Consider the following 256,917-nt stretch of genomic DNA (forward strand, 5'->3'; position numbering starts at 1 on the left):
TTGGTCCTAAGCACCTGTTCGTAGATATCTATCTGAAAAGAGAATATGGGAAGCCCATTTCATGAGTGCAATATATTTAATGTACTTTCTGAATAAAGGGTGCATGTGAGCCTGCTCAGAATCAGTGGGGAGCAGTTTGCCTATAAGTGACTTTAAACATTCTCCTGCTAATTCAGAGATCCAGCTGCAAAACCAGTACTCAGGAACATCATGTAGATTTGTGATACTTCCAGATGATAAGCCAACAAGTGACTTATGCTCCTCCAACATGTAATTTTTTTGATCTATGACAGATAAAAGTCTTCATTTAACAGCTAATCCAAGCATAATCCAGTACAAAGTACTGCTACAAATTAAACACATTCTTCATTTTCATTATATCAGAAAACCATGTGTGAAATAATGCAATAGAATATAAATTGCTTATATTAAAGAAAACTGCAGTTTATTGTGGCATGGCTCTTACTGAAGTAAAAGGAATGTGACACTGGTAGGCTAGTGAGGTATGTATAGGTAGGATGCCATCAGAAAAACCTCCTTTATTGTATGTTTCTTACTTCACTGAAATCCATGACATGTCACCAAATGCTGCCACCATAACAGCGAAAAGTTATCACGTAAATTTGAGTGTATTATGTATATATATAAATACAATTCAGGATGTATGTAATTTGTGATAACTATAGTCACAAATTTGATATGAAAAGTGTTTTGGTGGGTCTGGATATATATAATACTCATTCTCACACACACAAATATTTCTTGTTCATACATTGCATATGTTGGCCAAGCTGTTTGTAGCCTGAAGGTTCAAGCAAAGATTGTTTATTCCTCCTCTAACAATAATCTCAGTTGTTATTTTGGTTTATGATAAATTCAATAAAGAAACGATTTGGAAACCTGTGCTGGATTAACAAGACATATGAGGCACATGGTAGAACAAAACTATATAGATACAGATCTGTACATAGACATAAGTACAGGTAAAACACAGATCATATATGCCAGAACCCTGGCTACTGAAACCCATTCACTGCCAGTTATTCACAGATCTGCCAGGCAGAGCAACGTATAGAATTGCATCATTGCATTTATGCCCTTATAGGAACAAAATCCATAGACTTGAAGGCAGAATTTAGCAATAGCAGTGGAACATGAAAAATACAGAAAATAGAGAAGTAGATTAATTTAAGGACGAGAAAAGATCCAGATAATGCATTTATTTAAATTATAGAAAAATTATATGTAAGTGCATATTGACTCTTTGTTAGTTTAGTTTTTATTAAATCATTTCTCTTCAAAGGTCATAATATACCAGATGATCAAAGGCAAAGGAAAAAGAATAAAGTACATTTGTAAAAAACTACAAGTAACCTTATTATACTTAAGATTATTAATTGTTCTTGATCAAATACTTTAAAAACAGAAATTATTAAAAAGTCAGAATTTCCCTTACATTACTCAGTCAAGGGCAAGTTAGGATCTTTTCTATTTAAATGCAAGTTCAAATTCTGTTATTAAATAAAGTCATACTTTAAAAATCATGGTCTGAGTCTTTATGGGCTGAATTTTCAAATGATTCTGCAAATGTATGAATCATTTAGCTCCAAATGTTTTGACTTTTGCCTTGTGGTTGAAAAAGTTAATAGTTCTTGAGAAGATGCAGCCAGTGGTCATCGTTTCTGCGATGATTCATAGGGTGATTAATTTTTCCTTTAATCCAAGGAGTAATGCAGAGAAAATGTTGATTTGAAATTAGGGGTGAGGGAAATGGTTTGTATAAAATTATAAATTACACGAGCAATTACCCTCAAACTCAAAGAGAAGAGCAACTGAATTTTTCCAGCATTAAAAAAAATGTTTGTTTTATTCATTATTCTTGTTTGCAGGAATCTGTTCTTCCTAGTTCTAGCTAGGCCAGGAAGCAGAAGTGCCAAAATACCACAAGAAGAATTGTTTACGTCAGTGGTTCTCAACCAGAAGTATGCATTCCCCTAGAGGTACGCAGAGGTCTTTCAGGGGATACATCAACTCATCTAGATATTTGCCTAGTTTTACAACAGGCTACATGAAAAGCACTAGCAAAATCAATACAAACTAAAATTTCATCCAGACAATAACTTGTTTATACTGCTCTATATACTATATCAGTTTTTCTCAACCTGGTGGTAGCGATTTATTTTATAATGATATGGTAAAAATAAGAAAGTAAGCAATTTTCATAATATTGTACTGTGACACTTTTGAGTTTTTTTATATCTGATTTTGTAAGCAAATAGTTTTTTAAGTGAGGTGAAACTTGGGGTACGTAAGACAAATCAGCTTCCTAAAAGAAGTACTGTAGTCCAGTGGCATTGGAACAATTTTTACAATGGGGGTGCTGAAAGCCATTGAACAAAACTGTAAACACTATATATGATGGAAGCCACTTCAAGCCAGGGGGTTCTTCTGCAGCCCCAGCACCCCTAGTTCCAGTGTCCCTGCAGGAGTCTGGAAAGGTTAAAAACTACTGGTTTACATGACAGTTGTAGTTCAGATTTCTGATTCAGGAGGTTTAAATAGTTTAGGAAAAATTCACGGGAGCATCCCAACTTCCAGATTATTTTCCAAATCAAAACTCTGAAGCTTCTGAGGTTCATCCATCACTAGTTTGGGGCCTGATCCAAAGCCTGATGAAGTCACTGGAATCTTTCTAGTGAGTTCAATGAACATTTAACCAGGCCTTTACAGAATATTTCCTGTTAGTTAAACCTAACTAACTGTTGGAACAAATGGAAAAAAATACTCTTTTCTCTTACATGATTATATGAAATTTTTTTATTAAATGGGACATGCGGGCTGCATATCAAGTTAATGTTGAGTGTTGTCTACTAAACAGTTAATCAGATGAGCTTTTATTTTTCTCCTAATGAAATATTTTCTTTTAGTATTCATTAGTACTTTTAACACATGATGAATACACCTTTTGCCATTAAAAGTCATCCTTCTGTAAAACGTAATCCCAATATTCTTAGGGTCCTGTCAATGAAAGTCAGAAAGATTGTCAAAATGTCCTAATTGTGACTTAGGGGAATCTGTGAACATTCCAATAGTCATTTTTCTGATACATTTAAAAATAGTTATCTGGCTGTATGTAGAGAAAGGGATGTCTGAATATACCCTCCTATCTGTCTTGCTTTAAATGTCATCTTTTACAACAGAAAACCTTTTCTAATGAATGCCATCCATACCTATGAGAGGTGATATTGATAGATGTGTCACTTTTTTATCGCAACATTGCTTGATGTTAGATGGTAGGTTTTATAGGGAAAATATTAACCCTTTTGATTTTAATGTGGAAGGTAACCAGTGAAGTTGTATTGTCTCCTATGTAGTGGAAAAAGTTATTTTTCCCATGTATGTTTGAGTTTCATCTATAGATGAATGTTTACCTTCCGTACATTGGTTCATATGCTGACAGGAAAGCTTCTAATGCATATTTTTATTTGTATTGGTAATACTATACACATAATAGTAATAATAATAATAAAAATAAGTAACTTTTAACTTGTATAGATCTCCCTTTCGTCTGAGGATCTATATAATAAATTAGACACATAATCCCTGCAAGGTCAATAAATATAAAGATTTTACAGAGGGTAAACTCATGCACAGAGAGGTTAAGTGGTTTGCCCAAAGCCATATAATGAGGTGGTGTCATAACTGGAACTAGTCTTGGAACCTTGACATCCCCGTCCATTCTCATGCTGCTAGGTCTGCAGTTCTGTAAAACTCTTTACCATCAATGTGTAACTAAAGCAGAAGTTATGGGCTTGATGCTGAAATTACTGGGTTAGGTTTTTTTGGCCTGTGCTATAAAATCATAGAATCGTTGGACTGGAAGGGTCCTCAAGAGGTCATCTAGTCCAGTCCCCTGCATTTATGGCAGGACTAAATAATATCTAGACCATCCTTGACAGGTGTTTGTTTAACCTGCTCTTAAAAATCTCCAATGATGGAGCCAACCTAGGCAATTTATTCCAGTGTTTACCCTGACACTTAGGAAGTTTTTCCTAATGTCCAACCTAAACCACTCTTGCTGCAATTTAAGTCCATTGTTTCTTGTCCTACCAGAGGTATAGTAGAACAATATTTTCCCCTCTCCTTGTATCAACCTTTTATGTGCTTGAAAACTATTATCATGTTCCCCCTCACTCTTCTCTTTTCCAGATTAAACAAACCCAATTTTTCAGTATTCCCTCACAGATCATGTTTTCTAGACCTTTAATCATTTTTGTTGCTCTTCTCTGGACTTTCTACAATTTGTCCACATCTTTCCTGAAATGCAGTGCCTAGAATTGAACACAATACTCCAGTTGAGGACTAATCAGTGTGGAGTAAAGTGGAAAAATTACTTCTCATGTCTTGTTTACAGTACTCCATCCCAGAGTGATGTTTGTTTGTTTTGCGACAGTGTAGCTTATGTAGTCAAGCTGCAACTGCTAGTAGCAGATATCCCCATGGCCAGTGATGGGACACTAGGTGGCGAGGGCTTTTAGTTACTATAGAGCAGCAGTTCCCGACCTTTTCGAGTGTGTGGACCCATTTTCAACCTCCAAACATTTGGCGGCCCTCCACATGCTACTAGTTTTATTTGAAATTATACATTTTCTTGGTGAGGATGTTGTTATTTTTCTTTTCTGCGGAACCCCTATAGTAGCCTTGCGGACCACCAGGAGTCCGCGGATCACAGGTTGGGAACTGCTGCTATAGAGAATTCTTTCCCAGGCGTCTGGCTGATGGGTCTTGCCCATATGCTCAGGGTCCAACTGACCACCATATTTGGAGTCAGAAGGATTTTTCTCCAGGGTCAGATTGGCAGAGACCCTGGGCTTTTTTTGCCTTCCTCTGTAGCATGGGGCATGGGTCACTTGCAGGTTTAAACTAGTGTAAATGGTGGATTCTCTTGTAACTGTAAATTCTGTCTTTAAATCGTGATTTGAGGACTTCAGTAACTCAGCCAGAGGTTTTGGGTCTATTACAGGAGTGGGTGGGTGAGTTCTGTGGCCTGCAATGTCCAGGAGGTCTAAATGGCAGGAAATTAACCACTATTTGCCAGTGTGAACTCTGACCTGATGATGAGTAGGACCATCTTCCACCAGATTGGAGAAGAGCGAAGTTGGAACACTCATGGAAGTGCCAGCAATCTTTAACCTGGTGAGGCCCTTCTCTGTTTCCTTTTACACTCTAAATTCCCATCGAAGAAGTCAGTGTGGTTAATTCTGTGAAAGTAGTTTAGGGGTGGAAGCTTGTTCAAGTAGGCTAAATTAGTTTCAGCAGCTAAAGATTATAGGCTACACAATAAGATTTTTTAAAGACCAACAAAATATTTCAGTAGTCTGTTTTGTAAAACTTCAATTAATATGTCTGTCTGCATCGTGGAATGACAATGAAAACCAGTTTGTAAAATGTAGACAAAAATCTCCATAATATTTTTACAAACCAATCAATCTTCACATTGGAGTAGTAATTACACTATTGTGGATGTTTCCATTTAAAAATGACTCAGAAAAAACTCAGATATATTTGCAGATTTCAGTAAATTTCCCAAACGTAATTGTACTAATGAATCTCCTAGTTAAAACTGAAAATATTTTGGTGATCATGTGTGTGTGTGTGCACGCAGACATGAACCGTGCTTGCCAAACATGGGAGGGCAGAGTGGGGGCAGCCAACTTCAGCAGTGTTACTCAGCATGCTCAGTACAAGCCAAGCAGCAAATCTAGGGGAGCACATGACCCCCCATGCCTCCCCGCCCCTCCGTAGCCTAAGTGTCTACACACATACATATACCATGAGCCATTTTTGTAGAAACTTTGTCACTAGAACTCAGTGACAGATGTACAGTGTGTTCAATAACATCTTATTTTGTGCGTTATGCAAGTTGATAGGAATTATGCACTATGCAATTTTATGAAAGTTTGTGGTCACCATGTGTTATTGAGAACTGCTGTGTGTACAGGAGAACTGCATTTGACACACACTGCAAAAGTCTTAGACTGAGTATCAGTTTGCATGAAATTGCCTATATTATAGCCTAGCCATTATTCTTCAGGGAATAAAGAGCACCAACTATTGGACACTTTAGCTCATTTATCAATCGTAAAAACAAATAATCATTATATTTATTTCTTTGTCAGTCTAATGAATGAATCTTAGTATTCTTTCATTATATAGTAGACACCCATACAGATTAACTATAAAATCTATAAGTACCCTAATATATTGTGCTACTTTCTGTTTCGAAGAGAGATTCTTTTGGGCCCTCTTCATGCTAGATTTATATTCACTGAAGATTTAAGTATATTAGTGTGGGTAATCTCACTCCATTACCTTCTATAAAACAGGATCTGTGACTTCCTCTCTAGTGTGCATTTACCATATTGAAATGGGCTACTATTTTCATATTTAACTTGCTGGTAAGTCATAAAATCATCTCAAGGAGTGTCTGCCCAAAGAACTGAACATATAAGACAATAAAAAAAACTTTTATTACTCATAACAGTATCGATGTTATATTAAACATTGAACATTGACTATTGTTTTGAATCGCTGCCTTTGCACCCTCATCCAGCCTCCCTTTCAGCTTTGAAATAGCTCAAATTCAGAAATTTACAAGGCTTTTAAAAAACCTAGATGAAGCAATTAAATCTCCAGATTGGAGGATGTGATCCTTTAAAGGCCCTTTACAGAATATCAAAAGAAAGAGAGGATTATATTTAGCAGGTGTGACAGCCAACGGAGGACATTTCATTGAGAAAGAGCCTGACATTATCCAGTAACAAATACTTAAATTAATATAAAACATCTTTGGGGGAAGGGGATTTTCTTTTCTTTTTTGAAGTATTAGGAAATTGTAACACTTTGTGGCTCCTTCAAACCTGAAAGGCCCAAATATACATGAGTCAAATAGTCTGGAAAAAAAGGGGAGGGGGCAGAGTTTAAAACAAAAAGACTTTGGTAGGGCTGGGGAGAAGAAGTGTGGTAACTGACCATTTGTCTTACACGGAGCAGAGTAGCTCTGCATTTTCCTTTCCTGTCTCATTCAGAGATCTGCATCACCCCTCAATGGACCAAAACAAAAACCAACAGACCACAGACTAAATAGCCAACACAGCCTATGGCATAGCATTCTGAATGGAGCTTTGGAGTCAGATTACAGGGCTAGGTATTCCATGGGAATAAGAGGGTGGGACATAAAAGAACCAGACTATTGACAGCCGCCAAACCATGTCTGTGTCTGCGTTCTCCACCTTGTTCGTGGTGGAAGCATCATCTTCTTTCTTCTGTTTTTTGGATCCCCTGAGATGCAACTCTTCATTACAGAGATACTGTATTCTGATTGGTTTATTTCTATCTAGATAATATCATACCCATTTATCTAAAGTGGAAAACTGGACTCAGTGGTTTTGTGGGGAGATGTCCTAACCTATTCCTTTAATCACCAGTGTGTGGTCCTAAATTTTAAACAATTGCTACTTTTTGCTTTTTTTGAAAATGGTGGATTTAATGCCCCAAAGCCCCATGTGTTCTTATTATAACTCAATAAAGCCACTCAATCGACACTGACTATTTAGAGCACAATAGTAAGTGTTTAATAGAAAGGAAGGATGAATTAAAGAACATGTCTTACTGACAGACAGGCGTAGTCCAAAATTTTATTTTGTATTCAAAATACCCACAAAGGCACATTTGCTGATCTCCATAAATTGATTACAAAGAATCAGATATGGGATAGATGTGTCAGTCCTATCCCTCCTTTTGTTTAACTTTTACCTTTATTATTTCACTCTCTATTATCCTGATGTGAACACACTGAAATTTGTCATTTGAGATCTAAATATCCTGTACTTACTATTCTGTCAGTAATTAAAAAATCTATGGTGTGCTAAAACCCACCTCACTCGTATGATTAGTCTTAGTGGGAAGGATGCTTGTGAGATGTCTAGACCTATGCATTGCCAAGTACCGTTTGGCATCTACAGAGTTAAAGTTCCTCGAAACCTATAAGAACTGATCTAGGCAGTATCTAAAATCAGAACTAGACCCACTTTATTTTTCCCTTAAAAACAGGAAATGGAGCCCTGAAGGCTTTTTAACTGGAAAGAGAGTGGGGAGGAGGTATACTAGCTCTACCCATATCCAGCCCTGAGCCTGACCCAGACTTGGGGGTCTCTCTGTGTGGGTTCCCCCCCATTATTTTGGCAGACTTTTTGGAATGTCTGGAAGCTAAGGGCTTTGCTTCATACGGTAGAATTCTGAAGCAAGAAAAAGAGAAAGTTATAGACTAAACCACAGAAATGTAAACATGTCTGCAGCTAAAATAACTCCACTTTCATTGAAAACACGCCTCACTCACAATCAGACTTCTGTGTGCTATGCTCAATAAAACTGCATGTTAATAGTAACCAATTAATACGTTATGGAGCCCTGCTTTAAAAACCAAGACACTTTTAATTAAGATGATTGTTATGATAATTAAAGGAGTACTCGATTTTCATCTTGGTGTGCTCCCTCTCGATTCCGACTGTTAGCTGGGAAAGTGCAGGAGAGGTGGCTTTCAGAACATGAGTGAGACCAACCTGAAATGAACGGAAGGATCACTGCAAAAAATAAAGCAGGGGAAATGCAGTTTCAGCCCGCAGATAAGGGAGAAAAGACACCTCGGTAAGGACCCTTTTAATTTTAAAATTCTCTTTTGTTTTGTGGGGGTAGGTGTAGGAGTGTGGGGGACGAGGGGGCAGGTTGCAATCTAAATGACACTGTGGAGACCCTCGCGTGGTTTGATGGATTTCACTCCCTCCCCTTGTCTTTTTGTCCTGCTTTTTCTTCGTCCTTTCCATTGCGGATGCCTTATCCTCGGGGGTTTTCCTAAATGAATTAAGTAACTGTGGTGCCCTTCACTACCTCAAGTTTCACATCAATCCCCCCAGCGGTGCCTTCACTTTCCTCTGCCCAGAAAGTGGGACCATCTTGTGACTGGCTCAGGACGTCGGGCTTAAAGAGTCGCTCTGCATTCCACCCCCGTCCCTTGTCTTTCATTTCATCTAGGTACCCGGTTTTACACTTTAAAGTTTGATTTCCCTCTGCTCGGCGCTCAGTCTTTGCTCCCCCGGCAGTCTTTGCAGCCAGCCCTGCCTTGTAAAGTTTGCTATCGCCGGGGGAGGAGGGGAATACCCCGGACGCCTGGGTTCTCTCCTCCCAGCCCTTTAGTCAGTTTTCAGGTTTCGTTCCTCTTCCCCCACCCCCTCCCTTCTGAGCAAAGGGCTCCCCGGCTGGAGGAGACACCCCCCCCCGTCCTCTCTTTCTAGCCCATCAGGTCTCTCTCTCACACACCTCCCCCCCACCCCCAGCTGGGTCCATGCCCACCGGCGCGCGCGTGCCGTGGGCTCGGAGCGCCCGCCCGGGGCTGGTCCCTCCGCGCTCAGGGAGCTGGGGAGCGCCTGGGAAGTCGCCCCGCTCCATGATTGGCGCAGGAGAGAGGCTCGCCGAGCCCGGGGCCCGCGCTCGGGGCCGAGCCCATTGCGAGCGAAGTGAGTGAGTGAGTGAGTCAGTGCAGCCCGCAGCTCCCCCGGCCGTGCGCTCGCTCACTCACACGCTGGCGGCGGCGCCGGCCACAGCGCCGGACTCGCCCCTTGCCCGGCCTCTCCCGGTAAGTCCCCCCCTCCCCGGCCCCCTTTCCCTTCCCGCTTGGAGGGACCGACGCGGCCCCGGCTGGACCCCTGTCCACCCTCCCCCCCACACACACACAGCGCCCGGCGGGACGGGGCGGAGAGGGAGGAAAAGTTTGACAGGGAGTAGGGCGCAGTTGTTCCCCCTGCCGCCCGGGGGCTGGCTCTCCGGGCCGGCGCGCTGAGCCGGGGGCTTCGCAGGCTGGAGCTGCCCCCTGGCAGCAGCGAGGGGCGCCAGCTGGTGGCCCTTCCGCTGGTGGGGACGGCCGCGGATACTGGGCTGCTCTCGGCCGGTGGCTCAGCCTGGCCGCCGCTTGCCTGGCGCTAGCACAGCCTGGAGCCGCTCGCCCTGCGCAGGCAGGGGCTGGACGGGACGCAAGGGCGGGGGGGCAGCGCTGGGCAGCCCGCGGCTGGCGGCTCACGCACGGCCCTAGCGAGCCGCAGGGCCCGTTGCTGCTGCTGCAGGCTCCGGGGGGCTGGACGGGCGGCGAGCCGAGGGCCAGGCTCGGCGGGGAAAGTGTCCTGCCCCTGGGGTGGGGGCGTGGAACGTTGCTTCCCCTCGGCGTGTGGCTGGGTGTGAAGATATCCCAGAAGAGGTTCAGGAGCCGCTAGAAACGCGCTGCCCCCCAGGGAGGTCACAGCGATCGATCCCCTGCATATTGGTAAAACGTGTGGCGCCTTCCGCAGGGCAACCGAAAAAAATGGGACGGCTGTTCAGGGGCTTTTGCCCGGCCAGAAGGGTTGAATTAAGGTGTTGCCTGGGTTTTGGGTGAACGGCTGGAAAACATCCTTTGGGAGGAGGCGCTGTAGCTGTGAAAGATGCGCCTTCATCATCCCCTTGGATGGTTTGTACGAGTTGCAAGAGAAGCGTGTGCCTTTGGAGTTGCTTGTTGTTACTGATTTTCTCAGTAGTCCCCCGTCTGTCCACAGCTTTACTTATTCAAGCACTTGTATGCTTTGAAGATATCAACTTCTAAGTGCTTATTTTTGGCTTCATTATTAGATATACTGAATGGTAGCAGGAGAAAGATGTCTTTATTTATGTCCACTCTCCCTGCTCCCCCCATTTACTCTGTTAAACTTCCTTGAATTTTAATTTCTTCACTCACTTTATTTTCAGCCTGGCTGCTGCCTTTCCAGCTATTTCTCTATGATTTTTCCATATTTTGTTTCTTTTAATAGCAGCACCACTCTTTTTCTCTCTTCCTACAATCCATGATTCAATTAACTGGGGCCACTGGGACCTTTGTACAGCTCTTGTAAAAGATTCAATGGTATTTTAAATCTATTTCCCCAAACTTTTAATTAAACTGAGATTATCTAATGAGATTCAGAATTGGTTGCGGTATAATTTAGAATAAGTGCACTGATATAGTAAATATATATTAGTGATCAGGTGACTTTCTAGTAATATTTTGAATGTAAATAATTATAATTACAAAAACTAAAACTGCAAATTAAAACTAGCATAAACTTCCATGATGACTATATTTACCATGGATCCGCAGAACAGAGAGTAAACTTTTACTTTTTAATCAAAATTCTAATCCTATTCTATATTAACAAAAATTAGTACTGGGGTAATAGTTCGTACTTTATATGCTATCCTTGTAATTTTGAGTTCACTAGGGAAAGTGTGATACTTATGTCTTTGGACTGCACATGGAGAACTGTCACATTCCTTAGTTTTAACCTTTTATCCACTTCTATGGTTTCATTTAAGCAAATGGAGCAGACTGAGAAGACAGCATCTGGAGAAGACAAGAAATCAAAACTTTTTAATTATACTAGCTCAGGTGCTGTTGAAACCATGCCTGATAAATACATTCTGATTAATCAGGGAGGGAAGGGACTTTAAGTTGAGTGTTTGACAACTTCTTAATTAAAAATAAATAAATAAATAAGAAAAGGCAAAACAAACTAATATATGATTAAAGTGATGTGATACAAAGATATTTTGGTGTTGAATATCATCTCCATTTCTTAAAGATAGACTTTTTTAAAATATAGGGATATTGTAAACTAAGTTATAATTCAGGCCTTATATTATTGTTTCATACACATACATGCAAACACTGGCTAACTTGCTACAAATCTGTGCAAACCTTTGCAGGAAAAAGTCCTCAGATCAAAAAGGATTTCAGAGTTTAGAGCTTTGAATAGCATCCACCCCCACCTTCCCCAATTTATTCCCAAAGGTTAAACAAATCATATAGTACTGGATAGAGTTACATGTTACAAGAATTTTATAAATGATCTGTCAGTGTAAGTTCTACATGCGATTAATGTGTTTTTACATTAAGATTTTATTGCTGTTAAAATGTTATTCAGTTTTGATTATACGTTGTGTAGTCTTTAGTCCCCAAATACATACTTTAACTATGTGTTTTATATATTAGACACATCTTTCTCCTTATACTTTTGTAGCAGTCTCTCCCCACCCCTTTTATTTCTCTTTTTTGAAATACTTTTAATGAAGTTTGCTATGAATTCTTTGTCATATTCTCAAACAATACAAAGCTTTAATTCCATTGAGGGATTTAAGTGAAATAAGCCATGAGAGGAAAATGCAGGTTGTCCCAAATTTCAAGATGGACTTTGTTATTGCAGATTTATTTGTATATTATCAGGTTACAATTTTTCTATCTGAAATGTCAATGTAATTTCCATAGCTAAAATCACCTTAGCCTTGAAAATGTTCTTTGTCATATTGGTACTATGACATGTGGAATACTGATGTGACTTTGCTATCTGCAGTTATATGAAAAGCTTATTTTGTACATGTACTATGTGTGTGTGTGTAAACAAATATAAAAACCTTGGAGAACAACTTGTAATCCAATTGATTTCAACAACATCGTATGAACAAAATAACTGATGACTGATGAAGCAAATCCCTTCCTATTCCACTCCACACAAAATGCCAACTCTCCACTATCTAGATGTAAGGCTAATTTGATTGGTTCTCTCTCACCAGTTTTGTTCATTAATGATGCACTGTCAATAGTGTCCATGTACACAGCAAAGCACTGTTTCTTCTTTTTCCTAGTTATATGCACTCAGTAATGGCTGAAGAATTGGAACATCTTTTGCAGTAATGATGGCATCTGGGTGCACCGAAATGTTACATTTCTTTCCTTTCCTTTCCTTGTATGTGCAATTCCTAGATACTGAGGGACTTAATAGAATGGGTTAGCAGAGCCTTTTAAAGCAGTGAGACTGAAACGGAGCCTTTTAATTGAAAGCAACTTTTAGAAATGTTTTAATTACTGTGGAACTGGTTATTTTCACAGTAAATACATTTTTCTGGAAAAGGCAAATGTATAAATGCAAGGTCAAGCCTTACTTCCTTTAATCATGCAAATAGTTATGTGGAAGTCAATGGGACTAACTCTAGATAGAAGTTGCCTACAGGGAGTGTGTGCAAGAAAGGGTCCTGTGAGCCTGATCCAGTTTCCATTGAGGTCATTGGTGCAAGATCAAGCCTGTGCGTCCAGTATTTAATTTGTGCCAGGGCTGGGTCCCCGCTCCTCTAGGCTTGGCAGTTCATAGCCACAGCACTTCTTGGCTTGCCACGTCAGTTGCAAAAGTAAAAAAATTGCTTGATTCCCAGCACCTCTTTCATTGGAAATTAAGCACTGTGTGTGTCTAATGCTGCACAGCGTGTTTTTCTAGCATGCAGTTGCTTTTTTAGTCTATATTTTATATGTGCAATTTTTCCACCTATTAATTTAAAGAGACTTTGTTCATAAAATACATTTTAGCAAGACACTTTCAGCTTTCAGTATAATGTTTATCTATGGGTTGAAAAACATTACCTTTCATGCAATAATGTCTTACTCTGGTTTCTATTATAGCCCGCAACTGGTCACTTTCACAACCAACTGAATATGTTTTTTCCTGTTATGGTCTTGGTCCTGCACTTCTTACTCAGGCAAAGCTCCCAGTGATGTCAAACTTCTCTGAGAATTTTGCCTGAATATAGAATTCAGGTTTGAGCTCTACGGGTTCACATTTAATTTGGCATTCTGCAAGATGACAAAGTAGGAGGGCAAAATGTAATATGCTTACTTGGTAGCATAGTAAGACTAGTGTAGGTAGAAAGCCGGCAGTCTAAAATTACTTTGCTAAATTTAAATGTAAGTAAAAAATAGGCAATAGAAAAAAAAATTAAAGGGTATATCTAAATATGGAGCTGTGGACATATCTGTTATATTTAAACTGCATTTTAACCTCTTCTATTTATAGATAAGTGGTGTGTGTATAATTTGTTGGATTTGATTGAGTATAAGAAACAATAATTTAACAATGAAAACTAAAGGGTATATACTTCTCTAGATACAGAACATGCATGCATACAACTGATTAACATAAATGTGTGCATCAATAATAAAATATCGGAGTTAGACATTTATGTTGATTGGAGAACTAATCTAATATTTAATCTAGAACAAACATGAATGGTTTCACCAAAGGTCTGATTCCCTTACATCTAATACAGTCAAATCTCCCACTAACTTCAATGACTATTTTGCCTGCATAGAGTATGAGATTGTGCCCTAAAAATCTTCTCAGTTACATTGCAACCACACTCTGTGTCAGTGCTTTTTAATTTAGAAATTTGTTAGGAGAAATAGATTGTTTTTGCATGCAGCTTGCATCAGATGAAATCCCTTCTTGGCACAACTTCATTCCAATGAGAAAAACTTACTCCAAGACAAAGAACAAGATCACTAGTTATTTTTGTTATATAAAAGACAATTAATATTTATATGATGCATTATCAAACAGAAGACAATAATCATATGTTTTCATTTTATCTTGAGGTACAAAACACAAAGATTTGTAAGTATGCGTTGATTGAGAGTAGTTTTAAACTAAGGCCTCAAGCTTGCAACCATTTATTACACACAAGAGTATCCCCATTGAACTCTATGTGACTATTAATGTATGAGGTTGCAGAACTGGGACCTTATTTTTGAGTTAAGGATGTTTAAAACAGAGGATCTAATCTACCAGGGTGCTATGATGATGGCATCTGGGTGCTTGTTTAAGTATTCTTTCAGTGTCATTACTTCTAATTTCTTATCTGTCCATCAGTTGGTGACATGCTTGTATTTATGCTTTTAATATTGCAATCAGTGGATTACTCATATGTTCTGACACTGTGTAGTATTTTTTAAATGATTAAAGTTACCTTTTTTTTTAAAAGGGCTGGGCTTAAAGATGAGCATTTTCACTGATTTCCACTGCATTTTGTGGCCTTCAGGATCTGACATGTAACCCAGAAGTTTCAACTGTAGGTGCCTAAAGTTAGGCAGCTAAATTCATGTTTAGGCTCTTAAATAAGGGGCTTGGTTTCCAGAGATGATAAATATGGATTAAATATGTTGATTCTAAGAACCCAATTAAAATTTTTTTGAGTAACTGGCAGATTCTGTAGAAGGTCCAAAATGGAGTGGAGATGTTATATTTTCACTTCACAAGGAGCCAGGAACTGGAGAGGTTCAGAGGCCTTTGCAAAGGCTTAATAGCTGACTTCTGCTTGAGAGCAAGGGGCAAGAATATGTGGGTAGGACAGCAGATAGCAGAGCATGGCCAGTGGGTCAGAGAATAATAGCTATTCCCTAGATCATAACCTCATTTACAGCAAGGGGACACAGCAGGTCACAGCTACTACTACAGTAAATGGGCTGGGATGTAATAGTAGCAGCAACTGTGTATGTCTACACAGCAAAGAAAAACCCACTCCTGGTCCATGCCAGCCGACTTGGTCTCGGGCTGAGGGGCTGTTTCATTGCTGTCATTCATTCCGGGCTTGGGCTGGAGGCTGTACTCTGGGACCCTCCCACCCTGCAGGCAAATCTGCATTTGTTCTAAGGCTTTGTGTAATTAGCAAAACATTATTGTTCTTATGATCCACAGTATTACATCATGGAGATTTTTTTTTAAACAAACAGCCTTCAGAACATAAGAGATCTTTAAGTGTAAAAGGGGAAAAGCTACCACTATGCATCACCTATAAACCCTGACCAAAAACTGATTCTGTAGGTTTGGGTAGTATGGGGTTTTGTTAAACTCGCCACAGAAATCCTGCATTTTAAGTGCTCAAATGCACTCATTCTCTTTTGAGTTCCCGTAAAAGTCCCACAGTGCCTAACAGCACTGCTGTCTTCTGGAAGTCACTGATCATGATATCTTACACTCCTAATGTGTTCTTGAGCTGCCCCTTGGGGATCGCTCCAAGTGTTTAATAATCACTGGGGTCATCTTTGTTCTGTTTTTCCATAATCATTCCCCTTCGTGGCAGAGTTCTTCATACTTTGCGATCTTCTCTTCCTGTTTCTGTCTGATGGTACGGCCGTGTCAGTTAATATGGTCTTGTCGTCTTCTTTTCTACAACAGCTATGTCCAGCCTGTTTGCATGCACTATTCAGTCTGTGACAATTGCCAGATGAAATAAATAATTCAATGTTTATATAATGTGGTAGTGCTGAGAGTCCTGTGTGAGGATCAGGGCCTTGTTGTGCTACTTACTATGCATATTTATATCTTCTAAATTATGAATCATGCAGATCACAAACTTCAGCTAACCGAACACTTTCCTAACTTTGCTACAGTTTTGCTTTTCTGTGTGTAGGCTAGTTTGATTTTTGCTGATTAAAAGTAAATATGTTTAGTATGCTGGACACATTTTGATCCAACTATTTTTTTAAAACTGTATTTTCTTCCATTCAACACTGTGTATTCAGTCAATAAATGATTATCTTACCACAATTAAATATATGCATGAAAAACACATAGGTTTCTTGCACTGTACAATGGATCTCCTTAAAAGTTAAGCTCTACTTAAGTGAGAACAAATATGCCAATCAAATAAAACTAATGTTAGATGAAACAATACATCACTCTTTTATACTTACCAATATTATTTAGAACATTAATATTGTCTGTGTAAAGAAAGAAATGACAGGATTTGCAGAAGCAAAGGCTTCTGAACTAATTTCAGTGTTCTAAGGAAGCTTTGTCAATTCTGAATAAACTCCCTAATAGATTTAAACTTTGATTTAAAATTTGATTTATGAAATGGACTATTCTCTCTAGAATACAGAAATTAGCCACTGAGGTTTTATGGCGTTACTTCAAAAGTAATGGGATATATTTCATTACAACATATAGTGAGACTGGACTTCAAAGTCTGCTTTAGAAAGAATCTTTTTTTTTTTTTTTTTTTTTTTTTTGTGCAGAACCCCATGTAAAATAGGCATGATAAAATTAAGCCATGAGTTTTCAAAAGAAACGTTTACTGTCACAGTTGCTGCTGTGAATATAGTTGACTGTTCAAAAGTTTATAGGTTTTCTTAGAATACATTTGTTCCAGTGGCATCAAAATTCGATTTTTAAGAGAAAATCAATGTAAAAAAAAAAAAAAATCAAGGGCCCAATTCTTCACTGATTTATACCCCATGCACATACTGATTTCATTAGGATTGCCTAGGGTGAAACTCAGGGAATATGGCTCAATAACTTTCTTTCCATTACAAGTTATCTAGTATTTTTACAGCCAACAATCCACATGATACTCTGCATCTTTTGCAGACAAGACAAGCTAAATCATCTGCCACCAATATGTATATCAACATTCTGAAACGAAAAGGAACCGATTTAAGGAGACATCAGTAAGTCCCCAATTCAGCAAAGCACTTGGCACATGCTTGAATTTAAGCACATGCTGAAGTACTATTTAAGATTTTGATCCTGTTGTCCTTATTCAGGCAAATCCTTTATTGACTCAATAGGAGTTTTGCTGAAATGAGAATTGCAGAATTGTACCCTTAGGGACTGATCCAAAGCTCACTCAAGTCAATGGAAAGACTCCAATTGACTTAAATAGGTTTTGTATCAGGCCTTAGGATACTCGTGGCTGATTTCAGAGAGAATGAACAAAAAACATCTGAAACTGTAATGAAATCAACTGAACAGAATGCTAAAAATCAAATTTTAAATGAATAGTAAAATTGCTTTACGGTTAGCACCTTGTGTTTTTAATAGCATGTAAGAGTCTTGTTTCTACAGATACTCAAAGCAATATGGCTTGGGAGCTGATGATCACTGTTTTAAAATACATGTATATTACTAAAACAGTAATAAAGTTTGCCAAACAGATGCTAAATCCACCTTTACTCTACAGTACTGTCACCAAGAAAAGGATAAATAGCTATTTTATGCTTTCTGCTGTGATATGTATTTTAAATTAAGTAAAAACGTGAAATGTGAATGCATAAACCATAAAATGTTTCAGTGTTAAATCAGTACTGAAACAAGACAGATATATACTGTACTTTTATTGAGATTCCATTTTGCTGCTGACAGAACCAAGATAGCTTAGAAATGTCAATTAAAAAAAAAAAAGTAGTGTTCAAGTGTGTTTAACATTTTATACACAGTGAGTGAATTTCACCCACTCTACAGTGGAGCAGGCCAGAGAAGGCCTCTGCATCACTTAAATCTCTCAAGCCCCACTTACACTCTCAAAGCAGGGCTTAAGGAGCACATAAGCTTTGTGCTAGCCCTGTGCATAGAGGTGGTTTTACCCAGTGAGTGGTATCTTGTTGTATGTCTCCTCAAAGTGTTGTGCTGAGCAATGAGGTGCAGCTTACCTCTGAAGTTGCGGTCATACTTTGAAAAGTAATTCTGTAAGAGCAAGCATAGCAGGGGGTGGGGATGTTCCATGGTTTGTTGGCTTTCAGCGAGTTCCCTGGCAGTTTATGGGGAAAAACGGTTTAACTGCCAGCCTTGCAAACTTAATCTGGGATCTGGATGCTGAGCAATATTCCTTTTGGCTTGTGCAACATTGCCAGTAGTAAAGATTCTGCAACTAGAATTTAGTGAACAAGTTTCTTGATGAGGTGTTAACCAGATTAGAATACCTCTAAGTCTCTCATTGCTGTGGTGGTTCTGCAGGACTAAAGAGGACTGAAAAGTAGTGAAAAATCTATTTCAGTCACTAAAGTAAGCAGACATGACTCAGAATACTCACAGGGAACAGATCTGTTGAGTAAAAAGGTGCTATTTTTACACAGTTACTTTTCTGCCTATAAGTGCCTTTTAAACTCTTACTAAAATAACATACTTGCTCTGGCACTTCTCTTGGAAAACTGAAATGTTAGTGAGAGAGGGTTGCTTTGCTGTATTTCAGCATCCACTTCAAAACTGGACAAATTGTGTGTGATATTTGTATTGAATATATGGCATTATACCTTACTGAACTTAAGAGAAATATTGAAAAAAGCTATTTGAACTCACTGGGAAAGGGATGCCTGTTTGGATATTTTCAACATATGGAGGGGAAAAGTTGATTCCCATTTCCCTTAAGTCTGTATTTTAATGTTAAAACGAATAATAATTTTCAGTAATTCTCAACCATCCTAACTTCCCAATAAAAGTACAAATATAATTGCAAAGCCTAAATTAATGAGAAGTGTATTAAGACTCTGGTAATCATTCACTACAGGTTACACTTAGACTGTGCAAAGTGAGTGGTCTAAGCTAAAAATGAGTCTGGAACCACAGTGACGTAAGCCATGTGTGTTTATGGTCTTTGAGAAAACGATGTAATCACTGGCAACCAAAATTCTAAAGTGGTAATGCTGATGGTATTCCAGTGAGATTAAAATGTTCACTGCTTCTGTGCATTTAGGGTATAAACTAGCACTCACTGAAGTCAATGGAGCCATGCTGATTAACACAAAACGAGGATCTAGCCCAAATGACTCAATGAGACTTTCCATTAATTTCAGTGGATTTTGGATCTGGCTCCTATTTCATAATTTCCCATGTAATCAGCAACCAGGTTAAAGAGAGAAATGGATTCACAAAAGGCCACTCACTCCTAAATACATAGTAGTAAATTTCTGAGCTCTAGTCTGTTTTAAAAGGGGCAAGTGGGGAGCCTAAGGATCCTTGGTGGCCTGTGGCAATTCAAACCCATTCATATAATGCACTATAACCACAAATGTGGACTTGTCAGTCATGTTATCTGCTCTCATAGTAGCAGTCCTTTCAAAACACAGAAGTGTTTAAGTGGTCTGTAACAGGGTTGGCCACCATCCACACCCCATCAGAGCCAGAGGTCATCCTACAACACCCTCCCTCTGTTTTCCCCCCTCCTCAAGGCCCTTTAAGAATTCACTGTTCACACACAGTTCAAACTAATCATCTCTTGGTGACCACTTTGTTAAGGCCTCTGGTACACTCTGGTCCTCTAGGTCTTAAGCCCAGTTCAGTGCCTCTCTCCTGATTAACCCAAAATAACATAAAGCAGAAATTAACAGTTTTCAGCTCAGCTGGCCTTTAAGTCTCTGCCAGTCCGCCCTACATGGAGAGCTTTCTCCCACTCTCACCAGCTTTTTCCTTGTTACTCAGGCACCTTCTTGCTCCCTGAAGTCTTCTAAGCTTCCCCTACCCCTTTACTGTAATGTCCTGCTTTTTTTTATAGGGGGAATCACCTGATTCAACCCAGGTGTGGCTCATCCTGTAATCAGGGCTGTCTTAGCCCTAGGCTCTCCAGCCCACAGGCAAGCGACCCTGTTACAGGTTCTGTCTATATTCAACATTTTCAGTTGGTTTTAAATAAAAAATATACCAAAAGGTCCCAAAACTCCCCTAGTTTGAAATAATCCTTGAAGGGGTTTGGAAACTCTGCATGTGTTCTCTGTGGATGAAATCCTGACACCCATCACTTCAATGGGAAATTTCCCCACTGACTTCATGGAGCCAGCAGGATTTCATTCTAATTCGTCCATTGGAAGTGGTAGAGGGTTCAGCCCTGAAATCCTGCAGGTCCCCCAAGATTTGCAGAGTTTGGAGGTGAACCTCCACAGTCATTTTGACACAGGAAGCAAACCCTGCTTTTTCTACAGAAGAATTAGAAGGAATTTCCCCAGTACAGACTTGCAGAGTTTCCGGGTCCTTGCATGGGTTCTTTTCCTGTAGCTAGAGATACAGGACTATGTGCTTCCTACTGTCCCTTTCATTTTCCAGCTCTGTAGCCACAAAGATTCAATAGAGCTTGGCTGTTAAGGACTTCTAACTTCCCCTTCCCTAGCCTTCTGCCATGGGGACCAGTAATACTTCCATTGCAGGATCATGCTTCTCCTACCACTTTAAAATTTGAAAGGCATTTAAGATATGACAAAATTAACAGTTAGAAAGTACACGAGATTGCGTTGTTCTTAGCACACCAGCTCCCTTTCTCCTTCCCTGTTAAGTGGGATGAGTGATTTTCATGGGGAAGAAGAATAGGGATAAAAATCATGTGTTTGGGACAAAAGTTACCGCCACAGTTCTTAATTGACACTTGTGTTGGCAACCTTAGAAAGACTCTAAAGAATGAATGAACGTGAAGGTAATATTCTCCTCTCAGACCTGTTAGGTGCCCTTCAGAACAGAGCTGAGGAGCATAACGTAGGGAAAGTAAGACTGCAGCTGATATTCTTTGGATGGATGATTTCAGTGTTCAGTGCTGTTAATCCATTTCCTTTCATGAGCTCTAAATTAATGTAAACGAATGACACGCAAATAAGTAGCACAGCAGATTGAACAGAATACAATATAAGATCATGTAACTGAATCTGCCTTTTAATACAGACTGCATTCTTGACTATAGATTTCAAATATAGGCAGGAACGATCTCTTGCTTTTGAGCACGTAGAGGAACTGAGTGACTCAACACAAGGCATCCTGCAACAGGATTAACTCTAGGTTTTCAGTTGTTCTAGACCAACCAGATAACAAGTTCCTCACACACCATGCAGAGAGGCTCAAATTTAATAGTTGCCTTAAAGAGTCACCTGTCTTTATTATTTAATTGAGGTGTCCCTACTCTATATATTATTCAGGAAGCCAAAATTAGCCTGTATCAGCATGTGGTGCTCATATAAACCCACTTAGGCTAACAGAGGTGGCTCAGGCAGTTATCTCAACACAGTTTGCTCATGTTGATGCTTCTGAGGAATGTGATGATCTAAAGGATGCTGTTGCTACGTCCTGTGCTGCTGGCAATAATGAATGCTTTGGGGAAATGGACTAAGGCAAACCCATTTCCTTCACAATTAGGGGGAAACTAATGGTGCAGAAAATCATTAAACATTAGACATTGATCTACCAAGTCCCTACAAAAATGCCCTCTATTTAAATTAAGATCCTGTTATGATCCCATTGTCTTGAAAGAAGACCTTGAAAGAAGATCTAAAATAAAAATAAGGATGGTTATGCAGGTCACTCATTACATTGTTCAAAAATGAAGAAAACATTCATGGCTGTTATGAAGGGGAAAATGTTTGGAGTGAGTGGTCAAGAATAATTCTCCCTCCTACCCCTTAAAATATATATGACCATAGTTGTCCTGATGGGATCAGTTTCCAGAGGAAGTATCTGTTGCATAGTTGTAAGTCATGGAGATGGCAGCTACCCTGCGACAAAGAACTGGTTAAGTAACTTGCATAAGGCCATAGAGGAGAGTTCAGTAGTAGAGGCAGAATTAGACTTCAGAAGTTCATGGCTGCCAGTTCTGTGCTTAGGTTACTAGTCCGCAGCTTTCATTGATCAGTATTTTAAGTTAGATGGAGAGTTGGAGTGCACCAATTTTTATGTAAGTTATTAAAAATTGGCCTTTTTGGGAGCATTGTGGTAAAGAGCCACTACAATTTTTCATTGGGATGCAAATTACTGCATGGTCTCAGAAATGCTTTTTCCATGTAACATTACAAAAGGGCATTCCTAAGGAAAGACACTACAAGTAGACAGGTGTAGTTTAATATTAAAGCATACATGGTTTTGAAATAACGTTCAAATAAAAATAATGAAACTCATAACTGATAATGAGAAAAATTAGTGATTAGTGGTTTGCCGTTTTGCTTCCCAAAGAATAAAATCAGCTTGTTAAACTGACCACATACTGTCCTTTTTCAGCCTCTGTGAAGGGCAAACACTTCTGAAAATCTGAAATTCATAAATTTAGGTAATAATTTAGTATACTCATTTGAGTAAGTTCATCAAAATACCCATATAATATATCAGAATTCCATTGATGAGGGGCTCAATCTTGCTTCCAGTGATACCAATGAGAATTGTGTAGGATCAGATTCAGAGTGTGTGCCTGGATGAACAGCCTTGGCTACCTGCCACTCCCCCCAAAAATGTGCAAGTCAAACTGGGGCCTGATCTAACTTTCATCAGAGTTAATGGAAAGACTTTCATTGACTTCAGTGGGAGTTGGATCAAATTGATTTCAATGGGAGTTGGTTCAGACCCATAGAAAATACTTCCATTTCTTACTGTGAAGTCTATTTCAGCTGTGGCTTTAGGGCCCATGTGCTTTGGAGAAAAAGAAGAGAGCTTTTGGGGGCTATACTTATATAATAAAAAAACAAAACAGGATTCTGCAGGAATGGTCCCAAACACTCCAGCCTATAGTAGTGCTGCTACTGCAGTGTTTGGGGCGATGATTGTTTTTAATAAAGGCAGATCTGAGTGGGAATGTTTTCTCAGACTGTCCTTGATTCTAAATACACATGCAGTAGCTGCTATTGATGGTTTCATGCAGCTGCATTACATTGACTATGATGTTTTCTCTTATGTAAAAATGGAAAGTTTTTGGCTTTTTTCCTTAAAATGACCATTGTGCCTTATTCAAAATAAAAATCAATCAAAGAAGAAACACATTTGGGTAAAAGACAAGAGAAACAGAACTCCGCCAGGGCAAATTTTTATGGAAATACTTTCTGAAGTATTTCCATGAAAAAGCAACTTATTCTCTCACAGATGGAGGCTGCTTTTTCATGAGGCAGAGAAGAATGTATCTATCCCAGCCTGAAACTGACAAGGTTTATAAACTTTTCACATATTTAAAAATTAAGAAATAAAGAAGCCATGTTTCAGACATAAAGCTTTTCTTCTTTACTGTGAAAGTTATCCCCTCAAAGATAGAAAAAGTAAACCAGGAAAAAAATAGATTTTAGTGGAAGAAAAATTAAAATATAAAACTGCACCAATGAAAGCAATTGAAATGGAAAATTGCAATTTTATAAAAGCCCAATAATACCTTTAAATAATGTTACAATTATATAACACTTAAGTCTCATAAACTCTCCATGCATTGAGTTCCTGATGAACTAAGTGGGAGTTTCACACAGTGAAGGATTTCAGGAGTGGCCTAATAAAGCCTAATCCTGTTTCCACTGAAGTCAAGGGGCCTTTTGTCATTCACTTCAAGAGGAGTAGGATTGGGCCTAAAAATCAGAAAATATAAAACATGTATAAATAATTTTTTGAAAAGGAGAGTACATTTTGGGGTGTTTTGTTAAATGGAAAAATCTTCTATGGAATCTCCTTCTCTATCTGCTTATAAAATGATGGAGGCCACAGTGGTAGCTCCATAATTGAGGTTGCCTTAAGAATTTCAGTTTTATGCTTGGATCCTACAACAAGCTTTGCATAGGCACAGGGGCTTTCCTGTGTAGAGTTCATTGCAAGATTGGGACCAAAGAGAGGATTAAATCCCTTAGTTTAATACATAATAAATACGTATCAACATAAAATTTATAACATTTACTTTTTGGGTAAAGACTGAATTTTCAGGAAATTCATAAGTGAGACCCTGTTCCTGCAAAGTCTTAGACATGTATATATAAGTGTTTGCAGGAGTTCAGCCTAAATCTGATCTGTAGTTTAGGAGTTAGCAGTTGAAAATAACTCCTTTTCAAAATTTATAATTTCAGTTTGACACTTGTTTGGCTCTCTTTAGCTAGCAAGTAGCTGGGTTATGAATATTCAAAGTTTAGATTCATGCAGCTTTAGACTAAATCTCCAACACAAACTATTCGTATGCTTTTAACTTTGTGTGTTTTAGGGTGGGTGTCGGTTTGTATTGGAAGGGAATATATTGAGGTGGTGTGCAGGATGTCATTATTGGTGTGTATTATGTGTAGTTGTGATGCTAAATTGTGTGGGTGATATGGATACTAATGTTAGCTAGTAATTTCTAGATTTGTATTAAATGTATTAATTTATTTTTATTTAAATTATTTAAAAAGATGCCTAAACAAAGTCTCTAGCCACTCAGTCTCTTAATTAGAATGATAATGTAACCCTAGTAGCATTAAAACTAGAGCTGTGCAAAGAAAGGTAATTCCATTTCATAGAGGATTAATTTTTTGCAATTTGGTTTCATTCTGATTAGGAGGAGCTTTATCAAAATCAGGTCAGATCCTTGGAACAGTTAGACTTCGACAAATCGGTAAATTATGATTTAAAAAAAAAACCCAACCAGTTTTGTTGCAATTTTCCCAACCAGTTCTAATCCGAACAATCATTCAGACTGAAATGGGAGTGGGGGGAACTTCATTCCACACTTTAACTGTTCTGGGAGCACATTCTCAACCCTCTCCAAAAACCCTATCAAACAGATGTTCTTTGCACCATGCACGGAGGGTCACCAAATTTGGGCTATTTTGGACCAAAGGTGCGGGGGCTAATTCTAGAGTCCAGGGGGCCACTCTGCAAATGCCTTGCCATCTCTTGTATAATGAAGGGAGCTTCTGCTCACCACCACTGTGGCAGAATGACATTGTGTGAGACATGACCCCTCAGGCAATCCAGTTCCCAGGTGAGGGTTGTATAGGAACTCAACCTGGGATGAAATATTGGCCCACTGAAATCAATCTGAGTTTTGCCACTGACTTCAGAGGAACCAGGATTTCACCTTTGGAAATCAGTAAGCGGTCAGTGCAGCTCAGAGAAAACTGGTATCATGTGATTCCAGCAAGATGCCCCCCTCTGTAAGTGAGCTGCTGCATTCCGTACTGGCTTCAGTCTCTGCATGGTGTTAAGGTGTAATGAGCAGTACAGTAGTTTAATCATGAGGTGACGCAGGCATGGATACCAGTGGTTAGATCTGCCACCGAAAGGAAAAGTTGTAACCTCCTAGCCAGAGGCAGATGATAGAAAGCTAAGTGGGTTACTGCTATTATGTGACCAACAGCAGCTGGGGGTCTAAAAATCACCCCAAAGTTGGTTACTACACTGGTGCTGAACATCAGAAATACTCCACCAATCAGATGGACTGATATTATTTCCAGTACCTCCTCAGGCTCTGTCCCCCTAAACCATCAGCATCACTTCAGTCTTGTCTGGACTGAGCTTTAGCTGGTTCACTTTCACCCATGCCCCGAATTTCAGCTAGGCACTGGCTGAGATGGTCATCTGTATCATCCGAATTGGATGAGATATAGCCATACAGTTGGGTGTCATCAGCATACTGAAAATACTACACTTCATGCTTCCTTAGCAACCCTCCTAATTGACCATGGACAAGTGGAGGCGACAGACTGGTACTCTGTGACAGCCCATTCTTAAGAGCACTTTGGAAAGAAAAGCAATTGCCCACAACTACCCATGGAGATCTTTCCAAGAGAAAAGAAGAAAGTCACCGAAGAGTTGTCCCATCCACTCCTGTCAGGGTCTGCAGGCGAGTCAACAATATCTTATGGTCAAGGATATCAAAAGCAAATATAAAACTAATAATACTAGATTGGACACCTCATCTTCATTCATCATCAGATGGAGATCATCAATCATCACAACCAATGTCATCTCTGTGCCAAAGCCAGATCTATACCTAGACTGACAAGGGTCAAAGAGATCAAAATCCTTACCCCAGAATGGAAGATGTGATACAAGTTTATATTTAGCCAGATTGTTTGCAAATGTAGCTGGAGGCTACATTTTTTGTATGACGATATCCATATGTGTATATCTGAGACTTGTTAACACTAATGTTTATATCATGACCCACAACAGTTTTTTGACTTTTTCCAAAAGAAATTTGAATAATTTACTGTTCTTTTCTGAGCTGTGCTCAAGTTTTGAGAGATGGGAGAAAAAATCATAGAGTAGTTTTTGTGTTTAGGCACTAAATGACTTCTCCCATCATTTAGATTATCCAAATCCAGGTTTTCCAGACTCTCTTGAAATGTATAATTATAAGCAAAATATTCCTTTCTCTCATTCTCACATTTAATGTCCTAATTTCTCAGAGTTCGCATTTTGTCCTATTCAAATCTGAAATTTGCTGAGAATTTTTTGGGACAACCTTGGAATTTACCAGGTTATTCCGGGATGTCAGAGCAAGCCTTTTTGCAGAAGAAATGGGAATGCCTTTTTGACTCTCCAGTGAACAGATCTTAAGATGTCATTATCTCTTCTTCTAAGAATATTAGTACAGAATTGTGGAAATTTACTTTCTGCATTTGCTTTTGACATTTCAAGTGATAAGTTAGAGGTAAAAATGCTAAGCACCTCTACCATCTTCTTAGAATTCGTCACCAGAAAACAGAATAGGAACAACTTTCAAGATATGGTATAGAAATGTATGGTTTAGTTTCTTTGTACAATGGCACTTATCAAGTACTCTAGCCTCCTAAAAGGCATACAATTCTCTCTTCACATTGAGGTCTTTTTATAGCATAACTTTAAAATTGGTAGTCATATGCTACTAATGCTTTGGAACTGAATATGTAAACAGGTAAAAATGTAAATGTGTATATATTAACGCATTTAACAAACATGGCACTAAAATGTGTATATATACAACTTCTGTGATAGTAACTAGCGAAATAATCATAGTCAGGTATTTGACTCACATGCATTGAGGAGCTATGATAATTTATACCAGCTGAGAATCTGCCTCTGAGTCTTTGAGTTTCAGTACTAAGAGTTAAATCCTGACTTCAGCTGAGTTGGTATACAGAGGAAAGGAGGAAAGTGGGGGTAGGAATATTTTCCTCCCTCCATGGCATTCAAAGGAACTAGAAGACATGCCCAGATAATAGACTAGTCCCTGCACTGCTTTCCCATTTGATTTGTTTACTCTTCCTTCTATTCTATATAGGTTTTTATACCGTGCTCATCACTGTAGTATCTGAGGGCCTTCCCATAGCACATCTGGCATGTGTTGTTTGTTCTCTCACTCACCACCTCAGACAGTTAATGTTTTTAGGGGTCAATCCTCTGAGGAGCTGAGCATGCTCTCAATAAAGTCACTGTGACTTGAAAGTGCTCAGCATCTCACAGACTTGTTCATCCCCTTGCAGGACTGAACCATGATGAGGTAAACAAAAAGCAGCAGCTGGCATCACATAGGGGTACTCAGAAGAATACATGCCTGGCCTGCTACAAGTCAATCCCTGTCCTCCAGAAGTCTTTCTGCAATAGATGCACTAAACGGTGCCCGTACTCCCTCTCACTGAACCATCCAAGTCAGCATTTAGCCCATATATTATATATGAAATGCCATGGACAATAAATCAATAACATGCACGGACATCAGTGGAGCATCCATGATGACTGAGAAAAGGGGTTCTATTACCAGAGGTTCACAACACCCTTTCATTCAACACAGAACAAAACGTTAACCCTTTCAATGATGTCACAGGAAAAGAACACCACCAATTTATTACCGTTGCATTATGAGTTAGCTTTAAAAGATATGTAAATGTCACTGGAAAAATTTTTTAAAATGGCCTGGCAGATATTATAAGTAACAATAGCTGTCTCAGAGTGAATGAACACAAGGCTGAGTTCAATTTGCGTCAGCCCGTAAACTGCTAATGCAGTGCTCTGGTGGTTTATGATGTCAGACGTGCATTGGAGTGAATTACAGCCGTCTGTTAACTCTGGGGCCATTTATTATCCTGTGTGTAGCTGAAGATGTATTTCACTACAAGAAACAATTAATAGAATGTTTTTCCTAAAAGGAAGAAAAATCATTGTGTATCTATGCTTTGCTTCCCTACCTCCCTTTATACTAAGCATTAGAAAAGGGATATTGCATCTTTAAACTAAGTCCTCACTGCCTATGTTTTTCAGCCCACCATAGGAAAGTTCATAGAGTGTGTCCAGAAAGATGTTTTTGTTCCCCCACCTTGGGTTTCAGTCCCAAGACTGCCAATTAAGTTATCCCATAAATCCTCCATTATAGGTAGTAAAACCTAATTTTAGATTTCCTGCCCTCTCCAGTGTCTTGCCTGATTGCTACCAGTTGGATAGAGGCTCAACCTGTTAAGCAGACAATTGTAGTGAATTGGCTGTTTCTTTCTAGGCCACATGTGGAGAGACCTTTTTTAATATGTGGAATTTGGTTATAATTCTCTCTGGCTATCTTTTACTTTTTAGATGCTAAAACTTTTTGTAAGGCTGCAACTTAGACATCTGTAATTTATTCTTCTGTAGAATTTTTTTGTGGGAGAAAAAGTTATTAAAATGTGGATTGAGAGAAATGGTAACTTGACAGCCACAGCTAAAATAATATTTCATAATTAGCTTTTAGATAGATCTTGTGAAAGACTGTTCTGATATGGCAAACACATTTACACCATTCATAAAATGTAAGATGAAAACATTTTAGACCGTATAAAAATTAACTAGTTCTTTCCCTTTTTGCTCAAATCCAAATTTATTAGCTCTCCCCAAACAGTGTTAATTTTCTTAGTGGCTGATTTTGCTAGCCCTTTCTCATGCTCACCAGCACTTTACTCCACAAATGGTCTCATTGATTTCTTTAGGGAAGGGACTGTCTTTTTGTTCTGTGTTTGCACAGCATCTAGCACATTGAGGTCCTGGTCCATGACTAGGGTTCCAGGTGGTACAATAATATAACATAGGCCCATTCGTCAAGTAAGGTGCTATGCACTGGCAGTAAGGGGGTTGGAATCTGTCTCCTTTGGTTTCAGACCTTGAGCCTGTATTGACTTTTGGGCAAGTGGACCTCTGCACTTGCATGAAGCACTTCCTTCACCAGAATTCCACGAGAAATGCAAGATTCTGGCCGTGTGGATCTTAGGAAAAGACTGGGGTCCAAATACTAAGAAAATCAATTTCTTTTTATTTTCTTAATAGATTTAAATATTTTCTAGTATTTTGTCTAGAACTAGTTCCTCTAAGTTCTAAAGTGCTTGGGAAAACTTAAGGATACTTCATTGCATCTTGCATCCCTGCAGGATCTTGCCTACTCAAATATGGCTCTATCTACTGCCCCAAGCAATTTGACACGGATTATTGCAATGCTGAGATGGTTTTGAACCATGAGCTGAACATGGAAATCCAAGTTTTAGTAATTAGTCAGGAATGACTTTTTTTTTTCATCTCCAAAACAGAGTAACAGGAAGTTGTTTAATGTTTAATTCAAGACCTAGGGCCCAGTCTTATTAACACTTGGACATTTGTGCATCTCTGCTCATGTAAATAATCACATTAAAAGCAAAAAGACTGCTTCTGTGAGTTGGTTTACTCATATACAGGATCAGACTCAGACTTAACTTTCATGTTCACTCTCTTTTTGACTTCCACGCTGGCTTACTTTAAAATACTTTATGAAGAATTGCCTGTGACCACCACTCCTTTGCAGCTATTGCATGATTACACAAAAGGTCTCGTAGAGTAGAAAAGGGCTGCTATGATGGACTGTGGATGCAGTAAGTGCAATCCTCTCCTATGTGCAAAGTTGTTTTATTGAATTGTAGAAAGAGCACCAATAATATATATATATAAATATAAACTGAAGTGTATTTTCTTACTAAAATTATTTCCATTGCATTCATGCACTTTGTTTATTCTTATAGGGCATGTTCATGAGTTTTTCACTTACTGAATAATCACTGAAGCATTTTTTAAAAAGTAAAACACATATAAAGAATAAAATAGGCTGTGCTAACAAAGCAAAGAAAAAAGAAAGGATGGTCAAAATTAGCTATGATAGTGTCTCCCTAAAAATTAAGGAAATGATACCTGAAATCTCCCTGTAATATTATTTAGGTGTTTATGGAAGGATCCTCAGTGTAATAGATGCTTTCCAGCTAGACAGGAAGGAATGGTCCCTTCCCCAAGAGCTCATAAATGAAGATAGACAGACAGGCTTGTAGACAGAGAATAGGGGAAATGGGGAACAACAGATGCTTTTTCTATAATTAAGTTATCCCGATACCTAAAACAGTGCACACTATATAGGAGTAATTAATAACATTTGAGTATGTTCAGAGCCCCGTGTTGTACTCTGCAATTTCTTGGCTATCTAATTTGCTCCATAATCCAGTCCTTGCGACCTTGCCATAAAATTATATGATATGATCAAAATTTTAAGCTTAAATGGTTAGATTCACACAGGGATTTAAACATATAACTGCCACTTTAGGCACCTAAATACCCAGATTTAGGTGCCACTGGTATTCCCTGAACCCCTGCTCAGCTGCTGCTGAATCCTGCAGAGCACCTAACCTGCCTCAGTACTTAGTTTTTGCAGTAAAAGTTCCCTGGGCATCTCAGGACGTGTGCATTGCTGCCTCACTTTAGACATCAGAATGTCTAAGACCCAGTGCAATTCACAAACTGGGGAAAGGAAGACACTCCTACTTGTGCAGCCTGATCCCATAGGCATGCTCTGAGCACACCTACCTCTACAGGATAGGGGGGTGTAGAGAACAACTCCTTCATAACTTTTAGACCAGTGGGTACTACTAACCCAGGATGTGGGAGACACTCACTTCAAGTCCCCCCTCTGCCTGATGAGGAAAAGGGATCTGAACAGGGATCTCCCACTTCTGAGGTGCGTGTGCTAACAACTGTGCTATGGGGTATTCTGGTATAGGGCTTCCTCAATCTCTCCTGTTGAAGCTGTTCTATTGTGGTTTAACTAATAAGAATCACTGGATGAAAGTGCAAGCAAACACACAGGCTACACGGTTGGAACATTCACCCAGTGACGCTTTAAATATTTATCCAGAATGGAACAGCTTCAACAGGAGAGACTGAGGGAGCCCTACATCAGAATGGCCCATAGCCCAGTGGTTAAGGCAAGCATCTAAGAGGTGGCAGAGCCTTGTTCAAATCTCTGCTCCTTATCAGCTGGAGGGGGGACTTGAACTGGGGGGAAGAGTGGGTCTCCAACATCCTGGGTGAGTTCTCTGACCACTGAGCTAAAAGGTATGAGGAAGATGGCTCTCTTCTGATTCTTGCAAAAAACACCTTAGGCACCTAACTCTGAGATCGGGTTCACTGCTAAAAATCCAAAGCAGAGACAGAGGGTTGGGGTTTAGGACACATCCCTCTTCTTAGCTTCTCAGATTGGCTAGCTTAGGTGGGGAGTGGCCTAGTGTATTGGGTTTTGTGAATCCCATTCTTAGGTGCCTATCTCCTTCAATTCATTGTATAGGAAGCCTGAACACTTAACTCATGCTTTGTGAATCCCCGTGATTTTCTAGGTGCCTAAGAACCCTTTGTGAATCTAGCCTAAAAGTCTCTAAACATTATGGTTGCAAAGATAACTTTAGAATTGTGAACTGAATGTAAACGAAGGCAGTAGTGTCCGCTTAAGTCTATAGATAGCATGAAACAAGAGTTCTGAGAAGCATGGAGTGCCCCATCCACCTGTGGGGAGTTAATTTTGAAACTTAATGCTGATAATGTGAATGTCAACTTCGTTAGCAATTTCTCAGCTACCTAATGCTGATAATGTGAATGTCAACTTCGTTAGCAATTTCTCAGCTACCAAATTCTCATACCAAATTGCCAGCAACACCTTCCAATATGCCAAAAGTTTTGGTTTCCCCTTTGACAACTTCTACAATGAAGTTATGCATCTTCAGTACAAAATTGCACAGTGCTCAGAAAATTTAAAACATAGGAGCAGCAAGGAATGAATTTAATTCAATATTAAATTCAGTAACACACTTGAAGTGATACTGACTGTCCTAGGCGTTTTCATATTTACTTCAATAAATACCTCATTTTTAAAATTTAAATTGAAGCCGTTGCAGAATATCCAGTCTCCTGCACTGTAGTGTGAGAGAATCTAGCTGCCTTGCTACAGAATTCAAGCTAAGCTTGCTGCAGAGCATCCAGGGTCTTGGTTATGCTATTAATACAAGCAAAAATGTCTCTCTGGTACCTTTGAAAAGGTGGGCCAATGTAGGAGCTTATAATTTTGAGTGTTACTGATGCTTTATTATTAATAGATCAGTGGGGATTTTTCCAAAGATTCCTATGAACCATAAGTGCTCACATTAGTAAATCTTAAGTTTTCATTTATTTGTACAACTGTAGGTTGGATCCTATAGTTTTCTCAGCCCAGAAAGAGCCAAGATAATGGAACTGTAAATGTACTGATTGATTTTTAGGGGTCAAAAATATCTCTTTTGGGATCTGATTCATCCTGAGCCATGTGAATGTAAAGAGGAGTCACAGAATCACAAAAGACTTGGTGTATGCTGTTCGCTAGGACAAACTGTGTATTCATAACCAGAGTGAAACCTTGGCAGAGAGTAGTTAGTATTAAACTGGCACCATCAAGGCCGCTTTGCTTTATGAACTGCAAGGTTGTATGAGTTTTATACATTCATTTATTTTGCTGATTCAGAGCCCAATCCTACTCCCAGCAAAGTGACTGACAAAACTCCTATTGATTTAATTGGTGCAGATACTGTAAGAGCCTGATTCTGGGGTGTGTGTGAGGGGAGAGGCGGATGAAGCTGTTTGTCTCCAGTCCAATTAGATACTGAGTGTTCTGCTCTCCTACTAAAGTCAATGGGAGCACAGGACACTAGCAGCTCTCAAGGCGTGTGTATTCCTTGCAGGATCAGCCCCATAATGGACAAGTAAATGGGTTCCATCCTAAGCTGTGCCCAATAAGTACTGGGAGCTGTAAATAAAGAGCTATTTGCAGCTCTGTGATCTTGGATCCAATACTCCACTTTTCCATCTTTTGCATAGTTTAAAACAGCCTCAGTTGTGCTCTAAACTACGCTAGCTGGCAATCACCCCATTGGGCGGGACCTAGATTGAGGATCGCCAGAAATTCTCCAGCCATTCTCCCAAACAGGCCTGCTAATTCTAAGGCTGGGACTGCCATGAAAGCCATCTATGTGGCAGACTCTTTAGACAAGCAGTTGGAAGAGACCTCTGAAAAAAGAAGACATTTCTGTTTTCCTCTTTACGGGATGTCAAAAAGGGATTCAAACAATTCAAAGGAAGTCGCATTTCTTTTCTCTTCTGTGGTTACCCCAGGGCCAAAGGAAGAGATGAGGCCCCACCATAGAGGGAGGTGTGGGAACAAGAGTTTCAGAGGAGGAAAATTTCACCAGGAGCCTGGACAATCTTTCTCTGGCTCCAACTATCCTCAGCCTGACAATCCAGGGGAGGCTGAGGGTGCCTGTGAGACTGGAAAGCATCTATTTAATTTCCTCACAATCGGAAGAACTTCACCAAAAACAAATGGATATTCAGGTTAATAAAGAGCAAGAATTTGATTAAGTGAGAAAAGTTCATTCAATCACAGATTACGGAAAACCTGAAGAATATGAAAAGGATGTGTAGACATCCTCCAGCACCTACTTTCCTTAAAAATGATGTAACAAATTTCCACTGGAGGAGAAATTGCCTGGAGTTTATTTAATCTTTTTTAACCATATAGAAGAGATATAGAGTGATCAGTGCTGTGCTGGACTTCAGTGCCTTCCACAAGTGCATCAGCTACAGATAATTCCAAATGGGGACTCCTCCGTGCTGGTGTGTAGCTACCCAGGGAATTTTATCACCTCGATGGATCTCAGAGGCGTAGCTACTCTTTCCAGTCAGACAGGCATATAGATTCATATAGGGTTGCCCATGGTCACTCAGATTATCAGTTCAAGATGCTTCCATTTGACCTCTAAACTGCCTAGGTACTTTTCAAGGTTTAGAAACTGTCATTGCCAACCTTCTCTTCAGAGAATCCACCATCCACCAACTTCACACATCCACCAACTCACCCTCTCCCTCCACTGTCATCACAAATGACCTGCTCTCTCAAGGTTCCAAACCACCACTAGGATACAGGAAGCCTGAATTTAGCAGCATGGCTGCTGAAAAGAGCAGAATAAAAATAAATAGTTAATCCATTTTGGTCATTAGAACCTTATTGGTCTCCAGAAAAACTACTCAACCATTTGGAACAAATGTGTAGCGTGGTGGAAAAGCAAATTTGGACCACCTGGTAACCCATATTCTGTCAATTGTTCAGGTTTCTCAAGATGTTTTACCCATGGTTTTTGCAGCCAGCAGTGTCAGCCCTAAGTTAATACCTTTGCTGCTAAATAATTTTGTTTCAAATGTTGTGTTCTATAAAGTGGAAGCAAAATATTATTGTTATCTGCATACAAATGTAGATAGAGACCTATATGAACTAGTGTGGGGATGTTAGTTCATGATACTTAAGGGAAAATTACTCCCAACTAATGAACCCAAGCCAAGATTTTCTAAAATAACTAGTGATTATGGGTGCTTCCGTTTTTGGGTGTCCAACTTGAGACCTATTTTTGGGAAGGTGGGCACTCAGAACCTTTTGAAAATCAGGCCCCTTTAATGTGACTCAAGATGGGCACCCAAAATCACAAGTTCCTTTTGAAAATTGTACCCAGGTCTATTTTTAGAAGATTATATATTGGGGGGAAATTAAAAAGGTACAGATAGTTGCTTGCTTGGACTAAACATTCTCAGCAGGAAGGCAAATGTCTTACTCTTTGCCTTTGACTGTCTCATTTTGTAATCCCATCACTACTATAATTGGAATTGTGGACAGATTCTACTTGTCTTCTTGATTATGGAAGTTGATTTTGAAGACTCTCCTACTTATAACTCTTCCATGTAGCACAATAAATGTTTCTTTGTGTTCTTTAAAAAAGAAAAAGATTGCAAATTTTATCAGTGTTCCTCCAGGAGCATTGCCTTGGGATACATTGATTAAATGATAAATGAGAGTAAAAGGGAGCGTTTTCATTAAAATGAAACAACATGGTTTGACTTATTTGTTCTCTATGAGAGGTTACATGATGATGATGAAAGAGAATATTGCACCTGAATAGATGCAAGCAATACAAAGGTCTGTGCAGAAAATGCACTTACTGGTGCACTGAATTATTAAAGACACATTTTGCTTTGGATTAAAATGGCAAAACACTGCAAGTTAACTATTCATATGTTGGGCAAATTTAAGGCAACTTTGTGTACATATAATTTCGCTTGTGGTAGTCTATGTGTGGATGTGATTGGAGATGCACCCCATTTTCAACCTAAAACATGAGTTTGCATCCCTTTAGGCGGAACAAATATGGGGCCTTGTGCATGGTGTACAAAGCTGTTCTTAGAGCTCTCTACAGTGATCACTCTATAAAGTGCCTTTCACAGTGTAAAAGCTGTTTTCCAAGAGAAGAGAGTGTTTAAATAAGTGACTCACTTTGTCTGTATTAACTCTACAATATATTGGCAGTGCAGAGCACATTGTATTGTTGTTACCCTGTACTAAAACTTCATGCACAGTGGGGAGGTTGGAACTAGAACCCTTTGTATGCTATGAAATGTGAAACAATGTGACTGAATACATCGCACAAAAGGGGTTTCTGCCCACGAAAGCTTATGGCCAAATAAATTTGTTAGTCTTTAAGGTGCCACAGAACTCTTGCTGTTTTGCTAAAAACAGACTAACATGGCTACCTCTCTGGAACTCATCAATGTGACTGAATGGTACTGGTAATAAGAACAGACATGAATGTGTCACCTGCTTCTCTTTTGTCCTTGTCATTTCCTGTGTTCCTAAGAAAAACAGTATTTTCTTTAAAGAAAAAGTTTGTTCTTTTCCTAGCAATTTCTCTTCTCATCATATTGTCTACTTGTGGTCACTTTCCCTATGCTGATTGTTGAAGCAGCTAAAGCTGTGTCCCTTGCCAGGTTTATTGAGGAGGAGACCTGCTCACTAAACTAGTGCCAGAATGAGCTCTCCCAAAGATTACCAAAGCTAACAATAACAAAATAGTTAACCTGGTCATCAGCTAACTTTTATTTGTGTCTGTGTACACACTTGGACCACATTAGACCAGTATTGGTTTCTAATAAGCTTCCAGGTGAATTGAAGGTGTTGATTTTAACCTATAAAGCCCCAAATAATTTGAGACTGAGTTACCAGAAGGATCACTCTCTCCTTGTAATATACTGCTGCAGTTGAGCTCAGCAAAGGTGCTGGAGCTGTCTCAATAGAAATGAGAAGTAGCTGTTGGCAGGGTGTTCTCTGGGAGGGGTCTCTGTTGCCTTCCCTGTTTGCCAGAACCCAGATTTGTTAATCTCTTTGGCATGCTGCAAAAATCATCTCCCTCCCCCCACATATGTTAAGGCTAGTGAAGAAGCATCGAGTGAGATGGATATTCTTATAGACAGAGCTTTAGTTTATGTTTATGTTGTGAAATTTTAATTTATGTGATAGGCCTGTGGTTGTATTTTAAAATATTTGAATTAATAAATATATAAGATTATTCTCTGCTTTGTATGCTTCTCTAACGTAGTAGTAAATCCAAATAGAAATGCCGTCCTTGTGTTCCATCTTTTCTCTATTCCATACTCAGAAGATCACAAACTGGGAATTAGATTTCCTGAACTGCTGTGTTCTGTAGAGAGAGATTTTTTCAGAGCTCTTCAAACCCCCAGAGCTTGCCAGATCTTTTCTTATCTGTGTTGTGGAGGAGCATAGAAAGAAGGTAGGACTATATCTTGGGCTCTATGGAACATTGGACTCCTCCTGAGAATAAATTCCTCTAGGGTTCCTAGTGCCACCATGTCTTTGGGGAGCATACAGTATAGCAGTTACATGGAAAGAGTTCTGAGTTCTGATATTCTGCATGCAGGAGTGATTGCTACCAGGTAAGATATTTAAGAGTTAATAAATATAGGGAAATAACAGATCAGAGTGGTTCACATGGATGTGAAATGAGAGATTCTAAAATCAAAATTGAGACTTCATGCTAGGCACTTGAAAATCATGAGCCTAATTCTCTGTTGCCCTTCATCACATGTAGTCATCCAGTGCAAAATGCGTATAAGACACTACCAGATCAGAATGGTAGGATTTTACTCCAACTTCGCAGAAGCGTGACTATATGAAGTGAAGGGCAATGGAGAATCAGGCCCAATCAGTCTGAGCATCTCCTCTTCTCTGAGGAAACATGATACATGTGAGTGGTCTGTTAGTGATGATGTTCAAACCTCAGATTATTTAGAGGTTCATTTAAGATAAGCCTGCTATCCAGCAAATATCTGAACATTTTTCGATTGAGAAAGTGAAGGCCAGAAATGCCCTGCAATGAGTTTTTCTCGTGAAGCTTTCAACAAAACTGGTTTCAAAACCAGCAAAGGCAGAGAAGCACATACATTTTATTGAACAATACTGAACTTCTTCTAACCTCACTAAAGGTTTGGATGCAGTTTGATTTTGTGTGTTGACAATTAAATCATTTCCTGTTTTATCAGAATATATGTTTTGATCCTTAAATGCAAGAAAGTCTTATTTTGTAAGTCTTTTCCATAGAGCTGAGTGCTTTCTTCAGCCACCATAAATGTTTTGTTTTCTCTTCTTAAGCTACTTTCTTGAATTGTCCATGTGACTTGTTCAAGATGTAAAATGCTATACTTACGATTCTGTCTGGTATTGTTTCCAGAGGGTGGGACTGTGTTTGTACTTTTGTGAGTTTCCTTAAGTGGGTTACTCTGGTCCTAGGCCAACTCTCATTGAACTCAATAGAAAGACCCCACTGGTTTCCTAGATTGTAAGCTTTTGGGGGTAGAGACTATCTTTTTGTTCTAGAACATAAGAATGGCTATATTGGGTCAGACCTGTGGTCCAGCTAGCCTAGTATCCTGTCTTCCAACAGAAGCCATTGAGAGATGCTTCAGAAGGAATGAACAGAACAGGGCCATTATTGAGTAAACCATCGTCTGTCATTCAGTCCCAGCTTCTGGCAATCAGAGGTTTAGGGACACTCGGAGCATGGGGTTGCATCTCTGACCATTTTGGCTAATAGCTATTGATGGTCATATCTTCCATGAAATTATCTAATTCTTTTTTTGAACCCAGTTATTCTTTTGGACTTCACAACATCCCCTAGCAGTGAGTTCCACAGGTTGACTGTGAGTTGTGTGAAGAAGTACTTCCTTATATTTATTTTAAATCTCCTTCTTATTAATTTAATTGGGTGACCCCTAGATCTTGTGTTATGTGATGGGGTAAATAACACTTCTTTATTCACTTTCTTCACACCATTCAAGATTTTATAGACCTCAATCATATCACCCCTTATTCATCTATTTTCTAAGCTGAAGAGTCCCATGCTTTTTAATTTCTCCTCATACTGAAGCTGAACTATATTCTTAAGGTGTGGGCATACCATAGATTTATATAGTGGCATTATGACATTTGCTGTCTTATTATCTATCCCTTTCCTAATAGTTCATAATATTTTGTTAGCTTTTTTGGCTGCTGCTGCACATTGAGTGGATGTTTTCAGAGAACTATCCACAATGACTCTAAGATCTCTTTCTTGAGTGGTAACAAATAATTTAGACCTCATCATTTTGTATGTATAGTAGGAAGTATGTTTTCCAAAGTGCATTGCTTTGCAATTTTCAACATTGAATTTCAACTGCCTTCTTGTTGCCTAGTTACTTAATTTAGTGAGATCCCTTTGTAACTCTTCACAGTCAGCTTTGGACTTAACTATCTTGAGTAATTTGGTATTGTTTGCAAATTTTGCCACCTCCCTGTTTACCCCTTTATCCAGATCATTTATGAATATGTTGAACAGCAATGTTCACAGTACAGATCCTTGAGGGACCCTGGTATTTACCACTATCTATTGTGAAAACTGACCATTTATTCCTACCCTTTGTTTTCTATCTTTTAACCAGTTACTGATCCATGAGAGGACCTTCCTTCTTACCCCATGACTACTTACTTTGCTTAAGAGCCTTTGGTGTGAGAACCTCAAAGGCTTTCTGAAAAGTCCAAGTACACTATATCAGTTGGATCACCCTTGTCCACATGCTTGTTGACCCCCTCAAGGAATTCTAATAGATTGGTGAGGAATGATTTCCCTTTACAAAGGAATTCTAATAGGTTGGTGAGGCATTATATCCCTTTTCTGTTCTTTATTATAGTTTTAACCAGTTTGCCTTGTACTAAAGTTAGGCTTACCGATCTTTAATTGCCAGGATAGCTGCTGGAGCCTTTTCTAAAAATCAGTGTTATATTACCTATCCCACTACTCAGCTGGTACAGAGGCTGATTTTAGCAATAGGTTATATATCACAGTTAGTAGTTCTGCAATTTCACATTTTAGGTCCTTGAGAACTCTTGCTTAAATACCATCTGGTCCCAGTGACTTATTATAGTTTAATTTATCCATTTGTTCCAAAACCGCCTCTATCAACACCTTCAATCTGGGATAGTTTATCACCTAAAAAGAATGGCTCAGGTGTGGAAATCTCCACCACATCTTCTGCAGTGAAGACAGATACAAGAATTCATTTAGCTTCTCTGTAGTGGTCTTTCTTCGTTGGGTGCTCCTTTAGCACCTCGATTATCCAGTGGCCCCACTAACGGTTTGGCAAACTTTCTACTTCTGATGTACTTTAAAACATTTTTGTTTGTAGTTTTTTTGTCTCTTGCTAGTTGTGCTTCAAATTCTTTTTTGGCCTACCTAATTATACTTTTACGGTTGGCTTGCCAGAGTTTGATGCTTTCTATTTTATTCAGTATAATCTGATGTATAATTTTTAAAGGATGTTGTTTTGTCTCTAATTGCCTCTTTAACTCTATTGTTTAGCCATGGTAGCATTTTTTTTGTTCTCTTGCTGGGTTTTTTAATTATTATTTGGGGTATACATTTAGTTTGAGCCTCCATATGGTGTTTTTTAAAAGTTCCATGCATTTTGCAGGCATTTAACTCTTATAACTGTTCCTTTTAATTTCTGTTTAACTAGCTTCCACATTTTTGTGGAGGTCCCCTTTTTGAAGTTAAATGGTACTGTGGTGGATTTCTTTTGTATTTTCCCCCTAACAAGGATTGTAAATTTAATTATATTACAATCAATATTATCAAGTGGTTCAGCTATATTCACCTCTTGGGGAAGAACCTGTGCACCACTTAGGCTAAATCAAGAATTGCCTCTCCTATTTTGGGTTCCAAGATTAGCTGCTCCAAGATGCAGTCATTAATGGTATCTAGAAATTTTATCTCTGTATCCTGACCTGAGGTGACATGTACCTGTTCAATATGGGGATAGTTGAAATCCCACACTATTACTGGGTATTCTGTTTTTGAAGCACCTCTTTAATCTCCCTGAGCATTTCATAGTCACCATCATCATCCTGGTCAGGTGCTTGTTAGTATTTTCCTGCTGCTATACTCTTATTATTCAAGCATGAAATTTCTATCCATAGTAATTTTATGGTACAATTTGATTCTATTTAAGATTGGTACTATATTGATACTATATTCCTATATATTTTGTACCATTACTATGTTCCATTGATTATCATTGTTCCACCAAGTTTCTGTGATGCCTATTATATCAATATCCTCATTTATTACCAGGAAGTCAAGTTAAACCACCTTAGTATTAGATGCTAGTTTCTATTAGTATTAGATTCTAGTTTTTGTATACAGGCACTTATGCAATTTGTCAATATTTAGTTGTCTGCCTCCTTGTGATGTAATTGACTGAGACTCTTTTTCATTTGAGTGTTGTTCTTCAGTTCCTACCTGTACTTTATCAACTTCACTCCTCTCCTCTTTACTAGGATATAGAGTATCCCTTTAATAAATCCTACTTTAGGGGTGGTCTCTGTACAAACTGTGTGCTCCTCCACACTTGCCAACGTTCCCTTAGTCCTTAAATTAAAATCTCCTCTACGACCTTTTTAATTTTACATGCCAGCAATCTGGTTCCATTTTGGTTTAGGTGGACCTCATCCTTCCTATATAGGACACTCCTTTCCCAGAAGGTTCCCCAGTTCCTAATAAAACCTAAATCCCTTCTCCAAACACCATCGCCTCAGCCATGCATTGAGACCCTGCCTCTATAACTGATCCTGCATGTGGAATTGAAAGCATTTCAGAAAATGCTACCATGGAGGTCCTAGACTTTGATGGCTAGCAGCCTAAATTTGGCCTCCAGGACCTCTCTCCTTCCTTTTCATATGTTATTCATACCTGCATGTACCACGACCATTAGCTCCTCCCCTGCACTGCAGATAAGTCTGTCTAGATGTCTTGAGAGGTTCACAAACTTTGTACCCAGCAGGCAATTCACCATGCAGCAATCCCAGCCATCACAAACCCAACTATCTATATTTCTATTAATAAAATTTCCTATTATTTTAACTGTCTCTTCCTAATAACAGGGGTCCTTTGCCCTAGAGGGTTATTCTCAGTGTGAGAGGATACCATGACATCATTTGGAAGGAGAGTCTCAGCTATGGGATCTTTCACTTGGCTCCAGCTTGATGTTCTCCTTTCCCGAGACTTTCATCCTCCTCAACAGCACAGAGGCTGTCAGACTGGGAGTGGGCCTCACTACTAGGTTCTGGAAAGCCCCTTCTGTGTACCTATCTATCTCCCTTTGCTTCTCTGGTTCACTCCTCTGGTCTCAAGAGACTGTACTTGGTGTTTGAATGCCATGAGTTGCTTGAATGCATACATTGATTGCATCCTCGGTGTTTGCACACATATGCCACCTGCCCACAAGGCAGGTACTCATACCTGCTGCATTCAGTGCAATAAACTGAATAGTGCCTACTTTGCTGCTGGACTTCTGCCTGCATTACTTTTTACTCTTGCATGTTTTATTTTTTTAAATTTTTTTGCAGGGGTAGAGGGGGGACTCATGTTGTTGTTAACCTAAGTTTAGAGAATGTTTGTTAGATGTATCTGGCTCCCATGCTCCCTCTCCAAACTCACTCCCAAAATTCCCTTGTTTGCCAACTCCTCTGGTTGCTTAGGAGCTGGCTTTTAAAACCCCTGTTCTTCCTGATTTAGCTCTGCCCCCATGTCAAAGGATCCTAAAGAGATTAGGAATAAAAAAATGGCAGGATCTCAGTCTTGCAGAGCAGGCCACTAGGCTCAACACGCAGCCCCCCAAACAGACCCCACTATAAACTTCAATCAAGCAGGAGCATGGCAAGCAAACAAGCATACAACAACAAACAAACTGATAAAAAATTCATCCCAGAGACCTCTGTGTTAGTGCAATGCCTAACACAATTTCCTGATTCATGCCTCGGGTTCCTAGGTGCTATGACAATTCAAATAATAAATAATAATGAAATAATAACCACGGGACTCCTGATGTTTACCCCCATGTAAGCCAAATGGAAGTTAAATTGACATAGGACATCTTTATTCTGAAATGAGAGTGTCTTCATACAGACTTGCACTGAAATAACAAAAGGTGTGAATTAAAATGGATTTCATTATTTTGGTGCAAGTTTGTATATAGACCAGTCCTCAAGTTACTGGCTGAACTGGCATCACTGGGAGAAAAGCGGAGTTTGTGGTTAGGCATTTAATATTCCCTTTAATGGCATTTAATTTAATTTACCATTGTGTGACAAAAATTCTCAATAAAGAAGATATTAGAGAAGAGAGTGAAAATCCTTCGATGTATTGGGACAGATGCTAGAGTTGTACTGATTTACACTAACCAGAGATCTGACCATAGTGTTTTTTAATTTTTTTTCCATTTAACTTCACTGATCCTAATTAAGCCATTAGGGATTTTCTGTAGATGAATGCAGTACATACTGTAACAATTGTGCACTTATAATATGCCCTCTAAACTATTAATACAATAAAATCCAGGTACACTTTGTTGTTTGCATCCTGTCACTGGGGTTCCCACTAATGTTTGTCAATGGAGACATGATCCCCTTCAGATTAAAAATGTTCCCTTTTTACATCTGTGAAATAGGCCTAATTGGGACTAATTGTTCCTTAATCATTGACAGCTCCTTTGCCTTGTTTACTCTCAGTGGAACAGAAGAGCATTTAGGATTTTTTTCTCCCTCTCACATTTTACTGGCTTTACAGAATGTATCTGGTGGGAGAAGGCGGGTAATTTGACAACATGGTTCATTTTCACCATAAAAGTTCATGAAAACTCTCTCCTTGTCATGATTTCATCAGCACCCGCTTGTTGGTATGTTTATTTGTGGGATAAGATGAAGTTTTTAAAACAGCACTCTGAACTCCTCTGAAAACCATGAACCCTCTCTTACCCTTGCCCTTATACAACAAGGAAGAGACATGATGCAGTGATTCTAATCCGTACAGATTTTAATTATATAGGGACTATGACCTTGTGACATGGTCTAGTGGAAACCCTGAATCATTATGAAATCACTTCGCATTCTCAGGACAAATTATAATCACAATGAGTTCATTAAGACTTATGCAGAATTAAATCCTTAAGAAAGACATATGACTTCTGCATACTACAAAGTAAATACATCTCATTGATATTAATTCAGTCTTTGTTAAATATGCCCCCAAATACACATTTCTTTTCAACTATGGTATTTTGATTCCTTCTGTTTCATTTTAGGCATTTTGTTGACTGGTCAGTCCCTTTCTCAAGTGTCCTTCAATGCAAATGCTACTTTCCTTGTTAGTTTACAACCTATCCAAAGCCCATTGAAAGCAGTGGGAGTCTTCCAATGGACTACAAGCCCTTAGATCTTTACAGTCCACATTTGAGGTTGAGCCATTTAACAGCTCAAGAGATTTCCTTGAAATGTCTGAATTGGTCGAAAAGAAGCATCTGAATTATTTTTGCCCTTACATATGGTCCACTGATGCCCGCAGATGTATACACATTACACTTGGTGCATACCATTGGCAGTAGAAAGGAGGAGTAGTATTGGCTGCCCCACTACTCAGTTAGGTTTGTCCCCATTCACCCTTGCGGCAGGGGGAGGGTCCTAGAGCTCAGGCTTCAGGCTAAGCCCGAATGTCTACACTGCAATTTTATAGCCCCACAGCCTGAGCCCCACCAGCCTGACTCAGACGACATGGGCCAGCCATGCATGTTTTATTGCAATGTAGACATACACATAGCCCTATTTCTGCAGTTCTCCAGTCTTGCCTCTTCTCTGAGTCTAAGCTGGAAAACTAGTTTTGTGGGGCTAATTTATTTTATTATCCATTTAAAGTATTCCTTGAATGGTCATCCCTGTAGTGTCTGTGTGTTAATTACATTAAGAAATATTCACATAGTTGTACATAGCAGTCTTTTCTCTTTGCTTCTTCTAGGCTCAGGAAATTCCTTAGTTCGTTTGTTCATTCTTTCATTCTTCGTTTCTTTTGCTTTTCATTTAAAGAATCTCAAAGGATTCATTCAAAGATGGAGTGACTTCAGTGGCGTTATTCCAGATTTTCCCTAGTGTGATTGAGAGCAGAGTCTTGCTGTAACAGTATATTGAATGGAAAAAAATCAATTTTTCTTTGGTACAGGATTGTAACTTAGAATCAACTAAAGGAGTAATATACATTTACATTTTGAAGCCTAAAGTATCTTCCTTAACATGACATTTCAACTTAAAATTGTACTTCTGTATGATTTTTTTAAACCACTTACTTTTGTTACAAATAACACATATGATGATTATAAATGACAGAGATTAGAGGAAACATATGTTTCCAGTTTGTTTACTTTGTGCATTTGTCACCACTTTGTGTGCAGTCCCTTTAACTTTTACTCCTATGTAATCAGTCATCCTGTAGTTTTTGTGGGTATTTCACACAACAAACAAATAATATTTAAAATATGGGAAAATGTGACTGTAAAACCCCCAAAATTGTCAGGGGCCACAGCAGCAAGTGCTATACCTGAAACTATCTTTAATTCAGTTTTTGAACTTGACTACATTTTAAATCAGTGATATTCCTATTATGGAATAATATTCTCTCTCTCTCTCTCTCTAAGGTGTCTAATGCCTATTTTGTTTCAGTCTTCACTTCACCAGATGATTAACACGATTAATACCAACAACAAGGGGGGACAAACAGAAGCCAGATCAGGGAAAGAACAGGTTAAAGATATTTAGATAAATTAGATGTATTCAAGTCAACAGGGCCTGATGAAATTCACCCTAGGGTATGTAAGGAACTATCTGATGTAATGTTGGAACCATTAGTGATCATCTTGTGAGAACTCCTAGAGGATGGATGATATCCCAGAGAACTACAGAAGGACAAACATAGTACCTATCTTTAAGAAGGCAAACAAAGAGGAGCCAGGGAATTCTAGACCAGTCAGCCTAACTTTGATACCTGGAAAGATGCTGGAGGAAATGATTAAACAATCAATTTGTAAGAACATAGAGGGTAAAAGGATTATAAGGAATAGCCAGCATGGATTTGTCAAGAACAAATCATGCCAAACCAACCTAATTTCCTTCTTTGACAGCATTATTAGCCTAATGGACAAGGGGTAGCAGTAGATGTGCTATATCTTGATTTTAGTAAGGCTTTTGACACAGTCCCACATGACGTTCTGATAAGAAACTAGGGAAATGTGGTCTAGATGAAATTACTATAAAGTGAGTGCATAATTGGTTGAAAAAGTGCTCTCAAAGAATAATTATCAATGATTTGTTGTCAGACTGGGTGGACGTATCTAGTGGGGACCCTCAAGGGTCTGTCCCAGATCCAGCACTACTCAATATTTTCATTAATGATTTGGATAATGGAGTGAGGAGTATGCTTATAAATTCTGTAGATAACACTGAAGTGGGAAAAGTTGCAAACACTTTGAAGGACAGGATTAGAATTCAAAATGATCTTGTTAAATTGGAGGATTACTCTAAAATCAGTAAGATGAAACTCAGTTAAGACAAGTACAAAGTACTGCATTTAGGAAGGAAAAAACAAATTCAGAAATACAAACTGGGAATAACTGGATAGGCAGTAGTACTGTTGGAAAGGATTTGGGGGTTATAGTGAGTCACAAAATGAATATAAGCCAGCAATATGGTGGAGTTGTGAAAAAGGGTATTATCATTCTGGAGTGTATTAATAGGAGTGTCGTATATAAGACTCAGGAGGTAATTGTTCAGATCTTCTGAACATTGATGAGGCCTCAGCTGGAGTACTGTGTCCAGTTCAGAAAGAAGTGGACAAATAGAGACAGTCCAAAAAGAGCTGGCTGAGGAGCTGCTGGACTGGAAGAAAGCTAATGTTTTGCCAAATTTTTTAAAAAGTAAATGGGATGACCCAGGTAATTATAGGCCTGTCAGCCTGACAATGATCCTGGGCAAGAAAATAGAGCAGCTGATATGGGAATCAATTAATAAAGAGCTAAACGAGAGTAATATAATTAATGCAAATCAACATGGATTTATGGAAAATAGATACTGTCAAATTAACTTGATATTTTTATGATAAGATTATAAATGTGGTTAATAAAGGTAATAGGACTGATGTAATATACTTAGACTTCTGGAAGACATTTGACTTGGTACCACACAACATTTTGATTAAAAAACTCAAATATAAAATAACATGGCAAACATTAAATGGATTAAAAACTGGTTAACTGATAGGTCTCAAAATGTAATTGTAAATGGAGAATCATCACTCTGCGGGTCTGTTTTCAGTGGAGTCCCACAGGAATCAGTTCTTGGCTCTATGCTATTTAACATTTTTATCAGTGACCAGGAAGAAAACATAAAATCATCACTGATAAACTTTGCAGATTACACAAAAATTGGGGGAGTGGTAAATAATTAAGAGGGTAGGTCACTGATTCAGAACCATCTGAATCACTTGGTTTGCTGGGTACAAGCAACCAATATGCATTTTAATACAGCTAAATGTATGTGTATGTATCTAAGAACAAAGAACGTAGGCCATATATGTAGGATGGGGGACATATCTATCTATGAGTCTAAAGGAGAGTAATAAAAGTAAAAAAAAGCTTTAGAAAACCTGACCTATAAGGAAAGGTTAAAAAAAACACTGAGAGGTGACCTGATAAGTCTTCAAATATGTTAAGGGCTGTTATAAAGAGGACTGTGATCAATAGTTCTCCATGTTCACTGAAGGTAGGAAAAGAAGTAATTGACTTAATCTGCTGCAAGGGAGATTTAGGTTAGATATTGGGAAAATTTTTCTAAGTGTAAATAGTTAAGCACTGAAGTACGTTACTAAGGGAGGTTGTGGAATCCCTGTTAAAGGTTTTTAAGAACAGGTTTGACAAATATCTGTCAGAGCTGGTCTAGGTATATTTGCTGCTGCTTCAGCATGAGAGGATGAACTAGAAGACCGCCCATCCCTTCCAGTTCTATATTTTTGTGCTTCCCCTTTCCCTGAGCCCATGGATACTCCTCCATATGAACACTGTGTCACTAAGGAAAGGCAGGGATGAGAGTGATGGAGGATAGAGTGCAGTATGTCCTCCTGGCAAACCTGTAGCAGAAATTTGTGCGGAAGTTGTTGCAGTTTCATGCAATGTAGATTGGAGGGAGAGTTTGTGCTGTTTGCACAGACATCCCATTGGGTGCTGCATAATTTTAAGACCTCCTCCTTCTCTTGTGCAGCCACTAATAACTCCCTCTTTCCTCCCCCGCTTCCCCTCCCAGAGACAATGTGGTGGCAACTCCATGAGTTCCTGCTCAGAAGTTCTGAAAATGATTTTAAAGTAAATGCTTGTGGATGGCTGAAAGTGAAGTTGATTGAGCAGCAGCATTGACAACCCTAATTCTTTTCTCTGGACCTCAACCTAAGTGCAGGTATTACAGTAGGTGTCTCCATTGCTGCTTGGTTACCAGTTTTACAACATACCAATATGTTTAAAGACGGAGGCCAAGGTTTAAAAAAATGGAAGCCTTAAATGTAGGCGTCTGTGTGCATATTTAAGCACCTAAATAAGTGGCATGGTTTTCAAAGGTGCTGAAAACCCAGCAGCTCCTTTTAACTTTAATGAAAGCTGCTGGCTACTCAATATCTTTGAAAATCAGGCCATTGATTTAGTGCCTAAGGGTTTATGAGCCTAACCTTAAGCACCTGTTTTCTAAAATCTTGACTGAAATGTGTTAGTTAAATCTTGACTGATAACATTGTTGAAAACTCCTGTAGGTGGAGGATAAAGTAGTGTGACTCCATGGCTTTTCGTTATGATTGTATTAATAAAATGGATATTATGAATCTGATGCATTATTTTAATGATAAGTCAGGAAGGTGGGGCCAGATTCTTCCCTGATGTATGCTATAGCTGAATCCGGCTCAGTATGACTAAAATATATATTAAGAAAAAGGTCTGGGGTAAAATTTACAAAAGTGCCTAAGTGACTTAGGAGCCTGTGTCTCTTGAAAGTCAAGGCATTTTTGAAAATTGTATCTTTAGTCTTTATTTCTAGGGCTTTACCAGATCCTGGATTTGCACTCAGCTACTTTGTGCCCAAGAGATATGGCAAGCAGGCTCTCTTCTCCACAAAAAAGAGTCTGAGTATAGTGCTAATTTCTATGTAACAGAGTCTTGAGATTTTTCTCTGTCCCCCTGGCTGTCATTCATTTCTTAAAATCACTTCATCATTTCATACTGGTGAACCCAAAGCCCTGACTGGGAGGATTGGGGCCTGATCCAGCCTCCTTCAAAGTTATTGGAAAGATTTCCATGGACTTTGATGAGAGTTGGATTGGACCATAGATAAGCTAATGTCAATAACCTGTTCTTTTAGAAGATGTCAGTTCAGTACAACAGCTGGTCAGTTAGAGCATTCTCATCTGAATTAGATAAGCATGTAAGTACATTAGAAGAGCCATACTGGGTCAGACCAATAATGATCTAGCCCAGTTTCCTGTCTTCTGACAGTAGCCAGCTCCACAGCTTCAGGAGGAGTGTACAGAACAGGGCAATTTTGGAGAGATTCACCCCTGTCTCCCCTCCCAGTTTCTGGTAGTCAGAGGTTAGGGTTGTCCTGAGCACGGGGTTGCACTCCTGACCATCTTGTCTAATAGTTGTTGATAGACCTATCCTCCATGAATGTATCTAGTTCTTTTTTTGAACCCAATTACACTTTTGGCCTTCACAACATCCCCTGGCAATGAGTTCCATAGGTTAATTATGCATTGTGTGAAAAAGTATGTGCTCTTGTTTGTATTAAAACTACTGCCTATTAATTTCATTGGGTGACCCTTAATTTTTATATTCTGAGAAAGGGTAAATATTACTTCCTTATTTACCTTTTCTATACCATTCATGATAGACTTCTATCATATCCCCCCGCAGTTGTCTTTTTTCTAAGATGAATGGCCCTAATTCTTCCTTGCTTGCTCTGTCTCCCTGTTGAGCCTAGAGTTCATTATGCTTGAGAGAGCAGAGGCAAAGCTGTAGTGATTGTGAATAGTCTCCCTAGACATTCCAACTCTGTTGACAGTGTATCAGTAGCTGATGTGAAAGCTGTATTCTTAGTTTACCTCATTACTACGAAGTGTTGTAGAAGTTGGTTAGAAGCAGCACAAAGGACTCAGCAGGATTTTAGAAAAAGCTCTGAGAGAAAATGCATCATTTTTGGATGAAATGTTCCTCAGTTTTGGCTGAATGCTGGGATGGGGGTGAGAGACCGGAATGAGAAAGAATATTTTAGATATCATCATTGCAAAAAAATGTGGGCAAAGTGTGTGTTTTGGGAGGAGGAGTTGAGGGAATCTGCAGCAGGAGGGTGAAGGCATAGGGAAAAAAAATAAGGAAAGTATTCCTTTAATTCCACAAAATATGGCTTGGTATGGGGGTAAGATTACAACTATGTGGGAGGGTGGCCATAACAGAGTGATCATTTTGTTTTTTTCATTTGGAGATAGGCTAAAGCTACACAACTTTGGACCTGTGTCTACATCCAGATTTTGAACATCCAAATTTTAGGGGTTCTGGTTTGGGCCGTCTATACATTAAATAAGAATGAATCATAGTTTAGCAGGGGAATAAATGTGGGATCTTTATCTCGGAGGAACAAAACAAAGGGAAACATTTATTATGTAAGCATTTAAATGGTCATTGCTGAAATCAAGAGATGGGGGAGGCAAGGACATCTGAGAAGGATTCCCAATGGAGATAGGTTTATTTATTTGATGTGTGTTTGCTGAAGATCAAAGATGTGATTCTGCAGTTTGGGGAAGGGTATGTGTAGGGTGTGTGGTGAGGGCAGGTAAGAGTAGGAGAAGGAGAGGGAATATAGAGCAATAATGGATATATTAGACACCTGAAGCTGTCATCTCACTAGATCTTTCAAACTAAACAAAATCAGGTCAGGCTAGTACTTTGATGAGAAATCTTTAAGGATAAAACAAGGTGCTGCAGGAAGTGGTACTAGTTCATAGAGGAAAGAGAGCCTGCTAACCTATGTTATAGTCTTTGCTCTGCCACAGACTTCCTGTGTGACTTTGGTCAAGTCATTTAGTCTGTCTCTGTTCCCCACTTCTGCTCCCTACTTCCTAGGGATATTTACAAAATAAATATATTCAGGATTATGAGTTGCTCAATATCATGGTATTTGAGTACCTCATAATTCTTAATAGGAGTTGTTCTTTCCTTGGGGTTTGTATGGGTAAAGTGTCTGGTGCTTTTGGAGTGGCCAAATATCAGATAAGATATAAAACAGACCTTGCCCTCTTGTGATCTGTAAAGATTCCATGCCATTTCCACAAGTAATAGGGGTGTTAATCTTAATGTCCTAGTTAAAATTACATCTTGAATAATTACTATTTCTAAAATTGCCGGTTTAGTTTCAGTTAGCTATCTTTCTTCACTTCCTAGCCTAAACTGTTTTCTAGGATTAGTATAGCTGTTAAAACAGCTGTTGTTTCTTTCCAGAGATGACTGGATTCAGAAGTGGGTGAAGTCAATGGTAGTTTTACCATGCACTATAATGTGAACAGGACTGAGCCCTCTGTTGGTCAAGTGCTTTCGGAAATCTAGCAGGATGAAAGACACAGCCATAGTGTAATAAGACCATTAAATTGTCTTATTTATTTTAGAAATGTATATTGATGCCCAACTGCTTGCCTTAGGTCAATAAAAACAACCAATTACAAATCAACTTAATATAAAAGGACACTCTGCTTGTTAACAAACCCTCCCCTCACCCAGCCTCCTCCAAACTTTTAGAGCTGGTGGGAAACAATTTTCCCATCCTGTGAACATTTTGGAGATTTCAAAATTTTTTCCCCATCCCAAATCAATAATAATAATATGAAAAGTCAAAATATTGATTTTTTTCACAAACTGATAATCTGAAATATTTTCGTGTTGGGTCAATTGAAACATATTGTTTCAATAATTTTGAAATGTTTATTTCAATTTTGACCTTTTTAATTTTTTTAACCTGTTACAGTAACTAAAATTTTTAAATAAAAAGTTATTTTGAACTGGAAAAGAAAACAGCATTTCAAAAATTTTGAAATGGGATGTTTGGACAATTTTGAAATGTAAACTTTTTTTTTTTTTTAAATTGGGAGTCGTGTTGTAATTGACCTCTTCCTGTGAACAGTTTAGGTTGTGGTGAATTGCTATTTTTTGATTAAAAAGCTTTAGTTAGAAAATTCCTGACCAGCTCTACAAGCTTATTATTAGAAAGATCAGCTGAATCCTTGGACAAATAGACTTAATTTATCCCATTGTGTCCTCTTGAATGAAAACCACTCAACTTTTGAGTTCCAATTGGACAACTATAGCCCTGATTTTGCAAAGGGTTATGCACATGCTTTACACACTGTAGGTAGACCCATTCACTTCTGTGAAACTTCACTCAATGTGCAAAGTTAAGCACGTGTGTAAGTCTTTGCAGTGTTGGGGTACTGTATAAGTTTCCTCACCCATGCATGCCAGTGTGAGTTAAAAATGCCTTAACTGTGAATTCCTTTTTTATCTTAGTTTAAATAAAATCCTTAACATTTTTGTTTTAGCACTTTTTAACAATTCTATGTAATCTAAATGCCAAACCTACAGAAACTCCACTAGTTTTTGCTTTACTTTTCTCCTAATGTTCAAGTGGACTCAGTGCTCTGAGTCCATTATTCTTGTATTTTGTTTCTAAATAGCATATTTAGATAAATCATTGACCCTACTTTTGAGGAATAAAGTAGTGGACCAGTGGTTTTCAAACTTTTTTCATTTACAGACCCTTACAAAATTTCGAATGGAGGTGTGGACCTCTTTGGAAATCTTAGACATAGTCTGCAGACCCCTGGTTGAAAACCACTGTTCTATGGTAACAACCACCTTTCATGGACCCCCTAGACATAGTCTGCGAACCCCAAGGGGGCCGCAGACCACAGGTTGAAAACCACGGAAATAAACTATCTAACATTGGCCCAATGAGTTTCAAACTAACTTGAAGTGAATTCCTGTACATTTCTAACCTAATCTTGCACCTTTTCCGGTTAGATGTGAAATAATGTGTTGTAAATTTTATGATGTGGTTTTCCATTCACTGCTAGGAAACACATTTATACACACAAAAATCATTATTCTAAGGACTTATTTAGACTTTACAGCTTCACAAGTGAAGGGTCAATGTAGCCATCCACTAAACTGCTGCAGAATCCAGATGCTGAAAAAAATAAGTCTAAGATTATATATTCAGTCAGTGGTAGCTATTTATAGACATTCTTCAAATGCATTTGAAATAAAATGAAAACAAAGCTGTGAAGGCCACAAATCAAAGTATTATTAAAGATGACTTATATCCTTCCAATGTTCTTGGTTTAGCTAAGGGTATACCATATTTCTATTTTTATAATGTATTCACATTTTTATTAATAAGGCTGGATTTAAATTGCAATGCAAATGCCAGTCTTTCTGATACATACTTTTCCAGAGCTTTTTGCAATAAAAGTCAACACTTATTGAAAGTCACTTTCCTTTCTAAATGTCTGATGTTTGTACAGCTGTGTGGTTTTTTTATGTTCATACATTTGAAATGGAAGTGCCAAAAGTTAAAAACAGAAATTAAACCAATAGAAATAAGGGGTATATGCCAAAGACAAATGACAAGGATGAAAAGCATATAGGAATATAAGGGAAAATGGATCAGAAGAATTTCAAACTTTCTAATGAACTGTGTTTTGTGTTATCTATTTGTTCTTCATTAAAACAGCAATCAAAAAGATCATTTTTATTTGATAATTGTTTTAGAGAAGAATCAACATATGTATTTAAATGTTTATATTAATAAATTTGAAATAAAAAATAGACATTGCCAGTCATTTCATGCAGACTGATCTTAGTGACTGCATAACCCCAAACATTTAAAGTCCCCATATCAAGGTCTAAAAAATAACAGAGGTGGGATGTGACTTCACCAAAATTAGGAGGTGCTGGTCCCATATTCCAGAAGTTCTTTAAGTTACTAACTTCTGAAATAGGAATATTAGGAACATTTTTCAGGAGGTTGGACCATCCATTCCATTGAGGGAAGGGAGTACAGAGGAGAAATCTCGGTTATTCTGTTGGGGTTTAGGTGGGATTTGCTCCCTCATTGATTGATTAGGCCCCACAGCCTGCCCCCAAAATTGTGTATCCCCAGTGATCTGTGGGAGACCAGAGACATTTGCATGGAGGCCCCTATATATCTGTGTTGGCTTTGGCTCCCTAGCAAACACCTGGTTTCAGATGCCCCCAGGATCCCCAAGATGGGGCTACCAACAAAAGGTAATACAACATCAGGCTGTATTATTTCTTCCAGGGAATCTCCACATTGCCAGATGGGGTAATTTGCATCCCTCCCCAGCCGACCCATTTGTCACCCACTCCCTTGTTGTGCACCCCATTCCTGTGGTGTATGCCCAATAGGGGATGGTGATGCCAAATCAGCTGAGTACCCTTTTGCATGTGGAAGGAACCCTCCATACAGGGCTCTAGGAGGGGAATGATCAGGCTCCATGAGTGTCACTTAGTCCAAACCCATGTTGGAAAAACATACATGTGCCTCCTCAGATGCATATTCAGTATGGAGCAGTTTGATTATATATGAGTTTCTATACCTTCCAACTATGTCAGTACTCAAGCTGCAAAAAATCAGCATGCAAAACCATCATTTGGACTTGTCACACTCCTTGGAGGACTTGGGGTCCATAAATAAATTAAAAGGTGATTTGTGTCCAGATGAAGTGTCTGCCACAGATTCTGTATGATATGGAGAATATACTTCACTCAGTGGCCATGCAATACAATTTACACTGAAGTATTCTGCTTTTGAATGAACTGTTTCAGAAAAACATGCGTTATAGCAAGCCCAGTACTTCTGCTGCTGTAACCTCAGGTGCAGGACTCCACTGGTAGAAAACCTGCCGGGGGAAGGCTGCAGTGGTGCAAAGTAGTTAAAACCTCCTCTTCGCCACCAAAAGAGCCATTGGGCTACCAAAGCATAAAAGCTGGTGGTGGTGGCAGGAGAGGACATCTGGATTGGGCGGTCAGGGGACGTGCTGAGTGAGCACATCTCCACAGCCATCTCCTCCTGTGAAGGAAATTTATGCTTCCTCCTTTTTCAGGCTCCCCCAAGGAGGAGAAGATATAATCTAATTGACATCCTTCCTTTGGGTGAATCCATTGGGGTTCGGTGGCCAAGGGTATTGCAGACGTGCATTTTGCACCCTCCTGAACCAACAAGCGTGAATATGGCCACAAGTGTAAGAGAAAACAACAAGAAAATACTGCTCATAAAGAAAATTTTGCGGATAGGGGTTGGCCTTTCACTTCATTGAGACATACCTCCTGTTACGAAACCCTGCATTTCCATAACACAATAGATTTTCCTCTGGTAATTTCTATTGCTGAACAAAAGGCATATCTTGCATATGACTGCAAGGAGAAATAGAAAAGAAATAAAGCAAATGTTAGCTATATTTTATTTCCTGCTCATATATATCTAAGCTAAGCTGCTTAGAGCTTGCTCTTTATTGCTCACATAAAGCTAATTTTAGTCATTATATGCTCATGCTAATCTATAAAATGATGGAACTTTGCTGTATTTGGCAGAGCAGGGTGAATAATTTGCAGCAGATAATTTACTCAATAAATCTAACCTCTGGTTTGGTTCATGAATTCTCTGCAGACAGCTTATGACGACTTTGAATGTGCTATTCAAAATTATTCACTCAATTTCTATGAGTAATGTTTGGTCTGTTCATAGTTTGTGGAATCATTCATTACAAGTATTCAAAATCTAAGCAGTACTGTGTAATTTTGATTGGATACTTGGATCACGTGGTATTGTATGTTGCATGATGGGGTGACATTCTTAGAATGAGGTTTCTTGCACAATTACTTAAATTTGAGGTAAAAATGTAATCTACATTGTTCTAATTTATTTTTCTAATATTTGTTTAAAATATGTGATTTCTACCATCCCAGATGTTGCAAATTCAATTGTTTAATCAAGTAAATATTCACAGAAACTGTGAGGTATTCATCCAGTTTTATTTAGATATTTTAAAATGTTATTGTTTATTGTTTCTTATTTAGAGTATATCAACCTTGTGGTAGGTGCTTAAATATGTCTGAAAGCATTAATATTTGAATCACAATGTTGTGTAATACAAAAGCTATATTTATTTTTATCCAGCACATTCATTGAGTATATATAAAACAGTTCTTCTTAAGTGAATGAAAAATGGTCTTATAGATATCTGATAGAACCATGCTGTATGAAACTTATCTTGCCACTGGAAACTGATCCAGATTCCTTGCAAAAACACCATGGTGTTCGTAGACCCCAACTTAGCTCTGGTGAACACATGTGATCTTCAGAAAAAATCTGTAACACACTTTCAACCAGTGATCTGATGACATTTTTCAAAGTTGTCTTTGCAATGAAAAAGACTAGAGACTGACTTAAAAATATAGAAAGTTGAGAAATAATAATAATTCTCCTTTACATTCCTAGGTAGTCCAGATCAGTGGGGGAGAGCAGCCTGAAGCCACAGGCTTTTTGGTTTCACATGCCAAGTCTGGGGCTGATTATGCAAGTCCTCTATCCATAGAACTGTTTTAAAGTCAAAGAGAGTTCTGCCTATGGAAAGCTTGCAGGAATCATATACATAGTATGCATTGTGAGAATATCTATTTGGTTACCCATTATTATTGAGATGGATTTCATAATTATGCTTTCAAAAATACTCTTATTTGACTTTGCCTTTCACCAAAAGATTTCCCTAGTTTGTGACTTCAGACTTGAAATAATCTCTCAATATTTCTTTGCCTTTTATTACATGTATATAAATTGCATCATCTCAGATTAAGTATTGCATGGGTTAAGGCTTTTAAAAAGGGCTTTGTTTTTAACAGTGAGCTAAGCATAAATTGGAGAGAACCACCATTTGCAGATATATTCCTATCCTGACATCATTTTACTTTCAGGCGAGGCCCTGTTTTTCTTTGGAAAGTTGTATTTCTGTAGAGTGCTTGTGTGCATAATTGTAACCTTCATACAGAAATTACATGGCGGTCACTCCAATGTTATTTGTTATTGTGGAGTTTATTGCTCTGCACCTTCAGGTTAGCAGATAGCCTGAAAATGTAGATATAGAAATATGACAGAACTGACCTGGAGTGAAACAGAATGGCAACAAAACAGACCAAGCAAGAATTTGATTCGATCCAGCAGCTTTTTTGGTGAACTCTGTGGTTTTCTAGTTGGAATCCACAAGGTCGTGGATACATTCTTTACTCTCCCCAAGGTATCTCATGCATGTGTATAAGTATCCTGTAACAGGATAAGCATCAGGGACTAATAATTATCAAACACTTCTACACTGTATTAAAATAGACAGTCAAAACTTTGAACTACGGAAAGCAGTCATTGTAGTTAAATGTGTCAGACGTGACTCAAAGGCCTCCTTCCTTTCTGAAGATATTACTTCATTCATTTTAACCACATTTGTAAATGGCCTGGAGTGTAGAGATACTGCTTTGGGAATTCCAAACTCTTTTATACATAGTTGGGAGATTCAAGAATAGCTGCACTGCATTCCACATCGATACATAATCCAGGTTATAGTTTTGAATAAAGACATGGTATTTTGCCAAACAATAAAAAATGGTATTGGTCAGAGGCATATTATGTTGGAAGCTAATAATAATAATAATAAAAAAAACATTTTTGGATGGTCCTTCTGTTTAATAGCTAAGTTAGGGCTATGTCCTCCCCATGAGATCTGAGGGTTGGAACTTAAATAAACAGCAGCTAAAATGACTTATCTGGATTGCATTGTGGAAATGTGACTTCTCAACACAATTCCATGTTCTAAAGAGGGTTTTCCACAGCTTCTGTCATGCTGCTCCATGGTCTCTGTGGCTCTCCAAGCAATGGACACTGTTTAGCCCAAAAGGGAGGTTTTTAACCTACTGTACCGACCACACAGATTTTCCTTCCTCAAAATGTGTGCAGATTAGCTCCATGTCTTATGGAAAGGATACTCCATTTCCTAGATGGATTAATAACTGCTCAAAAGGTGCTGCAGAGGTAGAAACACAAGAGTGATTGCATCTGTTCGCACATATAGATGTTAAGGGCATAAAGCATTCATTGATAGTATTGAGTTGACTTTGGACAGAGTCATTCAAGAGCCCACAAAATCAAGTCATGAGCTTGTGAAAGATGTCTAAAGAATGATCACATATGTTTCTATTCTCAGTTACCTCCTTCCTCATGCCAACATTCCAACATGATACCTCCCAAAAAGAATATAAAAATAATTTTTTTAAAATGAGCTTTTTTTTGGTTTTGCTGAAAAATTTCTTTGACGCTTTACAGGTTTTTGTCAATAACTAAATTAAATAATTTTTTTCAGTTTCCAAAAACCAAAAAAATGCAGTTTTTAGTTTTCGGTTGAAAATGGGTAATGTGTGTGTGTGTGTGTGTGTGTGTGTGTGTGTGTGTGTGTGTGTGTGTGTGTGTGTGTGTGTGTGTGTGTGTGTGTGTGTGTGTGTGTGTGTGTGTGTGTGTGTGTGTGTGTGTGTGTGTGAGAGAGAGAGAGAGAGAGAGAGAGAGAGAATTTCCATTTTGTCAAAAAGCCATTTTCCATTCAAAAATATTGAGGGAAAATTGTTAACCAGCTCTACTAGAAGCACAAATTTAAATTAAAAAAGAAAAATTCTTTATTTAAATATAGCTTCCAAAGATATTACTATTTATTTAATGCACTTTCAAAAATGGAAGAGAAGTGAGAACATGAAAAGATGCCACAAAAGAGAGAAATACAGATGGGGCCTGATTCAGAGCTTTTTGAAATCACTGAGGGCTTTCAGTTGACTGTAATGGGCTTTGGATCAGGCACATACAGAAAAATAACAACCCCTTTACTTAAATTTCTGGACCAAATTCACAGGTGTTTCATTAGGTGGTATTAGACACCCCTTCCTCTCCCTGAGCTACTTTCATCACTACTGCTGTGTGAATCTGCATAGGATGAATCTGTATACACTGGTATAACTTACATTCTGAGGAGCTGGAGGAAGGTGTAAATTGTATCAATTGGTATTCCCTCACAGGGTGGTAGAGTGGGTGTAAGGAGATCTGACTGACTGTGGGGGATAGTAAGGTGATCTGATTTATGCATCCCCTTTGAATTTGGCCCTCTGGTTCTATAATATTGTTTTACTCACTCCCTTCATTTAGAGAGATGAAATCCTGCTCTAATAGTGTAAATTGATAGTGTAGATGAAGCAGCTGTTTCTGCAATGAAAAATATTTCATCCAGCACGTTCCCTCCTCGAGGTTTTATTCTTGAGGTTTCTAGAGAGCAGGGACTACAACAAAAGAAACAAAAATTTAAATGGTTTTACTCAACCACAAAATAAACATAAAATCCCCAGCCAGTGTTACACAATCTAGCCCTATAACAACTCAGTGTGGAGATCTGTCTCTTCTGTTCAAGAAAGGCACTGGACTAGAATGGAAGGGATGTTTGTAGCAGCACGTTGGCTGAGTCTGCCAATACTCTACCTGATTTATAAATTCTGTTTTTCTAAACTCTCCTATGATTCCAGTTCTGGGCTTTTCTCAGGCAGATACTATTAATTGTCATGAGTTGTGCCATGTGAGAAATTTTCCTTTTGCAAAATATTCCTTTGAGGTGCAGGGTAGTCACTTTTCATTCTGGAGCAATAAAAGATTGAGGTGAGGTATCTCACAAACATATGTGGAAAGAGAAGATTCTCATTTGTTCACTGGAATCCATAACAATTGCTTCTGGGTCTGGAACATTATTTTGTACAGAACAGCTATTTTTCTTTCTTTAGTGGATTCCAAAATGTATTATATAATCATCTTCTGCTTCTGAGCTTTGCACATGGTAACCAAGACAGTCTGGGTGAAATCCTGGCCCCAGTGAAGTGAATGGCAAAAATCTCATTGACTACACCACTCCAGACAGTCCTTAAGTCCACTGCCCCGGCTGAGCCACTCCCTCAGTAGCCAGAACAAAGGGACCCATATAGTCTTCAAATTCACTGCCCAGATTATGCCACTCCCACAGTGGCTATTAGGGGAACCCAGGCCTGCCCTTTACTCTGGGCTCCAGTCCAGGAACCCTATATCTAGCACCCCAGGTCTGTACGAGCACCAACCTTCCTACCACTCCTCTGGACTTCTTCCTACCTTGCCTGTCCCAGCTCTTATTCTCTACCCTTTTAACCAAACCCCTAAATCCTGGGTCTGTTAGACAAACCCATCTTCTTGAGTTGAACTCCATTTCTCTCCCTTGTCCTATGGAGAGTGATTGTCATCTCTTTTCTGCTACCAGTTCCCTGTTTTTATAGAAGTCCCACCTGTTCCTGCACAGGTGAGTTTCCCTTTGTTAGGACTCTCCTGTCAGCCTAAATGTCCCCCAGTTTACAGCCTAATAACTTAATTGGCCCATCTGGTCTACTTTAACTCCTTTAAGGTTAATGTGAGTGTGAGGAGAGCAGCCTATCACAGCAGGCAATATGCTGGGGCATAACATCTGGAGAGAAAGCAAAGTGCAGATGTTGGCCTCTTAGGCAGTCTGTCTCAGTGGGAATATCACAATGTAGGCTGGAAAGTGTGCAGCCTGGAAAACCCCTGGTCAAGAGGGAGAGAGATATGGTTCTCTGCCGACAGAGATGATGGCTAAGGAGCCAGGAGCCTAGAGTGGGTGCCCTTGGTGGACCACAAGTGGAAAATACAGGTGCCAGGGCCCTGAACTGTGACATCTGCTCTTAAAACAGCAACCTCTATTTGGGATCACTGCTGCAGGCTAGTGCCTAAAATTGCCATAACAATTACCTAGCCATGTTTCAAACTCAGATTGAACAAACATTTTCTTTGAGGTCCAATTTGATTTACAAATTTCTCCCATCCTCTCTTTAGTAAAGAATTCTTTGTCCTGGTGCCGAGGTGTAGAATGAAAGAGTACCAGCATAATCCAGTCAGTTTTGCCTAATCTACTGCCCCTGGCTATTAATTCCATGCAAACTTGAACTCTGTGGGTATGTCTACACTCAAATTAGACAACCACAGCTTGCTGACTCCTGCTCATGGAGCTCGGGCTAAGGGGATGTTTAATTGCAGTGTAGATGCTCTGGCGCCCTCCCATCTTGCAGGGTACCAGAGCCTGGGCTCCAGCCTGAGCCCGAATGCCTACACTGCAATTAAGCAGTCCCTTAGCCTGAGCTCCATGAGTTCAAGTGAGCTGCCACTGGCCAGCTGCGGGTTTTTAATTGCAATGTACATGTACTCTAAGAAGTCTGGTGATTCTGTTCCAAAAGTACTAAGCTGATGCTAGTTTTCCCATGCAGTGTGAAGCCCACATATGTTAGTAACAGGTAAATTAGTGAATTGATGTATTTAAATTCTTTAAGTACCAATGTGCCGATTTTTTAAAGTATTTAGGTGTCTAAAGATGCAGACAGGTGCCTAGTGGGATTTACAAAGAGCCTAAGTGGCTAATTCCTATTTAATTCTATGGGAGTTAGGCACGTAGGTGCTTTTGAAAATCTCATGAAGCACCTATCTGCATATTTAGGCACCTAAAAACCTTTGAAAAACTAGCACCAAATCTTTTTTTATGGGCTAAATTTAGGCAGCTTTTTCTGCATATGTGGTAAAGGGGGTGGGCAAGCTGGACAAAACTCTTAACCAAGCTTCTTCCACCCAAATCTGCAGATTTCACAAACTGCAGATCCTCCCTGGTCAGATCCATGAAGTGACATTCTAGCTTGGGACCTGCATGGGCATGTTCAGCTTAGTTTATCATGGATACTCCCTGTCCATGCTTCTCTGTGTCTCCCATTAGTCTAGCTCAGTATGATTCTAGTCCTGCAAGGTGCAGAACACCTGAACACCCCATTGACTTAAGTGGGAGTTGCACCTCCCATGAGTAAATGAGCACCTTGCAGGAAGAGGGTCACAAACATTTTCAGGTCTTATCTTGGTTAGCAATTCAGTCATAATATGTGACTGAGTCTAGCTGTCTTCCAAAACCTGAGTTAAACAATTCAAAATAGATTGGCGGAATAATATGTATTTGCATGTCAGGCAAAACCTGCATTACTTTACTCTGACAAAAATAACCACTGAGATACAGCAAACTCTAAATTTTATTTGATACATTTTCACATTTTTCCAATGGCTGTAAAAATGATGAACATGTTGACAGAGGGACTGAAATAAAATCACACAAAGTGCAGCTAACATGGCAGCATGCAGTTTTCTAGGTGCTTAAATTAAATTTGCTATTTTGCAATTTATACATCTCCAATATTTTAATATATCACATTCTGAAATCTTAAAATTTTCATCCAATAAAAGCAATGGATGCTGCTGCTGACATTTGAAAAGGGTTATGCAGTTGAAAAAGGAGTTAATTTATTGAACAAATGAACCTAACTTTCCTAAAAAAAAACTAAAATTGCACATCTGTTTTGCATGTATTTGTACCAACACTTTAAATTACATGGGAGAGAAATCTCCAAAGAACACAATCATTCCAATATCCCATATGATCTTTCATGGCTAGCTGGGGAAACTGCACCAGTGGTTCACTTAGCTGGGAATTTTGCTTGCATTGTGTTTCTGAATTGGGTCTTAAAGTTTACTTATCCAATTCCCATTGACTTCAATTTCCCTTTGAGTAGTATAGGGAAAATTCAATAAGGGCCAAATTCTGATACCTTTAATCACGTTGAGTTATGCCTTTTTCCACAAGTTGTCCCATTGAAGGGACTGGGACTACTCATGGAGTAAGGTGTGACACAGCGTGAGCCAAAGTATCGGCCTGTGGCCCTGAACAAGTAAATAGAAGCTCGAGCCTCAAACTGTCTTAGGGGTAAGGACAATATTATTAATAATATCCTCTTGTCACTTTAATAGACAAGCAGGAGTTCAAGAATCTAATGGAATCACTCTGCTTGGGAAATGGGGATTTTCCAGGCTTTTAAGCAAAAGCAGAGAAAAATGAGGTATCTTTTGCTTTAAATGAAACTAAAAGTGTTAGTTTTCTACCTTACATTTTCTAGGGGTTTTTTTCTACAAACCATGACTCATTAGCACATAGCTAGTGTTTTTGTTATTGAACAATAGATTATTTTAGATGAGACATTACTTAAAAAAATAAAACATTATCTAAATAATATTATTAGTCATATATTGCAGATTTCAAAAGTTCTGTGTTTTAAAATGCTATTGAGCTAGATGGTGGGCCAGATCCTCAGTGCTTGTAAATGGGCACAGCTCCACTGAAGCTTTGCTTATTTACATCAGCTGAAGATCTGCCCCAATTATACCACACCTATCTAACATTGGAAGAAGGAATTCTAGAGCAACTGTGCCCTGTATTAAGAATACCTGTGCTATACAGTTAGAGCCCAATCCTGCTGTTCTTACTCATGGAAAATTGACTATTAAGTTCAAGCCCTGACATTGTTTTCTACATTAAGAAATAACCTTAACAGAGGCTATGGAAACAATGATGTCTTACTTAGAGAATCAACTGTATTTGCTCTTGGGCCAAAAAAACCCCTTAATTCTCTAGAAAAGAAAACAGAATCTTATTGAAAATAAATATAAACATACAAAACCTTATGTGATTTTGTTTTCTTCATTATGCAGCAGCCTCGGGGTTTGAACTTCTGGTAAACACATTGGCCTGTTAAAGGACATGATTCAGACTGTCCCAGATCCAGCAGCTCATATCAAGGTAAGTTTTCTGTCATCTGTAAGTCTTTATATGTTCAGAAAACAATAACATTAAGGATTGTATATTCACATTACATTCCTTCTGTGTGGTTCTAAATTCTATCAATTTACTGTATTGGCTCTTTCATTCCATTGTGTTTATATGTTGTCAAATACTTCACAATATTAACTGTTTTTTGTACTTGTTCCAAAGGCTGAAATAGACTTCAGTTGGTCCTATCACACAGAATTTTGAGATAAGTCTCAATGGATTATAGAGCTCTGATTTTTTGTTTAAAATTCATGATGTTCAATAAATGAATCCCACCTGATAAATTCAAAGCTCACACAGTCCAGTTCCTGCTCTGATGAAGTAAATGGCAAAACTTCCACTGATGTTATGGCAGCAGGAAAAGTCACATAATGTAAAAAACAAAGCAAAGCAAAAACCCATAAACAATAATCAGTTCTTAGTTGTATATAAATCAGTGGGAGTTTGGCCACTAACTTCATTGGGACTGGAAAGTGGCCCAAAATGCAGCATTGCTTTTCTTTATCTTGGAAATGGCAGTATTTTTGAGTTCCACTGGTTATATCATATTAGAGCCCAAAGCATTTTCTTATGCTTCTGTCACAGAACAGATACTATTTATATAAGTAGACTTAGAAATATAGCCAATGGCTATATTATTAAGAACACTACAGTTCTGGAAATAGAACAAATGCAGTACTTCACCACTTGAGCCCAACAAGCTAACTTTGATTTTGGGAATACTGTACCTCTGCCTATTGTATCATTTTAAAGACTTTGTTTGGGAAGAATTTCATAACTACTTTCGAAATGACAGATTCCAGTTTACCACCTAACGAATACTGCTGGAACTGTCATTGTACAGTAAAGAAATGCATCCACACCAGTGTCAAAAGCAAGAAAAAAACCTATTGATATTTATTTACATCCAAAACTTCAAGGCTCTGTTGTTTAGGTTATCATTGCTCCTGCCATCTAAAGATATCACTTGATAAATAAAATTGCAGCAGCAAGGAAAAAAATTGACTATGCTGTTTGGTGCCGAACAGATTTTAAATGAAGTGTAATGGTGCTTTTGATACACAGTTCTGAGTATTAAAATCTTGTGGGTTTTATTTGTTGCAGATGTATATCTTAACATTGGGTCTTGAACTATTTGATTCAGTTTCTTCTGGTAGCTCGCTCATATTCTTATAGTTCTGTTAGCTTCTTTACCTTTTGTGGAGTTCCTACTTAATCAACTGAAAAATTCTAGTCAGCAGCCACATTATGGAATAACTACACTTCTGAAATTTATTTTTATTGAATTGTAAGTTAAAACAAAAGTATATAACTGATATAAATAACAATTCTTAGTTTTTCCTGTAAGAAAGTCTTATAGATGGACTTCTCATTTTATACCACTAAAATGATTTCTTCAACTGCACTCTGTCAATAAGGTGATGGGCAGCATTATTAAATCCCTAATATAGAATGAGAAGAGTGTTGTAGGGAAAGCCACTTTTCATAATCTTCTTGTGTTCAGATGTTTTTAAGGAATATGAGCAGTAAAATAATGATGTGCATAATAATCTGATATAAAAATAGTAACAAGTCAAATGTTTTTAAGGCATCAAATACATTTTTGCGGAGTGTTGGTATTTTTAGAGCCAAAGATAACACCAAAAAGAACTGAATTTCACATATTTTGCCAAAAATGGCATAAGAAACAGCTTTTTCACAATGGGAATTGAATTTCAAAGGGGTGGGAGGTGTGAGGGGGTTATGTTTGTGTGTGACATTTGTGGCAAATCTAATGATGAATACTTCTGACAGGCTGGCAGTTGCAATCAACCATTTTTTCCTATGCGTATAGAAAACGCACAAGCATAGGTCCTGCATCGTCCAGCAATGGTTACTAGGCTTTTTATAAACTAAATTTGAACCAGGTTTGAGACGTGTCCCTAACAAATGTGCTCCAGAAACCACTTACTATAGACACGGAAGACGTTTTTTCTATCAACATAGCACTGCAGAACAAGCAAACTGTATGGTTATAGGAGTAAGAAAATTAGTCTGTTTTCAGCAGCAAAACATACAGAAGTTGGTTATATATTAAAATTTGGACAGGTATTTTAGCTAATCCATGTGCTTATCATGTTTGTTGGGGGGAGGGGAGAGAATGAAATCAGTACTAGTTGAATAAACTTCAGATCCTCCACATTAATGAGGGAATTTACTATTGTATACACACATTTCTCCAAAAAGAACTAGGGAATGTTCCACTGGTTAAGACTTTAAAAATGGAGTAGGTGAATTACCTAAAATATACCACAGGGAACAATCATGTTTTGGCAGGGGAATAAACTAACTGGCCTGATATGTAAGGCCCTACTTAACTTGTGATATTGCGGAAATTGCAGATTCTGCAATATTAGGCTTCACTGCAGTTTTGACAGTCAGAGTCCTGGCTGCCCTGGGGCAGAGAGTGAGAGCTCCAGCTGACAGCGGAAAATCGCAGAAAAGTAATAGTGGACTTTTACTGCAAAAAATAAGGTCCGTTATTACTTTTCTGCAATTTTCCACAGCTTGTCTGCAACTCAGTTGCAATTTTTTGACAATTATCTCTCAATTTAAGTAGGGTTTTACTATATATGTCTTTTTTATCTCTAATTTCTTTGACTTTCAGAGAGTTACAGTAATTTGGCTTCATTTTAGTCATTCATATAGTATTGTTTAGTTGTGATTGATCAGGTAATCATGATATTGTTACTTTTACCTCACTGAATGTGTGTTCATATACTTCTGGAGAGAATACTCATTCATGCACATTTAAAATTGCTACTTTGAAGTTCACATTCCAGAACGTCTACATGACTAAAATTTGACAACCTGTACATTTGTTGATGGTGAACATAAAAGGAAAGCATGTATGGCCACTGTGAATATTTGTAGAGATTTCTTTGCAATAAGAATGACTATTTTTCCATTATAATCTTTTACATTAGATATACAGAAAAAAGCCACACCAACTGCTAAAGGAAAAATATTAACCATTCTCACTGTTGTGTTATTATGCTTTACAGTGAGAACTGAGGTATGCCTGATCCCCAAACCCAAATATCATTAGCTTTTGGGAGTGTTTTAAATCTGAATCTTGATCTGGATCCAGATTGTGCAGTTTAAGACCATCTCTTATGAATGTTAAGATTTAATATTATGCAGCCTGATTGAAGCATTTATAGTTTTCATTGTTCATTATTTTCCTGTTCGTTCTCAAAATGCAATCACAAAAAAACCACAATTTGTGTTTTCATTCAAAATCATTTGGCAGGAATTAAAAGAGAAGGATAATTAATGTGGACAATGTCACAGTTCAGTTCTAGCTTGGCATATACAGAGGGGATAAATGGCTTAGAAATTTTGGTCCCGATCCTGCAAACTCTTACACATGCGCTTAAACTCTGTGCATGTGAGCGGTCCCATTACAGTCAATGGGACAACTCACATGGGTAAAATTAATCATGTGTATAACTGTTTGCAGGATTGGGACCTTAGTTTGTCATTTAGACAGAACTGTTACCGGCAAATACTAGTGCTTAAACTAGTCACATGAGATTAATGCACTGAGTACCTATAAACAATAAAGATGTCTATTTGATTTAAAATAAGATCAAGAAATTCTCGTGATTCAAAAAGCTTCAATATATACAAAAAAAATCCACGTAGGACAGTCATTAGTAGAATTTTTGATTTGTTGAAATCTTGTGGTACTAGGTCCAAGTGTTAATGACAAAGCTGGAGTGCCCTGACTCTTCCAAAATAGTTTTGTTGTAGGAGGATTGTGTGCTGAAAAGATGATGACTTTCAGTGCGGTTTGAAACAGCACAGGTTTCCTTTATATTTTATTCCTGGAAGAGGGGTGTTGTTTTAAGTTGGGGTGGTAAAGAATTAGATGCAAAGTATGATATAAAAGATGATTTTGTCTATGTGCCACATAATCAAGATGTATTTTGGTATTAACAGAATGTCAGGATTGAGCACTTTCAGCTGAGCCTGAGAACTAGCCAGCACAGCCTGCCTGCAGATTAATGAGCTCAGATGAGTTGTGTCAGGATGGAACTGATTGGCTAGCTCCCCTGATTGGCTGAGAGGAACCAGCAGGTCTGCTTTTAAGCTCAGCAGGTGCCAGCTGCTCAGTGCTTTGTCCTACAGCTGTGATTGTGCTTGCTCCTGTTCTGCATCAGCTCCTGCCTTGCTCTGGTCCTGCTCCAGCCCTTGCTCTTACCTTGATCCTGAGTCTGGCTTTGACCCTTGGCTCTGGTTTCTGATTGTGGCTCTGACTCTTGGATGTGGTTTCCAGTCCCCTCAACCTGGTTCTAACTATTGAGCTGGACTGCCAGTGCTCAGGCCTGATGGTTTAAATGCTATATATTAAGGGACACCATTAGTATGAGCTCTTTATGGATGGTGCTCAGTGAAAACATGGAATGCTCTTTCTCAGAGTAGCAGAGCCTTTCGATGTGGTGTACTTGTTTTCCTTCGGGGAAAGTGGATATCTCACTGTTTAGCATTTAAGGGTGGAGAAGCTAAACAAGGAGCGAAGTAAGGTTTTTTAAAAAAAAGATTTTTTACTTAACTATATATATTTATACCCAAAAGATAGGTTATGAATGTTTTCAGAAAGGTCAGAGCTTAACGTATCTCTTTGCAAGGGCAAGACTAATTGCCATTTACATAAGTTTTTACTTGACTTTTTTGCTCTACTATAAATTAATTAAAAACAAGTACTGGTAACAGTAGCCATAGCAACACATTGTGCAAACAATACCTCAGATGAGCCTGGTTTGTTTTTAAAAGAACATACTTACAAAACACCAATAGTTAAAATAAAAGTTGGGTATTTTAAGAGCCAAATTCTGTGTTCAGCAACCTGGCCTGCAAATGTCTGGTGTTTTTCTGGCCTCCTGGATATGATCCATTCAACATGTTTCACTGCTGTGGGGCAATTTCTGGAGTCATATTTCATATTTCAAGGTGGATATTTAAGTCCCTTCTCTCCTTTCTGCAGTATCCTCTAATTTGGATCCCTGACTTGATTTTCTGTGAAGGACACAAGTTATGGGTACATAATAATGGGATTACTCTATTTATTGGGATGGATTCACAGCAGGTGTAAAGTCCATAGAGTGAGGTTGACTTACACTAGATGGGGATCTGGCCCATGTATGTCTTTGTGGTTCAAAATTTTCTTTTTGGTGGGTGACAGAGCAAGAGAGGAAGAAATCTCTTGGGCGGGGATGTATGCTTATTTTTGATGATTTGTTCTGGGGAATTTTGAGCTGTGATCTTTGGAGTAGTCATTATCAGATGCAGGATTCATTGACATCTGAAAAGCTACAGTGTAGCAGACACTTTTATTGATCATACTGTATGCTTTTACATTTGAGAAGTTGAAAATAAATGGGATGTTTTATCTCTTAGGTCAAAGGTGGCAATTTTTTTGGAGACTTGCTAAGAAACATTATAAACCATGGGCCAAATTCTGTGGGCGTACCTCTGTGCAACCTCATTGCTTTTGCTGGTGTAACTGAAAAGAGACTTTGGCATACTGAATCTATGGCATTAGAGAGACAAATTTGAAAGCTATAGCCACTGTTACAATCAAAGCAAAGAGAGCTTTTCAGAGGAAATTGGAAATGTCTGAAAATAACTCTAGACTTTAAAACCTACAGGTCTTGGATGAAAAGAGGTAGCTAAAGGAACAGGTTCATGATCAATGTCCCATATTGTCCATCAGATTCTTAAAAAAATTGATTCCCCTTTATTGGTTGAAAAAGCATTTTCGTTTTCAGCTTGTGAAAGAGTTGAGGTTGCAGCTGATATTACATTATCTGTTATGTTAAACCCTTATTTCTTTTCTAGTATTATAATTGTAGGGGAGTGTATTTTGTGACTAATAAAATCTGTTATTTTTAATTGTATTATAATACTGTGAGGTTAAAGGGAAGTCAGGACTCCATTGTGCTGGGAACTGTATATATATGTAGTATGATATTATCCCTGCTATGAATAGTTTACAGCCTATATATACAAGACAGACAAAGGGTGGGAGAAAGGAAGTGTTATCATCCCCATTTTACAGATGGGAAATGAGGCACAGGGAGATTAAGTGACTTGCTCCAAATCACACAGGAAGTCTGTGGCAGAGCTGGGAACTGAATCCAGGTTTCTTGTTGCTCTGTAGACCAGTGGGAGGATTTAATCCATGTTGAATAGGAGATCCGTGAAGGGTACAAGTGAGTTGCACTGTACATTTCTCAGAATCAATAACTTGCTCCTTTCACCTCAAAATAAGATGAAATAATTGCTTAATGACAAGTTAATGGGTATCACATCTGGAAAGGCCCTCTGTGTGAGAGTTTACACGCAGCCTTGTATGCAAACATTAATGTTTGTTCTGGCAATGCCTTTTCTGCTTTTCTAGTTCTATTTTTACTAGTGGTGTCATGAGTCAGTTTTAAATCATCTAACCCTCTTCCTAATGCTGCTAGCCGGATGATAGTTGTTGTGCCTTTATTTTTCCTAAACTGAATTTTTCTTCAAATGTTTGAATGATATTGGTTGTTTATTCTGAGTGCTCATGAAAGGGATAGATACTGGCAAAGATCAGGTTTAGTAGTGAATGTGGGTGAAGTGTAGTTTTGACAGGGCTCCATAAGTTTGTTAATTCAAGTGACCCGCAGTCTGCTGGTGGTAAAGTTTGGTACGGTATCCCAGCACTGTATCTTCTAATTCCTCCAATGAAGGCATTTTACATGTTAGTTACTCACATGTAACTAACCTGTCAACACTGGTTAATTACAATGATTATCTTGGCATTCTTACATGTATCTGAATACTGGTTCCTTCTTACTGTCAAGAATGGGGTTACACTTCACAGCCATTTTGCATTCTGGATTGAGATGTAATTATTGCCATACAGATTACAGCCGTCAGATGCCTGCCTTCTTTCTTGAACACTAGCCTCCCCCTCCGATCCCCAAACAAATACCTTGGTAAAAGAAAAGACAGATAGTGACTTCTGTGTGCTATAATTGATGAACTTTCAGCATTTCTGAGCAAACCCAAGATCTTTGCCAACAGCCAGATGGAAAACCATGCTAATGACATGTTCAAAGGGAAGCATGTTATTTTGATAGGCGATGGTCTAGAGACCTCAATCTCTATTGTTCTGGGGACAGTACCATGGATAATTAATTAAATAAAACCACTTCTAAATAAAAATTATTTCTTTCATAAGGAGGAAGGCACATACGGCAAAGTAGCTAGTGCATTTTGAATGCTCTGGCTAGCATGGATGTTTTTCATTGCCGTGTGTTGGATGGAGTCACATACATGCAAGTGTCACTGCAACTGATGTAGTTTCTCCTTTAGCTCATATCATAGAGGACTGTGGTTTTGAAGCGAAAGGGGATGGAGTCTGACTGAATGGCTAAGCTGTGGGGAGAATGAAACAGGGTGGGGGAGGAAAAGAGAAGACTGGGACAGGCTGCAGGAAAGTGGGAGGAAAGCTGCTGCATTAATGATGTAGGATTCTGTTCTGTACTCCCTGGGAGCAGAAGGGATCAGGCATGGGACAAACAAGGGAAGAGGGGTCTGCATCCACTAGAGCACACTCCCTTCCAGAACGTGGAATGCAACCCAATTCCTGAACATCCTCATTCCCCTGCTGTCAAAAAACATATGTAAAATCCACTGACAAAGTGTGTGTCTCATCCTCTTCCAGTGTGCGGGCTACAGAGGATGACAACCTGGTACTGTTTTTATCTCACAAGTCAGGGGTCTTTGCTGTGAATCTAAAGATTCCAGCCCTCCAGGTGACCCATGTGGGTGTCAATATGATTCCACGTGATAGAAATTCGGGGGGGGGAGTTTCAGTTTGCTTTTCTAAAAATATAGGAAATTACACACACACCACAAAACGTTAAAAAAATATTAAGGTAAAAAAGTCAAGCAATCAAAAGTTAGCAAATACCAGAATTAAGGCTGGATGGGGTCCTCTGGGTAACATAGGCAGAGGAATGCCTAGTCTGAAATGCCACTGTATTAGGGTTCCAAGCAGCTGAATTGCTGTGGGTTGGCTGCAGGACTTAGGCGGCTTTGCACGTGGCTACTGGCAGAAACTTAAGCATCTACGGTGTTAGAAGAAGCTGAGCAGTGTTTTTGAGAATGTCTGTGGCACCTAAACGTTGGACATAGGTTCCTAAAGTGAATCTAACCCTTAGCCCCTGCATTTGCCACCTAGCAAACCACTCAACCCACTCAGCTTAGCTCTGACTTGCCATGTGCCTTGGGCAGTGCCTCCATTGTTTCCAGCTGTCTTTACTACATAAAAGGGGCTCAATTCTTTTTCCCATTGAGTCTGAAAGATTGCTTGGTACATGCATTAACTTTAACAAGGTGTATGATTGTCTTTAGATTAAAGAACAACTTAATGGCAGTCATTAGCACCTGCCCTCATAACAGTAAGGTTCTGTGAGACATTGAAATCTGCTATATCAAATTCAGTAAAATACTATTTTAAATGAAATGCTATTACCAAATGAAATAAATGTGGTCCAGTGAGGTTATTTCATGATGAACTATAAGAATTTTTGCTCCACCATGCCCTAGTCCTGAGTGTAGGTTTTCCAGGAACCAAAAATCTGGTAAAGGTTTCAAGAGGCGAATAATACCCTCTAAGAATTCTATATAACTTCATAATTCCTATATCCAGCAGAGCCTCTACTGTTTTCTAACAGTATAAAACCCTTAATACTAGGCATCCTGCTTGTAAGGAATATGTTGTAGCATCTTTGTTTTAATCAGGTGTTAATAAACACAACTCACATCTGCATACATACGTGTCTTACTCCTCCTCCTTAACAGGGAACACTGAGAGATAGAATGTTTGGTCCCTGAAGGTATCCATTCCCATATCTCACATAACTGTTCTACCATGGGGCCTGATCCTCCAAGCCCATGCTCACATGAATAAGTTTGCTCAGGCACATGGGTGGCACTGAAGTCAATATGACTGCTCAAGTTAGTGCTCCTTGTTCAGGAGCCAGTCCATCATTACCGAGTACAAGAGTCTTTACTCTCAAAAGCACAAACAGCTACCATTATGCTTCATGCACACAATGGAAGAAAAAACATTATCACAGAAGAGAACCTGGAAAAAAGCACTACCTAGGATGGGACATCGCACACTAAGGCTACGTCTGCTCAGCAGCTGAGAAGTGTAATTCCAAGCACTGGTAGATAGAGGTGGTAGCTCTGCTCAGGCTAGTGTGCTAAAAATAGCAGTATGGCTGCAGCATAGGGCGACCAGATATCCTGATTTCATAGGGACAGTCCTGATATTCTGGGCTTTTTCTTATAGAGGCGCCTTACATATTAACCCTCCACCCCCGTCCCAATTTTTCTCATGTGTTATCTGGTTATGCTGCTGCAGTAGCACATGCTAGCTTCCCAAATGCAATCCCACCCAACTCCCTGGGTATGTACTCAGGCAGCTGACCCTCGCTGCTGCCCTTTCCAGGATAACCACACTGCTGTTTTCAGCACTCTAGCCTGAGCAAACCCATGGTGTGTGCACCTCCCTGCTTCTGTGCAGACATATCCTAAGTGGCTGATCCAAAACCAGTCAAAGTCAAGGGAAAGATTAGAGCTGTTTTCAAGTGCAGAGCAATTGAATTCATTTAATTAGAGAAACTAAAGACATAAGAGAACTTTTGACAGGAAACTGCCCTATTTGCAATTACGGCATCAGAGATCCAGTTGCACTTTTAAAATTCTCTCCCTCAGCTGTACTCTGCCTGTATTCTAGCCAATCCACTACCAGAACGCGATACTTCTCAACAGACCTCATTAACTCAGACAGAAGAAAATAGATTTTAACTTATTGCAAGCTAATAATACACACACAAAAAAATGCAGACAAGAGAAGCAGTTATAGAATTAAACATTTAACTCCAAGATTATTTTTAAAATTACTAATAACTTAAATCAAAGGAAAATAAGGGTAATTTTACCAATGGCATCTAATTAATGCCTTAATTTTAAATACATAGCCATAGATGTCAAAATTCATAAGATTTCATGTACATACAGAAGTGGAACCAGAATGAATCAGCATTCCTTGCTTGACCGGAGCCCTCTAATTGGGAAGACACATGGAGTAGGAGAGCTTGGGTGAACATAGTTATCTCTAGATTTCTCTCGAAGGAGGATGCCAGCCTACATTTATAAACAGCCTTTTGAACTCACGTGCAAGTCCTGAACTGAGGCAGAAATCTGATGCTGTGTCTCCTGAGGGCCTGAGATCTCTCTTTTTGAGAGACCACCTGTCTCAACATGCCACATTGCCCATTTGCAATCAGGAGAGATGGGTTCCCCCTTGATTCAAAAGAGAGGGGTCTCAGTGATGGCGCATTCTCTGTGAGGGGCCTTCAGCTCTGCTACAGTCTTCCTCCTGGCCTAAAATAGCCCTTGTCTGCTGGCCTTGAAGGCACGCTGCAAGGAACCTCTCTACAGCCTAGGCTCTTGTGGAGGTTGGGCCTTGATGAGAGTTAGATCTACAGGGGATGGGGAGGGGAGGTTTGTGTTCTGTTGGCTGTCCAATTGAATTTGTTTTTGTAGTTTATGGCAGGGTGCCCCATTTTACTTTGTATGAAAATCTCAATGAACTAAAATTGATATACGTCTGTATTTACCCATTTGACTGGTTATCCTGCCTCATGTTTTAACATGAATTATATGATGGAGTTATACAGGGGTTGCCAATTGACACAGAAGCAAGCTCTCCTATTAAGTTGTCTGTAGCTATCCCCTGGAAACATGTTTAAGAACCTTCCACCAAGTCTTCTTTTTAAATCAAAGCAGAAGAAGGAAAAAAATAAATCCACCTCAATAGGTCTGTGCTGGTGGATCTGTTTGCAGAACTGGTGGCCTTGAGAAGGTAATAATGCAAGTCTACAATCAAGCAACACAAAATGATATGGATTTCCATTAATATGCATGGAATAAATGAATCATGTTTTCATAAATACTATAGCTGACAGAAAATGCATAGTGGATTGTTGCTGAGGTGGGCTTTATGGGGGATCAGATTTGTGGGCGCTAGTAGAGTTTTGTGTTCTGCCAGCTGTTTAATTTTATTTATTTTTGCAACTTATGACTGGGCACCTAGAGTTTTGCATAAGTGCCCCAGTTTTCTTTTGTATAAATCTAAAGAAATCATAATAATATCTTGTGAATTTAGCCTCTTTTTCTGTTTGCAGAACGCCTATGAGCTGATTGTGGCATCCTTGATATTGTTTGTTCATTCAGCTTTTTTAGTGATTTCCTTTTTGGTTTTTACTCTGGATTAATTGTGAACAATTCATTGCAAATATCTGATGCTCAGTATTTTAAATTTGTGTTGTGTTTAGAGCTGGGTGAAATTTTTTTCAGTGAAATTTGCTGAAAAATGCATTATTTTGGGGCACAGAAACTTTAATAGATTTGGGTCAAAATCATCTAGTAGTTTCAACCAACCCCTTCCTAAACAAACTGAAAATAAAAAAATCAGAAATGTTGAAATGATTCATTTAAAAATGTCAAAAACATTTTACTTGGATTTGACTTTTTCTAAACAAAATTTCATTTTGAGTCAACATTTGAAATGTTTTGATCAACCAGAAATTATTTTTTGTAGTTTGTCTTTTTGTTTAGTTGAGAAAAAAAATTAAAACATTTAGTTTTGGTTGAAAACAAACAAAGTATTCACTCAGCTCTAGTTGTGTTGTTTGATTGTCACTGGTCAGATAAATCACATTTCTTTCTCCTGGCTGGATGAACATGCAATATTTGTGTGTGCAAATTTCAAAAATGAATTCTGTCAATGGTCTTTGCATTTTGCACATCCATTTTAGGGACATACATGATTTATATGATTCCATGATTTTATGGAGGAAAACATAAAATCATCATTGATAAAGTTCGCAGATGACACTAAAATTGGGAAGTGGTTAATACTGAAGAGTGATTCTCCATATTTATTATTATTATTTATTTGAAGCATGTAAGAGACCGTGGCATGGATCAGGACCTTACTGTGCTAGGCCCTGTACAAGAGCAGAACAAAAAAAGATACTCCCTGCCCCAAGGATCTTACAATCGAAGTATGAGACAAGAGACAACAGATGGAGACAGACTACTCAGGAGTACAAGGAAACAATGGGACAAGATAGCTGTTACATTAGACCAGTGGTTTTCAACCTTTTTTTGTTTGTGGATCCCTAAAAAATTTCGAATTGAGGTGCGGCCCCCTTTGGAAATCATCGTCTGAGGATCCCAGAGGTCCATGGACCACAGGTTGAAAACCACTGGATAAGAGGAAAATCACATTTAGAAATACCGTGTTCAAGGTTCCTTAGAGCTGCACAAGAGATTTTTCCAGTTATTCCATTATAATTTTACAGGTATTTGTTAAAGCACTATAGTTACATTAGTATAATTCCCCCAGGTGGATACTCTTATTCTGGTATAAGAATGGCTATTTTCAGCTTACTTTAAGCCACTTCCAAAGTGATATAATTTAAGTTGGAAAAAGGTCATCTTGTACCTGAATAGGAGCATCCATATGGGGAGTTACACCGGTATAACTACATCGCTTTAACATCTTACCTTATACCAATGTAACTTTCCTGTGTAAACTCTCTCTAAGTAACAAATGTGCTTTCTTGAGCTACTAGTTCATTCCTCTCTTTCCACTGAATCTACTTCATTTTTGTCTTGTAAAGTCTGGGCATATAGTGGTCTTCATGGAAAGAAATGTAACCAAGATGAGTGCTATAAGATAGTCCCCAATCTCTAGAATCATTTGTCTTCAGGGTTTTCTGAAAACACATTTTACTTACAGCTCTCATAAGATTACAAATCAAGAGCCATTTCTCAATGAAACAAACATGTCAAATATGAGAGAAAAATTAGGGCTAGTATAAAAAGTGAAAAATATTAACTCTTAAGAAACAAAGACAGAGTTCTTTTTATGTGATAAACAGGTAGGGGACCTATATCCCAGCAAATGCCCTTGATGTCTTCCTTTCCAGTGGTAATCCATATTCTTTTGAAAAGCTAATAAAAATGATGTATGAAAGAAATTCCTAGGGCTGTGCAGAACTCGCCCTCCTTGGGAGAGAGCCAGATGTGCCAGTTAATAATCCAGCAAACATCCAAAGCTAGGGTAGGGATCACTTGGTATCACCTAAACCAGACATTCTGTGTAGAGAGAATGCAATATTGCAGGCTGGTCACATTCACACCAGAGACATGTGCAGTCTTTTTTTTTTTTTTTTTTTTTTTAATAAAGAAGAAGGGGGACAGACAGATATGGAGACAGAGAATGTGTGTCTGTTCTGAGGAGCAGCAAAGTAGCAGGAACACTCTTCCACATGTGCATTAGTCTGTCAACGTGGATTCTGTTATCCAGATGTTAGGCTGCTTCCTATGAGAAGGACTGTGAGGGAAAAATCTTTTTAAAGAAATCAAATTCCAGTGTTGAAATTAAGGTTACCAGATTTTTAAAAATATAATAGTTAGTGTAATTTTTAAGAATGCTCTGGGTTTTTTAAATTTTATTACTAATTGTAGACACAGTGCTTATTATTGTTGTTTGTGTATCTTTCTGCGCATCTTCCAAGTACAAATGCACTTTCCTTAAGCTTTAGTTTAAATTTACCAATCAACTTTAACACTAGCATGCCTTAGGATAAACGACACATACTTTTATTAAAATGTTTCAGATCAGCTCTAATAAACTGAAGAATAATTTGTGTTATTTTGCCAATTGGGTCCAGAGTTGACATAGTACATGTTCAAAACCTGTTGGGATTTCCTCTGGTCCCCCACCATCAATTCCTAACCCAACATGATCTCTGTTTTCACTCAGATATGTCAGTTATTAATCCAGAAATATATTTGGAATGACAGTCAAAATAAATCAGCATAATTTATGATTAACTAAATAAATAAACTAACTCCTTCCCTCCCCCCCCTGTTAGATGGAATACTAAATTACTGATGGCAGTTGTAATATATTTGTAATTTGAAAGCAAGGGCTTTGGGTTACTAAGCATAATATGTGATGCATACACACAAATAATAATTAAAGAAGACAAGTCCTGGCTTTATCTGTGCTACGCTTGGTCTCTATGGCCCTGCTCCCAATTAAGCTCCACATGGGCATTTGTGCAGAGCCATATTGAGTTCAGTGTGGCTCAGGGGGCAGAGGCCACTTATTGTATGACTTCTGATGGAAAGTTTTGTAACAGCAAAAGTCATGCACTATTGGCTTGAAATGCTAATCACAAAAGAAAGGGAGAGCGTCTGTGAATCAACATTACTTTAATGAGTTAAACAGTGTGGTTGCTCGTCTTGATTGTAAATCTTTTATGACGCCTCAGGAATGCAATATTTACATAAATGGATTCTGACATTCAAATGTTATCCTCACATTCACCAGTCTTTAATAAGAAGAGGATGTTGTACTTCCAGTTATTAGAGAAAAGAAGAGATCCAGGTACAGGAAAACTTGCATGAAGCATATTTTGGTTATGTTTCAGAGAGATGGAATCAGATCTACTTTATACAATGTTGGTTACAATTTACTGTGGAAAGGCAATCTGAAAATACACAAAAAGAACTATGGCTGCAATAAGCAAACAAAAATTATATATTGTCCATATATCATTTTTTTTCAGTTAGGTTGTCTGTTAAACAAGAGCTGTGAGAAGTCTTATGATTTCATTGAGAACCAAAATACCAGATGTAGATATCTTGCTGAGCATTCCGAGAGTTTTCATAGAAACATGATCTACAGAGGTAAGTAAGATGCTGTCAGGGACCAGACCTGCTAGGACCAGCTGCTGGCCTGCTCCCTGCTCTGCGCTAGGCAACCAATAAGCCCAGCTACACTGCCTTGGAACTGACAGAGTGGCCACGATCAGTGGCTTCTCAGCTTATTGCATGCCCACAGCTGTGCTCGTCCTTGTTCTAGTCCCTGCTTCCATTCCCTGCTCCTGATTTTTTTTCAGTCTTTGTTCCAGTCCCTGCTCCTGCTCCGCTCCAGCCCCTGCTCCCTGCTGGCTTCTGACGTCTGGCTTCCATCCCCAGTTTTGCCTCTGGCTTATGAATCTGGTTTACCCCTTGGCTCTGGCATTTGGCTTTTGTCCCTTTGTTACTGACCCTTGGCTCGTTTCTTGGACTCTACCACCCTGAACTAACCAATTGGTGAACTCTTGCTTCCACCACTAGCCCTGATTGCCCGTGGCCTCGTCTACTACAGTTTGAGCAGCCCAATACAAAGGCTATAGGCCCACCTCACTAGTATGGGCCCCACTCAGGACAGTTTTTCCCTGGTATAGCTAATGGGCTTTACAGAACTTGCAGGCACAGGAATCCGCCCTGCCCATAGGAATCTACATGCCAGGCGGCTTCACCAGCAACTCTGGCTCTTGACCCCCAAGAGCCAAATGTCCCATTCCCAGACAAGCTTAGTGGCCATCATGGTCAGTTCCAAGGGTTCCTAAGCCAATGCCAGCTTTTCTTCTTGCTCTGCTCCCAAACTTTCCCCACAGACCGAGGCCCAAGTAGGGCTCATCATTAGTTTGCTCACTGGGGAAGGCCTTGGCCTGGGCCTCCCACCACTTGAAGCAGTCTAGCCCCCTACTGGGCCAGTTGGAATAGTTCGTTCAGAGCATGTCGGTTATCTTCAGTGACCCCACTGCACCGAAACCACTGAAGCCCTGTTGCAAACTCTACAGCAAAAAGGTCAATCTGATGCTCAATATGCTGCCAAATTCCACTGCCTCTCCATGGACACCAAGCGGAATGAGGCCGTGCAGCATCATCAGTTTGAGATTGGGCTGAACAATGATATAAAGGATGAACTGGTACAGGTCGAGCCGCTGTCCCATCTTGATGATCTGAACACCCTATATATCAGAATTGACGATTACTTTATCGAGCAACTCCATGAAAGTTGCCCAGGCCATTGAGCCCCCAACAACACCATAGCGTCCCACTTTTTCAACTGCACACCCACTCCAAGACCCAAACCTATGCATGTTGATCAGGCCTGCCCACACCTGTTGGAGGCTGAGAAGAACCAGCGCTGAACTTTGGGTCTCTGTCCGTATTCTGGGGGCAGCAAACACTTCACCTTGCAATGCCCTGCAAAGGTCAGACCAGCTTTGGGGTTGGGAAATGCCAAGCCCCAACCCCAATAAGAGGGTCCGGGATAGGCCAATATCTTTCTTCCCTCCAGAGACTCTCAACCTCCATGCACCTCTGTTGTGATGGCAGCAATTGTGACTCCACCCTTGATGCACCTCCAACTGCCATTGCAGCTCCTATTTCCGACCAGCCTTGCAGTCCACATGGAGGCTCTGGTCCACTTAGGGGCTTCAGGTAATTTTATGGACCAGGATGTGGCTAAGGCCCACAGGATTCCTGCCATGGATAAAAATTCCCCAGATCTGATAGAAACCACTGTGAATCACTACTGGCTTTAAGGTCCAGACCACTCCCTTAGGATCACCGGAAGACTCTTCAGTTTGTATTGATTCAGGTCCCCCACTCTCTGGTCATCCTGGGAAGGGCTGGATCACTGCCCATGACTCCTGTATCCATTGACGAAAAGGGACAGTACAGTTTTGCTTCCCGTACTGTCAGTGATTCTGCCTTCCCAAGGCCAAAGAAAGAACTAGTATCCACTGCAGCTCCTGTAATAGTTTGAGGAATCCCTGCTGCAAGGGCTCATGGGAGTTGAGCATGCCCCTGACTGTCCCACCTTCCACTGCCAAAATACCTTGCAAATACTATGACCTTGCAGATGTATTTGACAAGGGAAATGAGGACACATTGTCCCCACACTGCAAATACGACTGGCCAATCGACCTTCATGCAGGCACCGAAATTCCCTTTGGCTGCATATATGCCCTTTCCAAACCAGAGCTCCAGGCCCTTCACATGAGTCTGCAGAAGTAGTTTATCCAGCTGTTCACCTCTCCAGCAGGGGACCTGATCTTCTTTGTTAAAAAGAAGGATGGTTTCCTGAGGCTCTTTATTGATTACCGGGCCCTCAATAATGTGACAGTTTGAAATAGTTACCCACCTCCCCTCATTCATGATCTCCTAGACCGATTACGCTCTGCCTGAATTTTTATGAAGTTAGACTTTTGTGAGTTCTATAACCTGGTGTGGGTGTGGGAAGGAGATGAGTGGAAAACTGCCTTTTGTACCCGATATAGACCCTATAATAATCTATAATCTATGTAATGCTCTTGTGACATTCCAGCTATTTATCAATGATATTTTCTGGGAAATGTTAGATCAATTCATTATTGTCTGTCTCAATGGCATCATTATTTTTTCAAACAACCAAGCACAGCAAGACCTGCTTGTGTGAAGTGTCTTGGAAAGGCTTGGCCAACACAACTTGTATGCCAAGCCAGAGAAATGCCAGTTCAACCAGAATACAGTAGAGTTTCTTGGCTAAATCATCGACCCTGAAAGGCTGGCCATGGGCCCACACAAAATGAAAGCCCTCATTGACTGGGTAGTACCCAGGGACACCCAAGGGGTGCAATGCTTTTTTGAACTTCACCAATTTCTACTGATGGTTCATCAAGAGTTTCTCAGGGATGGTTGCCCCAGTCAAAGCCATCCTGTGGAAGAAAGCCAATTTTTCTTTGTCCCCAGAGAATTTTTTGAACTTCTAAAGCAGAAATTTTTCACAGCCCCTGTTTTGGTTTGTACACACACAGACTAGCCATTTATGTTAGAAACAGATGCCCCAGGTTTTGCACTGGGAGCAGACCTCTCCAATGGCTATCTTTACCCTGATGCTTTTTACTCATGCAAGCTCACTCCAGTGGAGCAAAACTATGATGTCTTTGATAAAGAGGTATTGGCCATCAAAGCAGCCTTTGAGGAATGGTGCATCTACTGAAGGCGCCAAGTTCCCAGACCAAGTCCTCACTGACCACAAAAACCTGGAATTCCTGAAGACTTCTCAGCACCTAAATCAGAGACAGGATGACTGATTCTTCTTCACACTATTTGAAGTCATGGTGACCTACCATTCCGGGGACAGGAACGAGAAGGCAGATGCATTATCCTGAAAGGGGGAGTATTATGAACTTGCGCAAGAGACTCCATCCATGATCCTCAAACCATGGAATTTCATCTTGGGTACCACTGTCTGAGACCTGTTACCCTCTGTATACCCACTGCTGCCCAGTGATCCCTTTGCAGTTCAGATCCACCAAGTCCTAGAGTAGACAATGCTAATACCCACACTACCTTCATCCTCCGTGATGAAATCCTATATGAGAGAGGGTGCATCTTCACATCCAATGGGTGACCCAAGCTGCAAGTCCCACGAATCTACTATAATACTCCTCTAGTAGGTCACTTCGGTTGATTCAAGACTGAAGTCCTGGTGGCAAGGCGTTTCTGGTGGCTGGCCTGTGCTTCAGTAGCAACCTACTTTTGGTCCCGTGACCTCTACATTCAGACCGAAATCCCTGTGTGAAACCACTCTGTTTCCTTCAGCCCTTGCCCACTCCACCTTGGTCTTGGGCCATCATGTCAATTGACTTCTTCATGGTGCTACCATCCCAGGTTATACCACAATTCTAGCGGTAGTTGGTCACCTGATGAGGATGGCACATTTTATGTCGCGGTCTCTCCACCACCCAGAAAACAGTCTGGCTGTTCAAAGACATAATCTTTTGCCTTCATGGGTTGCCCACAAGAGTAGGATCTGACTGGGGCACTCAGTTCATTTTCTGCTTTTGGAGGGAATTTCTGTGTTTCCTGGGTCTCAAACCTTGCACCTCAACTGCTTACAACCCAAGTACCAACAGTCAAAGAGAATGTCAATCTGGTCCTGGAGAAGTACCTATGCTGCTTCCTATATTACCACCAGGATGATTGGCTGGCACTCATTCTCCCTGCGGAATTTGCCAACAACTCCACACAGGCTGTGATGTAGCAGACCCCTTTCTTCATGAAGTATGGATTCTACCTTCTGTATCACCCTTGACTTGCTAATACCACAATTGCTGACATTGCTGCACACATCCACCAAGTACATCAAGAATTCAGGAACCAATTAGAAGAGGTGAAGTATTCAAGTGCCACGTCAACTGACACTGTCAGCCAACCCCCAACCTCAAGGTAGGAGATAAGGTTTGGTTGTCTTTCCAAAACCTGTGATTCACCCATCCATCCATGAAGCTGGACCACAAATACTTGGGGCCATCTGGTCACCCATCTCAAAAAAGATATATAACAATTGGAAAAGGTACAGAAAAGGGCAACAAAAATTATTAGGTTATGGAACAACTTCTGTATGAGGAGATATTAGACTGGGACTGTTTAGCTTAGAAAAGAGACAACTAAGGGGGGATAGGATAGAGGTCTATAAAATCATGAATGGTGTGGAGAAAGTGAATAGGAAAGTGTTATTTACCCTTTTGCATGACACACGAACCTGGGGGTCGCCCAATGAAATTAATAGGCAGCAAGTTTAAAGCAAACAGAAAGAGGTAGTTTTTCACACAATTCACACTCAACCTGTGGAATTCATTGTCAGGGGATGTTGTGAAGGGCAAAGATATAACTGGTTTCAGAATAGAAGTAGATAAGTTCATGGAGGATAGATACATCAGTGGTTATTAGCCAAAATGGTCAGGAACTCAACACCATGCTCTGGGTGACCCTAAACCTTTGACTGCCATAAACTGGGACAGGACAACAGGTGATGGATCACTCTATAATTTCCTTGTTCTGTTCATTCCCTCTGACGCAACTAGCACCAGCCACAGTCAGAAGACAGGATAGTGGTCTAGAAAGACCATTGGTCTGACTCAGTATGGCCATATTAATGTTCTAATGTTAAGATATTTCCCTCTGCCCATCAACATCACATCTGTCAGACATGAATTTAGTTTCAGCACCTGCTCTTTATCCAGCTGCTAATCCTACTACAGCACTGAGAAAACTGGATTGAAAAGTATATGAAAGGTCTCTTTAATTTTCGAAAATTCCTCTGATGCTGTCAAACTTCCTAAAAGAATCAAATCATCCACTTACTTTACAAATGAAATGGCACATTTTTTCTAGAGTCCTGGCTGAGGCTGTTGCATTCTCAGGAGGAATTCTCAAGGAATTTCCTGATTTTACATTAGTACCAACTAGTATTTATCAATACCATCCAAAAGGATACTCAGTCAAAAACAGAGTTTTGCCTGGTTCACTGCTTAAGTGGCTGAATTTTGCTTAGATAAATGCCATACCATAATTCCCCTTCCCAATACCTGAAACCTGACCCCTCTTCATTGATAAGGAGAATCTATTTGCACAGCCATTGGTAATTCAAGATTTGGGTTGGCAATTAACTCTGAGTTTCATGTGTTCTTGGAGTCTGATTGAAAATTTCACATAGTTTATTCTGTGCCTTTTGCTTGTGCCTCCGTCTGTCAATTGATGCCCTTTTGTTATTCTTATGCCTTTTTCTAGTTTGAGTTATGTTGAACTGGCTCTTCCTCTTTATACATAAATAGTAGCCTCCTTCACATACACTCACCGCTACTCTCACCCCTTCGTTTTACAAATTTTGCAGGTGTCTAGAATTAGTGAAGACTTTGCAGGCCTCTGGCTGAAGATATATAACTATAATACTGTCAATCCTTTAAAAATTCCAGCAGCAACAGCAGGTTTAGAGAGCATGCAAAGCATGGCGCACACATGAATTGTCCATCGTGCACTGCTTTTTCCATATGGATTTCATTGACAGTGCTAATAAAATGAAGTGGGGGGAGGGCAAGAAGTGCTTTAAGGAGGTTAGACACACATGTATTTGGACTTGAAACTCTCTTTATATGCTGGCTGCTTTTATCTTTATTTGGATTATTTATTTATCTGGAACAAGAGATACAAAATGCATCTTAATTCTGAAAGTCATCACAGTCGTTTCATAGATTTTAAGGCTAAAGGAGATCATTTGTGATCTTTAGGGCGGCAGATTTGTTACAGTGGGAAAAATATCACAGATACTGTGATTTTTTTTCCTGTCCTACGGGGCTGAACCCAACTCCCCGTTCCTGGTACATGAAATCATGATGCTGCTCTGGTTTGACCCAATCACCCTTCCGGAGAGCCAGGCCAAACCTGAGTGATGTTGCGACCCCATGCAGCAGGTCGCAACGCCTGGAGTGGGGAAGAGGAGCTGCTGCTGCGAGGTGAGTGCAGGGTGGGCTTCCCCCGCTGGCCCTCCCATCCTGGCTGTGCTGGGATTAGAACCTATGATTTTTAAAAGTATAGTTGAATTTCATTTGTCTTCACATTTTTTTAAATAAAAAAATCACAAAACACTTGACTTTTACTAAACTTACCATGACTGCGCTGTGATTTTTTATAAAAAATGCCATGACAAATCTGCAGTCCTATTGATTGTCTAGTCCTGATCTTCTGATATAACACAGGCCATAGAATTTTATCCACTCATCTTGCATGTGGCCCAATAACTTGTGTTTGAAATAGAGCATATGTAATATTTGAGATGGTAACTTTTGGAATGATACCCAGTTAGCTGTGATATTCATGTAATCAAATGTTTATTTGCAGTGGGCCAAATTCTGCCCTCAGCTAAAGCACATTGCTCCCACTGCAGACAACTGGAACTACAAACATACACAGGTGATGGCAGACTCTGAGCCACTATAATTGAACACCTATGCTTACAGTCTGCAAAAAATCTTAATTGTGATAATTACCAAAGTGGTTATTTGAGTTCCTTTTTTGATTTCATGTGGCAGATATCCATAAATCATACAGTAGTTTGCAGTTTGGGCTGTTGGAATGGCTCTGTATGTGCATATGTGTATGCATTTGTGTGTGTTTAAGAGGTAAAATGAATGCATGTAGTTGGGTTTAGGTATCTATTCTAGAGGCTCCCTTTAAATTGTTTTACTTGAACTGCCGGTATCAACAGAAGAGGCTCTGGAACAAATTGATAAATTAAAAAGTGGCACACACACGCGGCAATCACTTAGTAGAGTCTGTTACTCATCCAGAGGCCTAGAGAGCAGCAAATGCCATGACTATCTTTAGAAAAAGCATTTGGGTTGGTCCTGGGAATTAGAGGCCAGTAAGCTGTACTGCACGACAAAAAACTTAGTTGAAACAATACAGTAATGTCAAAGCTACGAATGCATCTATATGAACATGATACGAAAGGGACAAACCAGTATAGCTTCCGTAAAGCAATATCATGACTCTCTAATTTACTAGAATTTTTCGATCCAACAAAATAGGGGAGAAAGGAGGGAGACTTGTTGGTTTTTCAAAAAGCTTAATATAATTAAGTATCCATGGAGTAACAGGGTTGACAGAATTATTGATGTTTGGTGGTCAAACTAAAAAAATCCCCCTCTTTTCCCCCCAAAAACTCTTTCAGGTTCAATAAAACATTTTGTTTGACCTGAGCCAACTTTTTTTTTATTATTTTGGTATTTCATTTAATTGGATTTTTTAATGTTTTTTACCCTTTAATTTTTTAAACAAATCTAAATTTCTAAATCAAAGGACAAAACATTTCATTTTGAAAATGTCAAAATGGACCATTTCAAATCCCTCCCCCCCATTATTTTAGTTGGTTGAAATGATTTGCTAAATTCAACCCAAATTTGAAAATAGTTTGTCTGCCTGAAAATGCATTTTAGTGACTAAATTATTTGACCAAAACATTCACCTAGCTCTAGTTATGGATTAGAAATTGGCTAAGAGACAGAAAACAAAGAATAGTGATGAACATTCAATTTTCAGCCTAGCTCCAAGTGTGAACAGCAGAGTGCTGCAGGTTGCATACTAAGATCGGTGTTGTTTAATTTATTTACTAATGATCTGGAAAAGTGGGAAAGCAGTGAGGTAGCAAAAATATGCGAAAGATACAAAATTATTCTGGTTAGTCAAAATTAAACAAACTGTGAGGAAATTCCAAAGGCCAAATCTTCACAAGGCCAGGTGATAGTGCAACAAGAGGACAAATGAAATTCAAGGAAGTTAAGTGCAAAGTAACTCACATTGGTTAAAACAATTTGAGCCATGCATACACACTTCTGGAATTTCAACAGATATATTAAAACATGGATTCTGGTAGATATTTGGGCACACCACTATTAACTTCCTTCCATATTGAAAATTGGCCTCCTACTCTTTGTTAACCAGCTTCTCATTCATGATAGAACTTTAACCTCACTCCATGAGTGCATATTCTCCTCAATAATCTCTTGCAGGAGACTTTCTTAAGGTCTCCAGCGGAACCATGCTGCCACTTAAATGGAGAGTCGAGCTGTAGTGTGTGTGTGTGTGTGTGTGTAGGGGGCAGAAAAGGGAGGTTGCAAAATGTAATACAGATATATGCTATGTCACATTTCTGCCCTGAGCTCTGGGGAAGAACAATAGTGGGGTGCACTGTAGATCTGCCTGGACCAGTGCAGTCTTTCACTGACTCACACACTGCAGTTGCACCTGATAAATAATACTAAAATAATACCATAGTTGCTGTTGATGCCGCCACCATTGTCTGTTCTATGTTTATCTGGTTTTTAATGAGCTTGTTGAGTGGGATGGGTATGGAACTAGCTACTGCTACAGAGAATCATACCTGTAAAGTGTTTTTTTTTTTTTTAAATATGAAGGTATGCTGGACTCAATTTGTTGCAGAGGAGTATTCTGAGTATCAGTGAATCACTTGCATCTGCTGTCTCCTAACCCTGTAAAAATGATCTATTTTACTTCTCCTTGTATTAAGAGAAGTGAAAAAGTTTTCAGAAATAGAGAAGTGGAATATAAAACAGAAGTACTGAATAGTTGCTGTGCAGTGACATATTAGTTACCCAAGTCTATACTTCCATAATCAACTTAAGATATAGCTTCAATTTTTCTTGGGTTTTTGTATTGTAACCTATTTGGTCAGGTTCTCATATGATCTTATAGAATGGCTTTTAAAATGAGTTTTGAGATTTACTTGTGGCTCCCACAGGATGTTGTATTTCAGTATGAAGTTTCTTTACTTGGATAACATATCTTTATTTGTGTGTAAATTCAATGCTCAGGAAAGACACCAGATAGATACTATTGGAGGCTAAAGTTCTCTATTTATCCACAGAACAGGCAGTAGCAGTGCAAGCTTCCTAAAATTGCTGTTGGAGCTGATCAAAATTCTTTCAGGTCAATGATTTTCCAACAAAAATTTCCTTTTTGTAAAACTGATCCAAGACTGCCACAGTGAATAGCCAGCCATCTGCTGGTGACAACTTTTGGTCATTACTGAACTGAGCTGGATTTAAAATAACTGTGTGGAAGGCTGTGTCCCCCATTTCCAGTCTCCTGGAGCAAGTCTGAGCTCCAATATCATATCTTTTCTTAAGAAATCTACATAAAACAGATACCATGCTTTTCTTTCAAGCAGTCTCCTTTACTATTAGTTTATGCAGACCGTACCAAATTTGGCTCTCAATTACCTCTGTTCAACTTGAGTGAGTTGATTCAAATCACTCTTATTATTTGAATTGGTTTGAATAAGTGAGATTGTATGGCTATAACTGACCACTCAGTGTCACCATCCTTTTAAGATGCACCTGCTTCTTGCTTTAGAGTAATGATTCTCACTTTCTACAGTGAGAAACTTTCTCTTAGGATTAATCAATCTGTTCATGATATCTCTTAGGTGAGGTCTCTAATTATGAAGCCCTCTCTAGCTCAATCTACCTTTTTTCTTTGCAAATACTTCTTTCCTGAACCTGACACTAAATGACTTGCATACGTATAGGTTGACTGCTTCTCTAGTGGAGAGAAATATTCACTTTCTTTAAGGGGCTTCTATATTCAAAAGGAATAGACACTTGCTACCCTCAGCCATAACAATAGACTAGATGGTAAAAAAGCTCACCAAATGTATTTACAGCTACTATATTGGAGTAGCTCCATCTGAGTAATCACAATGGCAAGTTTTACATCTTTAAAATGTATTTTGAACAATAAAATCTGTGATTCTAATACACAGTGACTCTTTCAAAGCCACAGGAATTAGCTCTTTCAGTTTAAAAAATTCAAGATGGTAGTGTTTTCATGGTTACTGTGGAATGTGAAAAATGTAACTTTTGGTCTCATGGGAGATGATACTTTTTAAAGTTACAAAACTCTATTTTCCATGGTAATTTTCCTTTCACTAGTACTTACAGGTTTACAGGCAATTTTAGAAAGCATACATCATCCATCCTGTAGTTTTAAGAGTCTGGAATATTCTGCTTTAGTGCTGTGTCAGTGCTTGGCCGAGTCTGTTAAGTAAATACATGTGAATCAGTGCTTCCAAAAAAAGAAAGTACCAAGTTTCTCTTAAAGGGGTTTCAAATTCACAACCTCATTATCCACATTGATGGTATCATTGCTAACTAATATTCATGTGCCTCCTACAGTTTGAAATTTTTGCTGACAAGGAGGCAAAGCATTTTTGGCTACTTGCAATATATGGTGAATAACTTACATTTATACTGTAGTATTCGTCCTGAAGGAATCGTAGAGTGCTTTACACACTATTTTTATAGGAATCACTTCACTCATCACTGAAATGGAGCCAGTTCTGGGGTCTAACATGGCAAGTGTTCAACAATAATTTGAGTTGCAAAACTTCTGCTAAATTGGAACAATTATACAAAATTTCAACGTTTTTTTGATGACGTTTCTCATTAAGGGTCAGAACCTCAGTTGGTATAAATTGGCATTTAGTGTTATTGACATATGTGGTATTACACTGATTTACATAACCTGATGAGCTGATCCTAAGTATTATTTTCACTGTATGGAGGTTTGCAAGAACTTAAAACGTCACTTTCATTCAAATTTATACTTTTGAATTATGAAACAGCTGACAGAAGAAGAGGTCTACAACATCTAAGAAGAAGCACATTGCTTGGCATCAGGACATTCTGACTCCTATTCTCACCTCTGCAACTGTCTCAACTTAATAATTTTGTTCTTTTATAGCACTTTGCAAAAAATGGGTCACATTCAGAGTCCACACTGGCTCTTTTTAGGATGACAGAAAACAAAGCAGTCTTAGTCTTGCTTTCACCAAGTGGACTCCATGGAAGTGCAGCCCAGCTCAGAAAGTAGACAGCAGAGGCTAGGAATGAGGCATAACTAGGGTGACCTCTTTGTGTTGATTTCAAGTAAAAGATGTTTGACAACGAAAAGAGAGGATGGATGGTCCAGTGGCTAGTGCACTAATGTGGGAGTTGGGAGACATGGATTCAGTTCCTTGCTCTGTCACTGACTTCCTTGGGCAAGTCACTTAGTCTCTCTGTGCCCTAGTCCCGTCTGTAAAATGGGGAAAACAGTGCTCCCAGGTTGCCTGGATATTGTGAGGATAAATGCATTAAAGATTGCATAAGTTCCATGGATAGCTTTCAAAAACTGTCACAGTTATAGTCACTTTGATTGTCTTTGGTTTTGTCTCTGTTTTAAGACATGAAATAAATTTGTGATTTCTTGTTTTAGGCATCCTGTATAGTATTAGATTGTCGGTTTGCCAGAGGGCTATTTTGTTTTTGTTTATGATCTGTTCAAATATTTGCAAATACTGGGTCAAGTACTATAGTTCTAACTCACTTTTCATTTAAACAAAACTCCCACTGAAATAAATGGGAGATTTGCCTGAGTAAGGACTGAAAGATTTGGTGCTACAAACTTTGTGTTCTATCATAAGGAAAAATGTATTCTGAGGAAATGAACCAACAATTCCCCTCCAGCATTGATATTTTTATTCTCAAAAGTAAGTGAATTCTTACAATCTAGTAAAATATACGCTATGATAGAAAGCTTTCCAAAACATATTTTTAGTTTCTGAACCCCTGGGTTTCTATAATCCAGGAACTTTCCACTGGATCTAGTTGTCATCTTCTGAAGGCTTTTAATGAGAGATACTGAAAGAATGAGGGCCATCACATGGTGAGTGGAGTTGTGTTGAATAGGACATGTGCACATAAGTTTTTTTTTTTTCCTTTGAGAAACTGGAGAATGGGTTCATAATTTCAGATGCTTTATTGTATATTGCTAGTGATCTTGATTAAGGAATTGGGCTTGGGGGGCTGTTTTTGTTTGAAGTAAAATGTTTCAGGTATTCTGTATGTGGAGGTGTCATTTACAATAAGATTTGTTGATGACGGGGATGGTTGTATCCAAGTAAAGGAACACATTCTCTGTTTCTGGTCTGTGGATGACTCTACTGGAAAAGGCCTAGCAAAACCCTTTATGGAAGCTCTGAATGAGAATAAAATAAAGCTTCAGGACTGCTGCAGCCAAGGCTCTGGCAATGGTGCAAACATGAAGGGAAGAAACTGGTACCCAGGCAAGGATCCTTGCTCTGAATCCAAGAGCTTTCTTTGTGCCTTATGGCTGCCATTCCTTCAACCTGGTTGTGTCAGATACAGCATCATCTTCTTTAGATTAGGATCTCTCTTTGGAGTACTGCAAAGGATATACATCCTGTTTTCAGCATCAACTCTCATTTAAAAGATTCTCACGGACAATATTACAAATCTGACCAGCAAGCCACTAAGTGACAATCACTGGGAGAGTCACATTGACAGCATAGGGCCAGTGAGGTACCGAGTGACTGAGGTTTACAACACGTTGATGGAACTGGCGCAGTCGAGTAAAGCTGAAGCCGGAATCCGAAATGAGGCGCAAAGTCTGGCAAACCAGATCACTGGCTTCAAATTTTTGGTCTCAGTTGTGGTTTGGCACTATATCCTCTTCCAAGTAAACGTTGTAAGCAAAGCATTACAAACTCAGTCAAAGGACATCACAACCTCTACTACTTTGATGAGAAGCTGCCTTGATTTTGGTTGTGGCCTACAGAGACAACAGATTTGAAGATCCATCACTACTGCCAAAGAAATGGTGGAAAACTTAGGAGTTGAGCCTGTCTTCAAAGAAACTCATATTCATCGAAAGAAGAGATGGTTACTTGGGCAGAGATGAGGTGATGGGAAGCTTGGAAGAAAAATTCAAGAGGGAATTTTTTACTTGAGTGTCCATCAAAGAAAGGTTTGGACGAATGAAGCACCACAAAGAGACCTAGGTTTTTTTTGTATGACTCTAGTAAGCTGCCGGCAGACAGCAAAACATTCTTGAACAACTGTATGGACCTTCACCGGATGCTGATATATGGGTAATGTTCGGACGTCAATGATAAAGAGCTCTATGTCAAATTGGACAACATCTGTCACATTTTGCCACACGGGAAGCACTCTCCACTCCAAGTTCTCCAATTCATTCACGATGTAGAGCTGAAGGACACTTTTCCTAATGGGTGGATAGCTTTGAGGATTCTGCTTACGCTGCCGGTCACAGTCATGAGTGGTGAGCACAGTCTTTTGAAACTCAGGCTCATTAAAACATATCTTTGATGATGGCCAATGAGAGACTGACATGGCTTGCTATTTTGTTGCTTGAAAATGCCATTGGCCATTTGGATGTCTCTGACGCTGTGATTCAGTTTGCGAGGGCAAAGGTGAGAAAAGCGACCTTTTGAGCTAAAAGACTAGGGTTAACATTCTAACACTGTCGCCTACTGTAACACTATTTAATGTTGGTGCACAGTTCAATTTCTTGATAGTACATTTCACTTAGTCTTAAAAATAAAAAGTTTCTATAAGCTTAGAGGAAATTAATTTTTTATTTGCTTATATATGGCATGAATAAATAGATTCACAGATTCTAGCATGTGAATTTATCATTTTCTATGACAGGGATAAATTATGCATGCAAATTGTGCATCAAAGTTGTAAAATGGGCTACAAATGCAATAAAAAATAAGGTATTCAAAAATTTAACAAATTGAGGGCAGAGGGATGAGGCACCACCGAAGACGCTTCTTGCCTGGTGCACCATTTGGTCTAGGGCTGGCCCTGACTACAATGACATTATTTTAATGAGAATTCAATCTTGGAATTCCTGCCTACAGCAGTAGTACTGCTAGCATTTGAGTTTTTGGCTTCATAGACACAGGAAAATTGTTCTAGAGCCAAAAGTGTGACTTACTTGGCTGGAGGTAGAATTTCCTCTATCTATCTCACTCTGCATGTGGTAGAATTTAAGACCATTATTTCATTTATGACAGGCAAATAGTTTGCAAAAAAATAAAAAAAAAATCTACTTGAACATCGACATTAAGAATCTGTGTCACATATGTGTAAACCTATTACACACCCAGGCTGGTATAGTGAACTCTATCCACAGGCAAAATTCTCATAGGATTGTTTTCTGAAATACCTCACTTAAATGAACACAAGAAACTCTTTGTTTAGTATGTGTGGGAACTGCAAAGTGACCATACAGTCAATAATTACATGTCAGATTAATTCTAGGATCCAGTAGTTATGATCTTCATCTTCAGGTGATGAATGAAGGTTGGGCGATGAAGTTCTGTGGTGGTTTTATTGTTTTGAATGCTATTGATGTGGAAATATTTAAAGGTTGACCTAGGCTGACCAGATAGCAAGTGTGAAAAATTGGGGACTTTTTTTTTTTTTTTTTTTTTTGGAGTGATGGGAGGCAAGGGTGGTATAGTTGTGTATATAAGATAAAGATCCTAATATTGGGATGGTCCTGATAATATTGGGATGTCTGGTCATCTTAGGTTGACCTCATATTCCTATGTAGTTACATTTACAAACAAAACAAAACTTTATAAGAAATACTTCTAGAAATGTGGGAATAGATTATTAGCTCATTTTTAAAAGAAGCTAATCAAAGATGATGAATTCTTTAGGAGATAGTGAGCATAGGTTTATTATTATTTGTTAATATCTGATAATGCACTCAGTGCTATATAATACACACACTGTTCTTGGGGGTTTAATATTATTATTATTTTTATTATAGTGTCTGGGAACCCCAGGTGTGGATCAGGTTAGGCATTGAACAAACACAGAACAAAAAGACAGTCTCTGCTCCAAAGAGCTTAAAATATAAGACTAGAGACCATAGATGGATACAGATAGATGGATAGGGGAATACAAGGAAACAATGAGAAAGCATTGTCTAAATAAACAAAACCATCATGGTGGGGGAAGGGATAGAACACACAAGCAGAGTGAACAGTGTGATGGTGGCAAACATCAAATTTAAGTTGCATGATTTATTTATGTATTTATTGGTGTGTTGACTTTGGAAGAGATCAGCTACATGGAAAGAGAAGCGTAGGGAAGAAGGGAGGAGAGAAGAGGTAGGTGTGGATGGAAGCTGAGGTGGGGACACTGAGGAGGTAGAAATGGTTGGTGCAAACAGCCAATCAGCACAGGGCAGAGAAAGCCAAAAGCTTTTTACAAATGGAACTTTCTTCCATTTGACTGGAATGTTCAGCAATCCAGAGGTCCAGACTTTGGCTGATTTTGGTCCTACCAGTCTCTGGCTGGCTGCTCTCTGCAGTTTTTTCCAAAGCCACATGGTGAGGGGATGAAGAGGCTCCATCAGGACCATAATGCCACCAGAGTGTCGTGGGCTTACTCTGCACAAAATACAGAGTTCACTGTCCTGCAGAGTTCTGCCCTGTAATAGGATAGACACAACACAGACAGAACACACTGGGAAACCCAGAAGAGGAAATAATTATGATTTTTTTAAAATAAGTTATTAATGAAAGTGATTAACATCTCACAATAAAAAGATAGTCACATGAGACCTACTTTAATGCCTCTTGCCTGTTCACAAATGAATTAGATTATGTACTTGTGCTTTTGGATAGTTTGATGGGTGTACTAACGCTTTTTGAAAATAGTCCAGCCAGTTGATTGACTCAGACCCCGATCCTGCAATGCATTCAGCCCAAATAGAGCTCTGTGCCTGGAATTTTTGGGTACTCATCACCTTTGAAAGTCAGGCCAGGCTATTTACATTTACATGCCTACGTTAGGGTTAGGATCCTAACTTAGTCTTGAGGGGTGGGATTATTCCATACTCCCTAAGGGAGTCAAGCACTTTGGGGCTTGTGGTCCTAACTCTCTTATGCACATTCATCCAACCCATATATCTGTAACTTGCTGGAAGAATACTGTGGGACACTGTATCAAAAGCTTTGCTAAAGTCAAGGTATATCACATCCACCGCTTTCCTCACATCCACAGAGCCAGTCATCTCATCATAGAAGGCAATCAGGTTGGTCAGGCATGACTTGCCCTTGGTGAAGCCATGCTGACGATTCCCAATCACCTTCCTCTTCTCCAATTGCTTCAAAATGGAATCCCTGTGGACTGTTCCATGATTTTTTCCAGGAACTGAGGTGAACTGACCGGTCTGTAGTTCTCTGGATCCTCCTCCTTCTCTTTTTTTTAAAGATGGGCAATATGTTTTCCTTTTTCCAGTCGTCCAGGATCTCCCCCGATCACCACGAGTTTAGCAAGAATAAACCAGAGAATGATAACAAGCAAACCAGGTGAGAAAGTGGTTAGGTTAGCTTTGGACAAACACTGTAACAAACCATTTATTCAGTAAATTTAGTTTTTTCCTTGTTTGTGAATTGTACACAAACTTACAGCAATTTTCTATGTACGTTTGGTCTTTGAAATTGTTCAAATTTTGTGTGAGCAAATTTCTGGCTATTGATTGCTCATAAACTGTTCATTATGATAATTCACAATTCAGTATTCAAGCTATTTGATTGGTCCCCATAATCACATGGTATTGTTTTTGTTTCTTGAATGGGTGATTGACATTTTATTAACCACTTCATTCAGAAACAAATGTGGCATTGTTCAATTCCCTGTCATTTTCAAATTAATCCTCTTTCCGGACAGAACTCCAAGAATGAGGGCATCTGTGAGGATGGGATGATGTACTCTGGGCCAGACTTTCAAACACTCCTCCTTTGCACCCCCAGCTTCCAAGTGCACTAAACCAGTAAGCTATTTATACTGTTATGTCAATGACTTAAAATAAAAATGTGTCTGATTTTAAAATTGCTGGGACGTGTTGCTTAACAGTAGTTATTTCTAATGGAGGGCCTAGCACACAGGCGTGGTAGGTAATGCTATACTGTTATTGATTTACCAGTGGTGTCTCTAACAGCAGCATGCTTTAAAGGAATCGACAAAAGTCCTACTGAGTTTTGTCCAGTAGCAGTTCCTTAATCTGCTTCCAGAGTAATGAACTTCATTTCAAAAGTAATTAAAAATGACTTTGAGTGTTAAAAATGTGCAAAAATTAACATCCTTTAAAATATGCAAATATTTGCATCATTGCCTCCGTTAATCTAAGTATTTTGACACATAATGAAATTGCTTCAACATCAGGAACACATTAAACAACCGTGATAACCACTGAGATTCTAAAACATCTTGATGACCTTCCAAAATCCAGCTGATGTAAACACTGTTAAGCTTGTAGTAGCGATGATGTAATTTGCCTTGTAAACAGCTTGAGGGTTTTGGATGAAAAATATCAACCTTAGCACTATAGTTTATAAACAAGCCACCAGAAATGTACACACAGAAAAGTCACATATTTCAACAATTTGTGCCTACAAGTCATAAATCTGAGCTTTTGGGGGCTAGGTTCCAGACTAGGGCTTCTTGGTGCTACCACAAGAAAATAATAATAAATATAAAGGTATCTCAATCTGGACCTAAAATATTTGGATGCCCAGTTCACATTAAATATAATGGGGATTAGGCATCTAAATCCCCTACATGTCTTTCAAAATCTTAGTCCCAACATGCACCACAACAGTTCCCTCAATACCTTGGTGGCACATTGGTTCAAATTGAGGAAAAAGTATGCACCTCTTACTGAAGATTCTATGTATTCCTTTTAAAATTCCCATCAATGCATTTACTAGGCCACACCCTGTGTGGTTTATGAAATCTGAGAAGGTCAGAGACAGAGGTGGCATGGTTGTAGACATAGCACTGTACAAAGCCTTAAAAAAGTTGTACTGCTTCATCACACACTATAAAGAGATCTATCCTAAAACTGCTCTCTCGAAGTAAAAAATTACAGGTCTTAATATATATGCTGCTTTGCCTACATCATTGCATTGGCTACAATTCACATGAACAAGAACAGTCATAGTTTCATGAAAAATAACTCTATGAGCAATGTTTCACTGTAAAAAGAGGGCCTACATGGCAAAGATGCACAGGGCAATGCTGTTTGGGATGAGAGAGCAGAGGGAACTTTTCCAAAGATGTTCAGTTTTGAGGAGGAGGGGAGGATGGTGACTCCTTAAAATTTTGTGTAAGGGGAAGGGGTTTCCTTGTATTATGTTCAGTGTAGAAAAAAGTGGAGCTGTCCAGCAGTGCAGTCAAAAGATACTGAATTTTTGGAAATCCTCTCTCCTATCACTTTCCTGCCATCCTTCAACTAACATTTGTGCTCATTGTGCTGTAGGATCTAAGAAAGCACTGAATGTTTCTGAAATCATCAACAATTGTTAAAAACAAGTCGAATTGGGTGGATGGATGTTCCCCTTTTGAAACACACTTTGAAACACTGCAGTCTTCAAAGCTGGCTTACATACACTGTGTCATGATACACAGCCTTTTGTTTTGCATAAGTGTTTGTTTTAATGAGGTAGCCCAGTGCAATTCATTGAAATCAAAGCCATATGATGCACCCTAGGCAAGAGAGAGGCAATAACTATACAGATTTTTGAAGAGGGCTAGTCATACCACAGGTTACCATTATTACAGAAAAAACAACAAGAATTTTAATATAGCTGTCTAGCCAAATATATTAATTTAACTTGAATGGCTTTTTCTGATATTATAGCTGTGAGGCACAATGTTTTACTGGCAAGCATCTTCAAAACCTTTTTTAGAAGATTCATTTCAAATTATTTCTGTGCACCAGATCTTGATGGTATGTACATTTGGGAGTCCCACAAAAATGTACCTTTTGATCATTTTGGTGACCTCTTTTGGGCTTTGACCTGAAAGGAGATTGCAATACAAAGGACTACATTTTTAAACCGTGTGTCTCCTTGTAAAATATTGAAAATGTAGCAGTCTGCTCACTCCAGAGAGCATCCTGAGGTAAATTTTCTGTGCAGCAGCTCTTTAAAATAAAATCAGTGTTGACATGAGCCAGCACAAGAATGCACTTTTTTTTAACGAAATGCCCTTCATGCAGATCAGTACCTTATATAGTTTTATGGCCTTCAGTTTCCAAATAGCTGACTATCCAGCAGCTCCAATTGCTCACAAAAACAATACCTGTTGGGTGCTGAGCACTCATGAACATCTGGACACTTCATTTAGGTGGCTAGATGGGGGCTGAGCTCTTCTAAAATCTGATTCCAGTGGTGGGTTCTGAGCACTTCTGAAAAACTGGCCTTTATTGTGTCAATTCTTTGTCATACATTTAGGAATCTGTAAATATTTTTTTCCCCTGAACCAGTTGTGTCCTTTTCCACTTGGCAAATCTGGAACATTCTCACACTTGTGTGTAAGTAGAGAGAACATGATCTCTTCTATTTTTGCTTAACTCCGACATCAGTTTATATACCAATAGCACCTTGCCATTTCTGAACATTTTGCACACTAGTATCATCCCATGGCAGCATAGCTTGGGGACATGATAAGCTCAGGAATTCGAGGACCCTCAAAACCCATCGATGTCAATGAGAGTCAAGGTGCTCAGCACCTATCAGCAAGGGCTCAGCAACTTGCACAACAGAGCCCATTATTAGTTTCGTTCTGCTACAGAGCCAGAGAAATTGTACTAAACTCTATGGGCTCAATACTAACTGCTCAGCATAGCTAAGGGAGGGGGGGAAGGTATCTGTAAGCCATCTTCCTGCTCACCTGATCCTGGCTGGCTAATTCCTAAATGGTAGCAGGTTTAATTTAGAACAGCCTCTGGGATCCTTGAACTTGCACCAGCTGCAGCGATCCCATAAGAACCTCTGGGCTGCCTGTGGATCGACAGGTGCTGGTTCTGTGCTACCTGAAAATTCCTCTACATCAACTGGAATCCTCAGTTACCCCTTTAGAGCAGTTTTTTGGCTGCTTTTGTGCTGCTGATGGAGCATAAATCAACTGAGCAAGGGCCAACAACCGGACCTTGTGTTCTTATCAAGGCTACAGAACTAATTTTAGAAAGGAAAATGATATTTTGTTTTATAACTCTTAAAATTCAATCTATGTTTAAAATCTCTTATTTTTCTCAGTATGCTTTCTATGATTTTGGAGCCATAAAAGCAGTTTAAAACATTTGTGATAAGATCAGTTGAGGAAATAAAATATTAATATTTCAGCGATTTCTGTTGTATCACATGTTGCATTATGCTGTACAGAAATTGAATTCAAGTTCGCTCAGTCCCAAGCAAATCACAAGAACACTATAATGACCATCCCGATGTGCAGAAAGAATAGCAAATATGGTAGGCATCCAGCTTGGCTTAACAAAGAAGTCTTTGGAGAAATTAAATGCAAAAAAGAAGCTTACAAGAAGTGGAAGCTTGGTCAGATGACTAGGGAGGATTATAAAAACACTGCTCGAACATGCTGGAATGAAATCAGGAAGGCCAAAGCACAATTGGAGTTGCAGCTAGTAAGGGACGTAAAGGGGAACAAGAAGGGTTTCTACAGGTATGTTGCCAACAAGAGGAAGATTAGGGAAATTGTGGGCCCCTTAGAGAATGAGGGAGGCAACCTAGTGACAGAGGATGTGGAGAAAGCTGAGGTACTCAATGCCTTTTTTGCCTCTGTCTTCACAGACAAGATCAGCTCCCAGACTACTGTACTGGGTGGCACAGAATGGGAAGGAGGCAAACATCCCGCAGTGCTGAAGGAACAGGTCCAAGACTATTTAGAAGGATTGGACATACACAAGTCCATGGGGCTGGATGCAATGCACCCGAGGCTGCTGAGGGAATTGGCTGAGGTGATTTCAGAGCCATTGGCTATTATCTTTGAAAGCTCGTGGCAACAGGGGGAGGTCCCTGAGGACTGGAAAAAAGCAAATATAGTGCCCATCTTCAAAAAAGGGAGGAAAGAGGATCCAGGGAACTACAGACCAGTCAGCCTCACCTCAATCCCTGGAAAAATCATGGAGCAGGTCCTTAAGGAAACCATTTTAAGGCACTTGGAAGAGAGGAAGGTGATCAGGAACAGTCAACACGGATTCACCAAGGGAAAGTCATGCTTGACCAACCTGATTGCTTTCTATGATGAGGTGACTGGCTCTGTGGATGTAGGGAAGGCGGTGGATGTGATATACCTTGACTTTAGCAAAGCTTTTGATACAGTCTCTCACAGTATTCTTATCAGCAAGTTAAAGAAGTATGGTTTGGATGAATGGACTAGACTAAATGGATAGAGAACTGGCTAGAGCATAGGGCTCAACGAGTAGTGATCAATGGCTCCATGTCTAGCTGGCAACCGGTCACAAGCGGAGTTCCCCAGGGGTCGGTCCTGGGGCCGGTTTTGTTCAACATCTTCATTAATGATCTGGAAGATTGGGTAGATTGCACCCTCAGCAAGTTTGCAGATGACACTAAGCTGGGGGAGTGGTAGATACCCTGGAAGGTAGGGATAGGATACAGAAGGACCTAAACAAACTGGAGGATTGGGCCAAAAGAAATCTAATGAGGTTCAACAAAGAAAAGTGCAGAGTCCTCCACTTAGGAAGGAAGAATCCCATGCACAGCTATAGACTGGGGACCGATGAGCTAGGCAGCAGTTCTGCAGAAAAGGACCTGGGGATAACAATGGATAAAAAGCTGGATATGAGTCAGCAGTGTGCCCTGGTTATCAAGAAGGCTAATAGCATATTGGGCTGCATTAGGAGGAGCATTGCCAGCAGGTCACGGGAAGTGATTATTTCCCTCTATTCGGCATTGGTGAGGCCACATTTAGAATATTGTGTCCAGTTTTGGGTCCCCCACTACAAAAAGGATGTGGACAAGTTGGAGGGAGTACAGCGGGGGGGCAACAAAAATGATTGGGGGCTGGAGCACAGGACTTATGAGGAGAGGCTGAGAGAACTGGGTTTGTTTAGTCTGCAAAAGAGAAGAATGAGGGGGGATTTGATAGCGGCCTTTAACTACCTGAAAGGGAGTTCCAGGGAGGATGGGGCTAGGCTGTTCTCAGTGGTGGCAGATGACAGAACAAGGAGCAATGGTCTCAAGTTACAGGGGGGGACGTGTAGGTTGGACATTAGGAAAAAGTTTTTCACTAGGAGTGTGGTGAAGCACTGGAATGGGTTACCTAGGGAGGTGGTGGAATCTCCATCCTTAGAGGTTTTTAAGCTGAGGCTTGACAAAGCCCTGGCTGGGATGATATAGCTGAGGTTAGTCCTGCTTTGAGCAGGGGGTTGGACTAGATGACCTCCTGAGATCCCTTCCAACTCTAATATTCTATGATTCTATGATCATTTGATGTCTAAACCATATCAGCAGATCATATCATAACATCTTCTCTCAGGACAGAGAGGATGAAACCCATTAACAGAGAACCCACTACAATGGCATGAAATTATTAATAATCATCATATTTGTTACAGTTGTACCTAGTGGCCACCAGTAATAGATCTATATTGTGCCAGGCTCTGTACAGACAGAGTAATAGACAGTCCCTGTTCAGAATTTTGTATCACTTCCCTTCCCTCGGATCCCATGGCAGATCTACTGTGAAAACATCATGCAATCATTCACTGCAAATTAAGGTGAGGTCATTGCCAGGAAGAAACTATATAGTAAACCTAGAGGAAAATACCTTAGGAGAGAGAATTTAATAGCTCTGACAGAAATAACGTCTGTTATTTCCATTCTGTGCCAGTCATCTCCTCTGGAGAAGTTAGGGTGGGCAGAGATAAGTTCTAGCTGCAGGCAGGGAGCACCATTCCTGAGGGAATCATGCTACCATAAAGGATGGGTGGAACCTAAGGACTAGTCCAACTTCTGAGCAAATGCTCCAGCCCTCTGCAGACATATTTAGGATCTCAGCATTCTGCAGGGCTGGAGAACCATTCTGCCTGCATTGTTCATCCCTGCCACACCCACTCCCTGTACATGCGCATACACATTCCTGCCCCCAACTGGTAACATGCTATCTCAGGAGTTTTGCCCATTGGGTTTGCTGTGAGATGGCATGGTAAGGCCTATGTCAATAAATCTAAGACAATTTTACACAGTATTTTTGGCTTATGTTTCTTCCTTTGCCTTGTATTTGTTGTTTGAAGATACATTGCCTTTCACATCTATGAGAGAGAGAAGGCCACAGACTAAAACCCCAGATCCTTCAGACACAATTGAAATTTGTAGGGAGTGGGGTTGAGTATAGAATCACGGCAGCCCTTATCTGGGCAATGGGCAAAACCAACCCCCTCTCAGACCTAAATATGCCAAACTTTTTTTAATTCAAAATCTGAACCCAGAGCTGAATTATATTGCTCAAGCCCATATTTATCATTAACACCCACACATGGCTAGTAAGATAAACAGGGAGCTGTTCGATTGGATACACTGCTCTTGATGTCTCCAATAGCCAATATTTTTTTAAGAGGTAGTATTGTTCTTTACTAGATATGCATCCTTCCATTAGCTCCAGCAACTATAAGAACCATTTTATTAATGGAAAGAATATTTATTTAAGATTTAAAAATCGTCTGTTGAAGATCAAAAGATCGATTTGTATCCACACACAATTTTCTAATGAGCCTGATTTCTAAATTTCTTTATATAATGATTCTTTGGCATCCTTGCTGGCTAAGTTTGCACCATTGGTCACCAGCTATGTTAAGGTTTGGGCCTGGCAAAGCTGGTTTTCCTCTGAGTTGTGTGCCTTCAGATGATTGGTTTGCTGTTATAAGCATTGTTGGAGGATGTCCAGGTGTGTCAGATCTGGGTATTTTCCAACAAAATGTTCTTGTTTATAAGGATTGCCTTGCTTTTATGAAGCAGCAACTCGTTTTGTTTTGATTGAGGCCTCCAACTGTAACTCATAGTGGGCCAGATCCCGAGAGAGGCTGAAGACTTGCAATGTCCACTGACTTCAGTGGAACTAATGGGCAGTGCAAATCCTTAGCATCTCTTGGGTTATGGTCCACAAACTGGAATTCACCTTTCTCTGTGCACCATGAGTCTCCTCCATCTTAAGTAACTTGCCAGGATTTTTGCCAGATCATTTCACAACATCAAAAAAGTAGAGTAATAGCGTTTGTACTAACTTCTCCTGTGAATCATCTTGAGGCAGCACCAGGTATTTCTGTTCTGTTTTGTTGCTGTCTGTTAGTTCCTTTACATTAGTTTGTTATCATTAGATTTGATCTCCTGTTGTCTAGGAGATCAAATTGACTACTTCTCTCTCTAATCTGATTCTCTATGGTTTTCTTCTGGGGATTCTTTCATTTCTACTTTCTCTAGCTGCAATCATGGATTCTTCATGGATTTTCTAGGAACATTCCTGATATTTTTTATCATCCTCCATTAAATCCTAGTTTGAATTTTTTTTCACTTGTTTCTAAGGTTATCATTATCAGACTCCATTTACACCCAGCTTCCATTTATATCCTGGCTCTCTGAAGCCTCCATTCAGGAAATCATTTATGCATATGTTTAATTTTAAGCCTGTGCTTAATTCCCACTGACTTCAATGGGACTTAAACATGTGCTTAAATTTAAGCATGTATTTCCTATGTAGCAGTGCTTTTCTGAATCAGGACCTGGGTGCATTGTCTTGGAAATTGTCTCGTCCTTTGCATGTATGATATAGACTTCCACATCAGTCTGTGTCAGAGATGGTTAGTCTGCTGAAAGAACACTAATCAAGGTTCTAAACAAACCACTACTTTTTCTCAGTTTCATTCTACTTGATCTGCCTCTGATTCAAGAGCCGTCATCCTGCAGTTTTCATGGTCTTATACTTAAGTGTTATCATTCCAACAGTTTTCAAGTTAAAACCATGGGTGTTTTTCTTTTCCTATTTCTATACCAAAAATCGTGAACACAGATTTGATGTTGCTTGGTAGCACCTGGCAGATGAAAACTGAAACCTCTAAGAAGCAGGAAACATATACAAAACATAAACATTAGAAAACCAAGAAATGCCACAGACACCTGCATACCCTTCACTCAGCCCCCTTAAGGGTAGGGAACACAATATGTAATCCTCTGAAAATACAGAAATATCACATTAAGGTAATCTTTCCCACACCGCCTCAAATATGAATGTAGGTTTAACTTGCCATTGAAATACAGAAAACTGTGGTGTGAAAAATAGCAACTGTTCAACCATGCACAGCAACTCTATGCTGCAGTTTAGAGCAAGATATTATTCATAATATCCCTATTGAATCCCCTGTTGAAAACAAAAGGGAAATTTACATAGTCAGTAAAGAATAACCCAAATTGATCTCTTTTGAAAAATAGCTCCTTCAGCAAACATCTGCTTACTAACACCATATATACTCAACATAGTATATCTATTTCAGAAGGATATGTACCACCTACTGAATCATTAATATTTTTCCTGCTACATTCTGGCTTTTGTTTGGAGATTTTCTATCCAAGTACTGGCCAGTTTTGACTTTAGTTAACTTATGAGATCGCTGCCCAAAATAAGATGGGGGGGCGTGGGTGTGTGTGCGTGCGCGCGCGTGCGCAGCTGTCAATTATAGTGATTGCTTTAGTGCATATACCTCTAATAAATAATCAGCTAAGTGGAATGGAGTTTTGTTTGCTGGCTTTTAGATTTTTTTTCATATGAAGGCTTATTATTTCTGAAATACCTAGCTGTTTTCAGAGTAAAAGGTACTACAACATATATACCTTATTCTTACATTTTTTATTTTTCTAATAGAAGTTCAAGCCTGAAAGCCCCACTTCTTGACAGTTGATTAGAACAATTTAGCAAGATTTTTGGCACTGCCGTTATGTGGTTCTAAGTCAAATACTACATTCCAAATTCTTTTGTCATGGAGAGAACTGACAAACTTTGCACTGCGTAGCATGGATTATGCTTTTGATATTGATAGAAAAAAGCTGTGATTTGCAAATGGTTGACTTGAATGAAGCCAGCACAAATATGCTTTTTAGAGAAATGCTTTGATTATTATTACTGTTTTTTATTATTTTTATTGCAATAGCACCCAAAGCTCCCCAGACACAATTCAGGCCCCACTGTGCTAGGCACTGTACAGTAGTAGGAAAGTGGGGTCCCTTGCCCTGTAAAGTTTACAGTCTAAGGCTTTGATCCAGGAAAGCACTTAAGTATGTACCTAAGTGGCCTTCCAGAACAGGGATATTTTCCTGAATCAGGGCCTAATTTGAAACTAGGAACAAGAAAGGCCGGTTCTAGCTCCATTGGCATTAATAAGAGTTTTGCCATTGACTTCAATGGGAGCAGGAGAAGGCTCCAAGGGAGTGTAACAAACCAATAGGAAGAACATAGAGGAGGAGGTAGACATACCTCTCAAGTGTCTCTCATTCTAAGATATGTCATTCATTTCAGTCCTAAAGTTCCCTACGTTCCACTTCTAGTATTGAAAATCATTTACATCAGAAACAAAGGATCATGATGAAGCTGAGGTTACAGGAAGAGTCAAGGAAGGACCACTGCAGCATTTTAACTTTTCTGCCGGAATAACTTTGTTGTGCCCCTCATTTTTATTATTTGTTGCATCCCACATTTTGGCTATGGCAGGGTGAGAGCTATGGAGGCAGAGGATAATAGTATTATATGGGCTATCTATGTACGCTACTTGATAATTCCAAATAATCTGACAGCTTGTTTTCCTATAAAGAACTGAAAAATATCATCTCTCTCCCAACTTCTCCACAAGGTAAATGACAGATAAATGGTTTGATTGAAATAGTTCTGTCTTCCACTATGCCACAGAAACAAAACCAGTAGAAATATGCTGCTCAATCCTGCAAACTCTTCTTGCACAAGAGCCTGTACTTTTGAAAGTAGCTATGCTAAGGTCTAATAAAGGCTACCCATGTGAAGAAGAATTTGCAAGATTGTGCCTATAGCTTTGCCCTGGCACAGGTCAGAGCAATGGGACCGAGTATGAGCATATTGAATCAGAAAGCTATCTTCTCAATGACTGATTTTTATCTTAGGTTTAGAAGATCCAGAGGAGAGACTGAATAAACCTGACATAGCATTAGTAAGTACCTTAGCTGCCTACAGCTGTTACATTACTGTATGTTCTTTGAATACTGATTATATGTAGATAATTGTCTTTCAGCTCAATATGTGTAAAAGACCATCTGATATCTGAGTTTGAATATGCGGGGTTGAGGTGGGATGTTATTACGGCTGTTTTAAGGTCTGGCTATTTTTGTGTTGGCTTTTTTTGTTTATAAATTGTCTGAAGCTGCAAGCATTTGAGATCAGTCCAATCAAATTCAAATACATAACACATTTCTGGTGATTACTAAGAAAAAGATGATGTCATTATCTTGTAAGGTACTGAGATTATTACTAGTAGCTCAACTCAGAAAGAAAGCACTACCCTATCTATACAAAACTGGATTTGAAGAGGATTCTTGTGGTTTTTCAACAAATCCTGTCACTAACTTCACATACAAATAAATGATGATTTACTTGTGGAGAAATTTAGCAAATTTAGGAAAATTAACTCTTTTTACCCTGATTATAATTTTTAAAAAGATGATTTTGGAAACTGTTTAAAAGTTTCTCCTCTGTGTTGTCTTAATCTTTCTAACTTTGGAACAATACATCACTGCTTTCCAGATCAACCAGGAAGGTCCATATTTTCTGCAGCTTGCTGTCAGTTTTGCACCAGCAGTTTAGATCACTTGGAGATCTGATTGCACTTATAAATCCAATATTTAGATGACTTAAATTGGGAGTGCAAAACAGTGTCTTCAGTTCTTTGCACCTCAATTTGTGGTTGCGTGAATGGAAGCTCAATTATGGTTTGGGTGAAAATATGGCGCTAACTTGTTTTAAACAGCTAAGGCCTTATTAATATGCAAAGACTTATTCATATGTTTAACATTGCACACTGTGAATCAATGGAGTTGTAGTGTCAGAAATACATTGTATAAAGTTTAGCACATGTATAAGTCTCTGCTAGATTCAAGTCTAAAACTTTAGTATTTCCAAAACCCAAAAAGGAAAGTTAAAAAAAACCAAAAAACAGTTAAAGTTTCTAAATGACAACAACTGAGTTACCTGTCATGTCATTTACAAAACCCAAGAACATAAAAACAATGAAATATTCATAGTTAAGGAAACCATAAATCTTAGTTACTTTGGACTCTAAAGAAAATTTTCCCACTAAGATTGAAGAACAGTGGCCAAACCATTTTTGGGGTATCAGGTCATTAAAAATTGACCTGATTTTGCTAATGTGTCTCTCCTTGCTCAGAGCAAGTTTTGCAGTTCACAAGCCAAACAAAATTTTCAAGCACAAGTTTCTAGACTAAAATAGGACTATATAATGGAGGCTGGTTGTAAGTATAAGTGGAAGCTATTGCCTCTCCATACCAGAAAGCAATAAGTGTAACTGGGGCTGATTAAGGGGGCAGGCTGTACCAAACAAATAGCAGAATCTCTACCTAAAAATGTAAAGGCATGAATGAGTATACAATATCGCACAGAACAGAATGCTACATGTTCTTTACTGGAATACTTACTAGCATGGTGTGTTTTCAGTAGTTTTTTGGAGATGTGAAGTAATACTTTATGTAAAGATTATTAAAAATGTAATTTATTTATTTTATGGAGTAGTGAAAAGCTTACATTTTAGTGGAAAGGAGCCTAATTCTGCACCTGTTGAAGTCAATGGAAGACTTGCTATTGACATCAGAAGAAGTAGGAGCAGGCCTTTTGAGCAGGTGGTGTTTGAAACTTTTGGTGTATAGAGTCTTGTGAGAAGATGGGGATATGGACTAGACCTTGCAAGGTGCTGAGTACCATTAGTTGAGGGTTATCAGGACTTTGCAGGATTAGACCCAAAATACTGAATCCCTGTTAGTATAAACGCCATTCTGAGTGCGTAAAAGATAGAGACTATACAATTCTATGTTAGCTCCATTTTATGCCAACTAAATGTGATGCATCTTTTTCTTAGTTCTGGTTGTTGGGAAAATTGTGGGCCATGAGGTGATTTGGCATACGTGTTTTAGCAAGTCTGATGAACCATTCATATTGGAAGAAGGATTTAGGGATATTTTCTTTGGCTTCAGATCATACATTTAACTCTATCCATTTCTGACTGTTGGATTTATCTATTTCTGCTCATTTGTACCAGGTTATAAAATGGTCTATTTTTTGTGACTTGTAAGGTTATCTTATTACAGTGGAAGTATTTTGCAGCACTTGACCCTGGAAATGAGACTGTTGGAATTCAAAATAATAGATTGAAATATGGGGAATGTGTGTATCTGATGTGGTTTTCTGTGACAATGTTGTATGTAAAGTCTGAATTTTAGTTTCTGCTGAACATATTTGTCTTTGTACCCCATTTGTTTTGATCCCTTTTTTTCTTTGTGGGCCACACAAGTCTGGCATGAGGCATCTTTCCTAGAAGAATTAAACTACTGTCACATTTATTGGCTGGGTGCAGAGATTCAATTTACTTTTTGTTCATCACATCGCCTCAACAGAATTGTGCAATGGCTGTCCTGTCTTCCTGTTTCCATGCTTTAAAACACCCCAGTTAATTGTAGCACTGTAGTTTAGACAGTAAGAAAATATGTTCCTAATTGGAATGCACTCATTTTGTGGTTGTGAGATACGTGAAGGGGTTCCACTTTTACTGTATGAAACATGTGTTTAGTGTTTGGAAATATAGGAACATGAATAGCTCCCCATGGAGCTAAAATTTGTACATTATGGTTTTGACTGAAAAAAATGTGCACTTTTAAGGGAGTTGAGTAAACGTATCATCCCATCACCTTTTTTTTTTTAGCTGCAAGTCCCACACACAACCACTGAAGGCTACCACAGCTGTGTTTTGTACGTCAGGAAAGAATGTACAAGTTTTATCTAATCAAATGATATAGCCGCATGCATGACATAAAATGGGAGGTCAACAGTGTCTACATGTACCTATGGCTTCTGCTATTTCTGTGTTTCTTTCTCAGAACTGAAGAGCTTGTCTCTCTTTGAAGATAGTTTTCTGGATTGAAACAGGCTCATCTGAGGTTGGCATACTTTTTTCATGCCCCTGAAGAATCCACCTACTTTTGGTTTAAATCGGACCAGCTCTGGGTACATATTTAATAGCAATAGATGTAAAATGCTTGCTGTGCATATCCCTTAGCATTTGAATAAAGAAAGGAAGGAAGGAAGAAAGAAAGGTCTAGGTGGTCAAAGGGTGTCAGTTTTAAGTTATTAAGAATGATTTGGATTAGCCCCTGTCTCTTTGGGTCACTAGGTTCCAAACACAGATATTTCACATCTGTTTCTTGTTCTCAGTCACTAACAAAGAAGCACAATATGTACACAGTCACAATTTTAGATGCATGTCTGATCCTTTAAGGAACTGAGCTAGCTACTAAAAAAAAGTACAGCCATACCTCATATTCAAATTTACAGATTAGGCAAAAGCCCAGAGGGGAAAGGTCATTTAAAGCAGTTGAAAGCATTTTCTACGGATTTCCTGATTGGGGAGGGGAAAAAAAAGATTCATGCAGTTCTACAAAGTGTGCCATAAAAGCCAAAGCAATATGTGAGACAGTTTAATGGGTTCCTTCTTGATGAAAATCTTGGAACAGCTTCACTAATATGGTATAGAAATCCAATATGCCAGCCATGTTATCTGTGTGAAATGGCTTATTATTTAGGGATGAAAAGACCTGAAGGGCAATGCTCAATGTTAAAATATTCAAACTGTGTTATATATTTGAATTAAAAATATCCAACCTAAATATTTTTTAAAATATTTGTGAAAAAAGTGACAAAAATCATTACCTTTGACCTTCCTGGTGGTCCCCCCCCCCCCCCCCCCCCACACACACACACACACACACACACAATTTGCTTTTTTGATCTGTGGTATGATTGTCACATCTAACAGCATTAAATTAACATTTAACATAATACTAATAGCTTTCACTTCTATAATGTCTTTGAACCAAGGATCTAAAAGCAATTAATAAATATTAATCCTCACAGCACTCCTTTTAAATAGGGAGGTATAATTGTCATCATTTTACAGATGGGGAAATTGAGGCAGAAGATGAGTCAGAGGAAGGTTAAAGGTATGTCTACACTGTGAACTAAGCCTGGGATCTGACTTGGGTTTGAGCCTGGAACTCCCTTCTGTCCACATACAAATCAGTCTGACACTCAGGTCAGCAAACACTCAGGAACTGCATCCTAGCCCCTCCTGGGGAGGGGCTAGGGCAGGCGGGTGACAGGGGAGGATCAGAGCCCAAGTTCCCCTGTGACTTAGTCCAAGCCATGTCACTTTGCAGTGTGAATGCAGGTGAAGCCACAAACCCACGGCAGAAGTCTGCATAGGGCAAATGGATGCATTAGTGCGGCTGCGAGACCCTGGGTCCAGCAATTGTAAATCTAGATTTACAATGCAGTGTGGATGCTCAAATGCGGGCTTGCATACACTGAGACCACAAGACCAGGACCCACAGACGTGTTTACAATGCAGTGTAGACATACCCTTAGTGACTTCTACAGGATCACAAAGGAGGAAGTCTGTGGCAGAACTGGGAAGGGAATAAGGATGGTCCAATGATTATGTTGCTGACTTGAAGAGCCCCTCTTCAGTTCTCTCCTCTGACCTTGGGCAAGTCACTTAGTCTCTCTGTGTTTCAGTTCTCCATCTATAAAATGGAGATAATAGAAATTCCCTGTATGATAGGAGCATAGTGATGATAAATACCTAAAATATTGTGAGATGCTCAGATACAACAATAATGGGCACTGTATAAGTAGCCAAGGTACACAGAGCTGGGGGTATACTCCGGACTCCCAATGCCGTGTTATTTTTCATGAGTGAAAGAGATCTGGCTTGTAAGTAAGTTGAGAATGAGTAAGTATAAGGATGAAGACAGTAAGAAAGGGTGTGGTTCTCATATCTAGGGGTTTTTATATATTTATATGAAACCACAACTGAGAAGCCTCCTTGAAAAAGTGGATTTTAAGAAAGGATTCAGAGGAGGAGAGGGTAGAGGTATGGCAGATAAGGTGAGGATGGCAGTTCTTTCTATGGGGCTAGCATGAAAGAAGACATATAGACGTAGGAGAAGGATGTGAGGGGAACAGTCAGCTAAGCAAATTGGCCTGCTGAGTGAAGATGGTATCGAGAAGGCATGAAAGGAGTCAAGGACAGAAAGGTGAAAGGAAGCTAAGTTGTGATTGACATTGAAGGCAAAAACATAAGAACGGCCATACTGGGTCAGACCAATGGTCCATCTAGCCCAGTATCCTTTCAACAGTGGCCAATGCCAGGTGCTTCAAAAGGAAACAAGAAGCTTGAATATAATACTTTGATATGATAGTAAGAAATCTGTTTCTGGTGGAACATTCTTTTTTGTGTAATCCCTGATGTTAGATGGAGAGACTTCCTATAATGGTGTAGCAAACAATGCAAATAGCCTGATGAGACAAACCAAAGTATTTCTTTTAGAGGGGCACTGAGCACCATCTAGTGACAATTACTGTAACAAAGAAAAACACAAGCCAGCACTCACATCTAGCTCACATTCAGTTCAGAGTATTTGAAACAAACTATTTGAAACATACAAGTAGTGTGCATTATTTAGGGCGCGCGTTTCATGCAGTCCCAATTCCACACTGTACGTTCCCTTTTATAAGGATATTATTTGGTATTAAAAACAAAATATCTGTGTTTGGAGGGAAGATATCAAAAGGAGACTGATGAGTTCCTTCTCTCTGTACTGTTTAAAATCTGATAATGAAGTAAATTTAGAAACATGAAGCTTTTTACGGAAAATGTAGGCATGGTGCTATACTGGATCGGAAGTTGCATGGATTTAGTGGTTGAAAACACACGCACGCAGGGGGGAGGGGTAATGGAGGGACAGCAGCTACCATTTAAGACAATAGACTGAAGTACCAAGCATGGAAGGCTTGCCTGCAGTCTGGCCCTGGTTTGTGAGGGTGGATTATTTTCCCATGAACCCCCACTTAATTCCCTGCTTAAAGCCCATTTATGTGATCTTTATTTGCGTGAGGGGATGAATTTCATCTCCTGTGAACAGATTTACTAGTATTTTTCTTCTGAGTCAGTGGAAAACAGTGAGTTAGAGAAAGGAAGTCCTGGTGGAGAGTTTGGTGAAAACTTGATAAGAATTCGTTTTTCCCTCACACATTGTCTGGGTTTAGCTTGGCCAAACTGTCTGAAAAGCTCAGAGCTACATTTAATCAAAATACTGTTCTTTTTTAAATAACAAAAAATCTTAAAAAGAATTATTTGAGTATGTGGCACTAATGCATGTAGCTCAATGTGATGAAATGACCAGATATATTGGATCAAAAAAATCCTTCTAATTATGAAAATCTGCATCTAAAAATAATGCAATGAAAACTGTTCTTATGTGTTTCTACTTATTTTGTATGCAGTCTAGTTCTGCTTTACATATATTTCTTGCATGTAATACCTCTTACTTTTGGTGGAAAAAATGCTTTGCTTTTTGCATCCACATAATTTTGCTTGCTGTATTCCAAGAGATTTTACTAGTTGCAGTCTTCATAAACTGAGTTATTCCTCTTTTTAGACTGACCCAAATCATCCATAGGTATTGTCAGAGAGCATTATTTGAAAATATTTATATTTAAAGCCATACTGCCAACTTTAAAAAAACATGTTGTAAGCAAAGAAATCTATTTATTTATGATACCAACAGCACCTTAGAATATTGAAAAGGAAAAAAATTTAAAAATGTAGCTTGCCTTCCACTATTTATACACTTTGTTTACTTTTAGCATTTCCCACAGTTTGGACAATGAAAATCAATGAGGTCAGTCACGTTTGTTTATAGAGTTATAGAGTTTAACTTCAAGACAATTGACAGCATGTGGGGGGACTGCTGTGCCCACACAGAGCTTCAGTGAAGTCCCTGGAGTTCTGCCCAGGCATATAATAAATCAGCATTTAATCAATTGCATGGTTGGGGCCTTAATTTCTTGGATCCTTATCTAGTGCCAACTGAAGTCAATGGCAAAGTTCCTTTTAACTTCATTGGTGTCATTTCAGGCCCTTTGTGATAGACTTGATTTCAGACACTGCACAGGAATGATTGTGTGTCTTAAAACAACTGTTTAAATTGATTTTTTTTTTTTTTTAATTGTGGAATAATTTCAGCTGGTCTTACGTTTTATAAAAGTTTGTTTTTACAATATTTACATTTTGGATGAAATTGAAGTCACGAATACCCTTTCATTTAACTGGAAATTCAATACAAAATTTGAAGTAACCAAAATTTACTTAGCATCATGCCCCTGTGCAATTGATTGAATGGATAGAAAAGACTTTGCTACTATTGATGCTTCAAAACGATCCATATCGAGACTAACCTTTATTTATATATAATATAAAAAATATAAAGAAATCCTTAAATTGACTCTTTGGTCAGTGCTGTTATCTGACTGCAGTATGGAGATTTCTGAGCACTTAAACTCCACCTTAGACCAATCAGCATTCATGCAAATCTTGTATCACCTTGTGCAAACTCTAGTCCTTTGATACACCAGTATACAGAATCATTACCTGGAATCTGTCTGTATTTTTCATAATGAATTATGTCATAGCTGTCTGACTGAATTCTTAAATAAGCATCATTCACAGAGCAGATGCCTGTCCTTCTCAAAAGATGTTAATGTGAGTTGGGTGGAGAATGGGAATTCCATTTAGTGGAGGATTTTGAGATTTCAAAATTTTGTTTTAGTTCTGATTTGGAATGAAACCCAAAGTTTCTCCATGAAAGAAATTTCTGAAAAAAGTTAATTTTGGATCAATTGAAATACTTTGTTTTGACAATTGAAATGTTTCATCTCAAGTTTGACTTTTTTATATATTACACAAAATTAAAAAAAATTTCTGAACAAGAAGTTGTTAGTTTTTTGTTTGTTTGTTTTGAAACATTTCATTCTGAAAATGTCAAAACAGGAAGTTTTGTCATTGACAGAACGTCCTTCTCTCACCTCTTCCCCCTTTTTTTCCTACATAACAAAACTTTGGTACTATTGACATGGTTTCACGAATCATTTCTATTTCAGCATAATTGTATTTTCTGATGGAAAACTGTTCCAGAGAAGTTTTTTCAACCAGATCGAGTATTAATCTTCAAGGAGCTGAAACTGTACTATTTACATAGGCAAAATGTCCCAGGATGTCAATGGAAATTTTGCCTCTGCAAAAAGCATGATATCAGACCCTAAGTAGTATTATTCAGCTTGGAAATTTTATGTAGCTTTTCATTTTACATCCAAAGAATGCATGATTAGGAATATTTTCATCTCAATGAATATAGTTATGAAATAGGAAATCACCTGAATTTATAGTCTAATGCATTTCATAAAACATGGGGTGACAGCCAGGACTTACAGGGCCTGGGACAAGATTTTCTGTAAGAGTGGGATCTGACAGGCCTGCATTGCAGGGGCCAGTTAGGGTTGGCAATGGAGTTTGGAGACGTCTAAAAGTTACATGTCAGTTTTGCATTTCCAAGCTATATCCAGAGATTAACAGCAGCAGTTAAAGATGGTGCTGTATATGTGGGCATTATTCCCACTCCCTTCTAAACAGCTGACTAATGAGCCTGAGGGGAAATGCTGTGGTATTACTGCCTCCCTGAAGAGGGCAAAAAGAGCTCATCTCAAGCCTCCTAGTCAGGCTGGGCCCAGGACAACATTCCTGGTTAACCTCCCTGACAGCAGCCTTAATAAGACAGATTGGAGATCTATTTAAAACATATGTGTCACTTCATGTTAAAATGTATATTTCCCACATTCATAATTCCCACATTCATGATTTATAAAACCTAAAGTCTGAAACAATCATACCTGTAGCTTGAAAATCAGTCAGTTTAGGAATGTTTTAACTGTACACTCTATTTGACTGGTTGGATGTGTTTTTAAAATATGTGCAGTCCATATTATGAGACATGTAGGATAAGAAACATTTTTCTCTTTTGAAAATCTCTTTTCCCCATTTAGGCCCCAGTCGTGCAAGTAACTTTGTGTGGTAAGATCCCTGCAGGGCCTGGAGTAACGTGCAAGGTCAGAGCCTTTGTCAAGTGAGGTTTCTGAGTCCCTTATAATAAACAAGAAGTTTAAGTTTAGAAAAGACTGAAGCACTACTCACTCCCTGTGATCCTGACTCAGATGAGCATTTAAGCAGATGCTTATGTCTATCTCTATTCAGAAAAGCACTTATTTACATCCTTAGCTTTAAGCATGTGCTTAGATCCCGTTGAGGTCAAGAGACTTAAGCACATGCTTAAGTGCTTTGCTGTGCTGTGGTTTATAGCTGCAGATTTTAATGTGAATGAAAACTTCAACAGAAGAACTCCCAGACTCACCAGGGAGATAGGGTTCAGAGAGAAATCTGAAGTGGGAATGTTTACTGGTCCTCTCAGTCTTTTCCCATCTAGCACTTTCTTATGTCTTTATTTTATTCATTGACATAAGCTGCCATTATTAAAATCTTTGAACCATAATGTAACAAAACTTATTTTCTTTCTATTTAATCTCCAAAAATGCAGAAAGGAAAAACAATAAAAATGTTTGAATTGTTTTTGTTTTGTATCGGCTGTGACTTGATGGGCCAACATTTTCCTTCTTGTTCAATACCAGTACCTGGCCCTGCAATCAGATCCACTCAGGCAGATCCCTTTGCCAGTGGGGAGTGCTAATGAAGTCAAAGGATTCTGCATAGGCTCAGGACTTTGCCTGTGCTTACTAGCGTGTAAATCAGATTGTAAATTCCTTGGCAAAGGTTTAAATCTTCAAAATACTGAGCTCACGATGGATTCCATAACAAATGTTACAATATAGTAGAACTTGGTAGGATCTAATCTCTGATCTGTTGTGCACACAAAACTCCTGCTGAAATCAACAGAAGGTTTGTGTGAATGAAGAATGTAGGGTGATGCTGGAGAGGGATTATCACTGATGTGTGCTTTTAAATTCTTGTGTGGGAACTTCTTCAGACTCTACCTGTTGGACAGCTGGAACTGCTATTCCAAGCTGAATAATATTTTTAAGCACAAACATAAATTAAGTTATGAAGTTAACTAGAATGGAAGTAACCCAGCTCAAATATTGTACAATGCTTTGAAAATCTCGATAAGAAGGTTCTAATCTTTTGGCTGTCTTGCTCATTGTTTGGAGATGAAAAGAGAGGAAATCAACATCCTACTGAAACACAATTACTGTAAATTGCTTTCTTTTCTTACTGTTCATACTGAAAATGGAAAAGTAACCACTATTTACCTTCTCTGCACAGGCAAAATAATTAAATTAAATTAAATTGACGCAGATTGTAAAAAGATACCATGCAGTACAACTGGACTATACATAAATTACTAGGGCTGTCAATTAATTGCAGTTAATGATGTGAAAACATATTAACAAAAATAGTCATGATTAATAGCACTGTAAAAAGAACAAAAAAAACAAAAGAAATAGTATTTTTCAATTCACCTCATACAAGTCCACTCAGTATTACTTCTAGTTCAGCCAACCGCTTAGACAAACAAGTTTGTTTACATTTACGGAAGAAAATGCTGCCCACTTCTTATTTACAATGTCACCTGAAAGTGAGAGCAAGTGTTTGCATGGCACTGTTGTAGCTGGCGTTGCAAGGTACTTATATGCAAGATACGCTAAACATTTGTATGCCCCTTCATGCTTCAACTTGTAGGCTCTAAAGTTTTACAATGTTTTGTTTCTGACTGCAGTTATGTAAATTAAAAAAAAAATCTACACTTGTAAATTGCACTTTCATGATAAAGAGATTGCTCTACATTACTTGTGAAGTAAACTGAAAAATACCATGTTTTTGTTTATCTTTTTACAGTGCAAATATTTGTAATTAATATAAAATGAGCACTGTACACTTTGTATTCCATGTTATAATTGAACTCAATATATTTGAAAAAATATTTATACATATAAAAATATTTATAATAAATTGATATTCTATTCTTATTGAACAGTGTGATTAAAACTACATTTAATCATGACTTTTTAAAATCTTGCTATTAATTGCAATTAACTTTTTTAATCCTTTGACAGCCATATAAATTACCATAAGCAGACAGTACGTTCTCTTGTCACAATGCTAACTCTGAACTACTCTGAAGTTACCAGTAGGTCATCTTTGCACTGACATTAAGTCATCCCCTCATTCTTTTTGTCACATCTACCAGGTCGCATTGAAGCAAAATATAGTGTCTAGCAGCAGAGAAGTCTGCAAATGAGTAATCAAAGGCGGGTAGGGAATGCTGGAAGGAATATGGGGCTCTGTACGCGTTCCTTAGAGTGAAAGATGGAATCAGAACTAAAGTTATGGGCAGAACTTATCCCTGTGCCAGTGCAGAGCCCAAACCAGACAGGGCGGGTAATGAAGGCTTGTTCAGTCCCTAATTCTTGTTAGGGTAGCCCTCAGGCTCTTAAGGCAGCTAGGGATTAGTCGGGTCACCGGGCCACCCTGGCAAGTCTTCCTCCTACTCCCCTGAACACCAGCCATTTTCCCACAGTGTGGCCTGGAACAAATCCTGCACCATGAATTGGGTCCTATTTTTTACTTGTATAGTGTTGCATGGTGTTGTGAAAAATGTTTACTAATTGCAAAAGGGATAATACTAAGAACATGTCATCAGTTACACAGTGAAGCTTTACGTTCCCTTTGTTTCATAGATGGGAGGGTAGTGGGCAGTGAGAGAGGATGGGCTCATAGGCGTTGTCTATTTGGTTTTCTACTGTCTGGTGTTAAAGTGTGCAGCCACCAAAGAGCTTCTAATCTAATTTCCTGCCACCATTTTGTGTGTGTGTGTGTGTGTTAATTGTGGAGGCATCTAGAGGCCCCAAGCAGACCTCAGGGCCCCATTATGTGAGGCACTATGTGCTCAGGTGACAAAAAGACCATGTACAGTTCTTTTTGTCCTATGAGGCCCTGATCCTGAAATGCCAATTGCCCACTGCAAGATTGGGACCACTCAGCTAATATTCTAATAGTGGGAATGTTTCTTGTTTCACCAAATTATTGTTTTGGATTTAAAATAGCCCTTTGGGAAATCTATTCAGGCCTTTAAAGTATGTCATATGGGCCAAATCTTGCTTCCACCACTCAGCCTGGGAAACCAGGCTCTGCCCTGGAGAGGGCTGAAGTGTCCGGGGAAAAGGAATCCTGTCCCCAGCCCATGGCAGAACAGTGAGGCTACAATAGCTCCCAGGGCCTCATTGCTCACCTTCCACAAAGGTAATGACTGTGGATTAGTGTGGCCACAGAGCCACTAGCTTGCCCCTGCAACACATGCAGGCAACCCAACATAGCCGTGTTCCACAGTGCATGGTTCATGGAGACTCCCTGCCACGTCTCTGAGAATCCTATTTTTCCCTGCACACCAGTTCTACTGCTTCCCTGCATCTGCTACAATGCCTAAAACATCGGGGAAGAGCATATTTTCCCTTGTGTTAGAGGAGAAATCTGTTTCCTAATTACACGGTGACCCTTAATGTCACTAACAAAGGGGAAACTGGCAAAACGATAGTCCCAAAACAAATTTCAACTTTTACATTAAAAAAAAAAAAAAAAAAAAAAAAAGGCACTTCCATAGTTCAGTATTGTCATCCTAAGAATTCAGAAGGCATGAGTCAGGACTCCAAAATACCATGAGATTAACTTAAAAATCATGAGTTTAAAAAGAAATATTATTATTGGGTGCTTATTATTTTTCCTTCTGGTTTTTGAGCCTTTAGGAGTCATGTTTTATAGCTTGAATCTTAAACCATGAAGGCTGGCTAGAAGCATATTTTTTGGGATTTTTTGTTTTGTTTTGTTTTGTTTTTTGAAAGCTGAGATTTTCACATCATGTCTTGACTCCAGGAGCTGGGGCTTTAAGAAGAACATCAAATATTGTGAGACTTGAAGAGCCATCAACACTTTGTCTGCCTGTGTGCTTTTTAACTTTGTCAGTAAAGTATAACTTTTTCATCCTCCCAAGCCCATCCTAAATAAATAAATAAAACTGCCAACAATTCAACACTCATGAACAACCAAGGGGCAGGGATTGTCATTTGTTCGGTCTTCGTACAGCACCTAGCACAAAGGGGTTCTGGGCCATGCTTGGGGCTCCTACACACTGTGATAATATAAATAATAATAGTTAATAACAAAGCAGCATCATGTGCACACTCACTTGAGAGGGGGAATAAATTATGGGCCCCAATTCCTTTGTTTTGTAGCTAAAAATAATACAATAGGTCAGACAGGATATAAACTATCAGTACCTCAGGTAACTAGGCATGAGATTAATGCACAAATTCAGACATGGTGTAAATAGATTAGACTTCACTGATGTCAATGGAGTTGCACCCGCTGAAATGAAGTCTGACATTGGCCCGAATCGGCAAATCCCCGGGGTATAGCTTTTATGAAACCCTGTCAAATTTGGCCCATTTCATCTGACATCTGCATCCTGCTTCAGAGTGGCATGTCACACTAACTGCACATCAGATCACACCTGCCTAAGCAGTCATAGGCAATTGACTTTTTTTGTTTAAAAAAAAAAAATCTGGTAGTCGCATATCATCAAGAAAAACAACATTGTTTTTAGGACCTCTTATCTCTTCGCTCCCAAATATCCTGTTTCTTCGAGCTGCAGTAGCCAGGACCAATAGAAATCTCTTCCTGCCATTGGCTGACTTCATTTCCCAGAGTTAGCACAATCTCATCCGCTCTAAACAACCTCATCAAAACTTCTTTCTGGTCAGAGCGAAGCAATAATTATTATTAACAATTATTAGCGATCAATAATCTTATTCACATTATGGCAAGCACTATTAAGGTAAGAAAGGGGTACATTTTTATTAGTACTTTTTCCAATAATATGTTCTTTGGTTTCCTTTATCAACACAGATAAGTTAGAATTGGGCAACACCCCCACTGCCACAATAGAGGACAACAAGATTTCCTTTGTACTGCCTAGTAAATTTCCTTTTTCCTATTCCAACCATCCGCAAGGCTTAAAAACTTCAAACTCGGGAAAAAATTGGGTTTTTTAAATTCACTGTTCAGTGCTGTGGATTGCATATGCAAAGCCCTTTTATGAGAGCTTCAAATTTTCTTGTAGGTATCATTTCTGACAACTTGGAAGTGTATCTGGACTGCCGTAAGGGGATAGGTTGTTCACTGAAAGAAAGAAAAAAGGGTTCCTCAGAATGCTAAACCTTTGGATACTTTTAAATGCTTCCCATATTGACAGGGACACAAACATTTGCAAATGGAAATGAAGAGACATCAGTTCTTAGTTTTGTGTCATGCAGATGTTACAGATTTGTTTTTGTGGAAATTCTATACTGATATTTGGGATTTTTTTAAAATGTTGTTTTAATGGAGGTGACATTCTGTTTGGTGTGTGTTTTTTATCTTTATTTTTTGGACAATAAAAATCTGTCATTGGTTCATAACTAACTTTTATGAGCAAGCATTATTATAACAGCTGTTTAAAAGACTGTTTTGCTGAGTTTTGCAGGTTTCTTTGTTCGGAGCTGAATAAATCTATCTAATTTTTTCTGTATTATGTTGCAACAGATAGCAGTTACAGATATAGCAATAGCTATGATTAATTGCAGAAGAAAGCTAACTGTAGCTGAATGTCTGGTGATAATGAAACCAGTTTTATATGAAGTGCAAAACTACATGTACAATAAGGACTCTGCATCAGTGTTTTTTTCAGATACGGGATTGAGATATTTAATCGCTTTGAGGTATTATGTAGTTTTATACTTTTCCAATTATGATGAGATATAGTAAATGGTATAGAACAGCAGCAATGGTAGGCCACTAAATAACTGAAGCTGAAGTTTGATTTCTGAATAACTTGTGTTTTGTTGTTTGAATTTGTTAGGTGTTTGATGCTCTTTATGATAAAAAATTTTATAATATGAAAATCTTGCCTGATGTCTATTGAATTGTGAGCATGTGTAAGAATATATCTATAAATGAGTCAGTTCTTAATTCTTTGTAATTAGGGATGCTTTCAAGAGTCTATCTACAGAGATCAAAATCTGAATCTACTTTGCATTGTGGGCCAATATATGTCATATGCTAAGTACCCCGTGCAACAGCTGGGCTCTTGTTGATTCCACTGGCAACTTATGGGCACTCAGCATCTAGCAGGAGACATAGAGCACTTTACAGGATCAGGCACTGTATGAAAATTTTGAGGTTCCTAGAGTCAGCATTTTTGCTGCTAAGAGAAAGTGCTATGTATTAACTTAGCAACGGTGAATTGGCATTTCTTTTAAGCAGGACATCCTCCTGCTGTCAGTGGGAAATTCTGCTTAAAAACCGAAGGCACAATACAGTATAGGGTTTTTCTGGTTATTTATATTACTATATTTTTCTTTAGTATATTTACAGCTAGGTCAATGTTAGCAACTATTATGTTATTATATTACTGCTTTCTAGCACAGTGTTCAGAACAACTAGCTGCATTTTACACAGCAGTACCTTAAATTCAAGCTTCAGTAGAGATAGCAAAGGTCTCCTAAGTGAAATAATATCCAGATTTTTCTACCTCATTTTGGCCAAATCATACAGTGGAGTTCTGCCTGATTAAGGCCTGTAAGATTTTGGCCGTAGTCAGCTGGAAAGGCCTTAGTTTTGAAGCCAGGATTTAATTTATGTCCATGCACAATGTGAATTAACTGTGGAGAAATTATTACACTCTAAACTACAGAAGTATATTTAACATGAAGATAATTTCCAGTCCCAGGAGATTCAACTCTTGTTCTAGGGGTAAAGTAAATAGAGCAGGTATTTGACTGAGAGAGTGATCAGAAATAAACATTTCTGTCTATAGGCTTAACATGTAAAAAGCAACTGTATAATTTCTCACTTTTTTGCCTTTTCAAAATAATGAGCCAGCACCTCTGCTGGTGTAAATCAGTGTAACTCCATTGATCGACTATATTGATTTACACTAACTGAGGATCTGGGCCAAAGACTGAAAGCCTTCTAAATAGTCCAAATAGGATCTAGATGCATATGGGTTTTAGTCACTTCTATGGGAGCCTTACACATTCATCACAGGTGAGAATTTGGCTCAGAATATTCATGTACTAATTTATAACTGAGTAGAAATTGTTATTAATTTATACACACAGAGAGACTGGCTTTCAGTGTAACTCATTGATTCATCATTCTTTAAAATGTCTAAGGCCCCATCCTGCAAACACTTACTACACTTAACTTTAAGTATAGGAGTAGTCCAATTTACTTTATTGGGGTTAGTTGGTATATTTAAAGCTCTTACCATGCATATGAGTGCTTGCAGGATCAAAGGCCTCCATGTCACAATTGTGATATCTTGTGATCCTGTGCACAAGTAATATATGGCTGCGCTCATGAATTTTAGCTTTCTATTATCTCATAATAACTCTCCCCCCGATGATATAGAAAGCAGAATGGCCTGGGATGAGCTGTCAAACTAAATGGCAAAGCTCAGTAGATTCATGAGCTTTTTGCCCGCAAGCCTGAACTAATTTATTCACCATAGTTGATATCTTTGCTGAATGGCTTCTCCAAAGGCTGGAAGAGGCAGCTTAACATTTTCCTTGGAATTTTGAATAAATTATCCCAGTGACATTTATACTTTAGGAATAACTGTACTGGATTAAACCAGTGGTCCATAGAGTCCAGTATTCTGTCTCCAACAGTGGCCAATATCAGCTGCTTTAGTATAGAATAATCTGCCTGCAGAGAAAGTTTCTTCCTAATTCCCATAATTTAGTAGTTGGTTTAAACTCTGAAGCATGAAGGATTATATTTCTAATTTGTTTATTTATGTTATCCATCTAACTGTGGCTGTTCTCATTACCCATATAAATCTCTAAATATTTTTTGGTATCTGAAGGATAAAATGCTCCTTCAGGCAGAGAAGGCCTCCTGACAAGTGGGATAACAGATACTAGGAAGCAGTTTTTCTTCCAGTACAAATTGTAACCTGAAGATGTGTGCAGTGGATGTAGAACACTGTGTACAGAAAATGAGGGCTAAAAAATAAATACACTACCATTGATTGTAGGCTTCTCATCAGCTTAAAAATATCTGAAAGCAAGAGCGTCTATTTTTCTTTCTCAGAATGACATGAAAAAATAATCCAATCTCACCTTGTGGTTGATATAAACATGCTTATTTTGAATTTCTTTTTTCCTATCATTTTTCAGTGATGGAAGAAATATAAAATGCAAAAATGTCTATTTTCAACTGGACTTTTAATTCGACATCCTACAGAAGACCCTGTTATTTTGTTCTCCTTGCCTGCCAGTGCAATTACAGTTATTTTTTATAAGAAAAAGGTATTAAGTGATTAATAATCTACATTTTATAATGGCTTATCAGTTACACTTGTGGATAGTTCTCTTAACCTAATCTACCTCTAAACATATATACAGTCTCCTTTTTATAACTAGTTTCCTTTGTGTGGTTGACTTGGAAGCTATGGTTTGTGAGATAAAGTGTCTGCATATTTGATATAGGAATTTGGAATACTTGAGGTTGCCAGGGTTGGTGTTACAGATTCTGTAGGTCTCCATGGACCATTGGTGTACTGATTAAATCATTGTACATAATAAAAGAAACGGCTTGGACTTCAAGCTACTCTTTATAGAATTGCTACCCTCCTCTCCTCTCTTTGAAAGGCAAAATACTTATTCAAGTATTTTTGAAACTAAGCAAAACTGAAAGCAGTTTCAAACCCTGCTGACATCTTGTGGAAAGCTTTGAGAAAGATTCCGCTTAGAGATGGGTGTGATTACTTTACTGCAAACACAATTTGTACAGTATTGTGTATTTCTGTTCATTGCCTGAAAACAAAATATTAAAAGTTCATTTGTCCTTGTTGCATGTTCCTCATTTGTCCTCAATCCAGCAAAGCACTTGAGGCATGAGCTTGACTGTAAGCAGGTGAATAGCCCCGTTGACTTCCAAGGTACTCACCTGCAGAAAGTTAAGTACATAGCTAAGTGCTTTGCTTAAAGCCTTTTGGCCTGATTCTGTACTCTTTAATTCAGACAAAACTGTCATTGATATAAATTGGAGTTTTGATCAAATGAGGCCTGCAGGATCAGGCCCATAATTATTTCCAGAACAATTACAGTGTCACAAACATAAATTATGACATCCATTAAGGCCATAAGGCAAGCAGAAATAGATGAAATCCTGAAAAACAAAACAAAAACAAAAAAAAGAGGACCAAATTTAGCCCTGTTATAATTCCACTTGATTTATGCTTGCCTATGCCAAGGCTGACTTTGAGCCAAAGATTCTGTTTCTGTATAAATGACTCTATAAGTAAAGAACAAGAGACGAAAAATACCTAGTGGATTTTTTTGTTTGGTTTGGTTTTAACAGAAGCTAAGTTATCTCTAAACAGCATGTTTTTGAAAAAGTTCCATGAGATTTCAACAGGTCTTTGAAGCGGTAATGTTGGTAGAATTAAGCATTTTGAACACATAGGGGATCTCCTGGTGAAAAATGCAGAGACATTTTTAAGAAATCTTAAGGCAAAACAAAAATGTTTATTTTTGAAGTGGCAATTCATAATCCAATAGGAATATATCATGCCGTTCATTAAAAATGATTACTCCACATAATTTAGCTTTTTAAAGCAACTCAGCAGGTTTCTTTAGAAAATCAGTTAAATAGACAGAAAGAAAATTGGCTTATGTCACATTTATCATCATTTTTAGCAAGGTAAAATTAAATAGTGGGGCACACTGGGTCTCATCGAAAGCCCACTGAAGTCAGTGGGAGATTTTCCGTTGACTACAATAGGTTTTGGATCAGACCCACAATTAGCTAATTAAAAAGTAACTTCCTTTTAGATAGAATAGGCTGAGTGATACCTGCAGTTATCTACTGTCAGTAACGAAAAGGTGCATGCTAATGGACTGAGCAAATTGACACATAATCTGTTTATTTTACTGTTGTTGTTGTTTATTTCTAATTTATTTGTTGATCTCTGACTGTGCTCATCGCTGTAAAGAACACAGAAGAGTCCATGAGACTTGCCCCAAGGAGCTTACATGTACAGGCGCTGAATTTTATATCTAAGTATGGGGTGTGTATCTGTGGAGTCAGGACCCAGTTTACAGCATTGTGAATAATCTGTTTTCTGACAGGATAAATGTCTCACCCCCACACAACCATGGGCACTAAGTAGTGTATAAAGAATGCATTAGCCAAACAAATTCAATTGTTTTTTAAATAGATTTTGAAAATCAGTGGCTGGAGAAAAGTTCCAGAGGGGTAGCCATGCTAATCTGTATACAGCAAAAACAACGAGAGTCCTGTAGCACTTTAAAGACTAACAAATTTAATATCTGCAGGCATAAGCTTTCATGGGCTGTAACCCGCTTCGTCAGATGCAAGAAATAGAAATCAAATGGCAGGTAGTAGATATAATGGGTCATCCAGGGCATGGCTCCTTTGAGGAGAAGGGTGACTCTTGACTGGTGTAAATTGGTGTAGTTCCATTGGTTTTGATGGAACTATGACAATTTATACAAGATAAAAATCTGGCTTATTAAGAGCAAAATATACATAGCTTGAGTAAAAGAGATATGATAACAAATTACAAGTATTTGGAGTGTGTAAATTCAAAGAAGGGAGAATAATTATTTAAGATGGTATCAGAGTGTAACTCTTGAAAATGTGGCCATAAAGGACTTTACAACTGTCAGAGAGAGAACGAGAGATAGAGAATCAGCACCAGAGCTGGGAAGAGAACCCAAGAGTCCCAATTCCAGTCCTCTTCCCTAATCATTAGAAACTGCATTCCCTTTAGAAACCACACTCCCATTAGAAAAGGGAAATTTCTCACTTTAATCACCATTTGCAATTTTGTTCAGAGGGAACAGACGATGGCATTTGAGTGCTATTTTGATTAAATACAGTGATATCACATAAGATTTTTTAAAGCCTTGGTCTTTAGAGCTGAAAAACATTTTTTTAAAACTATATGTTTGTTACCTTGATAAACAGTAAAATGCTGCCACAGCAATTACCTTGATGATAAAGGGTCTGTAGACAGATACTTCCTGTGTTCATTTCCTACCCTGATAACTCGCCAAATCAGGGAGTACCAATACAGGAAATTCTTTCAATAGGAACTTCCTAGCTGCTAATATCTAATTTATTAAAAGGAACAAACTACTTAGTGTTCGATATAAAGGTAATTTTCTAGCTGTCACTGTTTCAGTTTAAACCACAGTGCACCAAATTTGTTTACATAAAAACCAGGAATCGCCACTATTGCATATGACTATGAATTTTGTGTTGTTGCATTTGTGGCCCTGTATGTTATGTTTGTAAAGTAATTTTGTTTTGTTTTGTTTTGTTTTGTTTTGTTTGTGCTGTGGTAGAAGTAATACCAAGACTGGGTTTTATTCAGTTTCATAACCTCATGGGTTAGAGATCTTGAATCTTTAAAAACATGTAGACAAAGTTCTTGAAAGTATACTGTAGGGAACAATCTTTCATTGGCAACGAGATGGACTAGAAGCATCTTTTCCTTCCTTGATGTCTGTGATTCTATGTACTCATTTCTTACACAAACACATAGTTTTGTATTAGCCAAAGGCTCATGGGTTCTGTATTAGCCAAAGGCTTCTCCCTGCCCAAGTGGAAATGGGAAGGGGAGCAGTCACATGGAATGCCTTCTGTAGAGCAGGGAATCTATGTATGGGGATGGGTGGGTTGGTGGCAGGCCAGGTAAACTGAATGAGGAACTGAGGAGACTTGAAAGGGATACTCTCTACCTTCCCTATTTATGTGCTTCTGCTACCCAATTAACACATTTAAGCATAGCTAACAGAGGCTTCTCCAATATGTAGACTAGGGCATATTCCAGACATATACTGAGTCATGTATGGTGCTTGTAATCTGCTATGCAAGGTACACTCATTTGAACTAACTAAAATGGAAATTTTGCCTTCTGGGGCAGACATATAAGGCAATAACTGACTTGCAAGTCTGGACTTTAGGTATGAAAAGAGAAACATGGATCAAGGGAAAGAGAAACAAATGCATAAAAACTCAAATGGCAATAGTAATATTTAGGTAACAAGTTTCAGACACATGAATAGAAAGGACAAAGCTTATAGAAACCTGGAGTGATATATCAGTCATATTGAAATCAATGGGAATTTGGCCAGGATTTCACCCCAATTATTCAGGGGTTTGGGATTTAGAATCTGCTCCCTGTCTTTGGACCAGATCCTGATGATTGTTCTGTCAGTAACTCCTTGACTTCCAAGGAATCATTCCAGTTTGCTGCCAGTATAACTGAGATCAGTATTTTAGCCTTTGCCCATAAGGTAAAGCACTATTATACCGCTGGGCTTGCTCTATATCACACACATTGCGGCTCTGTCTTTGAAAAATAGACCCAAGTTCTGTTACCCCTAAACTGCTACCATGATGAGGGACATCATTTTCAGAAGGACAGTTGTTTAAACTGATATTACTTTCTAGAAAGCCTCATGTCATTTTAACTACAGGTCTTAGAGTTAGATGTACAGACCCTTTCAAACATAATACCAACAGATTGGCTGGAGCACAGGTTATTTTGCAGAAGAAGGCAGTCTTCAGAGTTATATTAATCTCAAACCTGCTCACTTCGAGAACATACCTAAATTTCACCAGCCCAAAGGGCAAGAAACTCTAGGTTGTTCCTAAATGTGGGCCTTGCGGAGCACAACGTTGGTGCAATGACACAGTCCATCCTACTAGTAATGTTAAACTAACAGGGATTTAACAGAAGTAAAGTGAGCTAACTCTTGTCAACTTGCAAAGATTTTTGTAGTTGTTAATCTTTGACATACTGACACCAACTTCCCTGATAACTCATATATAGGATATTCCCTAGATACAATAGTTACTGGAAGAGGTCAGAATGATTTCTTTTTGCTAATTAGATCAGCCACCTAAGACAAAAAGGCCAGAGATACAGTTCACACTGTGTCCATATTCCCACTGCTATTTCTTAATTTTTCCTGAGATTTGGAATCAGGGCACTGTTGCTCATATAGTTTTCATGGACTGAAAAATCTGATTGTTTAGTCTACACAGAAGAAAGAAAGAAGAAAGAAAGGGGATCATGTGCCTTTAATGTTGTTTATAACGGTTGGACAGAGCTTGTCAGGTGAAGGTTAATTGCTCTCCAGTTAAAGCAGTTCTCTGCACAGATGGGTTATCAGGGCTGAACACTCGTTACAAGATTAATCTCATTTCCGACAAGACTTCCCTTTCCTTCAACTGATTTTTGCTCAGCCATTGGACCTGTCATCAGCCGTTAAAAGAAGGGTGGATTACCTCTGGGATATTAATGCTTGTGTGCAGCAAAACAATACAAAGTGTGTGTCATATCGGCAGGGAACATCTTTAGGAGACAGCATATTTTAGTGCCGTTACGAAGGTCGAGATTCATAAACAACTGAAACAATCAGGCGTATTTGAACTGATGCTCTTAATGAACACAAACGCAAGCTGATTCATCCAGAGGCGCCTTTTTGCATGTCAGCCCTTTTCCAAGTGTATGATTTTTCAAGTTCCCAAACTGTATCTCTTTGCTGACTTTTCAAATGAACAATTTGATGTTTCTGATATGTGTATAGTCTGTGCTATTGTATTCTATAAAGATTAGTTCAAAATAAGCTTAATCAGTTCTTTTTCTTTTGGGTTTATTTCAGGAGTTCTGATATAACCAAAATAACACAACTTGGCAAAGTCTCTGGTTACCGAGTTTCTTCCATACAGCTTTAGAGTCCGTAAATTCCAAAACAAAAAACAAATATTCAAACCAACAAACAGGGTAGTTCTTGTGTTTCCTCAGAGCTTCCTGTCCTGGCTTCTAATAAGGAAAATCCATCTGTTTAAGGTGCTGAGCCTTTCCATTGACTTCAGTGGGCTTTGGATCAGGCTCATGGTCCTCTGGGTCACTTAAGGCTGTAGATACAGCTAAAAAGAGAGTTCTGAAGAGGGTCTAAAGCATGTTAGTGGTCCTCTTGATGCCTAAAGTTAAGCACATGCTTACATGATCTGCTGTATTAAAGCCTATGGAATTTAAATAAGATGTTTTGATCCCTAAATATTTTTATGGAACTAATAAGACAAAACACTTTTAAGTACAGTGGTGTCTATAATGTGTATGAAAATGGTAATGGAATGGTAGCTAATGTACAGGGGGTTGCAAAATCATATGTACATGATGAGATGAAAATAGTGTTGTTCCCTAACTTGAGTGGGAATATGGGAGTCTTTGATCTGTTTCTGGTAGGTAAGAAGCAAGATCTTGTACTATAACTGGCTCATTCCTAGAAGGTAGGGCTTCTGTGCAATGAAGGTGTAGTTCACATAGCATTAGTAGAGCTTGTCAGACATGTTTTTCCCCTTAAAAAAATGAAACAAAATCAGAATTTTAATCACAAAAATTTCCATTTTGTTGAAAAGCCATTTTTCATCCAGAGAACATTTGATGATTTTTTTTAACCAGCTGTAATGATTAGGTAAAGCATGAGCTATTAAAGTGGGAGCATGTGGTTCATACAGAAATAGATAAAAAGGTACTAAGTTTGGTTGTATCGGTGTCTCTGGTATAGAGATGGAGTTAAGGAATTTCAAACATTTTGTTGTTTTTTCACAAATTTAACCTTAATTTAGGATCTCTAGGCTTTCAAGCATTTGGTTTTTTTTTATAACTGCAAGGCTGAAATTAAAGATGGGACTGAGTTTAACTCTGCAGAACTCTGCAGAAGTTTGGATCCAGATCCAAATTTTACATGTTGGGCCCATCTCTGGTTCTGTTAAGGTAAGAAATTTGGCTGATAGGCAGATTTATATCTAACTATATCATTTAAGAGATCTTTTCCCTGTGAATTCATGGTTACTAAGATATATTTAAAAACATTGGCCAATATTTTAAAAAATAGCCTAAAGTTAGGTTCTTAAATCCATATTTAGGCACCTTAATAAGCAGCCTGATTTTCAAAAGTGCCAACAGTTCCCATTGACATCTTTTTGTTTGCTCTGATGCTGGATGTAAAGATTTTCTTGATATGTTCATGTACGATTCATAAGTGCTAATATGGCAACTCTCAGCCTTCTCCCCTCAATGTCAATAAAGCGATGTATGCAGTAATATATTTCCAGTAGAAGTTGCAGACTCAAGAGTGTCAACCTTTTTTTTTCTTCCATTTTCATTTGAACAAGATAAACCTTCTCTAGACAATGAAAGAATGGAATACAAAGTTAAAGGAAGCACAATCAGAAAGAAAGAAAGAAATGCAGGTCTGCTGTGCTCAGTCCTACTTTACCATCTTTTCACCTCTGCTCAGATGCACATTGGATACACGTTTACGACATTTCCACCTCTTTTTTCTTCCCATCTTGAGCACTGGTTAAAAGCCTGCCAAAAAGGGGTTTGTCCTTGCATGGCATAATTGTCTCTCTTCAAGCTATCCAACGCCTTTTTTGCATTCACTTGACTGCCAATAACCATGGGTTGTGCATTTTACTACATAACATATAATGGAAAGCTTTAGCTCCATAAATTGAAGCAGGGACCAGCAGTAGGCTATACATTCTGAAACTAAAAAGCCGGAAAGTAAGCTGGAGATTAGTTAGGTAGAGACCTTTACTTTTTGAATATGTGTTTATAGATCTTAAATACCTTTTAAAATATAGCACCATCTATAAAATTATATTCAAGTCACAGACATTTAATTTTTCACACTGAGTTCTTCCTCCATAATGGTGCCTAGGTCCTTTCCAATCTATCTAGATTATACACTATGGTGACCTCCACATTCACTTTACTTTTTAAAAAACACTCATCACATACTATGAGTAAACTTCTTAGAGTATCTACCTTAGTCAGTTCCATTCAAAGTAGCTTTGCTTTCTGGGGCTGTCTCTTCACAATGTTGTTTTCATCCTGTCAAGTCAGCTTTGTTTGGGTTCAGTCTTCATTTCGAGACTTCATGGATGTGGAGGAAAGCTTACATATTTGACTCAAGTGCATCCAAAAGGCTCAAAAGCCAAAGGCAGTTAAAAAGAACTAAACTTATATTGTTTTAAATCTCATGATTTATAAAGCAATCTCATGATTTTTGGAGACCAGACTCATCATTTTTGAATGCTTGGGGTTGGCAATACTGAATTCAAACCAGTTCAGTTGGCAAACACAAGATCTATGTGCCATTTAAGCTCTCTATACCCCCAATTTGAAAGACTTGCATGGAATGTATGTATTGCTTAGGTCTCGTGCTGACTCTTTGTACAGAGGTAACTTTCACCCCAAAAGAATTGTAAGGCAGTGCCCAATCCTGAAATTCTGTCACAGGCCAAACTCCCCTTAACTTGGGACTGCAGAACGAGGTCTATAATAAATAAAACTAAGAGTCAAATAGTTTTCTGATCATGATTCCAGCTTGTAACTAGAATTCAGACTGCATCATCATCACACTGACCATTGCTCTTGGATGTCCTGTACTGAAAACTTATTCCTTAAAACATCTGAAAAGAAGTAGAGCTGGCAAATATTCCAAGCTATTGTGAGAAATGTGTCTTCTTTATAGCACATAATAGATGCTTCAGATATTTTACTTGGCTCAGAATCTGCCTAGTGTTTGTAAAGTTAGAGGTTAAAAATAATCCATTTCTATATATTTCAATGGCCATTTTCTGTCCAGGTATTTTGAGCTGAGATTTTTGGAAATGGAAAGCTTATAAACAGTTTCTGACACTCCAGAGATGTTGAGTGAATTCACTTTGAAAATGTTTGTTTGTTTTGTAATGATGGGGTTCAGGGAGTGTTGTTGTGTGAGCCTCAACATGTTTTCCTCCTGACTGCCTTGCTGATCATTTCCACAATCAAGAGGGAAGAACTTGGAAAGAGATTCAATACATATAATATGTAGTGCAGTAAAAAGCATTTGACAAAGGTCTATATCAAAGTTTCATAGCTAATGTAGAGTGTCATGGAATAGAGGGCTTAAAATAAGGCGACTGATAGAGAAATGGCTCAGTATTGAAAATCCTAATTGTTCATACATCATGATTCAGAAAATAATTAAATTAATTTAATAATCATGAGATTTTAAGAATATGCTGCATTCTTTTAATTTTCCAACTTTGTTTTTTTAGCTTAAAGAGCTCATATTTTCAAGTTTTACTCTGCAAACACAAGGACTAGAAATATTCTGTTTTGAAGTGAAAGCTGAGATTCTCATGTATTCAGCTGATTCTAGAAACTCAGGCTTTAAGAAAAACACCAAATGTTGTGAGACTCATATAAAATCGTTAGAGTTGGCAATATTGATCTAATGTCTATAGCAGGAATTAAAGAATAGCCATATGTGGAAACTTACCAAGTTGGAAGTCAGAAATCCTAGGAATTAGCCTTTTAAGACATTTGTTAAGAATAGAATAGGGTATAGCAAATAAGATTTGGATGGTATTGAAAATGAAATGTCCAAGTTTGCAGATAACATTAAAACTGAAGACTGAGTAGGAAGAGAAACAACATAACCTGTTTAAAAAAGATTTGCAAAAGATTGCTCAGGTGACTGGAAGCAATCATTGATGAATGCAATACAGTGGTGCTAACTACGGAGCAGTTATTTAGGGAGCAAAGAATCTAGCAAGGGAATTTTTGAGAGAAGGAATGAATCATGAACATGTTGAAGGGGAAAAGGGTTTGAAAGCTTTTGCAGAAAAATAACCTGAAATTATTACCCTAGCACAGAACAGACATTAAAAAAGGCAAAGAAGACACTATAGCCTGAATCCTGAATTCTCATTTACACTAAAGTGAGTAACAATTACAATTTTACCCACATTAAGGCCTGTTTATGTTGCCAGATTGGTGTAATGGAGCTGTAGTGTATATGAAAATCTGTCCCTATATATCAACAGACACAAAGAAAATAGAGGGCCAAATTTTTGAAAGAAGTAGATCACAAGCAAATAAGAGCCACACAGCTTGTACCTGGGATTCATGATTATCAATGTAGATCAGACAAATTCATGAGCAAACCAATGGTCAGGCATCTCACTAGCAACTTGTGATTGTACTTGTGTGTGCTGCTGGGTAAACCTTGAGCTTCTGTTTTTAAATGATTTGGCTCATACAGTGAGTCTTACTCTGCCACCTAATCATAGTCCTGCACTGAGGGAGGCATAGGGCTCAGATGCTGCACAGGAGCACAGTGAGGGTTTCCTGTACCCACTCTTATCCAGCTGTAGAGCAAACAGGCACAATCTGGTCTAATATCTAACATACATGTTCTCAGGGTCTTCTTAACAACATATTACTTAAACCTGCTGTATGGTAAACATATCTGTATGAGCATTAGTTACATATGGTTATTCTCTGGTGTGGTTTCTGACAGATTTTTTTAACTTCAACAGAACACACAAGAATGAATCCTAATTTCACAGATATTAATGCATGCCCTGTCCCCTGCACACACCATTTCAGTTCAGATTTTTGTACTAGACTGATCATTTAATAAAAGTGTCAGTAGAGCAGATATTCACAAGGACATTTCTTATTGGTGCTGGTTTAGTAGAGACTGTACTATGATTTCTTGGTCCGTCTGAAGAGCAGAAGTAATCTAAGTTGAAGAATTTTTTTCACAAGTTATCTGTATTTTTTTCATGCTCTATCTTCTCTAGTAGTGCAGTATGGAAATTAAAACCATATCAAGTCTATTCTAGTTTATTGTTCAACACTACTCTATTAAATACCAAATGCTGATTCCATCAGATTTTGGTGCCGAAGAGAGCTTCAGTGAAGAAGCCTGTGAACTTATATACCTTTAGGGAGCAGCAGAGGAAGGTGGTTATAGTTTGCAAGCTTTCTGTTTGCATGCTGAGTTTTTGCAATACTAACCTATGGACTCTCACATGACTCTTCCTCTCCCTGGCTTGCTCTGGATATCTCCAATGCGCCAAATTAGACATTACCTTGACTTTCTTTGATTTCTACAGTCCCCTCTGATCTCCTTTCTTCACTCTCAAGGTCTTCCTAATATTCTGTTTCCTACTGGGGCTTTCCAGTCTCACAGACTTCAGCCTACACTCCAGTCATCTTCTGGGCCCGCTCCAGATCAGTCTTATCTCTTCTAGGACTTGTCTCGCCCACATTACTCAAATTCTCTATCAGTTCACCTCTTTCCTTAGCTGCTCTCTAGCTCTGCAATCTCTATCTCCTTTTAGCGTCTCTGGGCCTCTTAAAACCTTCTGTAGGACTATACTGGTCTTACACAATCAGTCCCTCTAATCCACCAGCACCACACAGCCGTGACACACACACACAATAAAACAGTTTACCTAGTTTTGTAATCCTAGAGCTAGATGACATACTTTTAGAGGAACTTGCTTGCTAAACTAGGTTTTCCCTCAGCCCCCCAGCAATGGAAATGCCAAAAGAAAATTAGATCAAACACCCCCAAACATCTGTCAGTATTTTAACTCATTAACCTACTACTTATTAGTTGCCTGTTAGCCTTTGTTTATTTTTGTTTAGAGATGAATTCAGATAACTGTTGGTAAATTAATTCGGGCAGCAACATGGAATATTTTGTATTTTAATTGATAGGATGAGTAACGAAATAGAGGCAGATAGACTTTTATTTTAATTCATTAGTCAAAACAGGTTGTGTATATACAGGTTTTGTTAACCAGTAGTTAGAGCGAAGGACTAGATGTCAGGATTCCTGGGATATATCCACAGATTAAACACAGATTCAATGTTTGACCGTGGGCAAGTCACTAAGGTCTGAATTTTCAAGTGGCCACTAATTTTGAGTGCTTAACTTGAGATATCTACAGTCTGATTTTCAAAGGTGCTGAACATACACAGCTACCATTGACATCAATGTAGACATTAACTTCTCTATATTTTACCCCATCTGTAAAAATGGGCATAATAATACTCAGTTACAGGTACTTCACAGACCATCATGAAATTTAATTAATTGTTTAAGTGCATCGAGAAACATACAAATACAAAGGATTGTTAGCCATTATTCATGATGTCAATATAAATACGGACACAAGTAGGCGTTAAAGGTAAAATAAAAGACTTTTTAACAGCCAAGTTTGGAGATCAGCAATATGGTTTTATTTGCAAGAGCTGATTTCAGGGCTAACATCTAATCAGTTCATTCCTTAGTGATACCATGAATTGGAGCAGGCGAAACACAGAACCCTGAATTCTGGATTTCAAACGTGTATATAAGGATTTAATTTTCAAATAATTAATTTTATAGTGTTTGTATTTGTGTACATAAGTTTTCTGATACCATTTAGTACATGAAACATACAAAATGGTTTGTAAGAGAGAGCACAAACATAGCAAGGCATGGCAGAAATTAAGTAAGTGGTGTAAATCAGTGGTTCTCAACCAGGGGTACACCCCTGGAGGTATGCAGAGATCTTCCAGGGGGTACATTAACTCATCTAGATATTTGCCTAGTTTGACAACAGGCTACATAAAAAGCACTAGTAAAGTCAGGACAAACTAAAATTTCATACAGACAGTGCCTTGTTTATACTGTTCTATACTATACACTGAAATGTAAGTACAATATTTATATTCCAATTGATTTATTTTATAATTATGGTAAAAATGAGAAAGTCAGCATTTTTTCAGTAACAGTGTGCCGTGACACTTTTGTATTTTTATGTCTGATTTTGTCAGCAAGTAGTTCTTAAGTGAGATGACGCTTGGAGGTATGCAAGATAAATCAGACTGCTGAAAGGAGTACAGTTGTCTGGAAAGGTTGAGAGCCACTGGTATAAATAGACATCCTTGATGCCAAAATGTTTAACATTGTAATTAGGATTGAGCCACACCACCGCATAGCTAAGGACAAATTCTTTATTTCAGTGACAACTAACCAACAAAAAGAATTGCACTCCAAGTCCAGCATCTTGCCTTCGGTAGTGACTTTTGCCTGATGCTTTAGTGGAAAGTGACAGGTCTATAATGTACCCAGTGGTGCAGTGGTCTGTGTGATGAAGCAAAACAATCCTTGTGAACTCAGAGTGATCAGTTATCTCATTGAAGCATCAGATCTGATCACCTCTGTCTTACAAAATAGCTTATTTTTAAAGGACTACTTTTTATTCCAGTCCCACAGGAGATGGTTTGGGTCAAAGGCTTTAGATGACTTTCAGATATTTAAAAGACACCCAGAAGGTCCAATCCTGTCTCACTGATGTCAATGTGAGTTTTGCCATTGACTTTAATAGAAGCAGGATTGGTCTGTAATCTTTTACATTGAAATATATATATCTCAACCCCTTTTCCCTTGGTTACAAATATTGACTGAAGTCACCAGCAGTTACTTTATCACCAAATGTGCTATTGTCTACAGCCCTAATGAATTTAGGCCTATGCCTGATGCTTAGGTCAGACTTGGGTACCTAATGCTAGGCATCTAAATTATTATTTAGGCACATATAATTGGTGGATTGCTTGATTGCAAATCCGTTAAGCATGCACAGATACCCATGACTTACTAATAGGGACATGTTCTAAATGAATTACTTACTATATGATGACAATTCCCGTTAAACCTTCACTCCATCCAATTTAAACCTTCAAGCTGTCATGGGAAAGAAATGTGCTTAAAAATAAAAATCCAGCTTCCACTGACAACCTTTGGTTTGCTTTAGTTGTTGGTTGGTTCATTACTGTCTCAGAAGTCAAGCAAGCAGTTACACTAAAACATGGGAATTCTTGCAGGTGAAGTGTTAGAAACATCTTACATTTTATAGATATGCTGCATGGGAAATTCACTCCAGGAAGTGCAGGCCACGATACTGCCTCCGGTACTCCATTGCCATGTCTGCTAGCGGAGGGGAGCTTTAATCTCAGTATGGGGATTCCAGAGGGACAGTGCTATGAAGAGTGACTGTCAATGCTATGTATTGAATTAATGCATGACCCAGCCACTCTAGGCAGACGTACTCGCCTCACCCCACCCCTGCAACTAGCATCAGCCATTTTTAGGTGTCTCCCCTTTGTCCTGCCATGTGGCCTTGGGGGGAAAAATGCAGAGAGGAACAAGCCAATGGCTCCAGCCAGTAGGAGCAGTTGGAGAAGCAGCCAAAGCAGAGACCTTCAGGCATTCAAATTCAGAGACCTTTCTGCAGTTTTGAGTGGATTTTTTCTGCCCTATGCTGATTGACTGTTTGTTCCAACTCTTCCCCTACCTCACAGGATATCTCTACACTGTAATTAAACACTCAAGGCTGGCGTGTGTCAGTTGACTCAGGTTTGGAGGGCTCAGGCTATAGGATTGTTTAATCGTGGGGGTAGATGTTCAGACTGAGGCTGGATCCTAGGCTCTGGAATCCCACAAGTGGGGAGGTCTCAGCCTGCACCCGAACATCTATACAGCAATTTTTAGCCTCCACAACCTGAGCCCCACAAACCTGGTGGCCATTCTGGTGATCTTTTATTCCAATGTAGACATACCCATAGTCTCTTCACCTCAGCTCTGTCCATGCCTGCCCTTCTTATCCTCTTTTCCCATGCCTTGTCTCCCTCAGCTCTTTCCCTTCAATGTCCCCTTTCCCTTCCTTTTTCTTTCCATTTAGCTGATCCGCCTCCTAACTAAACCCACTTAAAAAAACAAAAATTAAAACTAATATGCCATTTGCTGTCATCACATTGTTTTCTCTGCTTGTGTGTTAGATTCCTCCCTCCACCCCCCGAATCCTCTGTGTCTATTTTGTCTATTTCAATTGTCAGCTTTTTGAGGCAGGGACTATTTGCTACTCTGTGTTTGTACAGTGCCTACCACAATGTGTCCCCCTTCTAGGTTGATCCCTAGACACTACCATAATAAACATGATTAATAATAAGAGGAGGATGAAAGCATCTTTCTTGATGCAACACCCATGCTGTTGGAAAGTCCATAGCAGGAAGTCAGCATATACCCTGGGTGAATGTGGCCCTATATTCCTATATCTCATTCCCAATAGAGTACACATTTAACACTCATATCGAGCTAGCATTAATTCATGGCATTATTTTTGACAGTACGTTTTCATTGCAAATTATTACAAAATCTCTGTGTTACACCATTTATCTATAGAAAATAAATATCAATCACATTTCTTAACTGAAAGAACAGAATGGGCTCAACTTCAAGTCATTTCAGATTGTACAGATTCATTTATGGGGAAAATGTATTATAGTTGCCAACAGAGGCAGCGCTAGCCCATTGGAGGCCCTAAGCAGGAATATTGTGGGCCCCCTCCTCCCATACACAACACATCCTAAAAAAGTGAATAGGGGCTCCCTTGTGCTGCTCGGGGCCCTAAGCACTTGGTTAGTCTGCTTATACCTAGTGCTGGCACTGATTGCCAAGTTCGTTCTAAAAATGGTGCTTCTGACTTGCAACACTGTTCCGGGTAGGGCACCTAAAATACTTCATCACTTAGTTCTGTTCCTTATTTTCTGTTTTTATGTCCTTGACAACCCAGATATAGAAACAACACTGATATTTGTCACTGACTTTTATCAGATGTATCTCTTTGAGCTCTGTGCAGAATACCTGCAGGAGCTCAGTGCATGGGAATGGGAGCTATGCTTAGGTTTTCCTGGTTTAAAGGAGTCTGATCAACTTCAAAGATTGCACAGATCAGCCAAGAAATAAATTATTTACATTTTCTGTTTTATTCTTGTTATAGAATGATGTGTGTTGTTTGCTGTGCTTTATGTGTTAGGACCTTTTATTTTGGCTGGTAGCATAAACTGCATGTGTTTACATTCATTACTGAAGCAACTGAAATCACATGACTTGCACATTGTAGAAAATGATTCAACCGTTTCTGGCTTTTGGACATATAAAGGTGTTCCTGGAACCTTAAAACCCAAGGTACAAATCAGTTAGGCTTTTGGATGATTTTGAAACCTCAAATCCTTTGAAATAGTTGGCAATATGCTTATTGCATATTTGCAGTTACACAATTCTTCCTCTGACTTTTAAAGTTCCTCCTTCCTTTTTTCTTCAAGTCCCTTAGCGGTACCAAAACAGCGGGTTTTTTTGTTTTGTTTTTGTTTTATTTCCCCCCCCCTCTCTTCTTGGTATAGTGCATTGTTCTGTGGAAATGGGTTGTTTTGAGTTCACACTTTGTTTTCCTACTGTTTTCTGGGAAGTTGGATATGACACAAAAGATATGGGAATAGCTTGTAGGAAACGAGTTTGTTTGGGGAAACAATAAAAGAGCAACTGCTTACATTCCTCCCAGATTTATGTTTTAATATATAACATACAATACATACATTTTTCTGTGGCATTTATAAAAACGTGGAAGATAAACAAATCAGAGTATTTTCTTTTGAAGTATCTTAAGCTTTGTATGAATACTGCTTCATTAGTTTTACTACATTTCTAATGTCTCTAGTGTGGTCTGAGTTTGTGGGGGGAGGGAACACTTTTAATGTTTACTACTCTAATATAAATATCTAAATGCTCTGGGCTATGTATCGCCCGCATTCTGCATCGGAACTCTCACTGATGTCAGTCTAAAGCAGTATGTGGTCTTTTATGTTGACTACAGATGTTAGAGCTGTTGCAATGGTAATACATTCTGAAGTAGAACTGCAGAGAATTGTTTTAATTGAACTGACTATACCAAGCATCAGAAGCTCAATGAATCTATGTTTATCTAAATCTTCTATGGATACAAATATGCATACCTTGCTAAGGTTTATTCATATCCATTTTTGGTACAGTGATCATCTACACATACATTTTCATTCTTTGTACATATATGTTACAATATGTTACAAGTCAGATAGATCTTTCCTTAGTCATATATTTAATACTTGATCTGACACAGTAATATCCTATAGATAACCATGTAATTGTACTCTGCCTACATTTTTAAAAAATTTGTTTGTACTGAACTTAAGACCTGATTCAACATAGCATTGCTTAAAGTTAAACACATGCATAAGTCTATCCCGATTCAACAAAATTTAGCATTTGCTTAATTTGATGCATGTGCTGAAGTCCCATTGGGACTTACTTGTGTTCTTGGTTGAATCAGGGCATTAGTGTTATAGCATTGAACTTGATATTTATTTGATCAGAGCAAAGGCAAAATGAAAATGTATTTAAATACAAATTAAGATATTGATTACAAACTATTGTAGGCATACTAGGCTCTATACTGTAAAGACTATCATCACAGGAAGTCATAATGAACATATACAGTGAGTACACTTAAAAAATCATTCTGGTTTTAGAGAATGCTTCAGGGCAGTTTCTACACCTCCCTTTGCAGGTGTTGTGTGTGATTAGGTACAATGGTATTTAAGCCCCAGTTGTAGCTCTACTGCGATCCACAAAACTCCCATCAAACCCTGTAGGTGTATAAATTCAATTGGCACCTAATGTTTCAGGGTAAACGTTTCACTGGCATTTATGTTTCTGCCCTGGGCAAGCACACTGCTGTTTCCCTCTACATTTCTGGACACCTATCTCCTGCCTAAACCACAGAATAATTCATGAACTGGGGCAAAGAGCCATTTAGCTGACTCAATTGCATGGGGTCCCTAATCCAGTAGGCATACTCAGAGGCCCCCTACCAGATCCAATCCCATTCAAAATTTGACTGGAGGGGGGAGGTGTCCAACTCACTCCCCTGGGATGTGGGAGACCCAGGTTCAAGTCCCCCTCTCTGAGAAGGAGAAAGGACTTGAACCTGGGTCTCCCACCCCTCTAACCACTGAGCTATGGGATGGCCTGTTGTGGGGCTCTCTCAATCTCTCCTGTTGAAGCTGTTCCATAAGAACATATGGGTCATGCTGAACATACTGGGTCAGACCAATGGTCCATCTAGCCCAGTATCCTGTCTTCCAACATTGGCCATGGCCAGGTGCTTCAGAGGAAATGAACAGAACAGGTCATCATCAAGTGATCCATTCCCAGCTTCTGGCAAGGATAACATTATTTCATAAATAATGAAAGAATGATTGCAGCAAGGGGAATTGGACCCCAGGTCTCCCATCCCCCAGATGGGTGCCCTAACTACTGGACTACAGAATCATTCTCACTCTCTCTTTCTCTGGCTCAGTGACTCTTTCACTTTGGATAAATACCTAAATAGCCATAGGGCTAAAAGTTATAAGGTTTGCACCACCACCTACTCCTTCTCTGGCCATTTTGTGTGGAGCGAGGCAGGCACCCACCTCATTCCTACAAGAAACTGCTTAGGCACCTAAGCTTCCTGACTCCAAGTGCTTGGTTTCCATTTGTGGATCACTAAGCAGAGCTAAGCACCTCCCTGCAGCCCAGACTTAGGAGCCTATCTCTGAGAGGGGGAGGGTTTAGCATCTACCATTGGCTACCTTAGGCAGCCCCCACCTAGCATGTTGGCTTTTGCAGATCACGTTCCAAGGTGCCTACCTCTTTCCATTCATTGTACGGGGACCCTACGCACCCACCTTAGGCTTTGTGGATCACATTGTTGTTCCTGTGATTTTCTAGTCACCTAAAAGTTAGATGCCACGATGCTCAGTACTGCAGTGCCTAAGTCCCTTTGTGGATCCCACACATTGTGAATATAATAAGTGGTCTTGGGTTATGGTTAAGTGGTGGGAAAAAGAGTTATTGTTTGCAATCCTGTGACTTTGAGCATGTCTCTGTAACTCCTCACTTAATCAAATTAATTGGAATCTTGAATAAGGTAAAAAAAAATCACATGATGTCTGTTTTGAGATTTTCTGGGTAAATCAGCTGCAAAACCTAAACACAAGGACTCAAAACTGTATTCAAATACAAACTATAATTCCAGATTGAGGTGGGTAGCTATGATAAAATACAATGATTCTTCAAGACATAGTATTTTGCTTGTTGAGGCTACCTTTTATTCCAATGATACAATATAGATGCCCAGAAAGGATAGGATTGCAAGACTAGAATGATGTCTGTGTATTGGGTTGTTCAGCTATTTTGGCTGTGAGACTAAGTTTCACAATATCATTTTGATCTAATAGCAAGGAAAGTTCTTAGCAAGTGTGGCATGCGGTCTCAGCTCATTTCCTTTTAGGCCGTGATCCACTTTACAAACCTACCACCCATTTTGCCAAACGAATCTTTGCTTGAAAGAAGACTGAGACAGAAACAGATGTTTGTACTTTTTAACAAAGTAGAAGGCTGGCTGCTCTTTCAGATTGATAAGGTCCAACACTGGAGCAGTGCAGGAGAGGCAGTGTGCTGGCCCCGGTCTGACAGATTAAAAGGAGTTTTTGATCCAAGTACTCTCAGTTCTTTAGCCCTTTTTGAGTCCCAAAAGTTATCAACAAAACTGAGGGGTAAAATAGTTTGATGTTTTTAAAGTTTGTAGCTGAGAATAATATCAGATTGAAACAGAATATACAAGTCCATTTTAATCACTTAAAGAAATAGCCCTACATGCCTCAGTTTTACAGTACTTTACAATATGGAAGTACTAAAATAAGCATTCAAAGGTAGATATTCTTTAAAATTACATATACAATGGGACTATTGAAGAATAGAGTTGTATTCTTTTTTTCTTTTTTTTTTCTTTTTGGGGTGGGGGTGGGGCGGGGGGACACGGACTCATGAGTTTGTCTGGATCTAATTGTTTAGGGATAAATATTCTGGGCCTGATTGATCATTGTGTTACTCCAGATTTGCACCAGTCTAACTATGTTGATTTTAGGCTTTCTGTTCCTTACGGGAGAGATTTTCAAAGACCCAAAAGCTTGTTAGGTGCTTAATTCCCATTGGAAGTCAAGGCAGTTGAACACCTAATTCTCATTTTGCCTTTGAAAATCTCACTCTAATTTTTCTGTTCAGTATCTGAGGTCTTTATCTTTCATTTTTCTGTTTAGTATCTTTATAACTATTATAATCCATGGTAATAATATAAGAACTGCCCTTCTCTGCTGAACTCTACACTTTTAGTTCTTATTCCTGAAGTATCATGTAATCAGGTGAACAGAATACTCAGCCATAGTCATGTCATTTATATTTAGCCAGAATAGCTCAATATTCAGCCATTTGTTTTTGTATAGGAAACATGTTTGTGCTTATTGATATCAGTGCACGAGGCTATAAACCTTTGCCCACTTTAGAGATTTTATGTAGCTTACATAATAATTAAAACCACTGCAAGTTTAAGCCAGTCACAAGTCACAGTACCACTTGCTTGAATAGTAAAGTCGCCAATTAATACACGAATCTTAGAGCTATCTGAGCCATTAAAAATTGGCCACTAGACCTTGCTGTTTGCGTAGAAGAAATTAGATCCCCCCATGCATAGTTAGAAGAATGTCTGTTTTATCATAGGATGCCTATTCCCCATATTCTTTGACATAGTCTTGTGAATTCTGAGGTCAGCTCCCTATCAGAGATCTAATGTAATGTCTTGTGTCATGATCCTGCCACTTGCTCTGTGTGAGCAGAGCCCTGTTTATTTGGGTACCCTATTGAAATCATGCTAAGAGGTCAGTTGGGTTCTGCATGGGCACAGGTGCTTGCCATACCAAGCCAATTGCAGGACTTTAATCTTTGCAGCTGAATAAGACTGCTGTATAATCTTAGAAGAGAGCATAACAACGCTGTACACTGTGTTTTATTGGACAACGTTTATGGTGTATGATGCATATGGCATGAGTGAAATGTTTTTCTGTTTCCATCCTCTAACTCTTGTTTGGGACCCTAGTTTTTAAAGACGTGTGTTACTTAAACATATTCTCAAGTGATTTGTGAACACTGCATTGTGAAATGGGAGATCTTTAAGTCAGGCAATCATAGACTTTCTGATCTATGGAGATTATTTGTCCTCAAACCTCCTGTATGTTGTTATGTTGTCTTTATACACTGGAGACAGAAGTGGCCCAATGGGGGTGCTGGGATTCGAGTCTGAAAGACCTAAAGTCTAGTCCCAGATTCTTGGTCAAGTCACTATACCTCAGTTTCCCCATCTGTAAAATGGGTATAAAAATATTTGTCTTCCTTTGCAAAGAACTTTTAAATCTGTGAATGAATGCCTGATGTTATAAGTGTTACCTCATGGAGAAGATGTTAAGACAAAAGCATGTGTAGCAGTGTCTTTGGCAAAAATAGGGTTTGCTAATGTTTTGGAAATGATATTCTATACATTAAAATTCCATGATAATTTATCCTCAAACTTTGTGCATTTTTCTAGTAATTAGAAAAACAATTTTTTTCATTAAAATACAAAATAGAAAACCTCTGGGTTCAGTCTTTCAGCTTTTATCCACATAATTAGTCCCAGTGAAGTCAAGAGAATGATTCACATAATAAGGGCTGCAGGATCAGACCTCACTTACACATGTTTTTTTTCTTAGATAAATCTGGCCTTAAATTTCATAAACTTGTTTTGATTTAGGATTGGATTTTATTATTATTATTTACAAGTGGGACTGTAGCAGTGTCTCTCCCTTGCTTTCAAAATATCCTTTGTATTTTTCCCAGCAAGAGGTGAAGATACCAGATAAGTGACAGCACCAGGCCTTTACTTGGATTACCACTGACTTCCCAGGTGCCCATTTCAGATAGGTGGAGGATGTTAACTGAACTGGCAATAAGATTCTCATGGGTGGAGGTGAGGATGACATCTGTCTTTCCTATCTTGTACTTGCCAAGGCTTTTTGTTCCTGAATTCTCTCATGAATATAATTTGTGGATATTTAGTCCAATCTAATGAATCCAAGTCTCAGAGATGTACAGGTAAAACACATTCCAGATGTGTGCTACAACTGCTGAAGCAGGTGGCTGCATTTTAAACTGTAACCTTTTCTAACATTCCTCACAGACTATTGTCCATCTGTTGATGATGATGCTTTAGAGAATGGTCACAATAGAGTTGTAAGAATGGCATGACCTAATAAGCTGTAGCAAGGTTTCAGCATTAATCATTTGACTTTCATTTCACTTACTATTGCCTTATGCAATGAATTCAAGGCTTAAAGATTTGGCTGTAAACTAGGCTGTAAGTTTCGGCTGAACTCCTTCAGCTGTTTAACCATAGCGTGCTCCATGTAGAATCCTGCTACTCACAGGACCTGCAGTCATTATAGTAGGAGTGGGTAAAATGTACTTCTATGTTGAAGGTGAGATTGGATGGGCAAAAAAAATAGACTGCAGTAATTTGTGGGAAAACACTAAATCTCTTGTTAGTTTGTCATAAATAGAATTTCAGCAATGTAAAGCAAGTTTTTCCTTTTTTTTCTTTTTTTTAAAAATAAAGGTTTTAATACTTAAATTTAAGTGAGGGATAGAAAGGTATTTGATGTCTCTTATAACAGGAGTTAAACATGATTTTTTACATGGTTTTTACATGGAGTTACATGGAGTTTTACATGATTTAAGCAAGGTTTGTTTTATTCTTTTAGTGTTAAAAATTGTGTCTGAATTATATTAATCAACCTTTTTTTGTTTTGTTTTTTTGAAGTAGCATGGGAGAATCTGGCTCTCTTACGGGATTTGTGGGATCTAAGATTTTTGCTGGTGGGAGCAGGATAGAAATGCAAGAAACAATGTGGGAGAGAGTGGTAGTGGGTATTACAGGGCGGGATGGGGGGGGGATTGAAAAAATAGTCATACACAGGGTTCTACTCCAGTGCCCAGTGTTGCATGTTTCAGATCTGGGTAGTGTGGAGTTGTGAGCCTGGAAGATTGCACAATGTTCCGTGAGCTATCACTCACTGTTTGGCCACTGGCCCCTCCTATGATATCTGTTGCAATGTAAAAATGACATTCTTTAGCCTGTTTAAAATGAAGCTTTACCACCCAGTGAACAGCTTCCTAAAGCTGTGGAGTAAACTTCTTTTAAAAGAAGAATGTATGTAAAAGAACACAATAAAAATACCAAGCTGGAGCGATTCATTTCTGAAAGCATTGCTAAAAATCACCTGAAATGGTTACATTAGTCTGTACTATGTGCTTCTATTCTAGCAGAGGCTGATCTTTATTTGGCTTATGTTTATGACCACAATTTCATGCAATGAATCTTGAAAACTGATGTTTAACCCATTGTAGGTCAGATACTCAGCCAGTTTAAACTGATGTAACTCCATTGAAATCAGTGGAGATATACCAGTTTACAGTAGCTGAATATGTGCCCCAACATGTGAAAACATTTTCATTTTCACTGTCAAGTGCCAACTAAGCATGGGGAAGAAAGAGGGTGACTGGAGACAAACCTCTTATTGCTATCTGGCTCTTGAACATGAAGCTTCTTGTGGCAGGATTTAGAATGTTCTTTTTTAGATTCTTTTAAACATTCAAGCAAGAAGGAGAACTGACTCGTCACGTACATCCCATCACTGTATGTTTTTTAATTCATATACATCACTTAACCACCATTGTACCTAAGCCATCTATAAATTCTACTAGAAAGACAGAGAGATATATGGGGGAATGGAGAGAAGATGCAAACATGGTGTTTCATAAGGTGAAGTGCAGGGACAAAGCCTACTTAACAAGTTCATTAGTACCTGAAAACTTGAACTATGGAAGCATTTGTCCAAATTTTCAGATGTTGTAAAATGTAAGAGGGAAGGTTAGTACAGTGAAGAGTGGAATAGTAGGAAGCATTTAGCAGATCTGGGGAAGAAATTTTTGACAGAACAGTTTTCCATCAGAAAATGCAGTTTTGTCAAAATTGAAATATTTCTCGAGATCGTGTCTATGTTGATGGAATTTTTAATGGGAAAGTGTCAAAACAAATCATTTCAACTTTTTCATTTTGATAGTGACAAATTTTTGTTTTGATAGGTGAAAATGTTTCATTTTGACTATATTATTTTGATTCATTTAGTTTAGAATTTTACATTATATTAAAATATTAACTTTAGTACTATATTATATTAATATATTAAGTTTGATATTCTGTATATTTAATGCTTTCTATTATATTATAATACTTTGACAGTGTCAAATGAAACATTTTGACATTATTGGAATGAAAAATTTAGATGTCTGTCATTTTTTCAGAATTTCCAGTTTGTGAAAAATTTCAGTATTTCGACTATCTGTTCTGATTCAGAACAAAACAAAACAAACAAACAAAAATTGGTTTTTGAAATGTCTGAATTTTCTCCAAAACAGAAATTCCATTTTCTGACCAACTCTAGTATTTAGATGAGTGAGGGAAATGGGAAATGGTTTCCAACATTGGCAAACATAAGCTTACGTATCTGGGAATATCCAGATAAATAAGCATTATTATGGATTCAACTTAGATGAGGGGAAAAGGAACTCACAGAGATAGTGAGGAATATCATGAAAATAGGGCCATAAAAAGTTTATATATATATATAAGTCAATACATTAAAAAGCAAAAGATAGTGCCTCTATTTCAGGGGCTAAAAAAGACTACACTTGGAATATCGTTTACATTTTGCTGATATACCTTAATAAATGGTAACCAGGTTATAGAAAGAGTACAGAGGAGGGCAACAAATTCACTTTGTGGTTCTGGAGATCTGTGTTGCAAGAAAAGGCTCAAAAGATTTAACATAGTTCATCTGGGACATAAGGAGAATGAGAAATCATCTTCTTACAGATTTCAGGTAGCTAAAGGGGCTAAAAAAGATCTAGGATATCTGTTCTACCTCTAATAAAGAGAGTACAAATCATGCCCATATCTGGAAAGGATGGGCAGAAAGAGTCAGGAAATATATTAAGAAGAATTCCTTTTTTGAGAGTCTGATCCAACTCCTATCAAAGTGAATGGAAAGACTACAGCTGACTTCAATGGGACTGGACCCTTAGAATGTTATTGGAATGTTGAACAGTCTACCATATGACGGTATGGGAGCAGATTACATAGATGATGAGTCTCAGGAAAAGAGGGATATGTTCTATACCTGGTATAAAGATAATGCCATTATTTTATAACATTAACCAAACCCATTTAATGTCCTGCCACAGTATATTTTTCAGTAATCTTCTGCATTGGTAGGTTACACTGGTTATAATGGTATGCTACATTAAAAAATCTTTCCCTAGTTTCTCAGGCTATGAGATTGGATTAAAAGAAGGAATTGATCGATTTGCATATACCTTTCATAATGTGGAGTACCTGAGTAATGTTTCCTGTATTTTCTACTTTCAAAGCCAAGTAATCTTGTATTTGATTAAATAAACATCTTTGTCCTAATGATTTTATACCTATTTTAAAGGCATTACTATATCTATTGTTCTAGCTATTTGTCAATTATTGTGTCTTTTTCATTTATCAGAAAAATATAAACCAAAACCAAATATGAAAAGACATTTAGTACTTTTATCACTAGTACAAAAAGTCCGAGGGGGACGCAAGAAGTCAAGTATTATGGAGTAGAATGAGAAAAAAGAATCTCTATGAAAAAATGTAATTTCTTTTGTGCTGTTGATACTCCCGTAGAATTTATGCCTAAACATTTAAAAATTTCTGAAGTATTAACTTTATTTTTCATAATTTATCAACGCATTCCTTTTCATGCACATATGTGAGTAATCTTTCCTGTCTGCCACTATAGCATATGTCTTCATGCTGTGTCATGTCAACCACTGGTTACTGGAACTGAAAACTTTAACGTCTGAGGTATCATGAAATTCAGGAATATGATCCATCCATTACTGTAACTGTTCCCATAAGGGTACAAAACTTGGCAAGTTTTAAAGGAAGTCTGGTAATGGGTCTGTTTAATAATATATTAATATTTATTTTGCTTTATCTTATTGACCTCCTTGAAGCTGGTTGGGTAACATATGGATGTGAAAAAAAAATTAGCATGAAAATGAGCAATGAAAAACATTTTATAGAAATATAACTGACATTCATATGCAAAATGACATTTTGTTGATCAGTTACTGTATTAATATATATAAGGCTAGATAACACATCTATTATTCACATTGGTGAGCATTTACAACTAACTACAATATGGCTACTTATGTGAATAAATGCTCACCAATATAAGTAACGGTTGAACAGTCTGGTCTGCAGTGCATTATTTACATTACTTTAAAATTTTTTTTTTACATTTAAAGCTTTTACATTTTTTACTTTACATTTGCATTTAGAAAATAATGATATAGTATGTTATATCAGATATGTTAAATATGATAAATTTCAGTTAGAGTATTCCTCTCCTGTCCTTCATGGTTGAGGTGAGCGTAGAGTCTGCAAGACATGGCATATGAAAGTAATTTTTTAATCATTACAGTTTAGAGCTGTTGAAATAATAAAAAGTCTATTCCCAATAGCTTCTTTGACAACTGATGAAGGAATTAGGGAAAGATATTTTTAATTACTATTATTTGGTCGTTTATAGAGCTGGTTAAAAATGGAGAAAACATGAAAACTCAGGATCACAGGGTCTAGTCAATAAGGATAGATAGTATAGGCAAAAGTGTAAGAGAAGTAGCTGAAGTCTATTTACTGTCCATTTGTATGTATTATGTAGCTTGTTGAATCAGAAGATTTTATGTAATCAAGAGACAATTTCCTTATTTCTTAATATAATTTTTGTATTTTTCTACAGTATGAGTATTAGTCTTTAATTTGAGGCTGTCTCTTTTATTATTATGAACCATCCTTAGATTGTTAGATATTGCTTTGTCTTTGCAGTGTCTGAAGATTGACATAAATGCTGAAGTGCCTTGTGCCATTAATTGCTCAAACCACCATACGGTTTAAGCTTACAACAAAAGCCATTAAAAAGTCAGCATTTACCAATTCTCACCACATAATACCCACATATGTACCACAGGTATCTTCTACTCAAAGTAAAAGGAAAAGCTGTGGTAGTCTGAGATATAATTGTGAGGTAGCTGTTGACAAATTGTGAAATTTAAATTGCAGCCACTGTACTTTGAAAAGAAGCAGATGGCAGAAAGTATGATTGCATGAATCCTGGCAGACAGGAGGAGTTATGGAATGGCAGCTAAGCATATTGCATGTCTCCAGAGGTGAAATCTGGGCCCCACTGAAGTCAGTGGCAAAACTCTCATTGACCTCTGAGGTGAAATCCTGGCCCACTATTGTGCTGGAGAAGGATGATTAGTCATGGGGGAAGTAAGGGTAGTCTGTTTTAGGTCATGCTTGTACATATGTTGACTCCATAGACTCATGGAATGCTTTGTCAACCAGTTCAACTTATTCTGGCTCAGAGATGGAATAAGAGTGACTCTTTTGTCCACCCTACGTCCCTACATCCTTCCCAATGGAGAGAGGAGGCATGTGTAGAGAGGAGGAGGAGAGAGTGGTCTGACCCAGGGCTCAATAGGAAAACATGAAGAGAACCAGTAAATGTGGAATAGTTGTAATGGAGGTCTCGCTCTGCCCCTAAGCCCTCCACATCCGGGACCCAAGCAGCCAGTCTCAGAAGATGACAGAAGCATAGATATTCCCACATTGTCTCCATAGCCATATACAAATGTAGTAACTGCTAAATCACAAGATGGGGTATAGACTACTAAATTAGAAGAGGAATTCTACAGTATGTTGTGCATCTTTCCTTGGAAATAATTTATTATTGGACATTTTCCTGACAGATGAAGATAGATTCAGTCTCCTGTGTTTGTTTGTGTTTTTTGTTTTTGTCACCGTCTCTCAATTATCTAATGTAATCCTAAATAATTGGCATAGTCTTTTTGGTGTTCAGTATAACCTGTACACAAAATTGAAATATGTGTGCTTTTTTTCCTTTGTGTGATATTATGTGTAGATTGTACATTGTGCCATATTGAAATATAATTAAGATGCCAAGCAGATATTTATCCCAATATATGCAAATTTAGTAAATCTCATCTTTTAAAATCTCCATTTGTTTTCTATAGTTGGTCCAAAATTGTCTTCATTTATGTTATTTAGAGCCAGGTTTTGTTTAAATGCTGAATAAATCAAGTTTTTAATTCAATTGTGGGTGGGAGATTAGAAAAATAAAATCAATGAGTGGCATTTTGATGCCACTTTTGAAGATAGTTTAATCTGTAAACAACATATAACAACATGCTGGCTTGCCATATTTGCAGTCTTACTTCTACTTTCTCTTGTATAATTCACATTTTCTTATACATATTTATAGTAATCGGTATTGCCAAAGTTAACATTACATAACGTGTTATTCTTATTCAGTTCCTGCACTGACTGCACAGTGGAGCAGAGGAGAAAGAAATGGGTAGAAAACAGTCTCAGACACTGGATCTCAGTCCGTTCAGTGCTGCGCGTATGTGGTCGGAGGGGTGTATATTTTCATGGAAAATTACTCAGAACTTAGTAAAACAAAATATTTTTCACCTCAGTAACTTTATTACCTTAAATCTTGCTATACAAAAATAAAAAACTTGGATTTAAGGGTGCCTAGCTCATTTGGTAACTGACTCAGCAGCAGCATCTAGGGACATCATGACTCTTTTTCCCCGGCCTTCCCTCAGGCTCCATCCCTGGAGGCCCTAGCAGACAACCCACACTCCAGGAACATTGTGTAGTCTGAATCCCTCCACAGACTTTCCCAGCCAAAATGGCTATTTAAGAAGGCCCCCACATCTTCCAGGAAGGAGAGATCAGCAGTTCTTAGTAGCACTGGGAGTGCAGTCTGGGAAGCCAGGACACAAGGGACAAATGACCCCAGCAACACTCCTTTCCTCCCAGTAATATCTGGGGTGGCACCTTCACACCTCACCAGGACCCTGCTGATTTCAGGAGTTCTGAACTCTGTGCAGTTTGGTGAGGTTGGGAAATTAGCTGTTGGGTGGGGGAAGTATGGAAGACAGGGGTGGTAATTGTGGAATGGGTCAGGTAATAGTCAGGTCCTGGGGGCGACCTCTGTGTACTACTACAATGTAAATAATGATAATAACACTCCATAAAGATCTCTCTAATATTCTGACCCATACTCTTTGGTATGAAGAGGGAGCTGGGGTTGCCAACTCTTGAGATTTGATGATGACTTTTATGATATTAGGGTTTTTTTTCTTAAAGACCCAGCTCCTGGAGTCAAGCGATTAAGTGATAATCTCATCTTTCATTTAGCCAGGCTAGCCCTTATGATTGCAGATAAAAGCATACTAGTAACAAAGTGCACCATGAAGGCTCAGAAACAGAAGACAAATAAAAAGAACCCAAAATGTATTAAATATTTTTAAAATCTCATAATTTTTGAGCCGATCTCATGTTTTTTGAGGATTGACTAATACTTGTTGAATGATTGAGGTTAGTCATATTGAATGTATTCCTTCCTCTGAGAATGGAGTCTCCCGTAGCTGTACCTCTGTTGTCTCTCTCTTCTTTATTTCATTCTCCTCTGCTGACAGGCCCATTGTCAACTTTGTGTCATCATTTTAGCTATTAGAGAGAGAGTGGTCTAATGCACCAGCCCACACACGATGTCCTTAAGGGGATGTGGTCTATGGTTGAGCATCTCCTCCCAAACATGGCTAGCGCATATAGCCCCTGGCAGCTGGATAGCTCATATGCAGCTGTTGCTCAGTGTCCAAGGGATCAGCCAAGCAATCACCTCCGTTTGGTACCTTGGATCTCTCCGTGAAATCCTGGCCTGGGACCTTAACTCCTGGGACTAAGAAGGCCCCACCGAGCTGTATCTGTGTTCTTCAGTTCTGTATCAGCCAGAGCAGAATTTGGCACTAAGGGTTCAAACCTGCCCTGTGCTGCACTAGTGCACAAAGTTGGTGTTATGTCCCCCAAAATCTTGTCAGCCAGTTATGCCCTCGAGCTGAGCTAAAGTGACCTTTAATTAGCTCATAACAAGAAGAAGAAGAAATAAAGTAACAGGATTAGCTGCAGTGGCACAGTAAGAGAGATGGTCTTTGCTTATAAGCTACATGCAGCACTGCTTCATTCTTGGGTTCAGTCTCCAGCTAACTCTAGCTGCAGCTGTCTTCAAAATGAAAAATCTTCTGAAGTCTTGCCACTCCAGGCCATAAAGTGCAGTAACCACACCATCACCACAGTGGGGGAAGAGACTGCAGAGGACCTTTCCCCACACATGCAGCAAAGTAGAATCTCTACACACTGCTTGAGGAAGTGTTCTGAGAGAGAGAGAACTAATGGGCTGGTCAACATGCCACATCCTCAGGGGGTCTGGTTCGTGGTTTAGGGTGGTGTCCAGCCCACCAGCCACTTAGCACCTATTCTGCAGCCAGCAACAAGTGCTAGCCTGGCTAGCATTTTACTTCTGCTCATAGAAAGAGCAGGACCCCTGAAACAGAGGTTGCACCCGGCTATATCTCTTCTCCTCATCACTGTATTATCTAGGAAAGGAGTTGGTCCTAATTCTACAGGCAGGAAGGAAGAGAAACTCCCAAAGAGTCAGACAAGCCAATCCTTATTCATCTTACAGACGGAGTTAACACATGGTACTCATTGTTCCTTTCTCCAAAGATGGCTTTTTAAAATTTCTTTATTTTAAATGTGCTTTAGTTAATTCAGTGTTGGTTAAAGGTGCTAGTTAAACTGCCCAGGAGACTGAACTTCTCTGTTTCTCTACACACCAAAAAAAAAAAAAAAAAAGCACAGACAGTGGCAGTGCATGTTTCCCCACTGCACTCATCCCATCATAGTGCCTGAATCATGACTTGGAAAGCACCTCCCGGCGTCTCCAATCCTTGGCTACTCTACTGATACCAAAAAAGTTGCCAATTGTGGTGATCGCTTTTTTTATGTCAAATTTTTTCATTATAGCAACTGAATAGAGACCATTTACTCATTTCAGAAATGCCTCCAAACAGAACATACAGTAACAGCTTTTGGTCACTTAATCTGGGGCAGAATTGATCTAATGACCTGTTAGATAGATAAAGGCTCAGTGTTCCATTACACAGCCCCTTCGCCGTCCAGTCCATCAATGGCATATGAGAATTCCAGGATATGAAGACATCAGGATTCCAAGAGTAGAAGTTTCAAGGAGCAGATCATAATCTGGTGTAAAGTTGCTGAAGTCAGTGCAGAGTATGCCAGTTTACACCAGTTAAGAATCAGGCCCTCAAAGTTCAAGTCTTGGAAGTGAAAAATTTACATTCACTGCTACTCCTGCACTGTTTTAGTCATTAGCTTTCCGTTTTCTTTTCTGAACTGTTAATAAAGCTTGAACGTGACACATTTTAGTTCCTGATTGGAAACGTCTAACAGGTAAATTTTCTAGAGGCAAGTACTGTCTTTTTGTTATAGGTTTGTACAGTGCTTAGCACAGTAGGGCCCTAGCCTATGGGTGTTACTGTAACACAAATAAATAACAATAAGCATGCAGAAACCATTGATGTGTATACCCCACAAGACTGTTGAGACCTATTTCATTGTCTTATGGGATTTTATAATATCTGTATGAGGTCTCTGACACAGTTTCATATTGATTTCTCTTTTTTGGTTTTCAGGAAGCATTATCAGTAGTGAGCGAAGACCAGTCCTTGTTTGAGTGTGCCTACGGAACGCCACACCTTGCTAAGACAGAGATGACTGCTTCCTCTTCCAGCGAATATGGGCAGACATCAAAGATGAGTCCGCGTGTCCCCCAGCAAGACTGGTTATCGCAAGCACCAGCCAGAGTCACCATCAAAATGGAATGTAATCCAAATCAGGTTAATGGGTCCAGGTAATAAGGCCAGAGTTTAAAATTACTAGCAATGATGCTTTACTATATCTTTATTTATCTACCGCAGTACTTACATGGTCCTTACCACGGTAGTATCAGATCTCCTGTACTTACCAATATAACGTGGAAATAATAGTCCATGTCAAAATAGGATTTAGGGGAAAAGACATCACAACAATTTGAGGCTTGTGTGGTTTTTGCTGGTTTACTCTGACTCGAGTTTTATTCATAGTATTGTGAGGGTAGATGTAGCAAACCCGTCTGACACAATATATTAAGTGATTTTTTTCAGAAGCTAAAGGGGATTTAGTGAGAGAATATACTTTCAAGAGCTTTTATTGTCTGATAAAATAGAGTTGGACTAAATTGAAGAGGTTTTTGCCCATCTGTTTCACATAATTTTTCATCATGAGATTTTGGGAAAATGGATTTTATTTACAAAACCACTTTTGTGAAAAACAGTTTGTGAACTTTAAAAAAAGGAGTAGGTGTCCCACCCAAAAGCCACATGTTGTTATCCTCATCCAATTAAAGTCACTGTAGTTAAATTAAAGGTTATAATTGGCTGATTGGACTTTGAAAGACTATTTTGGCAGTCACATTTGAAAACAGGATAATTTTGTTGATAATATGTTTCCAGTGAATAGTTTTGTCCAGCTGTATTGATAAATGACTCATCCACTACATTTTTGTGGAAAAATTATTATGGGTAGAGAATCTATACTTTCCATAGAGAAAAGAGTATAGAGAATCTATACTTTCCATTCCTTTTCTTATCAGTATGTCATGGTGATAATCTGAGTTTTGTCCGGGTACAGAGTGTATTCAGCATGAGCATGTTTTATAAAATTATGGGTTCCTTTAGAAGCAACAGCATTCAGAATACTATTGTCCTAAAGTTGTTGTGATACAGCAATACTGCCCCATCCCATGGGATACAACCAGTCTCTTTTCTCTAAGTAAGTTACAGGTTTAGAATTTATTGACTTGCTATTTTGTTGCAGTTGTTTGTCCAGAATTGTGTAGGTCCTCATGGTAAGAAGACAATCTTCTATTGAATGGTATAAGACATTTCTGTATTTCTGTAACTGTGGATAAGTTAGGAGGTGAGCTTTTTGTGTACCAGGATGGGAATGCTCACTTGTAGTAATGTGGAACAACAGAGAGTCTCTCTTATTTTAATCAAGTTATTTAAACATGCCTTTGTGTTATTTTTAAAAGGTTACAATGGGCCAAAAAGGGCCCTAGAAGAATTTTATTGGGTTTGTGATTTGGCCCAATCTTGTTATGAGAAAACGGTAATAACAAAGAGCTCGGTGTTTGAGCTGATGCCTCTGCCAGCAATGTAATTTAACAGGACAATGGAGGAAGCAAGTCCATATAAGGACAAGCAGAGTGAGCTGCTGATCTTTACTCCCATTCCCAGAAGACTTCACAGGGGCACACCTTAGGCCTCATGTTTAAAGTGCCTCACTCCAGAAACAGTTTGTGTTTGGTGTTGCTGCAGGGTAGAGATCCATAAGACCTCTAGCTGAAAAAGTAATTGGTTATGCAAAATTGCTAGCTGTGTATACATAGAGGGTACAAATTCCCATCACCTTGTAAAAAAGCACCTGCATTTATTCACACATTAATCTGATCTCTCAGACTCAATCATTCAAACAAAAAACAAAATCTAAAATGAAAAACAAAACATTTTCCCTCTCCGTCCCTCCCAAAAGCCACATGCTGTGGCTCTGCGGTTCTGTTCATATTTGCTGCACTGTCAAATATGAGTGCCATAGGCATGGCAAAGCAGTCCAGCAGCCATGGATACTCAGAGAGGAATTCTGTACAGCAGGTTATGTATCACATTGACAAATTAATAAAACACATTTTCAGAATTGGAGAGAAAATTCTATTGAGTTCAAATCCGAATTTCCACCAAATTGTCAAAAATTTGCATAAGAGAAATTAACAATTAACTGACGTACAAGTTATACAACAGTAACTAGAGTTATATGTAGTCTTCTTGTAAGCCCAATCATTTGGAGAGAAATGTCTAGTTTTGTGTATTAAAAAGTGTATTCATACATAAGAATGTAAATGTTCCTTATAAATTAAAAATAAACAATTTTTTCCTCCTCCCTAATACATTTAAATATATTCCCCTTTTGTTTTGGTAGATTCTGTATGAGAATTTATGGTTATAGTTTCTCTGGCCAATCTCAGTGAAATGCTCAAAAGTAAACAAATAGCATTTTTGGTGATTTAGATGAGCAGTGATTTTCTGTGGTATTATTAATAACTAGAGATGTAAAACCTTAGCTTCAAACACTCCCACATTTAGGAGGAATCTGGATACTGTGAATCCATCTGAATTTTGCAGTTGGTCCTGTTTCTATGATGGGTCAAACCAAAATTCTGCATTAGAATTCCCCACCTCCCCCGCCCCCGAGTTTGGGGTGCTTGAAATCCACACCAGTCTGAATATTATAGTTTGGAGCCATCTCTGTTAGTAACACATGTGCAGAATTTGTTTAAATATATGAGGCTACATCCCTGGCTGCAACCAAAAAGTACACATTGTAGTTCAGGAAAGGGGTGCCAAATGTGGCTTAAAGCTATCTTTCCACAACTTGATCCTTGGCCAGATGTGAACTGGGCTGGTCCCATGATATAATTTAGACTGACCTTCAGGCTGTCTTGAAATCAGGTCAGTTGTCATTTGCCACAAAAGGGGGTATTATGTCACCCAGGAGTTACGAGAGCACTCAGCCGCACACCTTTTTCCTATTGCCATCCCCACACACACTTCCCTAGTCACAGGGAGTGGAAGTGGTATAGGAACCATAATACAAGCTCTGCACCACTGGAGGACCACTCTACACTAGGGAAATGCCCATAGGGCTGCTCTGTGCTGGCAGTGTGGTGCAGACTAACTGCAAAGCTGGCATGGTTTGAGCCCATAATTTTTTTTATCTTGACAGAATCACACAGAAGAGTTCTTGAAAATACCAAGTGGTTACCATTCTTCTCCAGTTGTGAACCAGTGTGACCTGGAACAGAGAATTGTATTCCAGGTCATGCTGCCTTAGAAGATAATGCAAGTCACTGATACAGTTTTAAAAAACATGTGATGAGAACAATGAGCTTCTAAAGTGGTTACCATAGCAAATTCTGATTCTATATCTAAATGATTTTGAAAATTGGCATCCTTTCATCTACGAGAGATGGTGGAAATTGCAGACTATGATGTAAATGGTTTGCAATGTCTCATGTGACTAAATAGTCCAATCCGAGATTTGCATAATTTTTGGCAGTTATTGCAAATATGTGTGTCCTGGCTGGGAGCTGCTTACTTCATACAAGCTCTTTTCTCTTCAAGCTGTAGGAGCCAGCTCCTGTCATAGACTTTGATGCCCTGATGGAGACAATGGAGCCACTTGTTACAATCACTTGCCAAGATTTCTGATTGGTCAGAATCAATTCCAAATTCCTTCATATCTCACTTGCATGTGTCTTTAAAGTGAAGCTTGGGACATCCTGTTGTTCTTGTTCCCTCTGATAGCTCCCCATATCTTATGTCCTTAGATATGTATCCATCTTCCAACCAGCCAGTGCAGTTGTCTTTGCTTGAGTAGAGCTGTCACACTTGATACATTTGCCCTTTGAAGAACCTCTGTGTTGGTAACTTTATCTTGCCATTTGATGTTGAGTATACAGCATAAATAGCATAAGTGGAAACTGTTGAATCTTTTCTCCTGATGAGTATAAATTGTCCATGTTCCCCCACCATTCATGAGAGCGCTGAGGACGCAAGCTTGGTACATTAGAATTTTGGTCTTGATGGTAAGTTTTGAGTTGTTCCATGTTCTTTTAGTTAGTCTATTAAAGGTGGTGGCAGCCTTTCCAATGCACACACTTAATTCTTCATCCAGTGAGAGTTTGGTAGTCACTATAGAACCTAAATAGCTGAACTTTTGGACTACTACTAGCTGGTTTGCATTTAAGGTGATTAAAGGATCTTGTGGAACCCTCTGTCCTAATACAACCATTTTCTTAATATTGATGGTGAGAGCAAAGTGATAAGCACTTGAAAGGTGACTCATGAGTTCTTGTAGTAGATCTTCATCATGGGCTATAAAGGCAACATCATCAGCGAATAGAGGTTCCCTGATTAGCACCATTTTTACTTTAGTCCTTGTCTTAAATTGTGAGAGATTGAAGAGTTTCCCATCTGATCTTGTGTGGACATACACTCCATCTTTCATGTCTTTAAACGCACAGTTCAGGAGTACCAAGAAGAAGACGCTGAAGAATTTCTGCTGGGATGTCATATTTTCAGGGAGCCTTGCCACTTGATAGCAGATCAGTGGCCTTGCTTAGCTCTTCTACAGTGGGCTCCACATCTAGCTCTGGCATGACCTGTAGAGTTGGCATTTGATCCAGTGATTCATTGGTGAGGTTCCTTTCTTGTGCATATAGTTCTGAATAATGTTCAACGCAACGAGACAGCTGCTTACTTTTATCTGTAATAATTTCACCACTTCACGATTTAAGAGGGGCATCCTTATTGACAGTGGAGCCTAGAGCTTTCTTCAGGCATTCATACATGACTTTGAGTTTTCCTGTGTCTGAAGCTGTCTGTATCTCTTCACATAGCTTGGTCCAGTAATGATTTGCACAACTTCTACTTGCTCGCTGTACCTTGGCTTTTGTATGTCACAGTCTCACTTTGTACTCTCTGTTGGCTTCTTATTGTGTTCCAGATAGGCTGTGTTCTTAATCTTAATAAAAGATAATAGTTCCATTTCATTTTCTTCAAACCAATCCTTTTTTGATTATTTCTTTCCCCCAAATGTAGCTAAAGCTGTTTTATGGATTGTTGTTCTTAGATCTTTCCAAAATTCCTCTGCCTTCTCTGGTAGTGACTTCCCATGCATGCTGAGTTCAAAAGCTTTCACAAACTCCTGGCATTTCCTCTGGTTTTTGATGTTAGTAGCATTGGTTTGGGCCTTGTTCCCAAGTTTTGCCCTATATAGTTTCTTAGCTGTAATCTTCACTTTGCTAATGATCAAAGAGTGGTCGGTGTCACAGTTAGCCCTGTGAAATGTGTGAGTGTTCTGCACTGAGGGTAGGTCTTTCCTCTTGACAATGACAAGGTCTTATTGGTGCCAGTTGCCTGATCGTGAATGTCGCCATGGCAATTTGTGGCGATCTTTTCCTACGACATGAATTGGTAATGCACATTTGGTTTTGGGTGCAGAATTCAAGAAGTTGTTGACCATTCTCATTCATCTTGCCAATGCCAAAATATCTATGTAGAAGGAACATAATTCTTAATACACTGAATTTAAAATAATAAGTGAAGACTCTATGTTTGTAGTAAGGTTCAACTTATTAATTTTGTACTTATCAATCTGCCACGTTGACAGAGCAAAACAGAACTGATGAATGACATTGTGCTTACAATAAACAGTCAGAAGAATTTATAAATCTCTACAATTTCTGAGACAAGAGGATATGTTGAAAAATAGATTAACACAAGCCCAACATTTTTCATTCATATGCAGCTGTATATTTAACACAAATGTTTATAAGTTTACTAATGTAATTAAAAATAATACACACTTTTTCTAGGGAAAGCTATTATTTTATTGAGTCTAACACATACCTGCAAAAACAGATCTGTACTTAACTCTTCTAGCAAAGAATAGAAGTATACTATAGGTTTCTTAAAAAACTTGAATTTGAAGCAGTACCTGATATTCTTTTAAAATGCCTGAAAAATGCAGCTCAATCTAAGTTGTAATATAAGGCACTACTGTACTTGAATTTCTTAGTATAGCACAGGTGAGAATTCTCAAAGGATAAACGGCAATGCATGCTTCCTTTGGTTCCATGCCATGGAGTAAACGGCCCCAAAAGTTACTACAACTTGAACTCAACAAGGCCAAGTGCAAGAGAAAACCAGCTATGTGGGTTTTTTTTGTTATATCACTGCATAATTGCAAGAGGGAATCTCTAACATATAAGGTAGAAAGCAACAAACTGGAGGAAAAGTTGTGTGGCCAGTAGAAAGGCATGAAAAAAGTCAGAAAACACCAGCTATAACCGGAAATACCATTTAAAATCAACGTGAGTGGCAAGTGCTCAGCATCTCTGAAGATCAGATCCCCTTTACTTAGATTGTAAGAGCTGGTTGCATGTTTTTATTATGGATTTGTACTGCACCTAGCACAATGGAACTCTGATCCATGATTGGGGGCCCCTCAGCACTACAATGATAAACAGTAAATGTGCCCCTGGCAAAGTGATATAACAGCCAATAGGAATTACATCACAGGAGAATCCTATAGAGACAAATATCCACCTTACCTGTGCAGACTAGCAAAGTGCTCAGATATCATGGTCATGAATGCAGAGTATATCCCTATAGAGACAGGTGGGTTACAGCAACTTGAAAGGAATGCAGCAGTCATCTACAGAGAGTATATGTCTGGTCTCTGACAAATCTGGAAATGATGTGCTACGTACTTATGTGCACCTGGGCCCCTGCAACTTGCTGCTGATCCATGTGGTAGACACAGCTTCCACAGCTTTCCTGACAGCAATTTGCCTCATGTTTACTTTAGTAGTACTACTGACCACAGCGTCTGTGCTGTCTGACACTGAGTTGCACGAGGCTGACTGGACATCTGCTTTCCAACCTAGTATGCCTTTTCATGCCTTAGTGCTTAGCTACACTTACAGAAGAGCTTCTCCCATTGGCATAGGTACTCCACTTCCCTGAGAGGCAGTAGCTATGTCAGTGGATGAAGCACTCCTGTCAATATAGTGCTGTCTATACTGGGAGTTAGGTATAAATACGTTGGTATAAAAATGATTTTCCACACCCCTGAGTGAGTCTGTAGCATAGACCAAGGCTTACTCCTTTGCAGATGTCTTTTCTCCTACACTGATTTGCACCCCAGAGGTTTGTTTCCTTATTTTAATTATCCAGTTCTTAAAAGTAATCCAAATAAATACAAAAAACAAACGCACATAGTAGAGGGACAGTACATTTGTTTGTAAATTTATTTGCTAGTCTTTAAGGTGCCACAGGACTCTCGCTGTTTTGCTAAAAACTGACCAACATGGCTACCCCCCATAGTAGAGGGAGTGTATGGTCCTGTTTCTCATTTACACTGAAGCCTTTTACACTGCTGTAAGGCTTATCTACACTTAGCTCCGAGATTCGGCGGCAGTCGACGGGAGTTATGCAAACGATGCAAAAAACTTGCATAACTCCCGTCAACTTCTCTGCTTCTCTTCTGCACGCTATCTTCACTGCACTGCACCACACCGACGGGAACCATGTTCCCGTCGACACAGCACTATGCCAGTTGAGAAGGTGGTCTTAATACGTCGATTTCTGGATTGACTGTGCAGGATTTCACTGTCCGCTCAGTCGATCCAGAGAAATCAATCTGACGGCAGTGATTTTGGCACTGTCAGTGTAGCTGTTGCACTAGTTATAGTTACACTCACTTTAAGGCCTCTTTACCAGATTGGTGCAAAGGAACTGTAGTGTATGTATGTAGTGTAGTGTATGTGAGAATCAGTCAGTCCTATATGTAAATAATTGAATGGCTATTTATTTATGTTTCTTGTGGTTCATCTGGGTCCTTCAGAATATCCTCTAATAATTATATCTGTAAAAAGAAGACTGGGTCTGCATAGCATGAGAGCTGGAGCATGCAGTAAAAGAGTGCAAGATGCTGCAAAGGAGCACAAAGAGTATGGTTAGTTGCATATTGTTCTGTATGTAGCAGGGTGATCATTGAAAAGTTCCTTCTCATGACATTATTCTGCTTCCTGACCACATAATCAATAGTTTGGATGAGAATATAACATTTTAAGAGTGTACAGATGCTCTAACATCACAAGAACAAAGTACACTCTCTAAAAATAAATATACTCTGCTTTTCCTTTCCTTTCCCTGATAATGCTTCAGCAACTTTGCCGTACCTGTGCTGCCTTAAACTTCCATGCATAATGGTCCCTGTTATAAGGTCATTTGTGGATTATATTGGAAAAGTTTGGCTTCCAAAACTATTACTGTTAAATACCAAAGAAATTACATTAAAGTAACATTAAGGAGTTATTTTCAGTGTGTTCTGCAGGGAATTAGATATGCAGTTTCCTTTAACAATAACGGTGTTTGTAAGACTAAGTGCCAGTGCACAGCACTCGAAAATGTAGCCCCTAAGGGCTTACCTTAAACCACGTAAAGCAAAGAAATTTGAAATTAAAACTGTCATTTACCTTGATACTGCTGTACATACAATTTATATCATCATACACTGTATCATATTCACAGTTCCTTCAAGTCCATTATGTCAGTACAGCCCTTATATTTCTGCCAGTGACACCAACAAAATAATACCCTTGATGACATTACGCAGTCAACCTTTTGCCTGAATTTTTCTGAATAACAATACTGTGCATTGGCATTTTATTTCCATCATCAATTGCATCATATTAAAATGATTCAGTATGTTAATAAAATACTACTGTATAAAGCAGGAGATTACATTTCTTTATTTTTATGTTTATTATAAAATTATGTATGCAGATTTCCATTAAAATTAATGTATACAAGCCACATTATTTATACAGGATGAAATTCACTGTGGTGCAAATGCCTGGTGGATGCCTGTGTACCACTTAAATCCCCTGATTCTTCAGTGCCTTCTGAATATTCTTACTTATGGGATTTAAGGCTCCTCATAAATAGCCTTTCTTTTTAAATAAAGCTTAGGGTCTTCTGCAGGCCCTTAGGCCTGAGATGAATTCCACCTATTATGAAGTGCTATGGTTTCATAAAAAGCATTATGAAAATTTAGCTGTAATGAAATCACAGCAGAAGTTTTCCAGAGTTAGCTTTGTTGATTTAATTGCTTTAAACAAATGCCAGAAATAATTGTTTGCCATTAAAGGCCTAATCATTTACAAAGTAATATTTTTGAGATTTCACCAGTTGTGCTCTAGTGTTGCTTGAAAAACACTTGAAACTGAAATTTGTCATTTTTATACATATTTTTGACTGGCTCTTTATATACGTACTTGCTTCAAAGACCCTGGCAAGTCTGAACAGGTGGTGGACAATGGAAGACTTCTCTGAATCTAGGGCATCCCTAGTATTTTGCCTCCCATTCTTATCATCTTTAGAATCTTGTTTTAAGATCTTCTAAATAATAGTTGTTTGAGCTATACATACAAAAAGATAGAAAGAGAATAACTGGGATTAAATTAACTGGGAGGGAGATCAAGTTTTATTACTTAGATACTTTTTATCCATCTTCATTATTAACAACAACAACAAAAAATTCACCTGGCAGAAATCATTTTAATACCATTCATTTTTCAGTGGCATGTTTTTTCCATAACTGAAATACAACCACTCAGCTGGTGTTTGACACCATCCTTTCTATCATTTGGTGGTTTATCATTGGCACTCACTACTAGTGCTCTGGTTAAAACCTTGGCACAGACTAAACTAAGAACCTGATCCAAAGCACATTGAAATCAATGGGAACCTTTCCACTAACTTCAACAGGCTGATCAGGTCCTATTTCACTTCACAACAAGAATTATCTAATGGGGTGACTTATCTAAAATTACTTATCTGAGCAGGCTCCATAAGGCAGCTGTAATCTTAAGAAAGGGATTTGGTCTTGGATATCCCTACTCAGACAGATACCTTTATTCCCAGTGACTGGGTGGTTGATGTTGGTGGCTGTGGACCAGAGAGAGAACTGAAACTTCAGTATCCACTTCACACTGGGCTTTGTGTTTGTTGGTCTGCTTCACAGAGCAGCTCATGGCTCTGAAAAGCACCGGTTTAGCATTGTTTCTGACTGGGCTATGTTTTGGCACAAACATACTGCCAATGAGGGGAAAAAATGGTCTGTCCAGCTCATCTTTTGAGTAGGGTTTTTGTGTGGTAGTGGCTGGTTGGTGCAACTCAGAAACTAATTATGTCACCACACTGTCTTCTAAGCAGGTTCTGGTTTGGCAGGTGCTAACCGTGAAGCAATCACTTGACTCTCCAATCTAACAGGACTGGCATATTTTAAACTGAAACAGATGTATCTCACTTTGACAACTGTTACTGAAATCATAAAAATTAAGAATAGTTAAAAGTGACTGGTTTTTTCACTTTTGGAAATGTAGACCAAGATTTTAAAAAATGGGTGCCTACATTTAGATTTATTACCTTAACTTTAGTCTCCTGAAAATTTTGATCTAAAACTCTGCAAACTGCTTCATGATGATTCCTGTAAGGTCGTATGCACCCATGGGCAGAGGTGCAGCACAAGGCCTAGGCTGTGTTTAAATCCCACTTCAGCCTTATTTTGAAATCTTAAGTGATGTGTAGGCCTTCTGGTAGCCCGCAGCACAGAGGTCAGTTTCGCCAGTAGAGAACTGTAGGACATTCAAGTGTGTAAAGCTCCCCTGGCTCATACCAACAGAGTGCGTTGTTGTACATTTACAGTTTAAGTCCACAAAATATAAGTAGTATCTACTATATTTAATGAGAAATAGATAATATTACTTTAAAGACAAAAGAAAGAATTTTATGTTTGCAGTGTTGTAGCTATGTTGATCCCAAAATGTGTGACTGACAGGGTGGGTGAGGTAATATCTTTTATTGGACCAACTTCTGTTGGTGGAAGTTACAAGCTTTCAAGCTATGCAGAGTTATTCTTCAGGTGAGGAAAAGGAAGCAGAGTGTCTGAGCTAAATACAAGTTGGGAGACATTGTTAAGCCGAAGGGGTAACACATGTTAGAGGCAGGCACTTGAAATGAGGTGGGCAATTGGGGGTTAGATTGTTTTGCATAAAGGATTTGAAGTAGTCAATTAAGGGTAGCAGGCAGTGTGGTGTGTTAAAAGTTGCTGTAATGAGCCATAAAACCTGTGTCTCTGTTAAGTCCATGGCTTTTGGTGCCTCACAGAGTTCTGAATGTAAGTTTACTAAGATAAACAAAATGGGTTAATCTTTTTTAACTTAACGACTTTGTGCACTTCAGCTTCACAGCACAAATATGCTAATCACCAAAATCAGCAGACATTCCACAGACACTGGGGATTATGGTTTCCATACAAGATGTCATTTGTATGTATGCATAGCATTCTGTATTTTGCTAACTTTCTGTATGATCCCTGCCCACAAAAGAAGGCATATGCGGTTTGGGAAGGGCCCTGACTTCCAACACACCAGTATTTTATGAAACCGCAAACACAACAGGTTTATAAGCTCTTGAAATGAAATACAATTTGAGAAATGTAATCCATTACCATTATAATAGAATTTCTATAAAAATAATAAAAGAAAAACAAGAGAAAATGGGTCCTGAAAGGTATAGGCCAACTGGGAAGTTATTGTGGCTTTGGCTTGATTACCACTGTATCAGACTTCAGAATTTCTCCCAGGCAGTAATCTAATTGTAAATTATGTATATACAGAATATCATTTCTTAGCTTTGGCTGTTAGTGCCCCCCTCTCCTTTCCCTTTCTTCACTCCAACCTCACACATAAGAAATATTGAAGTGTTTGCACTAATGGAGAAATGACAACGTGCAGTCAAACTTAAACCAGCTGTTTCCCTGCACTATGAACACAAAGAGCAGGGCTGGTAATATTTATAGCTTGCCTGGCCTCTAGTGAGGTAGATGCTGACTGCCTTAATTTGCTGTGATGGCCCTTAAGGCTCAAAGCAGCTGTGGATTGTGATATAGCCAGAAAAAGGTGGGGGTAGGGAGGAGGGGAGATGGTTTCAATTAGCAAAAAGTTATTGTTTGATTGAAAATGTATGGCTGCTTCATATACATCTTGGTAAATTAGCATCTTTTGTTTTGCCTGTGGAATGTCACTGAGATAGTATGTGCTTTATCTTTTTCCTGTATGAAATAACAGAAAATTTTGATTCAAGACTCAGTTAAAACAACACTCGAGTTCCATATTCTAATTTGGGATACCCTCCAGAATGGGTAGACTTATCCTGGTGAGCAAAACACAAACACACTGTGATTCAAAGTGTGCAAGCATAATTATATGAAATGCTCAACTGCAAATGGAATTGGTCAGAAAGTGTGCAGAGCCAATCCTGAGTAGTTGTCTTAGAGGACTAATACCAAGCTAATGATAAAGAGTGGATGAGTCCACTAATGGTATTCTTTTCCATTGGCACTGAAAAGTGCCACCAATGAAACCAACGTGATGGATGAGTCCTGGGAAATAATTTAGCAAGGAATGGAAGAGGGAAAATGTTTTAAAGCATTTTTTTATATAAGGTGCAAACCTAGGGTAACCGTACGTCCCATTTTGGCCAGGACAGTCCCTTTTTTAAGCCCTGTCCCGGCCGTCCTGACTTTTTTGGCAAACCTGGGCATTTGTTCTGTTTGCTAATGGGCATGGAGGAACATGGGCAGGGACAAACAGCTTGGGCCATTCCAGAACAAACGGGTGGCAGGGAGGGTTAGGGCTAAGGCTGGCCTCAGGTGGCAGGGAGGGCAGGTGGTGGGACCAGGTGGCAGGGAGGGCTGAAGTTGGGGCTGGCCTTGGGCGGCTGGGAGGGCTGGGGCTGGCCTCAGGTGGCTTGGGAGGCGGGTGCCGGGACCGGGACTGGCCTCTTGTGGCAGGGAGGGCTGGGGCCGGCACCATACAGTGTCCTGTTTTCCCTGTGGGGAAATGTGGTCACCCTACGCATACCTGTTCTTGTTAAATGAGTGGCATAAACCCCATCAGCTTCAATGGGAACAGGACTGGGCCCAGAGTGTTTGGTAGGAAACATTATAACCTACATGCTTTTTTGGTATTTTCATGTCTGTGTTATATTGTAATCATGAGTAAAGAATGTTGTGTTGCTTTCCTAAGAAAGAGGCTATACAAAACTAGGAGTGTGTTCTCCTCTCAAAGGGCCAAATGCAGCTACATACCCGGGAAACTTCAGTGGGAATTTGCTCAAGTAAGAATTGAATGAGAGCCACTGTATTTGTCTACCTGTGCACCTATAACACCACTTAGCTAGAACTTCAGTTATGCTTGACATGGGAAAGAACATAGAAAGCATTAATTGAACTATGTCAACTAGTTTGAGCTTCTGATATTATGACTGAAGTCCAGCTTCATAGTCTCAGTACACATACAAAGGAATTGCAGCTAATGAAAATGGAGCCAGCCTCTGGGGTCTGCAGCATTTCTAGCTGTTTCTCCTCCTTTTCTCCCAGATTTTGGCAGTTTGGGGATGGCTTTGGTTCCCTGATTGCTCCTGGTGTTCCAAGCAGTGTTGGTGCTTAACCATCTTTTTCACATTTATCTGCTAAGGCAATTCACAGCTCACGTGAATGTTTCCACAGCAATGCATCTGTTTGTGATTTAGGCGCATAACTGGCCATGAAGCTTATGTAACAGTTGCAATGAAAAATATTGATTAAAAAGGTAGTGACAAATTTTGGAAAATGTAAAAAAAAAAAAAAGGCCACACTGGTAGGGAAAACATTGTTTTGTAAAAGGGCCATTTTTCAAAGGAAATACTTTTGTCTGAAAAAGCGTTGACTAGCTCTAGTCTGTAGGAGTTAAGTATGTGCAGAGAGAGGGGAATAAGCTGAGCATAGCTTGGAAGAAACTAAGTATAATTTGATCTTCATATGATGTAATTTGGTCAAATATAATTGACATTTATTGGCCTTCCTTTCTGAGGGATACTTCTCCGACTGTCTGGTCCCTATCCTCTGTGGAAAAGGAGATGTGGGAGGCTCAAGAGCCTACAAAAAACAGTGCCTCCTTTCCTAGGTCCCTGTGGAAGGCTCTCTGAGATGTTGGGACAGTGTCAAGAGGGAGTGTGGACTGTGTGAGCCTGTAGCTGGAGTTGGATGGTCCTGGTTTTGGAGGGGGAAGAGTAAACTGGGAGCAGAGTGAGTAATGCAGAGTGCGGATCCCTAAGCACTGGGATAGAACCAGGGTGCATGCCACAGAACGCAGAGAGAGAAACCCATCCCACTTCCCAGCATTATGGAATGTTCTGGAGGGACACTCTGCAAGGAGAGGCTCAGAGTTCTACTCTCATGAGACCCCTCCCATGCAAATAGGAATGGCAGGGAATAATCCAGGCTGTTGTTAAATTCACTAAACCAAACACTGCATAGATATTTCCATAACACAATTGGTTTAATTTTTTCCCTGGGGTAAATGAAAGATAGGTTTTCAAATCATAAGAATACTACAAAGAGGTAAGTTTATAATCAAAATTACATACACTGCCTTTCATTTGTCATCTCTTGCATTTACACACAGTATAGGTATGTTATTTCGCAAATAAATATTCCCGGAATAATAACGAATAAAAATTGTATTTCATATATTTATTTATGAACTCAGTCCTGCTTCTGTTGGGATCTATGAATGGCAAAACTCCCATTGGCTTCAATGATAGCAGGAGTGGGCTCTAAATCTCCCCTATCAAAGCATCTTGATTTTAAATGTTCCTAAATAAAGGGAAGATTTCCAGTTCCAAAAGCAGATGGAGAAATATTTTGCTCCACAAACATTTAGCAGCACTTAGAAATTAATTAGCATGGTACCTGACAAAACACTAAGAGCTCTGCTAACCTGGTCTTGATTCATAACTATTGTAGCCTTTTGGGGGCTTTTGTAAATTCCAGGTGTAACACAGTATATTTACAAAGGGTAAAAATAACATGCAGCTGTGAAGAAAAACATCTCAGGTTTCAGTTCTAGCCTGCAGTTCAGAATGAATCACTGCAAAGCTGCACCCTTTGTACTTGGGCACACTTTCTGAAGGCAACTTTTCCACTGCCCTCAGTCCCCTGATGATTCAGAAATAAAGCAGACTCACAAAATGTCCTAAAAAAACCTTTTAAAGACAATCCGTCTCTTGTTGTTCTGTGTACTAAAAATACCTTTTTCTGGTAGCTGCTTACGTTTTGGTTTTAATCTTCATAGTATGAAAGTCAGTTACATTTGCTGAATTAAGCTTGGTTCAGTAAAGCAATTAAGCATATGCTTAACTTTAAGCACCTTGGTAGTCCTTTTAGTGTTGTTGGTACTACTTACTTGCTGGAAGTTAAGCATGGGCTTAAATGCTTTACTGAATAGGGGCTTTGGTCATTTGTACAATAGATTAAAGGACCAAACTTTTGACCATCTGCTTCTGGATTTTAATGAAATATGTTAACTTAAGTTATGATCTTTTTTCCCATATGCTCTGTTTATAGTCAGATCAGAGAACCACCCTAGCAGTCCTGTCAGTCTGCCAGAAGACCTTTGCTACTACGGGATCTTTCACATAATTTATTGGTTTAGTGTTTACAATAGTTTTTTAATGCATGATTGCCTGTGGAAACGGTGTATGCTAAAACTGATGTATTTTATAGATACAACAATCCATTTAAATCTCTTGCATTCCAAGTTCTTTTTATAGAAATTAGAAAATTAAGTAACTTTGCAAATTAGACCAGAGGATGTGACTAGTAGTCTGTTTTACAAAACCATTCAAAATAATCTCTATATACAAAAAAAATCAATAAACAGGCCAAACTGCCCTCATTGACGTCCATGTAACCCAATGGGGTTGCACTGACATGGAAAAGGGCAGAATTTGGCCTGTGTCTCTGACTATAAATGGAGTTAAGTATGCAATCTCATTTATACACAGGTGCCAGTTCTATTTGTTAAATGTAAACAGAAAAGCCACACAGAGATTTTCTCAGAAACTTACTCACAACATGTAAATATGTCTGGAAGAATTTTTTTTTGTCTGTTTTGCCTCTGTCTAGTAGAAATAAGGTTGAACAGGTTGCAGTTAATTCAATTTCTATTTAGAGGTGTACTGACTGCAGGAACATAGCATGCTACTGCATGGCATGTGCATCTGCTAAAAAATAGGACGTTCAACTAAATTCTGTATCTAAGGCTGATTATTGTGCAATTACTGAAGGATTATCTATTAAATAAGAAACAGTTACAGAATTCACCCAAGATCTACTTAAATCATTCTGGGATCTGTAAGACAATACGATCCAGTAGATATGAAAGGGACTGGAAGTCAGGAAGTTGAGGGAGGTGGGAGGTTCCTGGCAGCTTGTGACCTTGGGCAAGTCACTTGAGCCAAACATTTCAGAAGCATAACTCATTATGGGACGCCTTAATCTGAGATATATAAAGCCTGATTTTCAGAGGTGCGAGAGCCCACAATTGCAGTTGACTTTAACTAGATATCACCTTGGAAAATCAGGTGCCACATTCAAGAACTGCACAAATTCATTTTAATATAAAATAAGAATGAAGACATCAAAAACTTGTGGACACTTCTGAAAATGTGGGCCTTAACTTTTTTCCACCTCCTCTCCCCATGTGTAAATATGGGACAGTAACACTTATCATTCTTTTTTAAATGCTTTCAAATTGATGGTGAAAAATGCTATATAATTTCTAGGTATTATTGAATTGCACATATGAGATTATTATAAAGCACATATAGATAACCTTACATTAATAGTATTTATTGTGAAATTTAGACTTAGGGTAAAATATCTGCCACAGAAATACCTTAAGTATGTTGAATGCCTAATCAGTGTTTTTATAGCCTAATTTCCTGTCCAGGTCCGGCCTAAAAGAGCTCCAAACTGGATGGAACAAAAATGGCAAAAGCAAAAGACTTACCTCAAGAAGTTTCTCCCTGGCTGAATTTAGGCTGTAATGACATAGCAACAGCACAATAATGGCAAAACAACAAGCCCCCAAACATTAAGTTAATTCAGCATGAAACGTTTTTTCATTCCCACTGAAAAAACTTGGCAATATTGGCCCCCCTGTTCAGCAACGAATTTAAGCACATGCCTATCATTGCCTTGAGTGGGACTACATATGATCTAAAAGTTAGGCATGTGCTTAAGTGACTTGCTGAATTGGGACCTCATAGTTGGACTTTTATTTTAATTGATATTTGAACAGCAAAAATATCAGCATTTTTAAATGAATCCTTAATTGAAATGAATACCTTCAAATAACTGTACACTTTAAGGTAATCTTTAGGAACTATCCCCTTTAAATCATCCTTCTACTTATGGTGTATAGACTCTGGGGCAAATTGTGGGTCCTTTTCCCACTTTTGTTCCCAAACAAGTGCAAATTACAAGTGTGAAAGTGTGCATAATCTGGCCATGTGTGCACTTCTGCATTGACACCCATGCACATTGCTTGTACCAGGAGCATAAATAATCTGAATTGGGTCGGGCACACAGTGTCCAAGGGCAGGTTGAAGGGACCATGATAAAACACATGGTCCATATCGCAGGGCCACTTTGCTCTACCCTGAAATGGACCTCCATGATTTAATATGTGGAGGACACTGCAGGTTCTGTGGAGTGTAAACTGATCGGGTATGGAAGGAGTCAGAACTGAGGTGCAATTATATTTATAGGGTTAAAATGTCCAGGAAAAGAAAGTCTTTTAGGGGTGTAATTTTCTTGTAGACAGAATGTCTCTCTAATCAACATGACTTGCTGCCTATTACACACATCCACAGTACAGATGCATTATTGCAGTGGCAGAATTAAATGAATGCTTATGATACTTGTATTGTATAACTTTAACTCCCCCCCCCCACCCTCTTTACATTTAAAGATATTCCCTTGTGGTTGTGTTCTTTCTTTTGATTTTTGAAGCAATTTTTGTCTATATGATGAAACACATTGAAGACATTAAATTAAGGGTCAAATATGCCTGTGTCTGGCAGGAAGAAAATTGTGATGCCATTAAAAGGCCATTAGGGAACCCCCTATGGAACGTTAAACTCTGAAGGCTCTATTCAGAAGGCAAAGCCAAAAGTAAAAAGGTGTCTGGTTGCAGATCCTCTGCAGACGTCCACTGCTTGACTTCAGTACCATTGAGACTGTGTTAGGCAGAAGCTGAGTCTTTCTCAGTCATGCATATGGTATTTTGAATCATGCTTTGGCAAAAGACCCTTTTATATGGGCATACATAGAAGTGTCTGCGCTGCACTATATGATGTGCATTTAATGGAGCTGAGCATGTACCTAGTGAAACAATGAAGGTAGAAAGTTCTCTAAAGCTAAGTAACAACTCTGGCTTTCAGTATATCTGTGTATTTTGCCATGCTCTCTATATCATATTTAGAGAGACAAGCAAGGTCTCTGCCTGTGACCCTCCAGTCTAAATCATCTAGCCCCACCTATTAAATAAATAAATTACTGGCCACTGTATGCTTGCAAATATAAGGCCAGATCCTCAGCTGGTGTAAACTGGTGTAGTTCCATTTAAGTCAGTCATATTTTCAGAGCAAAGTCAATTAAGGGACCAGAAGCAGGGTCTTTTAGTATGTTACTAGTTTCCCAGCCCTTACAATAAAGTCTCTCTCTCTCTCTCTCTCTCTCTCTCTCTCTCTCTCTCTCATATGTAATTTTAATACTAATGAAAATATTAGTGAGAGTGATATAATAATCCAGGCAAATTCTGATTCTTTTTCTAGGAATTCCCCTGATGACTGCAGCGTGGCAAAAGGAGGGAAAATGGTCAGTGGCTCAGACAATGTTGGAATGAACTATGGAAGTTATATGGAAGAGAAACATGTTCCACCACCAAACATGACAACTAATGAACGAAGAGTTATTGTTCCAGCAGGTTAGAAGCTTTAAAAGAGAAATCCTCCTTCTAAGTAGCAAAATCTGTTACCGATACCATTAGGAAATCGGTTAACCAGATCAGATTGAAAGAGTACCTATTCTTTTATTAAATTAGATATGCTACATATAAAAGACAAAGATAGTCTGATAAGAGAGATTGGGAAGAAAGAATACTAAAATCTCAGAATTGTTATGAAGAATGAGTTGAGAAATATAAAAATAAAGCCAGTTCATTAGACAATGCTGCCCACATTTTGGAGGTGTCAGATGACTCCTGCCTGGTGCTTTCCATAGCCCCTTGCTCTCCCACAGTCATAGACACTACAGCTGTCAATGACTTTTGTGCAGAGTACACAAGAGGAGGTTAAAATGTTCCTTGTACACCCCCTGCAAGTGCCAGATGCAATCTGGGCCTAAGCGTAATAAAAAAGAGGCTTGATTTGTGAAATTAAGCAGTGTATAATAATCCATTTGTTCAGATTATTCTCTGTATTTGAGCAATGTAATAAATTTTAATAAGCAAACTGACATTTCCCTGTAAAATAATGGCAAGGCTGATAAATTCAGTAGCTAGTAGCAAGCTTTACTGTGGACTTCAGAAGATAATTGGACAAGAAGGCATTCACTACTTTGTGCCCTGTCTTCTTCATGTATCTCAGGTGCTGGGAATAATCTTTAAATTGCAGAATGATCAGCACGCACAAACCCAAACTCAAAACAACAGACAATCATGTTACAATATAAATGTATACATAGGACATCTACAGCATATAGACAGAAGAGTATAATTTGCTATTAGTTCTTGAACTGCAGAAATGACTTCACATGAAACATTCCTGCTGCTACTACCTTGCATAATGTTATTACAGTTATTCAGTTGCTAAGGTCTGCAAGAGCACTAGCTGTGGCTAATTTTGCAAGCTATAATTACATCGGTTATTTGTCAAGCAACACAAAGATACACATACATACACACACATTGCACAACCGCCACATGTATTTAGACAGGGCTTTTCTGAACGGCAGCAAAGAGATTCATTCAATGACAAAGTCTTCTGCAAAACTGGAAACAGGCAGCCCTGAACCTGACAGCATTCACATGTAACTTTGCAAAATGAACGCTTCTCTCAATGATAGCTGCTATCTTTTCCAATCTTTTAATTACCATAGGCTTGTAAAGGTCATAAAGATGTCTTTCCTTTTAGCATCTCCCTTGAGATATATTTTGAGATTAATCAAAACGTGAGTTAGGGAGCAAGATGATCATGGTTACAACCAGTTATTTTGTGAAGCGTACAAAAATACTTGGGTGAAGCTCATGTGTCAGATATGTAGGTGTTTTCACTTCTCTTCCACAAGTGCAATGTACAAGATGATGTGGTAAAGCTTACAAAAATCAAAACACAGGATTCATAACTTGCAATTAAGCTAATGATAGAGTTCAGGACTCATATTCAAATTCATCACCACAAATAAGAAGCATTTAAAAAAATTGTACATATGATAAAATGGTTGGCGAACCTCCTAAGGTTTGAGTGTTCACTTCAATTTAAACTGAATTTAACTGATGAACGTCAGGGATGTCAGACATGGGCAATCACAGTTTGTCTCATCATGAATTCTAGTTCTAGTTCCCCAGACAACCCATGCACCTTTTCCTCCCTCAGTAACCAGCCCCCCATCTATGAAGATCAAAGTCCGTCAGGCTAGTACCCATGCCCACTAGGTTGTGGGCTGCCTTACGCTTCCCAGTAATCTGATGATTCTGTCTCTTGTGTGCTTCAAAATATAGGAGGGGTCTCTAAAGTTTCAGAGAGCTAAGGGCTCAGGCCTTAAAATGCATGTAACATAACTAAAGGGGAAGCCCAGGAAGCATAGAAGATGAAGTGAAAAGTTGCAAATAGGGTGAAAGACTTCAGTGAGCACCATAGACCTGTGAGAATGGCTCTGGGAGCAGAATGGGTTAAGGCTGATTAGGAGAGAAAAGATGGTTTTGAGATTAAGACAGTCACTGCCCAGGCACTCAGAAGGTTAAAGTTCAAGTCCCAGATCTTCCATGGAATTTCTGAGTGACCTTGGGAAGGTCACTTAATCTCTTTCTTCTTGGTTCCTGATCTTTGTCTTACATGTTATATCTTATATGATATTTTGTCTGTTTAAAATGTAAGATCTTCAAGGCAGGAGCTGTTTCTTACTATCTATACATAGAGTGCATGGCTTGATGGGGCCCTGATATTGGTTGGGGCCTCTAAACACTGTTGTTATACAAATAAATAATGAGAAGAGAGGTCAAGGGTTAAATTCATAGGACTCTGTGGGATGGGAGTGGAGAGAGGTAATTTAGAGAGAAAAGTAATGGTAGAGTTGGAGTTAGGAATTAGAACTGTGTGAATAATGAATTTTTTGTTTCAGTGGATGAACTGAAAAAATTAGAGGAAAAAATAAGTGTGTATCACCCTGAAATAAACATTTTAGAAAAATTTTGTAGAATCAAAAAAGTAGAAAGAATTTCATTATGGTTCATACTACACATTTTGTTCAACCCAAAGCAAAATGTTTTGTTTTTTAAAACTTTTAAAACTTTATATATATAATTGACATAACATTCAAAATTAAAAGTTTCTCCAATCAAAAAGTCAAAGTGTATCAATATTTTGACTTTTTTGGAATTTTTTGGGTGGGTTTTTTCAACTGAAATAATTTGGTGAATTCAACACCAATTTGCAAAATGTTTCAATCAACATGAATCTGCAGTTTTTGGTGAAAAAACATTTGTCCAAAAAATTTTGCCCAGCTCTTAAAAAACGGGGGAGAAATGGGCAAAGATTGGGACCAGTTCATTTTCCCCCCAGTTTTCCCAGTATCTGATATAACTCACAAAAGCTGATGCAATGCAGGATGTTCAGCAGCATACAGCAGTACATCACAACAGTCTAAGACAGGACTGGATTAATGAGATTGGAGGCCCAGAGCTAATGTTTTTGGAAGCCCCCTTTTTATGAACCCTGTATTAATGAAAAGAAAAGAGTACCCAGCTTATGGAACTCAGCAAGTCGTGTATATTACTGAATAAACATAAAAATAAAATTGAAAACAATGAACGGGTTATACTGCCTGGATAAACATAAAAACATAAAACTTTAAGAGTCAAATGAAATGGTGTGTGTTTAAACTGGGATCTTGTGAGCTTTATGTGATGCAAATTCAGTTTTGAATCCTCAAATGACAGCGTATGAAGTAAATCCCATTTAGCTGACATGACAGCAAAAGCATTAAGCTTTGTTTCTACCATAGCTGATCAAAGAGGATTTTTTATTCAGAGAAAACTTAGAGAACAATCTCTCTGCTTCACAGCTGGCAATGGGTACATTCAAATACAGGCTCAACACAATGAAGATATTTGGGAAAACATTACTCAGATCTTTATCATGCAAAAATGCGATGATTCCAGTAGGAATCTTATCCCGCATGTCACAATATCTTATAAATGCTGAAAATTGATACATTTTGGCAAAAAGCTCAGGCTCTATATCATTTGGGTAAGGTTGAGCAACCAGTGAGTGCATGTTTTCTTCTCCTCTTCACTTTGTATTTGATAGAGCATTCTTCATTTCCTAACCTATCTAATTGAATCTATGATAACTTACTGAGTAATAGGCTGAAGCCTGAAGTCCTTACTCGGCCTTTCCCTAGAAAAAACTGATATTGACTTCACTGAGTGTTTTGCCTGAGTAAAGAGTATGAACTTCACCAGAAAACTTTGAAAATGATAGTTATAGGCTTCTGTCCTGCAACAGGTGCTGTGAATGCAAACCTCTGTACCCAGTGGGACTCTGCATATGTACAGGAGTTTACATTAGTGTGTGAACAATAATGTAGGACAATGATGAGGCATAACAGTGGGAGTGAAATCAGTGGGATGGCAAGTTACCAGTAAAGTGAATGTGTTATAGATGATAAACAGCAGTCCCAACTCACCACCACACTTTGGACAGTCATTTTTTCCCAGGTCTTCTTTTCCCAAAATGGACCAAATTCTTTTTTTTTTTTTTTTTAAAACAACTACACTGAATATACTGCATCATGGATTAACATGGTCCAGTGTGACAACAATTTACTTTGTTAATTTAGTACTGCTCTACGTACCAAAAACATTCTAATTTTATGCTTTGTGAAACTATTCAGATCCTACATTATGGAGTACAGACCACGTACGTCAGTGGTTGGAATGGGCCGTGAAGGAATATGGTCTTCCAGACGTTGACATCTTGTTGTTCCAGAACATTGATGGGAAGGAGCTGTGTAAAATGACCAAAGATGACTTCCAGAGACTCACCCCAAGCTATAATGCAGATATCCTCCTCTCACACCTACACTACCTCAGAGAGAGTAAGACAATTTCCCTTCTTTATGATGGTTAGAACAAATCTATCAACAGTATTTCCAGTTATAGTGCCTTTTCAATTTGGGATTTCAAGTCTCTCTACCTCAAATGTCACTGCTTCTGAGAATATTAAATAGGGCCTGATCCAAAGCTTATTCAAATTGATCGAAAGACTCCCATTGGCTGCAGTGTGCCTAAGACCAGGCTCATTGTGATTACTTTAAGAAATGATTTTAGGAATATCTCAAAATGTCCATATAAGGCAAAAATTAATTTGAAACCCAGCCCATTCATCCACAATACTGTAGGAAGAAAATCAAAGGGGACTTTTGGTGGTGATGTTTTTTCTGGTCACGTACTCTTTCTATTTTAGGTATGAGAACCCTAAATGAGAGTGAAAACACTGATTTTTAAGTAAAATTCCAGGCATGATTCTATGAACATGTGTGGTCTGTTCTACTCTGCATAGGTGCATGTAGCTCTCATTGAAATTAATAAGAGTTATGTACATTCATGGAGAAGAGAACAGAATCTCCTAAGTCTGTAACCAATAGGATTTGTAGTTCATGGCTAACATTCTAAGGGGGAAGAAGGGAACAGTGAATTAATTATTTGAAGGCTGTAGCCCTGACCTGAGAAAATTTTCAAATTTGCATAATTAAAAAAATTAAAATAAGCAAACATGGATTTTTAAAAAAACAAACATTGTAACACCAGCGTGATGCAGTCTTTCCATACACACACATCAATAATCAGATGGAAATATTATTTATTAATAATATTACTGAAATGAATACCCTAGTTTAAGCTTTAACACACACAGTCCTCCCTGACAAACAGCAGAACGAAACTGATTGTTATTAGACTTGCTTTAAAACAATCCTAGTGGGGGAAAAATGGTTTTAGAAGATAATTCTCAATTTTTTTTTTCATTTTGGTGTTGCTTTTTGTTTTGTTTTGTAGCTCCTCTTCCACATTTGACTTCAGATGATGTTGATAAGGCCTTACAAAACTCTCCACGGTTAATGCATGCTAGAAACACAGGTAATGCTGGTACCGCTCCCATTCCTATAGGTCATCTTCTAAAAGCACAGGGTTCCTGTATAAGTTGCATGCTAAAACATGGAAATGGTAAATCAGCAGGGAGACTGTGTATTCTCCCCTGATATTTATGTAAGACTCATATTAGCAGTTATGAGAGTTTTACTTACACACACACACACACACACACACACACACACACACAGGTGAGATCATTTAGGACCAGATTCTGCAATTGGATCCATGTGTTCAAACTCATGTACCCATGCAGGTGCAAGGGCCCACCCACATGCAACAAACTGCACTTAGTCTCTAAGGCGCTGATCCTATCCTATTCTATTCTGCAGTCAGATCCACACAGATGGCTCCCTTGACCTGCATGGAGCCCCACTAAAGTCAATGGAGCACAGTACTGGCTCTGGAGGCCACCTGCACAGATCAGCATGAAGTATTGATGCATAAGTCAGGTTTATTTCTCCCATAAAGTATGCTGCATCATGGACCCATTCAGTATACTATATCATATATTTAAATACTTTTTTATCACAAAAAGAACAGTTAGCCATGGATAAGCAAGGATTTCACTTTTCCCCATTATAGAAGACAGTACGGATTGTTTTGCTGATGGAGTATTTCCAATTTTAATCTTTTAATTTAGACTTTTAATTTAATCTTTTAATTTATAAAAAGGTTTTTATAACCTCACAAAATGTAAAAGATGTATGGGATTTTTTAAAGCAAAAATCCCTTTTTACCATGCTAGGCCATTATCCCATACTACTACTATGCTTGGGCCTTTTTAAAGGTGGGGTGGGGGGTGGAGGGAGAATGCATTTTATAGACTGCTTCCTCTCCCCAGTGTGCTCTTCCAATATTGGTTTTCATGCTGACTCCCTGAGTCTTTTCTGAGCTGAAGTCGTACTAAGAGCTGATTCTCCTCGCTGTATAATGCTTTATAGATATGCATATAACCCTCCATCACATACATTGCCTATAATATGGGGCTTCCCCTAAGTCTCAGGGAAGTTTGATCTGAATTTAAATTTAAAAAAAAAAGTTATTACTACTCACCTATGTATGAGCCACCCTGGCCAAATAGGGGATGTATATGAAACAATCTTTAAAAGTATATTTCTTCTGCAAAATTCTATGATGTTACAAGATTTCACACAAAATATTTATGAAAAAAAATCAGTGGAAGTTTTGTTTTGTTCTAGCAGTTGCATAACAGAGAGTGACATGGAATGCTATATAATATATTTGATTAGATAAAAGTTTTGGTATCACGTTATCATGCCTGAGGGTATTAGTTACCTACAGTGACCAGAAATAACAACTATTTAAAAAATGGAAAATCTAGTATCAAAAAAGAATATGAATATTCTGCATTTTTTCTCTCTTACACTTCAACAATTACCAGTTTCCCTGCAAAATTACTGCATAGTTACTCAAAGATGCTCTTTGCTAAGATCAAATATTTCATATCCAATATATCCTCTGTCTAGGGACTCGAGGTTTGATCCAAAGTCCATTTAAGTCAGTGGGAGCCTCTCAATTGAATTCAATGGACTTTGGAACAGTCCTTAAATTCCATTTTAAAAATAAATAGACTTGAGGGTCTTTTCCATCTCTGACAGTCAGAATCCTACTTTAGCAATGAACTTCCCTACACATTTATCCAGTAGTTCCTCAGTGATTCCCTATGTTACCTTTTTTTGTGTACTTGCAATGGTGTTGAGATTTCTTAGTTTATTTGCCCAAAACAAAATAATCTGCATTTACCTCACTGAGATTACTGATACACTGCAGCTACATAGATGACATTTATGTTAGTAATATCATACAGTTCAGACGAATAATAATATTTGTTCTGTTTGGTTCTGTTTGTATAAAAATCTGGGGTGGGAATTTCAAAGGAGCCTAAGGGGATTAGTGTCCAACTTCTTTTAAAAATCAATAGCAGTAGGACACACAATCCCTGTAGGTTCCTTTCAGATTTCCAACCATGATAATTATAAATCTGTTAACATGGTTAGAGCTATTTAAATTCCTGAAATAGTCAGACATCGTTTTCTGCATCAAAGTGGCTATTTTTACAATGTTTCACTATCCACTGAGAATTAATTCTCTGGGAGTCTGATCCAAAATCCATGGAAGTAAATGAAAAGACTCCTACTGACTTCCAGGGGCTTTGGATCAGGCCCTAGGTTATCTGCTGAAAATATCCACAGGTGAGGGAGAGGTAAACACTAAGTAAAGATAAAGCAAAATAAATTTCAATTCACAGCAAATATGAAACCTGCTGAAATGTGGGGGCCAGTTTTTCTAAATTTAAAAAATATGGACTTTATTCTCTTCTTATTTACCTTGGTTTACACTGGGGTATCTCTATTAATTTGAATGGATTTACATTGGTATGAAGGAGACTAGAATCAGGCCCTATAAACCACACTCCTGGGTGACAAAACATTTGTTCATATGCTTCATTCAAATGCATTATGACAGGCTGAAATGCAGTTAGCAGTGGCAGTGCTGGCTGTGGGGAAAAAAATAGTCCTTATGTGTTTTGTCTCCACTTTTTCCTGCAGGAGGGGCAGCTTTTATTTTCCCAAATACTTCAGTTTACCCAGAAGCGACACAAAGAATTGCAGCCCGGCCAGGTATGAGTGATGATCTTTTCATGTGCTGTGATCTTGCTCACTCTCACGTCTCACCTCTCTCTTCTTCAGACGTCTCTATATAAAATAGCACACTATGTAAAGGTTGAGTAATATATAGCTATCAATATATGTGGTCCCCTGTAGGGAGGAGCAGTTTAATGAGTCTGTTTTTCCATAGTCTTCTCTTTTTGAGGCCGTGTGGTCTTGTGGATAGAGCAGTGGGCTGAGACTTAGGATCTATTCCCAGCACTTTCCATGGGCCTGCTGAGTGATCTTGGGCAAGTTACATCACCTGTCTGTGCCTCAGTTTCCCTATCTTTAAATGAAGATAATGATAATGACCTCTTTTCTAAAGCACTTTGAGATTTACTGGTGATAAGTCCTATGTAAGAGTATGATATTCATGTTATTATTTGTTTCTCTCTCTGTTTACTGTTTATTTTTGAGACAAACTAACTGGATACATGGGTATAAAAGCATAACAACAAACAACATCAGAACTGGGAAGCCTATGAAAGAATATGTGGGTCTGCTGGATCACCAAGGGTAAACGGAACACTTAAGGAGGAAAAGAACATTGCTGAGAAGCTAAAGGGTTTTTTGGCATCAGGCTTCCCCACTGAGGATGTTGGGAAGATACCTAGCCTGGATCTTTGCTTTTCCAATACTAAAGAGGAGGTACTAGCAGGGATTGAGGCAACAGAAGAAAAGAAAGTGATTAAAAAGCAATGTCACCAGGTCCAGGTGATATATATCCAAGAGTACTTTATTATGCCCACAGTCATGTGAACCCCATGATGCACCACATGGATGGTCAGAGGGGAAACCACATTGCTTCATGGGAGATGTAGTCTAGCCAGGGAGCCCAGCCCAGCAGAGAGAACCAAAGCTCCCATGAGGATATGCAACACCAAAGGAAGATGCAGTTTAATGTTGAACTGATTCAAAATGAAATGTTTTGGGTCAGTTCAGCCAATCAAAATATTTCAGTTTGGATCCAGCTGGCCTGAAATGTAAGATTTCATTTTGGTTTTCCCAACAGAAAATCAAAACAATTTAGTAAAATGTGAAATTTCCCACAGAAAATTTTGGTTTTGCAGAAACTTCATTTTCTGTTAAAAAATCATTTCAACAGAAAATTCCTGATAGTTCTAGTTTCAGACAAGGTCTAACTCTTAATTAGAATGAACATAGTCTAACTTTTACAGAGAAGCTATTCTATAGCTAAATAACTTTTGCTAATAACAGGAGTTGATATGATTATCCTCGGGTCAGTCATTGATTACAAGGAAAAGAAAAAAGGAAGCACAGAGTAAAAGTAAAGAGTAAAGTAAAAATTCATCAGCCAAACATTGTGATGCAATTCGAGAGAGTGAATCAAAATTAAACATTGCCATTGTTAAATTAATATAATGGAGAATAGGAAGTGAGTGAGATGCCTGAAGAATTAGAATGACAAAGTCTTATTTCTTCAGTTGTCCTGACAATAGAATACCAGGAATTTTTTGCAAGTTAAAAGTGACACACTGTAGCAGCTCAGAAAGGCATAATATGGGATTGCCTAAATGTCTCATCAAACAGGAGTGAATTACAAGATCTGTTCTAGATAAGGACATATTATACCAATTTCTCATGAGTAAAAACAGACCAGCTTATCTATGATAGCAATATGTTTAACAGAATACAAATCATTGTCCAAATAAACTCCCAGATCCTGAAATAGGAATGAAGTCTTAATTTTGATGCTGTTTCAAGTAGGGCTGAGAATTGGATCTTTCTTTTAAAAGAGGGTGTAGTCACACAACTGTACGAGGATGTGTTTTGCTTCGTGACTCAAGAGTTTTCTCACAGTACTAAATTTATACTTAATGAATTTCAGATATGTGATGTATTAAAAATAAAGTCTGAACAACCCCTACCAGTAGTATGCAGATGCACTAGTTCTGTGCAACTATCCTTAATATACAGATGCACAAGAGCCTCCCCACCCCCCACCCCCACCCCACAAAGCAGACAAAAAATGAGGCGTACAGACAGGATGATGATAGGGACATATCTCATTAGTACCATATTTTCCTCCTTTTCCCCTACCCTCTTTGTGCGGGAGTGAGGGGTTAGGAAAAATTGGAACTACCAATCTGACATCACCCTTTCCCCCCTTTGCTTATATATTGTGTCCTTCTCCTGCTCCCTTTGGACTAGATTCTTGGCCCTGTTCAAGATGTTGCACACACTGGTCACAAACTCCTACCTGGGAACACCATTAACACAGAAGGGCTCTCAACAGGTGGAGAGCCAGCATAGCCAGCTTGTGCACCTCCCTCTTTGCTCCCTGGTGCATAGGACCCGTAGTTGGAGGAAAGAAGTCTGAAAGGGCAGGCAGCAGCAAGCAAAGGGGAATGGATGAAGTAGGTTGCACTCTGGCATTCCTCAGCTGCCATATGATCCATTGTGGACCATAACCACATAACACTTGTTTAGAATAGTCCCCAGTCTGTTATAATCTTCATCAGGCTGTCCTAACCTGCATCCAGAGCTGGGCAGAGGATCAGGATGCTCAAGATAAACTCTCTGACAGTCCCTCTCCATTTCTACTGTTTGCGGTAGAAGCTGGACAAAGCACATAATTTACCCTTTGTCTGTCTTTGTTTTCCTTTTGGATGGTAAGTTCCCCAGGGAGAAGACTACCTCTAACTATTTGCTTTAATAGCACTGAGCGCAACTGGATCCCAATTTGATTGGGGCTTCTGGGTGCGACTATAGTATAATAAAAAATAATAATTGTACTGTACACAGTTACTCAGATCAGGGATAAATACCCATAGTTAGCACTATTTTCTCCAATTCTGTATGTTTCCATAAGAGAAGAATCTGATATAAAAGTAGAAAAATCACTGATAAAATGCACAATTACTTAAAATGTAATACAGAACAAAAAGTGTATATCTCAGCAAAATTGAAGTTTTGAGAGTGTAAGATTCCATCAGCCCACAGTGATGGTAGTGCCAGTTATACCCTCAAGCCAAACAGACTAAATAAATTAAAGGCAATTTGGTTGTGAATTACACATTACACTTTGTTTCCATTCCATTTTCTTTCTAGTAGTGTCTGAAAATGGGCAGATGTACAAACCCCATACTCAGAGTCAAACTGGCTTCTGAACTGGTTCACTGCTTCCTACCTGACTTCATTTTTAAAGACTGTCAAACAACCTTTCTAAAAGAAAGTAAAAATACTATTAAGAATCTACTATCCATCCAAAGGAATCTATACTCCTGCCTTAATACAGCACTGATTTGGCAATAAGTATATTTTATTCCCTTTCTTGAGATCTCAAAGCAGGTCCAAAGTTAGTATATTGTATATACCATAGCTACTGGAGCAGAGCAAAAAGAGGCTTCACATGGCCCGGGCTAAGGTTTCAGTTAATGAAAGGAGAGGATGAGGGACCAATCAGCTACCTTCATCCCCAAGCTAGCCAATACGTGACTGGAGACTCTGAAGGCAATTTCTTCTCCCCCATTCAATGGGGCCTGTCTCAATCACCAGAAGCCCATCAACTTTCCCACCCACTGAGGCGATTGGGTGACATTGCACCCTGAGGGTTACAGACATGTGAGTTGTCATGTCATGTTAACTTGTAGGGTGTTTGAGTTTCTTTTACTAACTATTTGAAATGGTTTTTATGGGAGTAACAGTGGGAAATGCTCAAGGGTAAGCCAGCAGCTAATTGTTAGCCAAAAAGAGATGGGTTTTGTGAACAGTTCTGAAAAAGGAGAGTGAGGTTGCTAGGAGCACAAGAGGAGAAAGGCTGTACCAAGTGTAAGAGTAAAAGAACGAGCCATAGGTGGGAGAACAAAAGGCAAATGAAGGCAGCAGAATTAACAGAGTAATGGGCACATGCAAATGGAGAAGTAGGAGACCAGGGCAGAGTTGTAGGTATTGCAGAGATACAAAATATTTAGCACAGCTCCACTGGGTTCAAAGGATAACTGGACGAGCCATTGCCTCAGCTATGGAGCAAATCCTTCCAAACGCTCTGTGATTAATAAGAATAAATAATTTCTGTACTAAAAAATTATATAACATTAAATAAAAGAAAATGAAGTTTATCAAAAGCTTTAGTAGTTAGTGGTGGAACATCATAATAACAAAACAGAGCTATACTGTCCCCACTAATATCCCCACTGGATGTAACCATATGTAGGAAGAGGGAACTCTCTAGCCTTCCAAACTGGATTCCTCTAGAGGAGTGACAGCAACAGAATAACAAGTTACAAGACAGTAAAAAGACCAAAGTCTGTTTTCTTAAAACAACAAATGGTAGAAGGGTCTTTCATTTGACACTCTGGGATGGGAGATCTCACCCAAGTTACTAACACTTACTCCTGCCTCCAATCTCCATGGAACCTTGAACCTGCTCCAGTCAGCAAGTCTGTAGCAGGAGTTGTTCAAGTGCCTGCTCCGTCCCTTCCCCTACAGCCCAGTGAAAGTGTGTGAGGGGCGGGAGGGGGAGGGAGGTTAAAGGCAAGAGCAGAGCGGTGAAGAGTCTTGAAGGTGAGGACAATAAGTTTGAATGTGAGGTGGAAGGAGACAGGAAGCCAGAGAAGAGATATGGCCACAGCAGTAGGAGAGGGCGAAGACTTTTTTGCAGTGGCATGTTGAGTGGACCGCAGGGGAGCAAGGAAAGAGTCAGGTAGTTAGAGAGGCTGGGGTGCAGATGTCAGGATGAGAGATGACTGAAAGGACCAGGGCTTGGCAGTGGGGATCCTGCTCATTTCAGTAACCTTCCAATGCCCAATGATTTAGCCATTAAGAACGTGTCACACTTTATGCCATATATGCTTGAGACAATATAATTTTCTCTACAGATTTATCATATGAACAAGCCAGAAGGTCAGCATGGACAAGTCATAGTCACCCTGCTCCTCAATCAAAAGGTAAAGCACCTGCTTGTTTTCTAGCACGAGGGCCCAGTTCATGCCTGGTGTAACTCCTCTGGAAATGGAATTCAAACTTGAGCACCTATTTTATGGCTCACAATTCTGTATTTGGGTATTCAAACTATTATTTGGGTCTCTGAAACTGGTATTTTGGTATCTAAGAGCTGGTGTGAGAATTTAGATGAGAATTTGTGTGTCTTAATCTTAGGCACACAAATTTGAAAATTGGCCTACAGTAGGCCTCTTATTGACATTGCTCACTCGGGAAAAGAAAAAGTAACAAGAATTTGGATCAATTTCACATCCTTAGCTCTACCAATAAATCAAACAGAGATATAAAATATAAGCACTGTAGACTCTGCAGAAAAAATAGGTTAATACTTCTTCAGGTGCTGAAATGTTTTAAAAGTGACTGAGTATTCCTTCCAGGGCTTGTTCTTCTTTAAGGTTTTGGGTCCCATTTTCTCTTCTATGACTGCATGCAGAGAGGAGTCCCTGCCCAAGGAAGGGCGAGTTCTGCATGGTCAGCTTCCCCTCCCACTCCCAGGAAGCTCCTTCATAGGGACTATCTGGGATTCTAGCTCCACAAAGTTGGAGGGAGCAGGCCAGGGCTGGGTTCTTCTGGATTTGCCCTACCCCATCCTGCAGGAGAACACAGTGCCAAGCCCCTTATCTCCAGTGGATGCCATGAGATCCACAGGAAAAAGGGCTTAAACCACTAGCTTCTTGTACTGGGGGAGAGGGAAACCACACACACACACTCCTCCTCTACCACATTGGAAGAATTCAGAGGAAGCACTGTCTTTAAATCCTTAGAACTCATAGATTTTCTTTTCCCCTGCATGGGGAAGGAAGAACAGAGCCCGTTCTTTGCAAGTTATACAGCATATTCTCCCTCCAAAAAGTAACTTTACACATATGTTATTTGGGAGAAATTAATTGTTTCTTTTTCACATACATCAGTATCTCTGATAGGAACCAACAGAAATATGTATTATTGGGAAAGATATGATAGTAACAGAACTTGCCTTAAGCTGAAGACTTTCTTCTTTAGAATTTCTGATATTTAATGCTTTCTTGGCAGATAAGCCCAATAAATGTGTCAATATTATGCAACATGTAATTATCATAACAATTACGTCCTTCCAGGAGAGCCCAAACCTGCTCTTATTGACGTCACAGGCATGTTTGCATCCCTTTTAATGGGAGCCTGATCAGGACAGATCAGTTAAATATATCAGAGCAAATTTCATAGTTGACATCACCAGGTACTGAGCTGTTGAAGTCCAGTGAGCTATCTCTACTTATGCTTATGCCAGTGATGCCCAACCGATGTAAGATAGTTTTGGTGACTGATTTTCAAACTAGAAAAAACAGATAAATGTATCAATTTTTGTATTTTCAGCTTCTCAGCCATCATCCTCAACAGTGCCCAAAACAGAAGACCAGCGACCTCAGTTAGGTGTGTGTATCTTTATTTAAGTTAAACCTGGGTTAAATGGAGTATATTAAATGTCATTTGAAGTACACTTTAGTCTGTCAATAAATAGCCCATTGCAAGAGCAGATGCAAGCAATTAGCAGCGACCCCTCATAGTGGCTGGGCTCACTGTGTGTGTCCTGCATGGTGGCTGAATTGTGTGTTCATGACTTGTGTGTACAGATGACTCTTAAACTGAGACCCCCGTGATCTGCAAATCAAAGATTCAAGAATACAAATTAGCAATTTGTTGGGAAAATGGATGTGGTGGAGCCCCAAGTTGCCAACATGGAGTCACAGCTCGTCGTGACTTGCTTTTATTAGTTCTTACAAGGTCTCGGTGCCTTTGAGGGGATCAATGAGCTATTAAGCAAAGCACGCATATTCAGTTCAAGTATGAAAAGGTGGAATTTAAGGATCTCGAAGGATTCTGTTCATAATAGTTGGTTGGTGTACTAGCATCAGAAGAATGTACAGAAATGAAGATTTCAGTATCTAGGAGAAATATATATGAAAGTGGAATTCCTCACACAATCCTACTAGAGACTGAAGTCCTGGACTCCTGAAATACAGGGCTGAAAGCTGGAAGGATTTCCAGTCAGTTGGGTAACCATAAGGAGAAAGTATCAGTTTTATCAGTTTATGTTCAAGTAATTTTGAAAGCCGGAAGGGTTTTGTGACTGCAAAAGCTATATTTAGTTCATTATGTGGGACAGAAAATCATAGTATTAAATTTGATAGTCCCTTGAATGGGAAAGTACATCAGAAATTCTGAGTCAGTAAAGGCTTTTACTAATAGCAAAATGGTAGAAATGAATGATGAAGTATACCTGCAGGATACTCTGGATTCAGATGGACTCCGATTCTGTGTTTTTTAAATGGACTTTTCATTATTCTTGATTATATTATAGCTAAATAAGAACATGTTCATGACTGCATCACACTAGTTTGAACCGTTTATATGTGTGTGATGTGGGAGGTATTATATCGCTGTTTGTCAAAATAGCATTTCTTAGTTTTATGTAATCTGGTCTCCCAAGGCTTTCAAGAAATGTATTGATAATTTATGTCAGTCTTGGAGAACATTTAATTGGTTTGTGTGAGCTGTGATTACTATTTTACATTTTATAAAGAGTGCAACCTGAGAATTCCTTTGGCTGTAAAACTGGCAGCCAATTGAAAGCAGCTGTCAAGAGGTCACAGAACTCATGAGCACAGTTGCCTTGAGAGGGACTTGAAGCTGTGCTACTGCCCTCTAGTTTTAGCTTTGGTATTTGTGGAACAGTAGCCCTTTTCCGTTTGTTTTTTGATTTGAGCTAGGATTTTCAAAGGAGCCTAAAGGAATTCCATGCAAGATTCCATTGAAATGCTATGGGAGTTGGATGCCTAACTCCCTTAGGCTTCTTTGAAAATCCCAACCATGGGTGTTATATAGCATATTCCTTGATGGATCAAATTTTCATAGGAGACTCAACCCAACCTCCATTGCATGCATTTAGCTATGCACTTACAAAGCACTTACTGGATGCTATTTCTGTACATTATATGTACAAATTCCACTATTTGTTCATGCAAAAATAGTGCACAAAAATAAATTATATAGAACAAACCTGGTCACACAGAAATAGAGACCACATCCCTTTGGGGCAGGATCTGTCACTGTGTTATATGCAGCATGGGGCACAGGTCACCTGCAGGTTTTAATTAGTGTAAATGGTGCATTCTCTGTAACTTGTAGTTTTTAAACCATGATTTGAGGACTTCAGTAACTCAGCCAGAGGTTATGGGTCTATCACAGGAGTGGGTGGGTGAGGTTCTGTGGCGTGCAATGTGCAGGTAGTCAGACTAGATGATGATGGTCCCTTCTGGCCTTAAAGTCTATGAGTCTGTAAGTTTGTGCAATCACCACCGCAGTACATATAATGAATAATAATAATAATAATAATTTTTAAATAAAGCTCCTTGAATATATTATATTGGAAGCTTTAGACCAAATTTCCATCACCGTAAGTCTGTGTGCGCACACTTATTTATGCACTCATTTACAAGCACCAAAAGGTAATAGTATGCTCCTTGTAATTACTCCCTTGCATACACAATTGTGCAATTCAGCACTTATTTTTAGAAAAAGTGAAAGAATCATCTGATGGAGGAGGGAGGTGTCAATTTCTTCAGTCTCCATTCTCCACTCCCATCAGGATCCCTTCCCACCACTCCTGTAACCATAAAAGGTTTCCACTCTCAGCACCCTCTAATCTGCCCTTCATGTGAGCCTTGCTATTCCAGCTCCTCATATGATGATTTCTACCAAAGTAAATCTCTTTATTGTTACAGTTGCCACACACAGTTCTTTTGCCAAAGAGGGAATGACCTAGACAGGGCTTAAAATATGGAAGGATGGGAGGGGGGCAACTTCTCCTTTTCTGCTAAAACTAGAAGGGCACTCACCCTCCTCTCCTTGGTTTGGCTAAGCAGCGCTCCCTCAACAGCTCTTCCTTCCTCTTGGCTGATGCCTTCCTGTTTCAATGTACTTTAACCCCTGGACTTGGGCAGGGAGATCTCATGGGATACCACAGAGTTTGCAGGTCCTTAGGATGGACCAAGCATTTCTGTATGTATCCATGGCAATTACGTCTGCAAAGAGGTGTGTGTGAATATTTGTGTGCACTCAATTCAGGACATGTTTTGAAAATCTGGTCCTCTGTTTTGCCATTTAAAACTTATTCTAAAAACACTTTTCATTAAAATTAACTGAGAACACAAAATAATTTTCTTAACTAAATTGATTATCATTTTAAAACAAAACTGGGTGATAATTTCACTTTGTTTTTAATATTACTTTTGTTGGCAAGCAAATACAGAATAATGAAACTCATTAACAAGACTCTGAAGTAGGGTTTCTTGACTCTTTTGTAATAACACCTGAATTTCAAAAAATGATTTCATGTAATTACAACATTTTAATTTGTTTCTTTGGTCCATATTTGTGTAGATCCTTACCAGATTCTTGGACCAACCAGCAGCCGTCTTGCAAATCCAGGTGAGAAGGAGTTTTGCTGCCTAAGGGATGATTTTTCTTCGATTTTCACATTTTATCTGTATCACTTGTTACAGACTGAAGGCCAGATTCAGCAATGCAGTGAGCATTCTCAGCTCCCATTGAAATCAATAGACGTTAATCAATGGAAGCTAATGGCACCCAGTGGATTGCCAGATTGGTAATTCCATGAATAGTCTTAGTGAATTCAAAGAGGGTCAGTACTAGGCATATGCAGTACTTAAACCTTATTTTGAGGGCTTATGTGGGATTTAAGCAGTGCATCGGACTTGCAGTGGTCCATTACACAAGATTGAATTTCATCCAAAGAGAACAAGCCAAGCAAGATTAGTCCCATTATTAGATTAGAAAGGAAGAGAGGGTTGTAAATATTTGGCCAGTGTGTAACATGACAGATTTTTCCAGTGACGTAGGCCCTGCCCACATAGTCAAACTGCGTTTTCCATTAATAGAAATATACTTAATCCATTAAAAATGCTATCCATAATATTAAATAATGGTGGATAATTTCATTCATATGTTCTAAACATGGGGCCAGATCCTCAACTAGTGAAACTTGACATCCAGTTTACCATCACTGAGGATCTGGCCCTGGATGTCCTCAGCTATGAAAATACTAGTTTTGAGTAGTTCATATCATAATTAAAATCTCTAAAGTGAGCATTTCTTTTTGACACAGATTTTATTTATTTGCAGAAATGATGCCACGTACTTGACTAGACAAATATAAGAGACTTTTAAACAAACAACTTTATTAATTGACAAGCAGTAAATAGGAGCAAATGGGACAGCAGAAACCCCTCTGGAAAGAAACAACAGGGTTAGACGTCTCAAAAGACATTCTCCCACTTGAAAAAAGCAGGCTGTAGTTCCAAGAAAACTCAGAAGATTTTGTTTAAATATGGCATTCCATCCAGGAATATCTTATTGAACACAATCTGAACTATGGCCTATAATATTAAAGGGTGGGGGCAGAAGGAAGGAGGAGAAGGTGAGGGACCTTCCTGGTTATTGATAATCTATGGATAAAACTGATTTAATTGTTAATCTGAATCCATTGTAGAGAGTCTGGTTTTACCACAATAAAACAGACATCAGAATCTGTTCGAATAGCCTGGCAATGTATGTGCCATATACTGTTACCCCTTCTTTCACAGCCAAAGAATAGAATGCTCCTGTCTCTCTATTACCTTTTCCTATTGTTACTAATATTTCTTTCTATAGAATAATTGAATTATGATGATATTCTTGTGACCTGTGTAGGTTAGGAGTATTTCAACACCAAATGCTGTTTTTCCCTTTCATTTAGCTGTGTTATATAGTTACATCAAATAAAGTTATAGTTTAGTTTGCATTTTAAAATAAAGATTTTTGTATTTCATAAAAAAACAGATAAGAATTACTGCTGTAATTTTCAAGAGGCCTAAGGGAGTTAGGTGTCCAAATCCCATTAAAATTCATTGGAAGCTGGGCATCCAACTCCCTTAAACTCCTTTGTAAATCCCAGCATAGTACATATAGCATCATCTGGCTTTTTCCTAGGCTTGTGCCTATGGCATTGTGAAAATAGCTAATGTGATATGCCCTGGATAGAGATACATGTTAACATTTGGGGAAAACCACGGGTATGGAATTTCTACAAACTATTATTCCTGCACTTTAACAAGTTTTGTGTATTTATAAAATGGTGGAATTACTCTCTCATTAAAAGGAAATTGACAGAAACCATTTATTTTCATATGACTATATATTACATTTGGAAGGCAAGTGTTTATATTAAAACATATGTTGGATTGTTTATTCAGAAATTTGTGTTTTGTCCAGTGCTGGACTGTTTATTGATTTTCAAACTCTAATCCTCTAGTTATATTTCATGTACTAAAAGTGCATGCTTTGCTCATACCATGGATTCTTTTGTTTGTTTGTTTATTTAATCATGTTAATGGAACAGAAGAAATTCATTAAGAACAGTTTGAATAAATATCATTTAAAGGAATAAAAGTTTCAGTTGCGCTGAAGTATAAACTGCTAATATATTTCAGATGTGACTTTAGATTGACATGATAGTCCACCCATATAAACTTTCTAAAGAAATGCTCATTTATTAGACCCACATATCTGCTTTTAAAAAATCTAATTTTTGGACAGAAATATAGAGTACTTAGAAGTTAGCACCGAAAATCTGTTGGGCATATTCTGCTGACATTGCGACAGCAATATACAGAGCACCGAAAGCTGTTGCAGATTTAATATGCATAGTATCAGCACTGCTTAGTCATAAAATACTACTTTTTTTACATGAATATCAGTGGCAGGACCCATCTAATAATATTGCCAACAGTTTAAAAGGTTCATATTTTATTTTTCTAATGTTGTGTAAAGCCCTACTGCAAAGTTGTCAGTAGCACAAATTCTTTCTCTTTAAGATTTAATTTCAGAAAAGAGCGAAATGCCAGTGTTTGGAATCTCAACTTCAGCAGTCATTTTCACTACAGTTTGACAGAGAACAATTACAAGAACTCACTTTATAGACCTTTTCATTGTTTTCTCAAATGCTGTTCAATGCAATCACAGTGTGTAACAGCAATCTAATTAATGAGTTTCCATTCTGCCTTTCCCTAAATATTGGAAATGGGTGATATGGTTTGGAAAAGATACAGCTTTCTCTAAACGTCTCCATTTTGTGTAGGTTTATTCCATAGTGGAGAAAATTTTGTTGTAAAATAATATTGTGGGAACAAGAAAATTATTATGCAAGTGAAAGCTGTTTCTCCTGATCTTTAGAGATTAGTTTCCTATATCTGTGTTGTATTATTTCGCCATCAATTTTCCAAAGTAAATGACATGAGATAATTATTAAATATTCATTTAATGGCATTCTGCCTGTCAAAATAGGGAAAACAATAAATTATGTCCTCTGCTGTGCAGATTTCTTTTTCTCCCCCCCCCCCCCCCCCAAAAAAAAAAAAAAAAAAAAGAGAGAGAGAGAGAGAGACTAGTCAGACTGGGAGACGGGAGCAGAGTTTGAAATATTTCCTGATAGGGATCTGTGGTAAAAATGCACTTGGATGTCATATGTGAAACTCAGGAAGTGTTGATGTCCTAATGTTATTAGTCATAGAATCATAGAGTTTGAAAGGACCTCAGGAGGTCATCTAGTCCAACCCCCTGTTCAAAGCAGGACTAACCTCAGCTAAATAATCCCAGCGAAGGTTTTGTCAAGCCGCAGCTTAAAAACCTCTGAAGATGGAGATTCCACCACTTCTCTAGGTAACCCATTCCAGTGCTTCACCACCGTCCTAGTGAAAAACCTTTTCCTAATGTCCAACCTAGACCTCCCCCACTGCTACTTGAGACCATTGCTCCTTGTTCTGTCATCTGCCACCACTGAAAACAGCCTAGCTCCATTCTCCCTGGAACCTCCTTTCAGGAAGTTGAAGGCTGCTATCAAATCCCCCTCATTCTTCTCTTCTGCAGACTAAACAAGTCTAGTTCCCTCAGCATCTCCTCATAAGTCTTGTGCTCCAGCCCCTTAATCATTTTTGTTGCCCTCCGCTGGACTCTCTCCAATTTGTCCACATCCTTTTTGTAGTGGGGGGCCCAAAACTGGACACAATACTCCAAATGTAGCCTCACCAATGCCGAATAGAGGGGAATAATCACTTCCCTCAATCTGCTGGCAATATTCCTCCTAATGCAGCCCAATATGCTATTAGCCTTCTTGGCAACCAGGGCACATGGCTGACTCATATCCAGCTTTTTATCCACTGTAACCCCCAGGTCCTTTTCTGCAGAACTGCTGCCCAGCTCATCGGTCCCCAATCTGTAGCTGTGTATGGGATTCTTCCGTCCAAAGTGCAGGACTCTGGTTAGTTACTGGTTCTTAATCTGTATTTTATTTTTTCACCATAGGGAGTGGACAGATACAATTATGGCAGTTTCTGCTGGAACTCCTGTCTGATAGCTCCAATTCCAATTGCATCACCTGGGAGGGCACCAACGGAGAGTTCAAGATGACTGACCCTGATGAAGTAGCCCGGCGCTGGGGAGAAAGGAAAAGCAAACCCAACATGAACTATGACAAACTCAGTCGTGCACTCCGTTACTACTATGACAAAAATATTATGACTAAAGTCCATGGTAAGCGTTATGCCTACAAGTTTGACTTCCATGGAATTGCTCAGGCTCTCCAGCCTCATCCTCCAGAGTCATCCATGTATAAGTATCCAGCAGACCTACCCTACATGAGCCCCTACCATGCACACCCTCAGAAGATGAACTTTGTAGCTCCCCATCCTCCTGCTTTACCTGTAACTTCTTCCAGCTTTTTTGCTGCCCCAACTACATACTGGAATTCACCAACTGGAAGTATCTACCCTAATACTAGGCTTCCAGCCACCCATATGCCTTCTCACCTTGGCACCTACTACTAAGTGGGGGGGAAATAAGAGACACTTCTCCATGGAATACAGTACCCAATTGATTATGATGGAATATATTGGAGAACATGAATTAAAAATGCCTAAAGAGACATGAAAAGTTTGACTGGAGGAAAAAAATGTCAAAAAGACTCTTTGTAGTAGGGAAAGTATTCAAGAAGTATAAAGATGCTAAAATGTAATGTATATGGGCATCAAATCTGTGGACCAAACAACAAAAGACTGTTGTAGGTAAAAGCATGAAATGATAAAGACAACCTACAAAAGAAAGTGGTCTTAAAAAGTTGATAAGCTTCTGTGTAAAGTTTGATATCTTGCTAATGCAAACTGGGACTATACTACAGCAATATAAGGATAATTCTATAGTGACCTAACATACAGTATACGAATTCATTAAAAACAAAAACAAAAAACAAACCAAAAAAAACCAAACAACCCAACATACTTGTATTTAAAAAAATGAAAACATAAAAAAAAAAAAAAAAAAAGACTGGTTGAGTGTGGAAGCTGATTTGGAATACAATAGCATTGTTTTTGGTTAAACTCAAAATGCATTCTATTCATTGGAGAGGTATCAGCTATTTCAAACTGTGAAGACAACACAAGCTTTAAGATTCCTTGACAATATTACAGGAACCCTGAGCCAAACATTGGAATTGAGAATGTGCTGAAGGGCAAGAGTATGATTGTAGATCAAGGGCCTGCATCTGACACAGGAAGTAGAAAGGAGGAAGAGGAGGAGGAAGATGAGAATGGGGAAAAAAGAAACTTCTTTACCAGTAGATACTGAAGAGACTGAAAACTTGGTAGTGTTGGGACTATAAAGAATTACTTGTTTGGACTTGAGAAATATTTTGATCAGTATTATACCATTCCCAGTATTATAGAAGGAATAGACTTGATTTTTTTTTAAGTGGAGAAAGGGAAAAGTAGTAGAATTCAGAATATGCATCTCTTTAAAAAATGTAAAACTGGAATTTGTCTGATATTTAAAAGTAACATTTAGGACCTCATCATTATTAAGGGAGCTTGTTTTCTACTGGTTTAAAGTAAAAGACAACCCCCAACTGCCAAAATCAGATATCATATAAGTATTTTTGTTAAGCGGGCGCCAGTTTTTCTTTTTCGAGTCGCGAACGCTGTGCGTTTGTTAGAATGAAGTATACAAGTCAATGTTATTTTTTTTCCTTTTTATATAATAATTATATAACTTATGCATTTATACACTACGAGTTGATCTCGGCCAACCAAAGACACAGAAAAGGGACAATCAAAAATATTGTGGCCTTGAATTTTAACTCTGTATGCTTAATGTTTACATTATGAACTTCTTAGTATTTAGAATGCAGAATGTATGTAATAAAATAAGCTTGGCCTAGCATGGCAATTCAGATTTACACTGTAGTCTGTATTTGCATTTGTAGTGACCAAGATGCCTATTAGATCTTCTTCCTAAATGATTTAAATATTTTTAAATGTTCTGTTTTTAAATATTTTTTTGATTTGTGAATTTTAGCAATCATGGAAATGAAGGACAAATCCACATAGTTCTGTTAATACACCTGAATTCTGCACTACAGCACCCTTCCTGTTCTTGTCCTGAGCTTCTCTTGAGCAAAGATTGCCAACAGTGCCAAATTTTTTATGGCTTTGTGGCCAGTAAAATGAAATCTAGAACTGGGGGAAGTTTGTGATCCAGAAATTCCTTGTCATCATCACATGACAAATCCCAGCCTACATCTTACTACTATACTGGAGTTTGTTGAACTATCATACACCTTTGCTATTAACACATACTGTATCCTTACTGGTAAATAAAATGAAAAATGAGTAACTTCATTATTCCTCACTTTAAAACTGAGCTCAGTTTGTCATTACAATCCATCTTTGGTGTTTACACTGGGCAGAATATTTTCTTTGTATCTAGATTCAGAATATTTCCACACTGTACAGAGGGGCCCAGATCCTTATCTGGTATATAATGACCTAACTCCATTTTGTACATCAACTGAGGAGCTGGCCTTGTCATTTATGAGTGGCTCTCCACAGCAGGCAGTATTTATTGTGGAGAATAAGTATAATTAAGACATCAAATGATGCCCCCTTCTTTGCTTTTCTTCTGCACCATTTAGTTAGAATCGGTATGGTTTCATATTTTATTGTGAATATTTTGCATAGCCATTTTTCATTTTGTTAATCCTCATAGCACAAAAAGAACTTAGTTGCCAGACCTCCATGTTCTGGATATCTTGGCAATAATCTGTAAATGAAGGATTACATTTCAGACTTTGAGCATTACTGAGATTGAAAGTAACAGCACAATCAGTCATACAGTAGTAGCCTGGAAAAGATCCATTCAGAGCCTATATCTCTTTTAAAAAAAAACCCAGAAAAGCCTAACTGAAAGGTTACGAAAGTTATGCTACTGGAAAAGGTTAGTCACTTGCTCTTTTCGAAAGTCTAGCCAGGCACACCTACTTTCTGAATACAAGAATAATAGTTTGTTTTTCTGTGGAAATTCATTTCCACAAATGTCTGATATTACATTGTGCACGTTACAGTTAAAAAAGTTATGTTTTTTATTGAACCACCTTTTAATTAAACATTTTAAAAATCCAGATAAAACAGAAGCAGTATTTAAAGAAATCATGTGGAAGGGGCTTGGGAGGTACACTTTCATGATCACAATGTTGCCCATAGAGTTCTAGAATATGTCTCCTCACTGCTCTCATCTGCAACAGGAACTACGGGTCTGATGCCTGCATCTTGATCCTGGCTTGGATCAAGATGGAGTATCATGTCACATATTGGAACCTGTGGCCAGTGTAGGCTGCACCTCTTAAAGATTAAGAGCAAGATCCTTGGGTGTGCATTGCCAGGGTCTTCTGCTTGTAAAGCCAGCTGAACTGCCCATAGGAAGATTGCTTCAGTGTAGGGGCTATGCCACCCCTCTCTCTGCTACTGGTGTAGGAGATGTGGCCAGAGGGTAAGGAATGTGGCCAGGTGTATGGCTAGGACATTCAGTAGATTATTCCTAAATGCCATTTCAACCCACAGCACAGATGGTTCCAATTTCCAACTTCTAAGAGCTTCCTCAGCTCCCTTTACATTCCCTTTCTGTGTCTAGCATATTCCACTTTGTGGATCTTGCAGTTCTTCTTAGCCTCAAGCCCTAGATTCTTTGTATACTCTGCATGCAGAAAAAAGGATTAGTGATTTTGAGTGAATGGTGAACATTCCTTTGTCAGTTCATGTTGTGTTTCTTAAGCCCTCTACTTACACAGCTAAATCTCTTTTACAATTAGGCTTAAATTGTGCAAACTTTTTAAACAGAGAGAAAGAAACAAAACAAACTTTAAATGAGCCTTTGTGTATTTTTATACCTTCTTTTCACACTAAAGGTGAATTTGAAACAAAAATCTTCCAAGCGCCTTTTACAAAATACATTCAGGTCACATTAGATGCCAAATGAGGTGCTCTTCATAGCAGATTGTGTAGAGGTTCAAAATATGATCATGCATGCTCTCTGGGCTCCACTTTGCCAGATTCCTTGAGCTTGGCACCTTCTTGATCAGAAGGAGGGGAAAAGTGGCATTTTCCCAAATGCCAACCACTTGTGGCCCCAAACTGATACATCACGCATAGTAGATTGTGCAGCTCTATGAACCTCCCTCTGCTTTTTTACATGCTTTTCATAAGGAAAGAAATAATTTACTGTGTTGACATTTATCATCACTGGTCTTCAGCGTTAACCAGTCTGTGAGGAGTGGGACAATTCACACCTCTCAATACTATTGTTGTCTACTGCTCATTTGTTTACTGTATGAAAAGCTGCTTGAGGTCAGAGAGAGGATATCATTTGTAGTGTTTTCATTATGCAGATAATGCTCTGATCCCCACTTGTGATGTCCCCATATCATCAACCTGGAATTATGCCATTCAAAGGCTCTCAGATTTTAGCCAAAATGGGGATTTGAATGAGAGTTGGCAGGATAAGTTACAGTCAGGGAATGATAAATAATGCAGTTAGGTTAGCATAAACTGTTGGTGGATTTAGTGCAGGAAATATGTGATCCTCATAAAGGGAGTTTTGTCTGCCTTTATCACTTAGGTTTGCAGCTTTGGGGGCCAATTGAATCCTGAGCTGCTCTTGGTTGCTCAAATTCAGAAGTCGTCTCCGCTTAGCTAAGAGATTACATCCTTTCCTTAAGGAGGAGGATCTCAGCCCAGTTCTCCATACATTTGTCATCTGCATACTGGATTACTGCATTGCTTTCTGTTGGAGCTATATGAAAAAGGCCACTCCACAACTTCAGCCAGGTTCAGCAATTGGTTCAGCAGGAAGCACATTACATTTTGCTGAAGACTGTACTGGCCTCCATTTCATTTTCAAGTGCACGTTTTGATCTATATAAAGCACTTTGTAGTTACTCTCTTATATATCTTAGGAACTGCCACTGCCTTAATTATTTACTAGGTGGTTGAGAGCATCTGAGGTGCTGGAATTTACGACCCCCAGAGTTAAACTGGAGAGGAGCTACTGTCACTTATGCAAGGCAGTCTCAGTATAGGACCATGGGCTCTGGAATTCACCCCTCCTAGCCTCTCAGTGTATGTCTACACTGTGATAAAAAGCCCATGTCACTGAGCCTTACAGCCCATGTAAGCTGACTCAGGCTCATACCCACAGAGTTTAAGTGCATTGACTACCAGGAGATGTTGCAAATATTACCCGCTTACTCATGCTTTCTCTAAGGACTGCACTGAGTGGGTGAGAATTTTGAGGGAAGGCATAGAGCCAAAGGCTGGGGAAAGTTTGTTAATGTGGCCAGTGGGTCAACTGGAAATTTGTCTGGTTTAAAATGACGTATACATTTCCCCCCATATTTGGAAAGGTGAATTTTAAAAATCCAAAAAAATAAAACAACCGAACCAGCTCATTTATTGAATTACCCTGGGATATGACTTTTAAATCAGTAGAGTTAATGTTTCTCTCTGTAATCACAGTCCCTCTTTATTATATACAAAAGTTTTAGACCTTGTGTTATGCATTATATACAAGTTAAAGGGATGTGTTAGTGTTCTTCTCCCGTGTGTGAATCATAGACGAAATAATGGAAAAGACCAGCTAGATCAACTAGTCCATCCCCCTACCATTGAAGACTTATCCTGTATTGCATATTCACTAGTATTTACTCCCATCTCATTTCAAAAGTCCTTGGCCCTGAGACTTCCATCCATTCCCTTGGGAGATTATCCCACAGGCTGATACATCTTACTGTCAAAAAGGTTTTTCCTGCTATTTACCCTAAATTTCCCTTTTTTGTAATTTAAATCCTTTACTCCTAATTATAGAATCATAGAAATGTAGAGCTGGAAGGCACCTTGAGAAATCATCAAGTCCAGCCTCCTGTGCTGAGGCAGGACCAAGTAAACCTAGACTACCCCTAACAGATGTCTATCCAACCTGTTCTTAAAAACCTCCAGTGATGGGGATTCCATAACCTCTCCTTGAAGTATACTCCAGTACTTAACTGCCCTTATAGTTAGAATATTTTACTAATATCTAACCTAAAACTCCCTTGCTGCCCATTACTACCTTCAGTGGACATGAAGAATAATTGATCACTGTCCTCTTTATAACAGCCCTTAACATATTTGAAGACTGTTGTCAGGTCCCTCCTCTGTCTTCTTTTCTCAGGACTAACCAAATACAATGATTTTACCTTTTCTCATAGGCCAGGTTTTCTAAATCTTTTATCATTTTTGTTGCTCTCCTGTGGACTCTCTCCAATTTGTCCAAATCTTTCCTAAAGTGTGGGACTCAGAGTACTCCATCTGAGCAGAGTACTCCTGGGCAGAGTACTCCATCTGAGGCCTCACCAGTGCCAAGTAGAGAGGGACAATTGCCTCCTGTGTCTTACATACAACACTCCTATTAATACTCCCCAGAAAGATAATAGCCTTTTTTTTGGCATCTGTAGTGTATTGTTGGCTCACATTCAATTTGGATCCTCTTAACAGTTATAGCGAGAATCTGGACTTCACATGACTTGGACTTAACATAACTCTCAGCCATTTTGTGTGCTCAGCTAGCCACCACAAGCTGGAAGTGAGGATACCACATAGTGAGAAAGAATTTGGCCTTTTTTAGGCAGACAAACTGCTTCAGTGGCAGTATTAACAAGGAGAGCTAACCTTAAGTCTGTGTGCCCCTGATTGTAAGTTCTTTGCTGAGAAGTTGCTTTGCTGATATGTAAAGATTGAATTCTTTGCTGTTGCTAGGGAAACAGTCAGCCCATTAGCAGTTATTATGAGTTGTAGTTTTGTTTGAAGTTTTCTATAAAAGAGTTTAGTCACAGAGTTGGAGAAGTTTTGGATTTCTGCGAGTAAGGAGACACTGACATCCCTCTCCCTAGCGGCGCGAAAGAAGGCTGGCCACCTGAGACCTGCTGCTGTCATTTGATACCACCTCTGACTTTGGGTAACTGTATTTTGGGGTGCTCTAAGACTATTTCTAGGTTTTGATGTGTGCTTTAGACTTAATACAGAGGATTTTTGAATGAAAGCACTTTTGTGTGTACCAATCTTTTATCAGACTGTGATGCTGTGTCCCCATTGATTTATGTCCTGACAGCACGTGGAAAACAGAGATTAGTTACCATAACTTTGGGTTCAGATAATCCCAGGTAACATAACCGCCAGATCCTTTTCAGCAATACTATCACCCAGCCATGCCTCCATGCATCACACTAAATAATTTTTATCCCACCTTAATGTTTTCATTTTTCAAATATTTGTATCTTGTTTCACCCCATGCTCTGGGTGTCCCTAAACCTCCAACTGCCAGAAACTAGGACTGACAACTTGATAATTGCCCTGTTTTGGTCATTTGCTCTGAAGAATATGGCACTTGCCACTGCCAGGAGACCGGATACTAGGCTAGATGAACCATTGGTTAGACCCAATAAGGCTGCTCTTATGTTATCGTGTCCCACTTGACTGACTCTTAGGCAAGCTAGACATATTTAACTTTGCAAACTAATCCATTTATCCTCCTAGTATTTGTTGTTGATTATTTTTGCTGGCTTTGCACTTGATCAATCTTGATGTCTCTTGTACAAGCCTTGGTCATCTGCTAGTCTTTCACTGTAGCCTCCTCCTCTGTGGCTTTCATGCTTATGCTGCTGATCCTAATCCTGTGGCTGCACCATGTACAGAACTCCTCTTGGCCTCTAAGAAAGTTCCACTGTGAGCAGCTAAAGGATTCAGCCCTGTGTAACCACCACCATCAGCTCTGTGCTTTCTTCCATGCCACCCATTTCATCTGGAACAGACTCTTTCCTGTACACCAAACAACCTTTTTTTCTTCTTCAAATCCATCCTCACAGCACATCTCTGTTAAGCTTCTCCAAGTGATCACTGCAAGATCCCTATGCTCCCTCTAGCTCATGTTAATATGTCATGTATTGTTCATTTCTGACCTGTTTTGTTTGCATCCTAACCAGAGTGTAAGCTCCTTGGAGCAGAGACTCTGTATTCTTATTTTGTTGTAAAGCACAATGCACAGTATTGTTGATCAATGATAGATAAAATAATGATTCCAAATAAATTTTCATATATATATTTCTGAGTTTACTCATTATGAATTGTCCTTTTATTTGGAAATTTCAGTGCTGATTTGAGGAAAAGGGCACTTTTCCTCAGACCAGAACAGATCTTTAAACAGTGGGAGGTCAGACTAGAGGCTCATAATGATCCCTTCTGGCCTTCAAATTTATGAATTGATGAAAATATGGAAGCTGGATTAAAAATTAAAGGTGTGGTTTTTGAAATATACTCTGTTTCTGTGGGTGCAATTTACACACCACATTTTTGCATCTGTAATGAATTGTAGATACAGATACTTGTAGCAAGACAGTTTGTACTATCAAGCTAGGTATTTAGACATCTAACTACTAATAATTAGGCCCTCAATTTGTTGCGTGTAGAAAAACACAGACAACAATACTTTGGAAGTGGAAACCTGCCTCCACAAAAGTGGAAACTGCGTGGAAGGCACAGTGAAAACTAATTCCTGTATGTACTAATATGTTAATTTTTAAAATAGAACTAAAATTCTATCTATTCTATCCTTGGCTCTGTAGTTATTCTTTATTAATAATATTGTGCTGTAGCACCTGGAGGCCCCAACTGAGATCAGGGCCCCATTGTGCATGGTGAGAACCTCTCCCTGCTTCAAAGTGCTTACATTTTAAATATGCAAGACAGACAAAGGTTAGAAGAAGGAAGGTATTATTACTAGTTCTGGATGAAGTTTTTTCATTTAAATTGTGTTTCAACAGAAAAATGGATTTTCCACATAAACAAAGGTTTTTCGCAAAAAGTATCTGGACATTTTTTACTTTTTCATCAAAATTGAATGCTCAAAACCCGAAGCTTTCAGTTTTCAGCCACAAACCAAAATATTCCAAATGAAAACTAAAATAATTTGATTTGGCAATCTGACCATGGTGCCTTGTGGATGTAGTAAGGATGATTGTCTCATGTTCCATTCTGCTCCTTGGTCAAGCTCCTTGGCTGCACTCCATTTCCCATGATACACTACAGCCAGGGACTCCCATTGCTTCCCCTGACCAAGAGGGAAGACTGTAGTGCATTTTCAGAGATGTAGTCCAACCAGGGTGAGCCAAGCCTTCAGGGAATAATGGAAGCATGAGGCACCCAAACTACAGCTCCCATGGGGGGTACTAGGGTGGTATTTCTGAATCAAACTATTTGGCTTTCAATTGAAATATTTTGGTTTTCTTTTTTTTGCCAAAAAGTTGAAATTTTCTGCAGAAAGTAAAACTTCCAACCAACTTTAATTATTTTTCCCATATTACAGAAGGATAACTGAGGCACAGAGAAATTAAGTTACTTGCCCAAGGCCACACAAAAAGACTGTGAGAGATGGGAATTGAACACAGATCTCCTGAGTTCTTGTGCAATTCTGTAACCACAAGATTTTCCTTCTCAGTAATATTTGAGTTTGTAATGTCTGAGTGCATATCCACACTGCCCCTCAGTTCTGATTAAGGGGGTATGAATAGCATCGGACACCAAAGTGCTGCACTGTACCGCCCCCATGTAGGCGTGAACTTAAAGGTTTTGAGTTCACACTAACTGAGTCCTTGTGGCGGGCCATTTGCCCTGCACTGTCCCAGAAGGGGGTTAGAGGGCCCTTGGAGAAGTAGTCAATCCCAGGAGCTCGGGGAGGGAAGGCTGGCTGCCCTGCAGGCAGAAGGAAGTCAACACCCAGGACAGAGCAGTGGCTGACTCCTGGAGCTCAGCAGAGCAGATGCCCTGATACAAGGTGGAAGAGGTACTGGGGCTTGGGGGAAGTAGCCCAGGGAAGTCTGTCGAGGAGTTGGGGAAGAGATGGTGAAATCTGGCCACACATGGAGTCCCTGGGCCGGGACCTGGAGTAGTGGGTGGGCCCGGGACCCTTCCCACCTCTCCCAGACCGCCGTTGGAGTGGTGGTAGACTGCAGTGGCCGCTGAAGTAAATGGCAGAACCAGGACTGCAGAACCCATAGGAAGGGGTGGCGTGGATTGTGGCCTGGCTGGAGGGCAGGGTCAGAAGGAGGACACGGTGGGTCTTGATGGTGGTGAGAAGGACTACTGGTGAACCCCAAGGAAGTGCGACTGAGCACACCCACGGATGTGGGCATCTGCTTAAACTATTCCCCAGATCACCAGCAGGAGGCACCTGTCCAGCAGTGAGTGCTGCAAGTCTGTCACAGTGCTCTTTGAAGAGTCTTTGTGGGATTTAATTAGTCAGTATGAATCTTAATGGAAACTCGGGATCTTTAAGTTTGCGCTTGTGGCATCCACGTGGGGGAGTTATAGTATAGCATTCTGGTGTGCACTGCTATTCACACTCCCTTGGTGTATCTAGCCATTTACTTACTGGCTTCGTATCACAAACATTGCCTGTCAGTGTCAATGATAGCTTCTACTCATGAAAGTATTTATAGATTTCAGTTGTAGATATTCCACATTTAATTTGAAATTCCCAATTTTTCCATAAACTGTGTTCCTTTTTCAGGGAAGATTTCATTTCCCATTCCCCAGAGACATGCTGAATTTGGAAATTTACACTATTTGGAACAGGAAAGCCACATGTTTGAAAGTGAGATTGTTGTCTGCCCCATAATCATGTTAAGTCCTAACCCTGCATCACGTCATCTTCAGGGAAGCTGTATGATGTTGGAGATGATAAAGATCATTAAGCACAGGCCCTTGTTGCTTTCTGAAAAGTTTCACACCCGTTTGTGGGTTTTGTTGTTACACGTCAGTAGTTTGCCTCTAACCTATTTATTCACTGTAGAATCACTGGAACTGATGTCATTCCCTGTGAGTGCCTGCACATTCACTTATACTAACCAATTTGTTCCATTGCTATTGATTTTGAGATCACTGTTATTGGGGTAAGACTTTGGCATTCATGACAATCCCTAGGTAAGGGGTAGGGTGAAGTTGCACAGTTCCAAAGGAGCACCTGAAAAAATTGTACCTATGGCAGACATATTGGGCCTGTACCAGTTAGTGGCAGTCTGTTGGATACATTTTGCTCAGGAGCTACCCTGTGCTCTGTAGTATCTTCAGGTTGTAGCAGATTGCTCTCCCTGGGGCATTTGGCCCACTGAATGAGCGGCTGTGGAGGGTGTAATGTGAGCTCATTCCTCTGCCACACCCCTGTCCTTTTTCAGTGTAGTGCTCCCCAAAGGGGAAGGAGGAGCAACCAGGCCTCTGAGGAACAAAGGGAGTTATAGTGATTGGCTCTTGTGCAGTGTGAGGGAGACTTCTTGGGCCCACTCCAATGCTGACTGGCTACACAAGGTAGGAAGCATGGTCTCGTGGTTTAGGCAGTGGACTGGGATGTGGGAGCTCTTGATTTCATTCCTGGCTGTATCAACAATTTCCTGTGTGCTCCTGGGCATTAATTGCCCTCTGCCTTAGTTTTTCCTATCTGTAAAATGGGGATAATAGTACTTCCCTACCTCACAGGAGCATAGTGAGGCTAAATCCAGAAAATATTTGGGAGGTACTCAGATAATGTGGTGATGAGACCAGATGAATACCTAGCTAGATAGTTCACAGCCCTCACTTGGACCAAAATTTCTGTTTGCTATAAATTATTATTTTTCATGCCTTCCATGGTTGTAAATGGCTCTATACAACAGCTGAACTGTACCAACAACTCAGAGTCCCTGCTGAACAGAATTTATAGTCAAAAGACAGGAAATTCTGAACAAAACAATGACCCACGTAACCTTTAAAGCTTAAATGATCCATGTAAAAGATTGCACCTCAGAACTGTTATGAAGATGAGAGAGACAGCTCCATACTCAGTATCTGTGATGCTGTATAAAATGGAAGATAACTAGCTGCACTAATTCAGTCACCACTGTTACAAAGTTGCAATATATCTTGTACAAAGTATGTTATGTAAAGTATCAATGGAAAAGTTATAATCGGTTAAGTATGATTATCCTGTTTAAATCCATGTATCAGCATTGTATCTGAAGTTATGAATACTGGCTGTGTGTTTGTATCTCTAACATAGTTTTCTTGGGTGACTCCCCCAAGACAGCTTTGCATCAAGGCTAGCCAGCCTGCTTCATGGCATTAAGGACAATCAGCTTGCCCAGTGAACCTCTCCTGAAGAGGTTTCAGAGGGCACTGAGGCAATGACTGCCCCATGATTCTGTAATGACATATGATAAGGACATGTGATCTAAGACACCATCATTTGCCAGTAACTTTCCATGCACATGGACTGAAGATATAAAAGCAGAGGCTGTGACATCACTTCCTTGTCTTCATTCCTGCTCCACATCTCTGGACATGATTTCTAACAAAGGCAAGCACTGAACAAAGGACTGATGACCCCCAATCTGATGGGTGAACCAGAGAGACTTATTACAAGCTAGTAGATTTATCATCACAGCAATTATCCTGACTTGAAAAGTTTGTAATGTATCTGGTTCCTTTAGCCAATTAATAACTCTCTTCTTTTCTTTTTATATTAATAAACCTTTAATTTTTAGTTACTGAAAGATTGGCTACAAACATGGTATTTGGTAAGATCTAAAGTTTATATATTGACCTGGGGCATGGCTGATCCTTTGGAATTAGAAGAACTTTATGTATGATGAGAAGTTACTGAAAACCCGATTAATCATAAAGACCAGATGTCTGGGTGATGATAGAAGCTGGAATGCACAGGGAACTGTGTTTTTAGCTTCTTGTTAGCCAGTGCAGTGATACAGGAGCTCTCTTTTGTTACTGGCTTGGTGAAATCTAATTATAGAATAAACTACCAGTTTTGGGGTGTCTCTGCCTTCTTTTTATCAGTCTGTTCTGAATTTGGCCTTCTCAGCTCTGACCTGCACCAGGCACGGTCATAGTAACTGGGAGACTATTCAGTATGTAATGGGTTTCAGGAAAGTGTCCAGAACAAGAAAAGGAGAAAAAGGGTATGTCTACATTGCATACCCCTTATAGTGGCATATAGAGCACTTACACTGCAGACTGCCTTAACACAGGTAGAAAGAGCAGTGTAGACAGTGAGGCACTGCTTAGGTGAGTAAAGATGCTCCAGAGAGCCTTAGGGCATATATCATACGCGGCTCTCTACACACCCAAGCTGTGCTGCCTCCATCTACACTGCTATTTTTAGCAGTGTAGTGTCCCCCTTCCTCCCTGCTGCCAGAGTGTTTCCCTACCACAGGGAGCTGCCAGAGCCTTTTGCTGCTGATGGGAAAGGCTATGGCAGTGGGGAAAGGCTCCGTCAGCTCTTTAGGGCTGGAGCCTTTCCTTGCTGCCCCACTCCCACCCCGCCAGACCCTTTCACTGATGCATGTAGCTACACATACCTTACACGCTGATGCCAGTGGTGTGCAGTATAGCCATAGCCAAATGGAGCTGTCAGCATAGCCACTTATGTAGAGCACAGGGAATGGGGAGGAATATAGGAGTTGAGATGCTGGGAGAAGATGATGAGGGAAACCATCATGTAACGTGTGACAATACTGCTATCATTAATATCTGTTTACAGTAGCACCTACTATATGTTAAGCACTGTCCAAACCCTCAAGAAGGATGGCGTGGAGAATGTGGGAGATTTCTGTATTGTTATTATGACTATTATATGCCTCTCTGGGTTCCTGCATGCTATTATGTTGTAGGACTGCCTGGAATTAAATCAAAAGATAGTATTAGGAGAGACAAACCAAAAAAAATGATAGAGAGAAGGAGATACTTCCAGAGAGAATACAGTCCTCAACAGAACAATGGGGAGGCTATTAATTTGGAAATACCCACCTCCCTGGTTCTAGCTAGGCCAGCAGGGTTTTTTCCCCTTCAGCCTGAGATCAAATGGACACTAAACCATTAATGATCCCTGCCAAGAAGGTGATTGGGTTGCAGCGGCTAGAGAGGGGTCTCTGACAGACAGACACTGAGAGAACACTGCACAGGATGATTGTCTTGCCCATCCTAGGGGTAGGGATGGCTAGGCTGAGTGGAATGTACCCAAAATTGGCAAGGAAAGAATGAAGTTAGGTAAGATTCATTTGCATAAGCCTTCTTCATTATTTTAATCCATTTCTCTGACTACTGCGTTCCTGATGACTAATAAATAGTACTTTGTTTTGAAAAGCTTGAACTGTGTCACTGCAGATGATATACTTTCTGGTCTCAAAGCTCCCAAGAGAGAAGATTCCTGCAGGAAGCCAAGCCAGACTGGCTCTGCTAAAGGAGCCACGCTGAGAAATAGTGGTGTTGAAATCTACGTCTAAGAGTGGCAGTCACAGGACTCCCCCTTGAATGATGTGGAGGCCCAGACCTAACACAAGGAAATGTGCACTCATGAAAGACATCAGAAGGACACAAGGCATAGCACATGCTGTGATCCATGATGGGCAGTCTCTGCTTCAAGGAGCTCACAATCTGAGGATGGAAAGACAAAGGTTAGGTGAAGGGAAACAATAATAACCACTTATTCAGAAAGCAACTCATCTTAAGTATTTAAGAGGGATTCAAATTTGGATAGAGTAGGGGCCTTACTGTACCATATATAGGGAGCTGGATGGAAGAAGTTACACAGATGTTTGTGCAAGAAACTAATAAATGGATCTGAAAGGCTGGGAACTTTGAGGCAGAGGCTGTAGGAATAGAAAGTATGGGATGGATCCTGGAGACGTTGAGAAGGAAGTGCAGCAGGATGTGTAGCCTAATGGAGAGGGAGAAATCAAAAATAATTCCAAGACTGAGGGCCTCAGATGGTGGTGCTTTTGAAAGTGATCAGGTTATGGGGATGGTAGGAAAGGTTTGTTGTGAAAATAAGGAGTTCCATTTTGGCCAAATTCAGCTTAAGGTGATGACAAGACATGCAAAAGGAGAGACAAGAGGATGCAAGACTGGATAGAAGGAGACAAGTTAGTGGTGGATATTTGCAAGTCATCAGCATAGAAATGATAACTGAACCCATGTGAGTGGGTGAGATTGTAGATTCTATAAACGTTATACATAATTTCTCTTTCTTCACGTATCACTTTATTATATTTTCATCTAACATTTCATTATAACTTCCACAAACATTTCATGTTTCAATTTCATTACAATGCATCTTGCAAACAGAACAGCTGTAAAATAGCCTTCTCAGTGCAGGATAATTTCCACTGCTAATGTAGTAATCAATTACCAACCACTGAAGAGTGCTATGTAAAATAAGTTAAACAACTTTTTTTTTCATTTTTCTAACACCCTATCCTAACAATTAGACATTGTATTGTAATGCTACATTTAGCGTATATAATAAGTCACTGCTGACCTTGTAAAAAGCATCAGATGATACATCTTTGTGGTTTTATCATAAGTTGTATAAAATGCTCGCTCAGACCTGAGTAAACTGCTTGTGTCGATCCTGTCATTTTAATTGTACACCAAACAACTGTGGCCTTTACTGTATCCAATATTATGTCTCTTATTGTTTGGCAATTCAATATGTTCTCAAAGGAACATGGTCACCTTTTTCACAATCACAGTTAAGGATTTTAACTTTGCAATACATGGGGGAAAACTATACACTGCTTTTGTTTTTTGTGTCATCTGCAGAGAATGCATAGTAGATATCACGGATGCTTTTTGTGTCATTAGTAGAGCTGGAATTCATTACGCATTGTGAAGCCAATGCAGAAATCCTATAGTTAATGTGGCATTTTAGTTTCCATTACAAGCCTTCTCCATAAAATGCACAACAAATTGAATATTGGCCTCAGAATTGACGCATTGTGTCTATGACTACTGTACAATTTTTCTGCCAAGTCTGAAACAAATCAGGCAATGATTTCATTAATTCTAAGATGCTAAAAATATATTCATCAGAGTCCAAAATGTCTTTTAGCTTTCATTTTGCCAGTGCATAACATAAAAATGGAAAGAAGGAGAGGAGTTAGAGCAGTTTACTAGATTCAGCTAGTCAAGAGCTAGCGTCCAGAACAAAAGCTTAGGTGATTGTGGGTGAGATTTTTACAATCACCCAAGTAACTAAGGCCTGGTCTACAGTGATAATATAGGTCAACAGAATGCGGCTTCCATTGATCACATAAAGTATGTGTCAGTTCATGTCAGTTCCACCAACCTAAATCGCGGTAAAATTCTACTTAATAAAACGACCTCCGCAAGTGGTGTAGCATTGAAGTCGAATTCTATGGGTTGAATGAGCATCAGTGTAGGCAGAGCGCAACGTAAATTGACATCATTGGCCTCTGGGATGTATCCCATAATGCTCTGTTGAGACAGCGATGCACATTTGCAGTTCGCTGCACTGTGTCCACATAAACAGAAAATAGCTCCTCCCTTCAAGCCCCAAGAAATTTTGAATTCCCATTTTCCTGTTTGGTCAGCGTGGAGAGAGCTTGCTAATACAACTGATCAGGGTGACTGCATGCCCCAACTCGCTCCAGCCTGGAGTTGACCTGAGGTCTTGGATCTCATTGGTCTGTGGGGAGAAGAGTTTTTCCTGGCTCAGCTCTGAGCAAGCAAAAGAAATTTGGATATCTACGAGAAGATAGCTCGTGGCATGTTGGAGAAGGGGCACAGCAGGGACGCGCAGCAGTGCTGCGTTAAGATCAAAGAGCTGAGGCAGGCTTATCAGAAAACTAGGGTAGCTAAGAGTCGTTCTGGCTCCTCACCAAAAACATGCCACTTTTAAAAGGAGCTGCATGCAATTCTATGCGGACACCCCACCACTATGCCACAACTCAGTGTTGATACCTCAGGGGAATCCGAGGGCAGGATGAATGAGGATGAGTCTGTGGATGAAGATGAGGAGAACAGGGGGCAGGTGAGTGGGGTATCACTTCTCCCTGAAAGCCAGGAACTGTTTGCAACACAGGAGAGCCCACCCAGATGCAGGAAACCGTGCCTGACAGGGAAGGCACATCTGGTGAGTATGTACTGCAAATTGCATGTCTCTGATTATATCCCCAGTCCAGAATCTTGTACCAGCAGGAAAAAGTGATGTCTGTGGGACTGTGCTTCCTTGTACTTGGTGTGCTTAAGCATTGGGTTCACCCCCAAAAAGATTATTTATGTGCACAGGGATGCTCCGAGAATCCTCCATGCATATTCCCAGGAAGCTTTCATGTAGGTTCTCTGCAATCCTTTGCAGAAGGTTTCTTGGGAGAGCAGCCTTATCTCTTCCACTGCAATAGGACACTTTCCCCTGTCACTCTGTTATTCATTGTGCAGGCATCATCGCAGAACACAGCATAGCAGCATAAGGGCCAGGCCTGTTGCAAGATGCTTGCAGCAAATCCTCCCTTTCCACCTGTGTGACCCTCAGCAGACTGATATTATTCATGGTTACCCAGGGAAGATGGTGCACATTTACGGTACCCACCCAAAAACATTTTTTAAAATGTGTGTTATTCCACAGCTGGGGATGGTTTCTTGGTTCAGTACAATGCAAGTCCCTACACAGGACGTTATTGATATAGGCCTTGGGCATCTGCAAATGTGTTCCCATTTTTTTCCTCCAGAGACAGTTAACCTGTACTCACCCCTAACCCTTTCTACCACCTGTTAAAAGCCTGATCAACGGGAGTCTGACATCCATGTTGCTCTAGGGAGCATGGACTTGTGCAGCATGGGCACTGGGGATTTCCCTCACATAGATGTACAAGCCCCTTACTTACCATGGCTCGAACAGCACTCCGATCTCTGCAATGGTTAGGCAATGGTATGAGGTTCTAGCCATCCCTTGGGAAGGCTAAGGGGAGTTCTTTATAAATTGTAACATTACTTTTCGCCCATAGAACGAGTTAGCAATGGGTACCTTGTGCTTTGCTTCCCTTACAGTGGACAACTTGGCCTTCAACACACCACCATCTCATACTCCTGCAGAGCGCCTCTCGCAGATAAGAAGGCAAAAAAAACCATCTTGGGATGACGGCTATATGGAGGAGAGACTTCCGGATCTACCCATGGCATGGGGCCCTGAGGATATGGAAGAGCTGCCTGAACCAGACAATCTGGAGGAGACCCCCAGATCCTACGACCCGGAGGAGAGGCTACTGGAGCTGCCTACTGCCTGGGATCCTGAGGACCTGCCTGAGCTGCCAACCTCCGGTGAGCCAGAAGAGACACACAGACCCTGGGACCTAGAGGAACTGCCCTCCGCAGATGAGCCCGAACAGTTTCTGGACCTGCTGTCAAGCAACGAGGAACCGGGGTACGTCTCAGGAGACCTGGTACTCTAGGGAGAGGGTGGGAGGAAGTAGCCCAGGGAAGCTGACTATGGTCCAGCTGAGCTTGAACTCACTCTGAGTCAGCATGTTTCGGCCGGAGCCCCGCTGACCCAGTGATGAGACACCTGGGCTGGGACACAGTGGAGATGGGTGGGCCTGCGTCCCCCGCCCTCCTTCCTACCCCGACCTAGGGGTGAATGCCTGTTGAGGGCCAGAGTCTGTCCCTTGCTGCCTGCCCTGCCCTGCCTAAGGGCTGGGCTTTAGACCATTTCCTCATCCCTTCTGGGGCCAGAGACTGTTATTCCCCACTGCCAGCCTGCCCTGCCAGAGGGCTAGGCCTGAGACTTTTTCCTCACCCCTCTGGGGCTAGAGACCGCATTCCCCTCCCCATTGTCTGCCTGCCCTGCCAGAGGGCTAGGCCATAGACTGTTTACTCACCGTGCCAAGGGCTTGAGACTGTGTTCCCCACTGCCGGCCCATCCCTGCTGAGGGCCAGGCCATAGACTGTTTGCTTGCTCTATTAAAGGACTAAAGACTGTTACCCTTAAAAAGCAACCCCAAAGCCAGGGCTCACCTTACTAAGAGCCGGAGGCAACCCCTTTAATTTAGACTCTTCAAAGGGTGTAGGCACCAAAAGGTGTGGCTTCCCTTGGAGATTGACAACGAGGGAGAGCCCCTGGCACTGCCCACTACAGGGAATCCTCTACAGGGGAACATACTGCTTCACAATTCATTACTGTTTATTTATTGATAAGAAGGGAATAAATGGAGGGGGAAGATGGGGGGAACTGGAATGGTGGGTGAGGGGGAAGGGTGGGAACTGGATTGGTGAGGGATGGGTAGGAGATGCGAAGTGAAAACACAGCACAAATAAGCGATGCACATTACTGTTGCATTTCATTGCAAAAGCGGTTTTTCAGTGCTTCCCTGAGGCACAGCGCTCTGTGATTGGCTCTCAGCATTGCAGTGACATCTGGCTGCTCAAAATTTGCAGCCAGCCTATCTGCCTCCAACCCAACCCAATGGAAACTTCTCCACCTTTGTCTCAGACATTATGGAGCACACAGCAGGCAGAGATAACTATTGGGATGTTTTTTCACTGAGGTCTAACCTAGTGAGCAGACTGCACCAGTGCGCCTTTAAACATCCAAATGCACATTCCACCACTATTCTGCACTGGCTGAACCTATTATTAAAATACTCCTTGTCGCTGTCCAGGTGCCCAGTGTAGGGCTTCCTTAGCCAAAGGAGCAAGGGGTAGGCAGGATCCTCCATAGGATCACTATTGGCATTTTAACATCACCAATATTTATTTTTTGGTCAGGGAAGAAAGTGCCCACCTGCATCTTATTGAACAGACCTGAGTTCCTAAAGATGTGCACATTTTAAGGCACTTGGAAGAGAGGAAGATGATCAGGAACAGTCAACATGGATTCACCAAGGGAAAGTCATGCCTGACCAACCTGATTGCTTTCTATGATGAGGTGACTGGCTCTGTGGATGTAGGGAAGGCGGTGGATGTGATATACCTTGACTTTAGCAAAGCTTTTGATACAGTCTCTCACAGTATTCTTATCAGCAAGTTAAAGAAGTATGGTTTGGATGAATGGACTAGACTAAATGGATAGAGAACTGGCTAGAGCATAGGGCTCAACGAGTAGTGATCAATGGCTCCATGTCTAGCTGGCAACCGGTCACAAGCGGAGTTCCCCAGGGGTCGGTCCTGGGGCCGGTTTTGTTCAACATCTTCATTAATGATCTGGAAGATTGGGTAGATTGCACCCTCAGCAAGTTTGCAGATGACACTAAGCTGGGGGGAGTGGTAGATACCCTGGAAGGTAGGGATAGGATACAGAGTGACCTAAACAAACTGGAGGATTGGGCCAAAAGAAATCTAATGAGGTTCAACAAAGAAAAGTGCAGAGTCCTCCACTTAGGAAGAAAGAATCCCATGCACAGCTATAGACTGGGGACCGACGAGCTGGGCAGCAGCTCTGCAGAAAAGGACCTGGGGGTAACGGTGGATAAAAAGCTGGATATGAGTCAGCAGTGTGCCCTGGTTGGCAAGAAGGCCAATGGCATATTGGGCTGCATTAGGAGGGGCATTGCTAGCAGGTCACGGGAAGTGATTATTCCCCTCTATTCGGCATTGGTGAGGCCGCATTTAGAATATTGTGTCCAGTTTTGGGCCCCCCAATACAAAAAGGATGTGGACAAGTTGGAGAGAGTCCAGCGGAGGGCAACAAAAATGATTAGGGGCTGGAGCACAGGACTTATGAGGAGAGGCTGAGGGAACTGGGCTTGTTTAGTCTGCAAAAGAGAAGAGTGAGGGGGATTTGATAGCGGCCTTTAACTACCTGAAAGGGGGTTCTAGGGAGGATGGGGCTAGGCTGTTCTCGGTGGTGGCAGATGACAGAACAAGGAGCAACGGTCTCAAGTTGCAGGGAGGGAGGTCTAGGTTGGACATTAGGAAAAAGTTTTTTACTAGGAGGGTGGTGAAGCACTGGAATGGGTTACCTAGGGAGGTGGTGGAATCTCCATCTTTAGAGGTTTTTAAGCTGCGGCTTGACAAAGCCCTGGTTGGGATGATATAGCAGAGGTTAGTCCTGCTTTGAGCAGGGGGTTGGACTAGATGACCTCCTGAGGTCCCTTCCAACTCTAATATTCTATGATTCTATGTACCTTTCCAGACTACCCCACAGTGATGTCAGTGAAGCGTCCCCTGTGATCCACAAAGGCCTGCAAAACCATAGAGAAGTATCCCTTTCAATTTATGTACTCTGTGGCAAGGTAGTCTGGGGCTAAGAGAGGGATGTGCGTGCCATCTATGGCCCCCTCCCCCCCCAGTTTGGGAACCCCATTGCGGAAAAGCCTTCCACTATGTCTTCCACATTTTCCAAAGTCATTACCCTTCTTAGCAGAAGTATATTAATGGCCTGGCACACTTGTATCACAGCTGCTCCCACGGTGGATTTACCGACTCCAAATTGATTCCCAACTGACTGGTATCAGTCTGGCATTGCTAGCTTCCACAGAGCGATGGCCATTCTCTTCTCCACTGTCAGAGCTGGTCTCAAGCAAGTATTCATGCATTTCAGGGCTGGGGAGAGCTCTCTGCAAAGTTCAAAGAAAGTGGTCTTTTGCATTCGAAAGTTCTGCAGCCACCGCTCATCCTCCCACACCTTCATAAGGATGCTATCCCACCCGTCACTGCTTGTTTCCTGCGACCAGAAGCGGCGCTCCACTGACTGCAGATGGTGTGTGATAGCCTGCAGCAAACGGGAATTGTTTTGTTCTATGGCCTGTAGCAGGGTGGCCTCTGTAACATTGCAATTTTCAGCACTGCGGCTCCTTTCTTGCCCCTGAAAATACTGCAGAATAAGTCATGAAGTGTTTGTGATGCTCACAATAATAGTGCAGAGCTCAGCGAGCTCCATTCCTCTCAGGCAATAGCGTGCACGCAGCAGAGAGTGAAGGATTTGAAAAAATGGCGCAAAAAGAGATAATCTGTTTGTTTGGATTGGGAGGGGGGAGGGAGTACGTTGCATCATAGGAGGACGACAGCCTTCCCAAAAGCCTCTGTGGCTAGTTGCACTGTGGGATAGTTATCAACGGTGCGCTGCTTTGATTGTCAACCCAAGCAAGGCTAGTGGGGATGCAATTCCCCGATGCAATGGGCATGGTGTGATCACGCTCCTGCGACTTCTAAAATTTGGTGGGTGAAAGTCAGTTTAAAATAAATCGACTTCACTCCGCAGTGTAGACATACCCTAAGGTGCACAAGTCCCACTGACTTTCCATAGGACTTGTGAACCGTAGTCACTTAAGCACTTCTGAAAAGCCCACCCTAAGCTCTGATTTTTAAATAGTAATGTCAGACAGGAATGATGGGTCTTACTGACATAAAATAGAATACCAAATGACTACTTGAGTCCTAAGTTTTCATTTAAAAAGTTAGTCTGTAGACATTCTCTTGCAGAGACAAATGTTGGAAGCTAAAATGATCACTGTCAACGGAGCACGGATACTTTTTTTTAACCACAATTTAAATTAATTAGATAAGCCAGTTTGTAGATGATAATACATTTTTAAAAATAGGTGTTGACTAACGTTAGAAATTTTGCCTCCTTTTTTGAGATTTTGAGCAAGAAAATAGACTATGGAAGACAATTACAAACAAGTGTACTTGGAGTCATCTAGTTTTGAAGTGGTACAATATTCTTAACTTTATAGTCAAGTTAAATGTTAAAAATAGGAATCAGGCCATGATGACCTTTGTAAGGTTCTTCAAGGGTTCCAGTGAGCCAGGGGCAGAATACCAGAGTGCAGATGAGCAGTGTTCTAGATTACTGTCTCAACTGCAGTGCCCCAACCCATCATCTAGTTAATCTACCATTGTAAGTTCTGATATTGTCACACATCACCATAGCTGAGCGCCTTGCAACAATAAGCCTGACAAAAAATTACATCTCTCTCTTCTCTGACAGCAAAAGGCAGGCTTAGGTTGGTTTTTTGTTTTGTTTTGTTTTAATTGTTTCTAACTATAGAAAGGTGGACGTTTTGATGTATGTAAAGATAATATTGCAAGAAAGCTCGGGAAAAGAAGTGGGTTTTTGCCTTTAGCTCTCAATGAGGAAGGTTAATGCACATCATTCATATCTGATGTGGTCACTGGTTCAGTAGTCTTGGGTCTAACTATGGTGAAGTCCCATGGTGACAGGTTTCCCCTCCAATACACACTCCTTCATACAGTAAGGCCTACAAGAGCATGATTCCCGTCTTATGAATCTCTTAAGGCAGTGAAGTCCTAGTGAGTCTCCTAAGCCATTCCAGGGGTCTGCTGAGACCTCCTAAGGCACTTCAGGTGTTCATACACTTTCCAAAACTGTTGCAGGCTGGAGCACTTACCCAGTTGCCAGTGAGCTTGCTGAAGCACCCCAAGACAGGAGGTGCTTCCTAAAGCACTCCAAGAACCACTGAACATGATGCACCAATGAAGGGCTGGTTGCTTGCTGCACTGGCAGGCTAGCAGGTGTCAAGGTATAGATTCAGCTCTAGGTGATTGAAGAGCAATGAACTGAGATGTCTTCAAGGGAGGAATTGTGTAACTATCTAGCCTGGCATGTTTTACACAGCTACCTGTGCAAAGAGCTTATTGCGGTGTCCTAGGCCCAGCCCACTTCCCTCATATGGGAAGAGGAGAGCTGAGCACTTTAGGGGTCAGCACCCTAAGTTTTATGTGACCTCTGTAGAAAAAGATACAAGAATGTGCTCTAGACTTACCAATGAGTATTTAATCCATGGGGATCGTCACCCCTCCTAGTGGATAACCATGTTGTATGAGTTGTATGAGTCTGCTAACGCCTCCCAGATAATGACCCATGCTAAAGATCTAAAAGTCATAGGCTCAATCCTTGCTGAAGAACCAGACAACAGTATTACTACAACAGGGATTCCTGGGTAGAGATTTTTGCTACTGTGGACCTCTGAAGTTTGGGATGAGTTTCCCCAGGTAGCAGGAGTGTGCAACCCACACTAACATGATATGGTGCTTTGTTGCCTTTTAGTGGCTAGCTACACCATGTACAGAAGTTTAGGGTTTGCCACTACTTCTGAGCTAATAGTGTTAACATGGAATAAAGGACACTGGGCCCCATATCTTGCATGGCACAATCTTTTCTATTGCTATTAGGGGAGCCCTGATCTAAAGCAGATTCCAGCTTATATTGCAATACCTTTTTGAAAAGGAAAACTCCCCAGGTAAAACTGAATGTTAAAGGCCTTGCAAGAATACTGGAGTTTGTTTTGGGTTTTTTTCAACTAAACCCTAGAAAAACATGAAATTCAGCATCAAAGTTACATGAAACATAGTTGTTGGGTTTTTTTAAATTAAAAATATAGGAAATTATAAATTTTTAAAATTTGAAACCTATATGCATGAGAATAAGGAAATTCACAGTAGAAGTCACCTAAACAATCATAACTGTTCTCTTGTCAAGATTCCAACTCCCAAATTCCGCAACAATTCATGGGCAGAACATAGGCTACCTCGGCCCCATAGGCTGCACTGGTTCTAGAGCTGTCTGGAAAATGGAAATTCATTTATGTGAAAAACGTTACATAGTTGAAAAACATTTTGTCTCAGTTTGGGATGAAACAAAAACAAACAAAAAAAAAACCACAGCATTTTTTTTTTTTTTTTTCAGGAAGAGATTTTTAAGAAAAATTCTCGGTGGGAGACCTGGAATGGAATTTTTTTTGGCTTCCTGGAAGGCTCTTGTCAATGTCCAGCCCGGCTGCTGAAGATGGAGAAAAGCCCAGGCTGCTCGGACCCTCCAGTCCCAGAGGTAGGAAGACTGAGTGCTCAGCTCTCTGGCCATGGAGCTGATGGAAAGGCTGAGACCCAGGGAGGCAGAAAGTCAGGACACTCAGCCTCAGCATCCCTTCAGGAAAACTTTTGTCAGAAAGTGAAATTGACAAGAGCCTGCCAGGCCGGCAGCTGGGGAGCTGCCATTTCAGTGTTCCTGAAGGAAAATTGAAATTTTCCGCTGTAAAATTCTGATTTTGCAAAGACGACATTTTTTGATCAGAAAATCATTTGGATGAAAAGTTCTTGACTAGCTCTGCTGGCTTCCGAGTCGTTTCAGGGTACAAATCAAGCAGCTGGCTTTGCCTTACCTAGTCCAGGTCTTCAGTGATGGCCTTGCCTCATGTTCTACCCTGGAAGTGGAGGCCAGCTCAGCTGACTGTGTTGACAGGTAGTGCATGTGTGTGGCTGGGGACATAGCCCTCCATTGAGAGACCCTAAGTTCTCAGCGGAAGAGCCTTCCACTCCCTCTCTGAGCAGAGGAAGAGGAGCTGTGCTTCCCCTTACTTAGCCCCTGATTCGCATCTCTAGTTGGCTGGGCTAGTGACAAGTGACAGGGCTTTGTGAGACACTAACTCGATCTTGCTGGGCTGTTGCGAAGGCACAAGGCTTTACGAGCTCACTGGCTCACCTCTACTTTGCTGAGCAGATTTTATTTCACAGGTTTCTGTGGGGTCTCTGGTTCAGCTTATTTTTAGCTTGCTGGGCCGATGTGAAGAAAGAAACCTGTGAGCGCAGCCCCTCGGTTGGGCTTGTCTGATTTCAAGGCACAGGTTTCTGAGGGGAGCACCTCAAGCTTGTTAGACTGATGGCAAAGTACAGGCCTCTGTAAGCTCTCTGGCTCAGCACCTGAAGCTTGTTGGGCTGCTGTAAAGGCAGGGGCCATTGGGAAGTCACTGTATTAACACCTCTAGCTTGCTAAATGTATGTGAAGAGCCAGGCTCCTGTGAGGTCTCCAGGTCTGCACTTCTCGCTGGCTGGAATGATGCCAAGGCTGAGATCTTTGTGAGGTGACAGGGTCAGCAGCAGTGGATATGGTAAATCAGAATAGGAGGGAGGCGCTTACCAGTTCTGGGAGGTTTATGGCATCATCGGGGTTGATGTGGTGAAATGCCATGTAGCATCCTGTGCAAAGGGACATGGCCTGGGGACGATATGGAGATAAGGATGTAAATTTTTATGAAAGGAGTCTATGTCTTCAGTCAAGACCATAGCCAGCCAGCCAATGTGTGCATGTGTATGTGGCAGAGGGACAAGGGGGCACGTGCACAGACAAACGCACAGTTTGGAACTGTGTAGGGGAACATCCGCCCTCCTAACACTTAACCACTCCTCCCCCACTCACGGGCCCTTATGGAGAGCTAAGAGGCTGAGGGAACTGACAGGGCCATTCTGTTCCCTTTGCATTCAGTCTAGGGGATGGACAGTCAGTGGCAGGATGTCCCTCTTTCCCTGGAGGGCACAGACTGTTGGAGGGGGCAGATTCTGCCTCCTTTCGCCTCTAGGAGGGAAGCAAGAACCAGCAGGGACACAGGTGTTGGTGAAGAAAAAAGGAGGTGGGAGCAGATAGAGGATCCCCAGCTTGGACAATTCCTCTCCCATCAGCTGCTGGCGCTGTTCCACCTCGTGGAGGCAGGGAGGCCTGGAAACCCATAAACTCTCCCACAGTGTTGGGTTAAAGAATTTTCAGGCTCTGTTCACTGTGAAAATTAGGGGGCTCTGCCCTTCACTCTAATTTGCCCTCCTTTCCTCCCCCATCACAACAGAAAAATCTGGGGGGCAGGAGCCTCCCTGAGCCGGGGCCCTGTGCAAGTACACCAAGTGCACACAGGCTAATTCTAGCAGATTAGGGTTGGAAGGGACCCCAGAAGGCCATCTAGTCCAACCCCTTGCTCAAAGCAGGACCAGCCCCAACTAAATCATCCCAGCCAGCGCTTTGTCACAGCCTAAAGGCAAATCAAAGCCTGTGGCCGGCCAGGTACAGCTCCTGCTGTTGCTCCCATTGCCAATATTTCTGCCTGATGTGGCCTCAGCTCACCAGCCAGCAAAAAGTAAGGAGGAGGCAGAGGGAGCTGATCAATACACCTCCTAATCAAGTGGCTTGAGAGACTCTACCTGACTTATTGTGTTTTCCCTGAGAGCACTTAACTGGTTTGGTATCTATTATTTAACATTCTAAAAGATAGGGATTTTAAGAGGATCAGGTTTTATAAAGGGAGGCATAACGATCTCTCTGATACCTATCTCCCTACTCCCACCTCACCTCCCTCTTGGGCTGATCAGAGCTTGGACAGTGGGGAAATGAGGCCACAGTGTTTATTTTAAGAAGTCACCTGTGCCTGTCCTGAAATCTAGATTGTGCCATTGGGCCAGCCCAGTGTAGGGGGTTGTGCTGAGCCACAATACCCCATTGGCACAAGGGGAGTGCTCCAACTTCATCATCCTTAGGAGTGAGAGACCAGTTAAATGGCCCAACCCCTCTCTCCTCCCCCCCCAAAACCACCATCACCACCTTTGTGCCCACAGGTTTGCATGGAGGGAGTAGTCCATGCACTACCTTAGTGAAGGGACTGCAATTGTTCCAGATCCTTGCACTAAGCATGTAAGTGGTGAGGTTCCTTGCACCCTTTCCTCAGTAGGCACTAGTTCAAGGGCCAGGGACTACCTGATCCCATGTGAAATACAATGGGATATAACATAACTGGAATAACTCTTCTACTTGTGTTCTTTTCATCTGTCACGGCATATACAACTTTCCCCCAAAAGATGGCACTAGGATTCAGTGAAAAAGAGGGAATCTGCTTTCTGAAGTTTTTCTGCCTGTGCAAAAATTTCTTTAGAGCCCTCAGACTTTCCTCCCTGAAATTTCACCTCTCATAAACAGATAGCTAAACATCTCCTGCAAGAAATAGAATCACTGAAACAGGAAGAACTGTAGCAAAAAGGCCCATGGCTAATAATGACAGAGTGAGACAGGGCGACATTTACACATGCTGAGGAAAGTAAGACAGAGGAATATATGACAAAGGAAGGATCGCTTTTGTGATTTAGGAAGGAATGATTGTTTTCGACAATAACTGAGATTTGTTTATAAGGCAGGAAAAAACTGAAATATATGTGTGATTTAGAAATATACTATGAATGCTGTGAGGTTTTGTACTGAATAGTTTTATTATAGCATCATTGTTCATAAACCTGTAGTTTAGGTGACAGGATCAGTCCAGTAATTTAGGCCCAAGATTTAAGTATCTTTAAATGCAAGTCCTTTTACATAATGGTTTTTATAAAATGTGTTCATGATTAAAATAATAAAATATTTTGGGGGACTTTCGTTCCCTTGCTGTTTTTGTAAAATATAAACTAAGCATTTTATCAGTTTAGTAAAGCAGTAGCTTTTACCTGTAAAAACAGAACAAATGCCCCATTCTAAGACAATGTACTCAACCCATCCAACTGCCTCACCCCCAACATGGTATTTAGGAAAACTCCATCACGTTCCAAAGACAACCAGACAAGAACAAAGCTCTGGCAATGAGAACAGGTTTAGCCAATCAGAGTCCTTGTTGACTAGGTGTGATGTGGCCAAAAAACAATGTTTAATACACTGTACCATGGATGCCAATTCTATTATCTCAACATTGTTAAGAATGGAAGTCATACCTTGTAGAAAAGATTCACTTTAGAGTGATGCTCAACAGCCACCATAGACACAGAAACACTAGGACTTTGGGTGGTCCTGGGCCAAGCTATTCATCTACTAGTGTTTGCTTTGGCAACTATTAATTAGGAACATCAAGCTTTGGCCACTCCGTGCAGGATGAATCCTCTCGTACTTTGCCAACATGGGCTGGTATCTTCTGAAAGGTAGTTATCCCACTCCCATGTGTTTTAGTCTTCAAAACGAGTGGATAACGTACGTGTGATCTGCACACTAGCATGCAGAAATAAGCCAAAAGACTCAGTTCTCAACATGGTTAAGACATGTCTCTAAAATAATTACCTGTTCTCAAAGACACAAAGTGAAAAGTTGTATGTGAACTGTTGTCAAACCCTGAGTATGAGGGGTCCTTACATATGCAAATATCATCAGTAATATGGCTTCCCAGTAATGGATACATTATTTTAAGGTATAGACTTAAAAATGTCACTCAGTACTCAACTGACATTACCACACCTGAGCACTGTGTTGTTTTGATTCTGAGATGCAAGATACATTTTGCCCCATTACTACAATGCTCATGTTTTTTTTTAATAAGACAGTAAGCCTTGTTAATTTTTGTATTATATTCAGCAATGGACCTGAGCTGTTATAGCTTTAAGTTCTTGAAGGCAGGGAATAGGACTTCTCATAGGTCTATACATTTGCCATGCATATGCTATAATGATGGCACTGGAAATTAGGGTGACCAGATGTCCCCATTTTATAGGGACAGTCCTGCTATTCGGGGCTTTTTCTTATATAGGTGCCTATTACCCCTCAACCCATCCTGATTTTTCACACTTGCTCTCTGGTCACCCTATTGGAAATGATAACTACTGTACTAAGAAGCTATTGCTGACAGTGGTGCAGACTTGCATCAGAATCACTTCCACAGCCCTTCTAGATGTCAGAGGTTTGTTGACTTTGATAAATCCATAAGTGAGTCCTCCTGACAGATAACCCTGGGTTATAAAGCATATTTTAAAATCACTCAGGCGTATACAGCACGTAGAAGGAGTATGCATTCGGAGAATAAGTTTTGGGAGTACAAGGTACACTCGGGGGGGAGGGGGGAGAGTGTGTGGGGAAGTGTGGGTGTTTTAAAGTGTCCAGACACTAGGTGGTGCAGTGGGTTAGAACACGAGCCTTTCACTTAGGGAGACCTCATTTTGTGCACATTTCAGGACCATCCTAGGGTTTGGCAAGGCTGTGCACAGCCATCGGCTTCTGAGCCAGCAGAGCAGTTGCAGGTCTGGACTGAGGTACTTTGGCAAAGCTGCAGCTTGGAGTGGTGGCTGTGTGCAATGCGGCTCAAGCTTCCTTAGCAGTACAGTCGCACAGAAATGAAAACAAAAATATCCCCCATCATTAAAACATCCCACAGCCGCAGCCGCAGCAGGAGCCGCACTGCAGATGTTGCATTCTGTTTGGCCAGAATGGGGATAGTGGCCTTTAATCGTTCCAAGGCCTGTCCTTTCTCAACCACAGACATTAATCTGAGCACAGGAGTCAAATGATGCTCTCAGGCCCTGATTCAGGAAAGCACATATACACATGCTTGACTTCAAGCATATACTTAAATCAATCCCTGTTCAGCAAACCAATTAAGCATGTGTTTAAGGTCCATTGCCTTTGATGGGACCACGCACTTGCTTCTAGCTCAGCACATGCTGAATGGCTTTGCTGAATCAGGGCCTAAGAGCTGGTCTGAAGGGGCTGTGCACTCCTTTGGGATCTGGGCACCTGCTACTCCCCTTGACTTTCATAGGTGCAGAAAGCTCAGCACCCCATAGGATTGCTGGACCCTTTGCAGACTAGAGGTTTTAGTGTGGCTCCATGGAAGGAACTACAAGCAAGATTTGGCACATGGGGTTGAAAACCTTTGTTTGGCATACTCAGTTATTTCTATAGTGACAGCCATGTTAATTTCTTCCAAAGTACAGTAATTAACGGAATATATATTTCAAGTTAGGTTTTATTAGTTGCTCAGGGGCCAATGAGTATGGAGACACTGTAAATTATTATTATACCAGTAGGATTTCTTTGTGTCTGAACAGTATATCAAGTAAGTCAAGAAGTGCTGGGAAGATCTGCAGGGTAGCAAATTATCATAAGAACTGAAACAAATGATCTGGCACTGAGCTGGGTATGGGCAGCCTCCCTGCACCCGCGTGGCACTCAGGACACAAGTCGGATCGGTGGGGGCCATTTACAGATGTGCCAGTCTACAATAGGTGCACACAGCCCATTGAATTTGCATGCAACTTGTCATCCTACGTCATTTAAGGCATGTCTGAAAATCCCACCTTCTATCTGCAAAATATTCTCCATGCATTTTAAACATAAAGAACATAAATAGAAGGTTGATATTTATTTGTTAGGGCATCCTTTGCTTATGGGCAAGAGCGGCCAAAATCAGAACATTGCATCCAAGTCCCTTTGAATTTTTGGATCTTTAGAGCTGAACCTACCCCATGGTTCTCGTTATTATTCATTGTTATTTGTATATTGCCAATAGAGTGCTAGGCTTTTCCTAGATGTAGAGGAATACAAAGTTCTTGCTTTGCAGAATTTACCAGTAGCCAAAACTGGAAGCTGCCTACTTTCCAGATGAAGATTCAGGTTCTGGCCCCTGAAAACTCCTTTTTTCCTGTGAGCTGTCCCAATATATTCACAGAGTAAGGTACTACTCAATGTGTGAGGAGGGGGTAAACTGCCATCAAGTTAGAAAGTGGCCATAATCCCATAAGAACTCCTCAGGAGATTTTTGGCAATGTCTAATCTATTTTCAGACCCTGGCTGTGTCTGGGCCTATAACCTGAACCGGAACCGAACCAACCAGTGTCTTCTTCGGCCCATCTCTAGTTAAATCTGTAAGCAACTTCTCTAAATAAAGACAACCAGAGAAATGTATGTACATAATTAGGCCTGCACACTTTTCTGTTTCTTTATGATATATAAAGTAGGTCTGAAAGGTTGTTTGTTTGTTTTATATAAGTCTTTTTCATCTGTATTTTTTTTTTTACTTGATTTCACGGGAAGATTTGTTGGAGGTCTCACAGAACATATTTTGTTAATGCTCAGAGCATCATTGAAGAGTAATTCTCTTGAATGTTTTACAAAATTACTCTTCCTCCAAAATACTCATTAGCCACTGAAGTTGAAAGTATGTTAACAAGAACAAACCAAACACATAGTTTTAAAGAGCCTGATTTAAAATCCCTTCCTGACTCACTTGTTCAGCTTGCAGTCTCTTGGCTCTTGTGATATAGTCATTTCAGCATTTTTCCAGTCATCCTAAAGTCTTCCCAGCCAGAAAGGACCTTAATGTCTAATGTAAAAAACTTCAGACTTTCCTTATATCTCATAAAAAGAGAGAAAAGGGCACAAAGCCACTTTTTTTCTATGTCAACTTTAACCCATTTTGAAATTTCTGGTATCTCTGGACTAGAGATACATACATACATACATACATATGGTGATGTGACATCAGTGAGTTTCCTTGTTGTAACACAACACACACAATAGTGAGATTGGAAATTAAGTTCACTCAAGTCAGTTTAAAAACCTCCGGTCTTGAATGGGAACAGGTTTGGGCCTTAAATTGCTTTAACCAGGGCTCTGGGAAAAGGGCACACAACACAAATATTTTCTTAGTCGTGAGGGAATAAAAGAATGCCTTTAGGGAACCTCCAAATGAGACATTACTTTCTAAAAAATTAAGAATTAAGGGTGAAGAAATGGGGAGTCGTATTATAACTGAATAAACTGGACCACACAACAAAAGCAGAACTCCAAAAACAGTAACTGTTTTTCAATTGTCTCTCTACAGTCACCACAGACCAGGGGAAGCACTGTTAGCAGAAGTTAGCAGAAGAAACACTTTGTACAGGTTTTTCTTCTGATAGAAAATGAAAGTTTAAAAGACAAGACTAATGGGAATAAGATGAGTTTCAGCAAAAATATCAGACATAAAATAGCTATCGAGATAAAACGATTGCAAATCTGATTTCACCATCAGGATTGCAGCAGCAGCTATTTATTTTTGTGAAAGAGGGAAATGAGTTTGGCTCATTATGATTCATAAATTCTAAGACCAGAAGGGACCATTAGAATAATCTAATTGGACCTCCTGCATTACATAGCATTTCATCCAGTTACCCGTATTCTGAGAACAGTAATCATGGGGTCAGATTATTATTTTATGAGTATTCAGACAACTGCAGAGTAGCTGTGAAAATCTTCACAGATTCTTTAATTTCACCAACTCTAGCACAAATATTCAGCCCTTTGAAAATTCATCCAATGTGTGGTTTGCTATTTGCTGTTTGTTATTATCCCATTTTAAAAGCATCAGTCTTCCACTCAGGAAGCAGAAAAGAATATACTCTGTAACTTAGGTGACCAACAGACTTCATAGCTAATCAATTGCCAATAGCTGAAATTAATAGTTCATAGGCTGAAAATTATTTATCCAAAATATTGAGTGAATATTTAATAAGGAATACATGCGAAGGAAAGGAGGAGCAGTTTGTGAATATTTCAGCAACCAAAAGCGCTAAACTGTCACTTTTAGGAGCAGTTTAGGACTATGTAGAAGCCCCAACAAAGATTTAAGCCCCATTGTGCTAAGTGGTGGAAAAAAAATCCAAGTTAGGGCTTGTCTACACAGTAGGGTAATGCACTCTCTGGGGGTGTGATTTCTCAAGTGCACTAATGTGTTGTGCACTACTTAGTCTGTGTAGACCCTGCTTGTGTGCTTTAACATACTGCTATTGGAACCAGTACTTTAAAGCACCCTACGGAGCCTTTATTGTGCACCATCTGGATCTACAGAGACCAATTAATGTGCAACACACTAGTGCACCTGAGTAATCCCCTCCCCCCCCAGAGTACATTACCCCACTGTGTAGCCAAGCCCTTAGTAAGGGATAGTTGCCATCTCAATTTTTCTAAATAGATCAGGTAGGAGAAAAGAAGTATTATCATCCCCATTTTATAAATGGAAAATAGAGACACAGAGAGATTAATGGTGAACCCCATTGTACGCCTTAGTCACTTAGGTTCTTCCATAGGTGCTGGATCTAGGATACTGGGAGCACTGCCCCACCACCTGGCTTGAAGTGGATTCCATCATAGACAGAGTTTACAGTGTGGTTCAATGGCTGTCAGCAGCCGCACTGTCCAAATTGTTACAACACCCTTGAGTGCTTTTGAACATCCATCTCTGAGTGACATGATTAAAGTGATACAGAAAACATGGTGTAGATGTAGGAATTGAACCCAGTATCCCAGCAAATGCATTAAACACACAACCATTTTTGGAATTAAAAGTTCAACCCAATGCAATCTAGAACATGAGGTGGTACTTCTAACTGTAACACTGAGATTGACCTTTGGGGGGGATTTTTTACAGGTAAAAATTAAATAATTACCATTTGCTTCAATAGCATTTTTCTTATCCCATGGTGGGTTTTTTTTAATAGCTAGAGTCATGAGATTTTTTGTTGTTGTCTGAAATGTGAAGTAAATGTGTGTGTTAATGCTGTTCCAGAACTGTGCATAACTATGTCCAGGTTATCATAAGTGTCCTTGTCAAGGACACAGTGTAAACACATTTCCACGAGACAACATTGTCTGGACAAGTGAACAAATATTTGACTAAAAGTGTAATTGACTATTGTTCAAGAACTGCCACCTGTTTCATGGTTTCTGGCGTTATCTCAGAATCACACTTCATTGCACACCACTGACTTCAGCCAAAAATCAGGCAGCAGCCAGCCCTTGGTCAGCATTCAACAACCAAGTAAACACTCCACTCACTGTTTTCCAGGCTGGGTAGTTTTTGATAACAGAGGAAATATTCTGAAGAAAAGGTATAAAGGCAACTAGCTCTGCCTTAGTTACAGCAGTATGAAAAAATATTGCACATGTTCCACATTTAGATGCATGTAAGTGTTCCTGTTACCTTCAGTGAGAGTCTTGTCCATGCATCAGAAGGAGGCAGCTGACGTGTAGGCAAATTTACGTTCTTGGTTACTTCATATTTTCACAGATGGGTGAAAAAAAAGCACATTTCAAATTTCTCCCCTCAAAAAAGTGATGTTTTTGCTCGGCTAAACTGATAGTCACATGCACATGGAGCTATGCAAAGGGGGTGACAGGCAAAGGGAGACTACATCTTAAAGCACTGAGTTCTTTTAATCTGAATCTGATTAGGTACACCCAGTGTAACTAAGTGGACTCTGAAGGTGACAGAGGGGGGTGGAGCTAGCCAGTCGGGCAAGGCAGAGAGTATAATGCACCCCTTAAAGGGGTGTAGCATGGGCACACTGTCCCTGCACATTGCAGTGTATTGTTGCTTTGGCTGTTGCTGCTGCTGCTTCTGAGTTGTATGTCCCCTTTGCTTCTGTTCTCCACCATACTACATAGAGAACAATTATTTGCTTATTATCTCTGGTTGATCTCCTCTCTGACTCTGCATGATAACAATAAGGTCCAAAGACGAGTCCCACATTCTCACCTACTCCACTGCTATGACATCCTCAGTTATTTACCTAAGTTGTTTACATTTGTGCAATAAAAGTTGGAATTCTACCCGGTCACTATTGCGTCCTATTTGATCCACTGACAACAGGCTGCTTTATATCTGCAGATAGTCAAATAATTAGCCTGCTGGAGTGACTATAGACTTTGAAAAAACAACAAGAGTTCTGTAGCACTTTAAAGACTAACAACTTTAATTTCAGCATAAGCTTTCGTGGGCTTCAGCTCACTTCCTCAGATGTAGTTGGTAGAAATAATACAGCATACTTTGACTTTAACTTCACCAGTGTTCCATCCTGTGTTGGAAAGTTCGGTGAAGGCAAGATACAATACATGACACACTGGCAAATACCTCAGCTGAAAGGCACCCACTGAGTTATGCCAATATGAGGGGTGCAACTGCAGCTTTTGCCCCAGATAAAAGGCGAGCTTGTTAGCTGCTCTATCTTCTAATGTGGCCTTAACTTAATCACAAATTGGTTTGCTTCTTTTCCCTAACAGAAGGCTTTCCACTAATTTATTCTCTCCTCAGCTACATAGTGTTGATTGGGCAAGATAACCATGACACCTGCACGCTTCTTCCAACTTCCCTCTTCCTTCTCCAAGACTTGATATTTAATAGAACTGAGCAAAAAATCAAAATTTCATGGGAAATTCTGATATTTTAACATTTGTCTCTCCTTTATGGCCTGCTTAAATCCAGACTCTCTAAGGCAGGGTGGGCAAACTACAGCCCGCGGGCCACGTATGGCCCATCTAAGCATTTCATCAGGCCTGCTCCCCCCCTCCTGGCCTCACCCTTCCCCCCCCTCCTTCTCCCACCATGTGGGCCCAGCGGCGCCCGGACTGGCACCACTCTTGGCCCCAAGCAGTGCCACATAGCGGCTGCTCCCCCTGTGCAGCCCCACCCCTTCCCCTTATCATGTGGGCCCAGCAGCACCCTGACTGGAGCCGCTCCTGACCCCAAGCAACACCACGTGGTGGCCGCTCCCCCCGCACAACCCTGTCCTTTCCCATCCATCCCAGATGTGGCCCTAAGGCCAAAAAGTTTGCCCACCCCTGCTCTAAGGTCCTGTCCACCAGGCACAAACAGTCCTGTTTCAGCTGTGTTATGAAACATAGCTGAGGCTAAACCAGGTTATAGAATGCTGTATTCTTGCATGAGTAGATAGAAGAAACATGACAACATCACATGTTAACCAAAGCTTAAACGTGGTTTCTTCATCTGAGTATAATGTCTTCTTCAGCCACAGGGGCAAGAAGGAATGTAAACATGTTTGATCCTTAACAACATTGAAATATGATTATTTTTGTAGCACAGATGATGCCAAAAACTTCAGGGAATCCAGAATACTGAGGAAGTGGGATCATATTACTCCATCTTACTCCAGAAAGTGACACATTAATAAACCCACCCTTCATCATTTGCACTTGTTTTCTACCCATCTTCTACTCCAGTAACCCTCCTGATTGACAAAGCTCTCTGTGGATTCACTCCATCCCTTACTTCTGGCATTGTATCCCTCTAAGCACACCATTGCCCACTCATGCCCACTGGGGAGACAGGTGAAAAAGACCCCATGCACAGTTGACCTTCCTTTAAAACGGTGGGAGTCAACAAGGATACATACATGTGCATGCTGGAGTACCCTTGCTGATCTGAATCTCTTCACTCCCTTGGTCTCTTTCTTTGCGCTAGCCCTCTAATTTTGTTATGATGATCAAGGCTGGTAAACAAAGAGCACTGTTAGCGAAATGTCTCAAAATAGTCTTTTACCTCTTGCAAAGTCCTTTTTCAACCCCAGAGGCCAACAGCAAGGGGCTCGAAAGAAACTTGCTGGTCTGTAACCTAGTAAAGCTGAATACCATAGACTATTTAAGTCGCTGCCCAGTTAAAACAAAGTTTTTCAATATAAAATGGATCAGCGACCAGATATCTGAGCCTAGCTTTGCACCACTGAAAGCTAGATAATGTCCTTGCACAATAACTGCAAGATTTGCTAAAGTAGAAAGAATAATGGGGACCAGATACTCTGGTTTCAGCTAGAAGATTGCTGAGAAAGGCTGCCACTTTTAATCCTAGGGCTATTCTCATTTTCTGCACTGGAAAAAATCAGATGTAATTCATTACTTGTGCAGCTTTATTTGTGATAGCAGTGGTAGAAGATGTGGCACGGGAGATTTTACTACTGTCTAACCCCATTCAGAATAGGGAAGTGAGGGGGAATGCTAGTGATCAAGAATGAATTATTATTCAACATCCTGATTGGAGCTAGACTAAATGGTGATAAAAATACCTGAGCCCTCTTTATACTAGAGCTTCCACCATTGTTATTGCTGACAGAGCTACACAGGTCTGAATTTCCCCATCTGCACACTGGGACACAGCCTCAGCTGGTGCAAGTACATTGATTTATGCCAAATGAGGTCTGATCCATTGTGTGAAGTTTTAGCTGTTGCTAGAGGAAACGATTCCTTGATATGTGCCAGTTCTATAATTGGGGAATATACATCACTGGGAAATACCTAGACTTTTCCTCATCTCTTATGAGGAACTTGAGACATTTGTCAGCCAAATATTTGTTTTCGTGAATGAAGAGGAAGCAGAGGTGTTTATTCACCAAAGGAAACAGGAGGGCTCAGCTGCTTTTCAGAGTCATTGTCTGAACATTTTGCATTTACACAGATGATAGGCCTCTTTTTGCACTCATCCTGTTCCCATTACTACATAGGAAGTTATCATCTTTCACTCTGTTAATATACATTGTAACTGCAAAACATAATATTTCATAGGTATTGTGATGAATGTTTTGAGAGTTACAAGTTTTCTTTTTTCTTTATGTCTGATCTTTGAATGATGCTATCAGAAAGGGCCATGGAAAAAGCTGATTTTTTTTTTGTGCCGAAGTTGATCTTATTTAGCTCATTTCCCCATTGACTGCATATTTGGTTCCAGTTTGGGAATGGAACACACCAGAAAACCTTTTTTTTTCCTAAAGCCTGAGACTTTGCAGTTAATGGAAAGATTCTCTTGACTTCAGTGGGCATTCTGTTCCATATAGATTTAGATTCCATGTAGATTCTCCATATAGATATAGATTCTCCAGATAGAATCTGCCCTCCTCACTACACTAGCTGAGTGCTTTCCAGTGGTGAATTAAGTGACATGATTAATATCTATCATGTGGTTCATTCTTGTTCTGATCCTCTCCCGGGGGGACAATGGCGCATGCAGTGGAATGTTTTGATTTGGTAGGTTTGGGTTTTTTTCTTATGTGCACACGGCGCTGTGTTTACGTTAGCGAAGGCAAGGTTAAAGGCATGCAGCTTGTACTTGGAGAGAAAGGTGGTGAGGTTTGTGATGATCTTTAGCTCCTGTGGGAGTTTGTTCCACAGTCTTGGACTGGCCTCTGAGAAAGCGCTGTCTCCCACACAGACCAGCTTTAGCTTTATGGAAGAAAGTCCTTTGTGCCCAAGGAGTGAAGTTCTTAACCACAGTCAGCATCCCAGAACTTTAGGTGATCTTTTAAATATGCCTGGCCCAGGCCACTGAGCACCTTGAAAACAAGGGCCAAGACCTTGAATTTAACTCGATATTCTATGGCAAGCCAGTGCAGAGAATAAAGGACTAGTCTCATGTGCTCATGATAATCATGTTGCTGAGGAGATGTGCTGCAGTGTTCTGTACTATCTGGAGATTCCTAAGAGCTGATGGCTTCATTCCCAGGTATAATGGATTACTGTAGTCCAAACAGCAGATGATAAAGGCTTGTATAAACCAGACCAATTCATCATCCATCAGGGATGGGAGAAAGTCTCCCAGCCACCCATAGATCATAGAAAGCGTTATTTGTGGATGCTGCCCTGTGAGAGCTTAATGTCAGCGGGGAATGAATCCAGGAGTCTCCTACACTATGGACTTAACTGACTGGTTGCGGCTGTGTTCCTTCATCCAATGGAGATTGCACTCTGGCTACAAACTCTTCAAATACTTTCTTCAAAGTACTTTCCTCTGCCCTCCAACAAGTCGCATAATCTTCATCTTGCATGGGTTTCGGAAAAGAAACCTGGACCTGCCTATTATACCTGCCTAGCTAATTCTGAAGAACAGTTCTTGCAGCATAATTTTGATATCTCAAGGAATGTAGATTAACCAAAAAAAAAAAAATCCACTGGGTTTTTTTGCTGGACTAATACTTCTTTGGGAATTATCAGCACTGAATGACTGCAGAATGGAAAAGGTACAGTATGTGCCATATTATAGTCATGTTGTTGAATTAGGATAATTTATCGGAGATCAGTCTCTTTCCCCCTAAAATTGGAATGAAAAACCTTCCGCCAGCCAGAGTTCTAGGAGAGCTCTTTAAGCTGCTGTGGATTTCATTTTCTTGTTCCTCCCTGGCTCACCCGTGGCCCCAACCTTTGTGAGTGATAATGGGCACCATAGAGCTGTACCCAGAGCTGTGTTGCTCAGGTGCAATGCACACTCTTCACTGGGTCCTCAAGACCTACATCTACCCAAACCTGTACAGTAGATCCATGCTATTTCCACCATTGTTGAGACCCTTTCCAACCACTGTGGAGGAAGCAATGTTCATTTCCACAGCCCTCTATGAGCCTGATCTAATACCCATTGCCATCAATGAGAGTATTGACTGCAATGAGCTTTGGATCAGACCTTCACATGAGCAGGGAACTCTTGGGGCCCCATGAATTTATTTCTTTATATAGGTATTACACAGTACATCAAATATTACCTTCTGCCATTTTCGCTAGTGGGACTCATTCATTTTTGCCCAATCTTACAAAGCATTTCTAGGACAACAGTCTTCTTTGTAAAAGATTGTAATAAAGAGGGTATTGTTCCATTGTTCTCCACGTCCACTGATGGTAGTGTGACAGATATAACAATATCCTGGAAAAACCTTATTGAAATGAGTTAAATGTTACTGAATTGAATGTAATGCCTTTGGGGATGATTGTATTAAAACTGCCAATAAGACTTTCACAGTTGCCAGATAAACTGTGCCTTTGAGCTTTCCTGGTCTCTCCATGCACAACCGTCTAGGTCTCAGGACTTGGGTTGTCTTTTCTCTTGGGGTGGAATGACATAATCCTCCACTCTCAGACTAGTTGCTGGGTTGCAGTCCCCTGGGTCTCAACTGGGATCGCCTCAGCAGGTCTGGTTTATGTAATTCCATTCTGGGGCAATAACAGTGGTAATTGGTGACCAAATAGCCTTCTTAAAGGAAAATATCATTTGTTTAGAACAAAAGCATTTCAGAGAAATTATATCTTAAAATCAATAAAGCCGATTGTACACATACACTAGACCCTCAGAGTTATGAACACCTCATGAATGGAGGTTGTTCATAACTCTGAAATGTTCATAACTCTGAACAAAATGTTATGGTTGTTCTTTCAAAAGTGCACAACTGAACATTGACTTGATACAGCTTTGAAACTACTGTGCAGAAGAAAAAATGCTGCTTTCCCTTTATTTTTTACTAGTTTATGTTTAACACAGTATTTTGCTGTATTTGCTCTTTCTTTGTCCCTGATGCTGCCTGATTGCGTACTTCTGATTCCAAATGAGGTGTGTGGCTGACTGGTCAGTTCATAACTTTGGTGTCCATAACTCTGAAGTACCTAGTTCTTCCTTAAAGTTTACCATTCCCTGGATCTGGAGGCTCATTTCCTTCAGACACCTCCACACAGTCCTCGCTATGCCAACCTATCTGCCTAGAGAGCTGCTCACAAGTGACTCCTCTTCTCCCCTTCAGGAAGGCTTTTTAACTCTCTAGTCTCCCTTTGCTCTCCAGCCTCCTAGTTCTGACATACAAGGTTTGCAGGGTGTTGAAGACTGGACACAGGATCCATGAAGCCAACATCTTGTCCCATTGTTTTTCTAGAGTATACCTAGATGGTCTTTACTAGGAAGCCATTGCATTGCTTCCCTGTTTAATTCTGCCCACGGCCCCTACTGCATTCAATAAACATTTTACTCCCCCAATATACATCATTCAATCTCCCTCAGTAACTAGCTTACGTAACAGTATTCTCAAATTCTTACATAGCAAGTCCAACAGCATTCATACCATTGCTATGCATCAGCTCCACTTCTGTCACAGAGGCATTGATAGTTCTTTAAACAAGAGTGAAGAGTTGCATTAAGGGACTATAGGTGGGAAGCTTTTACTGTGCATGAAAAATATGATATAGTCTTATATACTTGTGCTCGAGGGTTGGTTATAATTTCTGATAGATTATATGAATTCTTTAAAATATGGGGATCTTACTTTCAAACATTTTTCATTATAAAAGCAAAAAGCCTGCCAACCCTGAAGAGTGGTGTTATGTATCCACAATGCATAGGCTTTTAACCACAGTAGAGTTTGTTCCAGTCATGCTCCAGTTAGTGAACTATTTCCTGTTTATTTTCCACTGTAACACAAAACTAGGCACATAAATGGTAGTTACCAGTTTATATCTCAGGTCATGGGGGGGACACAATCATTTGGCCCTGGTAATGAGGTTGCTACTCACTGCTAGCGTGCCTCCTTGTGACTTATCTGGGGACCAGCTCACTTGGTCAGACATCCCTTCCTGCAGTCACTCAGCCCGTTATCTCCATCTCACCTTTCAAGACTTTATGTAGTCTTCTTCTTTGTGACTTGATCCTCCTGCCAGGGCGCTTTAGTCCCCCACTTCTGGGGGTTCTGTCAATGTTTCTCTGAATAAGCTGTTTCTCTGCTTTTCCAGGCACTTCTCCATTCTACATCCAAGGCTGTGCCACTTACCCAGTGGTTCGTAGGGGAACCCAGGCCCACTCACGTTATGCTCCACAACTATGGTCTACTTACTCCCAGACCTGGTTGTTACTTCCTTGGGCTCTGTCCTACCCCTTCCTTCAATCCTCTGGCACCTCTGGGTTTACTATCCATCCAAGCTTCCTCCACTCCCCATGACTACTTCCACCTCTGGCTTTGTGCCAGACTCTGTAATCTCTAACAAACCTCCCTCCTGTCAGGGGTGACTGCAAAATATTTTCCCCTGCAGCCTCCTTCTGGCCTTAGCTTCTTAGCTGTCCCACCTGTTCTTGCACAGGTGCAGTTATACATAAAACTTTATTGATCCCTGGCTCCCCTCCAGGGTCCAGGTTATGTGGTTAATTGGCCCATCTAACCTACCTTAACACCTTCAGAAAAGTTGTGGGGTGAATACATCATCACAGACCTTTTCAGTTTTCTGTTCACTTTGTAAGGCTATAGTGCAGAGACTTTCACCTAGACCAGTTCATTCATTCGCTTTTCCTTGAATGCCAAGTGAAATAGAGAATCTAGAAAGTCTCCACTTGGTATAGTATACACTGATGTTTCTGAGAATGTGATGTTTGCTACATTTTCTCTCAGTGCAAAACAACATCTCCTAAAATGTAACAACCATGTTATGTGACTCCAGACAGCAGTGTCCTGAATTCATGTGATATAAAACTTAATTACTACAGAACCATAGACTTTAAGATCAGAAGAGACCATTTTGATCATCTAGTCTGACCTCCTGCACAATGGAGGCTACAGAATCTCATCCACCCACTCCTATAATAGACCCCTAACCTATGACTGAGTTATTGAAGTCCTCAAATAATGGTTTAAAGATTTCAAGGTTCAGAGAATCCACCAGTAAGTGACCCATGCCCCATGTTGCAGAGGAAGGCAAAAAAAAAAAAAAACAGGGCCTCTGCCAATCTGCAGAAAATTCCTTCCAAATATGGTAATCAGCTGAATCCTGAGCACGTGGGTTTTCTTTCGACACTCAGACTCTGTGCTTGCAAGAGGGGAAGTATTGCCCTTTGGGGGCGCCCAAGGGAGTGTGAGATTTCCAGGTGACTTGGTGGGGGCTCAAGTCAGTTTGGTGTGGTATCATTGACAGGGACCCCTAGATATAGAACCTGGCCCTTGCTGCTGCCAACTCTGTCTGGCAGAAGGGTTACATATACATTTACTGCATAAGATAAAAGAGGGCCATGACAGGCACTTTTAAGGACAGAATATACTTTTGAAATAAACTATTCCAGGATATTGAGGAAAAGTTGTTTCAGAAGGTCCTGAACCTGCAAGCCACTGAGTAACCCCAGGATGTGAGGAGCATCCTCAACTCAGACGGAAGTCAATGGGAGTTAAGAAGGGCTCCAAGCACCCCTTGGTGATGCCAGCACCCTACAGGATCAAGGTCTAAATAAGTAATAATGCATATTTATGTGGTTGGGTTTAACAAGACATGGGCCTGAAACCAGAATCTCTTTTGAATTTCCATTCAATTCCTAGATCCAAATCTACTTCTGTGGTTCTTGTTCAGGACTGGGTTTAGAAACTCAAGGGTTGTGTATTCCAGTTCTAGGACCTGACTTGGCAAAGTGCTGGGGTCATACCGTTGAAATTCATGAACTCACAGTCCTGCAGGATCATGACCCTGCTTCAGAGGGGACTGAAATCTCATGAGGACAGCTTTCCTGGTAAGGAATCTCATCAGATGAATGTATGCAATTTCCGATCCCTCAAATATGAACCTGACCTCTAGCCCTGAGTCAGTGTTGAACTACCAAGCCTGCCTAAACCCAATCTGGATTCAAACACTTTTTCTTCACCCATTCATAACACCAAAGAATTCTAAAGATGATTTTTTGGAGTTCTGTGTGGTATGTTATGATCTATGCGGAACAATGTGTGGGTAAAACAACATATAGTAGTATTAGGTTACTGAAGCCCAGATTCTGCTGCCTTTACTCACACTGAGTAGTAGTTTGCTCTCTGAGCAATACCATTGACGTCAATGGAACTACTCATTGTGAGTAAAAGTGGCAGAATCTGGCCTTTAATTATTGCTGATAGCTTCCTGACCTTGCAGTCAGAGAGTTCAGAGTATTTTCAAAAGGAAGAGCAAACATGGAGTGTTCTGCAGGCAGTTGCAAGGTCATAGCAGAGATGTTTACTCAAAACCTGAAACACTAAACCGTGGAAAAGAGTGAGAGTATCAGCTATTTTTATCTGAGATGCCAATACTGAGTTGTTCTCCACAGGGAGAATTTGCCCTTCCAGTGTCTGGTAGAACAGTGCAAAATAGGTGAAATTGTGCTGAGGGTCTGTACAAAGGCTTTCCCACTACTCAAGTCCCATTTAAGCCCTATTTTCAGGGCTTCAAAGGTGACTAGGCCTCTTGCAGGTGGTTTGCTGCTCAGAGATGTATTTCACCCAATGAAAGGTGAACTACCCTGAACCTGCCTAGGGTTTCCACAACATTTAGCAAAAATGCAGCATATCAGGTGCATGACCTAGAGGAAATCTAACTGTGGGAATTGTATGCAACATGTGCATTTGTGCTTGGCTATTGTATCAGCAATGAACTTCATATAGAAAACACAATTTATACAATAATTAAAAACACGATTCGCATAAGAATTCCTTGACTGTCAAATTTGAGTCCTTGCATTGACTTCAATGGGAGTTGGATCAGACCATATCTGCCTGGGAGTGATTTTCCTGTATCAGCTAGTTTACAGATAATTTGCTAGCAATCCAAGATACCTGTTATCCTGAAAAACCAGAAACTTCATGTTTCAGATAAGATTGCATCATAACAAGTCAATACTGGATAGAGAGCAGGGGAGGGAAGAAAACTGCAGACAAAGGAAATGTCAGATGAGACTAACAACTAGGTATTGAGGGCTGATCTGCCTTCATGCTTTGCAGCAAGGGAGCATGGAAAAGAAATGTTACAATCCATGACTTTGTAAGGCTGAAGAGTAAAACAATGCAGTGCTCAATCTTGGCTTGAGAGCCTTGCAAAATATCTGCTGAGCAAGCAGGATGCATGTTAGAGTTTGGAATTTAGGCCAGACAGCCTCTCCTAAGCACCAAAAGTTAATTCAGTAAAAGAGCCAGACAAGATACTATGAATTTAACTCAGCTAAGCACACAATTCCTAGCAATAGTGGCAATAGTGTAAAATTAACATGCTAGGCCAAGATTTTTCACAGAAAAATTAGAGACCTGACCCTGGTCTGGATGTCAATATGCAGTAAAATAGTATAGGTGATGGAAAATTAATGAATGGTTGAACAGATGAAGGAGCAAATAGGGTTTTTTAATGATAGCATTGGATTATGAAATGAAGCACACTAGCTAGAAACAGTGTGTGTATATTTTTCAAGTGGCATTGCTGATCTGCATTTGTGTCATAAGTGCCAATCTCTGTATTTAGGACTGAATTCATCCCAGTGCCGAAGACCAGCATCAGGACAGTGCTCCACTTCAATCTCACTTAAACCCTATTTTAAGGGATTACGTGGGATTTAAGGCCTGGCTTCAAGAAAGCATCGTCAACGGTATGTTTAACTTTGAGCACATAAGTCTGGTAGACTTCACTGGAACCCCTCACAAGTTCAAAATTAATGTGTGCTTAAATGCTTTGCAGAATTAGGGCTTAATGATGGATGGGTCTTATGCAAACTCACTGCACATGAGTAAATATCACACACGGTTTACAAAATTAACCGTTAGACTCATAGAAAGATAGGGCTGGATGGGACCTCGAGAGGTCATCTATTTCATCCCCCCTATGCTGGCACAGCACCAAGTATTCCTAGACCATTCCTGCACAAGTGTTTGTCTGGCCTGTTCTTAAAATCTCCCAAAGACAGGAATTCCACAGCCTCCCTTGGCAACCTCTTCCAGTACTTAACTAGCCTTATAGTGTAATTATAGCGCCCCCATGGCCAAGATGGAGTCCGCTCTGTAGGCAGCTTTGGCCAAGAAAAGGCACATACATGAACACAGCAGGAAATGCCCTTCCACCTCAGGGGCACCTCTTTCAGCTCCCATGACATGACCACACACACCGCAATAGTACAATTAATATAGGAAAGGGAAATATTTATTTACAGAGGGATGAATGGAGAAAAACAATGGAAGGAGTATAGGGGGAGGGGTAAAACAGGGTTACATCTAACATGAGGTCCCACAGGCTCAGTGGTACAAGATGAAAGGGAAGAAACCAAGCAATGCATCTTCACTCAGTGTTCAGGAATGCTGGGCAAAGTTCCAGACTGGCAGTGAGACTTGGGTGCTCCTGATCATCTTCGATATTGGTACATTTCCCCAACAAGCCCCAATGGTGCCCTCTTCTGCTGCTTTCTGCAAACCCACATAGAGCGACACCCTCCCCATTAGCTAGCTACATCCTCCCTCCTTATTCCCAGTGCAAGGTCACAAGTCCCTGTATTCATGACCCCATACAGCTCTTGTCACCAGTGATACTTGGTCCAGCTCGGGTTTGTCCTTCTCGGGTGATTCCTCCCTGTCATGATGCTCCTCCTGCCTCCTGTGCAGGGGTGTTCCCAGACAGCCACTCTATCCTTCCCAGCCTTTGGGCTGGTTCTTGGCTGCTTCACTAAGTGAAAGCCTGCTTGCTATAGCCCTTCAGTCTGGAGCTCTGGACACCCACACCCTGTTGTGCTCCCTCTCTCCATTCCCCTGGAACAACCAGCACTTCCTCTGCCTCAGGACAAGGTTTTAAAGGGGCCAACTTCTCTAAACCCCAAGGGGGTTACATAGTTAGAAAGATTTTCCTAATATCTAACCGAAATATCCCTTGCCGCAGATTAAACCCATTATTTCTTTCCTACCTTTAGTGGACATGGAGAACTATTGATCACCGTCCTTTCATATCAACCCTTAACATATTTGAAGACTGTTATCAGGTCCCCACCCTCAGTCTTCATTTCTCAAACTAAATATAGCCAGGGTGTTTTTTAACCTTTCCTCATCTGTCTGGTGTTCTAAATCTTTTCTCATTTTTGTTGCTCTCCTCTGGATGTTCTCCAGTTTGTTGGCATCTTTCTTAAAGTGTGTTGCCCAAAAATATTCCCACTGAATAGAGCAGAACAATTATCTCTGTGTCTTACATATGACACTCCTGTTAATACACCCCAGAATGGTATTAGCCTTTTTTGCAACTGCATCACATTGTGAGCTTGTATGAAATTTGTGATCCACTATAACCATCCAGAGCCTTTTCAGCCATACTAACACCTTGCCAGTTGCTCCCCATTTAGTAGCGGTGCATTTAATTTTTCCTTCGTTAGTGTAGTACTTTGCACTTGTCTTTATTGAATTTCAGACCAATTCTTTAATTTATCAAGATCATTTTGAATTTTAATCCTGCTCTCCAAAGTGCTTGCAACTTCTGCCAGTGTGGTGTCATCCACAAATTTTATAACGCTACTCTCCACTCTATTATCCAAATCATTTAGGAAAATATTGACTAGTACTGTACCCCAGACTGACCCCTGTGGAGACCCCACTAGATAAGCCCTCCTAGTTTGACAGCAAACCATTGATAACAACTCTTTCAGTATGGTTGTTCAACCTGTTGTGCACCCACTTTATAATAATTTTTTCTAGACCACTTTTCCTTATGAGAATGTGATGTGGGATTGTGGCAAGAGTCTTACTAAAATCAAGAGATATATCACATCTACTGCTCCCCTGTCCCCATCCAGTAGGCTAATGACCCCCGTCAAAGAAGGAAATTAGGTTGGTTTGACATGATTTGTTCTTGACAAATCCATGATGGCTGTTCCTTACAACCCCTTTATCCTATAGATTCCTGCCAATTAATTGTTTAAGAATTTGTTCCTCTATCTTTCCAGGTATGGAAATGAGGCTGACTGGCTGTTTTGTGTGGGGTTAGGTGTGCTCTGAGTATGCCTCCTGGATCGCACAACACAGGCAAGATAGGTGGAGGAACTTCTATCTTCCATAGGTTTGTGAATCACACTGGGGCTCAGCCAGGAGATACGAATTCAGATGCCTAATGTGAGGCAGCAGTGCACAAACATAGGGTTGGTCTACACTTACCCCGGCGATTTGGCAGCAGTTGATGGGAGTTACGCAAACTACGCAGAAAACTTGCGTAACTCCCGTCGACTGCTGTGCTTCTCTTCTGTACGCCGTCTTCACTGCACTGCGCCAAAGGGAACCGCGTTCCCATCAACGCAGCGCTACGCCACTTGCGGGGGGTGGATTAAGAGTGTCGACTTCTGGATCAACTGAGCAGATCTTCACTGACCACTCAATCGATCCAGATAAGTCGATTTGACGGAGGTGACTTTGCCGCCATCAGTGTAGACATAGTCATAGTTTCCTAGGGAACTTTTACTGCAAAATCTTAAATGCCGAGAGAATTCCAGTGATTACAGGTTTTGGCAGCAGCTGAGTGAGGTTTTTGTGAATACCAGTGGTGCCTGCAGCCAGGCTGTCCTTAAAGGTGGACGACCTGGGCGCTGTGGTCAGGGGGGTGCCGTGGTGAAAAGATAAAGGACTCAGGTTCCCTCTGTGGGGTGCGGTCCAGCACAGCAGGAGTGCCCACCTTCTGCTCCAGAGCAGGAGGGCCCTGTTTGCCAGCCCATCTGGTGTCCCAGCCCAACTCCCAGTCCCACCTCTGCACTCTGTGACCCGCATGCTCTTCCCTAGCACCACCTAGGACTGTCCCCAGCCTGGGCCTTTCCTCCTTCCCTGGCGGCCTGAATGAAAGCAATGCCACCCAATGCAAGGCTAATGTGGCATCTCAGCCAGTCAATGGGAGCTGGAAGTTTCCAGTTTCTTCTGGGTTGGAAGAGGAAGGTAGCTGAAACTGAGGGGAAAGAGACTAGTAAGTCGGGGGGTATCATCTCCCTATGCCCTCAGGTCCTAGCCCCTTCCACCCCCCAAGCTCCCAGAGGGCCCCTCCCTGTGCCCCCAAGTCCCAATCCCCCTCTGTGTCCACCCAGCTTCCAGGAGGTTCTTCCTTCTGCCCCCCAGGTCCCAGCCTCCCAGTTCTCAGGCCCCCCCAGTCTCCCCAGTTCTCAGGGTGTCCCCCAGGTCTTCAAGGGCCCCCTCTCCTATGCCACACTCTGAGCCCCCCAATTCCCCATGCTCCCCAGTTCTCAGGAGCTCTCCCTTTATCTTGCTCATCCCAAAGGGTTGGGGATATTTTGGGATTGAATCTTCCACCATCACCACTCACCCCAGCTACCTCCAGTGTGCTGGAGCATTTGCATTTTAACCTCCTCAACCCAATAACCCACCTTTCCTGGGACTGGAGAAGGGCACTTGAATATTGAGGATGCTCAGTATTGGAGTGTGGGGAGAGATCTGCCCTTCTGGAGCCCCCCTGTCACTGCCCACCCGTTCATCCCCCACCAGTGAGACTCTATTGGTACCCTTCTGGTTCCCTCCTCCCTTTCTGGGGCTCTCAGGTCACCACGTATCCCTGCCACCACAGCCCTCTGGCGCCCTCTTGTCACTGCACCTCCCCTTGGGCCGCAGACCCATTGTGGGGCTTGCTGTGTTGCAGCCATGGCCTCTGGGCCTGTGGCGGAAGAGCTTGACACCGTGCTGAGCGGGCGAGGTTGGGCGGTGCAGGAGAGGTAGGATTCTGACCCAGTGCCCGCTCACCCTGTAAGAGTGCGGAAGGTCACCTGCTACATTGCCTTGGCTGTCCTGCTCAGGGACCAGGGGAGGGGTCCCTGTAGCACTGGCTGGGGATGTCAAAGTGACTGCTGTAGGATTTCCTATTGTGCCCATCATTGTGGCATCCAGATATGAGTCACTGCAGGCATGGCCAGCCCTATGGATGGGCAATGTGCTTGGGGGGGGGTGCCGGGGTCAAGAGGCAAGGAGCAGGGTGGGCCTGGGGACCATGGAAGGTAGCTTGGGGAAATTGGGGGTGGGACCAGCAGGGACTGGGGCAATGAGGGAGTATGTGGGGAGCCCGGAGAGGCAGTAGGGACCAAAGCAATGAAGGGGTAGGTGGGGAGTCCCGGGAGGCAGCAGGGGCTGGGGGAGCTGGGAGTATTAAAATACAAGTTCACCCAGGATGCTATTTTCCCTAAGGCTGGTCCTACCTATAGCAATTAGGTGCCTAAGTCCTTTTGTGAGTCTAACTCAGTGTATGCACAGAATGGAGACCTTTATACTGGACAGCTCTACATTTCTGCTAGATTTGCTAGATCTACTATAGTCCCATATTATAGCCTCTCCCAATTCTTACGTCACGTGATGTCCTGTTTCCTCATTTACCAGTCCACTAAATGAAAACCATGAAAATCATATTCATGCCATCAACTTTATTATATTGTCTAACAGAGAGGAGCCTACCGTCATTCGCAAGTATTATAACAAGAAGGATAGAGTATATTTGCAAATGGTTAATGTTTCAACAGTGCATGGATACACAAGAACACATTTAAAAATGATTGAGAGGAAAAAAAAATAAAAAAACCTTCACAGTGTAATTGGGCACAGAATGTCTATGTGCTGAAAGCCATGAAAATTTAATTACTGCATAAACTATCGAAATGAATGATGCACCCTCCCATGCCTATAGAACAAAGTTTCTGGGCCAGATTCACTGTTGGCATAAGCAGACACAATTCCATTGACATCAGTGGAGTTGAATTCACTTAGTCCAGTAGTGTATTTGGCTCACAATCTCTAACGGCCCTTTGAAGTCTATGGAGCGGCTTCTTTTGACTTCAGTGAGTTTTGGATCATGCCATAAGTGTGGTTTGCCAACTATTGTATTCAATGTATTGTATAGATCATCATGTTGGCCAGACATAGTACTGTAGCACCGACCAATACAGGAGTGGGAATGGAAATGGAGTACCCAGTAGGTAGTGGTTCTATTTCTGTATCTCAGGGGCAGGACATGAATTGGTCAATACACATTTAGAGTATTTCCATTTAGTAATTAGACCATCCATTCGATTGCATTATAGTTACTTCCAAAGTGTTGTCCCATCACCCACCACATTGCTCACCAGTAGCTACACAAAAATTAAGGCTATTTTCAATCATGCTTTGTCAGAAAAGACATGGTTATGGGCAGCTCTCTATTCTTTAACCCTGTCCATGAAAATAATTTCCCAAAACAAGTTCTTAGATAGAACCAGGTCTGAAAAGGAACTGAGAGAGAGAAAGAGAAAGAGAGAGAATGTGTTTTTAACTCCCAGTCAATACCTTTTATTTGTTGAGCTCGTTATAAAATATTGCTGAAGGTTTACATCCATGGGCCTGAAAAGGTATGTGTTACTAAACAAGCTACTATAACTGTACCTGATAAAGAAATGCAGCCAGAACCCAGTGAAACATGAAGCTTCTCAAAAACTGTACTTTAAAATGATTTGGAATGGATCCCAAAATCACATTATGTAGTTTCACATCTGAAGACCCACGATGGGTTCAGAATAAATATCTGTTAGAGAATGTCAGCAAGCTACATTCCCAGTCAGTCTTTTAATGGAAGAATTTCACAGCCAGCCCAGCGGCTTCCTTAGCCCTGCAGTATTTGCAGAACGAGGGAGAGCGTGCCTTTGTACAGTTTAGTGTATGTGAGAGGAAGGTCAGGGATCGGGGCTGATTAGGAACATGTAGAAGAAGAATGGCACGAGAGAGAGAGAGGTAAACAGAGAGATTATGCTGGTGGGCAATGATGGCAATACTGGATCACAAAGAGAAGTTAAATGGAGACCAAAAATGGTGGGAATAGAAATGATGCAAAACAAAATAAGTATTTGCTAAAGGCCTAGCCCTGCTTATGGGGACTGGGCTTGAAACACCCAGCTATACTGATAGTGCAGGTTTCAGTGGTGTGGAGTACAGACAGACATGGTAGACCATACTTACCATGGCCTACTAGATAGCGCAGTAGACTGGGAGTTAGGAATTTGGGTTCTAATCCCAGTTCTGCTGCTGTCCTGTCTGGTGACCTTGGGCAAGTCACAGTGCCTCTCTGTGCCTCAGTTTCCCCATCTGTAAAAGTGGGGATGATGATACTGACCCCATTAATAAGTGTTTTGAGATCTACTGATGTATAAGAAGTAGGCATTGTTATGAAATAGCAAAGGCATTTAGGGCTCAGATAGGTAATTGAACAACTGGCTGCTGATACCAGATGATTGGGTTCGAAAATATCACATGCATTTCAGCACCAGACTCTAGGAACTCTTGTTTACGCTAAATATTAGCACTGAAAAGCCTTGAATTCAAATTCCAGTTAAACATCTGAATTTAAGGCCAAAAGAGACAGTATTTAAATAAATCTTTATCCGTGATCAATTCATCATCATAGGAAAGAATTAAAGTTAGGCAAAATAGTTGTTATTAAATGCACAGCTACTTGACATGTAAAGTTTTTCATATTTAGTTTCAATCTTGACTGTGGACTCATTTTTTGTAAAGGATTTCATTAAAGCACATTCATTTTTTGATCAAAATGAGACCCGTTTTCCAGTGGAAATAGGCTAGTCTTCATGCTGTTTCTAGTCACGCCAGGGAAATTCTCTGCTGACCTGTTAAGTCGGCTTTGCACCACCAGAGCAGTGCAAACGGACCATTATGAGACCAAGAATCTGGCCTATTGACTTCAGTGGCATTATTCCAAGAGGAATTTGACTCTGTATGTTCTGTATATGTCAATCTAAATTATCCTCACAGGCATGAAATAAGGAGCAATCATTAATATTATCATGCAGTATTAGTGCATCTTTCCTGCGGAGGATCATTTCAATAAATTGAACTCAAACCATTAACCAACAATTTGAAAACTTGGGGAAATTAAGTGTTATCTAGAACTGAGGGAATTGGGAAAGCTCACCAGAAGCAAGTTTTCCTTGATTCGCCCTCCCAACACTCCTCCAAAACTTAGTTCATTTGTCCAGGTCAATGGGTTTAATACTGGAAATGGACAAAGAAATCAAAGGTTCAGAGAAGAAACATTTTTGGAAATCAGAGCTTTTTATAAAGCTATCAGTGAGCAGATTCAGTCATTTTTTGGCTGGGCTGCTGTTTGCAACCATTTTATGTGCCTCTGCTTTTGTCTCTCAAGTGCTGTGGGGAGTAGGAAATATCAACTTGGTGTCTCTCTCTGTGTTAATTTTAAAAAATAAAGGGAATTAGTTAGGGAAGTGGACTGGACTGGAGAACTCATGGATCTAAAGGCAGAGGAGGCTTGATATTACTTCAAGTCAAAGTTGCAGGAACTATGTGGAGCAGGCATCCCAAGGAAGGGGAAAAAATTCATAGGCAAGAATTGTAGACCAAGCATCTCAGACAGGTGATTAAGAGAAAGCAGAAAGCCTACAAAGAGCGGAAGATGGGAGGAATCAGCAAGGAAAGATATCTCCTGGAGGGCAGAACATGTAGAGACAAAGTGAGAAATGCCAAAAGCCAAGTAGAGTTGGACCTTGCAAAGGGAATTAAAACCAATAGTAAAAGGTTTTATAACCATTTAAACAGGAAGAAAACAAAGAAAGAAGAAGTGGGACTGCTAAGCACTGAAGATGTGGTGGAGGTTAAGGATAATCTAGGCAGGCCCAATATTTAAACAAATATTTGCCTCAGTTTTTAATGAGGCTAATGAAAGCTTAGGGATAGTGACAGGGGGGGCTAATGGATTTGAAGATATGGAGGTAGAAATTACCACATCCAAGGTAGCAATCAAACTCAAACTACTTAATGGAACTAAATTGGGGACCTGGATAATCTCCATCCAAGGATATTAAAGGAACTGGCATGTGAAATTGCAAGCCCATTAGCAAGGATTTTAAATGAATCTGTAAACTCAGGGGTTGGACTGGAAAATTGCTAACATAGTTCTTATAATTACAGGCCTGTTAGTTAGACCTCAGTAGTATGCAAGGTATTGGAAAAAATTTTGAAAGAGAAAGTAGTCAATGACAGTGAGGTTAACGGTAATTGGGACAAAATACAACATGGCATTACGAAATGTGGATTATGCCAGACCAACCTGATCTCCTCTTTTGAGAAGAAAGTAGATTTTTTAGACAAAGGGAATGTAGTGGATCTAATTTACCTAGATTTCAGTAAGGCATTTGATACGGTTCCATATGCAGAATTATTCGTTACATTGGAAAAGATGGGGATTGATATGAAAATTTGAAAGTGGATAAGGAGCTGGCTAAAGGGGAGATTACAACGAGTCATACTGAAAGGTGAACTGTCAAGCTGGAGGGAGGTTACTAGTGGAGTTCCTCAGGGATCGGTCTTGGGACCAATCTTATTTAACCTTTTTTATTACTGACCTTGGCACAAAAAGTGGGAGTGTGATAATAAAGTTTTCAGATGACACAAAGTTGGGAGGTATTGCTAATACAGAAAAAGACCGAGATATCATACACGATCTGGATGACCTTGTAAACTGGAGTAATGGAAATAGGATGAAATTTAATAGTGGAAAGTGCAAGGTCATGCACTTAGGGACTACTAACAAGAACTTTTGCTATAAGCTGGGGATGCATCAGTTAGAAGTGACAGAGGAAGAGAAGGACCTGGGCATATTGGTTGATCACAGGATGACTATGAGCCGCCAATGTGATGTGGCCATGAAAAAAGCTAATGAGGGCCTAGGATGCATCAGGCGAGGTATTTCCAGTAGACATAGGGAGTTGTTGGTGTTGGTCAGACCTCATCTGGAATACTATGTGCAGTTCTGGTCTCCCATGTTTAAGAAAGATGAATTCAAAGTGGTACAGATGCAGAGAAGGGCTACTAGGATGATCTGAGGAATAGAAAAACCTGCCTTATGAGAGGACACTCAGAGCTTGGCTTGTTTAGCTAACCAAAAGAAGTCTGAGGAGAGATATGATTGCTGTCTATAAATACATCAGAGGGATAAATACCAGGGAGAGAGAGGAGTTATTTAAGTTCAGCACCAATGTGGACACAAGAATAAATGGATATGGAACTGGCCATCAGCAAATTTAAACTAACCATCAGAAGAGCGAAGTTCTGGAACAGCCTCCCAAGGGGAGTAGTGAGGGCAAGAAACCTACTTGGTTTCAACACTGAGCTTGATAAATTTATGGAAAGGATGGTATGATGGGACAGCCTAATTTGTCAATTGATTGATCTTAGATTACTAGTAGTAAATATGCCCAATGGCCTGTGAAGGGACATTAGATGGGGTGGGCTCTGAGTTACTACAGAGAATTCTTTCTGGGTGGCTGGCTGGTGAGTCTTGCCCACATGCTCAGGGTTTAACTGATTGCCATATTTGGGACCAGGAAGGAATTTTCCCCCAGGGCAGATTGGCATAGGCCAATTGTGGGTTTTTCGCCTTCCTCTGTAGCATGGGGCATGGGTCACTTGCTTGTGGATTCTCTGTACCTTGAAGTCTTTAAATCATTAAGTCTTAGGTTAGGGCTCTATTACATGAGTGGGTGGGTGAAGTTCTGTGGCCTGCATTGTGCAGGAGGTAAGACTAGATGATCATAATGGTCCCTTCTGACCTTATAGGCTATGAGTCTATGAGTTGATTTATTTGTAGAGGAAAGGAAAGGAAATCAAGCCAGTAGGTTCCCTAGCTCAAAGGGCTAGATTTACAAAGGAATTTAGGCTGAGCATCACCACATCCAACTTTTCAGTGCCCATAAAAACCACTGGGATTCACAATTTTGGGTTAGGTGCCTCGGGTCGTATGCAATGCATGGGGAGAGATAGGCACCTCAGGATGGGCTTCACGAAAATCAGCAGACTAAGTGGCTCACTGGGCAAGGCAGAGGATGCCCTAAACCTCACCTCTGTTGGGGGATTAGGCTCCTAAATCCAGGCTAGAGGAAGATGCCTTCCTCTCCTTGGGATTCTCAACTGCAAACCCTCTCTTGGAGTTAGGCTGCAAGGCCTACACTGCTCGTGCAAGAGGCCTTAGTGGAAGGGGAAAAGGAGGAGGAGAGGAACAGCTTCTTCATAACTTTTAGCCCAAGAGGCTTCTTCAGTCTCCCCTGTTGAAGCTGTTCCACTGTGGATAATAAATTTAAAAAGTCACTGGAGCAAGGGAGCAGGATGCTAGTTCCCCTAGTTTTCTGTACCCTGGTGGTGAGTGTGCTTCCCACCAGGGTACAGAGCCAATCTCATGCTTGTGTTCACTCCTTTCCCCTGCCCTGTGGTTCTTTCATGATTTGTCCACAGTGGAACAGCTTCAATAGGGGAGACTGAGGGAGCATTCCAGAGCCCAGTGGTTAGGGCACACACCTGAGAGGTAGCAGATCCCTGTTAAATCCTTTCTCCTCATCAGGCAGAGGGGGGACTTAACTGGGGGGCCTCCCATGTCTCAGGTGAGTACCCTAACCACTGGGCTAAAACGTATAAGGGAGTTTCTTCTTGCCCCGCAGCTATTGTGTGTAAGCATGTCTACAGGGGTCACATGGGGAAGGTGATGTCCGAGCCTGCTTAATCAAACAGACTACACATTCAAGTTAAGCAGAGGAACACCTATCTTCCCCCAGTTTGTGCATGGCTTTGGAGCTTAGGCACTTTGCTACCTGGCATTGGGGTGTAGTGCACATGCTCAGAGGCAGAAAAATAGGTGCCTAGGGAACGTTTACTGTAAACATCTAGGCTTGGTCTACACTATAGAACTAGGTCGATGTAAGGTCTAGGTAAGGCTAGGTCATTGTAAGGCAGCTTAACTCTGTCTGCACTACAATGTTGCTCCCACTGATGTAAGTCGCCCAATACACCGACCTAATAACTCCACTTCTGCAAGAGGCGTAGTGCTTAGGTCGATATAGTTATGGTGATGCTGTGTTTGTGTAGACATCAAGTTACTTAAATCACTTACTGTAATCTGGAGAGCCCCCCTCCCCAACCCGGGGCTGACAGCCCAAACTGTCGACCCCATGTGGGGCTGACACCTTGGGCTATTGTCCCCAGGGTGGGGGGAGAGAGGCTCCAGTCAGTTCCCCACAATGTCTGACACAGTTAAATCGGAGGATGCACACCACCTATAGAGGAGGCATAGTGTGGACATGAACCACTGCAATAATAGCTAACTTCAGTTGATTTAATTTTGTAGTGTAGATAAGGCCTTAGGTGTTGAGTGAGTTTAGTTGCCTACCGGCTTTGGCAGCAACTAACCAGGGGTTTTCTGAACTCCAGTGGTGCCTGATTCTGGGATTTAGGCACCTAAAGTGGCAGTTAGGTGCCCAAATCCTTTAGTGAATGTAAACTTAGATATTACATTTTAATACCATAACCTTAATATTTTTAAGATCTTCACTCCTTTACTACCGCTCAGAGAAAGAAGGCTTTTCTCTCCTTCTCCTCTTCCACTCCGTATTTTGTTAAAGAGTTTGCATTATTATTTGGCAAGTAAAAGATGGCACACTGGGGTCTGGAGTTTGGAGTTATTTGCGTGGCTTCTCACCATCAAGAAATGCCACAAATTATTCCCCACTATTTTGATCCACAGGACACACTGTAAACGGTAAATCAGGCCAAATGCATTCACAGAAAAGATCAGAGGAAAAAAGCGTAGGGATCTCATTTGAAACCATGGTTCATTTTTAGGTCTGTTCTTAGTCAAAAGCCTAATGGGCACATGCTGAGAACGTAATAAGTAGAAAGATTCTAGCCAAAGAGTATTGGTCGTGAGGCAAACTAAGGTCAGGGAACATTGCTCATTTCAGTTTTCTCAAGAGGAAGGCAGCTGTCTACAGCCTCATGCTAAACAACTAAATCTTCATGGCACATAACAGGCATCCTTCATAGGTTAGGTGAAACCATTACCATAATATGTATTATTCTTTCCAAGATTTGTCCTAGAGTAGGATAACATAAAGACATCTCCTACTTAATGCAACATTCACAGAGCATTTTTAATGATCTCTGTGAAAATAGTGATCCCTTTTCTTGAAACTTTATTCCAGTTTCTGAATTTTCATATTTATTCTGAGTCATTTCTTAATCTGGAGCAGTACAATGGGTACATTTTCGCAGACAATTTTAAATTTCTTTGTTTAAAAGATGAGCAACAATTTCCTAACTTGAAAATTGTTGTTTCACCATAACTGTTAAGTGAAATTTTACTCTTCTCAGTGAGTCAAGGATATATCATCTTAGCAAAGGAAAGTAACTGAATTGTGACTTTATCTGAAATCAAACAATTAGAGCATTAACATGAATAGTATAGGGGAAAAGATTTCGGAATGGAACAATGGGAAGCTAACAATTTGTAGTGGAAAAGCTATGCACAAATATTGAAAATATACAAGCTTCTTTAAAGCTCCAGGTCTAATTCTCCAGTAGAGGACACCAGTTTTAATGGAGCACAAAAGTCAGGCCCATAGTACCTTATTTATGAAAACTTTCATTTGAGGTTGGTGTGTCTGATCCAAACTTCTAGCAAATACCTATAACTATATATAGCGCGTTGCTCCTATCAATTCTAATGGTCTCAGACATCATAGCACATCTTGTTCAAGCTGATAATTAAGGAAGGTAACTAAAAATTGAATGAATTCAATACAGCTTGTGCAATTTGTTGAGATGTGCAATAATCATCAAAAAGTTTATCTTTAAAAATATATACAAAAGACAGTTGCTATACTACTTGTGGATTACATTGTTTTGTTTCTGTTTCCTATGTGGTGATTCAGAAAAGGGCAACTCTGAATGGCCTCGGCCGAGGGAATATATAAAGCACTGGAAACGTGTCAAAAGTTTTTTCAAACAAGTTAGGTACAGGATGTTCAGCAGAAATCTGCTGCATTAAGAAGACCCTGCACTGGTAATCTAATACTTTCACAGAATATGCACTGATGGCTGACCAGCATAGTAAAAGCATAACGTTCCATTATACATGTAATAACTTAGGCCTGGTCTACACTAGCCACAGATTTAAGCGGCAGTCGATGGGAGACATGCAAGCTACATACAGTAACTTGTGTATCTCCCGTCGACTTCCTAACGTCTACTTACCGCGGTCTCTCCACTGTGCTACATCGATGGGAAATATCCTCCTGTTGATGCAGTGCTACACTTCTTCCTGGGGTGGATTTACAGAATCGACTTCTGGGTTTGATTGAGAAAGTCTTCACTGCCACTCAATCGAACCCACAAAATCGATCCTGCACTGCTGGTGGTGCTGCTGGCAGTGCAGACATAGCCTTACATAAGTGTGATGGGTAAATGGTTACAGTCCAGCCAGGCTGAATTTCAATACCAAATATGCAAGTGCTGCAGTCCACACAATACCTTCTTTTGTGCTGCTTTACACTATGGATCTGACACAATTGATGCACAGTCCTATCTGCTTTGTATTAAGCTCAGTCTGGCATAGAAAGTTATTCACTCGACTCTACTCACAACTACTTGTGCAAACACACTTGCACAGTGACATACATGAAGGGTGGGCTCCATGAAGGGATTTAGGCTTTGCAAAACTGAGGATCATGGATCCAAACTTTTAGGTGCCTAGAAAAATCACAGGAAGAATAAAGCTGAGTTAGGTACCTAGGCTTCCTATACAATGAATGGAGAGAGGCAATGGGATCCACAAAAGCCAGCATGGTAGGCAGGGAGCCGCCTCAGCTAGCCAATGGGAGACATCGACCAGAGTGTGTGCTAAACCCGGCCCCTCTCTCAGAGATAGACAGCTGAAGTCTGGGCTGTAGGGAGGCATCTAGCTCTATTTAGCAATTCACGAACAGGAACCCACCCTCTGGAGTCAGGCAGATTAGGCACCTAAGACATTTCTTGTGGGAATGAGTTAGGTGCCTGCCTCCACCCAAAATGGCTGGAGGAGGAGGTAGTGCTGCCACCCACCTTATAACTTTTAACCCAGTGGTTAGAGCACTCACCTGGGATGTGGGAGATCTAGGCTCAATTCCTCCCTCTCTTCCAGAGGGGAGGAAAACAATTTGAAGAGGGATCTCCCACCTCTCAGGAGGGTGCTCTAACCCCTGAGATAGGGGATATTCTGATGTGGTGCTCCTTCAGCCTCTTTTATTGAAGCTGTTCCACTGTGGCTAAATAATGATTAGAGCAGGGGGACTGACCCCTGGTTCTTCCATGTCTGAGGAGCATGCCCTAGCCACCAGGCTACAGAGTCATTCTCTCTCTTGTTCTCTCTCTCTAGTCCAATGACTGTTCAACTCTAGATAAATCACTAAGTAGTTCTTGGGCTACAGAGACAAATGGGACCCAATCCAGTAGGCATGCTCAGAGGTTGCTTGCCAGATTGGGCTCTGTACACGAGCTAGGCAACTGAATGCCTATCCTCCCCCAGTTCACGATTCAGGCTGCGACTTAGGTTGGAGATAGATGTTTGTACACCTTGAGCGAGGCAGTAGCGTGCATGCTCCGAGGCAGTAACATAGGCACCGAGGGAACTTCTACCCTGAAACCTTTGGTGGCAATTGAGTTTAGCACCTTCAGGGTTTGACAGGAGTTTTGTGGATCACAGTGGAGCAAAAACTGGGACTTCGGCACCTAACCCTGAGACTTAGGAGTTTAGGCACATAAGTACCTTTTGGATTCCACCATATGTGTTCAAGGCCATCTTGAAATGTCTTTGATTTCTTTTTTTCCTGCTTCTACATCCAGGGAAGTAGTGGAAGGTAGCCAATGTGTGACTTTAGTCACCTAACAACATGAAAAACTAGTAACGAAGGGTTGAAGACATTGACAAATCAAATAGTTCATAAACTACCCATAGGCTGAAATGTCTTCATATTTGTTCATGTGTTGTACAGTTTCAAATCATTAACACATTTTCAAAATCAAAGTCTGCTCACAGATAATTTATGAGCAAAAAAAAAAGGGCTAACTTTGTCATATTATTTGGTAAAAGCAGAACCATAGAATTTAAGAACAGACTGGATTATTATAATAATCTAGTCTGACCCTCCTGTGTAACACAGGCCACTGAATTGCACCCAGTGATGCCTGCAGCCTGGTGACTTGTAGTTCAGCTAGAGCATATACTTTGGAGTTTGCACAACTCTAGTTCAGCTCATGTGCAAGTGAGCTAACATTTTTCTTGGCATAAAATCATAGAAACGTAGAGCTGGAAGGGAACTCGAGACGCCATCAAGTCCAGTCCCCTGCACTGTGACAAGACCAAATAAACCTAGACCATCCCTGACAGGTGGTTGTCGAACCTGTTCTGAAAACCTCCAATGATGGGGACTCCACAACCTCTCTTAGAAACCTATTCCACAGCTTAACTACCCTTATAGTTAAAAATGTTTCCCCAATAATATCTAATCTAAATCTAACTGCTGCAAATTAAGCTCATTACTTCTTACCTTCAGTGGACATGGAGAACATACAGGTTAGCACCAGAGTGCAGTGTGTAAAGTCCATTAGTATTAATAACTATAATATATAGTCTATAATATATAGACATACATGATAGTCCATTTTTAAACAAGAATTTTAATGAGGCCTTCAAGTCACACAGGACTTGATCTTGTGAAGTGCTAGCCCCCTCAGCTCCCAACGAACTGAAGGAACTTAAGTACCTCATAGGACTAAGCCCTCAAAAATTAAGAAAAAGCAGTCAGCAGAAATGGAGCATGATCAGCTACTGTCATAAACCCTTGATGCACAAGGCTTTCCTTTACAGACAATGTGACAGTGATGGTTTTACTTTCCACTTCTCCATATGACCAAATCCTCACCTGTTGTAAATTGGCACAGTTGCGAAGCTACACCAGCTGAGGTTCTCGCCCTAAGTCTATATGACCTAACAGTGAGACTTATGCCCCTAGGTTATCTGTTCATTATGAATGTTTTAATTTGTTGCCATTTTATTTGAAACTCCTATTACTGTTTACAACGACCACATTGCATAGAGACCAATTCTCCTTTCCATGACTTACGATGACATCAGTGGGAGTTACAGGCTTTCATGAAAGAAGGGAGGAAAACACATAGATCATTACCTAATGAGAATTTGTTTCTAAGGCTAAGAAAAGAGACTCTACAACATTTCATTTTCAGATGCAGACTAGTCTCATTTTGCCGATGTTTTGCCATATTTACCTTGTGAGATTTTTGTTTGTTTAAAACCAAAGATTCTCTTGATTGGCAATTTTTGGAGGATCACTTTTGGAATACTTTGTTTCTGTTGAATTTTTTTTTTTTTTTGCATATGATAAT

General features: G+C 39.8%; 1 protein-coding gene across 4 annotated transcripts; it reads left to right on the forward strand.

Annotated features, from left to right (window-relative positions):
• Positions 1-9,442: 9,442 nt before the first annotated feature.
• On the forward strand, positions 9,443-196,895 carry ERG (ETS transcription factor ERG). 4 transcript variants are annotated; one of them, XM_067545246.1, is made up of 11 exons: positions 9,443-9,691; positions 63,742-63,829; positions 154,582-154,799; positions 173,341-173,492; positions 177,680-177,883; positions 178,842-178,922; positions 181,508-181,579; positions 186,451-186,519; positions 187,928-187,984; positions 190,994-191,041; positions 194,972-196,895. In XM_067545246.1, exons 2-11 carry the CDS (start codon positions 63,791-63,793, stop codon positions 195,490-195,492), a joined length of 1,461 nt encoding a protein of 486 aa, XP_067401347.1. In that variant the 5' UTR covers positions 9,443-9,691; positions 63,742-63,790; the 3' UTR covers positions 195,493-196,895. The 4 variants fall into 4 exon arrangements, with proteins under 4 accessions (XP_067401347.1, XP_067401350.1, XP_067401349.1 ...); XM_067545249.1 differs by lacking the exon at positions 178,842-178,922; XM_067545248.1 differs by lacking the exons at positions 9,443-9,691; positions 63,742-63,829 and adding an exon at positions 119,849-119,954.
• The last annotated feature ends 60,022 nt before the right edge of the window (positions 196,896-256,917 follow it).

Source organism: Emydura macquarii, unplaced genomic scaffold (assembly GCF_026122565.2).
Source record: "Emydura macquarii macquarii isolate MOO-44397 ecotype Brisbane River unplaced genomic scaffold, CSIRO-AGI_Emac_v2 contig_1043, whole genome shotgun sequence".
Lineage (NCBI taxonomy): Eukaryota > Metazoa > Chordata > Testudines > Chelidae > Emydura > Emydura macquarii.

Excerpts from the sequence above, each read along its gene's own strand:
- ERG (XM_067545246.1), top strand. The coding sequence starts at position 63,791 with ATGATTCAGACTGTCCCAGATCCAGCAGCTCATATCAAG. Across the intron at positions 173,493-177,679 it reads AAGAGTTATTGTTCCAGCAG|ATCCTACATTATGGAGTACA; the intron begins GTTAGAAGCTTT and ends GAAACTATTCAG. Across the intron at positions 181,580-186,450 it reads AAGAATTGCAGCCCGGCCAG|ATTTATCATATGAACAAGCC; the intron begins GTATGAGTGATG and ends TTTTCTCTACAG.